Below are 281,216 nucleotides of genomic sequence, written 5' to 3'. Positions count from 1 at the left end.
TTGTGTGTAGCAGCTGCAAAACCTGAGTCTAGGCACGAGAAAGACAGTTTTCTAGGTCAGCAGGCAGCCGTGGCTCTGCTCTGCTGCTCGTTTTACCTGTGCTAGAGCTTTTGAAAAAATGAGCTGGCCCATATTGCCAAGAGAGGGTATGGGATGGCTGTTCTGTGGCATGGATGAGGCACCTCTGCCTGGCACATCTGTATGGCACTGGAGTCAGCTATCTGCTCTGGCCTTGCAAAGAGACCTGCAAGCAAAGAGAATAAATTTCAGAATTGCAGCTGTCTTACGAAACAGCCCAGAAGAAGCAAAAGCAGCCCCAGATGGGGATGTGAAAGTGACCTCATAGTGTCTTGGAGAACTAATGGGTGTCTAGTGTTTATGCAGAGAAAGGACATCCTCACGAGAGGCAGGAAACACTGACTAGACAGATAAGTTACAACACTTCTCCAAGAAAGAATTCTGGTGACAAAACAAACAATAAAGGTAAAACAAACCAAAATGCCGTCCTTGGACTGTGGCACTGGGACTTTTGTGTCTTAGTGTTTTTCCCTGCTGTAGGAAAACGCGGCTCTGTCGTGTGAGCCGAGCAGATGTGGTGGTGAGGTAGAGAACAGAAATATAAACGGATCTGGGGCCAGATCCATCCTTAATACTTTTCAGGGAACCATCTAAAATGTCCAGGATTGATTCCACGGATAATGCAATTTTATTTTGCACTGTAATTCAGTTCCGAAAATTAGTTATAAGCAACTGGTTCAAGTGCCTAGCCTAGTATCACACAAATGTGTAGAGAAAGAAAGCAACTTCATAATTGTTATTTTTTGTGGGCAGGCTTATCCTGTATATACAGAAGAGCCAAAGAGCTCATGAATTATGAGATTTTGTGTGTCGTGGATTTGAAGCAACTGGAGAGTTGGTTGTCTCCTGGCATGGACCCATTTTAGAATTGCTGTTTTCAGGTGCAAGCAAAGACGATTAAAATCTTACTTTTTTTCCCAAATAAAAGCTTCTCTTATATGATTGTCTTCCAGCCATGTAATTCAGCAACTCCACTGACTCAAGGAGTCTCATTTGAAAGTCATATGCAGATATTTCTTGGGTGTCACCTGCAAACATCCCATTCTTACTGTTATCATTAACATATGCTAATCATTTTTGCTTTCAACCAAGTTTTTTTTCCATTTTTCGTCTGGCTGTTGCCTGTGTTCCTTGGTGCAGAGGAGAGGAAACTGTACTGGTTAATAACATGCTTTCCTATGACTGTGCGTAATTAGGTAGCTTAAACTTCTATGGAGTTTGGGGATTTTTTTTTATTCTTTATGTAATTATGTGGTTGCACTTGACTGCACAATGTTAAGTAAGTTATATTAATTGCCTTTTTTATTAGAGGGTAGCGGACTGAAACCATAACTTCTGTTCATCAGCTGTGGGTAATTTAAATTGTATGAAAAGAACTATTTTGGGCTGTGTAAGTGCCTTTCAGCACTCTGCCTTTAATACCAAAGAAACAGGTCTGACAAGTGAAATAACAGTAAAATCCTTCTGCTGAGTCAGATGCTCTGATTCCAACTTACATAACTGGGATGTTTTTCCATATTCCCTTCCACTTTTTGTATATATGAAGTAGAGCCTGAAAAAAAAAAAAAAAGACTATTCACAGTCTGCTCACAAGGAACAAGACAGCAGCTTTGTGGAGAAGCCTCAATCTTGCCCCTTAAACATGAGAAAACATCTTAAAAATCTCCACCACAGAGTACTTGAATACCACATTAGTCACCAGAGCAGGGTCTGATAACAAATTATACTGGAGGCCATATGTTGCCCAGAAGCATGCTGAAACTTTTTTGTTTCCTTCTTCATTTTCAGAATAAAAGTGCACGTTGGGGGAGGAAAAACCTAATCCTTGCAACATTTCAATGCTATTTTTCTGGTTATAACTCTGGTATGTGGTATGTCATTTTTCTCAGGATGTTTTTTTTTTTGCGATTGTAAGGTGTGAATGTCTGCTAACATCCCACAGCTCTAGCCCACATAGCTGATTTAAAGGAACTTCATATGGCAAGTCACCATCTACGTCCACAGCAGAAATGTCTGTGGACTAACACATGCTGTGTATTTATGAAGGAGTGATATGCAGGAAAAGTGAGTCCAATGTCATCGTAGAAGCCATGTTCCTCAACCTAAACCTAGAACAGATAAATGCAGAGCTTCAGCTGTATGAACTGCATATCTGCAAAGATACAATGAATTTTTGCTAAAAGTGAAGAATATGTACGATTAAAAGAAATACTGACAAAAAAAATAAGAAAAGCACCAAATTGAGAAAACAAGAACATAAGAAACACTGCAAATAAAATGTATGTGTTTGTAGGTAAGTCTGTATGCATATCCTTCCACATTTATTTGTTTACGTGTACATTATTAAAAACACCCCTTACCAACTCCACTTGTCAAAGTTTACACAGGTCCATGAACTTCCTTTTAGAGATAAGGAAATCTTTGGCAAATAAAATCTTTACCAAAAATGCATGCATGTTCATTCTGAAATAGGAATTGGAGTCAAGTTGTTTCTTCTGAAGATAGAAACGATTAATTAGAACCCATCTTAATACAACTGTGAAGATTTAGTGATACCTGTGCTGTACATGTTGGCTTCAATATTCACCAGACTGATATCACTGAATTGAAGCATGTCCAAACTGACAGCACTAGTCGCATGGCAGAATAACCCAACCAGGTGGGTTAAATTTTTACTTCTGGCGTTATGTTACTGTGTGTGGACTAATTCACTGAGGAAAAACAAAATCATAATAAATAATAATAATAAAAAGAGAGAAATAAATTCTTCAAATTGATGTTCAGGATGCTCTGCAAACTGGACCCCCAGGCAGCTATTCCGCATGTGAACGCCGCATCATTTGTGCAAACTAGAAGAGCTCCAACCATTAAAAGCTCCCGGCTATGGGTTACCCTTTAGCTTCATTTCTCAAGCTTCGGGCTGAGGTGTTGCAAAACGGCTGCAGGCAAAGCAGCAAGTTGCTGAGTATTTTCGCCTTACGCGCAACGCACAGCACATTTTACTGAAGCGAAGACCCAACGGGGACGGCGAGGGCAGCAACCTGCGCGATGCCCATTCACATCGCATCAGGCAGAGACGCACACAGCGCCTGGCCTTCTTGGAAAACTGCCTTTGCCAGGGAGCGCAGAAAACGCTTCAAGCAGCAAAGCGTCTGCAACGTTTGCTCTCAAAGGAGTACCGTTAAAGACAGGCACGTTTGGTTTGATACAAGAGCACCAAGCGCCCGAGCTCGTTTTCCACGGGCTGGCGGGCAGCGAGCGCCCGCTGCGGAGCCGCGCGAGGGGCTCCCGCCTCGGGGGGCTCTGCGGCGGCCGCCGTTACCTCACGGGCTGCAGCCCCCGAGGCGGCGCCGCGCGGGCGGGCGGGAGGCGCCATGGCTGCGCGCGCGGCCAGGCCGCAGCCCCGCCGCCGCCGCGGCCCTCGGCGAGGGCGCTGGACAAAGGCGGCCGCGGGCGATGGCGGCGCGGGGAGCTGCCCCCGCGAGAGCCGTTGGGGCCGCGGCCGTTGGGAGCGGCCGTTGGAGCCGTTGGGCAGCGCAGCCGCCCGGCGACCCCCCCCCGCCTCAGCGCTCACACATGAAAGAGCGAGGGCGGAGGGGGCAGCGCGAGGGGGCCCGGCGGCGGCGTGACGGGCGTTGCTCCGCAGCCAATCGCCGCGGCCGCGGCGCCCGACGGGCGGGCCGCCTCGCCAATAGGCGGGCGCCGCTCGCCCCCGCCCCCGCGCCTCGGCCAATCGCGGCGGCGGGGGGCGGAGCCCGCTCGAGGCGCGGGGCGGGCCGTGTGTGGCGGCGGTGGGGACGGGCTGCGGAGCATCCTCGGCGCTCGCCGCCGGGCGCCGTCCCTGCTCCTCGGCCCCGGCTCCTCGCTGCTGCGCCGGGCCGCCTGCCTCCTTCTGACGCCCTCCTCCTCCCGGGGCAATGTCGTCGCCGTCGTCCGGAGAGCGGTACGAGGAGGAGGAGGAGGAGGAGGAGGGCGCCTACGAGAGCCAGGCGAAGCGGCTGAAGCCCAGCGCCGCCGCCGAGGAGGGCGAGATCGAGTACAGCGGCGCGGAGGAGAGCGACGGCCGGCGGGACAAGGCGGCGGCGCCGCGCGGCGGCTTCACGGGCGGGGTGAGGGACGCGGCGGCCGTTGGCGGGGGGGATAGGAGGGAGGAGGGGGCGCGCGTTCCCTCCGGAGGCCGCAGGGGATGGGGGGGGGGCGGGCGAGCCCCGCCCCCCGGCTAACCCCGCCCCCCGGCCCGGCCCGGTTCGACTCGGCCCGGTTCGACTCGGCTCGGTTCTGCCTGTGCGGGATGCGCGCTTTGCCGCGCGGCCTGCTCGGCGTGGAGCCCGCCGGCCCTGCCGCCGGGCCGAGCGGCGCCTCTTAGGGGCGGGGGTCGCCTTCCCCGCTCTCCGCGGAGGCGGCGGGAGGTCCGCGGTGGTTCCCGTCCTCCCCGCGCCGCGGCCGGCAGCGCGGGGCCCGTTTCGCGCCGCCGCCGGAGGACGGGGTTGAGCTGAGCGCTCCCCCGGCTCTGCGAGGTGCGGGCCGTGCAGTCCGGAGAAGGGCTCTGCCCCGCGGGCGACTTGCTGCAGTTGGGGTTGTCGCCTCGGCGAGCTCTCTGCTTGCCCCGTTGCCCAGGGTAACTACAGAAACACCGAGTGGGAGAAGAGAGGGAGGCAGAGGGTTTCTTCCATCCTGCTGCCCTACTTTATGCCTTGGTGGCAGAAAAGCTCAGCGTAAAAGACCATTTCATTTTTAATTTCATTTGTTCTACCCTCTCCATTCCCTCCCACCCCACAGGGTTCCCGGATAAGTTTGGTTCCCTGATTTTTTTTAAATATTATTTGCACTATACCTTTTATTTATGAATTTATATCAAGATAGACAGAGATTTGTAGTAATAGACTGAATTTGTAGTGATGCTTTTGTACCTGGCTAACTTTCTGTTATGTTTGTATACTTCAAAATGCTTTTTGTTTCTTAGCTAACTGATTGTCCCCATAGTTGTATTTATTTTTCTTCTTGTTGGCACTTTTTTTTCTACTTGAAAAAGACATGATTGAGAAAACATTGATTTGATGGGAGACCTTGACATTTCAATACCTCTCTTTTGTTAATTACTAAAATGAACTTGCTTATGACTGGAATGAAATAATGACAGAAGCGCCTAAGAGTTAAACTTCTTGATGGAGAGAATGTATCTACTGAATTGTCTAGAAGAGTTCCCCGATTAACCGCAGCAAAGTTGCATCATTGGCAAGAACTGTTTTTAAATCCGTAGTTTTTTTGACAGAACATGGGCTCAGTTTAGTCAAGGATTAGCAGTGTGTTGTGTCGCAGAGGCTAGTTGTAAATGAAATGCATGTGCTTCCTTAGATTATCTCGGAACTCCTGTCATATAGGAGAGCTGGGCATCGTGTGATGTTTAAAGCAGGAACAAGATACTGATCTACCGGCTTGCCTTTCCTCTTTTCTGCAGCATTCTAGAAAGTTAGCCAGTTCTTACTGTTTTGCTTGTTGATGGGGTGGATTTTTTTTTTCTTTTGGTTTTTGCCTACATTTTGGGTTCTGGCTATGGCTCTGATTGTCCACAAGTTGACCCAGTGTGTTGGTTCATCCCAGGGCCCACTCTCTGTTCAGGTAAAGAGAACATCGAGACTATCCCTAGCTTCACATGCTGAGCCTCATGAGCCAAAGAAACTGAAACAGATGTGTAGCTAGTCTAGCACAGGAGCATTTTTACGCAGCCTGTTGCATCAATTGCCATGTGTTGCAAGGAAGAAGATCAGAGTGTTGTTGCCTTACCCGAGACTCCTAGTGTTCTGTGATGGTTTGATGGTAACTCAGCTATCAGAGAGGCGTAATTACCTTGATAATAGGGATCAAGCTAGTTTCTTAAGAATAAGCTGTAACATAAGGAGGGAATATGGAAAAAGAGTCACTGAGCACTTCTGTTAGTAGTTTTATCTGTGACTTGCTATAGCAAAGTTATTCTTTGGAGTTAATTCATGTGAATTTTGGTTTCTCTTCTGACTAAAAAATTATTTGAGCAGGAAACTGGAATTTTTTTTATATGCAGGTCAGAGGCATGTAAGATGGAGCCAGGTTAAGACAGGAGGAAAAATCTGTATGTTGGGTTGGCCAAAAGAGAGCAGAAAAAAAAAAAAAAAAGTGTGAGTGGAGATGGAACAAGAGAAACTACAAGGAGTGGGAATTACAAGCAAGAAATGGGAAAATGGATGACCAGAGTAGTAAGAATGATAGGAGTCTGCCAGCTGCATGATCTTTTTCTGCTGGCATGCGTCTTGGGATACCGGTAGCCTCTCTGCCTATAAGGGTTGTGCACCCTCTTTGTGCACTCTCCTTGTGTCCAGGGGAAGAGCAGGAAGAGGTCCCGCAGCAATAGTCTCTGGGGCAGAAGCATGGTTTAGGAAAAAATGACCCTTACAGAGGCAGTGCTGGGTCATTTTGAAGCCTAGGTAGAGGAGTTGGAATTGGCCTGCAGCAAAGGGTCAAAACAGTGGGAGAAAGTGAGATGGAAAGGATGTGTATGAGCTCTATTGTAAAGTGTCTGGGAGGCCTTTGGCTACACTCCCTCTACCACAATTAAGTGGGAGTCTCCCACACTCTTGCATCTCTATTAAATATTTCTACGAAGTTAGGAAGGGCTAATATTCCTGTTCTTGCAGTTAGAAAGTTGAAACATGGACTCTGAAGGGACAGGCATAACAGCAAGTTCCTGTAAGTAAACATGTTTGCTTGCAGTATCTCAGCTACTCTGCTGTAATTTCCAACCTGGAGTGATCTTGCTCTGTGGTGAATAGAAAGTAATTCACCTTTCAAGCAAACTATCTCAAATCTGTCACAGGAGGCTGCAGTTTAAAAATAAATATATATGTATTTGGATTGTGCTGAACGGAGAGGTAAAGATGATATGGAGCTAGAAAAGCTAAAGGCCAGAACAGATATTACTTTCTGTAGCAGCTGTAATCTTTGAAGGGGACATGAGACGCTGTGGTAGAATTCTGGCAAGATGTCCAACGAGGAGAATTGAATACTGCAACTCCCCCCATTAAAACAAAAATTAAGATTGGCAGATAGCCTTTCATGGTATGGGATGTGCCTAAAGCTAACCCCCTTCTCCTCCCCACCCCTGCAAAAAGCAAATCTAAATCCCAAGATATATAAAACTGTTTTATATTCTCCTGCTGTCTTGGAACATTAACCTTTTCTTTTCTGATTTGTTTGGTTAAAAACACTGTCTTTACTTACTTCAAAGTGTACTATAAGTTACTGCTGTTGCTTCAGGACCACAGAAAACCTAAGTGGCAAGGAAAGAAGCCTCTGCAGGCAAGAGGCTTCCGAATTGCTGAAATTGGGGCAGTTGTGTCTGACAGAGGGGAAATTATGATGGACAAACGGCTTTAAATGATGCCATCATCATGTAGTAAGTACATCCAGCAGTTGAAAAATGTGCAGGAAATGCAGCCTACCTTCTTACTACAATCTTTCCTCCTCTATTGGGCTCTCCCCAGTGAACAGAACTAAGGTTACCGAGAATGTGGTGTGTAAGTTTGCCCTTTTGACTATTCAAGTAGTGCTTTGATTCTCTGTAAGGCAGCTGGATGCTGTCCAGCCCATAGCTATACATTAATGAAAATTTAGGCACCCAAGTACAAATTAAGCAACATATTGGGGCTTTCTCTCCTAGTTCTGATGTATTTATAAAAAAAAATCAGATTTTGAAAGATGCAGCAAGAAGAAAAAAGTTATGAGTAAGAGAACCTGAAAGCTGAAAAAAATGACAGTATTTTTAGGTGTCTGGAAGGGAGAGTATGAAAGAAGAGTGCAATCCATTTGCAGCGAGGGGGAAAGAGAGATGAAGGATGTAAGTAAAGCAAAGAGTAAAGGAGCAGAGGGTCCAAAAAAGCTAATAGAACTAGAGTGAAGATGGTAGATAGAAGGCACCTGAAGAGAATATGAAGAACAGATTTGTGTGTAGAAAAAAATAGTGGCAAAAACTCCGGTTTTAAGTTGGTGTGCAAAAGAGACATAATCCTAGAACTGTTTATGGCTTTTTTTATTTCTCTTCAGAATAGCAAATTTGTTAGGAAGAAACTGGTGCAATATTTAAAGTGTTGCCTAGAAATATGTAGGTCAGCAAAGAATGAAAGCTATAATTCTTCAGCTGTTCTTTGAAGCTGCTTCTATTTTAGTTTTATATATATGAAATAACTGCTGTGCTTCACACGCTTGGTTACATTGGTGTTCCCCTCCACGCTTCAATTCTCTGAAGAAGCTTGATGTCATTATGTTATGTATTTTTATATTGCTAACCTCTTTTTTGAGGGCAACTTTTCCTGTCCCTCTGTTACTGGTCTTGCGTGCGTAGGCAGAAATCTGTTTCCGTTACCTGTTTTACTGCATTTACTGCCCAGCGGATGATTCTTCAAGAACTCGTTACCAAAGGCCCTTAAACCATTCTTACTGATGAGCACAGATGGTAACATTAGCTAGTCTGTCCTGCTGCCTTTGGAGGACAAGTGTCGTGCTGGAGTTTTAAGTGGGATTTCTGCGCCACCATGGGAGATGGAATTAGTGAGAAACCCCTTTGCGAATGGAAATATTGTTGGTCTTTAATCTGTAGGTGAACTTTTAAACTGCTTGGAGGTTGACTTAATCTGCTTTATGATAGATAAGTGTTTAAATTTATCCTTTATCTCGGTGCCTGCTGTAGTTTTCAAGACATAAGGGCTGTGAGATCTTGGTGAAAATCCTGCACTTTCATCTGTGGAAAGAAAGTGTTTGGATGGGCTGTTCAGTCTGACCTCAGCTGGGAATATGCTCTGCATTGACAGATACACTTGCTTTTTCATGTGGTGTGGTGGTTTTACTACTCCTCCTTTTAGAGGAAATACAGGATGCTTCTAGGTTTGGTTGCTGCTGCTGTTGGGTAGCTGAAAAGCTTGTTTGACTAAAATACATACATGTGCCCTTAGAGTTTGGGGTATTTTTTGGTGCTAAAAATATATGTGTGTGAAGTGTGTTTGTGTCTCACCAATATGCTCCTTGGCCAAGGATCGGCTTGTACTTTGTTTTGTTCTGCTCTGCTGTTTCTGATTAGGGGCAATTTTGAGTAAGGCACAGTAGTTTCTGAAATTATATGATTTAGCAATGCAGAAATGGCATGTAAGAATTTTTTTCCTCGTCATACTTCACTCCACGCTTCTCAAGTTCCTGCGTAAGTTCCTAAAACATCAGCAGTGTTACTATGACTTTTGATTCTTGCTAAATCTGCTAGAACTAAAGTATACTTTACTTTCACCTGGTATTAGGGAGGAAGCTATTTGGTTTTGGAAAGATTTGACTGATCTGTCAAATGTTGTCTTTAACTACAGAAGACAGCAATCTGTATTGGGTGGTGGTTCTGAGAATGTTTCTGGTCTGTAGTAGTATAGATGCTGGTATATGTGCACCTTGTGTTATGGATTCAAAGATGCATGTATGAAGTGTTTTGTTTTTAAGAGAGCAAGTTTGTGCTACTAATGGAAAGCTTCATCTCTTGAGCAATCAAATTAAAGGCATGGGAGTCTCTTCTGAAAATCACAACAGCTCTTATTCTCAGAAGTTCTAAAAACAAATGCAAAGAAGAATATGTAACAACGGGGCCCAAACTGGAGATAGAATGAAAAGGTTGAACTGGGAAGAGAGGAAGAGAGAAATAATGTTTCCTTGTGATCCATTCTCTGCAAAGCTTAACTTTTCATACATTTAGCAGATCAGAGGTTGAGAATTAGGGAAGGCAGCTTTTTTCACTGGGGAAAAACCTTGCTTTTTTGCTATTTGATAGTGATAACTGTGTCTTATAGGGGAGGTTTCTTGAATGTATTAAAGGAAAAAAAGAAGAAAAAGGAAATGTGTATTCCGAATACAAACCAGAACCTTAATATAGGAACAAGTATGCAGAGGAATAAATATTTGATTTCAAACTTCTGATTGTTAAGTAATCTGTAAATAAAGTGGAGGTGCCTGATATCTTAATAACCCGGAGTACAAGACCTTGCAGGAAAGAGTGACTGCCGCTATTGTGTTCTGAAGGTTTCCATGAGTGCTGCTTTCAGCTTTGAAAAGTGTGTTCCCAAGTAAAGAACAGAGAAGTTGAAAATAAAAATCTGTTCATTTTTCTTCTTTCTGCAATTCCCTAAGTGTCTGCCGCTTAAATTATTAACTTTTTATGACGAATTTGTCTACAGCTACCCCCCAAAAAAATTAGTGAAAAATCAACAAGATTCAAACCTTTGGATCAAACACATTGACATAGTTGCTAATTTGAATATGTAAACTTTATGCTACACTTGCCTACATTAAATTTGAGATCTGTTAATTGCAGTGTATTTAGTGTGGCCTTTATTATGCCTAGTTGCTCCTTGTTTTTCTTTGTTGTTGGCTTACATTTTCAGTGTTCTTTTCCCCCTTGTCTTAGAATGCTTCAGGCACATTTCAGCCCTGCTTCAGGTTTTGCATGAAAAGATGAATTGACTAAATCCTGATCTATTCAGGCTTTTTCTTTTGAAAAAAGCCTCCTTTTTTATACAAAACAAAGTCTGTCTGAAGTTCTCACAGCGCTAGTTCTGAAAACATTCATAGTGGGAATTTTGAGTTCTAGTTTACTGTGGCTGAGTTGGTTAACATTTATCAGGCATTGGAATAGTCTTACTTGGGCAAACACATAAATGAAATTCTTTGTAGATTTAATTGCAAGTAGATTTGAGTAACTAAAGTTTGCAGTCTGTTTGAAAAGAAAAGCTACATTTTATCCAGTTTATTTGGATCGTTTGTCTGGCCAACCACTTCTGGATCCAATTTACTGTCTGTCAAATACTGTATTTAATGATAGCTGTGTTCCTTCTTCTATATTGATTTCTAAATTTCATTTTTGCTGCTGCTAGGATGCAGGGGGAAGTCATCACAAAGTCTCTGTTTCACCAGTTGTTCATGTCCGAGGACTCTGTGAATCAGTTGTGGAAGCGGATCTTGTAGAAGCTCTGGAAAAGTTTGGAACCATATGGTATGTGAACTGATTCCTGATCTTCTAACTGAAATAGTTGCTGATCTTCTAAGTGTGTAAAGATGCTCTGCTCTTTTTTTTCTATGTAGGTTGAGTTTGAACAAGCAGAATTAAACTTTGTGCCTTAAAATCTAGCATTTAGACTTCAGTGACACAGCTATTCTTGAAATTTTGTATCAGCTCTAAGTAAATTGAACTGCAAAACAGTACTAACATGTTTGTCTCTATATAAGTGAGTACACAAAAGATAGGAATGTGCCAGAGCAGATGCTGCTGTCCTGTTTTTTTACAAGAGCAGTGCTTGTGCTAAGACCTGTAGAATGAGATGATTTTCCAAAGAGAGCCTATTCAGTGGTCAAATCAGAGTGCTTAAACACTCCATGCAGTTATATGGCCTGAAGATTCCTCATCTGTAATTAAAGTGATAAACACGAATTGGTGGAATTAGTTATCCTGAGCTTTGAGGACTTCATTTTGGAAGCATGCAGTTCTTCCCAGTTAAAAGCTTAATTGAAGATACAGGGTTTTTGTAAATAGTTATAGAATGTAGACTGTGCTAGAGTTATGCAGTATGTGGGAAACTGTATAGCCATCCTTCTCAGAGCCATGAGGTGAAATTCTCATGGTAAAAATATTTCTGCAAATAGATTTCGACTGCCTTAAGATTCAAATAACTGCATATATACTTGTACCAGGACCTTAACAATAAGCACAGGCCTTTACGGAAATACAAGTAGTTATATTTTAGCCTGAGAGGTTTACTTTTCTAAAACTTACATCTTTAGAAAAAGCATCTTGAATTTGTATAGATCTTGTTTTGGGTAAACAGAATATTTCTGTTTATTTACTTTTCTTAATGCCAGAAAAAGTATTTAAAAACATCTTAGCAACAAGAATATTTAGTGTAAAATGCCAACTTGGATATATTTTTTTTTAATAATTTGAATTTTGATCCTTTACCTCATAAATGTCTTTGGCAAATTTCATTTTCTATATTGAAATTGAAGCTATGAAAAGTTAGTAGGTGATTAGGTAGTTGCATTGTTGGAATGTTCTTATATATTAAACTTTTTCAGAAAAACAACTGCTCGTTGCTTATTTTTCTTACTGATACAATTCCTTAATCATTTTATATAAATATTCTAGAGCTATATAACTAGGTATGAAAAGTGAGTGTGGGGAGACCTAGCTTTCCTCCATGTCTTCGTTTGGAATTGTTTAGAAAAATAATGCTCATGTCTAACAGTTATGGGTTTTTGGAGTTGTTCTGAGAAAGCGTTAAAGACAATTTAATATTTCTCTTACCAGCTATGTCATGATGATGCCATTTAAGCGACAGGCTCTGGTGGAGTTTGAAAATGTAGAAAGTGCCAAGAAATGTGTAACATTTGCAGCAGATGAGCCTGTATATATCGCTGGACAGCAAGCCTTTTTCAACTATTCGACAAGTAAAAGGATTACTCGGCCAGGGAACACTGATGACCCATCTGGTGGAAATAAAGTTCTCCTGTTGTCCATTCAGAATCCTCTCTATCCAATTACAGTGGTATGTTTCTCCTAATATTAAACAAGGACGGGACTATCTCTTTCCATGTTACTTCTATTTTGTACTGTTTGTTAAAACTGTTTGCTGCTTGTCTGAGTCAAAAATTACGGTTTCCTACCAAAGCTTAAAACCATCCTTTCTTGTATCATGCAAGTTCTGGGAAAAAAAAAGTTTTTTTCAAGACGAGTTTGTCCTGTTGCTGCTGTTGTTCACAGGTATTTGGAAATACATTTGAAGACTTCAGAGGTCAGCATTTTGAAATGTTTTAAGTTGCTACATACTTCTGCAGTATTTCCAAATGTGTTGCTGTAATAGGAAGGTCATTTAGCTTTCAGGCCCTGAGGAATAAGTTCAACTTATAGCAAATGGCAATTTTCCAGTAAGAAGGGTTACTTTATTATTTTTCCTTCATTCTTAAGTATTTCCTTTGTGCAATATTGAAACCTTGATTTGTGGTGATGATCAAATCCAGTTTGCTGGATCCTTCCTCTCTTATTCTGGGCTGATACTTCTTAGCTTTCACTATTTTTAGTCATGCCATATATACTATTGCTTCCTAATTTATTGCCATTTGTTCATGGCACAGACGGTTTTTTTTAACTGCAGATATTCTTTTGTTGGTATATAAGAATGTGTATTTTCTAATTCATTGGAATGCCTGCTTATATTTTTTGTAAAGGTTTACGTGATACACCATTGAATTGCACAGGAGTATTTCAGGAAAAAAAGTAAATTTATTAGCTTTAAAATTGTTGTACTGTAGTACAAGCATAGCTGAGAGAAAGAAGTGGTTCTTAGGCAGTTTAGATAAATCCAAGTGTTTGGTTTGTGTGGAACCACATAACTCAATGCAAGTGTTAAGCTCCGTGTGTCCATACTGCGTTAGCAAATTGATGGCAGCTCAGGATTCCTGATATTACTTAATTTGACAAGCAATCCATTCTGTATCATGCTTCTTGCTTTACTGCTTTGTGAGCAGATACGTTTTCTCTTGTTAAATCGTCGGTGGGTAGTGACTTTTATTTCTCAATTAGCTTTTGAAAAGCAGGGCTAGTATGTGAGTTGCTTTTTTATCAGTGTTTAAAAATATACTTGCTTTGAACTGTGTAAACAAGTCCATTAACTAATTTAAAATACTCCCTGCATGTGACTGTAATTTAAATTTTGAAAAGTGGGTTTCGTTTAGCAGCATGGGTTTTGTGGGTATTTATATATATATATATATATATATATATATATATATATATATCTTTTTTGTTTGTGAAAGCAGCTGAGCTCTACCAGGATGCCTGCGGAAAATTCTAATATCCAAATCATCTTACAGGCCAGGGTACATTCAGGAACGCTGAGGCTTACTGTTGTAGAGTAGCTTTTTTTAACCAGAGGAATAAAAAAAAAAACACCTTTTTCACTTCCTCCCTGATGCTCCGGACTGTTTGGAACGTATCAGTGAGCAATAAATGCAGATGGATTTTGGAAACTGCTTGCAAGCACCAGAGCTCTTCAAAGACAGTATAAATGAGTCAAGGCTCAGGATCTCACTCTACCCATAGCAACTGGGAAAAGTAAATGCACCCATAGAAAGTAGGAATGTTTGTGCAAATGGAACAAGGGAAATAAATCTTATGCTTGGCCAATAGGTCAGTCTTTGCTGTCTTTTCAGGCAAACCTCTGGTGCTGCCTGTTAGTTCTTGCCCTCTAACCCCTTCCTTACCAGCACAAGGAACGTGGTGGAAGTGCTTTACCAACAGAACTGCCCACTCCAGAAACTTAAGTTGCTTTTGGCCTTTTCTTAGATATTCTGCAGCGTGGGTAAAGCCAGCACTACATCTTTACAATATGCATGTCTACCTTTTGAGCACTTGGTTGATTTTTAAAATTAATGTGTTCTGGAGCTGGGCAATCTTTGGGACACTTCTCTCCCAAGCAGAGATGAAGGCCAAGTGTTTGCGCTACTGCTTGTGAATAAAACAGATATATCTCATTGATAACTATTTTTGTGGGTAAGGGGGTATTTGGTTTTCCTTGCAGCACTGAAAATAGTCCTGAATTTTATGATTTCCGTGGTAGTCTAGAAAAGAGCTGGTGGAAGCAAAGCTTCACCAACAGATTTGCATGAATCTGGTGTTTATTGTCAGCAGTTTTCTCTGCCTTAAGTAAAGGAACCCTTCAATCACTTGCAGTGTCTTTTGGTTTCAGCGAATACAACTGTAATTCTGCCTTCGATGGCTAAGTGTACGCCTTGGTCTGCGCTAGGCTACTTTTCTGCAAAAGAACAATTAAAAAAAAATAGAAAAAAAACCACCCGTCAGCTTTACAAAAGGAAGCATACCATAATCACAATTTCACCTTGGTGTTCTGCTTTGGCAACACTTTGGATTGACTCTTTGGTGAAAATTTATGGGGCTAAGTACATGCTTAAAAAGGAACAGCAGCTTGAAACATGGATGTAATTCCTGTTTTTTAACACTATTAACGTTGAAGACATTTGTCCTTAACATTTGAGTGCTTAACATGCAAAGTTTTTCTTGTCATACAATACAATAAATTTTGATACAATAAATTTGTGATACAATAGTTTGTGATACAATAAATTAAATCATAACAATCATAATCATAAATGTTTAATTGTAGAGAGAAAATGGTAAATGAAACAAGCTTTTTCTTTGGCCTTAAGTGCCAGCGAAAGAAATGTTCTATGAACCTAATATGCTTGAAATTTCCTATCTTAAGTATTAAAGTATTTCCTACTTAAATATTTCTGTCCTCTTTCTTAGGATGTCTTGTATACTGTGTGCAACCCTGTTGGAAAAGTTCAGCGCATTGTTATATTCAAGAGGAATGGAATACAAGCTATGGTTGAATATCCTTTTGGATTTTTTTTTTCTCCTGAAGGATCTCCTTTGCAGATGAGATTTAACCTGAGAATGTTGACACCATTATTTTTTCTGTAAAAAAGATGCATCTAAGCGCTATTTTACTTTAAATACATTATAGAAATTACAATGTCTTATGTATCAAAAAGAGATCTCAATTACATGGTGTTTTTCTGGCAAGTGTTCTTGGTCACCATGTTTATAGGTGATCCTAAGGCTAATAGCTGCAAGCATGAAATATTTCATGAATTTAACACAGTGTACAGAGAAGTTTTGTGATTTCTGCCTGTATTGATTGAGTGAGGGCACGCAAAAGTGCGGTCTGACTTCTTCAAACTCTAAAATAGCTATAGTGCTTGTTTTTCTATTCTGACTTAATGAAACATGTGACCAGCTTAGGCCTCCTTGACCTGTTTATCACGTCCTGAGGAAATTTGCTGTTCTGTTATCGTACTGTTTATTCTATTTGTAGCAGTGTGTCGTATGCGGGGCGCATGTTGAGAGCTGTTAATGTATTACTGCGGTTTGCAAGGTCCAAAGTCTCATATCATTGAGCCTTAGTTTATAAAACTCCAACAGAGCTTTCTGATCACCCTCCTTATTTGTAGACGGTATTTTAGGAAAATTTGTATTGAACTTTCACACACTCTTTTTGATTTCATCTACTGCCAGTGTGGCAAGCTGTATGGGTGCATTTTTGTAACATACTTAACCATGTAACCATTGGCTTTACTGTTTTGTTTTTTTTTTTTAGGGAGGGGGGCAGGCACAAAGAATTGCCCCAACTTCCACAAAAGCAAACTAATTATTCTTGTTTGTGCAAAAGCCATAAGCTGTAGGTCCCAGCAGACAGCGGTTGGACTTATTATGATGGTGTTGCAAATTTGTGGCCAGCGCTCTTTGCTTCAGATGACTTTTTGTACAGATGGAGGACTGTTCTCTGGCTTGTTGTGAAAGCGTAGGGAAGTTGTGGGGGAGCTTCCTGTTGATGTATGCTCTTAAAATCTACCTCTGCTTTGGATGGAAATCTGCAATGTGCCTCTTGCTAAAAAGAAACTATTAAAAAAATAAACAGTGATTGAAAGAAACCTCTCAAATGTGAACAAAGTAAAGCAGCAATAGAGGTGTGCAGTTTGACGGAGAAAAAGAGCCTTAGGTGAGCTTCAGGACACCTTACCCGATAAAGTTCCCCAGGTTATTAGTGTCGCTGCTAGTTGCCATGCTCATCACTTCTGCAGAACTTGCTCCCGCAGTTCTAGCCAGCTCCTAACCTTAGAGGTTCCGAGAACTTAATTAATTAAGCACATTTTTATATTCCTAATTGAATTGCTCTGGTAGTCTATAGGGGATATGAAATAACCTACATGTTGGGCTTTTGATCCATGCATCTGCTTTGAGCAGTGCATTGAAAACAAAATGCTTGTTGTGTTTTTGATACAAGATTTTTTGCACATACCTGGAGTGTTTGTCTTTCAAAAACTCATAAGCTTGGAGCATAAACAAAGAGTTGATCTATGTAATCCACTCCAAAGAACCTATTAATATATGAATGGTGTCATTTTGTGCCACTTACATCTCAGAAACAGATGCTGAACGTAAGTTAAACCTGAGAGCTCTTGGAAGCATTCCTGTGCCTACCTAATTTTAAATGAGTCTGTTCAGAATGGCTATAAGGTGTGATCTTGGCAAAATACCTGCAAGCTACAAAAATAAAACCATTTTAGGGCAAAAGGGGGATGACGGAGAAATCTGAAGGAAAAAAATTGTCCTTAACACGATGTGTATGTTTGAATCAGTGTTTTGTGCCCAGAAGGCGAAGGCTGCACTCAATGGAGCAGATATCTATGCAGGATGCTGCACGCTCAAAATCGAATATGCAAGGGTAATGCTTGGACCTTCTCTCTTCATTTTACTCACGGCATGCACGTAGTCCCGACTTACCTGTTTTTCCCTTTATTTAAACAGCCAACTCGACTTAACGTCATCAGGAACGACAACGACAGCTGGGACTACACCAAGCCGTACCTGGGCCGCCGAGGTAGGTGTGTGTGCGTTCTCCCCGTAGCCGTTTGCCTGTGCTAAGAGCAGAGCTTCGCGCGCGGTCAGGCCGGGTAGGCATTTCCAGCGCCGCGCCGCCGCCGGGCGCGTTAACCCTGAGCCCTAGTGCCCCCTACTGCCGTGTGCTGAGCCCCGAGCTCCCCCAGGAGCCCACACCTGCAAGCACCTCCGCGGTTCTCAAGGACTCGCATTTCTCCAAGCAGCTCTCTCTCTTTGGAGGAGAGGAAACCTGATGCAGACTATTCCTTGCAAACTACAAACTCGCACACTGCTTCTCCTTGGAAAGGACTCTCTTATTTTTGTTACTATTTTTTTAATTTTTCCCCTATGCTGGACAAGGCATTAAGAAGGATAGAGGACTTCAGCAGGCTGACTCTACACTTCATCATGCACCACATCGGCATCAGCAAAAAAAAAACTAAAAAAAAAACCAAAAACCAAACAAATAAAAAATGCCCTCTGAAAGACCTCAGACTTGCAATTCACCTTGTCTGCATACTGCATGCACCACCACCACCACAAGTTTTTAAAGGAGGACACTTTCAGTACTTCAGATTTGTATGGGATGAATAATATGATAGACTGTACCCGATCTGTTCAAATTTGTATGTATGCTGGTCTTATTTCCCGTAAAATTATAACTGAAAAATTGAGACTCTCCAAAATTAAGAACCTCTCTGGTTGATATTATCGACATTGTTGTAAATGTTTTATTGTTTGCTGTATGTGAGAGTTGAATTGATTCTTAACAGTGTAAATATTGTCTAGTAATAGGTAACCTTGATCTTTAACTGTAGGTAGTTGGGACTGAGCAGCACAATATCAAATAGGTCCCCTATATTTAAGTATTTGAAACAGGGAGACACATACCTGGTCTAGGCATGTTGTCTCTTAAGTACTCAGCTGTAAAATTACCCAGAGCTTAACTTATGTTAGTGGAAATTATGCCTATGCATGTAAAGACAAGCTGTTGTGTCGCCTGACACTTGTGCTCATCTTAAAAAACAAACAAAAAAAAAAAAGAAAGAGAAAAAGAAAATGTAACTATTGAGTGCAGTGTTCCACTTATGTACAACCATGTTTGCAATGTAAAGTTAGACAAGTGAAGACAAAATGTCTAAGATAAAATATCTATCAAAGGCTATATAAGAGCCAAGACTCTGGCTGTTTCCTGTGACGTGCACTTTCAGAGTAATTCCATAGAGACACTGGTCTTGTGAAACTGTTGTACAACTAAAATTGCAGGTTTTGAAATTTCAAAACAAAAGTTCTTGTAAAAGGTTAACAAGGGAGCTACAGTATTGGTTGCAGTTTAGAGAATGTGGATTCAATTTTTCCCTCGAATTCCAGAATGAAAAAGAGACTCTGAAGAAACTCAAAGGCAAGAAAAAGTCTGAAAAAATAATTTGACTTTTGTGACTTTTGAGTGTTGCAGTGTTTTGAGATTGAATTATAACATCGTGCATCTGATTTCATTAAATAACTGGTCTGCAGATAGATATGACTGTATGAACTAGATGTTCCTAGAGCAAAACAAACAACAGTGGAAAATGAAAAGCTTAACACAGGTGCAGTTTGCTTTTTCTCAAGAACTGACACTATTTTCCTTTTTTTTTGTTTTGTTTTGTTACTTTGAGAGCCCCTCTCTTTCTCTCTTCCCTGTACATGACTTCACTATAAGAAGAAAGACATGAGATTTATATTGAAAGGGATGAAGTATTATACACCATGATTTTTCTTTTAATTGTGGCCTGCATCCGTTGGTCTTAAAAAAAAAAAAAAAGAAATCATATGAACAGTTGAATGAACTACAAAATATAGCTGAGAAAGCAGGTATTTAGAGCAGTTCCATCCAAGAATTAATCCAGAACTTTTCTAGGAGTGTTTTAGTTTGTTCACTTCAGCTTATTCTTGCAGAACTGTTACTGGGCCTCTGAATTTTGTGTGACTGGCAGCGATCTGACTTGGGCAAACAAGATCTTGGCCCAGAGGAGTTTTATTCTGAGGACAGGCATGCTAGTACTCCTCCTCTATCAATAAAAGCTTAAAGAATCCAAAATTCCTTTCTTTTGGTGGTAGTTACCAGCTTACTCAGCTTCTGTATTTCCCCTGGGTTTGTCATAGTGCTGTGTCTGAGGCTCAAGAATCCAATTTATTTAAAAAAAAAAAAAAAAGCTAGGTTGTTATAAAACTTGCCTTTCAAGGTTATTTTTAGCATAAATCAAGCTTTAGGTCTGCTTCATTGCGTGCTTGTGCAAATATTTGTACTGGCACAACCAAGAGTCCTATTTCAAAGAAGAAACAAGTGTGGGGAAAGGAGAGGGCAGTGGACTGCGCTGCCACCAGGAGGAAATATTTGCTAAGCAGAGCCCTCCCTCCCAGCGCTTTTTATTCCAAGGTTGCAGGCTTTTCCTGTGCACATTTGCATGGCATTAGCTCCATGGACTAGAATTACAAAGCTGATTTTTCTGAAAGGTTATTGCATACAGTGTAGATGCTCAAATCAACCAGGAAGAGCGCCCATCCGCTTCCCAAGCTAAGAGATTTGGGGCTCTCACCCGAAAAGGGAAGCGGAAAACAGAGCTTTATTTAATTGGAGAATCAATCACAGATAAAAGTGCTTTTCTTTCTGGATGTTTGAAAGCAGTCAGTACTCACCTCTCTCGAATCTCTATTGCCAAAGTAATTGTCCGACTTACTTAAAACCTGTCCTCCAAATCCTGAGGAGAAAGGGCACATGGGTTTTCATCTCCCACTGTGTGTTCTTTAGTGTGAATAGTTCCTGTTTTTGGAGGAAGTGTCTCCAGCTGCACTGGGCTGGAGATGCCATTTTCAGCAGTCATATTTATTTTTCTGAGGAACTGTTGCAAATTGAGTAACTTGCCCCACATTTTCAATGTGGCTTTTCAAGAACAGTTTTTTTTTTTTTTTAATTACATATATATGAAAATGATTTGTTGCTTACCACAAAAAGTTCAGATTTTCTTTGCCATGCAGTATGTTTTAATTAGAAAACACTGCTTTGACTATGATGCACTGCTTTTCTCCAGTAATGTAGACCCCTTGCTTAACTTTATATCATAGAGAACTGGGTTTTCTTAAAGGATTGACCATTGGTTGAGTGCATTATTCAGTGATGGTTTTTTCTTCAACTAACCTGTTTTATGCTGCTGATAATGCAATAATGTACAATCCTTTCAGCACGCCCTTAAATCAGTAGGTGTTCTGTAAATATATATGTACACGTATGTAATGCTCTCTGTTTACTGATTATGAAACCATGTAATACAGGTTGTTGTTGGCTTATGCTGAAACTTCTTGAAAGAAGCCCACTTTGAAAATGTGTTGCTGTTGAAGCTAATATTATGATTCAGGTACTGTCTTTCAAAAGTACTGCCTTTCAAATTTGTTTTAAGAGACACATAGGTAAATCCTGCTGTATGGTGTTACCTATAATAATGTGTGTTGTCTTTTTAGGAGAGCTATTGGGTGTTTCCATAGACTTTAAATGTCTGCATCTCTTCATTGGCCACTATCCCATCCCTCCCCCAATCAACTTAAGTGGCATTTATTATACAGATGAATCTTTTAATTTTGGTGTCCCAGGCTACAGCTTGTGATTTTTAAACATATAACAAATGGGAAACTGTTTATAAAGTTAACAAGGACTGAGATTACATTTTTTGCCTCTTAAATAGAAGCATTGTGTCTGAACTTGAGAAATCAAGTGCATACTTGTCCATATTAAAATATTTTCTTTCCCTTCCCACATATTAGACAGAGGGAAGGGCCGCCAGAGGCAAGCTATTTTGGGAGAGCACCCATCATCATTTAGACACGATGGATATGGTAAGTAACACACGATCACAGGTGGCAATAACGTCTGTACATGTTATGTGGAATTCCAAATATCTAGTCAATGCATAACCATAAGTCTCTCTACAGCATGTATAGTTGAATATTATGCTATGCATGTGGTGCTGTCAGTCCATATTCTAAAAATGCTAGTGACAGACTGAAATCCACAGTGCTGTTATTACAGTAACACTTTTTTCATGGAGAGAGCATCAGGCTCTACAATTGTATCCTTTGAAGAATGTTTTTGTCAGCTGCAACCGCCCTAGGCAATGGATAGAAAGTAACATCTGCGCAGCGAGAGCAGCTTTCTTGCAGAAAATCCGAGACTGCTTGATAAATGATTTAGTGCCACCCACAGCTCTTGGTCTTTGCCTGCAAAGCTACCAGTTGTGTGCTTTGTGTTCCTCTGAACGTAGCTGATGCTGAAAAGTGCAGCCAGGTCCCTGTATGAGATGTTTTAGAATTACTGCTATGAAGCTGAGGTAGCAAGTGGTGCAGTTAGTACCTGTGCTACCTGCACGGAAACATCTGCCTGCTTACATGAGTAAACGGTATCACGGGTTAGATGCGACTTCTGTATTTACTATCTTAACTGTCAGAGGCAATGTACGGTTTGTGTTGCCTAAAAAAAACCTTTGTTCAGTGAAACCTGTTGCTTCACCTGTAGTGGAAATCAGGACAGCTTCTGTCTGTAACAGTGCTGAGTATTTTTTACAAATGAGTTGTTTGGGGAGAAGTAGTCTTCTGTAGATACAACTGTAAGGATGACTATTTATTTTCAAAATTTGGTTTTTGATGGCTTTATATTTACATTTTCGGTAGACACTGGGGGAGAGACTGTTAAGAAAACTTTTTGGAGGGGTACAACCTGCAACTCAATCCGTCATCAAAATGCTTAGTGAAATGCCTTTTTTTGTCTCATGTAAAACAATACTATGAAACATCTTCCTCCTTACATTGTAATATAAGACTCAAAATATTAAATGGAATAGACAAGGTCTTGTTTATTGCAACTAGAAAGAGTTAACGGCTCTGCTCTAACTTTGTTTTTGTTGTTGTCTGCTTTAATTATGCATTATATATGTGGGCTTCAGTGCATGATAAAGTAGTGAAACTTGTGTTTCAAGTAACATGAAAACATGCTCTTTAATCCCCTTAGGGTCGCACGGTCCTTTATTGCCCCTCCCGAGCCGGTACCGAATGGGATCTCGTGACACTCCAGAGCTTGTTGCTTATCCGTTGCCCCAGGCATCGTCCTCGTACATGCACGGTGGGAATCCTTCTGGCTCGGTTGTCATGGTCAGTGGGTTGCATCAGCTAAAGATGAACTGCTCAAGGGTCTTCAACCTGTTCTGCTTGTACGGAAACATAGAGAAGGTGAGACATCCTTTATAAGAAGTTTAGAGACTGCTATAATCTAGTTGTTTTGGAAAGGATATGGTTGAGATGAGGTAAAATTCTTACGAGTGCTGTTCATTGCATTGTCACTTTTTCCTCATCTGCCTCAGGTGAAATTTATGAAGACTATTCCAGGCACAGCACTGGTTGAAATGGGCGATGAGTATGCTGTAGAAAGAGCTGTCACACATCTCAACAATGTCAAATTATTTGGAAAGAGGCTTAATGTCTGGTAAATACTCTGTTTATTACATTAATAGTCGAGGTTGCAGAAGGAACATATCCCATTGCTTTGTCATCACTGTTACAATCACGATTTCCTATTTGCAACTATTATTTGTACTGTATAAGTAAAAACTTACATTAATAATGTATATAGGCATCATCTAGCTTGCCTATTAAGACATGTTACCGAATGCAGTTTATCACACTTTCTGTGGCTTTTAAGGAAGATACCAAATCCAGGTCATCTTGTTCTCCCTTTATTTCAAGTTGTTGAAAAGAAATGTCAGCTCTGTTCCAAATCCATCGATACTTTATGGGCAAAATATGCAAGTCTTCACTGTTTAAGAAACTTTAACTGTATCTCCTTAAATCCCAGTGTTTCCAAGCAGCATTCAGTAGTTCCAAGCCAGATATTTGAACTGGAGGATGGCACAAGTAGTTACAAGGATTTTGCAATGAGTAAGAACAATCGCTTCACCAGTGCTGGCCAAGCATCTAAGAACATCATCCAGCCACCCTCCTGTGTGCTGCATTATTACAATGTACCGCTGTGTGTTACTGAAGAAACCTTTGTAAAGGTAAGCGATTGAAACAACTCTTCTCCCTACTTCATGTCCCCCAAAATAAAATTGGTGATTTGTTCATGTGCTTCATGTGTGGGGCGGAAAAAAAAATCTTGTAGAACAAGAGCAGGACTACAGTCCACAAGAGACTTACTGGCTCTGTGAGGTTGTTTCTTTACTGACTGCTATAAGTTCATGGAAACACTATTTAAGGAGCCAGGGTTTCCTTTTGTGTCTCTTCTAGGAAATGTTGGCATTTTTGCAAATAGTATCTGCGTGCATTTTTATTGGAGTTTTACTATTTATTTTATTTTTGTGGCAGTTGTGTGAGGATCACGAAGTTCTCAGCTTTATTAAATACAAAGTGTTCGATCCAAAACGTAAGTAAACCTGACCCATTTGAGGTGTTCTTTGAGCCAGCTAGCACTGGCAAAAGAGCTTACTGATACCCTTTCTCCTCTTTTTGTTATTTTCTTTTTTTTTCTCTTCTCACTGACAGCTTCTGCCAAAACACTTTCTGGTCTGTTGGAATGGGAATGTAAGACAGATGCAGTGGAAGCCCTCACTGTACTTAATCACTACCAGATAAGAGTACCAAGTAAGTCAGTCTTGCTTGTTTTATTTATTTATGATTTCTTTTAAAAACAATCATTTTTTTCTTTTCTTTTTTTTCGGTATTGTCTTTGCTTTAAAACATGAGGCTTCAGTAGCTCCATCTCTGCAGCTAAAAGGTGTTTTATTTACTTTATGTGCATGTGTGTGTATATATATGTATATATATATTTTTATGCGTATAGTATACTATGTAATCTTTTAGGGTCCACTAGGATCAACCTAAATGAGAATTTTCCTCACTTTAGAGTCAACCTGTAAAAATCCAATATGTTCTGAGACTGTGGATTTTTCTCCCTTTCCCTGTCTTCAAAGAAGGAAGGAAAAGCATTGCTTAAAAATCCACTGTCTTCAAAATCAGATCTAATATATAACGAATTAATCAAGCTTTATAAAACCTCTCACAATGGTTGCAGAAAAATCTGAAATACCTCTGGGTAGAAGAATCTCTTAAGTTTTCAACATGAAAAAAAAGCCATACAGCCATGTAGAATCAAGTGCAAGGATATGTCAAAACAAGGAACACTTCCTTATATGTCAAAACAAGGAACACTTCCTTATCTGTGCCCTTTTGCCATTGCCAGATCATCTAGGTCATTTAGAAGGGACAAGGGGCAATAGCAATGGTGGGACGTCCTTTTATTGTGTATAGCCCAACAACTGAAGTGCCATCCTCATTGCCTTGTGATGAAATGCATCCCTTTGTTTCTCTGCATTAATAAAAAAATACTATGACTATTAAAAGACAATTAAGTGACTATTAAAACATGCATAAAAAGGCAGTGTGCAAGATGCCTTGATCAACAAGAGTGTCACAGAGTGCATTTTACTGAGCGTGTTCTTTGTCTCCTGACAGATGGCTCTAACCCTTACACCTTGAAGCTTTGCTTCTCTACTTCATCCCATTTATAGAGAAGAGGACAGCATGTTAAGAGCTATGTTTGCCTCAATTTGCAAGTCTCAAACTACACTTCATTCACAAAGCTCTAAAGTGGTTGCTCTAATGTTGCCTTGTTTCAACTTAATTCTAATATCTTATCTTGTTTTATAATAAATGGATGTTCCTTCATAAATATAAAACAGATTTTTTTTTCTCTTTGCCTCTGAGAAGTACATGTTGTAAGGTAACTACTTGCATTTCATTAATGTAGTATCTTCAAAAGTCTAAAGAAAGACCAATAACATAGTGTACCATTCAGACCCTAAAATGTCAATAGTTTTCTTCAAAAAATGAAATTTATTTGCCTTTTTGATGTTGAAGATTAGCAAGTATTTTTCCATTTGTAGTTTTAATTGGCTGATATTACATCAGAATTTTAAATGTACAACTTGTTTTTCAGTAAGTTAAGTAGTGAAGTATGCTGCAATAAATACTAAAAATGCTTGTATTTATAAAATGCTTGAATCAGGTTAATGTTGCACATACTGAATTTTTAGTATAGATGATTTATATTTCAAAAAAAGCTAAGGTAGAAAAAATAAGTATGTACACGTGTATAGTGTGAATTCATACTTATTTCAAGTGGTTTTGTTTTGTTTTTTTAAATTCCATTTGCATTAGCATGATGCCATCTATAGCTAGTCCCACCATAGGGGCCTTTTTGAAATTAAAATTGGAAGCCTGTTTCAGTGTGTTCATCCTGATTTTCCATAACTTAAACCTAAATCTTGGGGTTTATCATATCCTCTTTTAAAATATTTGTGACTTACTAAATGTTAAAAGTTGGGTATGCAAGAACAGAGAATTGATTGCAACAGAACAAACCTGGTAAAAATAAAGGAAACGGCGCGAGCCCCACCATACTCTCCCATAGCTGGACTGTTGATTTGATGTGCACTTCACGTTGGGATCAGTGTTTTGTTTCCTTTTGCCTGGTTTTATTCTGCTGTTATGATAAAAGGATGCAAAGGGTGAACAGACTTGGCGTGCCTCTCACCCTAATACAGGTGGGATTTGGCTAATATGATTCTCACTAATGTCGTATAACGCAACTAAATGAGAAATATTTTATCTGGGGGAAGGTGCTTTGTTTTGTCCCTCAATTCTCTGTTACAGAACTGGAGTTACTGCTGTCTTACGCAGGCCCAAATGGGAAATGGGAATACAGGCATGAAAGTTTGGAAGCAGTTTTCCATATTTCTTCCCCTTTCTGAATAGGCAACAAAAGTGTTCAGTGCGTCTTTTTTTTTTTCCCCAAGTTCTGCTTTTAGTGATCAAAGAAAAACTACTTTTTTGGGCCATTTTATCTTGCATTTTTATCCTGTGTTTTCTTTGTTCCTGTCTTCAAGTGCAGGATTATTCATGCAGGTAAGCTTGCCTTTGAAGGGAGTATGTTGCAGCCTGTTTGCAGAGTGTGGGTATTGCACACAACTTTAAATACAGACTAGACTTTCTCCCCTTTTAATTTCAAGGTAGAAACACCTGATCAGACATGGGCAAATGAGTCATCTGCCTTTCAGGTTTTCCAGTCAGCAATGATTCAGCTTCGTCCCCCTTTTTGCTCACTGGTAACGAGTATTTCTGCAGTTCAAAGCATGCTACTAACAGGTCTGTCCCGGGAGCCGCCGCACGTTGCTTGGCAGCCCTTGTTTCGTGTTGCCTTCTGCATCCAGTTCCAGGTGTTAATGGCAGGCTTGCTTTTTAGGGGCACTTTCTTTCAGCCTTGCTGGCTCTGCCTTGGAAGTCCCTTCCGAAGAGCTCCAGTCTAGAAGGCTACATGCCCTACCTTGCCACTTGCCAAAGGAAAGGCTGAGTACTCATGAAATGTCCTGTGCTGCCACCATTTTAACTGTAAAAAGGTCTTCTCCCAATGATTCATTTCTTTTATCAGCTTGAATGTTCTGTGGAAACGTGTTTCTCTTGTCATAGCTTGCATTGTTACTAGTATTAATGTAATTCAAGAAGTCAGAAATTTTGTAGTTGAATATTAAAAACAGTCATGTTACTTGCTGGTCCTGTTCGGGATGTAGGAAGAGTGACCCTAAAACATTCAGGTTTTTATAGAAAAGCACTTTAATGTTTCCATATCCTCTGTGGATCACAGCCCTCGGTGTCTAAGGTGTCCTGGTGAATGGCAGCTTTCCTGTGGCTGCTCAGATCAGACGGGACAGGCTAGTTCTGGGCATATCCGAGAGGATTTCTATCAACCGGAGGTCCCTGTTCTCAAAATGAGAATAGCCTGCACCACGTCGGGAGGAGAGGAGGCTGCGAGACGGTTCGTACTTCTCTCTTCTTAAAACAGCCACGTTCCTGATGTGTTCCGGAGAAAGCTGAGAATGGGAATGATTGCTTGTTAGTATTTTGCTGCAAAAAGAACGTATGTTCCCCCGGGCTTACATGCAGGGAGGAATTAGGCTGGTGGTCTCCTCCCACGATCACGGGCTGCACTCGTCTGTAACCCTGCTCACTGCAATGGAGCCAAAATAAGTAGGGCAGGTGAGAGCTGCTCCAAGGGGTGTGAAGCCTGTGCTGACAGCCGACCACTTGGAACATTTTTTAGTGAAAATGAAAGCACTAAGGTCTCTTGATGCAATTTTTCTGTCCCTTTTGCATAAGCCATACGCTCAAATTAGTCAACATTGCTATGCAGAATTCCTGCGCACGAGCAGTTCACATTGTAATATAGTCATGACAGTGGGGTTTTATTTTTTATTTTTAAGAAAGCTTCCCCTCTTCCCCCATTTGACCACTTTTCATTGGAGATAAATAATATATTGAAGTGGAGATCTTTTCATCTTCTTTCATTATACCCTAATCTTTGTTTCTATTTATTTTCCCTTATATGAGGAAGAAGTGGGGAGAGCTATTGCTTTTTCACTTTCTAAACCACCACAGTTTGGTAGGTAGAATGTGTTGCTAGGGTGATATGAGAAAGGATATAAAAGAAACCTTTTAGGGAATGTTTGGGTGTTTTGCTGTGTAAAAGGAATGATGCAGTTTTCATGTGGTGTCACCAAGTCTGTCTTTCAGTAGGGGATAATGTTTGGGGTAGGCTGGCTTGTAACTGCCTGAAACCCTCCTTGTTGTAATTAAATGCAACTTGCTCCTTTTCCTGCTGTGTGTTTTCTTACAAATAGAGCTTGAACTTGTTGGGATCTTACAGTGGCTCAGGAGGGGACGCTCGGTCTCTTTCGTTAAATAATACACCTGAGTCTGGGAACACACACACCTGTTCAAATATTTTTCATCTCTGGAATGTGTTTAAAAATCTTCTGGATTTTTTGCATCTGCAAAATAAGATGGTGTATTCTCGCATCTGGAGCTGCTTGGGGTTTTTTAGCCACTCTGGTTATTTATATCCACAAAGCCCGTTGTTTTGTTTTCTGCCACTTACAGGGCTGCCATTAATCTCTAAAATCTTGTTTACTTTGGCCCAGTTCGGGCAGAAGTAGCATGTGGGAAGGCACGGGTAAACAGAGCGCTAGATATGGGCGCAGCTCCCTGCAAAGAGTTCCTGAAGTGGAAAATACCATTGTTCTGGTTTTGACCTTAAACCAGGTGCAAACTGCGCTGACGTTCAAAGCCTTGTGCTTTTATGGGTCCAGAATCCAAAAAGCAACGTGAGGGCCCTGCAGTGCCGCTCGCTGCGCAGTGGCCACCGGTGCCTGTGTCTGGTGGCGCGTTGGCACCGCAGCCTCTGCTCTCCGCACTGCATGTACTGCCAAATCCAGGTGTCCGGGAGCCTCTGGAAAACAAACCCATGAATGTGGAGCCCCCCGAACGGTGCACGTTGGACTGCAGCCAGGGGACGTGGCCTCGGGTGGCGGGTCTCACCTACAGACTGCCCCGTCTCCGAAGATGTGCGATCCTCCCTTCCTTCGTTTCCTCTAGCTCTTGGGTCATTTTTTCTTCTTAACTGTTCAGACCACATATTTTAAATTATCCCAGCCTACCTGTGCATACCGTTATCAATAAAGAGAGCTCTGGGAGAAGACTAAGATGTGGAAAAAAAGTTGATTTTTATTCCCCAAGGAAGCCTGAGCTAAGCAATTCTTGCTGTCCTCCTGCAGCTGTGCCTCAGCCCCTTTCCTTGTGTTTAAAAAGCTTCGGTATCTGGCTCATGCCAAACCTCTCAGTGTCTCACAATACTAAAGCTTCACCTTCACACAGGTTTTCCACTCTCCCCTTTGCCCAAGCTTGTAAAGGACAAGCTTGTCCTGGCAGGAGTAGCACGGCAGGAGCTAGAAGCAGCACTCGAAGGGGCTGGCGGTGCGGTGGCAGCTGAGGTTAGCAGCTGCTGCAGGATGTGGTATATAATTATTCAATAGGATATAAGCTGTGACTTCAGTCGCTTTCTTCTTCTTGTCACCGTTTCTATTTGTGGTCTCCCCCTCCTTTAAGCAACAAGTGTTCATTTCACTCGAATGCAAACACACAGAACTCCAGAATCCTAGGAGTGATTAGTTGCTGTGCTTGCTCACCAGAACTTTCCTCTCTGTGGGTCTAATTTGCTGTTATTTTGGTCCTGCCAGATTTGGCTGTTTTGGGCACACAGGCTGCGTTACCTGATGCTTTCTCCATCCTCTCAGTGTAAACTTGCAGCCTGTGTGTTGCACCAGCAAAGGGATTATTTGCATGCAATGGAGATTACTCTTCTATTTTTTCTTCTGTTAACCACAGCACTGGAATTGCCAAATCAGATTATGTCAGTGACTTTAGATAAGCACTCTGCCCAAAGGTTTCAGAGGAGTGCCTGGGAAAGACTCTGGCCTGCATAATCCTTCTTCATTTTTTTTAAGTTATTTCATGGCTTCTGTCTGAAATATGGTTAAATCAAGTTTCTGTACAAGTTTAGGGTGTGAATTTCCCACACCGAGTTTTCACTTCTCGTTTCACTGTCTCTGGGAGCATTTTAAATTTAAAAACAAGCTCTGATTTTTGAAGGTAGGACTGAAACTGGAATAATTGAGCTATATTAAAATATGTCCGTTCTCCTTAATAATTCTGTGGAGGCTTTTCATCTTTTTCCTGCTGTGCAGGCAAAGGAAGGGATGTCTTTTAATAATCCTCATGCCTCTCTGACTTCGGTTTCTTGTCCTCTCTTGACGTGGAGCAACATGAACCAAGCACAAGATTTCAAGTGAGGACTCTGCTGTTGATTCATCTCACAGCCTTGCAGAATGACACCTCCAACCCAGCTCTTCAGCGACGTCTTCCTCCTGATAGTAAAAACAAACTCTCCAAGGAGGCTGAAGGCCACACTTCCCTCCATGAAGAGACATGAGCCACTCCACAAGTCTGTGCTCCTCGTCCAGGTGCCTGCGTTCCCAAATCCCAGAGCCCTGTGTTGGGCTGGCTCCAGCTCTAGGCCACAGAGATGGGTGTTCAGCAAAGCTCTGGCGAGCTCCTGCTTTCAGTCATAGCTCAAGGACGTTGCCACCCTTGTCCCCAAAGCTTGGGAGATGCCTGCTCTTATCAATGGAAGTAGCAACCAGTGTGAGCATCCATGCCAGGGCCTGCGGAGCTGCACGGCCTCTTGGCTGTTGGCTGGCACAGCTGGCAGGCAGGCCCTTGCTGTCACGTGGGGCTTTTCCCCGTGTTGCTGCTGTGGAGGCAGCTTTGGTCTCAGTGTAAGATAGCTGCTCCCTTTGCACAGGGTGGAGGACAAGGGGTCAGCGCAGGGCTGCGCGGCAGCTGCTCCGGCCTCGGCCCAGCTGCAGGCCCTCCGCGTAGAGGAAGGCCCAGCCGTGTCCCTCCTCTTCCAGGCACCGCCACCAGCCCTCTCCTGAGAACAGGGTTACGCAGCAGCTAGCCCAGAAACCTGGATCTGATCCTGCTTGTGTAAGCGATGGAATCCACGAAGCCCGGCAGGCGGATTCATGCCCCTTCCCTGTGGAAGCTGGGGTGCCTCCAGACCTACGCACAGCCCCGATGATTCAGGGCTGGCTTAGGAGGAGCAGCGCTCTCAAGGGCCAGCTGCCCCTGCCTCCCGCACTGCTTTCCCCTTGCTCCTTGTCATTTTATTTTTTATTCTTTGTTACTTTATTTCTGCGCTCCTTCATTTTGGCCATGGATTTTGCAAGAGCCTGGGGGAAAGCAGGAACAGAGCCAGGTTTGTCCGGAATTTCTTGCGGTGTCCTGCAGCCCTGCGCAGTGAGCAGCTCTCCCGCTCTGGGGCCCTGCGCTCGACGCTCTGGCTCGCACACAGCTGCAGAGGCTGCGCACGCGGCCGCACTCCTCGGTGAGCCCTCTGCATGAGGCAACCTCATGTTGCTGTTTGCCCTGCTGCTGAGAGCGTTTGGGGTTGAATGCATTTCCTCCCCTTGCCCTTTGAACCGTTCTTTTTTTAAGGCCAAGGCCGTTTGCAAGCTGCACTCCGGAGCCCAGGCTGCTGCAGAACCCGCTGCCTCCCGGCTCGCGGACGGTTATTGAGCTGGGAGCAGGGAATTTGCAAAAGCAGCTTGGCCCGGGGCGCCCAAGCCCCAGCAGGTGCCTGAGGCTGCTCCCTCGAGGTCTGGAGGATCAGGCGGACGCTTTTCTGGGTGGGAGATGTCCCAGGGCTGAGGGCGCGGGTGGAAATGCAGGGGCTGGGTTGCCCTGGTTCTCGCAGCGAGTTGCTTGACGCCCAAGTGCTGCAAAGCCGAGGCAGGGGGCTCGGCTGTGGCCGCCACCGCTCATCGGAGCCAGGGCGGTGTGTTGCCTTAACACAGCTCCTCTGTGATACAACGCTGAAGGGTTTTTCCCAAACACCTCTCCAGAGACTTTAAGCTGTCCTTCGTGCACTCTTCAAGCAGAGTTCAAATGATTGTGTCTTAAAATGATAGTGTCACACGGGCACCCAGCCGTGGTGGAACCCTGCTTCATCATCAGTTGTCCAAGGCCACGGTGCTGCTAGGCCACATAGGAAGGGGCTTGGCGAAAGATTAGCCATCGTTTTGCAAGCACGTGTTGCAGATTTTAGTAGGAGTCAGTTACAGCTCATTAAATCCACCGCATTTAATCCAGAAAGATTAAATGGGACATTTTGTTTTGTGTCCTAGACTTAGCCCTGAGATTAGACTGCGGGTTCAGAGCGCAGAGTACGGCCTGGCGCTTCGCAGCCTCCGCTCACCCCAGCTTTTGGTCTCATGCCAGAGGAGATTGCGCTAGTGTTTAGGACCGTGCTCCAGAGCCTGGACCCAGTGCCCAGTCCCTGTGGCCCTGCCGGGTGTCCCCTGCACCCTCTAGAGCGTCCGCACTGCTGCTGGAAGCAGCTCCAGGCCCTGCCTGTGCTGGTAACGCCGTCCGCATCCCTCCTTTAAGCATAGCCGTGCCTGAGTGTCCATGAACGTGCTGGGGAAGGAGCCACGTGAATCCTCAGCAACCACCCCCTGGTCCAAGGGAGACCCCAGACGGAGGCTGATGCTGCTGTGCCGGGGAGCTGTTTCTCCCGCACGCACCGGGCTCTGTTGCTTTGTTTCCTTGCTGGGGCTTGGCAGTGTCGGGGCCTCCTCTCCCTAACATTCACTAACAGCAGAGGCAGCTTCGCAGCTTGGAGGGAGCCATCAGGAAACCCTCTGAGGGAGCTGCACACTGAAATACTTTGAGCAGCCCAAGCCAGGTGAGAGAAAGTGGCTTAAAGCCTAGGTAGAAAATGATGTCACCGTGCTAGCATTTCATATGTGTGTGTACGTGCTCCCTGGTCGCAGGGCTTGTCCTGGCTGCTCTCCTCTTGGGTAGGGAGGCAGGTCCAGACCCACCCCACAGCTTCAGCCAGAGCAGCCCCTGCCACGAGGCAGCCTGGGGTCTGCGGTAGCGCTCTGTAAGCAGCACTGCACCCTTCGGAGAAGCCAGGATCTGTCCCAGGCTCTAAAAGATGCTTCTTCTTGTCACGCTCTCGCACAACGCTGAGACAGAAAGTGCCCCATGTTTATACAAACCCTGCAAAGATCCCGCCTGGAGGAAGATACCCATGCCAAATGACAGGAGCCAGCGGGAGCAAACGTTTGCACGCAGGAGCTTCAGCTGGCTGAAGAGCAGCATTTCCACGAGCAGAAGAAAGCCACTTTGCTCTTTAATCCTGGGAAACTTTTGACCACGTTGACTGCAGGAGAGAGGGCATGGCAGGCAGCCCAGCAACATGTGCCCCGAGCATCTGATAGCAGCGAAAATTCCGTGTCGCTTCCCCAGAGGAGCAGCGCTGGAGTCCCTGCCAAGGAGACAAGGGGACACGTCTCCCCTGGGGGTGCTATGAGCTCTGTGAGGGGCTGCTCTCCTCTTGCACGTGCGCATCGCTGCTGGCTCAAAACCCCGAGCACGAAGGGCGGCTGCAGGTGCCAGAGAGCCGCTTAAGGGGTTTTTTCTCCCTTCCCAAGCCACTTTCTGCTTCCTCCGAGTTCTCTTGCTCGCTCCTTAATCCCAGGGGAGATGCTGTCTGCAGCACAGGATAGGCCTTTCTGCCTGGAGAACTCTCGAACTTGCCGGCGGTGGCCCCTTCCCACTCCGCTCTGCTCCTTTCAGGCCAAATCAGCAGTTACCTGCAGCAGTTTCTTTGAACACTAAATCTTTGCTAACCTGGCTCAGATAAAAGAGGCAAGAAAACTGAAACTGGGGACTTTTGCGGGCACAGGGTGACATGTTGATAGGAAAATCTTCAGCTCAGGACATGCCTCCTTCTCTCCTGTGAAGGAAACAAGGCAGAATCAAGGTTGGGCTTTACAGCGGATCCCACTGTAAGGACTACATATAAATACATATGCAGTGTTTCCAACTCTTCCAAGCTTGATCAGAAACCTGGTCATTTACAGTAACAGTAAAACTGAGAAACACTAGTTCTTAGTATTCTTTTCTCTTCCCCAGCTCTTTAGGTTGGATATTGAGCTGCCAAGAAGTATGTTATAGCAAGCAGCATTTCCAGCTTTCAGCGTGCATCGCTTTAAGGCATTTCCATTGCCCTAACCCCTGAATACGCCTGCACAAGCTCTAAATCCCTCCTTTTCTTAAAACTCCCGAGTCGGGGATGTGCAGAGGGCTCTGGGTTCCCAAAAAGGCCGTTTTCCACCGGTCCGGCCTCAGGGGCACAGGGAAACGCTTCGAAACCAGCGACGAGGCCAACGGCCGCACAACTGCGCATGCGCCACGGCCAACGGCCACGGGCCAACGGCCGGGCGGCGGGCTGCGCGTGCGCGGCCCCGCCCACAGGCGGGGCGCGGGCGCAGGGGGCCGGCGCGGGCGCGCGCGCCGCCGCCGGCGGGCGATAAAGGCGCTGCCGGCGGAGCTCTGACGTCACGGCGAGTTAATTTTAAACGCGGACAAGATGGCGGAAGGGGACGCGGCGCGACGCGGCCGGCGCGCGGGGCCGGCCCGGCAGCGGCCCGAGCCCGCAGGTAACGCGTCCTCCGCGCGGCCCGGCCTGCGGCGCGGCTGCTCGCCGGGCCCGGCGCGGGCGGCGGCGGTGCGCGGGAGCCCGGGGGGAAGCGTTGTTTTTCCTCCCCCCGCCTCAAAATGGCGAGGGCGGCCCCGCGCCCCCCGCGCGCGAGGAGGGCCAGCGCGGCGGCCGGTGACCGCCCTCGCCGCAGCGGCCGTCGCGGGGGCCGCGGGCAGCGCCGGGCGGCCCTGCCAAGGGAAGGGACTGGCGGCGGCGCCGCCTCGCCCGGCCCCGGAGCCGTCGGTGCCCCCCTCCCTGGCCGCCACAGGAGACAGCCCCGTCTCCGAGCGTAGCCTCAGGTGGCCCCGGGCCTGCGCGCTCCCGGTGTCCCCTCAGGCGGTTGTCGCCCCCAGAGCAGCCGAGAACCCCGCGTCGTAACCCCGCAGCCGCCGCTTGGGAAGACGGCGCTGGAAGGCTGAAAAGCTGAGCGCTGCCATAGACCTCCCAAATACTTCAGTGCTCGGCTTCCAAAGTGAGCAGGAGCTGCGCAGCAGGGATGTGGAACTGGGCACATCTCGGGTGCCCTTTGTCGTGTTGGTCGCCTGTTTTGCAAGGCAGCTAGGTTCAGGGCAGGCTAAGGGCGCTGTGGACCGGCAGGTGCCGAATGGCTTCTCTGGTGCCACCTTTGCACAGAGGACAGGGCAATATCCATCCAAACCATGGCAGTACCTGAACGCGTGTGGCAGTGGTTTCAATAACTTAAAGTAGTTCAGAGATCACATATTGAGGACCTCACGCTGTTTGGGTGTTGAGTTTTTTTTTTTTTTAACTGAACACTGCTGAATTATGCTTTTTTAATCACTGCACAGTTTAATCTAAAAGCATAGGACTATTGCATAACTTTCCAAGAGTCAAAAAGCATGAGCACACCCATAATAAATCACGTTTAAGGTAGCTGTGTCATCACTAGTGGTGGAGACGAGTACATGCCACTGTGAAGTTACCCACATATTTACCTATTTTAGGCTTGGGGAAAAAAAAAACCCTATTTGACAGAGTTTGCATGTGCAAGTGTGGATGATCTGTGCAATTCTGCAGAACAGCTTTCTGTGCAATGAAGCCATAGTAGTAGACAGGAATAGCTACCAGAAAGGGAATGTAACAGGAGAGGCCTGTAACTGCTCCAGTGCTACTGTTGTTGCTTAATAGCTATTAGGCTTTGTCTTACAGTAGAGTCATTAACGATGTTACAGTTCACCCACCAACACTTATTCTGCAATAGTTCTGTACTGTTTCATTTTGAAATCTTCTGAATGCGGGGAGTTGGCTTGGGGAAGGCCGGCTTCATTCCTTGACATGGTGATCCCCTGCCCTGCAGCCCCTTAGCACCGTGAAGAATGTGCTTCTAAAATAGTCCAAGTAAAACTGTTCCGTGCATTCCTTCAAACATGGGAGACCCTCCCGATTTAGGAGGTTGGGCAGCACTCACTGTTGTCACATGGATTTGAGTGCTTGAGCCAGGCCTTGCAGGAGTCCTTAATTCCTCGGGTGTCTGGCACCAACTGCAGCCCTGCGTTTGGGTTAAATGGTGCTGATTAATGTTTGCTTCGTGACTAGATCAATGAACTATCAATGACTGGAGCAAGGCAGCTTGATAAGTAGTGGTTGTTTTCTCTCTTTCCTAATAAAAATAGATGTGCTAACTCAAGCTAGTTGGACTGCATGTAAAGGAAGGTGTGTGTTGGACGGGAGAAGTTTTTTATTTGTTGTTTGTATTTTCCCTCTATTGTATTAGAACTCCTACGTAGCAGTTTCTCAACCTCTATGTTGTTAGATTTTGCACAGGTACAAAAAACTGACATGAAGGGTAAGCTGAGCTGTAGGCAAACTAATTTCTACATTTCTCTTGCTTTCCTGACTGACCATGGTGGTGTGTTAGTCTTCAGCTGAAGTTGCGTCCCAAGTGTCACTTCAGGACTAAAGATAAGTCTTAACTTTGTGCTTGCCACTAGTCAACTATTTTACATCTCGGCACAGTCTGTTAAAGTTTTTAGCTGTGCCAGGATGAGTAGCACATTCATAGGGAAAACTGTCAAAATTGACTGACTTTTTTATACAGTGTGAGTCTGAAGCAGCTTTTGCTGCTGCAGTGCACGGTGAACAGGCCCCTTCTGAGTACAGTGCTTTGATATTTGGGCCTGTCAACCTTTGAATGGGGAGATTTAACTTCAGAATTATAATGAATTTTGTGGATTTCTTTTTGTTGCTGCTGCTACACACTGTACCTAGAATGTGATCTGCAGGCTGCTAGTTTGAGTGCCATTTTCCAGCCTGTCTCTAAACCCAGTGTTAATATCTTAAACTTGCTCTACTGATCACTGAATATTTTAAAGTTAATCTTTAAGCTGAATAAAATGTGAAACTAGATGTTTCAGACTTGCTATATATGTCATTCATAAACAGAAATCTTGAAGTATTTGTATATACTGGACTTAAGGCTTTACTTCAAGAATACCTATTGGAGAACCATGGGTTTCTTTTAGCAAAACATTTTTAGCAACCTAGGCTTTGATATTAAGCTATCTAGGAGGAAACCTGGGAGTAACTTTTCTTGTTTTCCAAAGGTTGTCACTTAGAATATTGTCCCTTCTTAGAGACAAATTTGAGGTTCTGGTGTTGTGTAGGTTGGTTTGTATGAATAATGTGGGATTGGGATTTGCCTATGAAATGCTATACCAAACGGCTCTCTTCCAAGAGTAAGTTTGAAATAGGTTTGCAAACATTGCAAAGGCTGCCTGCTATATCATTTAGCTCTGAAGAAATGATTAATCAGAAGTGATTAACTTCAATGAGGATAAGAGTTATAATCAAGTCTTTCCCAACAACAGATCAATATGTAATAGGTACTAATGTTCCAAGGACAGTGGTAGTCAACTTGTTTGACCTCTAACTTAGGTGTATTTCTGTAGGAGACTAGTACATGTTTTCTTGTGTTCATTTCTAGGAAAAGAAAACTTTCTATGTTTGCTAAAGAAGCATTTTAAAACATGTTCATTATAAGTTTGGAACAACTCAGAAGGAGATTAAGTTTCAAAACTTGTTTCTCTGCCCAGTTAGGTACCTGAAATGAGATCTGGAGAACTCAAAGAACTCTTCTTTCCTCTCCCACTGTAAACTCTTATTTGACTGGATTTATCTCCCAGGACTTAAAGGTAACCCATGTCCATTTTCCTCTGTAATACACTCTAGATCATCTCACAGCTTGTTTGTAAATTAATATTAGGTAAGTAACTATCTGTCAGTGTCTAACTGGAGCCTTTAACTGCAGCAGAGGAGAAGGAGCTTATTCCCCTTCCTTTTGCTTTTGGGAAAGCACACAACTCGACATATCTCACTGTGTATAGCAGGTTGTTTATGTGCTGAAACAATTTCTTGTTAGTTGAAGTTGGCCAACAAGAATTCCTGCTCCTACAGGAATTGAGGTAACAAGATTAATTCATATCTGATGCCAGTAGCTCTTAGCACTCGATATGATCTGTGAAGCTAAATATCTCTTGTCCACTCCCCATTAGCTACATAGCAAAATAGCTGTGCTGGTATTATATTTGTTAGTGGCTGGGTCCTATTTTAGGCACAGAAAAATATGAAGCAAAATATTTGACATCCAAGTTGGCATTTCTGAGCCACGTAGCATCTACAGTAGTCTGACAAAAGCTAACTGAGCAGAGGTCTTGTTTGATAACAGTAATCTGCTGGATGAACTCGTGATCAAGGCTAATTGAACTTCTTGGTTATAATATGTATTGAATTTTCTTTTAGGCTACTGCATGGAAGACAAAGTTCTTAGTACCTTGCCCTGCTCCACTCTTTCCTGGAGGGATAGGTGAAAAAGAGCTGTTTGACTTGTAAGACTGCACAAGGTGCCTTCTGGCCCTTGGTGCCTCTGGGACTTGGCTTACAGCTCAGTTACTGGGCCTCTATTTACAGCTTGTGTACTTTAAGAGATATCCCGATACACTTTTGCTGGCAGGGGAGGTGTCTCATCTCCTTTCTTCTTGTCCAGCTTTTTTTTTTTTCCTTGTTGTAGCTGTAGTCCCAGTTTTAGTGTCAATGCAGAGAATAAACATAGCTGGCTCTCATTTCAGAGGCTGCGTGGCAAGGTGTGGTGTGTGTTACTGCAAGCCCTGTCAAGTTTTTAAGAGACTGAAATAGAAATCAAAACCCAGAAGTTAGCAGAACTGAAGACTTGTACTAATTAAATGCTGCACAGGCTGCAGGCAGGTTTTGGAATACAAATTATAGTAAATGGATACTGATGAGAGTAGAAATGAAATTGCCTTTATACATTTTTTGCTCAGTGAGGTCAGAATTGGGTGCCAGTCTATAGCTGGTGTCAAATCATAATATATTTTTCCTTCTCTTGTCAGCTTAGGTTGAATCATGTTAAATTTACTGGACTTAAGTGCCTTGGTGAAATACATGAAGCGTCTTCTGATGTGTTGCATGGCAAATTCAGGATAGCAAGACTTTCCACTGAGATAAAAAGCTCTGTAGGAGAAAGTGTCAGCTTCTTGTCCTGAGGTGCAAGTATGGCTGCTTGTACACTGAGCATGCTTGGAAAAGTTGTTCTCGCCTCTCATCTCCTTGGATGGGATTGTACTACTGAGTGGACGAATAAGTGTGGTTATTTTAACCATCTCTGAGCCCAATCCTGTTCCACTGATGCTTGTGAAACTTGCAAACTATTGCTTGTTTTCTCCCTTGCTGTATTTTCAGCTTCCTGGTCAGTGTAGGAAAGGCTCTTTGGCTTTTGCTTGTGGCTGTTCTTTTATTCCAGTTCAGGTACTCCAAACATCTTAACTGATAATTGGAAGGTACCATCTGTCAATCCTCTGCATAATATGAAGTCCTCACAGTGTTCAACTTGTGTGAACAGTACAGAGTGGATGAACTGCTGGGCCTGGAGTCAGTTGCTTCCCTACTGCTTGCGTATAGAGCTAGTGAAAAATGCGTGCTGTAGAAAATCAGGCTAAGGTGCTCAACATAACTAAATCAACTTTCTTAAAATAAGTTGTCTTCCTTTAACAAGAAACATTTTCTTGAGTACTTTGTGTAATTCTGATCTAATACGAAGGGATTGTTCTGGTTAATGACAGCCATGTGATTCCAAACATGGCCTTAAAGCTGCCCTGAGGGCTGTTAGCACGTCTTCCAAACAGCAGAGTTTTAAGCTCATCTCTGGGATGACGGAGAGAATGTAGTACAAACTACTTAAAAGGAAATGTATCTAAAAGCTAGTATGCCAAACCTCCTTTAGACTTTTTTTAGTACAGAATTTGCCTAGAGATTTGCAGTAACTAATGCTTTTCGTAGGGGCGTGGGTTTGGGATCTCATCTAGAACTAATAGTACTGTAGAGAACTCCTGAAAACTCCATGTATTGTTACACTTTTCGAGACTTAAGTATCTTCCTCCTTCCCTCTGTAAGTGAAAGTCACATATTAAACTGCTTGCAGCTTCTGTGTGTTGTGTGCTGTCCTAAAGAAAAGCTGTTAGATTGACTAGAGGTATCCAGACTGAGAACTTGATAGGAAGAGAAGAAATAATCTGTTCCCCTGTTGTGTTTGGCCCTTTCAAGAGCATGATGGGGCTTGCCCTACCTCTGGGATTACTCTCTTGTTTTTCTTCCAAAGCTGCCCTTGGTGCTAGGTGAGGCTAGTGAGGAGCTACTAGGTTAAGTGACAACAGCATTTGCTGTCTCAGGAAAGCACTTTTAAAGAACCTTCTGTTACTTCACCTGCTAGAAGTGCTTGAGGCTTCTGTGACAACAAAAAGAGTGAATAATGTTAAAGGAGTCTAGGTAAGTAAATCTTGAGCCCTCCGTACTAGTACGATGGCATTGGACTGAGCTTCTAACATGCCAGTGTTTTACAGTGTCCTTGTGACAGCTAGGCTGTCACAGCCTGGAAATGAAGATCTGTGGTGGGAGACCCATTGGTAGGTGAGTCCCCTCCAGCAGGGAACTGTTCAAGGAACCCTTCTGTAAGGTGGCAAGCGCTGCGCCAACCCCAAGACCCTTCCAGCAGCTGCACACTGTAGCCAAACTTGTTGACAAAAGGAGGAGTAGTGCTAGCCTGCATGTGCAGAGGAAGGCAACCTTGTCTTTAACTGAAATTTAACAAGTGTGTTGGCTAATTCAGCCTAAATCTGAGCGCTTTCAAATGTAGACAAATCCTTGGCAGCACACGGTCTGATCCAGTTACAGCCCAGTTGTCTCCCCATCTTTGCAACATTATCACATAACACTAAGTCAGTGTCCACATGAACACACTGCTTAGCTGTACTTGAGCATGAGGAGAGTCTGGAGAAATTTTCCAGTTTGTGACTAGGTTGTAGTTGGTCAAACCTTTTTTGGCCCCAGTGCTGAGTCTAGCAGCTTGTGCCTCTCCCCTCAGTGTTCCCGATAGAGCTGTTTCAGAGGCTGCAAAGTTGCACATCAACCTGTGTTTATTCCAGATAAGTTCCTATGCAGCCCTTGGACAGTTGTGCCAACAGTGAGGGCAACGGTGCTGTACTGTTCAATGTACAACTAGAGTGACCTGATGCCCTGCAGATGCCAAAGCTGCTTAGTGCCACTGCTCCCTGGACCCTTAGGGCAAGAGAGTTTGTTTTGCTGGCTTGGTTGGTTTGACTCTTTACAGCACCAAGCAAGCAGCAAAAGCAGTAGAAAACGCAGTGTGGGACTGAAAGGTGCTGGGGACAAGTAAAGACAGGAGAGGGCTGTTAACTGAGTGGTGGAATTTGGCAGTGCTGTTTATTAAAGGCACTGGGGAGGGGACCAGGTGGCAAGAGGCAGTTACTTGTGCTGTGCAGTTGGCAGAAGAAATGTACTTTGAGCTTGGACTTGGAGGAGGGCTTCTGTGAAGCAGCACTGCTGGTGCCTGACACAGAGCTGGAGATGAAGGGCTGGTGTGGGAGTGAGGTATATGGGCATGGCTAGGTGTTGTAGCAATTATACATAAATATACTAATTATAAATATACTAATTATGTGAGAAGGATCTCCTGCTCCAATGTGAGATAGGAACTGGAGGAAAAGCACATGTGCAAAGCTTTTTTTTTTTTTTTTTTTCTTATTGTTTGCTTGTTTAAATTCTTGCTGAAATGTGAATAGTGGGTGGTTGTGGTTTTTTATTATTTTTCCTGTTTCCAGGTCTCCTTGATCTGGGCTCTATTCCACTACTCACTAATCTTGTTTGAACACATTGTGTTCCCCTGGCTGCACTTCCTGTTCAGTCAGGGTGTGCGTGGTAGTAATGCTACCAGGTTAAGAATTGGGTCTATCCTTAAGAGGAAAAGGGAGGAATTTAAACACCCAATGAAGGTGCCTGAGAGTAGCAATGGTATCAGATTTTTTAGATTCACTAATTAGAGAAGGTTCTTCCTTAATGTAAACAGTCTCTTCCTGCATTGTTCATTCTTTGAAATTGAAACACAAGCTTTTCTTAGAAGAAAATTTTGCTGTGCAGGTACAGCTGGATGATTAAAACTACTCGGGGTGTTGCTGTAAAAATCAAGCACGGAGTTAAGTGCAGTCGGCATCTTTTCCCTTCCTCTCATCTCCCTTCACCTTGGTTCAGGCTAGCTGCTCTCTCAATCATTGTTGACATGCGAATTTATATATAAAATTAGGACCTTAAAACATATAGGAAATACTGACAGAATCTAGCTAGTCAATCAGAATTTAATTCTTGAACTCGGACAAGCAACAACCCTAAAATCACTGTGTATTAAGGGGGAGAAGGGCTCTTTTTTTAGTGCCCTCCCTTACCTTAATCCACCTTAGTACTCTCAAGCAGCAGGGCTTTTTTGAAGGGACTAGAAGGTCCTACTGAATCTCCTGTGGGTAGAGATCCTGTTAGGTCCTTCAGTGTGCTAATAATAGCTGGGATTTTTAAGCGGAGTGGAGGAAGGATGGAAAGCATGCTCTGTCACCCTCCAAGTTTTCCCTTGTAGCTGTGGAGAAATGTATCCTTCTCCCTGGATTCATGACATACTTTCCAAAAAACAATCTTTGCATGCATCAGGGCTTCTGCTTCAGCTGTCTTAATCTCTGCTTTCAGTATTTTCTTACCTATATATGTGCTTCCTGAGAAGAGATGAACTGGAAGGTTGACTTTTTGTTGTTGCACAACTTCATTTTAATGAACTCTCCCTGCAGCAATTCTGTCCCTTTCACCAGAGAACACAAAATGGCAACTTTAACAGTAATTTGGGTAGCTCTGGCAGAGTTACCTCTCCATGCATGCAGACCATTCAACAGAAAAGCAATTTAGAGCTCTCAAGAGTAGACAGACCTATTGTCTGATGAGTTATGACACTTCATAGCTTTATAGGTCATAAAAATCCTTTTTTTCCCCTTCGGTCGAATCATAGCTTCAGGTACTTCTTGCCTCTTGTATTTTATGTAACAGTTCTAGATCTGTCTGTTAATGTCATCTTCCCCTGAAGGAACAGAGAGGGTTAAAAACATTTCCCACCCTCCCCTAATCCACCCTCAGTTTTACTGGATATACAGACAAGTTGTTGGAGCTGAACTCATCTGTCCTATTTATAGCAGAAATATTCAAAACATTTAATTATTTCTGGCCTTAAAACGAGCTCCTTGGCAGTATTCACTAGTCAGCATTAGGAGAGCAACAATGTGTTGAGGTCTGTATCAGCCTCATAACTTTCATGTGGATCTTGCTGCCACTTTGCATGGAGTGAGAGCTGGGAAAAGGGAGGATGAACTTGTCACTTAAACCTAGTGTTTCTTTATTATTTTTTCCCCCCAATGTGTCTTTTTTGTGTGTTTGGTTGGGGGGAATTAGTTGTTTTTCTTTAGCCCATCTTATATTGGCACAAGAAATGTGGTGTCTGGGGAGAACCAGGAAGAGTCCAGTGATTTTTTGAGAGATGAAGCATCTCAGGATGCTAGCTTGGTTTCAATCTGGAGTTCTAGGAAGGTGCATGTTTGTATAAACAGGATGCTAAAACTGCTAGCTTGAATTTACAAAAGTAGAGGCTTGGAGAGACTAGAAAAGGGAACTTTGGAGTTGTTTTAACTGCTGATACAGCAAGTTGAAGGAATGCTGATGAAAGCTACTTGTACCAATGAAAGTGACTCTTTGAGCTGCTTCTATATAACCTGAGTCATTACCACTAAAGCAAACAGATTTAAATTGATTTTTAATGTTGTGTTGCATTTGTGCACGGTTGTCTGTGTCATCCAACCTTCCAGACAAGTTGGTTGCTAGTTGGCACTTGCCACTTGCTAACGAGGAACATATTCTGTATTTGAAACAGAGTTTAGCAGATAGTGCATACTTCGTTTGTACGATCAGAGGAGGTTAAAACTTTAAAGGTAGCTGTATTGGTATTTGATTCTAGTGAACATGCTGGGTATTCCTGATGCTTAAGGGGATAGATGGACTAGCATTTAAAATGGGTTATGTGTTCATTTCCATAGCTTGGAAATCACGCTGGCTGTTCTTACTCCTGTGTCCTTATGCTACAGGGCAAATAAGTCCTCAGCTGCTAGCTGCCTCCTTAGGGAAAGGAGGAATTGGCTTTTGTTCATTTTTACCCTTTATTTTAAGGAGCAGCTTATTTAGTTCAGCTTGTTTGGTTTGAATATTCTCTGTATTTACACAAGAAACCACTGTTCTCCAAAGCTGGCTTAGCATTTCAACAACTGTTGCTTGTTCAGGGTGCTTAGCTGCTGGGGGTCAGTTGTCCTGTGCTCGGCAGCAACTACAGCAGGACTCGCAAGCTTCCGAGGCGCTGATACCTCCCGCTCGGCCAGCTGCCTTTGCTGCCGTTCGTGTGTCTGCTCGTGCGTGTTACTGAACAGCACTGCCCCTCCTGCATCCTCTGGCACATGTGACCTGGGTTCGGAAGCGATTACACACCTGCCAGAGCGCAGCGTATGTGACTGTAGTGCGAGTTCCTGTAGTCCAGAAGCCTCAAAGGTCAGGCGCACACCTCAAACAGGAAATCACACTGCTGCACTGCCAAGCTGACCGCAGTAGGCTCTGCCAGGTGAGAGCTTTTCTGCGTGTCCTGGAAGCCCGAGGTCTGTTGCTGCTTTTGCACTTGCAGGAGTTTCTCACAGGCTTGAGACCAAAGCTGTGAGCAGACAAGGTGACTCTGCCAGCTTCTCTGTCTAGGCTGACCGGAGCAGTGTTGTCCAGCAGCGCCTGGGTGGTATGAGGAACGCGCGGTTGTGGTTCTGACAACTGCTCTATGGCTGCTTTGGAATGTAAGGCATGGATGAGCGGCACCCGTAACGCCGTTACCAGGGTGGTACAGGACGTCCTGCAAGTGTTAAAGACTTTCCAATGAAGCAAAACCTCTGCTGCTTGGGTTGCCCCTCCAGCAGCACTGAATGTTGTCATGGAGACCTGTCCAGAGGCTGCCACGAGCTTTACAAATCCAACTCAGTGTCCAGTTGGCAAGAAACACTCCAGTGCAGGGACAGTCCTACTGTGAAAACCGCCTCTTCCAGTTAGTCCTTTGCTGTTGCTATATCCCAGTTAGTAGGACTAGATTGTTGCAGGGACCTAGAGCAGTTTGTGGCCTGCAGACTAGGCTGTAAAACAAGTCCACTCAAATTCCTGCTTTCAGGTAGGGAGCTACCCCAGTGCTGGGGGAGCTGGAGGGCAAAAATGGGGTGTAAGGAGTAGCACTTCACTGACTCCTGGCCAGTTCTACTGGCATGATGCTTTTATGGGGAGATACTATCTGTATTGGTGATACCAAAGACCTTCTAAGAGTCTTCTAAAGTGTTCCTGCTTCCCTGGAGATGGTAACTAGCCAAGCCAATAGGGTTAAGCAGCTGGGAGAGTAGTATAAAGCCCCTAAAACTTTAGGGCACCTGCTTAGGGGCATGTGGCACAGACTGCTTGTTCCATCAGCGCAATCATCAGCCTTTGCTCCACAGTTAATGCTGTTAATTTGTATGATGTCTGTCCTGATACAAGACTTCTGGAGCGGAAGTATGTTCTGTGCCACTCAAGCATGGAGTTATGAAATCAGCTCTTCTGGATGGATCAATTTTCCTTCACAACTGTCAACACTGCAGCTCTCCACCCTCAAAGTGCTTGATTCATGGTGGCGATAGTCTTTATATAGCTGAAAGCTCCCAACCTGCCTACATTAGGCTGGCAAGTTCAACAGAAAATAAGCTTGATGCCTTGGACTTCACTTTCCAATTTCTGCTGGTAAGTGAAATCTAATAGGAATTGAAGAGGACCTGCAAATAAATCTTCTCTCTTGTTCCCTCTGAGCTAAGTGAGCTGCACGAGTGCAGGAAGTGATTAAAAAGTTGTCGGGAACCTTTAAGGGATGTATTGTCTGTTGGTTCTTGATAGCCCTATCTGCTTGTGATAGGGGGAATCTGCCTGTTTAGAAATAACTGTTGATAAAATACCACTCTGCTTGTTTGTTCGGTAGACTTCATGGCTTGAGGAGGCCTTGAGTGATTCTTCTGCCTCTTTGGCAGAAAGGTGATGCTGCAGCAAGTGCTTGGAGGTCTGCTAGGGTTTTGCGAACTTCCAGGTAAAAAAAAAGATGGTCTACATCTAGCTGCAAGTGAACAAAGAAGAAATGAATCAAAGACTGTTTTAAATAACCAAGTTGAACTTGTTGCCTGTGTACTGTGTGTATCTGTTGCTACAGTGCAAGTCTTTCCTTGGAGCTGTATCATCTTAGGCTTTTTTAATCAATAGGGTATCCCTTCAAGCTTCTAGGCGGTGGTCTGAATGCATCCTGATCAGCAAAATCAGGTTCTTGCCTTGCCTCCCCACTGGGGTATTCTTCCAAGTCTTCTGGTCTGCAAAGGATTACCAGTATGAGCTGAAACCTGTTATGTAAACTCTTGGAAAAGGACTAGTTTAATTTCTGGAAATAAGAATGCCTTTAAGCTAAAGATGAGAGTTGTCCTGTGAAGTGGTGACCGCTCCTGTCACTGTTCTTACATAGTTTGATTTTCTGTTGCCAACTCTCTTACTAAAGTTACTCCTTGTGCTTGTCAGGCCTGTTAGTGCAACTGCATTTGGCCGGCTTCATCAAGCAGCCTTAGCTCGAGGTGATGCCAGGATCTATTCTGCACACCCACGTGGAGAATGTTGGAGTTCAGGTCTTGCTGCTTAGGACTGAAGCCCTTGCAATCCAACTAGCCTAGTGCTTAGTTCAAACAAAGTACATGCATTTTGAACCAGCCCTCCTTCCCTTCTGTGATTTAGTACTACTGTGATGTCCCTGAACATGCAACTACTGGGAAGGTACCTCAGTCCCTTCATGCTTCTGGTGTTCTAATGCAATGTGACAAAATCTAAGTTTAGAGTTGAAAGCAGTTCTGGAAACACAAGAAACCTTTTGACGCTGGATAGATATCCTGGAACTAGGCCAATGGGAGAGTTTCTCTTCTGTTAAGCTAATGTCAGCATCGTGGTACTTGGCCAGGAAACTTTGAGGGGGTTCAACCTAGTAACTCCTGAATTCCTGAAGTCAGGAAAAAGGGCATCAGTGCTAATGCGCTGTATATCTGAAAGGCTGCTTTGCCTTAATTTTTTGCTTTGGATTTCCTATTTTGCCTATTGGTCAAAAGGGGATAGGGTAAAGAGGGAATATTCCGTCCACCAGGATCAGTTTGGGATGTGTGTCTAAAATGAGTTCCTAATATGCTGTTAACTCTTCTTTAAATGGTTTCTAAGAGCTTTCAAACCCTGTCATAGCAGGACTAGGAAGCAAGAAACTGATTTTTCTCCCCGCTTTTTCCCCACCCCCAAATGTTAGACCTTTTACATACTTAAGATATTTCCCTCTTACGAGCAGTAAGTACTTTAAGAAGCTTGTGCTATATTTGAAGATTAAAACAGGTAATATGATGTGCTGGATTACGAGATCGTGTAACTTCTGCTGATGCATGTAACTCTCAGGTTATGTGCTAGGTAAATGTGTACACACAAAAACTGACAGAAAACGAGTATAAGAAGGCAGTGTTCTAAAAATGTCCTTTTTGTCCTCTTTGGAGCTTATTTTAAACTAATTAATCTTTCCCATATGAGAAGAGAGCAAAGGCCTTTTTTTTTTTTTTTTTTTTTTTTTTTTTTTTAAATATAAGTTACATGTGAAGCCTTGAACCCTGAAAAGAGAATTGGTCTTTCGTGATGTTCCTTAAAACTTACTGAATCCTTGAGAACTGAAAGGTAGCCAATACACAGAGCTCACGCAAATGGACAGGGAATTTATCTGCCCTTCACCTCATCCTCTGCCTAGGTGTCATGAACGGTTCGTTTTTCCAAACAGGCCTATGTTGGGATATGGCACCCTGTCTCATTCCTGCTGCTGGGAATGAGACCAGCTTGAGGCTTTACTTCAGAATTGTACAATTTCCTGGGCACTGACTAACATATTTGTAACCTGTCATTTTGCAGGCAAGCATTATGAGGAGGAAGAGGAGGAGGACGCCCTGCCAGACTCGGATGAAGAGGTGGAGTTGGATAATCCGCGCCCCATACAGATTGTTCTTGCTCATGAAGATGACCATAACTTTGAGCTAGATGAAGGCGCTTTGGAAAAATCTTGCTTCAGGAACACATCAAAGATCTTAACATAGTAGTTGTATCTGTAGCGGGAGCTTTCCGCAAAGGCAAATCTTTTCTGCTGGATTTCATGCTTAGATATATGTATAACAGGGTGAGTAATTTGGACTTCTCTCTGAAGGGGCAGGATGTGTGTGTGTCTTAGTTTGGTGCTTTAGTTATTTACCCTTGCATTTTTTGACTTGAACACAAACATTGCAGTTCACCCTTTTCTCCCCTATTGGGAGATATGGGAGGTCGGCTACTATGTGTTAGGATTTTCTGAAGTACGGCAGAAGGGAGAAAGTCTCCTGTCAGTTTGACTGGATTATATCCCTGAATAGTCCTGGGATTCTTTAAGTCCTTGTAAGTCACTGGTACATGAATACCCAGTTTGAAATTCAGTTTGTTCTTTTAGCTTTTAGAATGTAGTGGATGGTTGCTCTTGCATGTACTATACTTTGAACTCTAGGCTGATATGGAAAAGGTTGAGGTGTTGGGACTCTGGACATAAATATCTGTGTCAGGGGTGGTGGTAGTGTGCTGTTTTAATCTTCATAATAAATATTGACAATTCATTGTTGGGCTTCTCCTTGAAGCTTGGAAGCAGCAGATCTCATTCCTTCTAGCTTGTTGTTGTCCAGTCCTGAAATAGTCATGGCAAGTTCCTGCTAACTGTGTCTCCTTCGCCTTCACTTTGGATGCCTTGAAGTTGAGATGAACCCAGCCCTTGCAGGAAATAAGGCAGTGTCCAAAAGAAGCTGCTGGTAGCTGGCAGATGAAGATCTCCTTTCTTTTCCTACTAGTGATGCCTGCTATTGAATTCCCCTCAGTGGTTTGCCAAGAGGTCTGTAAGGAAAAGACTGAGGATGTGGTAGGAGGAATACAGAGTAGCAAGCTGCTGTTTCCAACTTTTTAACTCTTCTATCCCCGGGGGAAATAAATATTTCATTGATATGGTTATTCAGTGGATGACTTTTTGTTAAAGCTTCTGCAGAGTCTTGGGAGGGCTGGGGGAGTCTGCAGTTGAAGCAAATACAAGGCTTTTTGCATATATAGGCAGTTTTAGATTCTTCAAAACTAACAGGGGCGAACTTGGAGCAAATATTCTAACTTCCAAATTGAATTAGGGTGAAGGTTTGTGAAGCAAAGTGGATTGGAACAGTATTTCAGTCTTGTGTAATGTCTCCACTTTACTGCATTGCACAGTCACTTTTTGGTTTTCTATAGGTGTCCTTCAAAATACTCTTAATTTAAGAAATCAAAGATTAAGACAAGCTTAGTCTAAGTCATCTTAGTCATCTAGTGCAGGAGCTCTGCTTTGCTAAAAGGTGGGAGGTCTTGTTCCCTATGTGCTTTCTCAGGCTGTGTATTTCTGTTCTCCAGCTGCAACACTTAAGGCCTTGGCTGAGCTGATCCAACTTCTTGGAACAGAAGACACTTTTACTAGAATAGAAAAGTATAGAAGACATTTTACTTGACCTTTTTCTTTTTTTTCTGCCAGCTTGCTAATGTAAATTGGCTTAGGAAAGAGTTTGACAAGCCTCAGTGCTGCAAACTGAGCCATGGAAGAGTAGTGGATGGGAGGGAGAAGACAAGTGAAATGCCTCTCTTCTGGAGCACAACCGAGTTGTATCTACTCACATGATGTCCTCTGTCTTCATTCTGATTTCACTGCAGGATGGGGATCCTCTCAAGTGTGGTCTCCATTTTCAGTCAGGCTTAATTACAGGTCTGGATTTACTGTGAACTGAATGTTAGAGACTGCATGGAATACCAGAGCATCAGTGTTCAATCAATACACTGGTAAAGCAATTTAGTGTCCTCTCTTGTGTATAATAAAGCATGTGAGGGGGAAAAAGCATCAAGATGCTTCAGGAGTCTATTTTCTGGCTTGGTCCAAGGGCTAGAGGTCATGTGGAGAGCTGCCATTCCAAAAAGCTCACTTGTACCTAGTTGAGTCAAAGGGATAAGGATTTTTGTCCTGGCTGAGGCTGGTCACTAACTTTGAGGCAGGCATCTCACTACAGACATTGCTTCGTTGTATGGCTGCTAGTTTGAAATGGAGCAGAATCAACTGCTGTAAGATTGTGGTAGTTGTGCACTCAATGAAATGCTGTGAGGATCCTGCAATTGCTTTTGCAGTTTAAGCCTTATTAAGAGTTGGGTGTGGTAACACTAGTAAATTTAGATTTATAAGCTTTTTTCCAGGAGCATGACCTTCTTAGCTTCCATTAATCTGCAAGGTATGGTGCATATTAAATGGCAAATAAAGCTGCAGTGGTCCTTCCTTTAGTATGGAATATATTTAGGTTAGTTATCCACTAGGTGAGTAGTGCAAAAGTGGAGTGCAGATTCAGCTTGCTTTTCTGTAGGAGCAATGCCTTGTTCCTTCTGCTGTATTTCTTGACCTCTTTCAACTTGCTGGAAGGTGTTAAAAACACTAAATTCCCAAGGAAGAGAAGGGTAATGATCTAACCCTGCCCTCAGATTGAAGCTCTTCAAGAGTCAGAGATGGGTTTAAGTGCATCCTGCAGAAAGTGAGGCAGCTTCAGCTGCTGTTCATCACCTATTTAGATGCCAAAGTCTGACATGAATCATGTATAAAGCAAAATGCAATTACATCCAGGGCTCACTGAGGAGCTTGTTAAAATATTTGGGCAGTTTTGCTATCCAGCTGCTATCCAGAGTAATACCTTTCTGGATCAAAAGGATATTGTTGTTCTGCAAATAGATGAATGGACCATATTGCTAAATAACGTAGAGCTTCCCCTGGAGAAGTGACAGAGAGCTCTCAAACGCTGGTGAAACCTGAGTCAGAATGGCAGAAATGGATCCTAGAACTCCATGAAGCTAAAAGCAGGCCTGGAGCTTCAAGTTTCTAGAGTGGTCAGTGGATGTGTAAACAACTTCAGAAATCAAGAGCTTCTGGGGAATGTTGCTCGGACCCAGCTTGCCCTTGTGTCAGCGAGATGAGAGACTGTGTTTGGTCTCTGGTGTGACAAAAGAAAGGCCTGTAAAGAAGTGTGGCTTTCTGCACTTGGGTACTGGTGTTTTCTGCGCTTTGCATCCAGTCATCTTGCTGACCTTTACCGTGTCCAGGGTGAGCAGCAAAGCTGGGTGGTATGCACTTAGCATTTGGGAGAGACTGCTGGGGCCGAGCTGCTCGATCACCTTTCCCTTCTGGCATAGGGTTACTCTGCTGTAAGCAGCGCACTTGGCCATGAGAATTGTACGCAGTTGCTTTTCCCTTCCCCCATGTGAAATGAGCCATTTAATTTCCTCGGAGTCCTTCTGTGCAGCCCTCGAGTGCCTCATACTGCCCTGCAGTGTGAACTGAGGCCTGGCTTGAGCTCTGGTCTTGCAAGCTGCCCATGCAGAGTTAGCACAGAAGTCCTGGCAGCCTTCTGAGGGGTGAAGTGCCCCCTCTGAGCTCCTCAAACCAGGCTTTCCTGGCTGCCTTTCTTCTCGGGGCAGTCGGAGGCAAATGGATAAGCATCTGCTTCTCCTCTTCCAGCGTGGTGTGTCCTATCCTGGAAAGAAAGCCCCTCGCTAGTTAAATTGCTCTATCTGTTTACCACCTCCCTCTTGTCTACAGTTTAATATTAGAAACCTACTGTATGTGGAAGCTCCTCAAAAGGGGAGTGTTCCTGCTCTTTACCTGCCTCATAGGTAAGGCATTTCTGGGTTAAAGCTGATGCTTACATAATAGCTGGAATCTTGTGTTCAAGCCACTGCTTGTGTTGCCTGTCCCTGAGGACCAAAGATGTCATTTTAGTACCAGAGCAAGGGCTGTTAACTGCAGCCTCTACTTGACTCTCTAATGGCCTTTCCCAAATTGGATGACTTGCAGGTAGAATTTAGATGTAAAGGGTTACATTGATGCGCATCAGGTTTCACCTAGACCTTTTCTCTGAATCTTAATCACTAAGGAAAAAGTGTTTTGTAACAATGACTTAAATATGAGATGTGGATCCTTTCTAGTCCTTGCCTGTCTTCTGTGTTGTGGAAATGGACTTTCTTGTGCCTGCTCTCTCAGTGCAGGGGTTTGAGATGCTTGGTTTCGCATTACTCCTTCCTTTTTTCCCCCCCTCATAAATAGATCAAGTTCAGGGTTGCATTTTTTTCCAGGGTTATTTGTTTCTGTAAATAGATGCTTAAAAGCATCTATGATGTTTAAAGTTATATCCCTGAGAGGAAGAATGCGAGTTATGTAAGGTGGAATCAATAGGCAAAATTGAGCTCTTTCCCTTGTCTTGGCTCTGAGTACTTGAGGCCTAAATGCTGCATAATGTTGCACTTCTCCTTGGCAAGCTGGGTACCAGGTGGAGGCCAGTAGACTGCAAACAAAATATCTCCATGGGTGATCCTTGAAGTAGAGCTGAGTATCATCATGGTTTTCATTTTGTATAGTGCCCAGCTCTTAAGGAAATGACAGAACTTATGTGGAAGTTTGCTAGAGCATCACTTAGAGGAGGGAAAAAAAAATCTCTGCTTTGGTATTAAGTTTCTCGTCTTGTTTTGCAGACTTCTCCGTCTTGGATAGGTGGAAATACTGAGCCATTGACCGGGTTTACATGGAGAGGTGGATGTGAACGGGAAACCACCGGCATCCAGGTTTGGAGTGAAGTGTTTGTAATCGACAAACCCAATGGGACAAAGGTAAGTGCCTGGCTTAAATACGTTTATTTTGAGATTTTTATTTAATTTCATATATGTGGGGGTGTGTGTATATATGCACACAGTTTTGCCTCTGAATTTAGCTTTAATGCCATGAGTTTAATGCAGACAGTTCACACATCAGCTGCTTCTAGCTGTATAACATATTTGAAATCTTATCAGTGCAAGTATGTGTTTCCCCACTGGCTTCTAAGATTGTCTCCAACAATATTCCCCTTTTGAGAGTATATTATTCTAGCAGAAGACTACTTTTTCTAGGCTGATGGGTGGGTTATCCTGTGGATGTTGTAGAACTGTTTATAGAAACAGTGTCTATAAATACTGCTTTTAGTCAGAGGCTTGAGTGAGAAGAATTCTCTTATGAAAATTGTTTTTGAGAGGTGAGAGCAAGTTGTAGTTGTGTTCTAGTGAAGTCCAATGGATGACTCTGGGTATTGGAAACGTAGCTTCAGAGTCTGGAAGGTGACGTTTCACTGTATGTAAATGGAAGGGACTTGATCATCCAGAGGGATCATCAGCATAAACTTTTCTAACAAAAGCTGGTTGCATTTTTTATTATTTTAAATTAGCTTAACTTCTAAGTCTAGTTTTGTCTTATTTTTATGCCGCAATAAATCACTAATGTGTTGTCACTACTTTTTTGCTCACTGCAAAATATTGTCAGTACATTTTCAGTTATTTACCGTCTCCTGAGCCTTAACTCCTTTTCAATTAACTTTCATATTTGCATTGCTGAAGTGCAAAGGAAATGCCTGAAGGTCCATTAATATGGAACACTGATCTTAAATACAGTGGCTTAAAGATGTATGGAAATCTTTGTCAAATCTCTCAGCTAACCAAACAGCTCACTAGCTGTAAAACAGATTTGAGGATCTATCTGTGCTCTGTTGGAGGAAAAAAAAAACATGCTTATCAGTAATCCCTAAAAGAAAAAGCAGGGAATTGTAGTAGAGTCCAGTGATGAGGGTTGGACAGCCTTTTACTGCTAAGACCACCTCATTCCTTCTCATTCTAGGAGACAGTATCAAGTGCCTTCCTTCTGAAAATGGTCATTTTAAGACTTTTTCTGTTAGCAACTTTTTTCTGTTACCAACTTTCTCATGCTTGGCTCTGATGGGCTGAGCTGGGCTGTCAGCTGAGACTGAAGCCCATAAGCAGACATAGAGGCAGAGACTTTTTTCTGTGTAAGTTAGAATTTATCCCAATGGCCTGAAGTTTGCAAGTGTAACAATTTGGTTAATTGTTGCTGCTCTCTCAAAATCTCTAGGTTGCTGTACTACTCATGGATACCCAAGGTGCCTTTGATAGCCAATCCACTATCAAAGACTGTGCAACGGTTTTTGCTCTGAGCACCATGACGAGTTCTGTCCAGGTGAGAATACCCGTGCTGATAAATGATGGCAGCTGTAAAAACCTTCTTGCTCACTGTGCTTTGACAGTTCACCTCTGTGTATCTTTTACTATTTAAGCTTTCATACTTTATGTTTTGTTTTCAGTGTAGTATGGATAAGATTCTCTTTGGAATCAGGTTATCTAAGACCATGTTGGATTAAGTGCTAAAATGGGGAATCACCAGCACAGATGTTAAAGTAGCAACCACTTCTGTGTGGCTGCATTTCAGAAGCTTCTTCAGCACTTAGATGATGAAGCTAAAGGTGAACCACATGCATAAACCACAACTGCTGTTACCGTTAAATTTCTGGTAATTGTCTCGGTCTGTTCAAAACTTCTAAATTTGTGCCTTAACGTCCCAAAAGTGACTGTTTTTGGGGCGTATCAAGTGAGCTTGTTCAGAGTAGCTACAACACCTGAGGTATCAGGAGTACAGAGAACACTGTTTGCGCCTGCTGTGTTCTTGTGGTTAGGATAAGTAGTGAGCTGCCTGGAGAAGGTCAGTTTTTCCAAATCCTAAATCTTTAGGATATGCTATAAAGCTGGTGAACCAGCCACCTACTTGTTTCCTTGTCTGAGGTGGTGCTCCTGGAGTGCTGCGTCCTGGAACACTTGGATTTGAGGATGAGAAACAGACATGTCCTCCTGTAGCCTTCTCTGTCCCACCCATATGGTAATTTGAAGCATCCTGTAGTCTACTTGTGTTCCATTAATTTCCTCCCTTGCAAGGAAACTATCTTAAGTAGAATTGGAAAATGTAAATAGTCAACAACAGTTTTGTCTCTAGCACTGGGTGTATGCAGTGACTATTGAGATGCTGTTTGACAGCATTGTAGATGCTGCCTTAGGAATTGCTAGTCCTTTCTGGAGGTGGTATCAAGTCTCAAGATCTCTAAAACAGGAGCAGAATACAGTGTCTCAAGCTGCATTGTAATCCCTCTAGCTGTCTCTTGCAGGTATACAACTTGTCCCAGAACATTCAGGAAGATGACCTTCAACACTTGCAGGTGAGACTGTGCATAGTTTGCATTAAGCTCCTTCTGAATGGACAGCCTTGAAATGGTTCTTGACTTTGTCGCTAGCCTAACTGCAGTTTAGAGAAACCAACTCACAGACCTCATATACAAAATACTGAAGTTGATGCTAATTTACTGCTGGTAAAAGTTACCGGCATCAGTGCTGTGGATGTGGTGAGGCTTCTGATCACCACAGAATAGAGGTAAAAGTGGTACAGGCTTCCAGTTTGGGTAAATGGTTCTTTCCACAATCATGTTCCTGGAAGGATGAGAATTAAGGTTCATGAAAACACCTTAATGAGAAGCTTCCTGGGCTGCTAATTTAATAAAACAGGGAAATAAATGATATTTCATGGCCACTTTCTACAGAAATTTGGACGCTTGGGTCAGAGCAGAGGAGTATCTTCTACGTACAAGTGTTTTATAACTTTTTTCAACATAGAAACTTTTGTGTTCAGCTTAGTAACTAATCCAGAAATGAATTGTCCTCTCTGTACTCTGAGTTCCCATCCTCAAATGGAACATTGTGGCTAGAGACCGCTGACTTCTGGCTTAACGCAATCGGTACAAGAGCCTTATCTGCTTAACTGCAAACTTGTAGCTTTAGAGGGTAGCTTGTGTGTTCACAAATGCCAGGATGTGATTGCCCAGGCTGTGACCTTGTCATGGCTTAAAGCAGTTCTGTGTCTCCTGAGTGCAAGAACTCCTGGCTTTAGTGCTGCAAGAGGCTGGCTGCCAGTCCTGGGAAGAATGCACTATTTAAACATAGTTTTGTGATGCTGTTCTCTGTTAAGAGTTCTATCATTGGGGCAAAAAACCCTCAAACATCTTATACAAAACAAGAAAAGCCTTAGCTAATTATTTGGAAAACTTTAGGGTTGGCTGGTGGCTCTGTTCCTTTTGATAGTCTCAAGTCCATCTGGTTGTAATGATCTATTTTTTTATTTTCCTGGAGGCTGGAGTTTGAGGGAAGGAGGGGAAGAGATGGGCAGGAGAGGTAAGTGGTGAGAGGAGAGACCCATGCACTTAAATGTTGGGTGCAAATCTTGAGCTGAGAGAAGGAAATGAGTGGTTCCAAACTATTCTTGATCTTGGCTGTGTTTTGTCAAATGGCAGGGAAGCGAATGGGATAGAGGAATTAGGATCTTGGGAACAAGCCACTGTTGTGTGGATAGTTGACCACTTCAGAGTTGCTTTATGCTCAAGGTGACAAGGACTTTTGGAGGTGTTGGGAGCTGCCTGCCTGAGAGAGAGAGCCAGTTTTCCTCTGAGAATCACCCCCAGGCCACCTGCTTTGAACTGAGTAATGGTTCTGAAATGGCATTCAAACTACTGGCAGTGACCTGTCTCCTTCCCCAGTGTTGGTGTGCTCATTCTGGACCTTCTCAATCCCTAATAGGATTTAAAATTGAATGCTTTGTTTTCTAGTGACAAAATGGAATGCCTTGAACAAATCCACAGAACTGTGGATTTGTGTGTGTAGCATCCTGACACTCTTTCTTCTTTCAGTTGTTTACAGAATATGGAAGACTAGCTATGGAAGAAATTTATCAAAAGCCGTTTCAGGTAACTATATATGTTAAATAGATCTTAATGTGTATGAAATAAGCTCAAAATAACTTGAAGAGAATTTATTTGAGCTGAAGCCAATATGTTCTTTAAAAGACTGGTTTTATTTCCCTCCCATCACATCTTTTGGCAAGAAAGGTGGAAAATCTGAAAATGATCACATTTTGGGCAGGTATAGTTTTGTGCCTGAACTATAAGGTGGAAAAAGAATGAAAACAGCAACTGATATGTTGCTCTCCCAGAGGAAGATGTTTCAAACTTCTACTTATTTGTTATTCTGTCACATGGCTGCTCTCTGCTTGCAGTGTGTGGTTCTGAGTGTAGGTTGTACAGACACTTAAGTAATTCCTTTGGGGAAGGCCCTGCTGCTTTACTGCTTGGGCTTCACTCTTGCAAGACTGAAAACTGCTAACATCTCCTGACTGTTTACTAGACCAGAGAAGGGCTTGAGCCTTCTTCCTGTAGTGGAGACAGAGATCCCTTTCAGACTGAATTATCCTTTGGTCCTTATCCTATAAAGATACTAGGTAGCTGTTGCTTTTGGCTAACTTTGATTCTTGTCTGGAATATTCAACCTGCAAGCTTGAGACCTCCGTGTTCCCATGATTGACCCAGGCACGATGCTGTCATCAAACACCTCATTTGACATAAGAGTAATATCAAGGCTTATTTGAAGTGTCCAGCTAATGAGAAGGAGGATCCCTATCTGGGGAGGGCAAACCTGTGTAACAGGGAAACTAGCCTTTGTGTGAGGGAAGGTACCTCAAGAAATTTTGTGGGTTAATTTGATTTTTTTTTTTTTTATTTTGTAACAAGTACTTGCGTAACAGAAATACAAGGGCACTTTGTTTAGACCAGCCAAGCTTAGACTTTTGTTTGCAATAATAAGTTGTGTGGTAGACTTCCTGGTATCAGGAAAGATGCAAACCATTCACCACTGTTTTTTTTTTTTTTTTTTTTTTTTTTTTCCTGTACAGACATTAATGTTCTTAATTAGAGACTGGAGTTACCCTTACGAACATGCATATGGTTTGGAAGGAGGGAAGAAATTTCTAGAGAAGAGATTGCAGGTAAGTCGTGAAATCCAGCCCCAATGTGATTTTCAAACTTAAGTGATTCACGGGGGTCAGGATGGTGATGCACTTTGGGCTAGCTTTTTGCACTAATACAGTTACTGTAATGTTCTACTTGTGTGTAGGGTTCTGAGGTTTAGAACTCCAAATCATTAGGTCCAGAAGTGAAAGCTTAAACCCACTTCTTTGCCATTACGTTTTCTATGCTGCTATTTAATACTGTTTGCAGCTCTACAAAGCTACTAGTATTCCTTTCTTTAAGGTAAAGCAAAACCAGCATGAAGAGTTACAGAATGTGAGGAAGCACATTCACTCCTGTTTCAGTAACCTTGGCTGTTTCCTATTGCCACATCCTGGTCTTAAAGTTGCAACAAATCCAAACTTTGATGGGCGGCTCAATGGTAAGAAACTTTCCTTTGTGTCTGTCTCGATGTAGATCCCTGCATGTCTTGCTTTTTTATAAAACAGAAGTTAAACAGTGAAGTGACTGGGTACTGAAATGCTTGATGGGGAAAAAAAATGTAAGGCTAAAAGGTGAAAACACAGAATCCTGGAACACATGCTACATATCTTCCTCTTTAATACTTTAAAAGTAGAGCAATTGAGCACACACAAGAATGTTTCCTTCTTTCTAGCTATTGATTAAACTGAGAACAGTTAAGTTACATTTAAGATACTTAATAAGGAGTCCGAAGATGAGAATTCATAATGGTGAAGGCTTCCTGTTTTAAATAATAAGCTTTTTCTGTAAGAACTAGCTAAATCAAAGCTTGAAATTAGAGTTACTCTAAAAGTAAAGGTTAAACATAGACAACTGCAGGGTTTTACTACTGCAGAACAAGAGACAGTCAGGATTCCTTCAATTACTGCTTGTTCCCCATGACAGTGAATGACTGCATTGGAGTGGCGAAGGGTTTACAAATACCTTCCAGGTGGTTAGATGTCTACCACATCCCTGCTGAGGGCAGAGATATTAAGATTATTCTCTAAATTTTTAGTGTAATTGGTGGAATGCAACTTAATTTCAAGGATTAGGTAACCCTGTGTTCTCAGATCTCAATATAAGATTTTGAAACAAAGTGTTTATTCTGCTTTGTAAGCTTATAGTTCCTAAATGAGTAATGGTTAGATATGGATGACCCTTGCTATGGATTTTGAAGGGTCATATATTATCATTACTCATTTAGGAAATATAAGACCAAAGAGAACTAACCACTTGTTTCAATTTTACTAGATATAGATGAGGATTTTAAGAAGGAGCTGCGAAATTTGGTGCCATTACTGCTTGCCCCTGAAAACTTGGTAGAAAAAGAGATTAGTGGATCCAAGGTGACATGTAGAGATCTTGTAGAATACTTCAAGGTAAGCAAACTCCTACTAATTATTTTTTTAATGGCTTAAAAGAAAGTATTTCAATTAGGTCATGTTGTTCCCAGAGAATACAAGGTATCTAGGCTGACAATCGCTGATAAGCTCAGTTTATTTTCACTTCATGGCTCTGACTTTCCAAAACTGGCACGCAGCTTCCTGCCAGTATAACTCTAGCAAGATGCTATTGCCAAAAAAAAAAAACCCTCAAACCCACACAATTTTGCCAAGTAGGCTAATAATACTTCAAACTCTATTAGGTGGAGCGTTTTTTAAAAAGTTCTAGTTTGTTTATCTGGATGTGTTATTTCTTTAAAGTCAGTTGTTACCTAGATTGAACAGATAGCTGGCTCCAATACTTCTATGTATGTAGTGAACATTCTGGACCATTTTTTTTTCCTTTATTTAACATACAAGAAATACTTTCTGAACACTTGCATTTTATGTGACCATTTTATGCAGGGAAACATTTGGATATGACACTTGCAGCTGTTAGACTTCTGGTATCCCAGTGACACCAGCAGAAATGTGATAACATAATCCCTAGATCACCAGGAACTGGTTTAGTGCATGTAACTCTTCAAACTGGAATGACTTAGACAGTTGGCTCCACAGGAGAAAGCAGCACTTGTTCCTGCAGACATTAATCTTGCATCACTACTTCGGAGCCTGCATGTCAAAGGCAGGACAGAGCTGTGCTGACATCAGGAAAGCACTTACATAAGTGAGGAATCGGAGACTAGAACTCCAGCATTAGTAAAATAGCTCTATAAATGAAGCACATGAATTAGGAGGCAGACATCAGGGCTGCTCTGACGAGCATAAATTTGCCTCTTTGAAGCTTGTCTCTGTATTTCATGCTTGCATACCACTTTTTTCCTCCCCAATAAGACCTGGCTGTCCACGGTGCAGGGAGGACTGCACCCAGAGGCATGTGTGACACCCCACAGCTACAGAAAAGCTGCCCGATTCGTGCTGCAGCCTACTCTGAGCAGTGGTGCAGGGTGCTATGGAAACGCTGCAGTCACGTAGCTAAAGAGGACTGCTCCCTTGTGACTGTGCATCCAAAGCTGAGATTGGGAAGGCCGAGTCGGAAACCGGAGGGCCTTTCCTCGGAGGAAATAGCTGCAGCTGTCAGGAGCGAGCCCAGGGAACAGTCCTGTATAACTCCATACATCTATGTAGGTTGTTCTTAACCTAGAGCCGTGGGTATATAAGGACCCTAATGACCTTGTTTGCTCCTGCTCTATGGAAAAAATTTCCAGGCATGAGGCTTGTAGGTGAGCAGGGAAGAAGCAGCAGCAGCACAAAATGTGCCCAGCTCTGCAGGGCTGCAACGTGCCCTCCTGGGCCAGCTTGCCCAGCCTACCAAAGGCCTGAGCCACCTCCTGCTGCCCCCCAGCCTGAGCTGTCCTAAGGACAGACTGCCCTAGTGCTGGGGCAGGACCTGTTTTGAAGCCTGGAGAAGAGCATGAGGGACACGTCCACTTCCAGCCTTCCCAAACTCTGTCACCGGGGTATCTGGGGGACAGTGGGGACCCGGCTTGGCCTCCCGCAGTGCTGGCAGCTCAGCTCTGCCTTGGTCACTGCTTTGGTCTCCTTGCTCTGCACACCCTCTCCTTGGAGGTGTGGGAGGGAGCAGATGTAAAGGCTTCTCCTTCCTGCAGCAGCAGGTGTTCGGACAGACCCTTAACAGAAAGGCTGTGTGAGATGGTGGTTGTCTCCCCTGCTTCCTTCTGGGGGAGGAAGGTCTCCTGTCTAGAGGAGACTTTCGGACGTGTTTGAGGAAGCAGCCCGCTCTACTTCTCCAGAAAGTGCCTGTGTCTCATCAAGGTTCTGCCCAGCTGGGCCCTGGTCTCGAATGAATGGACTTTACTTGAGAGATGGCAGTTTCTGTTACAGTGTGGAGGGAAGAGTCTCAAAGTAAAAACACAACTAGCCAAGCCTGACAGCTCACTGGGGCTTGTGTGTTAACAAACAGCTGTCAGCAGCTGCTTAAAAGAGCTGTTTGGGTGCAGAGGTGAACAGCTTGTTTCTAGTATCAATTACCATGTTTTTATCCGTGTGCTCGCTTAGAGCGTTGCTTCTGCTTGCTAAAATGGGAGATTATCAGGGATGCCTCCGTATCAGGTTTCAGGAAGGTAAATGGTATCACAGAGAAATAGTCTATGGGCTTTTGTACTGTTCCTCTTTTCTCCCTGCCTTCAATCCGAACTGCTTAGGGTAATCATTTTTTTTTTCTTTTTTCTTCCCCTTTTAGGCTTATATCAAAATCTATCAAGGAGAGGAGCTACCTCATCCAAAATCTATGCTACAGGTATTTATTTTCTTTCAAATAACCTGGTAGAAGATGTGCACTTCATAAATCCTTTGCATTTAAGGGTCACGACTGCGAGGAGGCTGCAGTTCCTGCACGCCCCTGCCCTTTTTGGATGGAGCTGGGTTCTTTCACAGCCCCTGGAGTAGTATAGCCCAGTATACATTCACATCCTCCCCCAGGCCTGACTACCAAATGGAGTAGTTATAGTTAGTAAGTGGTTGGCTTTTTTCAGCTGCTTCAAATTTAAAACATGTTTTTGATAAAAATAGCAAGTTATCAGCATTTTCAGACCATACTCAGGACTTTTAGTTCAAGATAAAATGGAGCTGTAGATAAAGAAGAAAAGCTTAGAGTAAAGCAACCAATGCCACTGTTCCAGTGTTGGGCTACACTGTGGTGCGTGTGGGTTTGTTAGAGGGGATAACAGTACTGAGATTTAATCACTTTGTTTTTAAGCACACTTCCAAGTGTGTTGGGTGGCTCTTGTTGTTGTTTTCAGAGCTGTTTCTGTCAGTTCATTAAGAACTGATTCTGCTCTGTCTTGTCCTTCAAAGAACCAGTTCTTTAGACTTTTGGGGGAGTTCAGAAAACCTGACCCAGTGAAACAAAGGCTGTCATTGTTTCCTCTATTTAGTGTGCTATAAGTGTGGCTGGGAGATGACATCTGGTGGCTAGAATAACTGTCCCTCACATAGACTCAGGTTAAAGGTGTCTTTGAATTCATGTGAGTTCTGACCCCAAACTGCATGTCTACACATACTATAGAAGTAATGCCAAACTACTTGCTGCTTTCCTCACGAGTAATGGTGTATCAGGATTGATGCCTGCATAGCTGAGAGATCCTTATTTGGTTATTAAGAGTAGAGCATTCAGAAGAGATTCCTCTTGATAAAAAGGCGCTATAAAACACTTAAGTTCTCATCTACAGCTGTACAGCTAGAAAAAATGTCCTCCTGCTTCTGTTTGAGTATACATCAGTGATGTTTCTCTGTTCACGTGGGGGATTTGGGGCAGTTTGAAGCTTTGCAGGCTGTGGGGACAGCAAACAGTGTAACTGCATTCATGTGAGCAGCCAGCAATGCTTGAACCATCGGTGGTGCTCAATGTTTTCCAGGCAACAGCCGAAGCCAACAACCTTGCTGCTGTGGCAGGAGCGAAGGACCTGTACAGTAAAGGCATGGAGCAGGTACGATGGCAGCGTTCACTGCCTACGTGCAAATATTCGGTTTTCACGTCGTGTTAAGTGTTGGTTGTGTGCACGTACATGGAGAAAAGTAGCGCAGGGCAACGATTCCTGATGTGGTGAAACCAAGATGCCTTGAGATGGAAACGGAGGGGAAGCATTGGGATGGTCTGTAAGAAAACTAGCCACCTCTTAGAGCCCCTTGCTGTTCCTCACTGACCTTTTAACATCCCATGGTGTGACATGGGCACACGGATGCATTTTCTGAGCGTGCAGGGCCATCCAAGGGGGTAGAAGTTAGAGCTCTGTGACAGAAATAGGCCGAGAACCTGCTGTAAGCAAAGCTCCCCACTGCTGCCCTAACTCTGACCTTAGTCTTTGAAGTATTTTTCCATTTTTGAAATCAGACTAAGGGCTAATGCTAGTGGTAGACCAACTAGCTTCTGTTAGCAGTCTTTTGAGAATGCTCTGCTGGTGCAGAGGAATTCCATCACTCTTCTCCATTTGGGAAACATCTCTTGGAATAGTATATGGCTTGTTTATAACAAATGACAAGTCTGCTTTCCGACCTCAATTCTCTACTGCCTGTAGAGATACTGCAGTTGTAAGACTCCTTACTTGGGGCAAAGTATAAACAAGAACAGATGTTCTCTTAAACAGACTTTGTTTCCATAGTAATGTGCTTTAGTACTGTATATTTTTATATCATCACTGCAGAGAGAAACGCAAATGTCCTAAATCAGTTTTTATCCAGACTTTCCAGAAGATATTCTTTAATGTCACACAGATCTGAAGTTTCTGATGCTAGAAACAGAAATAAGTCTGAACTTCTTGGCTCTGAAATGGGGTTGTAGTGCTTAATGTAGATAACTTGGACGACAGAGCAAGAATTCCCCTGGTGAGCCCAAGCCCTGTTTTGCTGAGCGTGCACAAAGTGCTGTCCTGCCATAAGGACCTCAAATGTGAGTGTCACTGGGTGTGGGACACAGGGGCAGGCAGTGGCCTCGCTGCAGCGGCAGCTCCTCTGCTCCAGGCAGAGACGCTCCTGGAGGTTGAGCCTTGGCCCTGTTTTCCAGGGAGGGCTGCAGGGATCGGAGTGGGGGAAAAGCAGAAGGCTGCAAGGAGGGGAAAACAAGAGGGTGCTCCTTAAAGGAGCAACAGGCAGGAGCCTGTTCGCTGTCCGGATGGCAGAAGGCACTCGGGATGTGCTGACCCCTGCTCTGGCTGCCCCTGCAGGTCTGCGGGGGGGATAAGCCCTACATCGCCCCGTCGGACCTCGAGCGGAAGCACCGGGATTTCCGGGAGGCGGCCGTGCGGCAGTTCTGCTCCGTGAAGAAGATGGGAGGGGAGGAATTCTGCCGGCGCTACCAGGACCAGCTGGAGGTGGAAATCGATGAGATCTATGCAAACTTTGTGAAGCACAACGATGGCAAAAACATCTTTTATGCTGCTCGTACCCCTGCCACTCTCTTTGCAGTCATGTTTGCCATGTATATATCCTCAGGACTGACTGGGTTCCTTGGCATGAACTCCATAGCTACCCTGTGTAATCTCATAATGGGGATGGCTCTTATATCCCTCTGCACCTGGGCATACGTTAAGTACTCTGGGGAATTCAGAGAAGTTGGAACAGCCATTGATCAAATTGCTGAAGCTATATGGGAACAGGTTGGTATCTATTTCATGCAAAATCTTCCTTTCTTGAGTAAACTTGTCAATTAGTCTTAGTGCTGTGTGTGAAAAGCTGGTCCAGATCAAAGGGAGAAGGACAGTTTTGCTGGAAGTGAAGTCAGCTCAGGTATGAACACCAAGTTCAGCAAGAGATGCCCACACTGAGAATATTAAACCAGCTCAGGATGTTATAAAAAAACTTTCTGAGCACGTGAGGGCTTTAAGAGTGAAGGAGCTCATTTAAGAAATCTCTTTACGTTTCAGAGCAAAAGTGTACTACTAAAGGTAAGTTAAGTGGCATGCTGTTAACAATATGTGGATGTGGTGGGTAAAATATTTCAGGTGGTGTGAGAAATGTGTAAGGTTGTGCCTTGCTCAGTTGCCTGACCTGGTCGTGTGGCACTGAAGGGCTGATGAGACGTCAGAAAACTGGCTGATGAACGGCCAGATCCGAGAGGAGGATGTGCAGCAGGTCCCTTCCTTCAGGAGGACTTGTGTTGTCGCTGACGCTTCACGCAGCACAGTTGGTGCCCCTGCTGCTGCAAGAAATACTTGCTAGACAAGCTGCTTCTGAGGGAACACAAGGCACGAGGGCGAGAACAGCACGAGCCCTGTGCAGAGATGAGGGTTTGCTGTCCACATGGCCCCGCAGCTGTGCAGGAGCTGCCAGTGTGGTGGGGAATTGCTGCTCAGCTCCTGCCTCATGGTTTGTGGAGCCTCCCTTGGAGCACCTGGAGCCAGTATTGGAACACGGGGTGCCCTTTTTAAGGGCTCTGAGCTGGGGTGGTAGGAAAGGGCCTCCCTCAAGGCATGAGCAGGATGCCCCTCCTCTATGGAGGCCTCTTCCCTCTGAACAAGGCTGCTCCAGACTTGCCGTGCGCACGGTGTTGTCATACCTGTTTGCTAGCAACCTGTTAAACACTTAGGGCAGCTCCAGGGAAGTAAATTTCTAGTAAAAGGAGGGAAAATGTGCCTCAGAAAAGAGGTTGCTAGAAATAAACTGGCTCTCCTGTGCCATTGTCACTGCTGGGGTGGGCAGTAGCTGTGTGGTGCCTGGCCCTGGGTGCAGCTGCTGCAGGACACCTGGGGCACAGGAGACTGGTCTGAGTTCCTCTGATACTCCATAATTTCACATGTTCTTGCTGTTTTTTTCTGAATCTCTCCCTTTCTCTTCCCTCCTTGCTTCAGAGGAATCCCAGGAAGGTGAGAGTTACTGGTTACTGGTCTATTTTGTTTATTTTTCTTTTAGTTTGCTTGACTTTTTCTGCTGCCCTCTAAGAGCCCCTGTTCCTAACAGCTCAATTCATGTTTTAGGTGTTTTCCAAACTCTTTGAAGTTCTTAGACGCCGAACGATTCGCCACGCTCTTACATCAGTGCCGCGGCAACGACTCCCATCCAACAATAACAAGAAGAAAAACTAGCCAGTATTTTTAACTTTCTTTCTGTATCTGAAGTGTTCACACTTATACATATAGGACAATAAGCTGGACCGTCTGGGCCGGTCTGCATAAATGCTGTAACCATAGCAGACTGATGCTGCATATAGGGTATGGACTTGCACATCCATCTTCTAGGAACTGTAAAACGGTTTGAGTTCAGTGAAATAGTGCTGTATAGGAGGGAAGTCACTTGTGTCATAACGTGTGACCGATACAATGTCATTACAGTAGCAGCAAACCTCATCTCCATCATGCCAGTTTGTGCCAGACATTCCTCATTTTTTATTTTTTCACGTCTCGTCCTTTTATGTTCTTATATTTTGGTTTCCCTGGTTACCTCATTGTTTTGTTTCTTTGCCCGTTTCTCATCCCGCAGGTGTTGAAGCCCGTGAGTGATAACTTGATGGAGGATCACATGAGGCAGTCTGTAACAAATTCTCTCAAGGCCGGCCTGACCGAGCAGGTGGCCCAGCACGCCAGGCTAAAGACAGACTGACACTTCATCCTCTCCACCTCTGCCCTCTCATCCTAGACATGCTTGCTGTACCATGAGAACTCAATAAAAATAAACGAATAAACCAAAGTTTACAATCAACTGTAGAAGTAGTTTAGTGTGGCTGGCTTTGCAGATCACTGCTGTCACCGGGAGGAGTTTGTCAGGGCTCTGCTGCGAGACAACCTGGTGCTGAGGAGGCTGCAGGGAGGCTGGGCTGGGCAGGGCTGTGGGTTTTGATTAGAGTCCTGGTGCTGTGTGTGGGTGGTGGGGAGGCCTCTCCCCCTGTGCTTGGCTTGACAGGGCCTCTCCAGGAGGTGTTTTCAGGGAAGCAGCAGTTGCTCCAGGACCTCCCCTTCCTCTCGCCCGGGGGGAGTGTTTGTGCAGGGGGAGCAGCCCTGGGCACCGCGTCGTCCCCATCTGCATCTCGCTTTGCTGCCTTCTGTACCCGTGTGGCACAAGTGCATGTGTTGGTTCCTCACGCAGCACGAGCTGGCGCCGGGGCCGCAGCATCCGCTGTCCTGCCTTGAGCGGGGTCTGGTCCCGAGGGAGATGCGGATCCGAGCGGAGCTGTCCTTTTCTGCAGTTCAGCCTTCGTGTATATAATGCCATTAATTCTACTGGGGGAGAAATTCCATCCAAAAACGTTGCCTACAGCTACCAAGCAATGAGTTAGGATTGTCTGTACAGTGTGTTTAGTTTTTATTTTTTAAGAAATCACAGATAGGGCATGTATATGAAATATAAATATATAAATAAAATTTTGTATCAAAGTTTTGTAGTTCATGGCAAAACCTGGTTCTGTGGTAGCTAAGTGCAGTCCCTGTAAAGGAATGTTTGTGGCTCATGTAAATGTGTGAATGCATCAATGATTTGAAGTTTTTGATATATTTGTGATATTTACCTGCCTTGAGCACTGCAATCTCTCACCCCCTTGGGAAAAAAAGAAAAATCAATGGGAATGTTTGTTGTGAAACTCTTGTCCTCTGTTGCATTTTAAAGTTATTTCCTGTAATTTATTTTCAGTACATGATTAAAATCAGTTGTGTATATATGAAATGAAATTTGTGCTTATTTTTGAAAGATGCTCACCTATGTATTCTCCTACATAAACTATGTCAAATACTTATCTTGGAAATTATATGAACAAATTGTCTCTTGTACTTTATGGCTTTCTCTTGGAGCTGATGCTCATCCTTAAAAGATGGTGTCTGTCTCGCTGGCTTCTGCCCTTCAGCATCCTTTGGAAACTGGCTCCAGCTATTTTCACTCTTACCTAAATTGGCACCAGCTAAGGTATTTTTTACATGTATGGAGTTTAAGGGTGGCTAAACAGTTAAGTGGTGTGGTTTCTGCTGGAAATAACCATCTGCAATAGCTGTTTTTTGTATTCCTAAGTAGTAACAGAGTCCATGAACTCTTGAGCTTCATCAGTCTCCCTTGAAGGAGGGAGCTTGGCAGTGTAGGACTGCAGGGCTTTGCACTGTGTCTCTTGCAGCCTAAGGAACTGCCAGGGAGCAGTGAAGCTACCTGTCCTGGGGCAAGAAGGGCCTAGCTCCACGTGAACGATGCTGAAGATGGGGTAGGAATGTTGCATTTTATGATATCTTTGCTCAAAACTGTACAGATTAAATACTGTTCTTTAAACAATGGAATGGTCTTGGTGCTCCATCTCTTTTTCCTCAGTAGTTGAAGGGCTAAGGGGCAGCTTGGAGCTCCTTCCCCTTCCTGGAGAAGGGGAGAGGAGGAATTGGGCTTGAGGCTGGGCAAGAGTAGAACACCAGGATGAGGGGCTCCAAGGCCCCGGTCCACCAGCAGGGTAGGAGGAAGGATTCCTACCCAGGGGGCTGGAAAGAGCACAGGGCAGTGCACAAAACGGTGGACTCTTCTGGGGAGGAAGCGGGAGAAGGGGGGAATACATGGACTGGGCAAGGTGTTTTTTAATTCAACCTCAGCCTCTAACCTACCCTAACACCAAGTGGTGTGAGGTTTAAACAACCAAGCACAGATTATGGTCATTTTTTTTTTAATTGAAAAACATGGGCAGAAGTAAAAGACATTATTATTTACACAAGTTCCAATCCGCAGCTCTCTTCAAGAGCATAAAAACAGTCATGTGACAAAAACACGAGGGGGCTTAAACATAATTATGAAAGGTAACAAATGAGGCGCTGGTGGCTCCCTCGCAAACAGGGACCTTCAGATAAGATCAGCAACTGAAATGAGAGGAGAAGAGAAAGTAAATGAGGGCTGAGCAAGGTGAGAGCCCCGGCCCCGCGTGACACGGGCAGGCTGCAGGACGTGCGACGCGCGTGGCCGCGGCGGCGCTCACCGTTCATGGGCATCTCGTCGATCTGGGTGGAGTAGTACTGCTCGATGTCCCGCAGGATGCGGATGTCGTCGTTCTTCACAAAGTTGATGGCTACCCCTTTGCGGCCGTAGCGGCCCGAGCGGCCGATTCTGTGGGGCAGAAGGGAAGGGAGAACGGAGCCCGACTTGGGAAGGGAATCCAGAGGGGAACGTGACCCCGCTGCCCTTCACGGGCGCCGGCCCTACCTGTGGATGTAGAGCTCTCTGTTGTTGGGCAGGTCGTAGTTAATGATCAGAGACACCTGAGGCACATCCAGGCCCCGCGCCCAAACATCTGTTGAAATAAGGACTCGGCTGCGGAGAGGAGAGGACAGTTAGGGCAGTGCTCCCCCAGCACAGGGGCTGGCTCCACGCTCCATCATCGGCCTCCAGGGACGAACGTGACACCAAGAGCTTAAGAAGAGGGGACCAGTGCCCCCCAAAATTTTCTCCCTCGATTTATTTTCAAACACAGGAATTCCAACCTGTTCAGCAAATGCACCTATGGCTCCAAGAGGGGAAACAAGCCCCTCTTAGAAGCTCTTATCATGTCCCCATCTCTGAGCCACCCCAGGGGGATGGATGGGAATCAGAGCTCCTCCTGTTGAAGTTAAACAAGGAGTAAGGCCCTAAAAGAAGAGGTGCCAAGTGCTTCTGAGGCCTGTTCCGCTGGGCCCAGGAAGAACTCCTGGCCCGAGGGAGTAACGCGCCGTGCTCCGCGGGGCACTTACCTGGCGCCCGATCTGAACTCCTTCATGATGGACTCGCGCTCCTTCTGTGGCATGTCCCCGTGCATGGATGAAACGGTGAAGTTGGCCTCGCGCATCTTCTCTGTGAGCCAGTCTACCTGTGCAGAGCCAAGCAGCCCCGTGAGCCGCTTGGGAATGCGGCAGCTCCCGCCGGGAATGCGCTGCGAGCGCCACCGCGGATACGTATTGCTGGGAAAGGCTGCCAGGCGCTCAGCCACGTTGGGGATACAGGAAGGGCATAACCCTTCACCTGTGCACATTGCCCTGGCTCTGCCACACGTGGCACTGACTTGGTGTGACCCGTAACTCCGTGCCCCACGTAACTCCCAGCCTGCCCGCAGCGCTGGACGTGCAGCACAGCCCGCTCCAGGCACGGAGGTTAGCAGCAGGAATAACAGAAAGAGTGAAGGAGCCGGTCCTGCCATCCAGGCCAAGCCCATCACTGCTCTTGCCTGGAATAGGAGACACAGAGCTCTCCCACTTTTGCTAGGGAAAGAAGGGCATTTCTTCAGGAAGTGGGGCTTTGTTTCAGGGATTATAATCAGAAAAAAAAAAAAGGAACGACCAGGAAACAATAAGCACATTCTTAACTAACCAGTCCTACTTTGAGAAGGCAGCTCTGAGCACACTTCTGAGCAGATTGAGCGATCGAGGCCGGTTCACCGGGTGCCCCCCAGCCACCCCTCCACGTTCCCCTCTGCGAGGGGTGACCTGCCCGCGCGGCCGCCCTACCTTCCTCTTGGTGTTGCAGAAGATGACGGCCTGGGTGATGGTGAGTGTGTCGTAGAGATCACACAAGGTGTCGAACTTCCACTCCTCCCGCTCCACCGCCACGAAGAACTGCTTGATTCCCTCCAGGGTCAACTCATCACTGCAGGAAGAGGCACGAGTCACAGAGTGCGACGCAATCAGCACCCGGGTGTCTCAGCAGCGCTCACGGCAGCGTGCTGAGCACTGTGTGTGTGGCTGCGTCCGGGCACGAGGCCATGTGGTTCTATGGAGCCCCCCGAGGGGCCTCCTCTAAGGAGGGCTCAGATGTGATGGGATGGAGCTGAACTCGGGCACCCTCTCTCATCTGGACACTCCTCCCACTCAAAATACTCGACAAGGAAGACTGCAGACAGACAACTGAGCAATGTAAGAGACAGTAGCGCGTCAAGCCCCGTCAACCCCATGCTCCCTATGCTTGCTCTATGAATCAAATTTATCAGGCCTTCAAAAATCCTCTGGAGGTGGAGGGGAGTTGGCATAGGTGTGATGGATAGAATTCCAGAAGAGACTGCTGAACATGGGGAAAACAGGGAGAGGGCAGGCTGAGCAACACTGAACAGAACTCAGAAGGACAAACTAAGAGGCAAACCAGCCTCTGCTGGAAAACAAGTCGTGGAGGATGTAGGCACCTAGTGCAGCTGCAGTGCTGAGAGGCAACAAAGGAGGAGACTCTGCACATTTAGCTCCACAAATGTTGTGAACTGGCCCAAAGCTGGACCAACCTGACGAGCTCCTGAGCTTTGCAAGGGACCTCGCTCACCGTTTCACCAGGATGCGGATGGGGTCTGTCATGAATTTGTTGGTCATCTCTAGAATTTCGTGTGGCAACGTGGCGCTGATCAGAACCACCTGCGTGGCTGGAGGCAAGTATCTGTACACATCATAGATCTGCTCCTTAAACCCTGCAAAAGCAAATCAAGGAGCACAGAAACGTCAGTGCATCTTTCTCCTGCATATCCAGTTCTCCCACGTTTTGCTCTGGAATTCTGCAGCGGTCCTTTCACAGCACAGGGCCAACAAGCAGTGAATCGGGAGCGGGCAGCCAGCGTTGCCCGTTGCTCCTCTCTCCCCAATCCCACTGGGACTCGGCTGTTTCATGCAGTGCAGCGAAGGGAGGTGCTGCTCAACAAAGAACAGTCCAACTAAATCACATCAGACATTTTAACTAGCTTAAATGCTACAGTCTGCAGCATGGCTATGACCATACAACTACGGCACGGAACAGAGTGAGGCTGCAGGAGCAGGACCTACCAGCTGTGACACACGAGAATCCCCAAAAGATGATGCAAAGTGCTAGGGAGAGAGATTTTTTTACCTTTATTAAGCATTTCATCTGCTTCATCCAAAACCAGCATTTTGATGGCTCTGGTCCTTAAGCTTCGGCGACGAATCATATCTGTAAGATTTCACTGTGTGAATCAAAAGGCTCTGAGCACGCGAGCCCGCGCGGCTCCCACGGGCACAGCGACAGGTTCCCAGCAGGAAAGAGTCGCCTCCTTCTCAGGGAGGCAGGAGATGTGGGCTTGGAGGCTAGTGCTGTGCCATGGGGTACTTCCCATTAACACAAACCATAAATATTCTCACACAGGGAAAGCAGACTGCTTAAACCTCGTTTGAATAAAGACAGTGGTTGCCAGTACATAGAAAATACAGACCTAACTGAGGACAGCCAAACAGACCCAGCTCTTATACCCTCTGCAACTCTGAAATACTTTTTTGGGGGTTTTATATTTTCTGCTCTAAAATATTCTTTCCCATGCAGTCCTGTAAATACCCCTTTGAACACTGAAAAAGCAAACTATAAACTGAGAAAATCCAAACACTAACCCAAGTGATTCCTCTCTAATCTCTTTGCAGAGATGACCATGGTAAGTGGATACCTTGTTATACTTGAGCATATCCCTTGTGTCAAGATAAATGTAGTTTTCATGGCAGTTAAATTCCTGGGATCTGAAATATCTTGCACACCAAGAGCACAGAATCTGCAGGAGGTTCCTTGGGCCCGAGCCCACGCGTCCTTACCAAACACCCGGCCCGGTGTGCCCGCCACGACGTGCTGCCCGTAGTCCAGCTTCCGGATGTCCTCCCCCACGTTGGTCCCTCCGATGCAGGCGTGACACTGCACATTCATGTAGTCTCCCAGAGCAAGGAGACCCTGCGGGGACACAGCAGAATGGCTTAGTTATCCGACATCTCGTGAGCTTTATCCATTTGCAAAGGGATGCAGGGCTGTGCAGCCATAAGAGAAATTACAAGATGTGAGCAGAAGAGGGATCTTTTATGTATGTACCCAAATGTCCCCAGAGTTTCCAACACTGGGAGCTCAGAAAGGAAAAGCCTCCCTCTAGTGGAAGCTGCACTCCTAGCCTAGGGTGGCTCCTATGGATCTCTCCTAGCTCTGCAGAGGCAGCCAGAAGTGACCCCAGGCCTCACCAGTGCTTTACAAAGCAGAAATACAGGTCGCTTTTAAAGGCTCCTACCTTCTGAATCTGCACAGCCAACTCCCGAGTCGGAGCCAAGATCAGCGCCTGGGTCTCGCGAACCTGATTAAAACACATAATTATTATTATTATCCACATGGCTGTGGCTGACCAAGCTCAGCAGAGACTGCAGATCCCACTGCACTCCCAGGTATCACACTTGAGGGTTAATTGCAGAGTTCTGCACTAAAACCCACTGCTTGCAAGAGTCGGTTCATCTAGGAAGCTGTTCCCACACTAGGCATTTCCACAGCAGTGGCCTCTGGTGTAAGTCACTTTTGACAAGCAGCCCCTAATGCAATTCTTTATCAGCTTATTTTCATTCTAACCTCATTTCTGAGAACATACACAAAAATTTGTGTGTTCTTTCCCGCAAAACAATAGAAAGGCAGTTTCAAATGACTTCAGTGACAAGTTTCACATTTTCAAGCCAGACAAAAGTTTTGCATGGTTCAGGGATTCCAAGACAACGTTTTAAAGCATTGTGCTTACAAGATACTCTGAGTGTTTTACAGAAATAAGGTAAGAAGCTGACCTTTCCGCCCAGAACATGGAGTTTATATTTCATGTCCCCAGGCAACGCCAGATAAATGACAATCAAAGCTTAATTTAAGGAACTACCAGCCCACAGAAAATCATGTTTAAGTTCACGAGCATCTATACATTCAAGTTATACTTCAAAAGCATTCGGGCAAACAAAGCATCCCTGATTAGAACACAAATGACCATTTGTGAGCCAAAAATCTAGACCTGATCCAAGGAACACGTGCCATTCGGTCATGGACAGGTAAATGATGTTAGAATTGTTTGAGGACAACTCTCTGTTAGAAGATTAACTTAGCCCTCTAATGCTGTCACTAGAAGCATCTGAAACAGGTTGCTGTTAAAAGGCAGCTCTATAGTTTTAAGTTTTCATCTGAACTGTTTATTCTGTCAAGGTGGGCATAACAGTTAAATCCTTACAAAACCAGAGCCTGATGAAAATTTCAGTCAGAATTTTGGCCCTGAAAGTCACTGCCCATAATTAACATGCTGTGAAATCACCTGTATATCCAGGCACTGCAGGACAGAGATGGAGAATGTTGCTGTCTTCCCTGTTCCAGACTGTGATCTGAAAAAGAGATGTTTGGTAAATATATACAGGCTTTTTTCCAAACAACCAATACAGGCAATTTCAATGTATTATCTTTCAATTCTCTACCCAAAAGTATATTTTGCTTCTGCCACTACTGCTTGCAATATATTCCCTTATATTCCATTCCACTCCATTAATATAAACTTTACTAGTGAGAGAAACAGCTTTAGAAAATGTCATCTCAGTAGAGAACACTCAGTCACAGGGTCCCCCACACTCACCAGCAGCAGCATTTCAACTTTCTGCTATCTGCCTTGGAAGACCTATTTTTTTTTTTTTTAGGTGAAATTGCAGATATGCTAACACAATTCACAGAGCCATGAATTTCCACCAGTGACCTAGAAAGGATATTTTTTTCCCTTGTCCCTTTGTCTCTAGGGACAAAGACTTGCTTCCTTTCCCTTGACAGAGAGTCGAGGTGTCTCTGACATTCTCTAGTTTTGCTGAAAAACATTCCCAGGATGCCCTTGATTTCAAAAGCAGAGCATCTTGGCTGAGCATTTTCACAGTGACACACCTAAAACGTCACCCTCTTGGCTTGTTAGGTGTGAACAACACCGTCAGGAACAGTGTGCACACACAAGCATCCTTCACCAGTCACAGTGTGGCTGTCTGCAGCAGCAGCGATGGCTCAGAAACCCTCCTGACATCCCCAGCCTGGAGCAGAGCCTGGAGCCAGCAGCTCCCAAGCAAGGGCAGCAACTGTACAGCATTCAAAACTTACTGTTTTTAGTATTTTTCCATTTTTTGTTGCTTTTTAAGGGGAAGAAAAAGAAAAAAAACCCTCACTCGACATCGAATCTTTCCGGGCTCGCGCCACTTACTGTGCGATCACGTCCCGCCCTTTGATGATCTGCTTGATGGCCCGTTGCTGGATGGCCGACGGCTTCTCGAAACCTGCGGGCGAGACGGCACCGGCGTCGGAACCGAGACCGGAACCGGGGGGCGGCGACGGGCGCCCAGGCCACGCCCCCACCTCCAGGCTCCGCCCCCGGAAGGCCGGTGGCGCCGCCACGCAGCGCGCATGCGCGCGCCGCCCGCCCCTCCCCCGCCCCGCCGCCCCCCCCCCCCCCCCCGGCTCGGCCCCGCTCCCCCCCCCGGCGCTCTCCCGGTTTCCCCCCGCCCCGCCCCGCCGCCGCGGGCCGCACCGTAGGCGTAGATGCCGCGCAGCAGGTCCTCGCGTAGCCCCATGGTGTCGAAGGTGGGCGTCACGTCCACCTCCTCGCTCGTCTCGAACTCCACCTTGGTCATGTCCTCCTCCTTCATGAGCCGCTTCCGCGCCGAGCTGCTCCCGCCGCCGGACCCCGCCGACCCCGACATGGTGGAGGCCCCGTTACCGCCGACCGGCCCGGCTTGGCCTGGCCTGGTCTCCCTCGCGCGCGCGCAGCGGCACCGGCACAACCGCCGCCACACACGGAGTGCGCGGCCCGCCGCGCATGCGCGGGAGGGGCGGGGCTGCGCGGCGCATGCGCGGCGCGGCGGCGCGGGCAGCAGGTAGGAGCCGGCCCGGCCCGACCCGGTCCGGTCCGATCCGGTCCGGTCCGGTCCGATCCGGTCCGGGAGGCGGTGGTGCCGCCCGCGAGCCGTCGGAATCGCCTCCCCGCAGTCGCTGTCTGCAGGGATGCGGTGGGAGCAGGATTGCTGCCGACCGAAACATTTTACTGATCAAGTCTGAGTGTTTTTATTATTATTATTTATTTCAAGGAGAGTTGGTTTAACTGTGGGTATTGTTCGCACTGCAAAAAAAACAACAAGCAAAAAAAAATATTTTCAGAAGTCGGTTTGGGTGCTCAGAGCTGTTTCTGGAGCCCACGGGGTTCTCTTGGCCTCAGTCTTCAGGAATGCAATGATTTATTCTCTTATATTTTTAACTGGAAAGAGAAATGCACATTGCGACAGAGAAGAAAAGCGACCCCGGTTTTAACATTGGCTTCAGAGGCGCTGTCGTCTCCGCACGGTTCATGGCTAAGGTTGTCTCTCATTTGCTTTAGGAGTAGCCCCGATTCAGCTTCTAGCTCAAACAAACAGGTTAGCTGGCAGTCTCAGTCTCATGGCTTTCACAAGCCTGTCTGATGCTGTATTAATTTCATTATTACATTTTCTGTGCATGGAGTTTTCTGGGTTTGGGGGGTGACCCGGCTGCTGTCCAACTTGCTCCTTTTGGCTGCCACAGGGACAGCTTGGGACATCTTTTCTCCTGGCAACCTGGTGTCACTTTTAGAGCTTTCTCCGATACCTGTTGGATCTCAGGAGTCTCTTTTCAGTATTGGGAGATGCCAAGTTTTCCCTGCCCGTTTTGCCACGCTGACTGATCTCCTCTGTTTTATTTTGTCTTATTTTTTCCAGGCACCGGATGGCAGGAAGGCAGCCTGTCCTTCCCGCTAAACGGGCCCACGCTTCCACACCAGCATCGGCAGCGGTGCTGGATTTGTGGAGCCCGGGTTTGTTGCTGCTGTTTGGGCGCCGCAAGGGGTGCAGGGCTGCAAGGAGATCCTCGAGGTCTCCAGCTGTGGTGAGTGAAGCAAGGACAAGGCTTCTAGCAAGGCAAGGAGGTGCCCTTGCAGGCAGGCGGGTGATAGGGGAAGAGGAAAGGCAAGGAAAAGGAGAAATTTCTTAACAGTGAGGGTGACAGAGCACTGGAACAGGCTGCCCAGAGAGGTTGTGGAGTCTCCTTCTCTGGAGATCTCCAAACCCGCTTGGACGCAGTCCTGTGCCACGTGCTCTAGGTGACCCTGCGTGTGCAGGGGGTTGGACTAGATGACTCTAGAGGTCCCTTCCAACCTTAAGCATTCTATGATTCCATAGTGACGTTTTGTCCATGCCAGGAGTGCTTGGCTGGATGTGATCTAAGTGAAATGGGAGAGTCAAGTCGAAGACCACAGGGTGACGGGGCGACAGAAACCCTCATGGCACCGCTGAGAGCGGCAGGGAGAGCTTTCAGGCCGTGCTCTTCTTGCAGAGCCTCGGTGGCAGCGCGGAGCAGCGGGTGAGCCCGCGGACAACGCGCTCATGGTCCCCGGGAGCAGCATCCAGCACGCGGCTGTTGCCTCCTGTGCGCGCAAACTGCAGTGCCTGCGGTGAGGGCACGGCCTCGCGGCACGAGCGGCCGTGTCGGGGGTGCCCGCGGTGACTCTCAGCCCGCCGCTCCCCCAGGATCCGGGTGAGGCAGATCTCCAGGGAGAGGGACAGAGCGAGGCTGGAGCTGGAGGAAGCCGAGCGACGCTGCCTGCAGCTCGTGGGGCAGGTGGATGAGCACCGCGCCGCCCGCGAGGACAGCCAGGGCAGGCTCAGGTAGGAGGAGGCCTTTAGGTTGGGCAGGGAAAGCCGTGGGTGCCTCTCCCTCCCAAAGCAAGTGTGTCTGCCTGCAGCTCCCTCGTATTTTGCCACTCTATCAGTGCCAGAAATACTTTTCCCACAGGCACAACACCCTCCCAGCCAAGCTCTCATCTCCTACTTTGGGAGGAGAGTGTCTGGACCTTGTGCCCAGCTATGAACACGTCTCTGGGTGCCCAGAGCTTGGTGCTTGTCTATTCCAGGAAAATTCAGACTGAAATGAAGGCAAAAGACCTGCTTTTGCAGCAAGCCACCCAGCGTCAAGCCAAGCTGGAGGCCGATGCACAGCTCCTGCAGGGCAGAGAGGCCAAGCTGCAGGGACGACTGAACGTCACGATGAAGGTAAAACTGTCCTAAATGAAACATCTCTGCTCCAGAGGAGGCAAGGCAGAGGTGGTGACAAAGAGGCATGGCCTCTCCTTGCTCTTGCTGCAAGGCCCAAGGGCTTGATGCAGAAGAATCATCAGCCACATCCATACTAGTGAATTAGTTGCACAGTCCATTCCCTGGCCCTGCTGTTACTAAATCCCGCTGTTTCTTGGCGGGAATGGTTCCTGGCACCTGGTAACAACCAGGCTAATGGTTGAGGTTGCAGCTGTGCCAGAGGCCGTGCCAAGAGCACAGGCAACATCTCAGTGCATGGGGTGTTCTCAGTGCTGTTCAGTGTATTGCTGTAGATGGAGATGGTTCGAGACTTGCTGCTTGTATTGACTGTGAGGGAAACTGCACTTCTGTGGAGCAGAAGTGCTTTGATCTAGCTCTTATCCTGCAAAACCCACTCAGATACTTTGGAGAGATGAGCCAAACCCCGTCACTTGCAGCCTTTGTCAGCCCCACGCTGCCCAGAGTGGGCTTTTCTGCATCGTGATCAGCCTGTTGCTTTACAACTCCCTACTGAGGCCCTATGGCCACCAAACCTGCCCTCCAACCCAAGGGCTTGCAACATCAACAACAACTTCTCTCTTTTATCTGTAGGAGAACACGCAGCTTCAAAACAAGATCATGAACATGTCTGAAAAGCTGTCAGCCACTGAAAAGCTGGTGTTAGAGCTGCAGAAAGAGCTTGACCTTGTTACAAAGGACAAGGTGGCCCTTCTCTGTGTGATGTGTCTCAGTAGACTCTTTTCAGCAACTTGTCAAAAACCTGATGTTTTTATTTTCCAGAAAGTCCTATGTGTTCCTTGTCCGTTCTGGTTCCCCCCTGCATTGAATTTCCCCATGCCTTAAAGACAGTCTGGAATAATGGCTTTTAAGTTTGGATGTTCTAGGATCAAATGAAAAAACATGAGGAAAGTTTGCAAGTGTAGAAAATTCTACAAATCTGAAGTCCAAAGTACTTCAGGGTTTGTCTTCCAGACTTTCTTTTTCACAAGAGTTGAGGTAAAGGATCAATTCTGGTGTCTTGCACTTCAGCAAGGTACCTGGTAAAATGGATGTGGGAAAAGTAACGAGCCTGTGATCTTGGTGGGCAGCTTGGGAGTGTGGTCCTGCCTGAAACTTAATACTCCTTGCATGTGAAAAAAGACTTTTTTACCCGTTTCTGTGTTGACCCACCTCTCAGTTGTCAACAGGAACCCTTCCATTGAGTCACTGAGAGCGGGTTTTGCACCCAGTCACGATTCCAGCAGTTTGGGAAGGCTGGTGACTGCCTGCTGTGGTGATAACTTCCATGATGAGCAGTGTCTCCTTGTCCTTGTGCAGCGAGGCCAGGCAGAGCCGCGCAGCGCCGAGGCCCCGAGCCAGCGCGAGCGCTTCGCGGAGATCGTCCTGGAGTACGAGCGGCAGTGCCGGGTACGCGCGGGCAGCCTTCGGGAAGCGCTGCCGGGAAAACGCGGCCGTCGGCATCACGTCGGGCAGGCTCCGAGGGTCAGAGCGGGGCGGAGGGCAGGATTTCTCCTGCATTTCCTGGCCCAGAGCCCTCTGCCTGGGGCTGGGGCACAGCCTGGCCCTCTTGTTGCCACACTTGCCCATCGCCAAGGGTTGATCTCCGTGCTGGCATCCCGGTGTGGGTTGTAGGTTGCTCCTTTCCTGCCATTGCAGGGCCGGGGGTTGTTTCACTTGGGGGCTGTGTGGTTTTGGTGCAGGGACACCCCAGGCTGTGTTGCAGGGAGTTCCTCTCAAAGGCAAGGAGGGCTGCATGGGGTTGCTTCCTTGCAAGGCGGGTTATGAGCTCAACTCTTCTGTGTCTTTCCCTTCTTGCTCCCACTTTAACATTTCCCCCTGAATCCGGTGCTGCTAGAGAGTCAAGGTGAGCCCGCCCAGGTACCCGGCGTGTGTGTGGTGCCAGCGTTGGTGTCCTGTGTGCTGCATCCCCTGGCTCCGTTTCTCCTTTCGGCTTCTCCATTCGGACTTGCTGGGCACTTTGTGCAGTGGTTCCTGGGCATGCAGAGCCCCACGTTTAACACTTCGGCCACGTGTTTCCAAGCACTATGTGTGATTAGAGAGCACCACCTTACAGAGGTGGCCAAAGCTCCCAGCAGGGACTGAAATCCGTGCATTTGGCACAAAGCCTTTTCATGGAGGCAACAGGCAGCCTCTCCTGTTAAAGGCGAATATACAGGAGTGCCACCCAGCATGGCATTGCTCCTGGGGGCACTGGAGGGTGAGAGGCACTTGATTCTACATCTTTCCTCCTTCTGAGCAGCTCCAGGGATGTCTGTACAAACACTGGGGGATTCATCTCGCCCTGTGAAGGCACCCGCTTGGTTTTGCCCTTTCCCCTTGCTGGCTGCTGATGACCTTAGGATCTTTGAAAGTTCCCTAGATCATAGCCTTTCTTTTGCAGGTGATGGTGTGTGGGCTATGGCTTGATGTCTTCCCAGTGTGGACGGTCCTTTGGGACCCGCTCCACCTCAGATCCTCAAAAATCAAAATCCCTTGGGTTTTTCTTTGCCTACATGCAGTGTCGCTGCTCCCGAGCCCTGGGGATGCCCACAGGGGTCTCTGGGCCCCCAGGGGAGATCCCAGCATTTCTGCTGCGTTGGCCACTAGAGATGGCCATGTCCGAAGGGCTCTGTGAAGGTTCAACCCTTCCAAGTGTCTGCAGAACCCCTGTCACTGCTGCCTGCGTGGCTCTTGCCCCTAACACATCCAAGGAAAAGGCGACAGCGCCTGGGTTTGTTCTTGTACCAGTGGTGGCCACGGCAATCGGGCCTGGCGTTGCCCTGGCCACGCTGGGACCCGTCTCTGCCGCAGGTGCTGTGGGAGCAGAACGCGGCGCTGCGCGGGGAGCTGCGACGGCTGCGGCACTGCGGCCCCGAGCGCGGTAAGGCACCCGGCGGGCGCGCGGGGACGGGCCTGCGTCCCCTCTGAGGGTCCTGGGGCAGGGCGGCCGCCGTGCGGAAGGGACAGGCGGGCAAGGGTGACGGGGACAGAGGGTCCTCCGGCACAGGGTTCCTCTAAGGGTTGGCCACACGGTGGTGAGCAAGCGGCTTTTCCGTGAGGAAGAGGATGGTGGGGAAGTGCGGTATAATAAAGGGGAAATAGCCCCAAGTTGGAGGTTGGGAGGCTCGGTTGGCCGTTAGGAAGAATCTGCTTGCCCGGAGGGGTGGCGCGGCCCTGGGTTTGGCGGTCAAATAACTGGGATAATCCCATCTTTGGGGGTTGCAAGGGCTTGGCTGGATGGAGCGGAGCGGTCCTGACCCAGCGTTGGTCCCAGCCCTGCTCCGAGCAGCTTCGACTAGAGCCCCCCGAGGTCCAACCTGCATCTCTGCAGGAGTCTGTGCATCCCATGGGAAGTGCTCAGGCTCCGGCAGCCCCGTGCAAGGGGCGACGGACGTGTCCTCTCCGCAGGGACGTCCCCGCAGAGCTCCCCTGTCCCAGGCAGCCTCCCTCCCAGCCCGCCGCTTCCCGCTCCTGCGTGCGCAGGGACAGCGCTCCCGATGCAGCAGCTCCAGGACCAGCTGCAGGACCTGAAGGTGCAGCTGGAAGCCAAGGTGAGGGCCGGGGCTGTGAGGGGACACGTCCCAGCTCCCGGGGAGCAGAGAAGGGGATGTCCCGTCTCCCAGCACAGAGGGGCCGCGTTCGGAGCTCAGCGCCAGGCAGGTCTCTAGATTGCAGGGATAACTCCGCTGGAGCTATTCCACCTGCTTCCCCTGCCCGTTCTACCTCATAGCAGGGTTTGGAGCAGGCTGGCAGAGGCTCTGCAGACATCTATCACGTTGCAGATGGTTTGGGTGCTCCTTGCTACCAGCGCAGGGCCAGAGGTTAACTCTTCCCACCATTGCTGGTGCAGTCTTGCTGGGCAAAAGGACCAAAAGGAGAAGCAGCCCAGCCTGGAGCATGGGAAGCACCAGAGCACCGTCTCCCCAAGTCTGTGGCACTTGTAACTCGCACGTCCCAAGGTGACAGCATGAGCCCAGTGCTCCTTTTAGACAGCAGGCGAGCGTGCAGGAGGCCTCAGTTTCCACCTTGCACGCCTCCTTTTCGGTGCTTTCCAGCGCTTTCCATTGCATTCCCTGCCAGAGTAAATCCTAAATTGTCCCGCTCGCTGCCTGTAGTTCTGCCTGCGTCACCGTCCTGTCTGTACTCACCAAATCCTGCTGTTCCCACCAGGATTTTTAAATCCAAGCATTTGCAGGGGAGACATGGGTGGCAGCAGCCCCTCACTGTCACCTCTTAGACAAGGAGCCCCTGATAGTTCCATGTGATTCCCAGCTGTCTGTAGGAGAGGGGGCTCTCAGGAACATGGTGCCGATATCCCATTTGTGTCTCCCCCACAGGTAAACCACTACCAGCAGGAAATGGAGTTGATGAAGAAGAGCTTTGAGAGGGAGAGGAAGGCCAGTGAGGAGAAGTTCAAGGCTGAGATGACCAAAGTGGAGGAGCAGAAGAAAGACCTGGAAGAAACAGCTGCAACATATTGGGCTATAATTGATGGCCTGAAAGAGCAAAAATGTGTGTGGAGTCCGGAGCCGGAGGAGGCGTCTGAGCCGGAGCGAGCCGAGGCGGAACAGCAACACCCCGAAGGGATGTGGCATCCGGAGCGGCGGCCGGCTCGGGAGGGAGACGAGCTGCAGACGCGCCGTGGGGACAGACGGAGCCTAAGGTCTGGCACCGCTCCCTTTTGGAGCGTAGTTGGAGCCTGGGGATGAGCTCATACTCATTCCAGGGCAGGTTGGGGGCATTCCTCACGGAGCTGGAGAGCTTGTTTCGTCCTCTCTGACTCCTTTCTCAGAACTTGGGGGGGGTTTCCCTGCACGTCCCTCGCGTGCAGTAAGGGCTGTGCTCAGCACGGGCTGTGCCTCAGCGTGCTGAGGGGAAGGCCACGGCTTCCACCAACTTCTCTAACGTTGCCTGTGTCTCTCCTGCTGCCCCTCGGTCCTTCAGCACCTTCCTGTGCCTGTGGGGCTGGTTCTGCCTCCCCACTGCGGGCCAAAATGGGTGTGTGGAGGAGCCTGGAGAGGAGAGCCTGGAAACAGATGTTTTAGCTGCATTACAGGCTGGAACCCCAGATAAGAAGGGTACAGGGTGTTTGAGTCTTGCTCCTGCTGCCCCTGGTGACCAGGACAGGGACTGGCCATAGTGCAGGGCTTCCAGAGCTGCCTTTGAGACGTGCCCGGTGGCGTGGCTGGCGTAATCGCTCAAGAAACCTCGGCGTTCCCTCCCTTGCACGGCTACGTTGCGGGGCTGGTGAGCCCAGCCGGTGCCAGCACAGCTGTGTTTGTCTCTCAGAAAGCTTCGTGACCGCAGAGGCGCTGGCCATGGGCCCGTCCAGCAGCGCAGCCGGAGGCAGCAAGAGCTGGAGACGGCCCCGAGGACAGAGCGGGAGCAGCGCCCGGAGCGGGAGCAGCGCCCGGAGCGGGCAGCAATGTGGGAGCAGCACCCAGATTGGGCAGCGAGGCAGCCGGAGCCGCTGCAGCCGCAGCCCGTGGGCTCCATGGAGCAGGTGGGTGTTTGGTACCGTGGGGCTGCAGGCCCCCCTGGTCCCGCAGCGCTACCAGGCCCAACTTGTGACCATCTTTGGGCTCTTCTGCCCTGCAGCCCATGGGAGCCAGGGCAAGCGGCCAGGAGCCGCCGCGAGCCGGCCCGCAGGAGCAGCGGCACCAGGACGCCCCGCGATGCCGAGGAGAGCGACCGGCCCGGGCACAGGTAGGCAGGGGCTCCACAGACCTCCCACCCGGGGAGTCTCCAGCCCCGGCGGTCTCTGCTCTGGCACTGATGGGAGTTTGGGTGGAAGATGCTACAGACTGGGGGCCCCCAGGGAGAATGGATGTGTTCTTCCAAGTTCTGCTGCACTTTTCAGTCTTCGAGAGCACAGGGATGGTCCTGTGCTAAAATAGGAGCCCTCTCTGCTCGCGCCCACCTCACCCAGGAGGGGCCCACAGCAGTCAGTGCTGTAGTAGTGTGGGCCACAGAAGGAGAGTTTAGTCCCCCTGCACAGAGGGGCAGCCAGCACAGAGGGTTGCACCATGCAGCGACGCGATTCAGCCGCTGTGATTCCCTCAAACCAGCCTGGGTTAAGATGGAGCGTGTTGTAACACAAGGAATTAGAACAAGCAGGAGCAGAAACCGCATCCCAGGCAGCCTGCACCCCTTCCAGCGTTTCCCTGGGCAGGCTCATGAGAGGGAAGCAGCGTAGGCTCCTTTGGTAGGAAACAAGCAGGAAAGGCTACGCGTTGCCTGAAAGCAGCCGGGCGCTGAGCTAGGGAGCGCCTGTCCCCTAGGCTCCGCTCTGTGCCACCGCGCGGAGCCGCCTGCTCACGGAGCACCTCCGCGACGGGCACCGGGAGCTGGCCCAGGCCCTGCACGCCGCCCGGCTGCAGCAGAAGCGCACGGAGGACAAGAACCGGGCCCTGGAGGGACAGGTCTCAGCCCTGAAGCAGCTCGTCGAAGAAATGGCCCCAGCGTCGCTGAGCGGGTGACGGGACGGGATGGCCCCAGCGTCGCTGAGCAGGTGATGGGACGGGACGGCGCCTGCACCAGGGGGCTGGGGAAACGGCCCTTTCCTCCCTGAGTGTGGCATGGGGTTCTGGTAGAAAGTGGAGAAACCAGACAGTCCTCAAGCAAAAGGGACCTGTGGGTAGTAAAATTCCTTCTGTTGCTGAAAGCACCAGGGTTGAGGGCTTTTGTGGTGGCAACGCTGCAGGGCTGCCTGGGGGTCTGTCCCAGCAGCACCTGACGGGGTGTTTGGTGGTGGTTGGGATGGGAGCTGCTGCCAGGAACCCAGGCTGGAGGTTCCCACATCGGAGCAAATCCAAGCAGGAAAGCCGTCCTGTGGCATGGAAAGGTTGGCAGTGCTGGCAGCACCTCCTGCTGCCCTTCGCGCAGCAGCAACGAATGCGGCTCCCTGCGCAGCTCCTGCCTAGAGGAGTAGTCTAAAGGCTGCAGAACTAAGTGTCTGCATGGACAAGAACCAGCTGGACCGACCTGCCAGGGCCCTGCTCTGTGCAGGGAGATGTCACCCTGTCCCTGCCTCGCTCTGTGCAGGGCGCACGGACACTGGGAAAGGGCCCCCGAGATTGGGGGGGACTGCAGAGGCCCCAGAGAGGCCAGAGTGGGTTGGGGGTGGCAGAGCAGAGGCTGGACACCATCAAACTGGAGGCAGTTCTGTATTTCAGAGCCCTGAAGCTCCCCAGCTTTTGTGAATAAAGCATCGCTTCAAACAGAAAGACCCCCTCAAAACCCAGCGGTAGCTGCAGTGCTCGGTACCAGAGCCCCAGCTGCCGCGTTACCAGTACGGGCGCCCCGCGGGGCTCATGGAGCCCATCAAGGCACGTTGGGCGTCGGGCCGGGTATCGAGGGCTGTTGGGAGGAGCAGGACGGGACGCGGCCGAGCCCTGCGCGCGGGGAAGGGCTGTCCCTCCGCTCCGCGGCGCTTACGACAGGACGTGCTCCAGGACGCCTTGCCGGATCAACTGCTCGCACTTCCAGCGAGGTAAGAAGTGCTGCACACAAGCACAGACATGGGGTCCCCAACACCGCACGGCTGCAGCCAGCGACGCTGCTCCGCGTCCCCGCGCGGAGCCGCCATGGGCACGGCAACATCCCCGGAGCCAAGGGGCAGCAAAGGGTTAGCGTCCCGCTCCCCTGCCCCTGCTACCTGGCTGTTCTTCTTCAGCAGGACCGTGGTGCCATCGTCGATCTCAAACTCGCCGTAGTCTTTTAAACAGCGCACCTGCAAAGCCAAGGGGCGGAGCGTTAGCACGTCACTGCCGACTGCAAATATTTACGAACATCCATTTAAAACAACAAAAAAGATAACTAGTTATTGATCTTTAACAGGGGAACTTGCTCCAAGAGCTCTAGGGAGACAACACTAGCATTTGCTAATAAATGCCATAAAGTTTTCCCCATAGTTCAGGCCTGACCCCCACACCGATTCCCTGCAGCCTGGGAATGCGGCATTTCAGCACGCTCGGGGGCTCAGAAATGAAAGAGTGAAACACTGGCGGGCAGCGTGTTTTAGGGTAAAGTGAGGATGCTTCAGTTCTCCAGCTCAGGGAGCCTTACAGCATGGCGGGAAGTAAAGATCTCTAAAGAAAGCTGCTCCTTCAAGTGCTTGGCTGTTTCCCCCACAAACAGAACCAGCAATCTTTCACTTACTTCAATGTACAGGCTTTTCGGAGGCTTTATGTCCTGGGTAAGGTCCAGCCCCTCCTCTCCTCCCACTGACCTCATGTAGGTGGCCAAAGATTTTTTATACCGGTTGAACCACTCCACCTGCAGACATCACGGTCAATCCTTTGGACAAGGATGCTTTAGCTCAAGAGAAGATAAATAAGCCCTCACAAGCTCTTCTACAGGGAACAAGCTGCCCCAGGCAAAGGAAAAACTGGGATCTGACTAGGATATAGGCTGGAAACAGCATATCCTGTTGTGCTCTGGGTTAGAGGTGGCCTTTAGAGAACCAGCTCTGCCAGCCGCGAGCCTGGTGGGGTCCCGAAGGCTTTTCCCCAGCCAGCACCCACTTGGCATCCTCAGAAGGACAACGGGGAGATAAATGGACATTTGCAGAAAGACGCATGAAACACCCCACAGCTAGAGTGGAAATAACCCTGTCTGTCTCACATGGACTCTGGTTCCCAGATGGTTTATCGGGAAGAGTAAGTGGAAGGAAGGCCGAGGCCCACTCACTTCCTCCGTCGACATGTGGAAGTGGATGGCGCTGGGCAGGACGCTGCCGTACTCCCACCGGAGCGCCCGGATCCGCAGCAACCGGTCGTACCTGGGGGAAGGAGCGAGGGACACCGGCATTTTCCAAGGCAGGAGCGGGCGCTGCACCCAGGCAGCGCTGCCGCCGCGGCCGCTCCTCCTGGCACGGGGCAGAGCCCGGCTCGCTGCGGCCACCTTCTCTCAAGGACAGGTTTGGGGGTCTGGTCACTAAACGAGCAGCAGGACGGGGACGCCCGTGCGCCGGTGGCTGCGCCCGCGGCCACACTCACAGGTAGGCCATGATGCAGCGCTGGTTTCGGAGCAGGCAGCAGTGGCGAAAGCGGATGAGGAAGATGAGGTCCGTGCGCCCCGACTTCGCTTCGGACCTGGAGGAGGAGGAGGAGGAAGGGGAGGAGGAGGCGGTGGCGGCGCGCTGCCCGGGGCGGACCCCGCGCCAGTGCCGCCGTGCGGGGCAGCCCCCGGCGCGGACACTCACACGTCCGCCTGGTTCCGCTCGTAGAGCGCCCGCATCTCCTCCAGCGCCTGCCGCAGCCCGTCCGCCTGCGGCAACGACTCGGTGAGCGCGGGCCGGGCCGAGCCGAGCCGAGCCGAGCCGAGCCGGGCCAGGCCAGGCCCGCCGAGCCCCGGCGCCCCCCGCCGCGGCTGCTCACCTGGAAGGGCGGGAGGTGCCCGCCCGTCGCGCGGTGCAGCTCCCGCACCAGCGCGGCCGCCCGCTCGCCGGCCATGCTGCCGCGGCGCGCGCGCGGGAAAGCGGCCGCGCGCCGCAGCCAATGGGGCGGCGCGGCGCCCCCGCCCACGAGCACGTCACAAAGGCCCCGGCCCCGCCCCGAGGCGCCCATTGGCTGCGCCGCGCTGGGGGCAGAGCGGGGGCGGACGCGCCCCTTCCCCGCCCCGAGCCCGGACAAAACACACACGTTTCCAAAGGGCGTTTTAAAATTCGCTTTATGCTTGTGATTATTTTAAATAAAAGACAACTTCTAGCTACCTACCGCCTACTCTGCTATTTGTGCAGGACAAACAAAGCTTAAATACTAAAATGCACGAGACAAGTTGAAAGCGGCAGCTTGTTCCAAGCCGCTCAGCGGTGCAGGCCCGAGCAACGCTTTGCAATGGCTGAACTCTTTACACAAGCACTCCTACTTAGCTGTGACTGTACATGGAGAATATAACACGCGCTGCAGTTTTCCTTGTCCATTTACAACGAGAGAAAAAAAATAAATATTTTCCATTCTTATTATACATGAACACTTCAGTAGAAAGTTACAGCTGTTGCGTTGGCGTGACCTGCAACTGCGGGAGGGGAAGGGGCATGCATATAGACCTAGTAAGAGTCCTAAACTATGACTTTGTAATAAATTACGGAGGACGGATGTCAAGATGGATATCAAAATACCGGATGTGAACTCGGTACACTTGTGACTCTTGCTCTGAAAAATCAAGTGTTGCAAAATACAAAAGCTAGTGGCTTGTATTATTTAAGTCAAACCACAGGGTTTTGCCTTTCCTCAAATGTGTGCGAGTAACAGGCTTGTGGCTTTAGGCAAAGATGAAGTAGTTGAGTTAGTCCTCACACCCTCACTCTTAACTAGCACCGTGGAGCTGTAAGGACCTCGCAAACACCTAAGTTTCATGCTTAACAATTAAAGCATGCATTTTGCAAAGTTTGTGCATGGTACCTATTTTGTCTATTAATAGGTCTATTAAACTGTGCAAAACAGATTCTTAACCACTGAAGGTGTTTTGGTACTTTTGCTAACATTAAAAGTTATCAATTAGCAACGTCTCTGGGTAAGACGAGCGAAAAAGCCCTACTTGAGGTTCACCCTTCACAGGGAACCACTCCGTCGATTGGCAAATCACAAAGCAATGGCAGCAGCCCAAATGTCCAACAAGGGGGAGAAAAGAGTTCGTGTGCGTTGCAGTTTACCTAAAAATATATATAAATATTTATAAAATGGCACAAAGCTTTGTACAGTTGGATCTGTCAGTGCAAATACATGCATATGAGGTACCAATTTACTCAGGCCAGATCTAGTTACACATATATTACAATCACGCCCTTAATCTGCCGTTGTCATATTAGTATTGAAGTCACATAAAAGCCAAGATAATTTTTCAGAAGTTTCAGTATCAGATCATTGTAACTTCTCTACAATTTAGTATTTACAATTTAGTTTTTGAGTCTTCTGCTCCTCAGATTGCTTGCATTATAAAGTTTTTTTAAAACACTTGGTGCCAATGCTGTTTTAAAATTTGAGACTTGATTATGGAAAAGTTAAAACTATGTAAACTGGAACAAAAAGTATAACTGGCTGAACATTTTTGCAGGATTTGAATTTTCAGCAAGTACTGTCAGGAGGGAGGAATACCGTTATTGCTATTCAGGGACTAGAAACCAAACAAACCATCCCGAAGGCATCGACAGCGCCGCTGCGACGGTGAGTATGAGGTCGATACTGAACAGCACCCTGCCTCGGCTCAGTCACTGTTGACATGGATGCTGTTCAAGTTATCTACACCTTTCACTTCCCGGCGGCTGTGGCGGCATTTGCACAGGGATATGGATTTGAAGTGGCTAACTGTGGGACACACACAGCTCTTCAGCTCCGGTAATTCCTGCTTTAGGCGTTCCAGCTGCTCTACCTGGAATATGTTTGGTTGTTCAGGGTTCCAGTCGTATATCCTGAATAAACAAGAAAAGAAACGAAACACTTACCAATACAACCTGACAGCTCCCAGAAATGCAGACTACATGAAGCTACCGTGAGACTGAGGACAGCGTTTGAAATGTCTGTCTCTACCCTTGCAATATAAAATGGTTTTCCTTTTTCACAGCAGTTAACATCTCACTGCCAGCTTGCTGCTGGCATTAGCAGTTACTCTTCTGAAAATGTCATTCTGCAGATCACCTTCTTCCTGAGGCAGAAAACTGTGAAATAAGGACGGAGCTGCCGGCTTCAAACTCAAATGCCAAGAAACTTCAGAGGCCCCAGGAGATTATTTGAACAGACGACCACACATCTACGTAAAGCGGGGATGACACCCTTTCAAGGGCAGCTCAGGATGAAAAGTATCAAGTAATAAATTCAGTGCACAGAACAAGAACTATGTGCCAATATAACATCAGCATGAATCTTTTTTCAGGATTTTTCATGATCATGATTTTTTTTTTTCAGGATCTGTTTTTCAGAGCATCTTACAAAAAATCGTATTTATGCTCTGAATATTTCAGGAGATCACTTAAATACCAACAAATTAATCAAGTGCTTGGACTGTGTGTTTCAGATTTATGAAACATACATATATATATATATAAATAAAACACACACATATATATCCATTATATATGATGGATATGCTCTATCTTTTCATAAATGTCTGAGACTTCGTAAGGAAAAAAATGCTTGAACACATCAGAATGACATTTATCTGTTTTCTAGTATTTTCAGTCTTGATATATCTGTATTTTTAATCTGAAGGGTATTAAAATATTTATCCAAGGCTTATCAGTACACATCATCAACATCATCAAACTTAGTTTTTTTTTTTTTTTTTTTTTTAAGTGTTTCTTTCTATGTTTCCATTTTTTTTTTCTTGACTTGTGTAAAGCTGCAGTATTTGGGCTACAATTAATCCACAAACCTCTTCTGCATCCAGTTTAACAGACAATTATAACTCAAATAATCCAGCACTTCCAGTGTTGTACATAACCTTTCCATAGGACTCCACCCTCCCAAAGATCCAGAATTTTGCAGTTTCTTCTGCCATTTCACAATACTGTGGTAGCTGCTGCCTTTAAAGCAAAGGTGTTGGTGTTGTAAAATAAATAAAAAAGCTTTATCTCCTTCCAAAGTCACCAGAGACCAGAAACGTTTTCAAGAAATTATTGTGGCTTCTGCCTCAGTCTTTTCTGTAGATTCAGCCTGTCTTTCATTTATGATTCACACCGGAAAGTGTTTTGCTGTTAACTGCATCCTCCTTTCATACCTTAATTTCATAGCATATCCAAGGGGAACACGAATGTCGCACCCGAAACAACAGAGCACAGCACGATAGGGGCAGTGCCCTTTTCAGCCCAGTGAGACAAGTTCCTCACTGCTGGGAAGCCCAAGACATCCAAACCCATGCAATGCAGTTAAATCGCAATTCAGTGCAGCCAAAAAGCAATTAAAATACTTGTTCAGACAGGAGGTGAGGAGTGGAGGAGCTCGGAGTGCAGACACGCAGCTGCTGCTCTCATCCCAGGCAGGACACGGCTCCAAACTGCCTGATAAAGAGGTGATCACAGCATGAAAGCCTCAACTTTCCTCCTCCCGGGATGAAGAATAGACTCTGCTTCCCGTCCTGAAGTTATCTCACATTTTACAGGCGTCTCCGTGCAAGTGCAAGCACTTAGGCTAGGGGACAGTCTCACACAGCAATGCACTTTAGGAACTTCTAAGTGCAGCAGCTAAGCAGTTCCCAGGGGGTTCTTTGCTTCTTGGCTGGAGCAAGTGTAAATTCTACAATCCCGGTTTGATATTCAATTCCTTTCTATTGAGATTTTGGAAAAATCCAGCCTTCCAAGCTCCACTGCAACCAGCCCGCTCAAATGTATCTATTTCACCTGAACTGAAAACAAACAAACACTATTTGAACCAGCTCCTACCTTTAATTTCCTATTAAAGGCAAACCCAGAAGGAGACTGGCAACTCCTTCCAGTATACTATTTTTAAGATCTATTTTATAAAAAAAAGCTTTGTAGGACTTTCCAGGATTATGCAGTCATAATAGAACTGATGTTTTTTTTAACTCCTACCATGTATTTTTGCAGCCTCTGAAAACACGTGTATATCAGCAATCTGATATCCCAATCCCATTGAAATCTCAATCCGAGCTGTTTTTCCTTGCTATTGCCTGGCTGAAAAATGCAGGATCGGGAGTACTGGAAGTATCATTCCTTTTGCTTTTATTGCCAACTAAATTTGTGTTAACTTTTGGAAAATTAGTTAAACTAATAGAGCACGGAGCTTTGGCTGGGAATCTGCAAAGGCAACATGGAGCCCTAAGGAAGTGTTTAAAGAATGTTTGAGGCTTTCTGGTTTCATTTCATGCAGCTGTGTATATTCCTTAGCAAACAGAACTCAGCTCATGTAAAGCAAATAAAAAGAAAAAGATGATCATTCAAATATAAGTTAGCATCCACCCCCTCTCCACATTGGTATTTAACATACACCCAGCACGTGGGAAAACACAGGTCAATAGCTCTTACCGAGCATGTAAATTCAAACACAGAACTATTTCCTAGATGGTTTCTGAAACTTATCGAAGAGAAAAATACTAGCTAGTGATAGGTTAAGATTTTCCCTCCAAATAATCTGAGCATCACACTAAAAATATATTTTAAGCATGAGAGTAACTTTGAGCTTGGACAAAAGATGCACAGTTCTGCCCTTAAAGTACTTTTCTGGATTTTGGTCTGAATAGAAGCCTGGATATTGCAGCAACAGACTGCACCTTTCCTATAGGCCACACTTTAAACATGAACAGTTAAGGTATTTTAGATGCTGAAATGAATGCTAGCAGAATAATAATAAAAAAAAAAGCAGAATATTGCCCTGGAACTGCACTATCCACCCCATGTCTCCCTGAATTACCGTACGTTTGATAAGCTATAGCCCAAGTGGAGAAAGGACTGGATGGCAAAAACCCCAAAATCCTCTCCCCATGTGAGATGTTTCCTTTAATATCTTTGATAACTTGTTCGCAGATGCAGCCTGTAGATGCAGTTTTTCTCCATGCAAAACAAAGTCAGATCCCCTACCTGCTCTTTTTTTTGCCCGACACTTGATATCAGCGACTTTTTGGTATTCAGGACACAGAGTTTTTCTGCCATCTTCTCAAGTAGCTAGAATGTTTTTGCACAGCTCTACATGGGTGATTAAAGTTCAGAAAAATTGCTTACAGAAATCATCTCTATCCAGACAGTTCATAGTATTTGACATAACTACTACATGCTGGCAACAATAATAACACCAAACAACAATCCCAAATTCACCCAAATCTCATGTTTAGTTCGCACAAATCAGATGTTTAGTTCCTAACATATTCTGACAAACAGCACTTCTGAAGATGGCTCATGTAAAGCTCTAGTGTAAACCAGGCACAACAATTTTTGATAAATATCTGAACCTGGCCTTAAACATTCGCTCCAGAGGACAAAAATTCTGCATATATTGGCTATATGTTAATAGGACAGATAACTGCAATACCCACTTCTAGATCTAGCAGCAGGTGCTCCTGCACCTTTCTCATCAGTCTCCACGAGTTCTGCTTAAAAAGTCCCTCTATATTTATACTTCTCTAAACTCCAAACACCACAAAATATGGATGCATCCCTCTTAACAGATAAAGACTTTCACTGTACCCATTCTCATTTTTAAGAGTCTGAATTCTTGATATTAACTACATCCTCCCTAATGTTTGGAGAGGCTGCCTCGTACCCCTGCAGCTCCAGCTGAAAATGGAGGCAACTTGCTGCTATTTTACACTTAGAAATACCATCCAAGCCTTGCAGGTATTTCAGAATGTCCATTTTGAGATTCCTGAGGCAATTTGCAGAAAGGGGCATACCCGTACTAAGGGTTTTATATTAACACTCAATATAAATTGCATTGTTGAATACTGCTGTGAATTTAGACATTCTAAATAGTGTGGGAAGATTACTAGTTTTTATTCATTTAAATCCACAGGGCCTAGAAGGATATGAGCACTGTGAGCAACAGCGAGATAAAAGATGTTCTGCCAAGATATTGCAATTTAAACACACCAAGCAATATGAAAGGGTAAATAAGAAGAAACCTAGCAGACTACGTACACATGAAATACTATTTATGTCACCTATATCTTTTTTTTTTTTTTTAAATCACAGTAGTGCCCATGTATTCCATCAGTAGTAAGACTCTCAAAGACTGCATTAGTAGACACCAGATAAACAGGCATTTCACAAGAACACTTGATGCAGTAGTAAGTATTTGATTAAAAGCCCCCCTTTTCTAAAGATTCATCATTCAAGCCAAGCATATGGTAGGGCCGAGTGTGACAGAGCGAGAGCAGCATTTCTTTTGCACATCAGTCAGTCAAGAGATTATTTTTCCATCTACTAAAGGGGCCCAGGGCTTGAGTTGTCGGAGAAATGTAACATGTAACACCACAAGTCTACACCTATGTAAGAAGAGCAACCATATTTGTTTTGTTACCTGTAGACAGGCTGACTTACCTCTCACTTTGTTTCGTAAACAGAAGATAAGCAAAGCCCTAGACAAGTACTTGTCTACTACAAAGGGTTTGAAAATGTCTATTATTCAACACTTTCAACTACCTTTTTAATTCTTTTCCAATTACACATGCTTTGTAATTTATCATAAAGTCTGCTTTTTCCTAATTCTCTTCTATAACTTCCCAAATTCAACGTTTGCCTTGTGATAGTGAATTAAGTCCCACAAAACCCATGTGCTATCTCTGACTATTAATTTCATATCTTTTTGGATAAAAGAATGGAATTTTTTGATTGGTTTAAGGAATTGCAGTAACATTTTTTGTTTGAAGTTTTGTCACAGTCTTCTGATACCAGCTTGAATTGTGCAGACAGAGCAACTACTTTCTGAAGTGACTAATTCTGAAGTGTGCTTTGGGAATCACTTCAAACTGATTTTAATGGGAAAAACAGCATGAGTACACCTGAACTCACAGATTTGAAACACACCTAAACAGAACAGTGGGAAAAAGTGAAGTGCAATTCATTCATTTAAATTGTAATAACTATTCCTGTCCATAAATGCACAAAGCTGAAGATTTCAGCCAAGTGCTTAAATAAACCTATTCTCCCCCTATCATGTACAAAGCTTAAAACATTAATAGTATGTTATATGTTTATGCCGTGCACTAGTTCTTTAGAGAATGAAATTCAGTCCTGTTTAACTTAACTATTTAGGTAAGTTTTACACTTTGCATTAACCTCAGGGGAAGCAAAAGTTATTTTTATATAGCTGAAAAGTATATCACTATACAAGCTGAAAAGTACATATTTATACAGTAAATATTTATATATTTATACAGCTGAAGGAGTATAAAGGTGTATTCATTAGTTTTAGTCTTTCTGAACTTTCCAAATTAGTTTATGGACTTAACTTGATTTATTGGATGAAAGGAAGATATTCTGCATCCAGTCAGTTAAAAAGCAATGTGAAATTTTGCAAGAATCAGGATACAACAGTATTTTATCTTAAATAATCTGATTATTATTTCAAACACCAAGTGATGTACCTGTCATATATTAGGCCGTGAACACCATATTCTTTCAACTTCTTCCTGTTCTCTGGGTCATTTGCGTCATCACCCCATGAGAAAATAACTAAGTCTTTAGCTCTGGCTTGTTCAATAAACATTGGATTCCTCAGCAGGTCTTCGGAGTGAACATTAATTCCCTGCAATATAAAAGGCCTGAATTAAAATATAAGTTTCTGAGAATCTCTTAGAATACCAACTTTCTTCTATATTTTTAAACACCCTGCAACTTGCAGTTCCTTACAATTTAATACAAGTAAAGAATCATAAGCTGAGCGAACTGTATTTTTTTAAAAATAATGGGCATTAAATGGGCATTGTTTTAGCAGTTAGTAAATGCTGAGGTTCTTTTTTGTTTGTAGTTTAAGCATTAGTGTAACAAATAATTTATTTACAACAAGTAGTAATCAGTTACTCTCATTTTACTGCAAAGTAGTATCAGAAACTATAAGCTTACCAGTAAGTTTTCAAACTGGGCAAAACTAATAGCAATTGAAGTTGTGCGAGACCTAAGATCCATAAGCTCTGGATAGAAATCAGATTCTCCTTGAGTGAGAAATAATACAGGATATTTGTTTTGCTTATGTCGAATCCTGTTAAAAAAAAAAAAAGACAAAGAAAAGTCAATGTGTTAAAAAGCAGGAAATTTAAGTTGTTGCCTTTAGTGTGGGTTCATTTGCTTCCTAGACAACAAGACAGTACTGCAGTGCTGAAACATGCAACATACCCTTCCTTTTGCCACTGTTATTTGAGATTCACATGCTCCGTTTAAGGGAAGCTGGAGTTCACACAGCACTCAAATCCACATCCTTGTGTTCACATAAATCTCTGCATATTACCCAATTCTATCATTTTCTTTTTAAACGCACTTTGCAGTAAAATGAACATTCACAGTAAGAGTTTATAATGTATGTTTAAGCTACACAACCTTTCTTGTGTATATTCCAATAAGGATAACAGCACGGTGGTGTGAAATGACAACAGATGGAAGAAAATTTGGGAGATATTAGGCACTCTTTTCACATTTTTGTTAGCTAACCCATTACAACTAAACCCATTTGGTTTGTGTGACCCATTTACCCTTCCATGGTACCTCATCAGGGCAGTTTCTCATCAAATGGTTGTCCACCCAAACTCCCATTTGTCAAATCTTTTCCATGAAGCTGTTCAATAACAGGGCTAAAATCGCTTCTTGTGGTGAAATACTGCAGCAGATTGTTAATTAATTCATGCATGTCCCAACTGTCTGTTTCCCTGTTCAACTCCTGTGCTTTTTCTGCATCCCTATCCTTTTAAAAGGCAGATATGGTTAAAAACTTATAACAAAAATCTTTATTTTGTTTGTAAATTAGGCTTATATGTGCTTAAGTATGACATAAATGGACTTTACGGTACCAGAAGAAGAAAGACCAAAGCAATCAGGAATACATTTGCCAAAAGTATCGCCTTCCTTCGCCTATCTTGTTTTTGGCATGACTCAGATGGCAAAGGAGACTCATTGCTTGTTTCAGTTCCCAACTGTTCTAGCACCCTAAGTTTAGGTCTAAGTGAAACGTGCAATTAGTTTCAATTAGAAACTAATTAGATCTAATGTTATTTTTTCCTAATAAAAGAAGAAGAAAAAGAAAAAAAACATGATTTATCTCAACTTACATTGTACAGATATCTGCATCAAATGAAGAAAAAATAATTCTCCTTCTTCCAGCATTTAGCAAAATAGTTTTTAGAATAATATCTACAAAGAGGTTCATATCAAAATAAGTTGACAAGTTGCCATCCCACTGTCCATCCTATAGAAAGAAAAGACAAGTTTCAACCATTTAAGCTAATGCTTACTCAAAATTATTTTAACAAGAAAGGATCTCTCATTGAGTCCATGTGAAATGAGAATTCAGCTTGTAAGTCTGAATACAAAAGTCACTGCTTCAGTCAAATAAATGCTACTGGCAGCCCTACAAGAGTTTTTTGAAAGGTGTGCAGCTGAATTTTGATTTTAACAAAATTAACTGAGAAAGGTCCTTGTCTTTCAAGGGACAGGGAAGGTCTGCATGAAACCTTTTCTAACTCCGAAAATACACATGCAATCTATAAAAACATCATTAAAACTACAGCTATTTTGCATTGCTATTTTTAACACACAAATGCAACGATAATATTTATAAAAATAAAAGAGAAAGAACAGCAGTCACAAATCATCTTTAAGTGACTGCTCTGAGAGGGGTCAGCATGTATCCAAGCTGACAGACTCACTCCTCACATGCACAGTGTGCCCAACTTGCTGGGATTCACTGACTTTAAAAACAGATCTTCTACCAAAAATCCTTAGAACTGCATTGTAAGCTCAAACCTTTACACACTTCCTATTACTTGAGGCATGTTTTATGCATTTATTTGCAGGATTGGTGCCATATAGTCTCAGTTTTAAAGACAGAGGGTTATAATAAAATAAGAAAGTCATGAGAAACATCAATTAAAAAAAAACAACCAACCGAAATAATTCTTTTGGTTTGTACCTCAGATTACCTTGTCAAATTCCAAGTTTTAGGCATGGAACAACAAAGTAACAAAGTAACACACCTGTACATTTACTTACTCTTTGCTGGCAGATCCATTTTATTTCTATGTTGAACCCAACATCTTCAGAAACAGACTCCAGGACCTGAAAAAATATTACTATGAAAAAAACACGCAGCTAAAGAGGGCAATTAAGTACTATTAGTAAGTGTAAATACTGGGGATACTCACTGGAATTTAAGCCCCAAAGGAAGAATAGTAGAATAAATAGTTGAAGTCTTTAACAAGTAATACAGGATAAATTTATCTCATTTCTACTTCAGTTCAAAGATACAGAAAAAATGGATAAAATCTTGATGGCTTTTTTTTTTTTTTTTTTTTTTTAAACACAGTACATGTGGCAAGTTAATTCACCCCAACATGTGTGTAAACACAAAACCTGGCTGACGGAGTAGAGGAGTAGGTTAATTTGTTTGAGAAATTCCTTATTTGTTCTCCTATAAAGGAAATGGTTTGTGCTTCTCTGGGAAGTTTTTCTGAATGCAAAAAGTATCTTAAATTACAAAAAAAACCTGCATGAAATCCACGAATATAACACTATTACAAGAAAAAAAATATGTAAAATAGTTGTAAGGGAACAATTAACTTTAAGGTGAATTCAAAACAGAATGCAAAACCAACAGCTACTGAAAATATGGAAGCAAGGAAATATGAACAGGTGATTTTTTAACCCTATGAGGAAGATATATAGAGAAAAACATAATGTATTCTTTCTTATAAAAAGGAAATTCCATTTTGGGAATCAAAGCAGATGGAAGCATTGAACCTCAGTAGTTCAAACAAATCTATTTACTTCCTCTACTCAGTCATCTGATGAGATAGTAAAAAATACACCTGGGCATAGGAACTTTAAGGGATCTATATCCCTTGCTAGGTAAAAAGGTGGAAGAAAAACGTCTGCTTTCATTTTTTTATAATCATCATCTATTGCTCTATATGGACTGCTTACTGTCTGCAGAGAAGGAAATGGCTGGGTCTCAAAAGCAAAGTTCTCCTCTTCTTTAAAAGACGCTGAAATAAAATATAAAAGATTGGATCAAATGGAAATAGTAGTTTTGCTGATCCCAACACAAAAAGACTTTCAAAAATCGTAAGGTCTTTTAAGAACTAAAAAAAAAAAATGGAATCAGGTCTATGGATTATTTAATGCTTTCCCATGACATCAACATACACCAAGCAATGGTGTTGCCAATTCCTTTTTCACCAGCGGGGAAAAAAAATAATGATCCCTGTTAATAAATCTTGTCAGAGTGTTTATTTGAAGCAGCCTCACGCAGTTTCCACCATTGCAGACCCTAAAGCACCTGTAGCAGAACTGGCCTTGCCTGCCACAGCTTCCTATTCATTTTATCTTTTCCCAGGCAGGTGGGTTGTGTAAGGTACTTCACCCAATTTTGCTCTCCCCAAAATAAAGTTTCATTATGGCCTTGGATTTATGGCACTAAAAAACACATCCTAGAACAGCTACACAAGTTCTTATTAGCCATAATGAAGAGTTGCTGAAAAGCTACAGCTAAAAGAAGCATGGGAGGGAAACATGGTGGATAATTTTGTTAGGAATTCATAAACATATTTGTAGATCTGCATGCATCTGCTAACCCTCCTGTCCCCTCTTCCAAGGCAGTAACATCTCTCCATGCCAGCAAGAAGCTCTGCAGTAGACACTCAATTGAACCAACTCCCTCAAATGTTTGGGAATAAACTCTCAGCCTTCCAAAGGCACAAAAATCACTGATTATACAGTAATAAACAAATAAATCTCAAAAGTTTTGGCAGGTAATACATACCATTGTGATCTTTTACTTTCATGGCAGTCACATGAGCCAGCTAAAGAGCATAAAAAGAATAAAATTAACAAATACTCAATCCCTAGAGGTCTTATTACATATAAAATATAACTAATTTTCCTTATTACTCTTCTTTTTAAGTTTAAAACTTTTTTATAAGCAGAGTTTTAGAAAATTGTAAAAGATGAAAGAAATCCCAGAACCTGTGACAATTTTCTTTCAAACTTGATTAAAAAACTTCAAGGAAAGCTTAAAAAAAAAAGAATCTCAATAATTAATTCAGAAATTCTTCATGTTCTTAATTCAGAAAACAAATTCAAGGATAGAAGAGCCTTGGTAGAACATAACATTAAGATGTGAGGAAGTCTCCACATGAAACCTCCTCCTCGGTGAGACTCTAGAATCTGTTTTTAGTAAATTACAGATACAGAGCTGACAAGAGTTGATGTAGCCACATACAGGGTCAATACAGGATCAACTCTGCAACTTCATTCAAACTCCCTCTCCAGGAGATGGACAAAAGCAAGAAATTCTAAGTGAAAAGAACAAATTCTTGAACCAGCCAGTCCAAGATTCTTTCTTGACTGAGGACGGAGAGTGCAGCTGGCTCTCCAATGGCCCAGTCTCACTCCCTCCTTTTTTGTAGGACAGAGAATTTCCCTTTGGGAGCCATAGTGACATCCAAAGGAATCAAAAACTATCAATTAATTCTAGCCAGTTCAGCCAGTCCATCTTGCTGAATTATGGACCGACCGTCTGTGCCTCCAAGAAGGAAGCCATCATACCCTGGGCCTCTCTTGTTAGTAGGGAATCAGTAAAAACTAGATGCACATCGTGACCGAAAATTTTTGGTAACAAAGATTCCAGCGTGTCAGGTATAAACAACAACTACCACTACTTTTCAGTCTTTTTCTGCTCTGTTTTAACAGATACTCACACAGACCCATGCAAGCTCATTGGTCCATCTTTCCAATGAATATGAGAAATGAATTGTACCTAAGCTCTAAAGAGTGCAAAAGTACCATGATTGGAATGAGCTACTGGTTCTGCTTGTGCAATCCCTACAACTTATGCTCTCCTCCACCATCTAGAAAGGTTCACACCCAAGTCTGTATCCTACACCTAGCATATGGTACAAGCCAAAGCACGATACCTTCAACAACTGCAGCTGATCAAACGTGAGTTCTTTGACTGCAATCTCAAACAGTTCCGAAGGCTCAGTATCCAGTTTCTTTGAAAAGAAATATTACATAAAGTAGCATCATTGAAAATTATAAAAAATACTCTATGCTTTTAAGGTGGTAACATGAAATGCATTTTTTTTCTTTTATTGATAAGTATATAAATCACCATTGCATTACAATATGAATAAGATGCTCTGTTTTCAAGAGACAGATCATAGGCACTCAGAAACACTAAATCAGTGCCAGTGTAAAAGCAGGATTTGATCTTTCAGGCAAGTCATCAGAGCCTCCAATGTTTTTTCATGGTAACTTTCAATAAAGGTTAGTGCACGTATTCTGTGAGTATATGACCAGTTGGAGTTACTTCCATTTTCCTTGTAAACTGTAAGTTAAATAAAAATCCTTAAGAGTAATTACAGTGTATGATTAAAAAAACTCGAATGAGGCATATGAAATGCTGCTGTTAACAACATCAAAAGAGCTCAACTTTTTTGCTCTACTTTATACAAATTAAATCTTTGCATACATTTAAGTTGCATATTTATTTCCAATTCCCCCTTTGATTTCCCAGAACTATTTCTGAGTTACCTTTTTCATTGCCATGCAACACGTGAGATCATGATACACAATAGGCACGTGATCTTTAGAAAGATGTACATCAAATTCAACATATGCTGCTCCCTGCAAGGAATTAAAAAACAAAACAAAACCCCATTAACTGTTTTTATACAAGGACCACAGCACCACAGTAAACTCAGAAGACAAGTTGTCAAGTGTAACACCCACTGGCCCTGGGCATCAACCAGAAGTTGAATGCAATACTGGTAGTTACTAGTTAAAATCAAGTTCAACAACACATTAGAAATTTGGATAAAAAAATGTGGAAGAGTATTTAAGATACCATAAGCAATGTGTATCAGAATTGTGTTATGTAATCTCGTAATTCTTCAAGTATTGTAAACTCTGTTTCAGAGGAATGCCAACATGACAGTCCCCTCTTTCTCCTCGACCACACGGTAAGCGAATGAGGGCTCCATGAGCTTTTGTTTTGCTGTAAATTTGCAAAGCTTTAGGGAGATAGTCCAAATACCGAGAAGCCTCTCAGTTCACCTGTGAGGAACACAACGGTAGTATGTTATACACGTGTGCAAGAACAGATCCAGTACTCTCCTATCCTTTTCAGCTTTGCGTTCTTGTTTTCTGTTAAACTTAAAAGGAAGAAAGATTTTTAAAAAATGAGCTTTCTCATCCGAAATGTTTCACAGCAGTGGCTTTCACCTTTTTCAACCTGTATATGAGACAGAGATTTCTCTGGTAAGGCTGCTTGCTTGTTTCCAGAGAGTTTCTGTCCTGAAGCCTATCTCCTGTGGACTTTTTAGGAGCAGCCCACCAGCCTGCAGAGTCCACTCCAAAGTAACATGTTTTTCAAGAGGATCTTTTGGTAACTGGCAACTGATTTCCTCGGCATTCGATGCATGCTCCAGACAAAGTGTTCAAACTACTCTGGCAACTGTGAGTGAGGCTTCTTTGAGTGAGCCTTCAGCTTCACCTCTCGGGGAGTACAGTGCTCAGATCTGATAGCCAATAAACCTAACAGTCCAGAATGCTCCCATCCTTGAACAATTTTAAGGATATTTAGTAAAAATTCACATTAGAGAAGTGATTAAAAAGGTTGCTATTAGTTGATCTAACAACAACCAGAGCTGAATAAGCAATATCTGAACTTGCTTCAGATTTCAAATATGCTTCTGCAATGCCTCACTGCCTTCCTTGCTTAGGTCAATCTTATCATAGACCACAGTGATTTCAGTGACTCAAATCTTTGAAAGGAACAAAACTAACTGTACTTCATTCACAGAACTGAAGTATTTGAACTAAGTATCTCTCAAATTGAGTCTTATCATAGGCCTTGTTGTAACAACCACGGCAACAAAAGGTTTTATTTTTTGAGGAACTTAAGAATGAGAATCTAAACTGTGCTGTTATTTCCCTTCATATCTCTCAGGGAATTGCCACAGTGGCTCCTTGATTTGCACATAATTTTATATCACTACATTTAAAATTTATTGTACTCAATGACTAAAACTAAATGTAGAAGTCAGCTAGTTTTAACTGCATGCATAGTGGGGTGTGTGCAAATGTGCATACATACATGACTAGCAGCATTCCTCAGAGAAGCGATAGTATTCTCTTGAACTTTAGCAAGTCTGAAATAACAGCAACGAAACAGGTTTTATTAGGTGCAGGACAGCACAGAAGTCCATTAAAGTAAAAGAAGTACAAATTGCAATCTTTGCTTTTAAGGTTATCCAAGTTCAATATTCAAGTGGCTTAAATGATTGAGTTGTAGCTTTTAACTTGAAACTGGCTGCTTCTGCAATTGATGTCAGCTGCAATTGATGTCAGCAAAAGAAAGCAAACACGCCAACAAAAAAAAAACAGATTAAAATAAAAATTGACTTACTTAGTCGTAGTTGTAGAATTTCCAGCTCCTCTGTGTCCAACATCTAGAGTCGTTCTTGGTTTCCAATACTTTGCATATGAGGCCTGCATATCACAAGTGTATCCTTGTATTGGCTTAATGACAATGTAGTCCACTAAAAGAAAAATACCAAGTGCTTCAAGTGTCAACAGAAAACACATGATTTCAGATGAAGTAGTGCACACTCTTCACATTAATTATACCTCTAACTTTCCCAATTGTCTTCCTTGAAAGTCGGCTCATTATAGGAAGTGTCAGAGTTCCAGCACTCTTTCCCTGCTCTGCAATTGTGGATGACAGGAGGCAGGCAGAAGCCACATGACCTGGGAGCACATCTCCTTGTAGCACTTTCTCACCCAGGTGTTCCTAAAATAAAGGAGTAGGTTGCTGTTATGTGCTTGTGAGAACGCTAACAAACTCTTCTTTCTCATAGAAACCTTGCTTCTCAGGAAGATATATATGGACACACAAATCTCTGTGAATTACAGAAAATACTAGTTTCAGGCCAAAAATTTTGGGTTACTCCCCATGTTGCACGTTATCATTAGCAATATGAAACTGCTGATGGAAATCTAGAAAGTCATGTACAACTGTCTTTGAAAACTCTTAGATTTAGTAAGCTTTTCAGACCAAAACTGCATATATGCAATATTCTGTCTTATGAAAGGTCCATGTCATATTTAGGACAAATATTAAATGCATTTTTTTATATATAAATATATATATATTTTATATATAAGCATATATATATATATATGCTTAAAACTACTCTGTGACTTTGTATTAATCTTCAGGGAAGGAGGAGGCCAACTAGCAAGCATAATGCATATTTGATCGCTGTTAAATTCAGGATCTATGTGGCTATTTTACAATTATTAGCATTAGGTGATCTAACAGCATTTTTGGACCAAAAGGGGAATGCTTGGAAGTTTCTTCTGCATAAAAGTTGTTTTCTTTTAAAAAAGATTTCACATTTTAGAACATCTCAGGAAATAATAGAGCGCAATATTACTAACAGTGAAAGGTTGCAAATGTCCATTTTTAATTTGCACTAGTTAGTGCAGAGAAATGTCTATTTACAAATGAAAATCAAGATCAAATAGTTGTAATTTATCTAGTTCTTATTTACATTTACATTGTTTCAATCCAAAAAGGGTAAGTAAAGCTTATGTCTGGCTGCAGGACAAAAAACAAAAACAAAAAAAATCAAACCAACCTACCTGCATGCAATACTGCCACTAAGATTTGAGTCCATTTTGACTTCTAAATAAGCAGAAACTACAAAACTTTTAGAGCTGTACAGAGAAGACTCAAATCTTTCTGTATAATAGAGCTATAATAGTGAAATGTCTCCTAACTGATCCACAAGGGTCCAAAGGATCAAGAACATAAGTTAACATGAAATTGCCTCCTTTAACTCCAAAAAGCAGACCAAATTATTTCACAGTAGTAATACATACCTCAAAAAAATCAAAGTTTAATTCCAAGTTATCAGGCTCCATGGTTTGTATAGTATATTCTGTCCATCGATCTGGCTGTAAAGCGTAGCCACATTCTGGCTGAGAGTGTCGAGATTTATACTCATTGTTACTTATTAAGGAGATCTCCAGAGTGTTTGCCATTTTCCGAGGGAAAGAAGGGGATGTTTTATCTTGGTCCTCTTCCTCCTCCTCATCGTCATCTTCCTCTAGGCCTTCTAGAGTCAATTTTACTCTACTCATGCAGAAATACAAAACAGAAATTGTTAAGTTGCAGAAATGTCTTCAAGAACACTGAAGAATTAGACAAAAAATATTAGAACAGAAGGTCACAAATCTGCTCACCACCACCATCTACAGAAGAGTACTGCATACTCCAACCATTGATAAGAGAATTTGGACTATCATTTGATTAAATCCTATTTTAGTCAGATTTTGCTATGTTCAAGTCATTTCTGAAACTGGAACTTAGGTGTGTGTGAAAGGGGCCAAAGAGGCAGCAATCACTCCCAGACTAAATTTCTGGGCTGCCAAATACACCTGTCTCTAAAGACATTGAAAGGCTAATGAGAAGCACTGAAAATAACAGTAATCATCAAGACCAACAACTGAATTTCTGTGGCTGCTGCTAAGCACATACTCCTTCAGTGTCACTGAGAATAGAGAGGGCAGAAGACAGCTCTGCAATTAAGAACAAACTGATGTTTGGAACAAGCAATTAATGCTTGTTATATCAATGTTGACTGAAGATCTGTGATGCCCGTGGAAAATTAACCATATTTCAAATGGGCAGGCTCTGTATGCTCTGGGAGAAAAAGTAGTAGCAAAATAAATAAATAAATGAAGGTAGCCTTTTCCTTCTGCCTTTCCCTAACCACTAACAGCCTTTCCATTCTGCTTTCTGGCAGAAGTTAGGAAGAAAAACAAACAAACAAACAAACAAACCCACCCACTGAATGCAATTGCAGAGAACAACTTAAGAACTCCACAGTTCCAGCCAAGAAGCAAGAGACATCAAGACAAAGAAAGATGGAAGAAATATTTGTGGAAAAGCCTGTTGTCTATTATTTAAACTGTGCCATCATATCTACTTGATACATTTTTAATAGTTTGGAAAGGCAATTATCAGAAAGGCAAGAAATGAAAATTATTAAGTGAGCGGTAATTGTTTGACTATCTGTGTTCCTTTGCAGGAACAGAGAAAACTCTTTTGACATTACATTAATAATAAAATAGAAAACAGACATACTACTGATTTAATGCTATCATCAAATTTTTACAAAGTGTTTATGCATCTCAAAATCAGTTTGTTGTCCATCCATACTTGCAACCTAAAATATTAATAGCGACATTAATTAAATAATCACTGCTGTTGGAAATTAACATTAGCTAAATTGCAAATTGAGATAAACAGGCTCTTACCTAAACCTTGATGTTTTAAATTCCTTCTTGGATATTGACACAGGTGGTTTTTCTGAATAATGCAGGCGCAATCTTATTTCTGTTTGACACGTCAGCCAGCCAGCATCCACAGTTTTTACACCATCTACGAAAAATTAAACAATAGAAAATAGTAAAGACACATTAATAACTTACTTTATTTTCTAAAGGGAGATCCATACAGTTTGATTAGGGATAGTTATAGACAGTGTAATTGCTGACTACCTCTTTCTTGCTCTTACATGAAGCCATCTTACAAGAGAAACAAATCAGAACAGCAGCTTCTTGAGTTAACTGTATGAAGCAGAATGTTAATTCCAGTATTAATTTTATCCATGATATCAACAGCTAAGTAAGCCTCCAAGGTAGAGGAAACAGTCCTTTGCCCTGGGATCTCTCATACAGGGACAAACATATTCAAAGCTCTGAAGATCTATAAGCAGCTTCAGACTCTCTGTTTCTGTTGAAATACAGACATTATATAATCTCTTTGCAAATAATAGCAGTAAAGCAGTGTAAGCTTGCCAGGCTGGAGGTATAAATAGAAATAGTGGGGGAGCATAACATGGAGCAGTATCCTCAAGATCATCAGCAGGGTAAGGAGAGCCTAGAAGCAGGATGGTCAGGAGGCACAAGCTGCCAAACCAGAGGCTGAAGGAGATCTCTCAGTTTTCAGGAGTTCCAACAAAATGTGTGATTTGGTGAAGATGTGAAGAAAACTGAAAACTGAAGTATGGGATATGACAAAAGAAAGAGTTAACCTAGAGTTAAGGGATTACGCATTTAGTGAGAGGTGGGTTATATCTGCTGAAAGAGTTTTAAGGAGACTCACACACACACAAGAACGTGAGATCTGAATTTACAGGACATGTTGGTAGTTATGTGCATAACTGAAGAGTAAGATTGGGTTCATTTAGTATAAGCTGATATATTTTTCTCGAAAGGAAGAGCTTTTTCTATGCCTACTTTTAAAGAGAAATCTAACAGTCCATTCTGTATTTCCAAATTTGCACATACATAATCTAGTTAGAAAGGAGTACAGTCTGAATGTGGATTAACAAGCACTAGCTTTAAATACAAGTATATAAGCAGATAAAGCAACAATTAACAGATAATTTCTACCTAAACTAATTTAGCATTTCCAAGTATTTTCAACTGCAACACTCCAATGCTTTAAAAATAAATATGGTTAACGATCAATATATTTCACTTACTATGGACTCCAAAGCTTCCATCATCAATAGTTATTTCATTTTCTAGAATTGAAGGGAGGGGAAAGAATGAAATAAACTAGTTAGTATTCATGCCTTAAGGAATTACTGCCAATTTATTCTATTTTTCCCGCTTTGTTTCTAAAAATGTATCTAATAAAAAGCAGGAAAAGAGAAGTTGACAAAGAATAAGCATAATTATTGCAACCTTCTATAAAATTTATTCAAAATTAACGTTTTTCTTAGTTTCTGCAAGAAGACAATCAATGCAATAAGTGCCATAAGATGTGCATTTTACATGAGATAATCTGAACTGAGAAAAGGTTGCTTTTTTTCCTATTTTGCTGCTATCTACATCCTGCCAGAATGTAAGATTTTTTTTTGTTAGTGTCTAAGACATTAAATTTCTTGCAAACACACAAGAAACTTGTTCTGCACATTCACAGCTAAAGCTTCTCAATCAAGTTAGTCGCAATTAAAATGCTTATTTTGTCCATAAATCTAGACATAAATCTATCCTACAATAAAACACTCATTTCGCACCTACTTTTAGCCTTACTTTCCATGAAGTTCTAAAATGTGAAATCTTTAGGCATTAAGTAAACTCACCAGCATTAAAAGAGTCACAGTAATCTAAAGGAATTAGATGTTTTTTCCAAAGTGTAAACGTAAAAAAATTTGCCTCTGTAGCCATTAATCCCACCTTTTATAAGATTAACCGTCCTCCCCTCAAATTTTTAATCTCAATAACCATTAGGCAACAATTCTGTATCATAACGACCAGTTTCGACTAGCATTAGTAGCTTGTCATTAAAAAAACAAAACGAAAAACCTACTTTTTTACTGTACTTCTAATAATTGATATAATGGGATATTTTGTAGCATTTTTTATCCAGCCTTCAAGTGCCCTGTTTTCTGTGACTTATTAAGGACTTCATGAAGAAAGCCACTCTACTGATGAAAAGGATCCTAGGCAAATTCAGCTTGAATCATAAAACTAAGTTTTAGTTTAATAATTTAGAAAGGTATTATGCACTTTTAATCGCAGAATTCTGTATAGAGTGTTACTTACATTAATTCAATTATTAAAGAGATAATGAGCACTGTTACTTGAAAAATTAAGTACTTGAAAAATAAAATCTTTTTGGAGTCAAGTTATCCAAATTTACAGACAGTCTAAACACAGGGTAGACTGCTTCCCTAGTTCTGAATTACTGACAAATACAAAAAAATCATTTCATTACAAAAAAATCATTTCATTACAAGAACAGAAACCCTTAACTGATCTAACTCAAATGCAACTACAAAAAGCAATTATCATGGTACTACTTAGGATTAACTAATTTTTTTTTGCCTAACGTATTATTTCTAAAAGACATATCCCTTTCAATGAACCAGAAGGTATTTAATGGATGTAAACTCATAAATGTGTAGGAATTAACATTTCTCATATCCCAGAACAGACCATGCATAAAAAAAATACCATCCTAGAGCAGCATAAGAGATCTAAATCACAAACTGCATTCAAAGATTATTTCAGTCACTCTTATAAGGAAACAAACACCTCTCAAACCTTTTCCCCTGTGGAGAAAAGCATTCGAAACTTATATGCAAATTGTCATGTCACCCTTTCTTCCAGGAAATTAAACCTCTGGCAATTTATCAGTCAAATAAACCCATTCATGTTGCTATTTATATTACTCAATACACTTAAAGAAGTCTAATAATTTAAGAAGGTTTGTTTTAAATATTTAGTAAAGAATTTGTACTTCAAAATTGCAGTGCTTCATGCCCCCCCCCCTTAACTCCCCATTTTCTCTGAAAAATAATATGGAGCCTTAGTCTCAAAGAATGAAGTTTCCAAAAGAAGTGCTAATTCCAGATTAACACATCATTTTAGGGATTACAGCAAAGATTTCAACTCCACTCCATTTTAAAGACATTTATTCATATCTATTTTGAGAATAAGGTCCATGTTGTGCAAAGAAAAAATTTGTACCTGTAACATGTTAATAAATTTAAGTATTTCAAAGCTATAGTTATCAATCCCACTACACCAATGTGCAGCATATTAGCAATCTTATGCATATGCCTCAAACAGATGCAGTTGATGCCCATACCTAAAGGGGTTATTGATCGTGGTTGTAGATGAGTCTCCCACGTGTGAACTATGACTTGGCAGGGACCACCGATAGTCTGTAATTTAAAAGTTAAATGTCTGCAATAATTTCTTTTGTTATAGCTGATTTTCTAGCCACGAAACTTATTTGGGATGGTTGTAAACTAAACTTATAGACTTACGGGGAAAAATAAAAGAAAAAAAAATCAAAGGAGGAAACAAAGAAAGAAAGAACAGATCAGGCTTGTTTCTTATCCCCGCAGCAGCTGATGACACTACGTAATGCGTCAGATCACACTACATATGACAAAGCTTACGACAAAATCTGACAGAGTGGAGTTTAAATGTAATTATTATATTTTTACTGTTTATGGTTATCCCACTGGACTACTATACTTTCTTTCTGACTCCAGAAATGAGAATTCTGAATCCAGATCTCTGAATTCATTAGCTGTGTTTTCTTAAGATACTGCAGCAGCAATTCAGAAAAAGAATTCACCTAACAAGTCCCAAGCAGCTGCTCGTGCAGCTAAGAGTTGCAGGGCTGCATTCTCCCCCCAGATTCACTCAGCTAGTTCGAAGTCTAGAACACAAAATTATTTAAACTGTAGTATAAAAGAACAAATTATCTACTACTTTGGAAAGACATAAATAATCAGGATTCTGCTAAATTGAATGGAAAAATAAACCAATACAAAATAATATGCCTCAAGTCAGCCAGAAAGTTAACAGAATAAGACCACCTAAGACATTTTAAAAATAAATGAACATTGCATAGCTTAGTCGTTAGCACTGTTACGGAATAGCTGCAGAATTTGACGTTGTGAAGTCTTACTGTAAGAAGGACTAGGCTCTATTGCCCACCTAGGTCATAAAAGTTTGAATGTCAACTTGTTCGAGTAATGCAGGATCTTGTTCACATAATCTCCGTTCAACGGCAACATGCAGACATTAGCAGTCTAATTACACAATACCTGAATGCTTTGAATCTTACAGCTCAGTGTATCAATTCTTTAGCAGCAGATGGAATTTTTTCTTGACCTCCATCAAACACATTCTATCTACTGCGGTTTGGGATGAGTTAATGGCAAATGCCAAATATTTTAAAAGCATTTAATAATATGGATTACTCTGTGGCTCATTGCTGAGCCCAATTCATTTTTTCCAGTGAACTTAGCAGTATGTATTTCTAGAAATCATGTCAGAATAAAATACATCTGCTTAGGGTTCATTTGCAAAGACAAAATACATGCAAAACCAAATAAAATGATACTACTGTTTTCAGTTTATTTGAGCTACAGGGTGGTTCTCTGCTGTTTCCACCACACTCGCTCTTCTGGACTTTTAGCAGAACAACATCCAGGTGCAGTTCCCTTCCTCCCCCCTTGTTTTCAGGGGACACACGCATGTGTGTCGCAGTTTTCCCCAGCTGAGACCTCCATTTGCCTTCAGAGAACCTAGTATTCCTAACGCCAAGCTGGCTCTCCACCAGCGACTTCCAGGAACACAAGTCACTCAACTGCAAGGTTGGGGAATGTGAATCTTTTCTAAAATGGGCTGTTTTCTTCAAAAGGCAAGTAAAGATTTCTACTTAGAGAAAAAAACAAACAAACAAAACAAACAAAAAAAGAAAAACAGCATTCTATAGTAAAATACCAATACCACCAACTTACTTCTTAAAGGATAACTATACCACCGCAATTGTACATTTTAATCTTATGTTCTAAAGATATGAAACTGAGTTAATAACATTAAGCATATCATGCTAGATACATTTAGCAAAATATTACATCAGGCTGTCTATGCATTTAAACCTAGGAACCCTCAATGTTTTAAATATAAGAAAGCAAACAAAAGCAGACAGGCAAAGTGGCCTGGAAAGAAAAGGGGCAACGAAACAGAGGAAAACGGACAGACAATCCTCTCCCAATCTCTTCTCAGACCACTTTAATGTTTTACGGGCATTTAAATAACCTGCAGCTAAAATGTTTTAATTGCAGGTCACAGAAGTTGCTATACAATCAGGTGGAAGTACTAAAACGATTTCAGGGGCACATTCTGATCACACTTGAACGGCCCAGCTCGGATTATCTTGCAGCAGAAGCTAATGATGTGTCACTTACTGTTTGCATTATTATTAGCATCATATAAAAGCCCCTGCTCTGAAGATCTTAAAAAACATCTACAAGAATGCCATGACAAGCATCACAGCGGGCAGCGACTGAGATTATACTGTCACTGCATGGCATGCAGCTCTGCCCATTAACACTGAGAACTTTCTTTTAAGTAAATATTCATGTTTATTTAATGAAACATTTGATGTAACTTTCAAGCTTTTGAAGAAAATTCAAGATTTTTTTTCAGAAATTAAGTCCCCATACATATGATAAGCTGGAAGTCCCTACGGAAATCATTATATGCTTCTGAAATGGAGGGTAAAATGCCTGTGTTAACATAACTTGGCTTCCGAAAGTTCAAAACAGTTTGATTCATGCTCTGCAGGAATTGCTTGCATGCTCGGGATACTTCAAAACCCAAAGCATGTCAGTGGATGTTTAAATAAAGATTCAGGAGGCCAGTCTCAATTGTCCCGATCCAAGTCAACACATCAGGTTACAGACATCAAGAAATAAATAAATAAAAATCTAAACCAAACAAAAACCCCACCATACACAAGACTATGCTTCATAGTTTACATCTTGAAACTATGTTTCAAGGATATTAACCTACTTCAAGAACATGAAAGGGCTAAATGAAATAGATGACCTCACTGCTACACTGGATTTCTGACAAAAAGGCAAAAATCTCTCTGGATTTCTGTACCATTGTAACAGACAGCAACTAAACACTAATCAACGAATATTTACATAAGTAACCTCACAAGGCAGTAACACATACAAGCCCGGTGTCACAAAGTCCTAGGCTAGCTAGACATTTTATAGCTCCTGCGTTTCAAATACTAGTTTGACACAATCTGTTATCCCAGAAATACTCCTTTGCAATTAGCAGGGTAGCCAGGAGCCTGGCAGCAGCTTCACTAAGACACCTGCTATTGCAGAAATTACTGAGTCGGGATCCAAGTTTCACTTTTATTAATACACTCAAAGCACTAAATGGATTTGGCTTATTGATATTTTGCAGAATTAAATCTTATTTGAAGCATACAGTTAACTATAGCATATGACAGTATCACAAATTTGAGAAATGCTCGCTAATCCTTTTTTTTTTAAATCGCTACATCCATGGACAGCTTAGTTATTTCACACTTCCTTGAAAATATTTCCCTTTATTTACTGTATAGAAAACCAAAAATATAGAATATGGCTTAACAGAATAAAGTATGTATACACTTTAAGAGGTTTTTCAAGTATGTATAATGCAAATAATATATATTAAAACATTATTCTAAAATATGGGATATACATAAGAATTAAATTATAAACGAGACTATAATAAGAGAAGATGTGTGTAGAATAAAAAAACATGGCAAGATCCTCACACTATTGTAACTGGCATTGGATTATCTCTAAGACTGAGGAAAATATGGAGCAAAACAGTTCAAATTTCTGTCTTATTTAATATAATATACTTATTCACTTTTCTTTAAAAATGCTTAGGATGAGTCTTAAATTATCATTAAAGTGTATATAACACATGAAAATCTCTTTCCCTTGACATGCAGGCATTAAGACATGCACTAATTTTATAGGAAAAAAATATGTATGTATATTCATTTATATGTATTTTTACATAAAGGAAAAATGATGAAATGTTAAATGCAAATTAATACTCTCTATGTAACCATGTTCATATTGACACCAAAATACTTCAGTGCAAACAAGCCACACTTCCCTTGACATCATACTGTTCTTCAGTTCTAAAATACTAACTGAAAAATAAATCATACCTAAATGGGAATTTTTAGCGAGGTGAGACAAATACTTTCCCATTTGTTTCTTCCTAAATGTGAATTATTTTCACATCTAGTCTGTACCAGTATTTTGGTTAATATGAAGATGTTTATTTCTCTGTGTAAATGTACACTCTCCCAGATTTGCTAACACGCATGCGTATGTGTATATAATTGGCCACCTCAAACATCTTCAAAAATGCAGTTCCTACAGAATTTTAAATTGACTCACTCTTCAACATGATTTACTCAGTTATATGGTGACAGATTGATACATTCAGAATTCCATACAGATGTAAGACTACACAGATTTAAGTAATATTCTAACAAATTAAAGATCATGATAGAATTGCATGATACGAACTGTTAGCATTGTCCAATGGACCCTGCTTCAAAAGCGCTTCAAAATTTGGAGTTACATCAATGAAAAAAAATAATGAAAAATCTACTGATATAAAAATATTCAGAACATTTTTTATTTTAGAGGTATCTTTTCCCTATCAGAGATGCTAACGCTACAAACAACTGGGTCCTCCACAAACCTGTCTCATTTGCACCCTCTGTGTATTACATTCATGTTAGAATGGGTATACAGTTTTTTCATTTTTCTTGAAAGAAATTCACAAAAAGGGGAATAACACATTGAAGAAAAATATAGCTACAAAAAATTGTTTTACAAAAAACAAAGTCCTATGGTGCTATGCTCTTAACAGGTTTACAGGGGAGTATATCACTCTGTACCCTACAAATTCATTTTATTTGTGTTTTGCTTTTTTTTTTTCTTTCTTCTTTTTACACACAGTAGCTCTTTCTCTGTCATCCAAAAAAATCATACTTACCTTGGCAGACTCTGCATCACACGGTACATAAAGCGTGCACGATACAGAGCACCTACTTAAAGAAACACACTCACCAACATACGTTGTAAGCTTTTGCAAATGTTAAAATGGAAACTTGTGTTGTCTAAGAGCATATTTTTGCCAATTTGTTCTCATTAAGTGTGCTTTTCCTAGCAAGTTACTGCTTACTGCATACCTACGTAGGCCTACTGCCATAAATTTTAAACTTATGGACATTTGCCAGAAATAAAAGGTCCCATCAGAGTGATACACTTAATGGACCTACTTCTGACTGCAATATGACCTCAAAAAAAAAAATTGGCCTTCCCTTTTTTTTGGCTCCAGAATAATAATTTAAATGACAGTTTATGATTAGACTATTTCAAATGTTGAAATAATAATAATAATAAAAAATAAACAGGGTAAAGCCTCTTGTATTTCATTTCAAATTAGTGTCTTTCACTAAGATTTTTTCATGGAACCTCTGTCAAATATTTTTAGTGAAAGAAAAGCTAGTCCAGCTGTTAAGGGCTTGCATACTCTTGATGATAATTTAAAATACTTAAAAGATGTAGAGCACAAGATTCTGCAATGCTTTATACATTTACTTACAGTCTTCATAATTCTTATTTCAATGAAAAATTAAAGCCCAAAGTGGACAGCTACAGGAAATTAACAGAAGCAATAAAAGAGAGCAAATATAACTTGGAAAGTTTGATTTCTGCAGGTATTGCTGGTTAGTAAGACAAATAGCTAAAGAGCAGCTGCTCCTGTTCCCCAGTTAGTCCAACACCTTTATGATGCCGTCCATCTCATCCCTAATCTGATTTCCCCTCATACACTAATCAGTATATTGACACGTACATTCAACTCGCATGCAAATTTGATATGAATGAGTTTTTAAAAAGTCTGTGTTTTCCTCTGTTTTTCTTTTTAATTAAGCAAATGGCTACACACAAACCTAGAGAAAACACCAAGATGCACGAATCTAAGTTTCACTGGAAGAGGTTAACATGCATTAGCTATACAGGACAAAACCCAGTCAGTACTTCTGATTTCTTACCAAAAACATCTGCAATGATCAAAAAAATAGACTGTAACTTTTAAGTCAGAATTTAAGAAAAACTGCTCAAATTAACCACTTTTATCCTGCTATTATTTGCCTACATGCTAGAAATACTTGCTTTAGTTACGTCCGTATTTAATTGTTAGTCTGTAAGTTGTTACAGTGCTGCTATAACAAGTGATCATTTCCCCATATTATTTAAGCTTTATAATCAGACATTTCCACTGGATTTTTTTTTTATAAAAAGTCACACTGTTAAAAGTTAGAATGCAACTTGATTGCAGTAATTAGTTAACAGTGGATTGTCATGCATTTCTGAAAATAATGTCTATTTTGATAAGCATTTTAATGTTTCCTATCTTATAATTTAAGATTTCTTTCTAAAAACTGATGTAAAGACTTCTCTGATTCAAACATGAAGAATTTTTTCACTGAACATGAACCAACTTAAAACAAAAATGGCCATACATACCTTAGGTTTTAAGAAGTACCCTTTAAAATATCGATACTGAACAGGAACTCCTCTAGGAAGCTTTACAGTTGTTTTCCATACGCTGTGGAAAAACAGTTTTAAAAAATAAATATAAAGCTTTCTGAAGTTTTATCCAAAGTTCTAAAAATGATTTTAGATTAACAGCTCTGCTATCAAAAAAAAAAAAAAAGAAAGATTGAGACACACACTTTTTTTACTTTTTTTTTTTTTGAATATGATTTTCTCATCTAAATACTTTTGTCAGTTACAAACACTTTGCAGCTTTTAAGCCAGTACAACAATCTATTCTAGAAACAGACTGAAAAGTAGCAGGCAACAATGCTGGAATATGATTGCTGTTAATGACTCCCTACTGCAGGGGACAGGGGCACAGATCTGCCCAACTCATCCCTTGTCCAGAGAGGTTTGGTGTCTGTCAGGCATTCAGTATCAGCTGGACGAGCCCTGGCAGTCTCTCCATGACAAGCTTCAGGCTATTCCCCTCTGCTGCTCTTCCATGTGGCCATTAATGACATTAAGGGGAATCTAGAAACCATAAAACAGGATTTCAGAGTTTTAGGGATGGCCATAAAGGGTCTAGGAGCCCAAGCCATTTTGTCTTCAATGCTGCCAGTGAGGGGGAAGGATGGAAGGAGATTTTCCAGGCTAATGACTGGCTGAGCTGCTGGTGTCGGCAGCAGAGTTTTGGTTCCTACGACCATGGGACCCTATCTGAGGACTGAGGGGGGGAGATGGGATCTACCTCATGAAGCAGAGCATGTGTGTCTGCCAGCAAGCAGGACAGCCGGGCAAAGAGTGCTTTAAACGAGGCAAGAGAGGGGAAGGGGAGCAGCTCTGCATAATGCAGCTTGAGCTGCGGGTGTCTCCTTTGAATTATCCATAACTCTTCTTTCCACAGCAGCTTCTAATTCAAAGTATTGACTGAATATGCCACCCACAATGGTCAAAGCATCATTCATAACTAGAAAAACACATCTGAAATTATGGGTTTTACTGGACACTTCCTAGGCTTGCATTCAAAATGCTCAAGGGCAAGAAAATTAAGTTCTACAGAGTTTTACTAACAGTAGGTGAGGTTTAACAGTTAAAAGCTCAAAAGATAAATTTCTCCAGAACTGTAGCTACTTCAAAGAGAAGAGGAAAGAAACAAACAAAAAAAAGGACAAACCCAAAACACACAACACTTACCCATCAACATTTTGAAGGATTACTGCAACCTGTGGATTCCAATTCCCCAAAGCATTGCAGTTCCCACATATTGCAAAAACCTCTCCTAAAAAAAAAAAAAGACAAAAAACCCCATGATCATTAGTATTCAAGACCATATGGAATTAATAAATTCAGTCTAAATACTCAGAGCTACCCACCCAAGCCCACTCTTTTTGCTTCAGAAACAAAATTAATAAAAACCAGTGTATCCAATAGTAATTTCATATTCTCAAACTGTTAATGTAATGGTGTCTCACAAAGACACAAAAACAGTGAACAACCTACCAAAATGCACTACCTTTTACTAAGCCAAATTCAACTTCAAATTTGAAAGAAATAGTCCCAAGGAAATGTTTATGCTTCTAAAACTGTGTCTGCTTTTTCCAGCTATACAGGTTAATCTAATAAAGGATTGACACAAGGTTTTGTTATGAGGGGGAAAAAAAAAAGAGACCCAAGAGACACACAGAATTCATAACACTGCGGAAGACATAAAGATTATTTGATCCTAAAAACAGTTTACTGTCTCTGCTGAGAACATCTTGTACTACAATCTGCTTCTGCAAAATCACTTGTTTCATCTGAAAAAAAAAAGCTTTTTGGATATTCACTGTAAGCATACAAACACAGACAAAATTTAGTTGTACAAATATACTCACTATGCAATTCATTGTACATAAATGCCCAGATTGCGTGATTTACTTTTTCCTGTTTGTACTGTAGCTCAGAGACAGCTTTATCATAGGAGGGAAGTATATTCTAAATTATACTCAGTTACATTTTGAGATTAAAAAAAGAAAACAGTTACAGCTAAATGTATGAACATTCACTGCCACGGTGAAGATCTAAGGGAGTCATGGACACTGCTTGTAATTCTCTTCATTTTGCTAAGATGAGCCAAAAAATGAAGCACTCCACCTCACTAGCATATAAAAGCTGGTGTCAGCATGCACAGTTTTGTAATGGATGTAATTTCATAATTGCTGCTGACCCCAGAAGCGATTTGGCCAGAAGGAGGGAGTTCAAGTACCATTCCCATACTGGGGATGCTCATTTGCCCTGCCCGCTGGAGCCACTGTCTCTGTTCTCAATCAGAAAGGACAGTGATGAGGAAACCGAGCACACTCAGCGCTCCAAAAAAGGTTTCTCACCTCACATACCCCAACTGCTCCCCATGGTGAAATTGACCAAAAACAATATACACAGTATTTCCAAACACATCAGAAATATCAATGTTGTCATCAGCAGAAACAACCTCCTGTCATCTCCTTATGCCACTCATATCACAGAAGTATATGCCAAGTGATTCTTCACAACTAGCCACCAAAATCTGAACTAGTCTTCCCTATTTGCAGATATCATCAATAAAAAAAAAATAAAAAAAATAATAAAAAAAAGCTGCTCCTCCAAAGTCAACTTTGCTGGTGACAGGAGAAACAACACTGGAAATAAGGTGAGGAAAGCATGGTTTGCAAAACTCCAATCGGGTAACTATACTAGCCACATGCTCTATAGACGGCGGTTGATCCAAGGTCTATTTACTTTTTAACTATAAAGCTTGCTCCAGAAGGTTATAACCTTTGCCAAGGAGCAGTGTTTGTTTCACTAAACAGAAATCTAGTATTGTACAGACATCAAAACTTCTCAAAAAGCATTTTTTTTCCATTTTATTTACCTACAATGGTCACTTGTGCAGACAAGCATTTGTCTGTAGCAAGAACTTTGCCAACCTGCTATAATCCCGCATTCAGCTGCTTCTGTTTGGTAGCTGCCAATTAATTTTGGCAAACTTCCTTTCAATTTCCTAAAGGTGAAGGTCAAAGTAATAAGCACAATTAAAAATCAATAAATCTGATCTCTCAAGCACTTGAAACCATATGCAAGGTTTATTTTTCCTGTTAGCAACGCGTCAACAGCCAGGGCTGTCTTAAGAGTTTCCTTTGGCTTTTAATAAAGTCTGAGATTTGAACTGTAATCCTAGTGTTCTGCATGATCTATTCCGCCTTCAGATTAAAAATTTATTATAAAAATTTGTCACATTACTTGAATAACTAAAAAATTTATCTTTTCTAATAGTAAATACTACATCTATCTTATTCCAGGAACTAATCTTATAAAGTAATACCCTCTGCGCATATATGCCCCTACTGACTTTTAAATCCATTTGCTGCTAAAAAATCAAAATCTCAATGCTACCAGCTAATTACAATAGATAAGTGGAAAAAGAGGAAGGTACACCTGGGGTCTGCTGAACAGAAAAACCTTTAGTGGGTGTTCAGAGCCCATAAGATACCAGAAAACTCATGTGAAAAAACTAACTAAATGAAAATAGGGGCGGGGGGAGGCAGAAATAGAAGACAAAATAGGCCTGTCTATAAAACTGCCTTACATCACAAGCCAGTCATTTTTTAACTTGAAGAAAACAGAAACATACCTTCCCTAAGCAGCTTTGTAAATGACTACTCAAACAGTATCCGCCATCTACTACATATCTTGCCAATGCAGAAATAAATCATCTATGCAAATAGTTTGGCCATTTAATTGCCAGATTTCTTTTCATATAACCTTACTATTACCCCTAACTTGGGGTATTGGACTCTACCAATAGAAATTGGACTGTAACAATTTCTTTCAGAATAAAGAATAAAACATGTTCATGTATAAAGGTATAAAGTCATGCAGTAATGTTCTGAACATCTTGTTCAAGATGTTCTGTATAATGATAGGATTAACTGTCTATGCTTGGATTCATCAAATTAGGTTTCTAATGTCAGTTATCAACATCTTTGATCAGTAGGAGCAATGTAAAAAGGTACAGAATGACAAATACGAAATCTGCAGGTGCATTTATGGGGAAAAAAGAATTAAAAAAAGGAAAAAAAATAGAAAATAGGGAAAAAGAAGTGCCTTCCAGGATTTTTTTCCCCTAGATGCTATCTTCTGCCATGCTCAAATTTAAGCAAGCAGTCACAGACAGCAAGACTTGCCCTATACCAAGAAGATGTCAGACTATTATATAGTCTAGACTATAACAGACTATATTATTGTATAGTGAAAGAAATAAGAAAAACGAAGTATCCTGAAGAGCTCAGAAAACATTTTTTTTCTCAAATCAAAAGCTTAAACAGGGGTCACTGCATCACATCCATGCATGCCCAGCTATCTAGCATATTCCTTCTCATTAGATACCAAATAATTTTAAAACAATCATAGCTACTTCATAGCTACAATCAAAATCTATAACTTGCTTTGAAATTGGTGTTTGAAAACACAATAAATAATAAATTCATAAATAAATTCATTCTCTGATCTTGATTTTCAAATTTCCACATGCAGAGTCTTAATTAATGCATTTTACAATGACTTGTCAGTCAAAGTATCAAAATGAATGTTCCTTTGCCCTTAATAAAATAGAAAGGAAAGCCTTTAAACATTCTTCTGTTCAGTCTTGTTCTACCATACAAACCTGTCACAGATGGTCCTCTTACTTCAAAAGTGACTTGAGAAGGGGTCATACTTGCGGAACTTTTGTCTTAGTAAAGTTGAAGTCTCCTGTAGTGAAGGAAAAAGATATTTCAGAAATAACACACTACATCTAATGCTCTCCTAAATAAGAGAAATATTAACTTCAACCACTTATAGGGAAACACACAACTAGTGCTGTTACTGTTCAAGCAAGCAGTACAACAGAAAGCTATTTTATTCCAGCAGCTGCCCCAGAAAACAGCATCCAGCTGCAGAGGACTCTGCTGCAACACTAGCACAAGAAGAGACTACTAAATTAAATAGTACATTCAAGTATAATATGCAGCATTCATCAGTCATAAGCTGGGATTTTTCAAAAGCTCTCTGTTTTGACTTTGCTCCCAAAGAAGCCACCGGAAGCGTTATTGTAAGGCACAAGACTATAAAACATGATATAAGATTATGAGCTTTGGCAAACAGTAATTTCTAACCATTTCCCTATGCTATTCTTAAGCCTTATCTTCAATACAAGAGGAATGGTGCAGACAAGCCGTGCTATCTTAAAGACACGGCAGAGAGTTCCAGCATTGAAAGAAAAAGAGCTAGAACGTATGGAGGATGCGTACAGCTCTCTGCTGTCACTGGCAGTGCGCTGATCAGATGAGTTGTACATCTCTTTCAACTCTGCTTTCTTACCCAGGCTTCCAACCTTTTACAAAACCATCACAGCAGGACTGCCGATATCCCCTGTAGTTGCACGGGGAGAAGAGTTGTTGGACTGGACTGTCCCCTCTTCAGCTTTATACCCTCCTGCAAAACACTATAACCTCATTTTAAAAAGCTAGCAGGATCCCACTCTCCACATCTCAACAGAAACACTATTAATGTAAAATATAATTATATATATTCCTTATGAAAGTAGTAGTGGTAGTCACAGCAGAGTTGAAAGACATCATAACAGACCTGATGCTTCCAGATTAATCAGCACCACGCGAGTACATTCATTTGGACTTGAGCAATTTATACTTATTATATGTAGAATTAACTTTGCAAAGCTCTTGATCCTTTTTTTTCCACACCAGTGAGGTTTTAAACCAAGAAGGGAAAACATTTTTATTACTATCATTCAGGATAGAACAAAGATACTGTTTATTTCAGTACAATGTTAGTCAGCAATCCTTTGGAGAAAATGTTGATAATAATGAAATGAAGAATGGATGGCACTAAGAAGCAATCTGCTCTGCTCTAGATCCATCTACCCACCTACTACAAGCTTTTGTCTTCCAAAATTGCTACCAAAGAGGCCAATTTAATAAAAATCAAACAGGGGAAAGGGAATGGAGGAAGATAAGGAAGAACATAGAAAGAAGCTTATAATCCTCATTCATTCTGAATAATCAGAAAGAAAGCTAAGGTATGAAGCTTGAAAAACTACTTTTTTTTCCTCTTTTCCTCTTCCCTTCTTCTTCTTCTCCAAACTTCTTTTCTAATATTTTTTCTCTTTACATTCCTTTTTCTCTCCCCTTGTTTTTCTCCCTCCACCCTGAAGTGGAATGACTCTTCGGTGGGAAAACGGGATCAACAAGAGTAGCACTGTAGACATTTCTAGTCATTATCCTCATTGCATATGTACTCTTCTACAAGTAATATTGTTGTAAATAATAAAATCCCAAAGTGCTGGAAATAAGTACACTTAAACTTTCTGAGGGAAAACACTCCCTTTGCGAGCTTTGCCATGTTTATGTGCTATTATGGTTATGTGTGTTAACAGCGACACATTCTGCTACTTATTTTTGACAGCTATTTATAGGCACAGAAGCTTAAAATGTGGTTTGCTTCAGTCCTGAAAATAAAATCTGTCTTTCATGTCAGTACAGCATGAAAATCTCAGTTAGAACTAAGCAGAGAATCTAAACCATTAACGTGCATTTGTGACAACATCAAATCATTCAGGGCCCTGTGTACGCTGATGGTCCACTTTTAAGGCAGCTTTTGACCGAAAGGGTGCCAAAGGGAGGAAGAAGTAGACAGGTGACTTGTCAAAAATCAACCGAGCAGGTAAACAACAGCAGGTAAACAGCAGCTGATGCCTAAACCCAGTTCCCCCAATCAAGACCAGGCTCTTGTCATGTAAGAACTGCTTCCAGAGCTGATGCCAAGTAAGTCTCAAAATTAAACTTGATGAAAAATAGCATGTCTATCTTATCACAATTTAATTAACTATCAGTTCATTCTCCCCCAAAAATCTGGAACTCTGATATGAAATCTTTAAAGCTCATGAAGTTAGTCTTGTAAAAAATATCTGTGCACCTGCCTGTAAGACATTTGTGGGCTTCTCTAAAATGACCAGCAAAGGAATATTACATTTTCAATGTAACAATAGTTAATTGTAAGGCTATGTTAACAAATTCCCTTTGCAAGTTCTCAACATTCTGCTTAAAAATATCATTTGTCTTCAAGACCTACTCTGCCTTCTCAGGAGGTAGGCACCAAGATGAGAAAAACTGCAGATTAGAGAGCTAATCTCAGGCATGGTTTTAATAGGAGAACTGCAGCTACAGATGTTGTTCTTAAGTAAGTTTTCGTGTCAACACAAGCATCCATATTCAGGTCCAAAACACTACCCTTCACTTTAAAGAAACTTCCCTCCTAACACAGCAGTGTACATAAAACACACTAAAATGTAGTTGCTGAGTATATGTAAGTTTGCTTTTTGTTAATAAATCAAAACTACTCTGTGTATCATCATACATGTGTAAAACACTCTGTACTTTCTCAATGATACAAAAACGCTTTAGGAAAAAATGCAGAAGTTTAACTGTCCAGTTACTGATGGGTCCTGGTAAAAGGGGGTAGCTTAATTCCGAGAAGGAGCTGGCAGGAAAACCTAGACTAAATCTGCAAGTCCTCTGACCAGTAGGTGTCAGGCAATCTTTAAAACCCTGAATTTCTTTAGATCTGCAATACTGCTTACCAAAGGAGGTGACAAAGAACAAAGTCCTCCATTCCTCACACCTGTAAAGATAGACTGTTTCAGAGAACATAAAGGTTCCTCAGCTCAGTGAAGTCATAGCTCTGTATTCAGGGGAACTAGAACAAGTCAGAAGATTTATTTTAGAAATACTAAGTGTTTCCTGGTCAGTAAATAGTAATGAATTCAACTGAGTAGATTCACTAACTAGAAGCCCTTACATTGTTTTAAAACAGCTTTCAGGTTCAAAGGATTAAAACTGAATTCACATCTGCTGTAACTACATGTGTCTACACACAAGCTTGAGGTGCAAACAACTGCCCCCTTCTCTATATACTCTGCTTCCTTCCATCCATCAGCTTTTATGTAGTACAACTCACCTCTTAATGCAAGCTGGCAAAGAGCACTTTAAATTTCAGTCATTTCTTCACAGGAGAGTTCTTACCCAAGTAGATGTTCACATCAAGGTATCAACCCCTCACTAAAAGAAGTAGCTTCTCCACCTAGCAAGTCTTGCTTCTACAGCAAAACAGGTCCCTTTCCTCACTCTGCCACAGTTCAACCCTCTCACATTCTCCTCCCTTGACAAAGCAACTCCTCACCTTTAACAGCCTCTGGAGGCCTCCCAAGGAGGTGCTGGCAGCACAGCAGAAGCTCTCAGAATGGGAGCTGGAGGCTGTCCTGACCTTCCTTTAAAAGCTTAGTCCAGAAAACCCTGCCCATCAACCAGCCTCAACTGGACAGCATGGGCTGATGAGCAAGGCTTCCAGGGCAGGGACATCACACGGTATATTGAGAAGGGTTGTGTACAGACCCGGTTTTCTTGACACAAGGCAAGGTCTCCTTGTAGCTTTAGATAGGAGGAAAAACAACCAGCAGTCTTGCAATTTCAGAAACCCACTTGCTTGCCTTTGTATACCCTCCAAGGAAAGCAACAAACAGTTGATGTGTAGTAACCTGCAAGCTGAGCAGGCAATAAAAACTGCTCATTCTAATTCAGCCTGTAAGCCTTTCCTTTCCCAATTTGCTCCCCTCCATGGATATCCTAAGGAGTATAAAGGTGGTAGGAGGCAATGTACTCCCCCCAAAAATTAGGGACCCCAAGCTCTCACCTCCTGATTCTAGAAATGCATTTCTAGAAGATGGCAAGCAGACAACTGCAGGCCATGAAAGGCACTTGGAAGAAAAGAAGGAAAAAAAGACACTTAGCACTCTCTTTCTGTCATAACACACCCAACTATAAATGTCTTATAAAATACCAGCTTTTCTCTACAAATGGGAGAAGAAAAGTTAGGGATACCATCACAGATGGGGAAGACAGAGGTAACTTGCGGATTTAGGAAATATATCTATCTACACTATTTTTATTTCTCTAACCTTTTCAATAAACTTAGACCTACATGCTTTACCAATTCCGGAATTTAATAGCTTAGCTTGCAGAACACTGAACAAATTTTACATTCATGGAAATTCACAGCATTCATAAAGCCAAATGGCGGGCTCTCACGCAGTGCAAGTGAAATTTTTAAGACCAACTTAGACAGGTTTGCAAGGCTCTTACTTCTAATGCTGTAAGGACAAAGCCTGTGACAGGCCTCAAGTACAATGTGAAGGGTGGCAGAATGGCTGGATTTGTTTATCAATGCAAGGAAAATAAGGTATTCATATCTACTGGGGAAAGAGAGAGAAGACAAAGAAACAGTCCTTCTGGAAATTTTACAGTAACTTCCCAAATTAGGGAAGTGGGAAGGGAAGATTTTAATCGATAGAGATCAGAATTCAAAACAAAAAGAAATTTAACTTTAAAGGAAAAGTAAAATATTATTCTTCCAGTACACAATGGATTCATAGTTTTGTATGCTCTATCTGGGATGCTTTACTGTGAACTAAACTTAATTTACGTTTCTGGGAGTTCAGGGATCCAGATCATATGAAATTCTGACCCTTTGCATGGATTTTATCCATCGAGAATAACCAGTACTTGGCACCATGCAGACAAGAAAGAGAGATGAAGCAGACCTGCAGTGAAATGCTACATCTCTTAAAACAAACAAGAAGCTGATAAATTATTAGCAGAAATTTCTGATGTAAAACTACCAACCTATCCTTGGATAACATTCTGTTTAAGGATGACTTGACAACATGGAACACACACTTTACAGGGCTTGCCAAAGAATAATTTTAATGGGCCAGGATTTTTTTTTTAAGAGAAATTCAGGTACCTAGAGTTTTCCAGGGGTACTTAATAAGCACCTTTTCAAAAATGCTTATATAAAAAACTCCATTAAAATTGATAGTTAGGTATCAAGGTGCTGTGATTTTCCCATTATGCATTTCCGTATCTTCAGACATCTGGTCTTTAACGTAGAAATATTTTCAGCCACTGTGCTACTGAATTTGCCTAGTTATCATGGGAAAATAATAGATGATCTTTGCACAAACAGGCACTTCCGTACTGTTAGCACACATTTCATCAGCGACCACAGTGCAGATTACTGGTATTGCAAGAAGGAAGCATATGGTCAATTATTTCAAAATACCACAATAAATTTCACATATAAAGGTCAAAAGAGTAGGAACTATAGGAACTAGAACACTGCAGTGTTTTTATTTGTAGTTTCCTTATTTTAAGCAGGCATTTTCCACCTTAAAGGTACAGACACATGAGACTTATAAAGGAGAGGTCCACTCCCTGTCTGAAGCAGGAGAAAGAGAGGCAGGTGCAGCCAAGTTATGTGACATATGAGAGTGCAGAGTGTCTGATCAGGGGGCCCTGCAGCTCCCTGTCACTTCCCTTGGGAAGTGTGTGCTTGAACCCTAACATGCACTGCGGGAGAAAGCACCGTACTTACATTTTGCCTTCTTGGAAGCTATACTATATACACCAATAGAAAATCCACCACACACAGCATTTGATGCCATGCAGAACAAAGAAAAGACATGAGCCTAACTACAGGAGAATACTGCTTTAAGATGGATTTTTGTCATTTTGCTCACAGAATTAGAATCTCAAGCATGAAATATCAAGTTACGCTACTGCAGACTTCACCTTTAGCATTTAAGTGATATCCATTCAAATCTGATTAAATGTACATGCAGAGTACTTTCTGTTGCTGTTGATGCTTGCAACAAGCTCCCAGAGTATTATGTACATGTAAAGTAGCAAATTAGATAGACAGTAAAAGTAAGTAACAATGGTTGACAGTCCTTGGATTTCAGAAGAAGGTCAGAGGATATGCTTCTTAGGATATTCAATCTAACAACTGGAGGAGAATTTTTAGAAACATCATTACAAGCCTCACTCTTTTTCACCTGAATAACTTGAAGGTGCTCCCCCTTCTTCCCCCTTCTGGACTGCACTAGAAAGCACGATCACAAATCCTCTCTTATACTGCATTGCAGTATTAACACCGGACCAAAAACAAAGTTGCATGCCAGATTTGGACACGCTCCTCTGATCCAATTGCCTGTTGACAATTAAAAAGAAGCAACACCAAGGCACTGTTTCTGAGACATTAATACACAGTAATGTATAAAAAAAAATCTTTAAGTATGTATCAGCATTATGATATTCAGCTACTTCTTTGCAAGGCCAAGGCAGACCCCTTGCAACCCAATGCAATATCCATATCCACTACACTGAGTGACTTGTAATGCATCTGCTTGGTTTTAAATGCTAACAATTAATTGGCTTTAAGAACTTCTTAAAGTCACATACACGCAGTGGACTCCTTTGTCATAGCTATTTCACAATAGCCCTGAAGACAAAGTTCTTGCAAAAGTCAGGCTGGGGCATATTTCCATGCACACGAAAACAGCCTGGTTGTGTTTTTGTTTTCTTTCTTTGATGAAATTCCCTTCACTATTAGCACATGCCTGAGAAGACATTAACCAGGTAGTAATTTAACCCTCTGCGATCATTCTAACCATAGCTTCTCATCTTGAAGGGACATGAGCAAATAAAGCGCATAATGTCCCCCACAGCCCTCAGTTCACAAAACAACAACTTTTTAAAGTGTTTCTCAAAGCTTGCATCCATTTTACTGATCAGCCCACTGGGATCTTTACCAAGAGATTAATTATGTGGCAATTTACTTGAGTAGCACCTATTCAAGACAGATGTTGTTTCTTTGGGGGATTTTTGGCACTTTCCTACAGATTCTAACAACAGGGGTAAACGAGAAATATATAAAATAATCTATTAGGAAAAAAAAAACACTCATATGACGTAATTTCACTCACCAGCTATTTCAATCTAACGTTAGGTCTTAAAATATTCTGAGGGCTGATCTCCGCCTAACAGTGCCACACAGCACTGAAACACCTAATGGCCCGCAAGACAAGCGCCGGATTAACCAGGAGACACGAAAAAAGAAAATGAATCTCCGCCTCCGACAGCAGCCAGGTCAGGAAGCGGATAGCGCCGCCGCCCCCCGCACGCCGCCCCCCGCGGCTCGCACTGACCTGCGGGGCCGCCGCTCCCGACCCGTTGTGTTCGCTAGGGCGGTATCGAGCACTGCCACGACCGCCGCGCCCGAGCCGCCCAACGGCCGCCTCAGCGCGCGGCAGGGGAGGGGGCGGCGCGGCCGCCAACCGGTTCCAACCGCCCCCGGCCGAACCGGGGAGGCGGAGCGCGCGGCGGGGCGGGGGTGCTCCCGTGACGTCACCCCGCCGTGGCCCCGCCTTCTTCGCCGCCTCGGCCAATCGGAGGAGAGCACGAAGCTCTGGGGGAGGCGGCGCCGGTTCCTCGAAAGCCCGGGCGGGGCGTGGAGGGGCGGGGCCGTCGCGGGGCCACGGCGACGGGTAAGGGGCGCGGAGGGGGCGCGGGCACCCGGGGCCGTGGGGCCCGAGGCGGTGGGCGGGTAACGGGTGCGGCTGCTCCCTGCCGAGGGGCACAAACCCTTCCCCCATTCCCCCCAGGACAAAGCGCCACCTCCTGGTACCGGCCCCTGCCGCGCCCTCGGCGGCCTCGCTCCGCCCCGCGGGCGGTTCGCACTGACCTGGAGCAGCGCCGCTGCCGGGCCGCGTTGTCCGCGAGGGCGCCACGGGTGGCACTTCCCGCCTCGCCCGCTCCTCCCGCAGCCGGCTCCTCGCCGGGCGCCCAACGGCCGCCTCAGGGCGCGGCAGGGGAGGGGGCAGCGCGGCGCCAACCGGTTCCAACCGCCCCCGGCCGAACCGGGCGGGGGGCGGAGTGCTGGGCGTGGCCGCGGGACGTCCCGCCTCCCCTCCCGCCGCGGCCAATAGGAGCCGAGCAGGAAGAGCCGGGAGAGGCGCGCTGTTTCCTCGAAAGCCCCGTCTGGAGCTGGGGGCGGGGCTTGTCAAGGGGGCGGGGCTGCCCCCGTGTTGGGGGGCGCCACCCCAGGGGCGTCTCGGGGACGGTGATAGGGGCTCTGGGCCAAGGGGCTCGTAGGCTGCCCGAAAACCACTTTTATGAGGGAAAAAAAGAGGCCGTCCCGGGGATTGACCCTGCAAAGCTTTAGCACACGAAGGGAAAAAGCGTTTCCTCCCTCCCGTGCCTTTATTTTTCCAAGGGAGCTTCCGCGCTGCTTTGCAGCGGAGCGTCGGCGCTGTGGCAGTATTCACATTCCCGTGGCTGCAGTATCAATAGTAATAACGTGCCTGTATAAACAGCCTGCCCAGGAACCTGCTTCTGCTTTGTGTAACGTGTGTCCACTGGCCAAGAAGTGTGAGGCCGCCTGTGCCTCGACGCCGCTTCGGCCTCGTTCGCAGCGCGGGAGCAGGTTTTGCCAAAGGCACAGGAGGAATTCCCGCCGGGAAGGAGGAGCCGTGGCTGGCGACAACACTTGTCGGATCTTGTTAGACACGGCTGTGAACTGCGGCCGTTCCGGGCTCTTCAAACCTAAGTAAACATCAGCGAGCGCTTCTCTGGCTTGGATCAGCTGCGAGCTGACGAAGCAGGGAACTTCATTTAAGAAAAAAACACTGTTTTGAAAAGTAACGACCTGCTGCTTTTCTTGTTTTTAAAGCTTATTAGTCAAGCGGATTGTTTTAAAGCAAAATGGAGCATTTTCAAAAGCACTTTGGTGTGTCAGCTATTTCAAACATTGGCTTTTGATATGGTGCCAAAATCATGCTATAAAACCTTTAATTTTTTGTTGAGAACTGAGTGTAACATGTTTGTTCTTTTGGCACTGGTGTTTGTTCCAATTAGTATTTAGTCCAAAGTGAAACTGCATTTTCTATCAAAACTCATTCTAGTCAAAAACTGCAATATCAGAGCTAATTGCATTCAAGAAGTACTAATGCATTCACTCCATTAAAGCATGTGTCTCCCTCCTACTTCACTAAGATTAGAGAAGCTATTGCAGTCAGCTCCATTTAATCTCTTTAGGGAATTCTTTTCTTGTACACTTTGTGCTTGATTTCAGCTAAAAGCTGACATCAGTCAAATGAAGCATTCAATAAGCCATTTTTAAACTCTTCAGGTATCTAAAAATGGTATATGTTTATTCACTTTAAAATAATTTTAATAGGAAGCTCTGTCCTGCATTAAGAGACGTAGCTGATCCTGAGCCGCAAATTTGCCATGGCAGCTTTCAAGGACTTGCTTGAAAGGTAGCTTGAGTTTGTTACTGGCAAGATGTGAGGTGGTTTTCATTCTGCAATTTATAAGAATTTTCGAAGGGAAGAGATTTTCATTTAGTTTAGTTGTATGATTCTCCAAACCATGTTATGATTGCATCTGTGTCTGTCTTGTTTACTTACATTTTTGGCTTGAGGCAGTCTTCTACCCCGACTGCTCTGCCCCAGCCTGTAGCTCCCCGTTTTGCTTTGCTCTCCAGCCTTTCAGTCAAATGCAATTTTAATAACTCTGTTCCCGTAAGTCATTCCACTGCGGTTCCTCTTGAAGTTAAAAATAAAACAAAATGAGGTAATTAAGAACTATGATTAAGCCGGAGCTCAGCATCAAATACAGCAAATAGGGAGAGAGTAGGATAGGAAATACTAGGAAATAGTCTGTTTACGCTTAGCCTGAAGTAGACACCCAAAAAACCTATTTAAGCTTGCCTGTGAACTCTTCTATTTTCCCCAAGGAGTTAATTAAATATGGTTGGGCCAGATAAGTCCATGCTTTGCTGTGACCCAGCAGATAAGTCTCAGCTTCTCCTTGAGAGAGTATGAAACTGTGCAGTAATTAGCACATATTGATGAGCTCAGAGATCTCCTGCAAACCTCTTTCCAAAAAAAGCCCACTTGCAAACCTCTATTGAAATGGCCCAAGGAATTTTCTTTGAGGTTTTGTGTGCTTCTTCTCTGTCTGCTTCTCTAGCCAATGTCAAAATTGCAGGTTCTGCCTCTAAATCAATCTTCATTTGCACTCTCGGTAGCTAAAAAGGTGATGGAAAACAATTTCTTTTTTCTTTTTTTCCCCCAAATATATGCTGTTTTCTCCTCGGTATCTTGTGCTATCAGGTTCAGTGAGCTGCCACCTGTGCCAGCAGTGCTTGCCACTTATACACTGCATGCATTTTGGTGGAATAAAATAAGGACTTGATTTCCTGCAGTAGTCCTGGCTCTGATGGGTTATTGTGAACAAAAATAGCTTGTAGAATTACGTAAGCGGTCGCATAGCTTTAGGCATCCACCATCATGTTAGAAATAATACTTGTTCTTAGTTTTTTGTTCACTTGTTCTTGAAAATACTTGACCTTTTCTCTGGCACCGAGACTCTTGCTTATCTGATGTGAAATCTGTAGTTTACCAGCCCTAAAGTCAAGTGACACTAAAAGACTGGAAGGCACCAGGCAAAAATAAAAAATGCTGCAGTTAGTGTGGTAAAAGCCTTCCAGGCTCAAGGAGAATGATTAGGAAGGATTAATAGATTGTCGTACAATGGCTTTTTTCATAAGTACAAACTGAACTACTTTGCTGTATGAACCAGGGCACAGTGAGAAAGTGTGGAAACACATGGAAGTGGGTGGGGAGAACTAAGCAAGAAGATAGGGCATCTTTAAAAACACATTTTAAACAGCAGGAATTTCGGCTCCCATCGTGGGAAAATGTAAAAGACAGAAAAAACTGTGGACAGAGAGGAGGAATATTGCTGTGGATTTTCAAAAACGCAGATTTCTCTCCAAGCAGAGCAGATTAATGCCTAGCATAAGGTCTAGATGTATTGGTAACTGCTAATGCAGTATTGCAAATATAAGATTTGAATTAGAAATAAAACGTCTTGTAATCTGGAGGCACAGACAGTCTTCACAATTTACTTTTTTGATCTAAGCTATGTGATGGTTTCTGGAATGGAAGGAGTGTAAGATTTGTTCTTTATAGAGATGCTTCACAAGGACACCAGACACGTGTATAAAACCGTCCTTATAACCGTGTTCTTACAGTCTCCTTCAGGCTGTCTCTGAAGCTGCACCCAAGACCTCCCACACTTCTTTGGAGGAAGAGAACGGTGGCAGTGGTGGAGGATAACACAGACCGGGTTGGTTTTTCACGCGAGCAACAGCAACCCCTGTCCCAGCTGGAGGAGACGTGGAGTCCCTGTGACCACAGGCAGGTATAACTCGTACATCCCAGTGGTGATGGAGATATGCCTTATCTCAGTCTCAGTTGTTGATATGAAGCTCTTTGACAGCACAGACATGAGTCTCCATGAATGGTATTTCCCCTGTCTTTATGCTTACCAAAGAGATACCAGATTCTCCCTTGGGCAGGCAAAGTTTCGCCTAAAGAGAAACTAAGGTTGTCTCTGGCCTAAGCCAGTCCAACATCTGGCAGCCTCAGTCTGGCTTTACTACACCTGCTCTTGCGTTCCTGCCCACCTTTATTTGCTCTGGTCCCTGTATCCTTGCAGTGAGCCCTTCGAGTTCCCTAAGCTGCCAGAAAGCTTTTTATTATTTTTTTTCATGTGGATTTGTGCAGAGTTGGAGGGCTGAAACAATTCAAAGCCAGGTTGCATGAAGGTTACAGCTAGCTGGGCACAAGGGAGGACAGCAGCAGCTAGAAGTTAAATCTGCCTCAGCTGCCGGGGAAGCACTTGCTAGAGATGATGAAGTTGCAGAAAAAGCAGCCCAGAGACAGATTTATTGCTGGAGGCTTAAAATAGAAGTAGACATTGGTGAGTGATCTTAAATAGGACTTTTATACAGAACAAGAGACTGTGTATCAGTTGCTTTGCACTTATTCTTTACTCCTAGCTGTCTGTCACGCTTGACAGATGGCTCTGACAAGCAGAATGAGCCCATTAAATTAATTAAAATTTAATTTAAAAAAATGAAAAATGACCAAAATGAGGTTTTTAAGGCTAATAAGCTACAAAGCTGGAAAGCTGCTGGAGCAATTCTGTATCTCATTCTGCTTGCTAGTGAGAAGTAAGAGCTTCCATCTCCTAACTTACAAGAAAGGAAGGAAATATGGAAGTATGTAACTTTAAAGAAAACAATGTCACTTGTTTTGCAAATATAGATACACTGGCGAGTAGGTGTTAGGACAGCTGTGTCTGGTAGTTCTCCTCAGTGGCTGTTTTCACATAAAGCTGTTCAGAAGTTTGCCATTCATATTTTCATAAAAGCTTTGAACATTAATTAAGAACAAGCCCCATGAAAATGCAAGATTGATGATAAAAATAACACCCTGTACAATCGGACAATGCATAACCTTTTAGAACAACACCAGAAACTGGTTTATCAAGTTCATCCCTGTCATGTAAAGGATGAATAAACTTTCAATACAGTACAAAATCTCTTGGAACATTGGCTGCTTTTCTCACCAGAAAAAAAAATGAAAAAGAACTGCAGGCCTAACGTGATAGCAAAATAAAGGTGGGTGGCTGTGAAAGCCCTTTTCTGTGATGCACAGAGGAGCACTGAGAGCTGCTGAAAGAGGTGGAGGCTGAAAGAGGTCAAGGTGTGCGCGAGGATCGGACTGATCCCAGCCTGCATGCTCCATGGTGTGGATGAAGCTCTGACAGGCCAGACAGAGGAGTGATTATCTACAATACAGGGCTCTGTTTGATCCCTGCTGCCAGCTCTGCTTGCAGGATTGCAGCTCTGAAGCTGCCGTTCCTGCCCCATTCACCCTCCCAGGACTTGAGCTGGGGCGAGGGGAGGGATTGGGGGAAATAAGGGTGAAAATCATCGGTGGGAAAGGCTCACAGTGCGAAAGTGGTGTGCCCATTAGCCACTTGAAGTTGCATGAGTTATACAAAAAGGTCATTCAGACAGAAAATACTTCTTCTTTCCTTTATGCAGCACTGTTTTGCAATGTAACTCCTCACATTTCTGCAAACTGTAAGATCCCCATCAAGTTGAAGGGTGTTAATCTGGGGCTCCTACCAATTTTGCCACCAGTTACTTCCAGCAGAGACTGTGTGTTGCAGAGAGGGAGGCTACTCCATAAACAACACTCACCTATTTTCCAGTCTTCAAAATCTGCCAGTGCTGAATTATGGGCAGTTATGCATTGCCTCACAAAGTCTTTTATGCTCTTAAAGTACATTCTAAAGAAAAGTATTGGCATGAGATGTTAAGTGAATTCTGGATCACACAGATGGTCTATTTTAGTTTTAGTGGCAAGCCTGTAGCATTTCCCTTCTGTGTTCCACAACAAGATGCAGCTATAATTATTTCTGCTGTTTTTCTTCAGACTACTACTCCACTAATAATTATACCCCTTAAAAATGTAACCAATTTTTAAAATATTAAAGACAAAACAGTGTTTTGGCATGCTTGGGACTCTTTAGGGTAAATTGTATAAAGGGATCACACATCACCAGAAGGACATTTTGGAGACTAAGCATTCCTATCTTTATCTAGTGGACATATTTGGTTTAACAAACAGCTTGGCACAAGCAACAAAAGTGGATGGGATCTTTTGACAGGCTTCACATTTTGGGTCAGGTCTTAGTGCAAACCTGCTGGGGTTCTTAGACCCACATTGAAGGGAGGAGTCCAACTGTTTCAGGGCATATTAAAAGGCACCTCCAAAATCCCATTGTTTCCACCCAAAGTCTGAATTACTGGAAGTAGTGATTTGCACAGAGTGAGGCTGTTCAAGGACAGGGAACGCCCTGGCCTCTCTGAAGTGTTTTATTAGCTTCCTAATTCCTTTCTCCCACAGATGTTCTGTAAAGACTCTGAAACAACTCAAGGGTTGGGCTGAATTAAATCACAGTAGTTGAAAAGACTGTAAGTGAACTGTAGCTTAACATCATCTCCTTGAACACCGTTCCCCTGCATAAGGACAGTCACCTCTAACTGCAGAGCTGAGAGAAAGCTTTATGTCTTCAAACCCTCCTAAAGGACAGAAGGGAATGATCCAATTAAATCATGAAAGGGAAAACAGCAGTTGAAGAGAAAAAAAAAGACAAAGAAAAAGGAAAAATTGCCTCCCCCGCAAAAAAGCACTGGAAAAGTTGCAATTAAAAGCCAAAGCAAGGAGAACTGACCTTGGTATTACAGTTACTTGGCCTCTTATTTCCTGTTTACTTGTGTGTACTCTGATTTGTTTTGAAATATGCTCCAAACCTTGAATATTTTCTAATCTACGTAAAGTTACGGCTTGTTTTGTCAAATAGTTGTACAGTTGCACAAAATGACTGCACAACTCAGAAATGTTTGCATGCTTATGGAGTTAAAAGGACTGTATTATTTTCAAAGGAGTGTTAAATAGAAAAAATAAAAATCCTGCAGACTATGATACTGTTTCGAGTGGTTGCACGTTGAGCCACATGGATGAGGTCTCTGCCTTTCGCTTTGGCTGCCCATTGCAGGAATCCTCACCCATCAACCGACAGATGGACAGACACACGGCCTAGCCATAAAAAAAAACTGTGAAAAAAACATACACTACGTGAAAAGCAAAATTAGCACTCGCTGAGAGGATAGTGGAGGGAATGATTTCTGCAGAGTAACAGTGGGTTTTGGCAAAAATTTTACGTCACGGAGCTTCAGGGACATTGTCACTTTGTTTGCCTTGCAGAGATAGGGTCCAGTCTCAGCCTTGACTTTTTGGACATTAGCTATGTTTAAAAGTAAAACCATGGCTTCACAGGAAGGACAGTTTTGCTTGTAAGCTCAGGAAGCAACATTGTGACTCACGGCCATCCCGGCATCATTATCTGCCTATTTCTAAACATTAATTAATGGCTCTAATGTCATACTTTGTTTACCCTGCGTCTTATCTCAGGACTTCATCCTGCAGCCCTTAATTACGCTGTAATCTTTGTTTTCAGCAGAACTGTTTGTATGATTGAGGATTATTCACATGAATAAATTATTAACTGGAGAGCACGTGTGTGAGTCCCCTGCAAGTCCTGCGCTGAGCAACTCTCAGCTCCCGAAGTAATTTGTTACTTGCTCATGGCCTGATTCAGCATTGATTACGCTTCAGTATTGTGGTCTTTCATCTTCTAAGTCGCCGTGATGACTTCTCCACTGAATGTCTCTTTCCTGGAAGATGGAGATTGGAAAAATTGAGAGAGAGCACCCACAGGGTGCTGGCACAGGCGAAGAAGGGGCCCTTCGCCGGGTCCAGGTCAGGGAAGCTGTCGAGATCATTTGAAATTTAGCAGATTCTTAGCTTTTTGCCAAATCCTGGATCTTTATGCTTAGGCAGCACTCCACAAAGCCTTCAGAGGAAGCAATGGTAATTTCTGGAGGTGGTACATAGCACCCTGGAGCCCCTGCTCACATACATGTACCACTAATGCATGGTCACCCTTTCTCCGTAGCATCTCGGGCAGAACTGGCACTGGGTATCCGAGAGGACCACGGCAAAGACAACAGGAAATTATGGAATTGCTTGTTTACTCGTTGTGTTTCCCTACAAGACACAACCCCACAGCCCTGCCCTTCTCCCAAGAGGAGCCAGAGCAGCAATTCACCTGCTGCAACGTCCGACTGCCTAAAGCAGCCTCCGGACCTTTCCCAGGAAGCGCCTGGAACGCACCCCGTGTTCCGTCGGCAGGTTTGAGTCATTGGATCGGTGCTGCAGAGGGCTGGCGATCAGCTAATGCCAGCGGCTCCGCTGTCACGCGCCGGCGGTGACGATGGCCCGGCACACCCGCCGGCACCGCGATAAGGTGCGGAAGCCTTGAGCAAATACATTGCTTTGCTTCCTGCAGCATGCCCGGTGTCAAGGATGAAGTTGCCTTTGGAAGAGTGGAACTGTGCTCTGCTGAGCCCCCTCTTTGTAGGAACTTGGGGCCACGGTAGCAGTTGTGGGAAGCTGGAAGGACTGGGCTGAAACCAGGGCTCTGACACCGCAAGGATTGGCCACTTCTGGAAAACCAGGCAGAACTAAATGACCCCATATTTTCCACAAGACAGAAAAGATGCAAGAAACAGCCAAATGCAAATTTTAATACTAGCATAAGCCACATTATTTGTGATTAATGCAGAAAATAGAAACATCATCTCCTTTCTTATACCTTAACTCTGTATGTTCCAATGTTTAGATGCTTGATATCTCAGCTTGCAAACTGCATAAGCATACACTGGTTTATGAACAGCAAAGTATTTTTATAGCAACTGATTGTATTTGAAAAGCAAGAGGAAGTAGTAACCATTGCTTGTATCAGCCATCCCCTTGCAACTACTGTGCATCCATGCTCTTGGATAATCAGTGTTTTATAACAAGCTGCCTTTTTTCCCTCTAAAGTGTCTCAGCTTTGTGTCTTACATTTGTTCTAGTGTGAAAAACCTCACACAAAGACAGATAAAATCTTAGAAGCTGGGAAAGAGTTGAAGTAATAAGATTGCTTAGAAGCAGCTGTGTTTTTCTTTAATGCTATTCATACTGCAATGAATAGCTGTGGCATTATTTGCCTGGAAACGAAATGCCAGGGAATATTTTGCACTGCTAAATTATATGCAGCATTATAACAGCACTAGCTTGGATAAGGATAATGAAGGAAACTTCCCATAATGTTCCGAAATTTGCCTACCTCGGCAGTTGTCTTGCTTGAGCTCTTCAGTTCCTCCTCATACATCCAAATCATGAAATACCTGGTCACATCGTAAATTCACTTGTGAGGAAACGAGTAGCTTTTTTTCTCAGTGCACTTTTCATGGACTGATCAGCTTAGTACATTGCTTTTTGGCCAGCAGAGTGCCACAGGGTCATCCAAAACTGGAAGCAGCTTCTCAACCATCACCAAACAGGAGCTGCAAAGTCTCTGCTTGCCAGGTCAATGATATTAGCCAGGGGCTCCTTGGCTTTCCTCCATGGATGGTCCCAGGATTTGGGCCTGCAATCAGCTTCATGCAGTGAGGAAGGCAGTAGACAGCAAAGACCCATGATGAAGAGGGAGGCTAAAGTTTATACAAGGAAAACAAAGCAAAGCAAAAGCTTCCTTTGATTTTTGTGGTCTGGCTAGCCATTTTCAGAGTTCAGCTGTAGCAGTTAAGGGCTAAAATTATAACAAGATCATTCACTTCATTTTGCAAAGCTGTGGTAAAGGTTGAGACACTAAATTGCAAGTCCACATGTAACCTCAGCTGCTACTTCTTGATGTTCCTGCTGCACAGAACAAAGGCAAGGATATTTATAAAACAGGTTTTGCTCAGCCCTAAGGGCGTTTTCCAAGCACAAGCCCTGTGGCCTAAGAAAACAGCTACTGCCTGATCTGCTCCTTTCCCTTCAGAAGGGAATTAACCCTCTGACCTGCTTACGTGGAAAAGGGAGAAGCCAATTATGGGTCCTTCAGCATCAAAAATCACCTGCAATGTAATGAGGGTGGCCTCAGTGCAAAGTCCTCCCATGTAGCACCCAGCACTTGAATTAGCAGCCTTGATGAAGTTAATAAACACACAAGAAATAAGAAAGGACCAAGGCAATTTCCAGACAAACTGAATTCTGTCTTCATGAACATCAGTTAGACTGAGCTTAGGAAAAAGCCCTTCTTGCTCAGATTGAGCTCCCAGTCTGGCCTGAGTTCCTCTAGGAATGTGTTATATGTAAGCAAGATGCAAAATCCAGAGCTCAGAGATTATAAAACGCTGAATCACTAGCTGGGTCCAGACCAAAGCAAATTAGGACCCAGCAGCTGAGCACCACATCCTTGTTTAGGTCACTCCATGACTAGGGTGCGCTGGCCAAAGCCAAGGTGCGCATCCCAAATTCCTGCTCCATAATTCCCAGCCTAGTGGTTTGTTGGCAACCTGGATCACCTCCTTCCTGCAAGGCTAGAGCTGCACATCCTCAGGATTTGACCAGAAGGCAGCCTGTTCCTAGGTGGAAAATGAATGTTTGGACGTTCATGAATCCTGTTGTTTCAAGGATAGCTCTCCACTCCTTTTTCTGTAGGTAGGGAAAATAACACATATTTTCCTGTCATAGTTTAAGTCACCTGAGGATTTTATTCCCCATGGAGAGAGGGGGTTCAAGGGGTGGCCCCAAAGCCTGAAGGGAAGGGATGTAGTTCTGGCATGGGGGCCTTTCCGTTCTTGGAGATTTTCCCAACATCTGCCATGCCCAGGTGTGACTGCGCTGCTGCAGCCCTGCTCTGACCAGGGGCTGGGACCAGAGGCTTCCAGAGGTCCCTTCCAACCAAATACTTGCGTGATGGCAGCTCTCCATGGAAAACCAAGAAAACCGGGATGCTGCCTGTCAGCACGAGCTACAGGAAGACCCAGCACATGTGGCTTCATGACCTCCAAGACTCACAAGCCTGAGCAGTGGGAGGAAGGCTTCGCTGGTGTGTAATGCCTTAGCCTTGACTACTGTCAGACAAAGTTAATACTTGGAATAATTCAGAGAGATAGTCCTACTTGTGGAGATACTGCCCAGCTTCCGAATGGAGACAACACATTATCTGCGGCCTAGTCTGGGTTTAATTTTGACTGCAAAAGGATATTTAGGTGCAGTTTAAAAAATGCTGGCCATAATGCAGTGGTATGATGAGACAGACAATCTTCTTGGCATTGAGTATAATGAAGGAATGGTTACTTCATGGCAGAGAAGTGACTGTCTTGAATCATGCTTGAGCATGTTCAGGCTAAAGATTTTAATGGAATTACCATCTTGGACAGGAAAATATGTAAGCAATGTCTCCTTTTACCTTTTTTTTGGGTGGGTTGCTTAATTTAAAGCATGCTAGGCCTTGGAAACAGCATAAAGAGAGCACTATGGAAGCAGCATGTGTTTCTGGGTGGTAATTGTGCTAGTCTATGGTTGCAACAGGATAGAGCGTGCCTGACTTGAAAAGAATTTCACGCTCACAAAAAAATATGTTTTCAAGGGAAAAACTTGGATGGTTCCTACATCTCACAGTTACCCAAGGGATCTGCGTGGAGAACTGCTCTTAGTGCTAATGTAAAAATCCCCTGCACTTCATTTGATTCATATGCTCCTAAAAGTGCCATTAGCATTAAATAGCCTGGAGTTAAGATCGCCTCTTTTTAGGCACGCGTGAATACTGATGTTTTCCCTGCCAAGGGAATGCGAGGCTGCAGGAATGAGAGGCAGCTCCTTCCTGCCCCAGGGGAGAAGGTCTTTATAGCTTTGACTAACTTTCCCTTCTGGGCAAAGCATGGATGGCAACGAGGCCAGCACTGGAGAATAAAACAGCCCTGTATATTGCATGGGAGCTCTAGGTGAGGGGGGCATCCAGCTAAGATGTTTTAGACCCATGACTTGTTAAGAGCCTTTAAAATTAGTGTTTTTCTTCCCCCTCCCTTGTTAATTTTGATTAAAAACAACACATCTTTCTGCCAGTATGAGGGCTAAAGTTTGTTGTGAGCCGTGTGCCCCCAGTCCCATAGGTGGGGCTCTCCTGAAGCCCCCTTTTAAGGGGTGTTCCGAGGGTGATAAGTGGAGCTCATCCGTTGCTGCGGCCTCCTTTGCGCTGGTGCCATGAATGGTGCCGCCGCCGCCAGCTCTCAGCGCTCCTTGGGGCAATTCACCTCTGTTTGTATTTTGTAAGTTTTATCTTGTTATCCTTGCTCCTCACAAGAGCTGGTGTGGACTTGATGTAGATAGGGAGGATAGTCAGGACTCGTCCTGTCACTGCTCCAGACCTCTGACCCCACTGTGTCCAGTACTAAGTTTCCTCTGTGCTTCCCAGGCTTTGGAATGCCTGCTTTACACAGGATTTGAGCAAGACTATTTTCCCATCCTTTCCAAGTTCACAGAAGGGATATTCCACTGGTATTTTGTTTACTTCCGCTGTTTCATGCCTGTCACTTGCCTCTTGGTCTGTAGCAGTTCCATGAGCTTGTGGTGACAGTCTCATTTAACATCCTTTGCTATGGAAACTTGCCTTAGTGCCAGGGAGCTGCCAGGCAAGTGCCAAGGCAGAACCTAAGTGTGGGAGGGAAGCATCAAGAGACAACATGCTTAAGAGGAAAGTGGGAGGCAGAATTTTGTTCATGTAAAATCCACAACCCACATGAGTTTGTTCAATCATATCAGACTTTCTGCCTTGATCTTTCTCAGATTCCTCTCACTCAGAAGTTTCGTTGCCTCAAGTCTCTAAATGTTGTCTGAATGTACCCCCAAAATGAGGATTTTTTAAGGCTATTGCAAGGCAAATAAAGCCTGCTCTGCAAATGCTGTCCTCTTGCTCAAACTGGTACATGGGGACTGGGAGTGCAAGGGTGGAAGAGGAGGAAGGGAGGAGGCATCAATTGCTGGAGCAACTCCATCCTGCAAGAATCACGTACATGTCTTAACTTCTCTAAAATGCAACATGCTGTGCTCATGTGAAATAACTAGCTTCACTTCCTACCACTTAAAAAGAGTTTTTCACATGGGAAACTGCTACTGTTTAGCAATTCAGGCTCCCCTGGCCGAGAGTTGCTGTTAAATGGGGGCAGTTGTGGAAATTGCAGCTGTGCAGAGATCTGGTTCTTGCACCTACCCCCATGTTGTGCAGGGCACTGACCTCCTGCACAGCCCTCGCTCACAACCATGGAGCTGATTCAAAGCAATAAGGTACTGGTAGGAGGAACTCCAGAGTAACCTGTTTCCTACCCCATAACACCGAAAATGTTCCCTGTATCAATTTTCTAATTACTGCCCTGACAGGACAAATGAAAAAAAAATATCTACTTGGTCGGTTCAAGTTAAACATGCCTAGATGGGCTGTGACAGGTCTGCCAAAGCAGACACAAGCCACATAAAAATGCTGGTTTATATTTTGTGGAAAAAAAAAAAAAGGTGAAATGTCATGTTTCCAGTGCTTCTGGAAAATAAAATGTCATAGGCTTTCATGTGGTGAAAGGAGGAACTGGTTGAGCTCTAGTCACTTCAAGTGGCATGTGCTGCTGTGTGTGTATCCAGGTTCCAGCTAAGAAAAACAACATTACGTTCAGTGAGAAGAAACCGTAGTACAAGAGTAAAAACAGGTATTTGTATAGCAGCCACCCCAGGCTTGCCTTCTGCACGTATCTGTATGAGTGTATATATAAAGTTTTTGAAAAATCTCATTTCCATCTGCAAAACTGAGACTTCTGGGGGCAGAGAAGGTTCTCCTTGCCTTCCCTTCTCCCGCTTTTTGTGGGGGGACAGGAAAGTGGAAACTGCAAGAGGAATTTCTGCATGTATGTCAGCATCACTTAGAATTTGCCATGTGCACTAGGGCAAACTGCTGCAATTGAGTTTATAAAGTGCTGAGGGGACAGTGTGCCCAGCTTACATCACACCAGAGAGACAGGCCTCAGCCTGGGGAGTTGGCTCTGCTCGTGGGTAAAGGGGCCAGCAACTGAGTCCCTAGAGCCCTGGGGTTTCTTAACCTTTGTTCCTGAGGTATCTGTTCCTCTGCCTGCCTGGGCCTAATCCCATTTGTGAGCTTGCCAGTTAGTAGAATATAAATGTGTGCAGGATAGTTGCATATTGGAGAGAACACTGAGCTCTGAGTAATGAGATCATCAAAAGCCTCAAAGCAGGGAGCTATTCAGTGGGTTTCAACCAGTCTCTTAAAAATAGCTGATCTAAAAATACCAGCGGAGATTAGCAAGGGCAGTCCCCAAGAAGCAGTTAAGGAGCTTATACCTGGAGGCTAAGTGCAAAGAGCAGTGCTCCCTGCTCGGTATCGCTGCTCTGAGGCAATAAATAAGTCTGGGGCAGAGGGCAGAGCATTTTCCACATCTGCTCATGAGTGGTGTCCAAGGATAGTGACCCTGGAGTTGGTTTTATGTGGTGAATTCAAGGTCTTTCCCAGCTGACTCAGGAGCACGGTGTTGGAAATGAAGGTGAAGCAGCGGAGAGGTCTCCAGGGGGTTCTTGGCAAAGACCAAAGCTCACTGCTTCTCCCCAGTTTTGTCAGCACGGAGCGAAAGGCAGGGGTAACCGCTGTGAGGGCTGCAAGCCAACCTTGGCCAGGTCTGTGCCAAAGGATCCCACTCTGGGATCCTTGGGATCTGGGGAGTGGGATTCTTGACACAGCCTCTGCTGGACTGTGGCCCCAAATGTGGTCCCCTCCTGTGCTGTTATTGTGAGGTTGCCTCTCTGTTCTGCTTAGAGGCCATAGGGAAATGTGGGTGGAAGGACACCAGAAACACTAGCGTGAAGCTCATAGTAAAAAACACTTTTTAAAGGTAAAGGTAAAAGTGATCTTTACATGGCTGAAGAGGGAAGAGGAGATGATCCATCTCCATGTGAGGAAGAACTACTTTGCTGTGAGGGTGACAGAGCCCTTGCACAGGCTGCCCAGAGAGGCTGTGGAGGCTCCTTCTCTGGAGATCTTCCAACCCGCCTGGATGCCGCCCTGTGCTCTGGGTGTCCCTGCTGGACCAGGGGATTGGACTGGGTGATCTCCAGAGGTCCCTTCCAACCTCAACCGTTCTGGGATTCTGAGATGGGCCACCATGGTGAGCATCAGGGCTGGAGAAGAAGAGCAGAGGTGTTCTAGCTGCTCCAGCTGGGGAGCAGAAGGAGGGAGAGCAGATCACACTGCAGTCTCTGTCTTTCCTTGTGTTTTCTCTACTTCTTCTCTATATGCAGAGAGTACAAGAGGATTTCAGGAATGAATCAGAAGCAACTGGGACCCATAAAACGTGTTCTGTGATGGCTCAGTCCAAACTCCAGAGAGCCACACCAAATTGCATTTTCCCCTAATTTATCACCATTTGGCAACAGTAATGAAATCAGGAGTATTTTACTGAGGGAGGATTCAGCTGAAGAATACCATAAAAATGCAATTCTTCTGTGGAAAACTTCTAGAAGATGCTCTTTTCTGTGTATTTGATGAGTTCTTTCATCCCTTCTGTCTGCAAGCCCTTCCTTCCTGTCAGTCAGGAAGGAGCAAAGAGGAGTTGCTGGTTGCAACTCAGAGGTCCGAAGAGCTCATTCTCACACTGGGGGCAGCCTTGGGGCTGAAAACAGACTCATTCCTGGGGTTATCCCAAAATGCTGCTTCCCATAGCAGAGGCCAGCAAAGCGTTGTCTGAAGGACTTCAAGTGAGCTGAAGAGTGAGAATCCAACATGGTCAGAGTGGCTGCATCAGTGGCAATAAGTTTCTAGAGCTGGGAAGTAAAATGTGTGTAAATTACAGCCTAAAGAAGTACTAACATTCTTTCTCGCTTTCAGTTTGGAAAACAAGGAGCTTGTTTGCTGTGAGAAAGCGACCTCAAAATATGCAGATCATAAATTTAAAATAGTATGAATGACTTTAAGAAATCCCCAAACAATGAGGCAAAAACTCTGTAGTTCAACAGTGAGGAAATAACCTTGTTCAAGTCTCCTTAGCTTCCCTTCTGGGTCACTTCCTGCTGCGTAGAAGCTGTTCTGCTATTAATTTGTTTCCACATACTAGATTTCTTTCTGGCTAAAAATTCTCACTGTTGTGAAAGAAGGAAGTGAGCAGAAACTGTACAGCCGAAGACTCTGGGCTTGCTGCTGTCAACATGCTGAAAACCAACATTGTGACACAGCTGCAATAGTCGGAAAATGTTATTTCCTATCCCCAAGCTTGATTCTCTGTAGTTTAAACATTGCTAAATGTGAGCCTTAACTCTGCATTTCCTGGTTCGCAGGCACTTTCTGCTTGAAGCAGTTCTGACTACTGTAGTGGTATTATCATGTGCCAGCACGAATAACACTGATAAAAGGAGGAACAAAGCAGGAACCTGGGCTACCACAGTACCAGAGGCAGCTTTACTAGTTTCGCTGATGATGCAGTTATAAAAGAAGGTAAATACTGTAGATAGCAGTGACAAGAGCTACGAGGGGGGTGCGTTGCTTCATCGGGAGGGCGTGGGAGGGAAAAAGGAAGGTAAGATTTAGTCTTTCTCTTGGTAGAAACTGGCGAACTTGATCTTTAAGCACTATAGCTCCTGTGGGCTCGGCTTGCTTGAGTGCCTTGCTTTTCTCCGAAGTTGGCAACTCCCAACCTGCCGAAGGGGAGACCCACCACATCCCCAGCTGTCAGAGCCCTTCTGATGGCTGAGCCGTGATGCTGTAGCCCAGCTGAGTGAAATCATGGAGAAAACTGCTTTTTGCATGCTATAGTATTGCATGTGCTCCTATGGGTAAATAACAGATCCACTCATGCCCAGGTCTTGCAGGGATTTTGATTTTATCTTCCCTTCTTTCTTCCTTTTTTTTTTTTTCCCTCCAACTAAGGATGCTTCCACCTAAAATGTGTTTAGCAATAGCATCCATACAGTCCTCCACCCACCTCTGTGCAACCATGGTGTTTACTGCTGCTCTGGGCACGCTGGCATGGCCAGACGTCATATACAGCAGTTTTCTCTATTTCCTAACAACAGGGCTGCTGATATCCATACAAGAAAAAAAAAATGGAAAATGGGTGAGGTGGAAATGCTGCTTAGCAGCTAATCCTCCTAGAGACACCACAATGTGGGTTTTATCAGCCCAAAACAATAAATCTGCGGAAATGCCATGGATGATGCTCGTCTAAGCCCCACTTTCCCTTTTAGTTGCTTAATTTGGAGGCCGCGGTACGAGCGCTGCCCCCCACGCGCGCTGCAGCGAATGTCCGGCCGCCGCAGCCGGAGGCGTTTCGCGTGTGCGAGGGGTTGGCAGCAGCTTCTCGCGCCGGGGGCTCCCGCTTCGAGCCGGGGTCTCTCCGGGCCCGCGGCGCAGCACTCCCTGCGCCGGCGCCGCTGCGGCTCCCCCAGCCGCCATGGCGGCCGCGCTGAGGCGGAGGCGGCGGCCATGGAGCCGCGGGGCCGCCTGAGGCGGGCGCGCGCCGCCTTCCCGCACCGCCAGCCCCCCGGGAAGCAGCCCGGCTAGATGAGCTGGGGACAAGGCTGCCGGCTGCCGTGGTGGTGGCGGGATCTGAAATGTGGGTGGCTTGAAGGGCATGGGGGTCCTTTCCAGGAGGTCTCTACAGCCCGGGAAGATGCCAGCGTGTCGCTAGAGGTGCTGGTCCCAATTCCCAGAAAAGATTCCCCTCGCCGGGCCCCGTGCGATAGGATGACCCTGCTGGGATGGGTCCCTGCCAGCCAAGCTGGGGTCAGTCGTGTGCAACCTTGTTTATTTCATTCCAGGCGAGCTGCAGAGGGAAGAGAGTGACAGGGACTGCTCCGGCCTCAGCGCCATCCCCAGGTAGGGCGGAGGGTGCTGACCCAAAGGGAAAACTCGCCTTAAAAAACACCCTGACCTTGTTCGTCCCCTGCCCAGGACAGCTGGCCTCCAGGTTTGCAGCCAAGTTCTCTGCCGTGTTCATTAGCAGATTACTCAGCAGTCTGCAAAGGTCAGAAGTACCTCTTAGCAGTGGTTTCTTCAGATAGAAGCACCTAAGTAATTATTTCTTTTTAGTAATTCTGTATGGGTGTATTAGCTTCCTTTTTACATTCTAGAAAGAAATGGCAAGGAAATAAAAGTGAGTCTGGAGGTGCCAAGCCACTGCCTGCCTGCTAGCTGTGGTTTCTCTGTGCTGTCGTTGCGCACCAAAATAGCACAAGGATACGGCTGGTGCCACCGGACACAATCTCCACTTTGTTTATTGCGTGCAAGTAGACGAAACAGATGAAAGAAGAAACTTGCCCAAGGTCTCTTGGAGTCTCAGCAAAGACTGGGAACGGAATTCACATTTCACAAGAATATCTCTTGGTCTATTTTTTTTTCATGAAAAGAATAATCTGTTACTTGAAGGTGAGGGATTAAAAACCGCCACAATTTTGGCTTACATTAACTCTACTCTGTCTCATTTTCCTGCTTGAGTGTCAGTGCTCAGTGGGTGTTTGAGAAGCTCCTGCCTAAAAGGCCTCCTGGCCTGAAGCTTCACATTTTGGGCCAGTTCTTCCATCTGGTGTTCCCAGAGGGTCGGTGAGATTTTGAGTCTTGCTTGCAGGGCTCTTTCCTAAAGGCCTGCACAGAGCTCCTTTTGACCTATCAGGTCAGTGCTAATTCTGCTTTACTAATAATACCTATCCTATCTGCTCTTTGTCATCTCTCTTCTCCAACAGGTTTCTACCTTTCAGTCCTATCCTGCCTCAGACACCTGCATGGCTTTGCTCAGAGTTGCTGCTCAGAGCAGCACACATTAGTTTCATCCTCTCTGAAAAGCTTGCCAATCCATTGTGGCCCTTAGTGTGAAGGTTGTGGACCCACAAGGACATTCTTCCTTATAAAAAGCACACATAATATATGGTGTTGTTCATACACCCAATAGCTTTCTAGCCCTGGGGCCTGAATCTGGGCCTCTGGGAAACTAGATCTGTTTTGAACTCCTGGTTTTCCTATGAAGGGTGGAGGGCTGTTGTCTCTGGGTCGTATGATTTTTTCCTAAACCTTTAACACCCTTACACTTTGCTCTTCTCCTTTTTCTTTGTTAATATATATTTATTATTATTATTTAAGTACCTAAACAGCTTCTCTTAGCTAATGAAGCAGTGCAAAAACATGGCATGGGTTGGGTTGGCTCCTGCTTAGATTTTCATGCTCTGAAAACTCAGCTTAGTCACATTTGTCTCTGCAGTGGGACCATGGAAGGAAAATGGACATCACCAAGTCCTCACTCGGAGGAGAGCAGCATGTTGGACCTACCCTCGCCCCGTGACCTAGCAGAGAACTTTCTGTCTTCACACAACACAGAAAGCAGTGAGGAGCCTTGCTTTTTTGTGGATACGCTTCCCTCTCCACCCACAGGTAACAGCTCATGCCTCTACACTTGCTCTTTCTGCAGTCAGCACATACTGATTTATGCAGTTTGAACAAGGAGCAGCAGTTTTCTACCAATGTGGTTGCCTTGTTTCAAAACATAGTTTGCCAGAGCCTTATAGTCCTTTCCTGCTTGAAAAATACAGTGTGCTGTGGACTGATGAGACACAGGGGAGTAATTCAGAGAATATTGTCATCAGCTAACGTTTTGACAATTCTGTTTCTTCGTGTTTAATGTCTCCTTGGAGGAAAAGTTGCTTGAACCAACCCACAAAGCAATCCTGAAGCTCTCAGTCATTGACAGGAAATAGCATCTCAAATTTGAGAAGGCTTCTTACGCTTTCCCTGTTATTCTCTTCACATGCTCCTGATGCATCTTCCACCAGTGAGCTCAGGACACAGCCTCTGTAGTCTGATACTTGAATTTAGTAACAGGGAAGGTTTGCTTGTGTCAATGACGTGAGACTGGTGAGAACTGCTGGTAGCCAGCAGATTTCTTGCTTGAGGAGAACTGATTCCTGCAAAAAAGAGCAATTCAGGCCAGTCTGTTTCTTCTCAGGAGTAAGAGCATATCTGAGAAGACCAAATGATAGCTGGCACATTCTGCTTTCTGAATGCTTAAGCTTATAACCTTCAAGCCTATTAAAGTTGTTCCTAGTTCGCTTTTTATACCCATACAGTTTTGCTTCTGCATCTGGAGTTACCCAAGGCAGTGTCCAATTTCTAGGTAAACATTTATTCATGTATTTTGCCACTCTAACTCTGAGTGCCTTTTGGCAGGTGTATTGAAATCCTTTTAACACTAGGAAAAATGCCATTGGATAGCTACTGACAGTGGGCAACAGATTTCAAATTTTCCTTCTTAGCACAGAGCAAATGATCAATTATTTGAAGATTATTCTTCAGTTTGGGCATTAGTATTGAGCTGAGGTCTAAAGATGGTTGAAAAGTTGGGGGGTTTTTTAAGTGAATTTTATGCGGGGGGGGGAAATATCTGTTTTCTTCAGTGAACCAACCTTACAACTTAGATATTTAGATTCAGAGCTGTCCGTTTTTGGTGAAAGGTTGGCTCTTTGGAAACAAGGTTAGCTCTCTCGCAGTGCTGCGCTCCAGATCTTTGCAACTGGCCTTCATTCCTCTGGTCTTTGTGCTTCTTGCCACCAGCAACAGCAGTCTTGTCTGCATTGACAAGACTGTTTTGGCAATGGGAGGGACATTTGTCTTGTGTTAAATCAGAATGTGCTGACCCAGTACAGTATCTTGCTCTATATTTGTACCTGCTTTGCTGAGGGCTAAGATGGATTACAGAAAATATATTTAATATTGAGAAGTCTGATCAGCAAATGTGTGGGTTTTTTTTTGGAGGCGGTTAGGGAAGGCAAGGAGGCAGTTTCTCTCTGCAGGCTGTGCAAGTCGAACCTCACTCTTGCTTTGGAGTCCTAAATGGTGTTGGGCTCCTCTTCTGCCTCTGTCACCAACTGGGTGTTTGCTCTGCTCTGAAGTAGGCTTGGAGTTGGATAGGTGAGTGTTTTCAGTGGAGATTCCAGTATTTTGTGTGCTAAATAGGTAGAAGAACAGAATGTACCAAACTAATCTAGTCCTGTCAGTGACTCTTTGCCAGTGCAATTGTCTTCACTTCTGTTTGTGGGATATCCAGATCCAAGAATGACATGAGTAACCAATGGATACTGATCTTTGCTTTTCCTTTTTTTTTTTTTTTCCTATGGAAAATGCGGAGTGAGAAGCCACATGTGTTAAGTTACTGATGAGTCAGGTCTTTTGTTGTATCCACTGATTTAAAGCATGATCCGCATTAAAGAGATGCCGTGTTTTTGAGGTTTTGGCTTTGTTTTTGTTTTTTTTTTCTGACACAGAGGAGTAGACACCCCCGCAAAGAATGTCCTGAGCAAACCTTTGGCTCTGCCCTGGGGTGGTTCCTCTCTCAGTGTGGCAGGCTAGAAGGCATTTGTCAGCTCACATTTTACAGCCCTGCATCACAGGTATGAAGGTATGAAGAAGTTTTGGGAGCTGTGAGACACCCCTGCAATGTGTGTAGGACTGTCCTAATTGCTCCAACACCCTCTAGCAAGGCTTGGAGTGACTGGGCTTGATTGCAGTGAGAAATGGATCACGCAGAGGAACGGTGTAAGCGCTCAGCAGTCTGGTTTGAGGCAGAGATGTCTGCCTGACATGCGGAAACGGAGCTCTGCAGCCCTAAGCCCAGATGAATCCGCAGTGTCAGGTGAGCTGTTTGCTGTGGAGCTTAGTACCAAGGTACATGGAGAGACAGATCCCATGTCCCTGCCCTGCATTCCTGCTAAAGAGAAAATAAAATACCACACTGGACTCGTTTTATGCTCTGAACATCTTGGTTATTTTCTCTATATAATCAAGAAGAATCAATCAACATGCATATTCTGTTAAACTCTTCTTCTTTGTTTTTTCTTCCTAAGGCAATTTCATCTTTCTAATTCAATGAGATTGGTCATTATAGTAAAGGTAGTAAAGGCAAGACCTTTCTTTTTTAAAAAAAAAAAAATATATATATATATTTGCCTGTGCCAGCCTTTCTTGGACAAGCAAATTCTATAAAATAAATATTGGATAAGGAAGGTACTTTGCTTGTTTATTTTCTAACAAGATTTGTAATCTTCTAGTGTGGCACAAGGTAAATTAAGGATTGGCCTTTTAACCCACAGATTGAGGGCCAGGAGAATGCCAGAAGGTTTCTTTTTTCCTTTCCCTGTCTGTGTATTGAGGGATAGGGGATCTCTTTGCTGATTTAAAAGCGCTTCCAGAAGATGACCAGGTCTCTGGGAACATGACAGCTTCCTTAGCAGAGAAGCAGACACCTTGCAAAGTTACATGGCATTGGACTGAGACCGTGCCACCCTCAGGGGCTGGATTGAATGTGCAAGTAGTCCTGGTGCCAGAGTCACTAGTCATAGATCTTATTAAGCTAGAGATTTACAGCGCTCATAATAGCAGAAGATAGTATGCATTAGCCATGAAAACAGGGCCTCATGAAAGAGGGCATCTCCAGGCAAGAAACGTAGTGGACATAGTGTTAAATACCTAAGTTACGGATGAATTAGTGCCTCTAAGGCTTGTGTGGGCATCTGTGGTCTGCTCCTGTAGCAGCTCTGGCTGTGTGGAGTTCTAAGCTAAATGTCACAGTGAGGGCAAGCCAAGAGACACAGCTGGGATATTTTTCCCGAGAAACCACTGCAAATACCCACTGAGTCCGTGTGCTTTGTTTTGCACTGGGCTGTTCCTGTCTTTTATTAGCAACTGAGGAGCAACATCATGTTGCTGCGTGTGTTTGACATGTCCTCACTTGCTCTCTGCTGTTTACTGTGCTCGCTGGCCTGTCAAGAGTTGCTCAAACATCTCTCACAGCCCCAGATCGTGTTTACTAAAGTCTGGCACAGCCTGCGCTTTTTCCGCCTGGGAGACGTGCGTGTTGCTGACGGAGGAGCCCGGACGAAAGGAGCAGGCTGTGCTGCGAACGTCAGCAGCTGCCTTCACATGTTTGGGTGCTCGGAGACTGACTCCAGCACTGAATTTGTGGTGTTCATTCATTATTCAGGACACTGTGGAAATTACAGCCCGGCTGCCTGAGCTGCTGCTCTCACATAAAGTAGTGGCATTTCCAGAATGGCTCTTGGCTGGCCACGTCAAAGCTAACAGGCTATATAGGCTATATAGCTATAGGCTATAGACCTATACATAAAGTTTTAAAAGGCCCATATAACTTCGCCAAACCAAAACACATGCGACCATGTGATTCACATGTGATTCCTTTTTTAGCCCGAGTCGAAAGTAAACTAAACTGCTTGTGCTCCTGGCTGCCGTGGTGATGTCTGGAAACTTCTGTCGCTGTCTGCATTTACCAAAAATGTCCCAGTTTCCTCAGGAAGGCCCCACTTTGGAGCCTGCTGTGGGGATGGAAGGGAGGATGCTGCAGGAGGCTGCATCCTGCTGCTATGACTGGGGTAACCTGAGTGAGGTAAGGACTTGCCTTCCTACCTGCAGACCCACTTCTGTTTGAACTGGGCTCCCAGACACTGCTGGAAATCATTTTTTTAATTTTTTTTGTGGGCAGAGGACCTGTGCACAACTGCCTTGGCCTTGCCGAAGGTCATGCCCACTATTTTGAGAACTGCTGGGGTTTTATTGGTTTTAGCTTGCTTCCTGCTGCCCTCTAGTGAGCAAGAGGTCCTGGTGCTCCCAGCCTTCAATGTGTGAGGCTTACAGGGCTGGCGACTTCCCGCATCTATTTTATGGATATCCTGGGTTTGGATTTTGGTGCGAGAAGGAGGTGGCTGGATTATTTTGGACTTCTGGATGCAGACACGATCGTGAGCCTCTCCAAAAGTTCATTTTTTAATCTATCTCTTCATTTATGCCTGACACTGGTGTAAACACCCACTTGCTTGTCAAGGCAGATGACTATTTAGCTCATCAGAAAAAAAAATGAAGCATCTATTTGCAAGTGAGAGTCTTAAAAAATAAAATATCATCTAACCAAGTGCCTTTTTTTCAAATACTATATTTTTTTCTTAAGAAAATGATAAAATGTTTCAGACCCCGGTGTTTCCTAGAGGTGCTGTGGTCCAGTGGGACAGTCCCAAAGTGCCTGAATTCACAGAGCTCCCTGAAGTCATGGCCAGGCCCTGAAGTGGTCTAGTCTTGTGATTCCAAGGAGCTCTGCAGGGTTAACTTGCCAAGCCTCTCTCTGGCGCAATTGTATTGAATATTGAATAAAATAGCAAAATGGAAATCCACTATTCTATGTAAAGCAGCACAGGAAAATCCCACGATGCCAAAAATAAAACCTGCAGCAGCACTGCCTTCATGGGCTGCTGGAAGTCTTCACCTTGAATAAATATTTCAGGAGTGGTTTGCATAACACACCCAGCCAAAAATAAATCCTGGGAAGGAAAAAGCAAGCTTTCTTTTCACACTAAGGAAAGACTGTTGCAGACTATTGCACATGTTCCTTCAGGAGGGTTTCGTAGGCTGGTTGCCATCAGGCTTGACACACAATTTTGGCTGTATCTTCCTATCTTATTACCAAAACAGGGCAAGGAGCACAGTGCGTATTTTGGATGTTATCCTTGAATACTTAAAAACTGATGGCAGAGTATAGAACTTAGAATTTGTATATTTGCTGGTGATTTTGAGAGATGATGAGTTTTTTATTCATGTGCTTTTTTAAACTGAGCTTATAGGGTAGTTTACTCCTTACCCACCTCTCTAAGGGCAGAAAGAAACCTTTGATTTCCAATTTGGGATGCTCCGATTGAACTTTAAGCCCTCCATGAACATCAGATCAGTAGCAGTGTCAGCAGGGTTTTCTTCCTCTCCAGCAGCAGCCCTAGGCAATTGCCTATCACATTTATAATTTGCTACAACTGCAACTTGCCTTCCCTTTTGGATCACCTGCTCCAAAATGTGTGTTTAGTGGAAATGCCTCAATCAGAGCTGCTCCCCTGCATTGGTGCTTGTCTGTCTGGGAGCCAGTGCCCGCCCCTAGATGCTGCATCCATGGTGGGAGACACGAGCCTGGACAGAGGAAGAAAAATACCTTGTTCTGTTCTTCCCCGTCTTTGGAAAAGTCCTTCCTTTGCGCATTGTCTTGTTCATTATTTGCTAAATTGTATTTTTTTAATCTCCCTACCACCACCGCTTTTGCATTCTCTATCTACAGCTACCTGCCTGTGATGGACTGCAGGTAAGAAGTTCTCTCCCCACACAGGGCACTTGAAACAGCATGGATTTAACTACTCATGCTGCAATTAAAGACTAGAAACCCTAAATGTGACTGTCGCTCGTGGGTGCCCTGCCCTCTCCTCACCACAGTCCCTATATCAAGTGCTGATTTTATTTGAAGTTATTTCGTATTTTTTTCATTAGCTTTGCTTCCAAAGCCCTGCTGTCCCAACTAAGCTGTCTTCAGGGAAGTCTTTGCCCCGTGTCTGCCCTTCATTGCTGTGGTTGTAGCTGTCACATTTTCGAAGCTTCTGTTTCTGCGAGGCTCTAGGGTTTGGCTCAGACTTGAAATGGCAGAACTAAAATGTGAGGAGTTTTGACCATTTTAAAAGGTCAGCTGGCCCTATGAGTCAGACTTGGGAAAGAAATATCTGAGTTCAGTAACAAATGCAGGGATTTACTGAATGTCAGGGGAAAGTGGAGAATTATCTATCCACATAAAGCAATGACAACAAAACTTTATTGGATTTCATGTCAAGGGGGCTGCACAAAAGCTTGTGCCTGCTTTTAGGCTGCAGTACAGCTCAGGTGGTTATTTAATATAACAAAGATACCGCTCGTAGTTTCTCCTAAAGCTCCATCTCCTGGAGACGGAGAGCTGTGAACGCTTTGGCTTCTGGCTGCTCCCTGCAAGCGTGGAAGCTGCTGCTGGTATCTGTGCATTGGCTCTTGCTAATCCCTCACCAGCTCCCTGCTGCAAGAGGAGACCTGCAGCACCATGGAACCGTCAGTGGGGTCAGCACCTCTTCTCATTGCTTTGCTGGGCAGCAGTGGTGCCAATCCCTGTGGACCATTTCTTCCCCATCTTGATCCAAACTGTCCTTCCAGTCCTGCCCTTTTATTTCTCATTATGTCTATCTGTGTTTGGCCATTGCTGTGACCTAATCTCGTTTGGGCTGCAGCAATTTCATTAGGGCAATTGTTTGAAAGTGGCTGCGAGGCAGTTTCATATATACTTTTGTGTCAGTGTTGCTTTATCTTCCTGGGCCAGTTAATGAGCCGTTGCTGCTTAAATAAGGGGGAATTAAATCCTGTACATATAAATTAGCAGGATACTTTGTTCAAGTCTTAATGCTTAATTTTCCATCTTCTTATTTGTAGGTCAGGAACAGCGAACCATTAAAGCGTATGGATTAAGAAAAGGGTTGGACAAGTATAGTCTGTGCCTTTCAACCATCATATGTGACACTGCCACTAAATATTAAGGGGACAAATAAGAATTAGCGTGCGTCTAGTGCAAAGCTGCTTCTGCATTTTGAGGCTTTTGGGCAGCTCTGCTCACTTTTGTCATTCCCATGGGATGGTTTTTACCACCTGGCCCTCACTCAGGTGCTGGCTTTGAGCAAGCAATGAGCCATTTCCCTCACACGATTCAAATCAAAAGCACAGGCTGCTCTTGCAGACAGCCCTGCTCTTTCCCTGCAGCAATATTGTGGCTCTGTGCAAGGGTGCCTAAGTGTCAACAGGAAGGAGCCAGGCTGAATGAAAGCGTAGAGTTCGGGGAAGGAAAACAGGAAATTAAAGTGCCTGCAAGGCTGAAAGAGTCCAGTAATCCTGTGGAGAAAGGGATTTATTTAGTCTCGATATCTAATAAGCTTTGATTCATTTTGTCATTATTTCGAAGCTCTAGGAACAGTTGCTGATGTTATTTGAGCTGAATGGTGAGAGAAGACTGGTGGTGAGGACAGTGATAAAGGGAATATTTTCCATGTGTGGGGAGCTGGACAGCCTTCCCTCTCTGCCTGGCAGCCTGAGATAACACTCCAATTCCAGCAGGTTTTCCTTTTATTTTTTTTTTTTTCCAGAGAGGTGACACCATTGTGCTCAATTCCTAAGTAACCTTCCAGTGTCATGGGTGACTTCTCTGTAATTACTTCATTGCACAGAGGCTGTGATACCTAAGGGCAGCTCCTGGAGAGGAATGAATCCTTGGATTGTTGGGCTGGGAGCAGCTTCCTTCCTCATGACAGACTGAATGTCTCCTTTCCTTCCTCTGCTCTCTTTAGGTGGAAACCCAGTAAGTGCCCCATCTTTTTCTGGTAGTGTTTTGGCCCAGCAGATGTTGGGTTGAGTCTTTCGTAGTGGTACATGTCTAAGCAGGTACAAGGGTTATACAAGCATGTAACAAGGATTATACAAACCAAATTTCAATGTACATCAAAATAGTGAGGGCGCTAAATGTTTGGAACATGGAAAGGCAAAGGAAGAAGTTCATTTACTCCTGGGGAGGGCTAAAAAAATATCCTCATAGGATATATTTTGGCTCTAAAATGATGCAGAGAGGTGTGTAAGAATAGCTGACCACTGATGCTTCCGCAGTGAATACTACTTTTTTCCTTGAGAAATAAAAAAGGACATATGTGCCTTGAGTCCTTAGGCCCCTGATATAACCAGGGGAAAATGTAGGGGCAGGTTGACAGTTCCTGAGACCCTAGCATTTGTTTATGGCATCTTCTCATTAGTAGAGAAGATGTTGGTTTCTTTCTTGAGTAACAAAGCCATTCTCTGCAGCTTAGCATTATGATCTTGCAGTGCACATAACACAGATGTACATAATTTGGGTCATTTCTGCTGTGTTTTGCCATTTAGTGACCGTAATACTCTTGTGATGCAAAACCAGCACTGCTCTTTTCTGCTGTCTGCAGAGCCTGTCGTGATGCCTGTGCCTGCAGGCGGCCTTGCTTATGTGTGGGTGATGAGGTTCTGAAAAAATGGTTACAAATCCCAATTTAAAGCACAAAGGGTGGCTGGTGAGGGCAGAATGATGAAAGAGCCCGAGGGAAGACGTGCCCAAGGGTTGCACTGTGCCTTGTGTCAGGCTGTGCTTGTACCCAAGTGCAGCTCCTGCTGCTCTTTTATGTAACTCGTTGTAGTTATCGCTGAGGTTGCAAACTGTCCTGGAGCTGCATAAATAAATCATCAGATAAGCTTTTATTCCCAGTTGGAGCCTGGCTTATGTAACAGACATGTTCCAGAGCTCTCCGTTCTGAGACCTGAGCTCTGGAGCACATCTGGATGTCTTGGAGAGAAGGTGGAAGAGATCCTGAAGCACCTGCATATCCCAAGCAGGTTAGAAATGTCCTAACTTGTTTAGAAGTGGAGAATGTCACTGCATTAACAAGACTTCCTTTTTTTTTTGTTTGTTTGTTTCTGATTTGACTCTCAAAGCACAGGGGTTTCTACCTGGCAGTTTGCCAAAATGATGTCTCGTTTCACAGAAACATTTGGGGGAGACTTGGAGGACAGTTCTCTGTATGAAGTTCATCATGTTTTGGGCATATTTTTCCTCTTCAAGAGGAGGTTCTCCCTCCATGTATTTTTTATATCATTCCAGCCTTTGCTCAGAGCTGAGTCATGTAGCATGACTGTGCTGGAAAAGTAGAGCTTATTGTGCCCCAAAGGCTCTGCACTGACAATCCTCACTGAAGTGCAGCAAGAGAAAACAAGATGCATCTGCCGAATATCCCTTCTGAATTGAAGCTCTTTGGGGTGTTGCTGTGAATTGGTAAAAGAGAAACAAGTCTTAGGAGAGTCCTTGTTCTTCCCATCTCCAAATGTGAGATGCTTTCTGGTGGTTTTGTGTGTTTTAGCCTTTGCATTCGCATGCAGCAACAGCATCTCCTCACTTCCATCCTAACATTGGGCTCCTGCCGCATGGACCGGACAAAATATCCCTACACACTCCTGAGTTGGGCACCCATCACAAATATAAGATGTAAGTGGAGTCCTGGATTTGTGCAGACGTGCTTTGTGCGTGTCATAATCCAGGCCTGAATCTTTTTTTGCTTCCTTTTGTGTTTTATTTAGCCAAATGAATGGCTGTGAACAGAGCTTTGTGCACACAGTATAGCAGGCAGTGGGTTAGCTATTGCTGTTAGTACTGTTAGCTATTGCTGCAACGTGCTGCTTGCTGAATCCTGTAGGTTAATCCTGTCTCAAAGAATTATATGAAAACTCAGATTAAAAAAAAATAGAGGAGTGGGATGTGCCAATGTAATAGGTTTCTGCAGAGAAGGTGGGGTTGGTTATTTTGTAAAGGAGAATTTTGTAAAGAATGAAAAAAGTACAGAGGGGGAAAATCTAGGGATCAGTCTGAAACCTGGTTCTGCACATGTCATAAGACAAGGAAAAGGAATGATAATTAAACCCGAAATCAAGTACTTTCTTACCAAGTAATTAGCTTATGAATCTGACAGCTACAGGAAGCTATTAAGGCTAAATAAGAGCCTAGTAGTGTTAAGAAAGGGATTATGTCTCTTCTCCCACCTAATAATGCCTTCCTTACGCCCCTGGAAATCCCATTTGACACAAGGCAAAAGTGAGATGCTCAGATTTTATTGCATATAATGAACACAGGCCCTTGGAAAGAAGTCCCTGGATATCCTGTCCAAAAGCCGAAGCAGGAGGGATCCTGAGGTGAGCTTAGAGGCAGTGGAGAACTGGAGGGGGCAATGGGATAAATTTCCCTTTCCTCTCCTCCCCAGCATAGGCTGTGTATGTGCCTGGGCAAATATTAGTGCTCTCTTGCTTCAACCTATGCATTACACACACTAAAAATACAGTATCTTGTGATGAGCCAGGGAGCACCCTGAGATTGTGCCTGGCCCCAAGTCCTTCATATGGTTCTTAGTGCACGTTTGTCCTGATTTCACCCTTGGAGCAGTCTTCAAAGACCATGGAGTCAGATATGGTCTTTCCTCCTGGTCATGGCGCAGCATAAGCAGGACCTGTCTCTACTACTGCCAAGACCTGTCTCTTGATAGCAGTAATTTCCTGAAGGGGTGGATGCTGCAGAGAGGCAGAGGCTCATTCACACCGCGAGCCCGCCGGACCCGGCGCTCTCCAGCACCGCTTCCCCGTGCTGCTAATGAGCTTGTGCCTGGGTTAATTTCCCCCTGGTGCAGCTTTAATTAAAACATGATGAAGATGCAAAAGAAAATAACTTGAGAAATCCATTTGATGCTGTGCTAGTGCTTTGTATAGGATGTGTGTTGCTGCTAACTATTATTTTACACAAGGCGCTTGTCTGGTAGCACCTGCCTGTGAATCAGCCACAGAGCCCGTGGCAGCATTTCGGGTTTCATCCGAGCACTGGAGTGAACATGAGGATACAGCAGTATCCTCAGCCCCACAGCCTTGACCTATCAAGGGAAGTATTTTGGCGAGGTAAAGGGATCCAGCAGTGCTATAGCTCTCCCTCGTCCACCAACTGTTGCTGGAGACTGGTTTATTCCTGGTAAGGATTCAGCTCTTCGCCCTCAGAGGAAGAGGGGGATCCTTCCTCTTCAGGGAATCAAAGCAAAAATGACCTTGAGAGTTGGGCCCAATATGCCCAAGGTAACCGTGGTGTTTAACTACAAAGATCCGCGCTGCCCTCGGGCTGTTCCCTGCTGCACTTGTTCACCAGGTATCTTTACAACATGCTGAAGCCTTGCACAGGGAATGCGATAATATAAAGCCTCAATTTACCTGTCCTGCAGTAATTCACCTTTGAAAGTGCCCGTGGCTGGAGTTACTGCTCTGCTCCAGGAACCTGCCTCGTTGCTCCGGGTTTGCCCAGATCCGTTTCCGCGCGGCGCGCAAACCCTGGGGCTCCTTCTGGACACCAACACCGGATCACTTGTGCTGGCATGTTGCACTCTCTGCTTTTGGAGAATCATTATGTAGATATATGTATAAAATTATGGCTAATTTGATCCCTATTAGTCATTAATAATTGCCTCGCAAGGACTTGCGACACGTTTTACCCTGAATCTGCCAGGGTTTTTGAGGCTCTGCCAGGCTGGGCACCCATTGCTCCATGATGTCCAACAGCTCCTTAGTCCATTGAGGCCTCCCAAAATCCTCCTGCTCAATGCCCAATAACTGTAAGTTTTGTATTTGCTCAGTAATCCATTCATCTGTTTACCTTCAGCTTTTTAATATTTTTTCCAAACCTTTTTCTGAAAGGAAATGAAACAGTTCTCAGCTCGGGAGCTTTCATTAGCTGTGGTTTGTAGCAGGCATCTCCAGCATCAGAAGATACTGACACGGGGCTGTAATTGAGTTCTGTGTTCTCTCGAAACCCCAAATCTAGGGGGGAACAAAACAAGTTGTGCAGCTGGCCTTCATAAAACAAAGGGAGATTAAATCTGGAGCTGTCACCGAATTGCTTTTACAGATGCATCTGTAGCAAAATAATTACCTCTCCCAAGTCCAGTAAGTTAATCAGTGTCTTCTGTTTGTGTCTGCAGTGAAAACAATTAAAAGCCGAACTCCTATTTTTTAGGTAAACTTGCAGGTTCTCTGATTTTCAGGGTAATTAAATTCATTTTGATGGATATCATAGTCCAAAGTGTTCCTGTTGGACAGCTAGCTCTCTGTAATATAATTTACCTGTAGGCAGGATGTAATTTTTTTGCAATCACTTTTTCCTTGGGCTCTTTTTGGCTAAAGAGTACCAAAACCTTTTGTCTCCCATCACATAAACAGCATTTAAAAACTTAGTTTTTTGTTTTGTTTTGTTGTGCAAACATAAGAGGCCCCCTTTGCATTTGTTTCCAGTTCTCTTTATTGCTTTTGCTTTTGCCTACCCGATGGCATCAGGTCACGAGAGCTGCTCACACTAAAATGCACCCCTTGTCCCTGAATTCTCACAAATCCGTGATGCAACAGATTTGACTCTTTTTTTTTTTTTAATTAAAAAAAATAAGAAAAAGTGACCATTGCTATAGGGGAGGGGCACCAAGGGCAGAACTTCTCCTCCGGGGATAGGCATATTTGTTTTATTTAAAAAATCTGTGGCCTGCATGATACCCTGATCCAATTGCTCCTCCAAGGGCTCTAGTGGTTTTTGTGCCCTGAATGCATTCAAGGTTCTCCCAGCTGAAGGAAGCTATAGCTGCATTTTCTGGTGTCTTCAGAGGCATGAGTAATCTTTGCCATATGAAGCAGGTAGTTAAAACCACCCTATTTATCAGCTAACTTACAGGTACTGTCAAACCAGATCTTCAATTCAAAAGGGGAAGCTTCAGCTGATAGGAAAATAGAGCTGCCAAGCACCTCCCTCCCAGATACAAAAATTAATCATTAATCGTTCAAAAAATTGCAACTACTTTCACTGCTAATAGGAAAAGCTGAGTTGATTCTGTTTCTGTTTTGGAAATAGCTCAACTTTCTCTCCTACATGGTATTTGCTGTAGATAAAAATGTCCTTTATTAAGATATTCATTACTTCAGTAAATATTTGTCCTATCCTTTGACTGTGTGAATTGCTGTATTAATATGAAGTACTGTTTGTCTTCATGTTTGCCAGGAACACTAATAATCCATCAGGGATGACTGGTCCTCACATGGCACTTTGAAGAGAGGAGGAAACGCTGCTGTGCGTGTGGTGGTACCTTCTGCTGCAGCCCCTGTCACACACAGTTTCATGCTCTGGCATCATCATTTTAGGAATCAAATTGCAATGCATTTAGTATCCACACTACAGCCACTAGTCGTCTGGACTCAGAAATGCACTAGAAAGCTCCATTTTATTTTATTTTATTTTATTTTATTTTATTTTATTTTATTTTATTTTATTTTATTTTATTTTTTTGCAGTTAATCCCTGCGTATGCAGCTTTTTTTTTTCATTGCTTTTATTTCTTGTCTTTTTTATTCCATATAGTCTTACAGGGAGGAGGGGCTGCACGTGGAGACTAAGTGGCTGTGAGAATTGCCAAGCACCAAATCGCGTTGGCTGCTTTGCATTTGAAGCTAAAACAAGAGCCAGGGCAATTCTGAGAATGTGATAAGCGACAAATTATGAAGTTACAGGTATTTCCCAGTGTCTGATTGCTTGGTTCTACAGTCCCTCCAATACTTTTTGGGGGAGCTGATTCTAAACAGTCAGGATTGTTGCTCCTCTGCTGAAAGTCGTGCAACCACTTTTGCATCCACTTGAAAAATAACGAGGGAGCAACTCTTGCTCCTTAAGTGCTGCAAACACACTCAAGTTGCAGCTGGATTGTGTGCAAGGCGTAGAAGCACCGTGCCAAAACGTCGTGTGGTTGCAGTAACTGTCACTAACCACAGTTCGTCAGTAGTTGAAGGGGTTTCCGCAGGAAACTCGCCGAGGGATCTGGCGGCTCCCGAGCGGCAGCGTCGGCTGGATAGGGCAGAAACACCTCTGGGCAGCCGAGTTGTGCTGGTACCGTGTAGGAAACGCAGGGATTCCTGAGGCTGAGAGGACAAAAGGGTGCAAGGTGTGGATGGGGACCAAGTGGCTTCCTGCTCTTCGTGCCTTTGAGGCGCTTGCTTTGCAGGCAGTGCGGGAATCCCTGCGGAAAGCTGGCGAGGAGACGGCAAAACCCTTTCGTTCAAAACCCGTTTTTCTACCTGATTCAGGCTGGTCCCTGGCTGGCTCTGATGGAAAAGGCTTTCGGTGAGCCCCAAGCCACTGCGGAGGTAACTAAGAAAAAGCCCTCGTGGTTCCCAGGCCTCCAGCATTCATGAATGGTCTGTAAATGTGCTCGTCACTCTAGACCATAACCTTCCGACTCATTCCTTGCTTGTGTGTAATATTGCAGCTGTTTGGATATCTCGGACTCGGCCTCCTCCAGTCTAAGGTTATTTCCTTTATTACTTGGTAGAAGGCTAAAACCAAAGACTTGGCCTGTAGGTTTTTGCCTTTGCTTGGGGACTGCAAGTGCATGACTCTGGATGAAAGATATTTAATACATCAAGGAGTGAGTTGCTTTGGCTTTTGTTCTCCTTTTGATGCGTGCAAGCAGAAGGAGTTTGCTTCATTCATTAGAATTTGTAATCTCAAGTTATCTCCTCTCATTGGCAGGGGCCACTGTTGAATGGCTCAGAAAAGAAGGAAGCTTTTGCTGTCTTACTCCTTCGCCATCCTCCAGAAGAGGTGACTGCAGTACACAATATGCTTGCTCTTAAACCCTATTTTTGCCTCGAGTAGAGGATTTGTTAGAGCCCCTGAAGAAAGGGGTTTAATAACCCTTCTGAGCTTATTTATTTCTGCTAGAGCTCTCTCCCATCACTAATTATCATCCAGCTGGACGTGCAAGCCCTCTTCTAATTGCAGCTCTCGGCTTCATCGGTTCTGCATGGCGACATTTGCAGGACAGCTAGAAGTGCAGGAGCTCTTCTTTGCTCTTTGTCTTGCCAGAAATGCAGAGTTTTTTCTCCTGTCTCTCTCCCCTTGGGCCTGCGAGGGCTGTGGTCTTTCTTCAGGCTTTTCTGCTCTCCACTTCAGCTCTTCTTGCATGACTCACCTTCCCCAGGTGCTTTCACACCTCGCAGGCCAAGAGGTGGCCGTGGCAAATCCTGTTCCCAGTCCTGCCGTTAACCAGCTGGAAACCAAACTCAGGGCCTGGGCAAAATTTCCTTCCCTAGCAATTAATCGGGGCTGATGATTGAAAACTTGTCCTCGTGTCAAAGCTAATAGTTCACAAAGCACTGGTGGAATCGCCTGGAAGAGGAGAATAGGCAAGACTTGAACTTCTAATTTTTAGCAAGGGGAAAAAAAAAGAATTACAAAAGCAAACAACCCCGTTGGCTTTATCTGTGCAATGTGAGGAAGCTAGATGGCTCCTTCAGGTGCCATAAACAGAAACCCATTTTGCTGGGCACAGTTCCTTCTGAATTTTGAGCAGTGGCAGTCCGGCAGGCAGCTTTTCACTAGTGAGAAATAGAGCTTAAAAACAAATATGGTCTGGGGCTAAATTACAGATTTTCTGTATATATATGAAAAATATACATGTATAAGTGCAAAACTTATAAGCTTTTTTTGTCTTTTCAGAAATAATAAAAAACATTTTTTTGTAGCATTTTCTTGGAAATATCAGTGCCTCTAGCATTACATGGACAAGGTGAATCTGGCATTCAGTTTCTGAGCCTCAAAGGAAAGGCGTGGATAGCTGCAGGTTAATGAAGCCCCTGGATGACTTCCTCTGCTGGTAATACTTTTAATAGACAGTTAATGTTTTTAGCTACATAAGCAGCTATTTAGTATTTCAGAGGTTATTCTCGATAGTAGCATCTTTAACCTTCAATCTTAAAGAGCTTTTTTTGAATCAGGATTTGATACAACTGGGATGCTTTAGGGATTTTATTGCTTACAGAGTCATAGAAATTAAACCAATCTAAAAACCCCTAATACAGGCTTTTATCTTGGCCATTTCGATTCTGAAAATGGTGATGAACCCCAAGGCAGGAATTGGCTACATAAAAGGGAGGCATCCCCGTTACATTCATTCCCGTCTCTCCAGGGATAACGGGGATCTTTGCAGCAGAAGATGCTGCTTGGATTGCGGCATAGGAGGCATCAGCTGCAAGCTCTGAGGAGGGCAAAGCTTAACACCAAGCGTGACATTTGCAAGAGGGTCTAGGGGGACACATTACGCCCTGCTTATTGCATTTCAAAAGCACTTTACCATTTGCCTGGCTTTTTGTTCTTCTGGAGTGTCAGATCCTTGAGAGAGCTAAGCAGAAGAGCGAGGGCTCGTGTGCTCCCCAGAATAACTGCTGGCATCTTATCCCGTGCGAGTTAATCCCCACTGGCTTTTCACACCACGTCGGAGGAAAAAGGCGGCAGGCCTGACTCAGCCGTGGGCTCTACCCCGCGCTGTTTGTCCATCACTGACTCCTTTTTCCCCTCCCAAACATCTCCAGCCCCTGCCACTGCCTTCCCCTCCTGCTGCTTCACAGAATCCCAGAATGGTTGAGGTTGGAAGGGGCCTCTGGAGATCATCCAGTCCAACCCCTGCTCCAGCAGGGACACCCAGAGCACAGGGTGGCATCCAGGAAGGTTGGGACATCTCTGGAGAAGGAGCCTCCACAGCCTCTGGGCAGCCTGTGCCAGGGCTCTGGCACCCTCACAGCAAATCAGTTCTTCTTCACATGGAGCTGGAACTGCCTGGGTTGCAGTTTGTCCCCATTAGCCCTTGTCCTGTCCCTGCTCGTGGCTGAGCTGCCGCGGATGCCACAGCCCACACGCCTCCTGCCTTGGGTTAACAAAATAATTGGTAGCAATTTAAACGTTAGCAACAGCAGTCGCATAAAGTGTGATACAATATCCCTTGATGTCAGTGGGAACCTGCAGCCAGCAGGTCCCATATGAGTTTTTAACGCTGCCATCAATGGAAGTTTGGTTAACGCAAGAGGAGCTGTCCCATGGTATTGAGCTGCGCAGCGGCTGAGCGCTCTTGCGTGTCGCCGCCGGCGCTTCGCCGCGCTCTGTGAGCTTGGGGCATAATGAGCTCCTGCTAATCTCTGCCTAAATTTCCTCTCTTTTCGCAGAGCTGCGTGGAATATCATTGCCGTGCAGGTCGGCTCCCTCCCGCTGGAAATCAGCCAGGCGAAACATCCAGCCTAGCGAAGGAAATGAAAGATACATTTTAATGCTTAAGCTGCCTCCAGTGCTGGGCACACGAGGCCGTAGGGCGCGTGGGCGCACGAGTCGCTCCTGGGCAGCACGGCCGGCTCTGTCCCTTGTTCCTGTGCTCACAGATGAGCCCCACGGTGCCATGGCTTGGCGTGAGGATGTGGTCAGGGCTTGCTCTGCCAAATTGCTGCTGCTTCAACAAGGGATCTCCTTGGGGAGCCGGCAGCGCCGCGGCCACCCTCTGCGGTGACGTGTGTGTGCTCTGGTGTCTCCTGGCAGCGAACACAAAGGTAGGAGCCCCTTTCCTCTGTGTGCCGTGGTCGCCTCTGGGCTGGTATGACCTAGCAGGCTGGCAGGGAAAAAGAAATAACACAGCCTGTGGGATCTATAGCCCCATCTACTCCAGCAAAACTCTGGTGACTTTTGGGCTAGTGTCACCCAAGGAAACTGTTTCTCTTCTAGCTCTCTGCTGTGCTTTTTCTTTCTTTCAGCTGTTTTGTAGCTCAGCTCTACAGGAACATCTTTTGGGGCACGTTTGTTCAGACAAGCTGATCCTAGGGCTGTCTTCTGGCCTTGGGAGCGGGCAGGATGGCTGCAGCAGGAAGCAGATGTGTTTTGGGAGAACATCCTCTCGATTTGCGCGTCTCCAGATTAATTGGTGTTCATTGAAACAAATGATTTGCCTTTCCCGTTCCCTCAGTTTCCTTGGTCATTATTGAGGGTGGCACCACAGAGAGATTCAATCCTTGCCCTGAGAAATCTGCAGTTTGTGCTGAGAGGGTTCAAGGCTTTTCTTGACCTAGGCCAAGGCAGCAGCTCTGCTGGTGCTGCACGCTGACCTCTGGTGCACTGCAATAGTGCATCATGCAAAGAAATTAGTTGGTAATTCATAACACTAGGGAAGGGGAAGCTCGTTCAGCATCGCGGGCTGGTTTGGAGGTTTCTGACGTATGAAATGTTAGGCTGCTAATGTTGATTAAACCATCTTACTAAGGGGTCAGTGGCCAGGAGCCTTTGAATTTTCATGCATTAAGACTGAATGTTTGAAGTTTTCTGGAGGTCTGTTACTGAAAATGAAAGGAGAAAATGGCAACAAAACAAAAGATTTAAAAGCAAGATGAAACAAGGATTGCAAAGACTTGCTACAGCCCTGAAGCTTGTGTTTCCTCTTGTGCTGTGGAAGTTAATGCCTGTTGCCTTTGGAAAGTCTGGGAGGAGGACTAATTAGTTTGCAATTACTAGATTTTAATGGAAAAGAAGAGTCAAGAGTCGAGGTTGGCTTCCCCCACCCCTACACACATGGATGAAGGTGCCAGGTTCCCGTGGAGAAGCCATTGGCCTCCGTTACCTGCTCCAGAAATGGAGCTTCGGCTCCAGGCCCCAAAGCAGGAGGAAGATCCTCCCCTCCCAGCCGCTTTCACCCAAGCTGTGAAACTGGTCAGATATTCAGAGAAACTGGTTTTTGGATATCACAAACCCTAACAAATTTTCCGGTTCTGTTTCAAAGCATGGAAATACTAAATCATCTCCAAAAAAACAGTTCTACATTCAGTAATCTGATTTTTGGAAATAACACTATTTTGTCAAGGTCTTCCTGTCAAGAACAGCCATAGGTAGCCTTCTGCCATGGAAAATACCACCCCAGACCCCCTTAGTTAGCCTGGTTGTAAGACAGCAAGAGAAGGAACTTGGGCTGGAAAATGCTAGGACCCTCTTCCCATTGATGTTGCCATCTGCCTGAAATTAAATTAGACTTTTCTTGGTTGTTCAGTTGGTCGCAAACTGGTGCACAGAAGTGTTTGGTTTGAGATGAAGCAAGCTGGTTCCCTCCACTCACCTCTTACAAAGGACATCTCCCCAGACCCGAGATGTTGTGTTTTTATTGAGCAGGAAGCAGTGCAAAGCCGAGGAAGCTGCAAAGAACACAAGCCAAACCAGACCTCACGAAGAGGGAGAGCTGACACAGGTGACAGGCGCAGCGCAAGGGTGCAAACAACAACTCTGCTGACCTGTTGCTTCACCGCACGCGGAAAGCAGGAGCCCTCGCTGTGTGCCTGGGGGTAGCATTGTGTGCCGAGAATCAGCCGTGCCAGATGGAGGCTTTAAATTTTCATCAGCAGGGGCATAAACAGAAAGAATATCCTTATACCAGCCCTGGGGTCTTGTACTAATAAGCTGCAAATGCTGCTCTTCAGTTAGCGTGGAGCGGGGGTGCGGGTGGAGTGATAGATCTTCTTAGTGATGATTCTCCGTCATGTGAGAATGAAATCAAGACGTGAGTAATGGCCTGCCTGGCTGGTTTTTGTGTTTTTCTTCAACACCTGCTTGGTAGTACAAGAGAGTGAAGCAGTGGTAAGAATAATTCGGGCCAGGTTGCCTGGTAATGAAACTGCTGCAGGCAAACGACGTGCGCCGCTTCGGCCCTGCTCATCCCTGCTCCGTACGTGCAGGCTCATCTGGAGCTGGGAAGGGTCAGGGGAGCTCAGGAAAGAGGCATCCTCACGGGATTTGCCTTGATTCTGGGAATTCTGCATCCAGCTTTTCATACCTTGCCCTAAGAAAGCCTTAGCGGAAAGAGAGTCCGCTCTGGAGATGAGCCCTGGTGCTGAAAAAGAGAGGTGGATAAGCTTGAATCAGTGAGTGAGGCCTAATAATATAGTTGAGTACTTTCTGACTAATCAATTCCCTCAAATACACCCTGGAATTACTTACTGGTCACTCCTTTGCATTGTATGGATTGTGCTTCAATGTGGGCGCAGGGAACAACTGTATCCTAAGTTGCTGGTTTATACCTGTAGGAGAAGGGTGTAGCAGCGCTGCGAAGGTCTCTCCTGGTGCTGTGAAAGCAGTTTCTGTATTTTTGCACTGTAAAAGAGGGGTTGTTTCCCAGTCCTGCCTGGGTAACTCATGGAGGAGGCTCTGAAACCGCAGCGAGCCCCTCGTGGGAGGCTGGGACACTGCGAGGTCCCCAAGCACAGCCCGTGCCTTGGGGCTCCCTGCGGACAGCCGCTCCGGAGCCCGGAGCACAGCCTGGGAACCGGGCTGCAGCGAGGGCTGGGAAAGGGGGAACAGAATCAGAGAGGGGGGAAAAATGCTGCGGGGTGACCGGGTGACTAACGTGTTCCACGGATTCTGTGTTTGCAGGAGGGAGCGGGCCGGCCCCGGCAGTCCCTGAGGGCTCTCCCGGCAGCGGCGCCGAGGAAGGACCCGCGAGCTCTCCTGCGATAGCCGGGCTCCGTGAGCCCACGGAGCCCAGCCATGCCACGCTCTCCTGTCCGCACGGACACGGCGGCGTTGGGAAAGCCCTGGACAACTTCTACAAAACGTACGGCGAAGCGCGGCCGGGCGGGAGGGATCCCACCTGCGAGGCTGGCTCGCGCTGTCTGTCGCAGAAGATTTCGGCGTTGGCGCAGCGGGAGGGAACGAAATACGCCGTGCGCTGCCTGCAGATGGCCCAGGTGGTCCTGAGCAGAGACGGGTGCAGGGCCTTCCCGAACCACCCCAGCGCCGCCCGCTTCGCAGCGCCGGCCGAGGGGGACGCGGCGCTGGACGCAGCGGGGAGAACGCCCGGCCTGTGCGACGCCGTCGTGCGGCTCCTCTCAAGGCAGGTGCAGACAGGACACGGCCCCTGACGCGCTGCGGGGCAGGAGCGCGCGCAGGAGTAGAGTTTCTGAGAGAATTACACAGCCCAGCAGGGTCCCTTCTATTTTTTTCCCTTTTTTTTTTTCCCTTTTTTTTCTTGTTGCCTTAGTGATGTTTCTAACACTTTCAGATGCAGCAGCTGAGCGGAGTTAGGAGTTTTTTTTTCCCCCCTGTTCTCTATGAGCCGGCAAAAGAGCAACCTAAAGCAGCTCCCCGAGGGCCCTGCCATGTGTTTGCAGGGCAGCTGCGGCGCTGGAGCCCATGGGGAGATGGAGATGGAGAGCACCCAGGAGAGCCAACACCTCTGCAGGCCCAAGGGTGCTTCCGTGCCCGTTTCTCCAGCTCTCTCCCCTTACCAGGGAGCCCATCAGCCCCTGATGGTTTTGCTGCTGCAGGATCTGCCCTTGGAGCTTTAGCGCAGACGGAGGCCACCTTCAGCACTCAAGTAAGGTCCCTTATCGTCACTTGTGCAGGATCTTGGGAATAATTCCCTGGTGTGTTGATGGATGAGGGGGAACATCCCCATGGATGTCTGTGACTCCCAGCTGCCAGGCTTGGTCATTGCCTCCTGCCGCGTTCACGGGGCTCCAGTCCCCTCCCGAGGGGATACCAACCACTGGAGCTACTGTCAACTAATTTTGGATTAATCTTACAATATCTCAACGAATCTCAAACTCCTACAGAGGCCTGTGGGTAGGAAAAGAGAGTTGAGTGATGGGCATCACCCAGGCTGCCAGGTCCGTTGCTTTGATGCAGTTTTGCTTCACAAAAGCAAAACCACCTTCCTGGAGGGCTTGCAAGGCCAAGAAGCACACTGAGGTTTGGTCTTCTCCAAAACCTGGTTTTCGTAAAATTTAGAACAAACCTCATAGTTTCATAATATGCTTTTCATAACATTGGTGCTTAGGCTTCCCAAATCCCGTTGACTTTAATGCTAATAAAACAAGTCAGATATGAAGGGGAGTCTGACAGGCTTGCCAAACACCTAACTGTGGTGCTAAGAGTCCAAGTATGTTTAAAATAGCTGATCATTCCTACCATAAAATGAACTGCTCTGTATCTGCAGAAACCACTTAGTTTTAGTGGGTGTTTCACTGGGATTTTATAGCACAATTGCTCCTATTAACGTTGTACAAACCTGCTGCCCAGAGAGTCAATCCCCATCGCTCCTTTTCACACTCGCTGCTAATTAACTTTTTACAAACCTGTGCTGGGACCTGCTGTATGTGTTTCCAAGGCTGCTGAAAGCCAAACCGTTGGCATTACTCACTTCCTGATAAATGTCTCCCTGGTTTATTCAGGGAATGAATGCATCACATCACATCACATCACCTGTCCTCGGGGGCTCCAGGCTAAAAGCCCGGGGGGGTTTTAACACATTTTCCTTTAAAGAAATGCAGTGCTATTTAGTGCTTTATGGCTGCTCAGAAGAAGTTGTAATCACAACTACTACTGTTGCTGCTGAGCAATGGAACACGTGGTGCAGCGTGTCTGTTCTTAAGTTTCTTGAGCTGACTTGCAGGTATAACTAACATGTGTTGCATGGAATGAATAAAGTTGTGTTATTTTTTTCATATAGCCTAAACAGAAGGGAATCTCTTGGGACAGTTATTACAGACTGGTCTTCTGGATCCTGACAGCCACTATTGCACAGTCGACTTCATCCCCTGCAGTGAAGAGGAGCCCTGAGGAAGGCAGAAGCATCTGGTAAGGAGGGGCTGCCGGGCCAGGGCTCCCCGGTCCTGCCAGCCGCTGCCTCCCTGGAGCAGGACGGCTGGGAACACCCTGACACCTCTGCCACTGCTGCCCTGGAGCCCTGTCCCCGTGCCAGCCCCACCAGCCCATCTCCCCCAGCAGCTTCTGCTGCCCCTCTGCCTTTCCTGAGGGCGCAGACGAGGTCCCTGGAGGGGGTTTTGCCTCAAGGCGAAACAGGTCGTCGTGAGTATCCGTGTGGGTGAGCACAGGCACGACGCTAGCTCCGTGGCTGCGTGTCTGCTTCACTCCTGCTGCCCAACAGTGTCCCTTTCTATGCGAGGGGACAGTGTTCGGGCAAAGAGGGAAAGCAAAAAAGAGGTGGGATCGCCCAGGTTGGGGTCCGAGTGCCCCGTTGCTGCGGGTACCCACTCGCCTGTGGGCTCCTGGACACGCTGGGGCTGTCTGGGTCAGGGTTGCTGTCCTTGAGCTGTCACGGAGCTGCTGCATCGGCCTTCCCCGTGGTGCTGCCTCATCTGCTGCTTCACCCGCTTCATGCAGCAAAAAACATCAGCTGCTTCAGCAGCAGATGCAGCTGGAAAGCAGAATCCAAAACAAAAACTTGCTCCTGAGCCCGCTCTCAGTAAATGCAGCAAAAGTAAGAGCCTCCCTGTGAGCTTGCGTTGTGTCACCAGCCCAGATCCGTCACAGCTACGAGGAGCTGGTTCTGATGGGTGCAGGGAGTTATTGCCAAGGGAGCGAGGAAGGTGCTCAGCACAAATCAGACACGGATGTTCCAGGGCTGCTCCTGTTCCTTCCGACGTGAGGAGCAGCTCGTGCCCACGACGCTGCTGGTAGCAGACACGCGTCGTGACCGAGCTCTCCCTCAGCCCTATCCCTGCGGATGGCACAGGATGAAACCTCCCGTCCCCACGTCCCTGCGCTGGGAACAGGTGGTGGCGACGCGGATGCGCTGGCTTTGGTGCCACCGCAGCCCCGACACGGTGCAGTGTCCCCGGCCGCGGCTCTCCAGCCCGTCCGCCCGCTGCCTCTCGCCCATTCCCCCGCCTGAACATCCCGCGTTTTCCGCCCTTCTCCCCAGCCGGGGGTTTGCGTTTCCTCCCACGGAGCCGGGAAGGAGGGATTTCCCCGCCACGGCGCCGGGGGAGGATTCAAAGCTCCTCCGTTAGCATCAATGCTGCTGTCCCTTGCGCTGAACCAGGGCACTTCGCCCCGGCAGAGGGTTTTTCCCTGGAGTTTTTTGCTGCATGTGGGTATTTGGGGGCATGCGGTTTCTAAAATGAGCCCACAGCAGGCAATATGTGATCTGTATAAACGCATCTGTTTCATTATCGAGTGTTGGTGATTTGGTGGGGGACGACGACATGTTTTCCCACAACATAAAAGTTCATTTTAAAAATACCCTGCTCCGTAGGCTTTCCCTAATGACTACTTTTCCCCGCGTTTTTATTAATCAACAACATATGGCAGCATTTCTCCCTTAAAGAGCGAGCTGGCACATAGCAGAGCACGAAATAATAAGATGTGATTAAGACGGCAGCTGGAGCTAAGTGCAGCCAGAAAACTCACGGCTGAAAGGTCGGATTTATTGAAACTGCCGTTGCCGCAGCCTGTTTATTTGCAGGCTCCGTGAATGAAGAAGGAAAGTCTTGTAAGGAAAGACCATCTGGCATGGAAAATCTCACCTCAGGCCGAGCTGGGCACCGTTTTATTAGCACCGGAGAGTGGGTTCTTGTAGCGGGAAGCGTCCGTCCCCCCGGGCGCAGGGACCGGTACCCGCAGCCGCGGCATCTCCCGCTGGGATGCAGGGCACAGGGCGTCCAAAGAACGGGATTTGGGAGCGCTGTGAGCAAAGCCGCGTCTTAGTCCGGGGTTTCGCTCCCTCCTTTCTCACTGGGTCTTTTTGCAGCTGGGTTTCTGCTTTTAGTGCCAGCCTAAGAGGCGATTGAAAATCTATTTGGCAAGTCTTTTTGCTTGAAGTATGAGAGTCTGGGCATCACAAAATAGACCTGATCACTGTGAAATCACGTGCAAGCGCATAATGAGATTTTTTTTTTCCTGTACAGACATAGTAATAAAAAGCTTCCTTTAAAATCATTACAGTCTGTTGCAGAAATCTATATATTTTAATCTTACAAAATTGGAATTTGCCTCTGTGAAATTTCTGCTCTCTCAGCCTCTGAACAATATTATTCTTACCAAACAGAACCCTTGCTGGGAGCTGAAACGCTATAAACATTTTAAGCAATAAATTACCAAGCCAGCCAGCCTAGTGCCCTGGTCCATAAATACAAAGTGCAACACAGAGCAGTTGACAAAACGCAGGCACAAAAGCTGAATGGGATCGTTTCATTGCCCAGATGGAATTATTTGCAGCGCAAAGGCAGCTGTAAATGTTGTTTTTGCTTAATGACGAATAACGCCCCGAGCAGCAGGGTTGAAGGCAGCGTTTTGGTTGCAGAACGCGGATGCCACCCGCTCAGGGCAGCGTGGGCCGGGTGCCTCTGCTTTAATATTCTTTAGGATCTAGGACAGGTCTTAGAGGCACCTTTTAAACCTCTTTTTAGTTTGTCCATATAAAACCCACCTGTTTCTGTGGGACAGAAGCTGGAGTAAGGAGGGAGAAGAGGGTTATGACCAGGCAAAATCCTCTTCTGCGGAAGAACAAGGGGAAAGATCATTCGGAAGAGAACGAACCGGAACTCTTGAGGATCTCCGGGTTTTGAAGGAGCAATTTATGGGGTTTTTGTTTTGTAGATTTTATTTGATTAAAAAAAAAAAAAAAAAGCTTTGAGACTAGAGACTAGTGGTTGGTTTTAGCATCTGTCTCAGCACTGCCTGGCACGTGGCCTGACCCAGCCCTGCTGTGTGAGGAGCCGCTTGGATACGGAGAGGAAACGCACGGCCACGCTCGGGAAATCGCCCGGCTCCTGCCTGGGACCGCGCGAATGGGCGCCTGACCCTGCTTGGCAATACACACACAGATATATGTATATATGTAATATGTATAGGCTGATGGCTAACGAAGCCAAGCAGCCGTGCAGCCCCACGCTCTGCGGTGTCGCCACGGGCGCTGCAGCGGAGCTCCCCGAAAGGATTTCCGCTCAGTAGATGAATAGATGAGTCCCTCGGTGATGGCTTTTCACATCTAACTGCTGTTTTTCTCCAAATCCATCCCCTTAGCACCTTCTGGATGAGAGAGATGAGTCTGTTCACACAACGGGCTGCAGGATTTTCATTCCGCAAAAACCGACTGGCATCCTAGAGTGACGATAATCCCAGCAGCACATGTCATTAGACAAGGACGAGCCCCACGTCCCCCAAGCAGCCTCTTCCTAATTTAGAAGGAGCTCAGAAACAGGCATGAAAACGCACTCGCCATCCTTGCAAGTCTAGCTTCCAGCACGAGCCGAGTGTGTGTTTTCCAAAGCGTTTGTGTTTGAGGGAATCCAGCACGATAAAATACTGTGTGTCCCTAACGTGGCAGCTTGTCACAACACGACGAGGAGCATCTCTCGCTGCAGCACAAGCTCTGGCGCTGGAGTCTGGGCACAGGACTCCCTGTTTCTCACAGGGGGCTGGATCCCAGGTAAGGGAGCATTTTGGGGAAATCTCACGGGACACACGTATGCGAACCCACGTGCACAGAGGGAGAATGGAGCGATACATATATAGCCCAGGTATCTCTATTGAGCACCTTGTATCGCTTCCCGTTGACTGTCACCCCAAAGCTGGGCAGAGCCACACGAGTGCCGGAGTGAAGCCGCTTGGCCGCGTAACTGTTGCCGCGCCCGAGGAAACGGCGAACACTCCAACGGGTGATCTGAGAGGCAGCGCAGGGGCCTCGCGGGGCTCTGCCCGGCCGTCGCCGCTGCTCCCCGCGCCGCAGCCGCGGGGCGAAGGGGCAACGATGCCGCAGCGCGGGGCTGCGGAGCGGGGGGCGGATTTGGAAGCGGCTGAAGGGGCCGCGGGGGCGAAGGGGAGCGCGGCCGAACGCGCTCCGCGCTGCGGGCGGGAGGCGGCGGCTCCGCCCGGCCGCGCGGGGGGGAGAGGCGGGGACGGGGCCGGGCCGGGGCCGCCGGGGCGGCCGCGCCCCCGCCTCCCCCGGGGGCTCGCGGTGACGCAGCTCCCGGCGGGGCCCCCGCGCGTCTCCGCCCGCCCCCGCGGCCGCTTTAAGGAGCGGCGAGCGGCGGCGGGGCGAGCGCAGCGGAGCCGGCGCAGCGGAGCCGGCGCCGAGCGGCAGCGATGGCGCCGCTGGCGCCCCTCGTCCTCCTGGCGGCCGCCGCCCTCTCAGGTGAGCGCGGGGCGCGCGCGCGGTGGCGGCCGTTAGGACCGTTAGGGCCGTTGGGGGCGCGCGCGCCGCGCCCTGCGTTGAGGGGCGCGCTGAGGGGGAGGCGGGCGGCCCTGGGGGCTCCCGGCCGTGACGCCACGGGCCAGGGTGTGACGTCACGCTTGTGCGTTCTACGTCACCGCGGCGGGCTGCAGTGACGCGTGGGGACCGTGGGCGCCGTTAAATGGCGAGTGTGGGGGTGCCGGGCAGGCTGGAGGATTCCCCGGGAGCGAGGGGCGACGGTGGCAGCATGAACGGCCCCGCTCGAGGTGCTCCGGGAGCCCATCGCAGAAACGCAATAAAGCCGCAAAAAGCGTCTGCCCTCGAGTGCCTTTATCGTAATAAATAATGAAGTGGTGTGTGAGGGTAGAAGCTGGGGAGATCCCACCCTAGCGAGGCTCTTCGGAGCCCTTCTGTCTGTCCAAGGTCTGTTTGTACACGGTATCGGGTTTGATACCGTCAAGCTCTCACCCGTCAGCCAGAATCCCCTAAGCTACCGAACGGAGGATGCTGAGGGAGAGGAGTGGGTGATGGTGTGAACGCCCCAAGAGCTTTCTAGTGTCCTCCTCTAATCATCCTGCTAAAGTTCCCTTGATCTGTGCTGTGAAAGACTTCAGCTGGAAACGCTGAGCAGGGGTGGCAGCAGTACTGAGTCATCAGCGTTAATGGAGAAAAAATAAAATAAAAAAAGATATGTAGGGATTAAAATAGAAAGGACCCACCAGGAGATTTGATCAGTCTTGGAAATGCAAGCGAAAGCAGCGCAGGTTTGTCCGGCGTTATTTTCAGGCTGCAAGGCTGCATTTCTCGCCCCTTTTTTTCATATCCTTGTTAGTTCTTGGCATTTCTGCAGAAGCAGCTGAGGTGCTGGCCATGGCCCGGGCAGGCTTGGCCCTGGAGGGGGACATGGGGACACGTGCTCGTGGCTTTGCCCAGTGGCCCGGTCGGGAAGGATGCGGGTTTCCACGCGTGCACGTCCCGCTGGCAGCGCTCGCCATGCGGAGCGGGGCCGGCAGCTCCAACGGCGCCCACACGTTTTGAGGCTTGTTAGCTCCGCGTTTCCTCACCTCTCCCGTCCATCGCCCCCGGAGGACGCGCCGCAGCAGGATCCTTCTCCAGGACGAAGGTGCCTCTTTGCTCCTGGGCCTCTCCGGATGCCCTGCGGGCTGAGGCAGCGGCGCTGCGGGTGTCACCGTGGCCCTTGCGCAGGAGATGCGGCAGGCGCAGCCCCGGGGACGTGGGGAACATCTCCGTAGCGGGTAACACGCAGAAGGGGTTTATTGCTGATCGGCCATAGCACTATTTTGGCTATTTTGGGGGAATCCTCTCCGTGTCGCGTGAGGTGGGATCCTTGTGTATGTGCAGGGGGTATCCCCACTGCGTGGGGGCTCAGCGGGCCCGAGCAGAGGGCAGTGGGAACATGATGGGTTATTTCTGTGCCGTGGCCACTACTATAGAGTCAGCGCCAAAGGGGCTCCTTCCCTCCATTTTATTTTATTTTTTGCCACCACCTCCTTTAGCACCAAAGATGGGTGACTACGTGAAGACCCAACGTGCCATAAAGCGCTGTTCTTGCGTGCTGCTCCACGCTATTTGATGCTAAAATGTCCGTCTGCCTCTTCTCATGTTGGCCACCGCTTTGTGCTGCTTGTCCTTCCTGAAGAAGAAAGGCAGTAACACAAATGTGTCCTCTTTGGCTGTCCTGCTAGCCCAAATTTGGAACAGACAGCCCCACTGGGCCAGTCTGATTGAGATCTCCTGTCAGTGATGACTGTGCTGGTTGCCACGATTCGTATCTGTAACAATTTATATTTTTTCTTGTAGGTGTCAGTGCAGTTCCAGCAGATAAAGACCACATTGAAGAAATGGTGAGTAGCTCTATGTCAAAGCAGAGTTCAGCAAATAAGTCGCACATTCTCCACTATTCTGGCTCCAGATTTGTTTTTAAACCCATGGGAAAATGTGATTTTTTTCCCCCCGAAGGTAAAATTTAAGAGACCATCTCTGACATGGAACTTGGTGTCCCTTTAGTGAGCAGAAGACAGCTACGTGTCCAGCTTCTTGAGCTAGTTCATTACTCCATAAATTGCATCTCTTGCAGCTGCCTGCAAAATGGTCTGGACTACACTCGGCAGTGCGTGTAGGCAGATTATAAAAGTGAGATGGCAAATTGGAAGGAAGGTGAAATCATGGGAAATACCCGTGGTGAGTAACTATGTGGAGAACTAAGGCAACCCTCAGATCTTCCTTTGGAAGGAGGAACTTGGCCTGAGGAAATAAACACTGCTGGGTGCTCCCGGTCGGACATCAGGGCCTCTCCTCACAGCCCCTCTCACATCTGAGATTCACATTGCATCAGTTCGTGCAGAAAAGTTGCCTTAGTGGGAAGCTATGGCTAGGGGTGGCCGTGGTGCCTGTCTGCATCCATTTATTGCTTCTCCTTGGGGGAGACTGTCCAGCTGAGTGTTAAGTATCAGGAGAGGCAGGGCTTGGAGCACAGACAGGGCACTTGGAGTCAAAGCTTTAAATCCTTTGTGAAGCATTTGTGTCTTGAGGGCTACAAAGGTTTTCTTGATTATTGGCAATCTGAGTATTACCTCTGGGAAGGCCTTGTTGGGGCAGGTCCTGAAGGGTGATGCCCACCTATGAAACTCCTGTTGATTATTTTTTGAATAATGAATGCTTAATTGTCTTTGTGCTGAATAGGACGTTTAATATTTAAAAAAAAAAAAAAAAAAAGGAAGCCTTTTACCATGCAAACAAAAGAGGGGGAAGAAGAAAAAAGAGGTAGCGATTCTCCTCGTCTTACTGATGTGCAAGTGAGGAGCAGAGTGATGGATCTGCCTAAAAATGCAGAGCTAGGGATTACTCAAAACTAGTAGATATTATCCTAAAATATAACCCTAAACTGGTCTCCATTACAAATGTCTTTGCATCAGTGGCAAAAGAAGGATTTCTGTTTGTCACTATGGCATTTTTTGTTTTTTTTTTTGTTTCTTCTAGGTAACACAGTGTATAGTAGAAGTTCTCTCCAATGCTTTGTCGAAGTCAAATGCACCACCAATTAATCCTGAGTGCAAAGAAATCCTCAGGAAGAGTAAGTACTACATTATTTGAACTTGGGAAAGGTCTTTGGTAGATACCACTGTTACTTTTATAAACAAATATTCTTATTTTGTGGGATAGAAGCAGTCATCATTTTAATTTCATATATAAGAAAAGTATTTTGGAAGGTAAGTATTTTATGTTGATATTAATGATGACAAAGCACGTCTGACAAGACATTGTCTCGTCTTTTACAAGCTTATCCTCTCGATTTAAGAGTCAAAGAACTTCAAACTTCTTCACGTTGTTGCTAAGTGCAAACAACATGAATAGTATTTTATTTTCCCTCTTCCTAATCCTAGAACTCTGATCTTGCAGTGGGTCATTAAATGATTCATTTTTATTTATATTCACACAAAATAAGAACTTCAGTATTAGACCTTGTTGTTGGTAACTTTGGGAAATAAATTTGCAAATGGATTCTGCCATGTGTGAACGGTTATTTCAGCCCATGTGAATCTGGTCAGATTCACATCTAATTTCAGTGTGAGAATTCTTGCTGCCATCTGGTTTTTGTCTTGCCCAAAGAGAAAATGGCCTTTTCTGGTAACTTTTTGCTAGCACTTGCGTGGCTCTCTATACTTAAACCATCTTCAGGGTCTGAGGAAAGTGGATAATTTCTTCAAATAGCCCAGGAGATAACAAATGTGTCTGGGTTTGGAGCAGATGCTGAGTCCATCCCAGAGCACTGGAAGTGGCTTTGAGTAACTTCTTCCTCTTGTATCAGCCAGCTCCTGTGCCTGGTGGCAACTGAACCAGGGAGGGAGCCTCTCAGTTAGGCTGTAACTCTTAAAATGTGATTAAAAGCCTAGTTACACCACCCCCTCTTTGAGAGGGCACTTTGAGAAACCTGAAATAAACGGTTGGCTTTCTCCTGTGAAAAACAGGAGCTATTAAAAATGCATACAAAAGCCAAAGAGGAAATATTTCTGGAAATTTCACTGAAACTTTTAAAATACCAACTGAAAATTAACCCTTTTCCAGACAAACATTCAAAATGGAAGGCAGTGGCAAGCTTTAAAAGTAGAATTAAAAAATTAGTTCTTCCATATCTTTTTGTTATTTTGGAAAGCCAGTTTGTGTCAGCGTGGAGTTAGATTGCTTCATTAAGCTACTTTTGTTATTGTAGGTGGCAAAAGTGACAGAGCTAAAAACGAGGACAAACAGCTTGAAATGAGGCATTTGAAAGACTCAGCAGAGAATGAAGAACATGGCACTGGGAGTGTGCAGGAAGAGCGAAGTCAGGCTGAAATGGAATCGAAAATGCGTGTGAAAGGAAGTGATGAAAAGAAACTTGGCTGGGAGGAAGATCACAGTGAGGAAGAGGAGGATGGCCATGACATCTCTGTTCATGAGGCTCGTGAAGAGCAGCTCCAAACGGCAGAAGTGGAGCACCATGAGGAGACCGGAGAAGACCAGAACAGTTACTACAGGGAAGAGGAGAGCAAAGAGAGCAGGCACCGCGATGAAGAGGCAGAGCGGGCCGCTCCCAGCAAGCAGTCCGCAAGCGCAGAGGAATTCCTTGGCGGGAATGATCAACACTCCATGGGCTGGGCACGCGCAGAGGAGAGAACGCAGCGTCCTGGCAAGAGGGTTCATGAGGGCGAGGAGGGGGAGGCAGCAGGAAGTGAAAAATCCCACCACGAGTCTAAGGAACGTGATTCCTCCCATCAGCACGAGCAGGAAGAATCTGCTGAGAGTGAGGAAGCAGCGGAGGAAAAGCAGGGCTACGCTGCAGAGCGGTACTACAGGAAGCACAGGATGGGCGACTCCGAGGAGATGAGGGCCCGCAGCGGTGAGAGAGGGAAACTGGCTGAGGAATCGAACGCGGAGCACGGCCGTCCCTGGGACAGGAGGAACCACCACCAGCAACAGCACCGTGAAGAGGCTGAGTGGCATCGTGAGGAGAAGGGAGGCCATCGGGGGAGACATGGGTCTGAGGAGGTGGAGGAGAAGAGCTACACGGATCAGGGGGGTGAGGAGCACGGGGAGAGGCGGCAGCAGAGTGAGGAGAGCAGCGAGGAGGAAAGCAAGAGGCAGCGGCAAAGCGAAGAAAGCCATGAAAAATGGCAAGAGGAGAGGAGACACCATGACGCCTCCCGTGAGGGAGGGAGGCACCGTCCCGAGGGAAGGACATATGGAGAAGGTGAGGAAGACCTGGGCAGGGATCACGGCGCAGGCAGCAAGGAGGAGAAGCAGCAGCGTGGGGCAGAAAGACGTCGCTTGCAGGACAGTGAAGAGATGAAGCTGAGCGTTGCAGAGCGCCATGGGCAGGTCAGGAGACACTACAGCACCGAGGACAGGGCCAGCGCAGAGCGGCAGCGCTACCCTGCCAACAGGGAGGACGCAGAAAAGCAGCAGCAGAGCAGTGATCAGACAGAGAATGAAGAGAACACGGAGGAAGGAAGGTACACAGAGAGGGAGCAGTACAAAAGCCCTTTCCCCGCAGAGAGCGGGAGGAGCAGCGCGGCGCTGCACAGCCCCCTGCACTCGCTGCTGCGCTGGAAAAGCCACCGCGCCGAGAGAAGGGACAGCGTGGGAGAGCAGCTCCTGGGGAGCAAGGAGGAGGCCAGGCCCGCCCTGGGCGACAAGAATCTCCTCCCCGAATATGACTATGACTGGTGGGAGAAGAAGCAAATTCTGAACGCTCTGAAGCACGGACGCACCGAGAAGAGGAATCTTGGTAAAATCAACAGGTTTGATGTGAAAAGGCAGTACAACAGGATGGATCAGCTCGCACAACTCCTGAATTACAGGAAGAAGTCAGCTGAATTTCCAGAGTTGTATGATTCTGGAGAAGACCTAAAGAAACGTCACATAATCAGAAATGACAGGGGAAATCTGAGTGAGAGGCCTCTGACCGAGGAAGAGGTATGTGCTGGTGTGTCTTTGAAAAACTAAAGAAAACTGGTGTTGATTACATGATGTTCATGCCCATTTCTAAGGTCCATTTCCAAGAATCCCGATTTAAAAACAAAATCTTAGTTTAAGTCACCTTATAAGCAAAACCTTCAGTGATTTAAAAATTCTCCTTTCCCCGAATGAACCCAGGGGAGCTATTTCAGGGACCAGTTTGAAAAGTAAAGGCTATGTGTGCCTTGCTGTCTGCTGCAAGGCAGGAAGAGAAGGGAGATATTCTTCCTCTTTGAGCCTTGCCTCTACCTCAAGGGTCTAGTGGACTATTAGAACAAAAATACTCATTGCAGGAGAATACAAGTACCAACTGCTTGTTTCAATCATACAGCTGGAAAAGAAGTTGCAGGTTTAGAAGTAATATTGAGCAGTCCATTGAGTTGGCATCCTGCTCTTTTCTTTTCCCAGGAAAAAGAACTGGAAAATCTGGCTGCTATGGACTTGGAACTGCAGAAGATAGCTGAGAAGTTGAACGACAACAGGAGAGGATGATCTGTTCCGGCAGCTCCAAGCTAGGTGTAGCAGTACTCGCAATATCTGTATCATGTGGTAAATTCACTGCCACTGGATTGTTGTTTGCCCTAAAGACAGGAAATACTACTGTCCACTATAGTGTAGTGATTTATACAGCTGAAAATGTCTTTAATTTGCTATTATGCTATTGAGATCTGAATAGCATGAATTTTAGTATTATAACTTCCATGCAAGGCAGATATTTTTAATATGCTTGTGAAAACAATTGTGTTTGTGGTCTTCTAAAATATATTTGTCTGAGTTTGGGGGAAAAAAATAAAATAAAAACATTTATCTTGGATCAAATGTTCTCCTTCTTCATTGGATTACAGGTATTTTGAAATAATCCATATGAGATCAACATTTCGTACGTAATCTATTGAAATGTGGTTCACAATGTTGCTTTTACAAGGTTAACAAGAAGCTGTCTATGCTTTTTGTTTGCCAGTAGGCACAAGAGTGTAAGAGGTGAGAATCCAGATATTTTGCTTTAGTAGCCTAGAAATAAGTAAGTGAATTACTTAGAATAAGTACTCAGAATAAGTAAGTACTTTGTTCTGGAAGAGCAAAGAGATTGCATCACCAGATGGAGGTTGGTTTATTTGGAAAATACGCAATGCTTCAGAATTAATGCATTATGCAGTCAAGTGGTTCTGCTGCTTGGTGCCACTCAAATTGGTGCCATTAATTTAATCAGCTGCGTGTGAACAGCTGCTTTGCTAACACTTCTTTCAGCTTATTTGATGAAGCAGGTAGTGATGGCAGGTGAGAGCCTGGGTGCTGTGTCACCTGGCAAGGGTGACCTGGGCTGGGCTCTGTGCAGAAGGGGGCTGTGGGGGCAGCACCTGGGGGATCTTATGGCACTGCACAGCAGAAAGGAATTGCCCTGTAATTATTTTCAATTACTCCAAATACCTAGGGCTCAATTTAAGTTAACTTATCCAGTTTTAATCTGCTGTGACAATGTCTTCAGTTCCTCTATAAACACCCTCAGGAGAGCAGTGGTCTACAGGGAATTGAACTGAGTCACAGTAGCATTAAATATGTAGCATCTGTAGTCCCAGCGTAACCCATTTAATCCACCTGGTCATTAAAACACAAACACACTATTTGAGTAACTGCAGAGCAAGAAAATACTTAGTGAGATGCTGGTTCTTGAAGAGTCAGACCCCAGGGCATGTGGCTGCATTCGAGGATTTCATCTTAAGATGGATGAAGACCCAAATCTTGGTTCTCAGAAGCTGACAGATGTTGACCAGTAGGACCAGGATTGCACCAGACTTTTCCAGCACAAGTAAGGAAGGAAAGAATGTGGTCTGGCTAGAAAATACCTTGTTTTCTACCTGTAAAGTCCAAAGTGTATAATACTGTAACTGGTATGACTGAGCGTTAACTATTGCAGCAGGATGGGATTTTAAAAAAATTATTTTATTTCTTCAGATGGTATACTGAAGAAAGCATGTCTGAGAGAACCATCTAGAAATCAAGAGTTTTAGTTGTAGCACAGAAACTAAACCCCCCCCTTTTCTAAAAGAGCTTTAGAATGTAATTGTAGCAATCAATATTAAAGAAGCACAGCTTTGGCAGATACACTCTCCTGAGTCAATAGTATTTCGCTTAATATGCTTTGAAGGGATGTATTAAAAACCCCTCGCCAGCTGCATCATTGACTTACAGCACCTATTGAGCTGCAATTTTTACCTCGTAAGCTCTGAAGCAACTGTGCCATTATTTTTTAGAGGGGAAAAAAAATAATTTCTTTGCAGTCAGTACTGGTACAGTTGAAGTCTGGGCTGAAATTTTGGGATAATTATCAAAATAGAACCATATTCTGCTAAGTTAATGGGGTGCCAAGAGCTTTCTTAGTTTTTAATCCATTCCCTTCTCTGTTCTGCTTTTGTTCTCTGCTCTCCTCCTCCCCTCAATTTATTACTTGTAGAAGTGTTAAATTTCCTAGAGTTTCAGACAATCCTACATTGCATGTTCTTTCCTTCTCAGTTAGAGTTATCTATAAAATGTTTATCTGTAAAATTATAGTCATGTTGATATCTTTTATCAATTGCCTGCTACTTGGTTGCTTATCATTTTTCTTTTAGAAGCGTTATGCCACGTTTTAAAAATAAGGGACAAGATTCAATACTGGAAAATTATGAGTGTTAATTTCATTTAAGACAGCCACTTTGGTTTACAATAACTTTTTAAGCGTTCCAATACCTGCTCTTTTCTGAGGCTGCATTTTTTATTATACAAACAAAACATGCAGTGGATTTTTTTTTTGTAACCAACCATGCCAAGAAGTAGGATGGCAAGCATAGGGTTGTTGCTTACCCTAATTCTGTGCAAGTTTTAATACCTTTATGATGCTGTAAATATGACATCCAATGCCTACCAGCTCAGTGATGTGGCAGAGAAGGACGTGTGTTTGCTTTGCAGGTTAAGTCATACTGAAAAAGGAGTTACCTTCTGCCTCGGGTTGTGCTCCTGCCTCACAGAGGTTTCTTAATCTCCTTGCCTTTCACTGCCTTTCTGCATCACTCTACCTAGGTTGCCTCAGAGTTCCTCCACATACTGGGTTTTGGCTGTTCTGGAAGTCCTGGGTTCAATAGGCACATGCAGAAATAAAGAAGTTGGGAAATACTGCAGTTAAAATACAAAAAAAGCCACACATGAGTTTATATTCCTTAAGTGTAATGTGTGACAAAACATATTTGTTTACTGATTGTGGCAAACCTATTTTATGCACATGACTAGCAAAAAAACAGAAGAGGTTGTTAAAACTATAACCTCTCCACATCTGTTTTTCACATAATAATAGAAGAAAAGCTCTTAAAGAAAATAGAGAAACAATTAAAAGGTTACAAAAAATAGAAAAGAGGATTAAAAGTATACAAAAACTGCCTATACCTGTTTGAGAAGTCTATGTAACTGCTTTTTTACACAAAGTGTAACCCCTGTTTTATGTTGTGTCCTACATGAGCATTATTCTTGCCACTCCACCCCATTTTACAGTTTTGCAAAACCTCATTACTTGATCCCAGGGGAGGTGTAAAGCTCCCACTACCTGCGCTCCCACGAGGACCCCAGCCAAGGGTATTTTCCTAAGGCTCTCGCTGGGCTGTTTTACTTCCCCCAAAAAGGAATAACTAAGGAGAGAAAAAAAATAGGGAAAATATCCTGCAGTTGAAGTGAAATGACAAGTGCAAAGTTTTTTTTTTTTTTTTTTTAAAAATAAAGTTTCACTTCATGAAAGATAAATCAGTAAAAATAAATATATATACACAGAGCAATTTTTCTTTTCTAATTTATCTTAAAAGCAAATTTCAGGAAAAAGACAATACCATAGAGACACTGTTTAAATATTTAGGATTTTAATTTACAAACATACTTTCTGTTTATATTTCAGGAAATATGGGACCAGGCTATAAAGTTCTGGTTTTAATATTATTCTTTTTCTTTCCTGTTGGAAAGAGAAATGCAGTATTTTTGCTGTTTATTCTAGTTCATTAAGGTAATTACTGAACATAGCAGGATTCTGTGCCAGAGCATGGAGCAGATCACTATACAGAGTATTTCACCTTGATGCTGGTCTGACAAGAAGCTAAGCGAGATGTTGATTCAGACTCAACCTTTTTAAGAGCTACTTCCTCATCTCTGCTTCTGGCAACAAATAAAATGACTGGTTTCACTGATGCTTCATCTCCTCCCCAGGTTACCTTCTTAGCATGATCATCAGGTCTTTTGAAGCCCGTGTTTTCAGTGTGGTGTTTGACAGAGATTTACTGACAGGGGTTTTTCTCCTCCTGATCATGTAGTTGGTAAAGGGAGGAAGACAATCCTCTCTACAGCACAAATCCTCACCCTCTGCTGACAGGTGCATGTCAGGTATTATTTCTATGCTGTCAAAAGCACAGAAAGTGCATTAGTTACTCTACTTCTGACTCCTGAGATTTGGAAAGCAAATCAGTTCTTCAAATGTTAACAGTGAAGGTCTTGAACTTTCCGTTTTTTAGATGATGGCTCTTCAGTTTTCAGTTCTTCTAAATTGCCCGAATCAGATTTGCTCTTATCGGAGACAACGGTAATACCGGAGAGAAGGTACCCTCCACCTCCGCTCATGGTCAGTTTGGGATGACTTCGATCTGGTAAGACCTTTTAAGACACACAAAAAACAAGTGGTCTCTAATGAGCCATTCTATTTGTGCACATCAAATTGTTTAATTAGGCAAAGCTTACAATATGAGATGTCTCTTATTTTTTCCCCAGCTCCTACAACTGACAAGTGTCTGCCAAACAGATGCCTGTGAACACAGGCTACAGTATCAGTGAGGACCTTGTGGCATTTTTCAGCAAAATTATGAGGTCAAGACCTATGGCACCCGAAGTCAGCAGCTAAAAGCCTCATTTGTTGCTCTCTTCAGAACTCGTGCAGTTTGTAAAACACCCCCATGTGATGTAACACGAGTTCCCAGTTACGACACTGCAACCTTCACTCATTAAGGTAAGACACAGCACTGGGGGCCACTTCTAGCTATGCTGGACCTCTCTGTAAATGTTTTCAGATCAGGCAGATTATTCTCCTGCTTCCTATCTGACTGGTACTCCCCATTTGTAAATATCCTCTCCCTAAGTTGGTCAAACTGACTTTTTTTCCACTGTAGAGTTCCCCTCTACCCCATCACATTTTCATTGTTTAGTTCCAAAGACCTGAATGATCTTCTAGTTGCAGAAAATACATGTGAAAACACTGTGGAATTCATCACCCTTTTTAGGCTAAAAAAATAGATATTAGGACATCCAATTTAGTTTTAAGTTATCACATCAATTGGGAATTAATAAAAAGTGTAATATTCTGCTGCATTTCTCTTCCACTCTATTAGATTGTATCTCACTTTAGGATAGCTGCTAAAACAGCACAATTATTAGATTTGCCAGTGTGCTGCCTTTTTACTTCATCAAGTGTTTTAATGAAATGTTTTGACAGAAGAAAATGGAGTTTTTCTATTCAAAGTGTTGCAGTGAAGCATTCAAACTCCTCTGTGTATTTTCATCTTGCTTTCAGATTTTTTTTTAATACAAATTTATATGTAGTTTCAATCAAGGCCCCCCCCCCCAAATGTTTTCAGTATTTCCCTCCCCAGCATTCATGCAGTTTTGATAGCCACTTACTGTAATCCTTACCTGGTAGCTTCGGAGCCAGGTTTCAGACAACTTTAGGTTAATAACACCACCTCTTTCCCTTAGCTTTGTGTAGCATTCTAATAATGGCTTAAAAAAAACAGAATGTTGTGTATCAAAATCATCTTAAATTTAAAATACAACAAGTAGAATAACATACTTTATTTACCTCTTTATACTGGCAATAGACAACAAAAGGCCTTGAAGGAGCAACAAATTCCAGTAAAGAAAGTAATAAAGGAGTGGGATGAAATTTGCTGGCTACAATTAACCTGTAAAAGAAATTCCATGCACATTAGTTTTCTGCTTCTGTAATCCATTCCCTAAGTAACATATCCTCCAACTTAGCACAGGGCATCCACTTCAGCATGAATGTTGCTACTTATCATGTTTTGATGGCTTTAGCAAACCCTGAAACATAAAAACAATTAATGATTTCCTACTTGCATAACTAAGGGGATAAAAAGCTTGTCCCCCAAAGAGCAGAACATCAATCACATTGCAGAAGCACTTGTTTCAACTCTTGTGAGCTACAGAATAATTCTTATGATTGTAATAACTTGCATCCTGCTTTTCCTACTCCCAAGACCACTGCCCAGATCTACTTTCCTGTTAATCTTTCCCTGGAATGTAGCCTTGGCCAGGGCTATCTAGGCTTAGGTAATCTTCAGGGTATACAGTTTTATATGAAGATACTTTATTTAAAGAGAAAACAACTCCGCAGTGGGCCTGACTAAAATGAAACTGCTCTTTAAAAGAAATTATGTCCTTGCCAATTCAAAGGCTTCTACTTTTTTTTTTTAATGTATTCTCTTTATAATAGTGCAATATAACTTGCACTTACAGATATTCAAGATTTGTTACAGATATCTGAAGTTTTAACCTCCTCTTCCAAAAAAAAAATCATGGCTAGACTGCATTTCAAGGAATGATTCAGATTCAGTTGGTCAGTAAGTCATATCTGTGCTGAAAGAACAGCTTATTTAAATTACTTTTCTAGTGGACAGACATTATGTGCCATCCATTAGCATTTGTCCTCCAGTGGAACATACACTGACAGACTTGCCTAACTAAGGGGAAGTAAAACACCTGATGCTTTTATAACATTGATGTTTTTGTTTTTTTTTAAAAAAAGAATAAATCTACAGGTATTTGCATTTTGGTTTTCTGCAGGACATGGCCTTGCAGGCTGGAGACACCCTTCAAATCCGAATTTCCATAAATGTGTGCTCTGGAGTTAACCAAGTGGACCTTACAGAGACAAGACTGCAAAGGGTATTGGAGCAGACCTGGATGGCTGCACTGCTGCTGCGCGGAGCCCTGCCAGACCACAGGAAGGTACTAAGAGATGAAGGAGAACCTGAGGAATCAAATGTTGTTCTCTCATATGGCAGCACATATTGCTGCCAGCAGGCAGCCTGGCCAGCCTGCAAATTCATGGAATGGGCGAGAGGGGAGAAGGTGCTGCAGAAAGGACAGGGAAGTCAGAGAGATGGTGCGCAGCCAAATTCTGAACACATGAGATACCTTAAAAACAAATTCCACCTTGATTATATCTGAAAATCCAATGCTCTTGTCTTTGCCTACTTTATTTTTATTTTTTTTTAATTAAAAAAATACCCAAATCCCTCAGGAATGCTTGCCTTTTCTCAAAGACCTACACTAGATTTTAACTCTCATGAACGAAACTGGAGAAACTTTCATGAATATAAACTGGAATAGCTTCAACACACTCTTTTATCATATAATAGGACAGAAAGTTAGAATAAGATTAAGTTTCTATTAAAAGTGTGTTTTCAACATTATGTATTAATTAATGTTGGTCTCCTAAACTTGGAGACATCTTTTCCAATGTTTTTTTTTTCCTCATTCTTCTGACAATAAACCTCGAACCTCTCTCCCTATCTCTGCAGTTAAATAACTTTTACTCATCCTTTTCCTTTCCTTCCTTATCCTTCTGCAGAACAAAGCTCTAACTTCCTTTACTGGAGTGTCAGCCAAGTCATCAGTGTGAAGCAAGCCTTTTTTCCATGCCAATTTTTCTGCCTTAGGTGACTTACCAGTACGTACCCTGTGGATCCTGATCTAAACAAATGGTGGGGAGCTATAAAGACAAATGACTAAAGAAGCTGGTTCCTGACCCAGCCATCTGGGCTCAGTTGCCTTCAGGCAGCTAGAAGCTTCTCTTTCCTTCCTAGCATGCTCAAGAGTTGCTAGAGCAAGAATTCTTTCTTTGAGTACATGATTTGTTGCAACTTTCTTTTATTATAAAGGATGAAAGAGGAAAAAGCATAGAAATGATTGCAAGCAAGTGAACAATACACAAAAGACTAAACGGACCTCCACCATCTTCAATATACTCAAAAACTGAATATACTGAATTTTATAATGGAGAAAGAATCCAGTAAAGTCAGGTATTCATTTTTGCTCTACCACACCACACACAAACACTAATTAATGAGTGCAGTAGATGGTGTTAAAAAAACAAAACACTATTCAGGCAACTACTATTCAGGCAGTTTAATAATCAGCAGCATTATTAATGCTGCTGCTGCTGCCAAACAGGTTTTAAATACTACTTATAAAACCTCTAACACATTTTACTGCTTCAGAGAACACAGAACAACCTGTTTCTGAATCATCACAGGAAAGACAAACTCTAGAAGTTTAACATGCTAGATGGCATATCCTAAAATCTGAAGGGGCATTAGCCACAACATTTGACAGTAAAAACAAAAGTTATATGCAAACTTTGAAGAATAACCAACACACGTGTATTAACATTTACCGAAGTTAAACATCTCCCTTTCTAAGGATCTAAACCAGGTGGAAATACCTATCTCCTCATAGTCTCTGCAAGAAAAGTGAGTAGGCAAAGCTAAATAAAACCAGCACTACCTCATGCACTCAAATCACTTCAGTGTTTGCTAAGAATTTCCTGAGAGATTCTTCCTCACTAACAGGTCTGTAAACTATCATCAGACTCAATTTCTAGGTATATACTTTATAGTTTTGGCATTAAATCCTTATGCAAAAACGGATCATTTGGATCAATTAATCCTCATTAAACATTTTTCCTGTATAGAAAAATGAATTTCTAAAACAAACAAACAGAAACCACATAGTTATGGTTTAGTTAAGCTCATGACGTCACATTCTATTTGCCAATTATAATAATATTTATTTGAAATAATTTTATCTTAAATTCTACCTGCTAATGCTTTTCATTTTTGAATAGGTTAGTTTTTTGATATTTTCTGATACTTAGTAAATTATGACTTAAAAAATCTCAAACCCTGTACATGACAAAAAAGAAGCTGCAGCCAGGTAAGGACAGAACAGGGAATGCACAGCGTGTCTGGCTTGGCTTTATTGTTTCAGTTATTTTCTGTAGATGCATATTCAAAAGGACCAATTTTTTGACCACAAATATACTCACCCATCAGCATTCTTCTCTCTCAACAAAGCAGCAGCTTCTATTAGTTTTTTCCTTCTCTCTTGTTGTTTTCTCTGCTTTTCCCGAACCTTTGAAAAATGAAGTTTAACTGGTAGTTACATATTTGGATCAATACTGAGTGGACCAAACCCTTGAGTTCTGCATCTCAGACAGCTCAATACAACACAACTTTCACATTTCCATTTTAAAACACATTATATTCAAACCTGCTCCATTCAGACAGCAGAATTTTAAGTGTATTGATACTGTGTAAGGTTTAGAATAGGCATACTAAACATTCTTACGTTTTCTTTATTTTCTTTTCCTTGGTTTTCTTTAAATCCTGTATCTTCAGCATTCGTGTCCATTGTTTCTGGCTCTTCTATTTGATTCCTCTCCATAGCTGTTTCTGCAGTGGATTCCTCTTCTGTTTCCTGTACAGAAGGCTGCTTCTCATCGATGGAGCCATTGCTTTCTTCTTCCACTAGTGCATTATCTTCTGGTTCTGAAGGCACACTCTCTGTGGAAAACGTTCCAGAGAGGAGACTCTCTACTTTGCTGAGAGGAAATTCATGAAGATTATCGAAAAAAGTTTTTGGAAATCCAAAACAACTGGTGGCAGCTCTAACAGGTCCCCCTCCTGGATACATCTGAATAATGGATCCATAGCCTAGGACAGCAAAATAAAAACACGTGAGATCCATAAACAAACCTGAACTCCTGGGCGCAATTAAACAGATTTAAGAACAGTAACTAAGATGCCCACTCTTAATCCATCGTTTTTCAAATTTAACAGGCTGTTGAGGTATGACTGAAGGTGGAAGTCTTTACTGGGGAAGGACAACAGTTACTGCAGTTCAGGCACACAAGGTAACCCAGAGACTATGCATGCATTAAACAGGTATTTAGTATTAGAATGGAACAAATAATCACTGACAAACTGTTAGAGAAGCCAATTCTGTTTAGTTAAAAATATTCAGATTTTCTACAACACTTGTTACTTAAAACTACGGAGTGCTTTTGATCAAAACTAAAAACTAATTTAAACAGATTTAACAGATGTGGATTTTTTTTTAACATCCCTATTATTCCTCTATTGGAAAAGATGTCATATGTTTAAACATATTTAAAAGATCTTTTCAATAGTCGTATTGAGATTGCATCTTATTTTGTCCAGATAAGAGATTAATCTTATCTCCTAAATTTGCTGGAATGGAAACATTTGTATTTTGACTGCCTTTGTGCTTCTCAGCCAACAGATAGTTAGTTCGTTTTTCCTTTGTACCTTCCCAGGCTTGTGGAATATATTCACCTCTAGTCACTCCTAGTGCCTCTTAACAATTTAAAAAGAAAATAGTTTCCTGAGTTTGAGAAATAAAAACAAGCCAAAATTCTACTGGAACATGCTCTAGAAAATGTCATATACTGTTTCTAAAATGTACACTATGCTGCTGTTAACTCTCTAATAATATAGATACGATGAGGACAATAGTTTCAACACTGATGTCTGTCTGGATCACAGTGTTACCACTCCTGTTTTCTGGCAATTCCGTTTTATACAAGTCCTTGGGAAGAATCTACATACAAGCTCCTTATAGTCAAATCTGAACACAGTGGTATTATGCTAGCACAAGACAGATACATAGATAGATCTACATACTTTATTTTTCACTATTAATAAAAATAAGTTGGGGATAATGCAACTGAAACACGCAAAATACACCTTTTCTATGGAAATACATCACTCGATGTTGGAGACAGTATTTTATAAACCACAAAATATTTTGAAATGCGTTTTAGAAGTATCACAGATGAATTTAGGGTCAAATAAAGCTTCAAAGAGACCCTCATTCTGCGCATTATTAAAGCCACCACGTTACGTACCTCCCATTCGCTCCATCACAGCTCCCAGCACGAGGCCCGCGCACGTCTCCATGACGATCGTTTTGTTGCCCGCACGGATGTTTCCTAACGTCAACATCTGAGCTAGGGTGTCGTATCGCAAATGGCTACAACACAAGAACATTCCAAGGAATGCCAAATGAATTTTCCTTAAGGGTAGAAATACTCTGCATGTAATGCTCAGGGAGCTGTCACTGAAGGTTGGGTTACAGGCAGTGCTAGTTCAGGATCACTGGTCTTGAGAGTTACCGTGCAGAAGTTTATACTTAATCATTTGGTAATAAAGAAGCAACAGAACCACAGCAAACATGAAGTGACGGGTATGATGTTTTATAGACAACAGCAGAAGTAGGAGATTAGTAAGTTTGATGGTAAATTGCACATCTTCTGCTGTGCCAGTCAAACCAAGTATGTTACAAATTTCTTTAATTTTGTTCTAAATTCTATGACATGTTAATTTTGTAAAGATTTTTTCCTAACCCAATAATGTATCCTTTATATTTGTCATGTGTTTTGCAGTACAGCACCAAAAACCTGCAATCAGGAATCAAAATCAAACTGACAGCTGACTGCTGTACACACACTGCAGAGGCTAAGTGATGGCTAAAGAGCTTAGAACCACTCTAAATAGATAAACAAAATCAAGCAAAGAAGAAAGGGGAAGGAGGAGAAACCACAAATATCACAACTAGCAGTTGTGATGTCAGTCCATCTTAAACAATCTATTTAGGTAAGTGAAAATCATACGCAGCTAGATCTCCTTTTCCTTCACTAATAACTTCATATTTTTCAATTCTGAATAATCTGATTTGATTTCTTTTCCTTCAAAGATAGTGTCTGTCTGTGTCTGGTCGCTTGTTTCGCTTTGTGAGGCAGAAAACAGATGCAATAACCCACTGACCCACAAAAGCTGAGAATCTTTTTTCCCCTTGTTTGCTGCAATAGCATATCAATTCATTTTTTGTATCACATTTATTTTTTATTAAGTTTACAGTACTTCCATTAATGGGAAAAAGCATATATGTGGTGAGTATTACATGCTCGGTATAATGTAGGTATTTTGAAATATACTATTAAAGCATATTTCCATTATAATTTGAAAGAAAAAATGAAAACGTACTTAATTTTTCCAGGCTCCCTTGCATAATACATTGTTGAAAGAATGCGAGTGGATGGTTTTACAATCGTAATAACTGCTTCATATCTGTAAGAAAAACATAGTAATATTTTTATTTCAAACTGAAGTTAGAGAACTAGTAAATGTTTTCTGTAATTGTAATTAACTTACTTCTTCTTCTTCTTCTTTATGTATTTATCCTGAGAAAATTCCGTTTTGTCTCGGAATGTTGTACTGTTCTCTATTAATTGTTGAACTATTTCCTTCAAAAAGAGAGTTTTTTATTACAGCCTGTATTTATTTCTTATTCAGGTACAGTATATTAAAAAACAAACACTGAATACTTTTTCTTCCACTAGAGAAGTGTATATAACATTAACAACTTTTGACAAAGTACATAAAAAAAGCGAGAGAACTGCCCTGGCTCTGCAAAGAAATTTAATTATACACTTTAAAAAAACCCTGTTAAATATATAGTGTCTCCATAAAAATAACGAACTGAACATGTTGATCCTTGAAATGGTATTTTGTGGGGAAGGAAGAGGTGTAGCTATTCTTTTAAAATGAGATGCTGATTCCTGTGTATAAGTTGGTATAAATGATAAATTGCTTAATGTGAAGGAAAGGACAATATCCTGTTTTCTCAGAATTAGATATTTTTAATTATTCTGTGTTGAAAATGAAGGCAGAGTTGCATTTATGGGTAGTTATTATGGAACAACTGATATATATATACTATATATTATGGGACAATTGACATATATAGTGTGTGTATATATATATATATATATGACATATAGATATGCTATTTGTATGACATATATACTCAGTCTAACATTTCCCAAAAAGTTATGGCCCTGCAAATAAACTACTAAGCCTTGTGTGAAGCTATGCAGGCAAAAATATTTGACAAAAATAAGGCAGGGAATGTAGTGTCATATGTATCATTTACTTTAATCCAACTTTCTATTTCTGTCTGGGTTTCAGCCTGACTTCAGGGTCTACCAAGACATCTTTTTCCATCTTTTTGTCCAGTCTGCTCCCGTTCTTCCTCTGTATTTAACTATTTACCAGACATCTTTCCCATCTAATTTTGTCTCAATTTATGCTAGTCTTCTACTACCTCCCTGCTTGATGACAGACTCCTCAGCATCTACTATTTCCTATAACACTCCTCATGACTCTTTCCTTCTCAAGCTCCCGTGTTTGCCCCAGAATTCTAGTTTTTGTCTCCTCATCATCTAGTTCTAATATACTCCCTTTGTTGGTCCAATTCTTCCTCCTCATACTCTTACATTACAGCTGGAAGGGCTGTTAAGACCCCAACACAAAAAGGGTTTCACTTCTCAGGTTTTATGACTATGTCTGCAATAAAAGAACAATGCAACCACTGCTGTTTTTTATTGCTCTGCTCAAAGTAGGTTTATGGCTAAAGACCGAAGTTCCTGTTAAACCTGTGTGAAAAGCAATAGAATAACCTGGCCTAACAGGAATTTGGGGAGGGGATGAGAAAATGAATATTTGTGAGGTGGACATTGCATTTCCTGTTATGTTTTAAGAACACAATACAACACGTAGTGAGGCAAGTATTTCTTAAAGTTGCTATTTTTCAGGACACTATTTCCTGAGGTCTTTCAAACACTTAAAATTTATTATTTACAGAGTGGAGCAGCCTTATCTTGTCTTTTTTGCCTTATAGTTGAGTACGGCACCTGGATTTTTGTCAGGAAAATCTACCTTGAAGAAACCTTGGGAATATTTCTTTAGTAGAGCCGCACCATTATGCAGTACCCTGGGAGCAGCACGGTACTGCTCCCAGTCCTCAGCCCAGCACTAACTACTCCATGGGACCCGGGAAGGTGATGTAAAATCAAACCACATTAAGGGCGAGGGGTTATTTTATTCAAAAAAACAAAAACAAAAACCCCCAGCAATCTCTAAATTGACAAAGCAATGTCACTCTCAGGATATTAACTCAAATCTTACCACACATTCATGGAAGAATAATGTCTATTGTTGCTAGTATTAACACAGTCTAAAATGAATTTACAGCTACAGTTCAGAAACCACCATTAACAAGGCAGGATATTTAATGACCTGTATTAACAATACAGTAGATGTATGACATTAGACATGCTGAGGACAAACAGAAGAGCCAGAGGGATCTTCCAACACAGATAATGAGAACAGAAAATGTCAAAGCTATCAGATGATTAGTACATTCTTCTCGAAGTGATAACAGCAGGAACAGCTCAACCATGGAAACAGGAAAGTGCTTCTGCTTGGACCCATCCATTATTAAGCAGGCAAAAAGCAGAACAGCTGCTCGCAATGGCAGCAGCAAAGAGCAGGATGCAAAGAGGAGATGAACTTGATGTAAGCATGAGCAATCTCTTTTATTACAGTGGGTAAACCAAAGATGAGAGAGAATTTTGTCTGATAGTAGGTGCAGAATGCCACTTACTGCAGGGGATTATTAACATTCAAGAAAGCCTCACTCTTAGCTAACAAAGGGTGGGGTAAAAAAAAAAAAAAAAACACCCTTTCTCTAACAATACAGAACTGGTGCCTTGAGAATATTCTTAAACTTTTGAGATGCAGATAAAATACATGCATCACAGTTTGGTAGGTACCATCCAGAGACAGACTGATAGCGCAAAACATATATAATGTTACTTGCTAACAATTTTGTGTTTGTACAAACACTTTCCTACAGCTTTGACTGTATAATTATTATAGGACTTTAGTATGCTTATAGTTTAGAAATTAGTAATAGTATGGAATATACTATGGAGTAATTGTTTTCAATCTTATAAACAAGCAAAAACAATTAAATTGATCGTGTAAACTATATTTTTGAACTTGTTTTATGTTCCTTTTTGTCTGACTTCAGATATAGTAAAAATTCATACTGTATTCCCTATTGTCCCTATTGACAAAGTTGCCAACCTTACATGAAGTTTTCTCTGAAAATAGGCTTTGCATTTTTATAAAAACAGATGTTTAGGAAAAACATGACTTGAGCAGAAGAACAAAGGAAAAGCACCAAAGTCTATACACCATTAAAAAGAACAGCCTGTTTCATAAACTAAAATATAACCATCAAGGTAGCACAGAAATGACCAAAACCTTAGTGTTACCTGTCCTTTAATACCCTTGTCCTTCAAAGCCTTTATGTCATCATGAGTCAGTTTTTGAGACCTTCCATCGTCAACTATGTTACGATTATCTGTACCTGCTTCTTTTGTTTCTAAAGAAAAAGGATATATATTTGTAAAATCTAGCTCTAAATATTTTTAAGCTGGAAAAATGTACGATTTTAGTTTTAAATAAAGTGGTCTTGCATAATATTGCCTGAGCAATCAGTTAAATATAATATGTAAAATAGACTTCAGTATTGACCCAGACTAAAATTCCAAATTTTCCCGATATTAAAAAATTCTCTTTGTCATTGGACTAGCGAAACAGCAGATCGAGACAAAACCATGCACTTTTATGAGAGAAAGAATATAAGTAATGAAAGTTAACAAATGATTAATAGAAAGCTTATTTTCCATCATCTTTGGTTGTATTAAAGAAAGAGATTAATTGGCATGAGTTTTTCCAAACATCAGCCAATCCTCCAAAATACCTGTGGCAGTCTCTTCCATCTCTTGCTTCAGCTGGAGGTTCCCACCACTAGTCACTTCAAATGTCGTTCCATAAATATGTCCAATGGCATTATCCAGATAAAACCACTGCTTTTCAAAAATAATTTTTCTGAAATAATGAAAAAAGTTAATGATGTTAAAACCATTACTTTCAGTATATCCAAAGACTAGGTGACAGGATTTTTAAGCACAACAGTAATTGAAAAATAAACTTTTTCAGTTCCAAAATTCTAAAATGGCAAATAAAACATAAGGATATATACAGTGCACGAATTGTACGATGCTATTGTTCACACAGAAAGTCAAAATGAAGTAAGGAATAAAATTAACCCAAAATGTATGAAACAGTCAGATAAATGCAGAAACATGGGTATGCACTTAAAGATCTGTGGACTTTACACAAATGCCAAAAAAAATGCCAAAGGAATATGGAAAAGAAAACAGCTGACTGAACAATGCGATCCTAGAAATATTCGATCTCCCTCAGGAAATCCCTTTAATTTTGATCACACTAATGAATTTTTACATTTTTCCTTCTCCACAGATACAAAAAAAACCAATAACAACAAAAAAGCACCTACAAAGCCTTGGCTTTCCAGGCTGAGCTATGCAGATTTCCTCACCGACCTGGGAAACGGGATTTCTGTCACAGGAAACAGGTAGCGCTATCTGTGTCGCACACACATTACAGTCAAAACTTATCAATTTAAGACCTTAGGCTTATTACAGTCATGGTTAGTTCTGAGGATAAGCAGGAAGGTTGAGTTTGGTGCTGTCTGCAACACTCAATTGACCAACGTTTGAAGTTCATATGTACATTTTAAACACTCCATGATTCACATCATCAAATGCGATCGCGTTATTTAAATAAAGAATGACAGAAAAGTTTCACCATTCAAGGCACTTAAATATTAACAGAACTGAAATGTTTTCCCATTCAACCCATGCACCTACCAAAATTAAATTAAATAAATTAACAGTCTTTTTCCCACTCCCCTACAGTCTATTCGTCCCTGGTCAAGGCAGATTTTTTTTTAAGACCAGCCAAAAACTGTAAGGAACTTGAAAATATTAAAAAGAAGCTTGAAAATATTAAGAAGAACCCTGAGCGCCCGCGCTCAGTGTCCTGGCAGACACCAAAGGAATGATCCGCCCGATCTCACGGGGCAGGGCGCAGCCTGCCAGCCCCCTCAGGGGGCGCCGCGCGCGACCGTTGGGCCTGCGCGAAACCGTTGGGGCCACGCGCGACCGTTGGGGCCGCCTCACGCGCGCGGGCGCCGGGGGGAGGCCGCGGAGGGGCGGGGGCGGCCGCTCACCTCCGCCGCAGCACGGGCACGGCCTTGAAGACGTCGCCGCGCTTGAGCACGGCGCAGTCGCCCTCGCGGATGCGCGGGCCGGGCCCCGCACCGCCCTCCATCGCCGCCGCCGGTCGCCCTCGTGCCGCGTCCGCCGCGGGGCCACACTGCGCAGGCGCGGCGGCCCTGCCGTTGGCCTTGGCGCCTGCGCAGTGCGGCGAGAGGCGGAGGCGGAGTAGGCGGTGCGAGGCTCACGTGAGGAGTGACCAATGGGAGCGGGCCAGCCTCGCTCTCGGCTCCAATGAGAGGCGAGGGAGCAGGGTCACCTCCTCGGGATTGGCGGCAGCACCGGAAGTGACGCCTGTGGGCGCCAAAACAGAACGTGAGGGCGCGGGAGAGCGTTACCGTTTCCCTGGCGGCGGCTCTACGGTGCCGCGGGTGGGACAAAACCCCTCGCGCGCTGCGGTCGTGCCGAGAGGGGCCGCCGCCGCCATCTCGCGCCGTTGCCCCCGCGCTGCTCCCTGAGGTGGCGCGGGATGAGCAGGGAGCCCCGCGGCAGGGCCGGCAGCCGGGGAAGGGGCTTCCAGGGCTGGCGCGGCGGGTGGCGGGGCGGATGGCGAGGCAGAGGACGGAGCGTGGAGTGGAAGAGCAAAGTGGAAGCCGGTGAGCAGCCCCCGGCCGCGCAGCGCTCTGCTTGGGCTCTAGCTGCCCGCATCCGAGCGCTCTCGAGAGCGGGAGAGAGCAAAAGTTAAATAAAAGATTCCATGTCCTTAAAAACAAACAAACAAACAAAAAGGAATGTTTCAGTGTCGGCCCTGGTTTAATCCGAACTTTAATATTTTCTAGCAAGACCTCAGTTATTTCAGCCAACGTTGGACCAGTTTATTCCTTATAAAGGATGGAAACTTTATTTTTCTGAAGGTATTTCTAGACTCTACTTATAATAAATGCTCACTTTTCCTTGGAATTACTTGTAATAGTTGGGATAAACTAAATGGGATGCAGCTAAAGCTTGGTATATGAAAGTAAGGATTCAGTAGAAATTTTACAGCATACTGGGGTCTCTGTGTGTTACAGACCTTGGAAAGAAGCCTTAGGTGATGTAAAATATTATTTTTCTTAAACCTGGCCCATTTGCCATGTAAAACCTCCACTCCACCCAGGAGTGGAATAAATGTACCTCAGTGAACACTTCATGATTTATTATTATTACTATTTAAATGATCTGCTCATGTGGATGTGAAGTTGTACCTCAAGGTCAAAGGAACTGTTAAAGTATTTGGTAGATGTTATAATATTGAGTCATCTGTGGTTTAATTGCTTGTGCTCTGTCACCTGAGGCAAACTCCAGTTTTAGAAAGCTGGGATACTGTAGAAATACGTCGCCTTCCTCAGTTTTAGAGTACAAAAAATAGGAAAAAAAAAAAGGGGGAGAGAAATTGCCTTTTTATATATTCTCTGAAATAAAAATAATTAGTTTTGCCAATTACTGATGTAGTATGTTTTTAATTAGCTTATGCTGACAAGTCTCCTTCTGTGCTGAAGACTCGAGCCTTTGAGAAGTTTTTCATTCAACGCATTGAGCTGTATGATAAGGTAGAAAAAAAATCTACTGTCAATTATACAGCCTTATAAGATCTTGCCTTTTTTCAGTCTTTATTATGTCTTATGTAAATAATTTCCTAAGCATTAGATACTTGCTTTTATGGTTTGAAGACTGTTTTATAACTTTAACTGTTTCACAGGATGAAATAGAAAGAAAAGGAAGTATTCTGGTGGATTATAAAGAACTCATTGAAGACGGGGACCTAACCAAATCGATACCAGATATATCTACTGAATTAAGGGATATGCCTCAGCAAATACTGCAATGCATGGGCTTGGCAATTCACCAGGTAAATATGAACTTCTAATACATAAAAGCTGAGGCCCTTCCACCTCATGAAAGGGAATCAGTGGGACTTAAAGGCAATTATAGTTTAAAAATGAATATTTGTTTTTTTTCTAACTTTGAGTAAACAGTATGTATTTAATGAAGAAAAAAAACCCTCTTCCCTCTCCACCTCTTCTGTACGCCCTTCAAAATCATATTTTGTAAATGCTTTCATCTTAGTGTGTTTTGCTTGTTCGCTTTCCAGCTAGTCAACTAAGATTAAGCAAGGTTCTAATACAGGAATTAGGATTTTATATTGCGTAAGTTTGATTAGCAAAGGGAGTTACCTGAGCTGTTTGTTCTACTTCATGTAGCAGAACCATGGCTGGTATGTGAGTGGGGAGATCCTGGTTGTGTCCTATGCCTCTTAAGAAGTAGCACTTCCCTGCTTTTTGACAGACAGGTCCTCCTTTTTTATTTATTTTTTTTTTTTGTAGTGAGATTTCTTTATTTTAAAGAGGTGAGGGCTACAACCATTCAGAGCAGGAAAATACTCTTTAGCTGGGGTCCCTGGACAGCATAGTGCTCTTGAAACTTGAGCAGGTCTAATAGTAGTCAATGGTAATCAAACTTAAAAGCAAATTGAATCAATATTGTATAACTTACTACGTTTGTGTCTGTCCTTCTGCTCTCTAGGTGTTAACAAAGGACCTTGAAAGACATGCTGCTGAGCTGCAGGTGGAAGAAGGATTGCCACTTGTTGGAGAACCTATAATAAACGTGCCACATATTCATGCCAGGTAATGGGTGTTGTGTATTTATTTGGCTGTTTGCAGGAAGATCTAATTGCTTCTTGTGTAATGGTTGTCAATACCCATAAGCTGAAAGCTGGCTGCTTATTTAGTTGTTTATTCGCGAGAATTTGTTAAGCTATTCTCAGAAGAAGAGTCCATGTTTCGGCTCACAATGAGGTGGGGGAAAAAAATGAAACCTTCTTATGAGCTGAAGAACCAGCTGTTGTAAGCAGAAAATTAAATTGTAAAATGAAAAACTGCAATACCAATTGATTTTAAAAAAGAGAAATGTGTATAGATTTATGCTGCTTAACAGAGAAGTTGATTTGCTGTGGACCTAAAGCAAAATTGATAAAATTTATCATTCCCTATGCGGGTGTTTGGATGATGGTATGAGGCTGTGTTATTTCATATTACCTTAAATCTGTTAAAGGGTTACCTGTAGAACTTACCAATAATGTAAGGTGTTATTAATTAAACTTTAGTTTGAAATGAAGTAGCCGAAGTTAAGGCAATGCTAATTCTGCATAAAAATGTTTTACAAGAACCATAGTAATTACTATCTTCACTTTAAAGCCGTGACCTCCTTAGGGAACTAAAACAAATGATTAGCAAGGGTGAGCTTAGCTGTCTGTGGAGTTTGGAAATCATGGAGTCTTAGGCCTTGGGAAATGAGGAGCGGGCCTTTTGAACTCTATTTCAGTAGACCCGATATGGAGAGCAAGGATCTTTTGGCACAGCAGGTGGATTTAATTAAACTGTTGGATTCCTCAGACACTGATATATTTTAATCTTTGCATTGTTATAAAACTGCACCCTTTAGCCAGTAGAATGTGTCTAGGAAAAACTGTCCAGGAAAGAACCTGGGAGCTGGCATATACCTAAGGGAAAGTTAGGTATCAATGAAGTGCCTTGCTCATAAAAAGGATGTTAGGATTTTTTTATTATTCTATACAGAATGTAAAGAGGTTTGCTTTGTCCTGTGTAAATAAAGGAGTGGACCCCTAGGACTGAAAATCAAGGGAATATAATTGAAAGCAACTTCTTTTAGATAGTGATTACGCAGACACTCTAGATCATGTGGGTTTGTATCACCTACTGTATTTTTTTGAGATCTCTCTATTTGAAATCATTTGGTTCTACAGCTTCCACAGGGCTGAAGTGTGTTCTGAATGTTTTTGTTGGTTGTTCTTGGGCCTGAAGATCACCTTGTTATGCCCCTGAAACATGTAAATGCAGCCTTTGTTTTGAAGTGCAAGTAAAATAAATCTTTGAGCTCTGGTTTTAAACTGGAATTAGTCAAAGAGACAGTTATATGTGACTATAGGTTATTTTCCACTGTATTATTAGCCTGAGATGTTTATGGGTGGGAGGTACCTGTGCTGCCCTCCTGTATATGTAAACTGGAGTGTAACACCTGGAATATATTTAGCATTAGGAAGCTTTCTAGAACAGGAATCAAATCCTGTACCACGGGTCTATAGCTAAAGTCACTGTCTAATTTTTGTTTGGATCTCTGCTACTAGTTTGCATGTAAACATCTGTGTTTATTTAAGGATAATGAGCTTTCCAAATGCTAATGCTTCATTTTTATGTAGGGTGTACAACTATGATCCACTAACTCAGCTGAAAAATGTTCGGGCCAACTGCTATGGGAAATACATCGCCTTGCGTGGTACCGTTGTGCGTGTCAGTAACATTAAACCTCTCTGCACCAAGCTGGCCTTTGTATGTGCCACATGTGGAGACGTTCAGGGAGTTCCTCTCCCTGATGGGAAATACACCCTTCCAACTAAAGTAAGTTTAAATCATCTAAATGGGTGTTTTTCCCTTTTGCTTTTCTGTCAGGTGCGGTAAAAGACACACTGCTGATGTTTAGACTGAAACACAAAGCAAAAATTGCCACGTGTTTTGGTATTGTTGCACAACTTCATTATTGGGGCAGAGTATAAAAACTTGCGCAAAACTTGCAGAAAAATCTTTTCTCTGTTACGTTTCAGCAGTCGCTTCTGAAAAGGCCTTTCCACCTCCTTGTGGTGGTTTTCATGATTAGATTAGCTTTTTTGTGGCTTTGCTTAGAACTTCCTCTTTTAACTTTTGAATCCAGATAAACAATGAAATTACTAGTCAAGACTGTGTGGTCATTTTTATGTAACCTGATTGTGCCCAAGTGAAAAACCATCTCCTCTGGCAAATCTTGGTGTTGTGGTGAGTAGGTAGTGGTGGATCATTAAGGAGATAATGCAGAGCAGCTCTATTTGCTGTGATAATTAGGAACCAGAGTTTAGGTGTCTGTGCTGGATGATTCTTTATCACACATTTTCTAATGTGCATCCTAGTTTAACCTTTTGTTTTTCCCATGATACACTTTTAATGAGTTGAATTATTTATTTTTATTTTTTAATTGCTTCACTTGATTTAAAAGGGGGGAAATGCTATCAAAAAGACTGGTTAAAGCTGAGAATGAGTTGGAATGAATGTTCTTACAGTGCCTTGTTCCTGAGTGCCGGGGCCGGTCATTCACAGCAGACAGAAGCTCTCCTTTAACCACTACAGTGGACTGGCAGTCTATTAAGTAAGCATTTTAATGCATCTCTTTTTTCACCTCTGCACAAAAAAATCTAATTCAATAGAGTAGGCAAAAGTGAAAGGATTGCTCATTACACATTGTGTAAGCGCAAACACCTTATTCTTTTACACTAAGTATTGCTAGAGAAAATTGCTTCAAAGTGGTGGTTTTCTCAGAGAACTTGGGTACCTTAAATACTACCCCTACTCAGTATATCAGTTTCTTCATCTTATCTTGAGCAACTTCATTGAGAAATGTCAGTTCAGGCTCTATGCAGCTTTTCTGTTGTTTTTAGTTACATCTATTATTCAGTAATTTTTCAGTAACTTTTAATGAACTACAAGTCATCTAGGAAAACCCTATTACATTATGTTTGTTAGCCGCAGCAGCTGAGCTGAATGAACTGAATACAGTCTTAAATGTTAAAAAATTCAATTTAAAGTAATATTGGTTGTGAACCTTAAATCCTTGATGCATGCTTAATAGGAGGAAATAATACTGGGGCTGCTGTTCATCTCCTTTGTATGCCTAATAAAAAAAAAAAGTGAGTATGTCTCAAAGAGATCTTTATTCTGGGGAATGTTCTGCTGCTGCCATGAAATTAAAGTGCAGGAAAGAGGGCAGCAGAGCTGTTTTTCATTGCTAGTGTAGCAGGATCATATTATGTTCTATTTATGCTACATTATTTCTTGTCTGTCCCCCTATCTTATTGCAAGTGGGGTGTCAGCTTGGAAGATGGACTCCCTGTTTCTACTTCCTGCGCTCAGATTGCCTAAGTTCTCGTGCTCTGTTTTAGTGTGCACTTTCTTTAGTAAACTTAAGGAGAGCACTGAAAAAATGACAGCAGCTCTAGAGAGTGCTGTTTAATGCAACTTCTTTAGGAAAGTTTTACTCTGAGATTAAAGCACACACCCCAGACTGGAACCACTTAGAGAACTTGGCAATTGTTACCTTTTTACAGCTATGCCAAGTGCCTGTTCTTGCTGTGGTCGGAGGGACTTTCTTGAGTTTTGCAGAGCTTATTCTTCTATCAGAATTGCCAGCTGCCTTCATCAGAGCCGTAATATTTGACCATTTAGCTTCATATACAGAATATTATTATCTCATGTAGCGTATTTATTCCTATGCCAATGTGTTTGTCAGGTCTAGGAAATTTAAAATTATTATTTCTGGAGTTTGTCATTGTCTTTCATGGGTTTATATGTAATAAGTACCTGTTGTTTAAAGTTCTAGCTGAAAAAAAAAAGCTTCAGCACTTCCAAATTCAGTGTTGCAGTTTCTAGCCCTTATGAGGGTGTTATGTGCTGTCTCCCTTTTTGGTAGAGAAAGGGTGGGCTAGAAGTGCCCATGTACAGACTCCTTGTGCCAAAACTGAGCTGGAAATGTGGGCTAATACCTCGTGTATTGCAGGGTGCAGGAGCTCATGTCCGATGATCAGCGAGAAGCAGGTCGAATCCCTCGCACGATAGAGTGTGAGCTGGTGCAGGATCTTGTGGACAGTTGTGTCCCCGGAGATATGGTCACCATCACAGGGATAGTTAAGGTGTCAAGTGCTGAGGAAGGTAAAATAAACCATCTCAAACATCCTTTTCTCTGCGAGGACTTTCTTGTGCTTACACAGTAATATAAAAACAGGCTTACCTCTGAGCTCTTGGAATTATAAATTCTTTAAGCATATATTTCTTCAGGAATTACAAAAATTCCATTAATTGCTTGAAAGAGGAAGAAGCAGTGCTGCTCAAGTCTCTGGTCTGTACATAATTATGATCCTGAATCTGAATTTCTAGCACTAACATCAAGTGAATTGGTGATAAAAGTCTTTTGGGCCCGCTAAGGTTGGAGGGGGACACCTTATTTCCAGAAGTCTCAGTGAGACAGGTTACCTGTCTTCGATTTTCATGCACCTTTTAAACTATCATGCTGTTGCAAAGGCATGTTACCTTTCTCAACTTATTTCTCTTTGGGGAAATCTTGTGATGGCTTCTCTTTTCAAAAATCAGTAAGCACGTATTCCAAACAGCTATTACAGAACATACTGCAGAACCTGCAACTGTGGTTTGCTGTGACACTGCATTCTCTGTTCAGTAATCATTCTGTTAAGGTTATAGGAATATTAATTACAGTACATGTTTAAATCTTCTACTCTGTAGATTTTTTTTTCTGTAAATACCAGAGTGAAAATTTTGCATATGATTCTTATTTGACTAGAATTTATAACTCTTGGATTTTTTTTTCCTTTATAGGAGAAAATTGTGTTACAAGAACTAAATGCATGCACATAAAATCTCAGATATGTAGGTGTGTACACACACACACATAAGTGTGTGGGGAAGTGTCTGTCTTCCAAAATGGCAAAACACTTTACCATGTACCTAAGTGAGTGAACTCAAAGAAGAAAGGTCATTAGAAACTTCTAAATTGCATTAATTTTTGAAAATAGAGGTATTCGACTATGTGTATATAAACAACTTTTATTTTGCACATGACCATACTTAATAATTCTGAATTATGCTCAGCTGCTTGTCAGTGACCTCAGTGTTTAAAGATATAAAAATATCCCTTCATTCTGTGTCATCTCTCTAACAGGAGCTTCTAAAAATAAGAATGACAAGTGTGTGTTCCTGTTGTACATTGAGGCGAATTCTATCAGCAACAGTAAAGGGCAAAAAATCAAGAATTTTGATGATGAGACTTTTCAAAGAACATTCATGGAATTTTCTCTTAAAGACCTTTATGCTGTTCAGGAAATTCAAGCTGAGGAAAATCTGTTCAAGCTCATTGTGAAGTAAGTTGTGTCAGTCAGTAGAATTAACTTGCTGACAGCTGATCTGATATACTGTAAGCTATGAAATACTGCACAAGGAACAGGCATTATGGTACAGAGATTTAGCAAACTGAAGTGGGCCAGGGGCATGGGATGGGCAGAAAGTATTGCTGCAGGGAATGCCGAGTAGGGAAAACTGAGGATGTTAGGAATTTGGGAGGGGGTTAAGCATAGAGGGAGGTGAGGAGTATTTCAGTTCAAGTCTGAGATGGAAAGCTATAGATTAAAGAAAAAGATGCATGGATTTTGCTTCTTGTTGAGCAAAATTCAACTGGTAGGCGTGGTTTTGTCCTCTGCCTTTCTGCAGCACAGGAAAGAGATGAGAGAACTAAGCAGAGGGTGTGAAAGACCCTCTGAGGAGGTTAAGAAGTGAAGTTCTAGCTGGAGTGTCCTTCAGCACCTCTCAGCTTGGATCAAAGAATGGCAAATTATAGCCCCTTTAAAGAGAGCCTTGCAGGGGTTAAGGGTAGCTACTTGATAACGATAAGAGTGGGTGCAGCAACCGTTGGGAAACTTGTTCTGCTCTGTGCAAACTCAAATGAAAGGCTTTTCTTACCATATCGAGCATATCTGGCTATTCAAAAATGTCAAGAAATGCAATACTGTTTTTACTTAGAAACACTTGCACTGATGGGAAATATCACAGCCTACTTTTAAGAATAGTAATTCCTATGTGCTTCTAAGTGGGACAGGGTGATTATTTAGTAGTATTATAAGATCAATATTATTGCCATATTCTGAGGTGCTTTGTTTTTCAGCTCTCTTTGTCCTGCTATCTATGGCCATGAGGTAAGTAGTATCACAGCTCTGTTTATAGCTTAAGTTTTAAATTTTTGCTGTGGCAAGTGCATAATCTCCTGAAGGATTTTTAAAGCTTGGCTGCAGAGGTGGTGATGGGGCAGAGTGGTGGTGTGTTCCCAAGTGACTTTTCATGCTTGTCCATGCACTGATTAAAATATCCTGGCAGCTTCATTCTGTTGGAAGTATCTTATGGGTTTTCAGTCCTTCCATCCAGTAGGAAAAGACTGTTGTGGCTCATTCTAGGAAGCCACCAGTTGCCACCATGAGATACGTAACTCATTTTGGTACATACTGCTACAGATTGTAAAAGCAGGTTTGGCGTTGGCCTTATTTGGAGGATGTCAGAAGTTTGTAGATGACAAGAACAGAATCCCAGTGCGAGGAGACCCGCACGTCCTGGTTGTTGGAGATCCCGGATTAGGAAAAAGTCAAATGTTGCAAGTATGTCTTAATTCATTTCTACTGTCTTTAATGTTTTTCCTCTCCTTCCTTGTTACCTTGTCTTCTTGCAAGCAATGTTTTTATATTATTCTTTAAATGGAAAATCACTCATATACAGATGATGTGCTTTTTCATGTCATTAGTAAATAATTCAAGTAAAGCTAATAAATAGTCTGTCCCTCGGATAAACCTGGAGATGTTGCTCAAAACGCTTATAAGAAACAGCCAAAGGAGAAAAATAAAACTGTGTAGTCCTTTTATTTTTCAGTAGTCAGTACTTTTCACATATTTTTGGTAGCAAACAAATATACTTTGAGTGTCATCCTCTCTGTAAAATAGAGGCATCGGTAGTTATCTCTGGAGATTCATTGGGAGAAGCCAGTTAACATAATTCTGTGTTCTAGCCGAATTTAGCTGTGATACCACTGCATTTTGCCAGTTCACGTAGACTTTCATCAAGCTGACCACGCTTTTGCTTTTTCTACTTCATATTTCAAATTGCAAACTGCCTTCTGGAGGCATGGAGGAGGCTAGGACTGTCCCTCGTCCCCCTGTTGTGGGGAGAACTACACGTGCTGCTTCACAAGCAGCTTGTGTTGGGCATTCAGACAAGATCCTGGCCTCGGGTGACAGATAGCATGTCCCCAAGCGTTTCAATAGCCTCAACAACGTCTGTGTTGTGCTCCAAGTTCCACAGTTGTGAGCAACGCAGCGGACATGACCATGTACAAGTGCTATGACCAAAGTTATTCCTATGGTTTTGCCTAAGTGTGCCTCCTGGAGCTGCAAGGAGTGTTTCTTTCCCTCCTAGGCAGTGTGTAACGTTGCTCCTCGAGGTGTGTACGTCTGTGGTAACACTTCCACCAGCTCTGGCCTCACTGTTACCCTGTCCAGAGACGGTGCTTCAGGAGACTTTGCCTTGGAAGCTGGCGCCTTGGTGCTTGGAGATCAAGGTAACGCTTCTAACCTTAGAGGCTTTGGATGGTGGGCATGTGTTTACGTCCAGATTTTCCTTCAACTGAAATTCGAATTGGGCTTTTATCCCCTTGATTTGTTTTCTTCCTCCTGCTCCCACGAGTAAAGCGGAGTCTAATAAGTTTAATTATTTTTTTTCTTGTGTTAACTGTTTCCAGGGATTTGTGGCATAGATGAATTTGATAAGATGGGAAGCCAGCATCAGGCCTTGTTGGAAGCTATGGAACAGCAAAGCATCAGCCTTGCCAAGGCTGGCATTGTTTGCAGTTTGCCTGCCAGGACATCTATCATTGCTGCAGCAAACCCCGTTGGAGGACACTATAACAAAGCCAAAACTGTGTCTGAGAACTTGAAGTGAGCACTTTCTGAAATGTTTACAGTTCACTTTCAGGATTAGGTGCTTTTGGCACTTTTGTAGTTCACGTATAATTGCTTTCTGCTTTTCTGTCTTGAACACAATCTGACTGCAATAATTTTTGGTGGCTTTTGTGGGAAATAATTGCTGTTTTGCAGCATCCAAAGCATGGGACAGGCTTTTCTAAATTTCTTTCAGAGTTGCTGTAGACTTCCACTTTTTTACAAGCGATGTGCCTTTTCTTATGCCTTTACTCTAGAATGGGGAGCGCTTTGCTGTCAAGATTTGACCTGGTTTTCATTTTGCTGGACACCCCCAACGAAGACCACGACCACTTGCTGTCGGAGCACGTGATGGCCATGCGAGCGGGGAAGCCGGCGGCGTGCAGCGGCGCCGTCGTGGCTCGCGCCAGCGCGCAGGACCGCTCCGTCCTCGAGGCCGTCTCGGACCGACCGCTGCTGGAGAGGCTGAAGGTAGCGCTGCGCTGGTGGCTGCTGCCATCCTCCTCCTGGGGTGCTCTCTGGGGCCTTGCCAGCTAGTTAGGCTAGTTAGTCTTCAGCTCCCTGTTCCCCTTCGCATAATGAAATTAAAAAGGACCCACTTAAGGCCTCGGCCACCAGTTTCTGCCAGTTGCAGCAGCTCCAGCAAGATGCTTCATGTTACCTGAAGCTGCATCTTAAGCCATTTTATCTCTGCCCAGGAGAGAATTATCCCCTGTTGGGAATTTACCTCTGTGTTTTTGAGGAGAGGAGAACAGCAGTGATGACTTATTCTTCTGTGTGCATATCTGGTAAACATTGGAAGAGGCTTTTGAGGAAAAAATGGTTGGTATTTTTCAGTCATCTTTGGCACTTCTCATCATTACAAATGAGAAGCTTCTGCTGCTTTTCCTGAAATAGTCAAATGTGTTTAATTACAGTACTAAGCATGGTACATGGAGGGATTTTTGTTCTTGTCACTTAAAAAGTTCATATATGAAGCACTAAGGCCTTTATAGAAAAGGTTCATGCACTCAAAATATTTCAGCAGGCAGAGCACAGAAGAAATGTTCGTGTTAAAATTGGTATTGCATGGAGTTCTGACACTTGAAATCTAATGTCTTTGCAATGGGCTTAGATCTCCCCAGGAGAGACCTTGGATGCCATTCCCCACCAGCTGCTGCGGAAGTACGTGGGATACGCGCGGCAGTACGTGCACCCGGCTCTGTCTGCAGAAGCTGCCGAGGTCCTCCAGGGATTCTACCTGGAGCTCCGCAAACAGAAGCAGGGAACCGACGGCACCCCCATCACCACGAGGCAGCTCGAGTCACTGATTCGACTCACAGAGGTAGATTCGAACCAAAAGCCAAGGGATTTATTTCTGCTACTGATATCCCGGGATTTTTGTCTCGCAAACGCTACTGCTACTTAAAGCAGCTTTACTTTAAGCAGCTACTGCTGCTTAAAGCTTTTCATGAGGCAAAACACCCTGGAGTGGCTAGTGGGGAGAACCTGCCAAGTTCCAACAAAGTGGAGGGAGAGGGAAGGAAAATAAAGATGCAGATGAACTGCTGCTTGTCTTGAGCTGAAACTGTTGTATTTTCCTCTAAAGCTGTGTCTGAATACTTCTGCTGTGCTGCTTTTACAGGAATACACTGTTAAAAGGCAAATTCCAAGCTAATGCTACAGTCTTCTAACACAAATAGGAAGAAGATACCTTTGGAATGCAGAAGAATATTTCATTTCTAACTCTGTCCTCTTAAACACTGTGTTTCTTTTTTATACCTTTGCATTTGTCCATTATGTTCACTATCACTAAATGCTTCTTCCCCTCTCCCCTGCCTTTTTTTTTTTTTTTTTTTTTTAAGGCACGGGCAAGGCTGGAATTAAGGGAGAAGTCTACAAAGGAAGATGCTGAGGATGTAATAGAAATAATGAAATACAGGTAATATGCAGTGGTTTAAAAAAAAATGCAACACGTTTAAGATCTGCACACACAATCGGCTTCATCTGCTCATTTTTACAAAATGTCAGCAGCCCTATGTTGCCCTGGATATGATAGTTTGGTAGATCTTTAGTTATGAGTATCAGTTTACAGTACTTTAGAAGTTTCTTTGTCTTGTGTACTCACTTTCAGTTATTGTGGTTGAACAATTTAAGGTGAAAAGTGATTTGAACAGATGTTTAGTTCCCTAGACGGCAACTTTATTACTAGGGGAAGTTTTTCCAATGCAGCTTTTGGATACTTTAAAATCTTCAGCAATTTTGTGCTTTGGGGAGTAAACTCATGTACCTTTTACCCTCTATTGATTTATAGCATGCTAGGAACATATTCAGATGAGTTTGGAAAACTGGACTTTGAACGCTCACAGCATGGATCTGGGATGAGCAATCGGTCACAAGCAAAAAGATTTGTTTCTGCCCTTAACAATATTGCAGAAAGAACCTACAACAATCTCTTTGAATTACAGCAACTTCGACAGATTGCAAATGAATTACAAATACGAGTAAGTTGGGAAATCAGAACACTTCTTCAACAAACTATATCTTCAGCAAACTGTAATAAAAGTAATCAAAAAATGATTACAAAATGGGAACTGAAAAAGATGCATCTGTTGTGGCACTGTGCAGTGAAGAGAAATAAGCAATGTAAATTGCTTTTAGTCTAAATGCTTTGCTAATCTTTAGTCTGAATGCTTTGCTAAACAGTTAATAAGCTGTTTGACAGTAACACCATCCTGCACTAGTAAGGCCTACTTCTACTTCTGGATCGTGTTCTTCTCCAGACCATGTTTTATTTTATGAAGAACAAGTTTGGGTGCAGTATCCTTTGCTCTCTTCAGCTTCTGAGGGAACAACCCCATCTTGATTCGTGGGATTTTTGTGGTGAATTACTTCACTGCTGAAATAGAAATTAATGTCTCTGGCCATCTCTAGCTCAAATATACTTTCTGGGGTTTCATTCCCTCTTCAGGTGTCCTAATGGTGTCACTTAATAGGACTATCACATCATACACACAGCCACAAGTGAATTTTATCCCATAGTTGACTTGCATTTGGTGCTTATGGAGGGCTTTAGCCTAAAAAAAAAACTGATTGAAAAGCTTCAGATGGCAATGAAAAATTTAAAGCTGCATAACAGACATAATGACTGAAAAGTAAAAACAATTAATTGCTTTTCCTGAAATTTATTGTGGGCAAATACATTGTTCTTTACCTTGTTAATCTACTTTGGCCTGCTGGTACAAGATGGCTTCAGTGCTTAGACCTGCTAAGGTGCTGATTACAAATAAGATTGCCAGGCAGCATCCTCACCAAATCCACCACAGTCTAATGTTGTTGCCAGCTCTCTTCATACGGCCTTCAGTGACGAGTTTCAGTTGAAACTAGCCACATCCAGTTAATCCGGTTAATTCTAGCTTTGTCTTCCTATATAACTCATTTGCCCCCTCAAAATTTTATTAACAAATGCTTCTAATTTCAGAGCCTCTCATTCTTCTGACTTTATTTAGCTATAAACTACTTTTCAGAATTGTGCAGTTTCTTTTCAAGGTTCTCTCTGCAGGAAACGTTCCTCTTGTGTTTCAGAACTTGGATATATAGGTATGTTACTCGTTAAACAAAAAGACCTTTCAAATAAAGCGAGATACAATGCATTCGACTGTACTAGAAGGAAGGTCAGGAGTTTGCTAACGAAATTAGCCTTTTTTTAGTTCATTTTCTGTAGTGCACTTAGGCAATTCTTAGCAAGTTTGTGTTGCTTTAGATCTGTGGAAATGTTATGGTTCCAATCTGATTTTTTTTCTGCCTCTTTCTCTCTAGGTATCTGATTTTGAAAGCTTTATTGGATCTCTAAATGATCAGGGTTATCTTTTGAAAAAGGGTTCAAGAATTTATCAGCTCCAAACACTGTGAAAAGAGCCGCCCTGACAAATTTCTTGACACCCAGCCATAATATCTGAGGCAGCCTGATGGAAGCACCGCAATAAAATGCACTAAATTGCAGCCTACCACAATACTTGATGCCCTGCCAGCCCTGTTGCTTGCTGTGGTGTGAAAATTCCCCTTCAGGAACTAACGAGGTCAGAGACTTTCTCAAAACTGAGGCAGGACAAAGTGGGCCCTAGTGCTGCTGCCTGATGTATCCTGCAGGTTTTCCAGCCCAAAGGAGACTCTGTGGAATGTACTCAACTCTTGAATAGTGGAAAGTGTATTTTACTTGGCTCATTGCAGTGCAATAAGGTGTTTTTGTTTTGGGGCTTTTTTTCTTTTTTTTTTTTTTCCTCTGAATTTTAAGTGTTGTTATACCTACCAATTTAAAAATGACTCTTCTATGAGAACGTGAGTTGCCTTTTTAGCACTGTAGTACCTTGAAGAATATAAAAAGTATAAAAATGTTTGCAAAAAAAACAGTGAGAACCTACATCTTGAGACAATACTCATGTAGTTGTAAAAAGTGACACAGTGGAAGCGATTTGGTTTTCTGGCCGCAGCTCTAGATTTTTTTTAATATATATAGTTGAGATTTTATTTAAAATTTAGTCTAGTGAGAGTGCTTCCTTATTTCCTAATATATTTGTGTACAACTACTTAGATTTTATGTACCCTTTTCATTAAACTTCAAAGTCTAATTCAGGATATTATGCAGTACTATAACCTACTGTTTATTACCAGAGTGCTGGTGTATCCGAACAGAGCATGTGTTCAGTTTGTGCTGCAGAAGGACCTTCCCCAAGAGGAAAGTAGTGCATGTGTGTCTTCCTTCAAAGTCAGCATCACCTAGTGCAGTAAAAGGGCAAATGAAAAGTTTTTCAGCATATGTATTAAAATATTTTTCAAGAATGGGTTGCTTTAATGTGTCTTTCTCTTAATTTTTTCTACTTCTAACTTAACTGAAGCTTCACTTTTACTGAAAAGGCAGGAAGTCACTTGCAAGTGGTGTAGGAAACCATGAGCTCTGCAGCTTCTTGGTGCGCTTTCCTCTAAGGCTGGAGAATTCTGCTTTGGAGGCTGAGGGAACCTTCCATCTCAGCCCATACGAAGTTCAGGTCTAACCAGCCTCTCCCTGGTTAGTTAAGGTTTGTAGTATTTATTTATTTATTTTAATAGAAATGGATACTATGAAAGAGCAGGGGTGGTCTTTAAGGGGAAGAAGACACAACTACACTAGGCCTTTAAAGACAGGGCTCTTTTAGCCTCCTCTGGCCTCTTAGGGCATCTTCTTTAACTTCTCTCTTCACTCTACCGTGTAACCCAGTCATGGAAAGAGATTTAAACAGGGTGAGCAGGAGCTGTTTTTCTGGAACCTCTTCTGTCACTTAGGAGCAGGCTTGGACAAGTGGCGCCTGGCCATGGTGGTCACGGGGTCTCAATGATAGTGCTGGTCTCAGGGCTGCCATTCCCCTTTCTGCAGTTGCAAACGGCCTTTCCTTTCTGCCGTTTCTCTCCTTCACCCCTCCCAGGCAGGGGCCGGGCACCTGGGGTGAGGGAGATGCCGCTTTGAGGGGAAAGAAGAGAAAATAAAGCAGGGGCCGTGGGAAAGCAAACTCGGCCGCGTTGGAGCAGCCAGGGGCGCGGTGCGGGGCCCTTAAGGCGCGGGCAGGCGGCGGCGGCCTCGCGGTGCCCGCGGCCATGGGCGGGCGCGGCGGGGCCCGCGTCGCCGCGGGGCAGGTAGGGCCCGGGGGCGGCCGCGCTGCCGCCAAGCGCCGCGAGAGGCCGCGCGGCTGCTCGCGCACGCGCAGCCCGGCGCCCGCCCGGCCGCGCGGAGCCCGCGCGCAGCCCCCGGGGGCGCCGGGTGGCGGCGGCGGCGGCGCCGGGCCGGGCCGCTCGCTCCCGCGCCGCGGCTGGGGGCGGCTGCCGCCATGTTGGCCGCGGGCGTGGCTGGGCAGGGGGCTGTGCGGGCTGCTGGGCGGCGCGGCGCGGCACCGCCGGCCCGGGGCCGGTACCGGTACCAGGCCGCTGGCGAGCCGGCCCGGTGCCGAGGCCGAGCGCTGCCATGGTAACGGCAACGGCAACGGCGGCCTGTGCCTGGCGGCGGCGCGCGCCCCACAGCGCGCGCCCGCGACCGCCGCCGCCGCCGCCTGGGGCCTCCTGCGCGGGGCCGCGGCGCGGCGGGCGGGCGGCGGCGAGCGCGGCGGCCCGGGCCGCTACGCGGAGCTGCTGCGCGCGGGGGGGCGCGGGCTGGCGCGGGGCCTCGCCGGGCGCCGCGCGGCCTCGGCGCCCTGAGGGCCGCGCGTCGCTGCCTCCGCAGTACGAGAACCCCTGGACCGTGCCCAACGTGCTGTCCATGGCGCGCATGGGGCTGGCGCCCGTCCTGGGCTACCTCATCGTGGAGGAGAACTTCAACGTGGCGCTCGGCGTCTTCGTCCTGGCCGGCGTCACCGACTTGGTGGGTGTGCGGGTGCGCGGGGGCACCGCGGCCCCGCCGCGAGGCTCCCCTGGGCGCTCGCCCACGTTTAGCTTCGGCTAACGGGGCCCAGCGACGCTGCAGCTGTAAAGCAGAGCGGTCCTTGTGCTTCCCCATCCCCAGAAACGCGCCTGGACCCCCCGGGACGGAGCCAAGCAGCTCCTGGGCACCTAACGGGGCTGTGGGGAGCGGAGCAAGGGGGTGTCCGGGGTCCCCATGTGTCCCCAAGCAGGCCATTGTGCCCATGAACAGCCTGTGCCCTTGTCGTCACCTTGCAGGTGCACCCAAAACGGCGCCGATTCGCACGGGTTTCGGTGCGTGTCTTGAAATGGCACTTGCCATTCTTTAATACTGAAGATTGAATGTGTGTAGAGGCTGCCAGGATGCGGTGTGGAAACATGCTAACACATACCATATTTCATCACAGTACAGTTAAACTAACTGTGTTAAGTAATGCCATTCATCAGATGTCTTTGCAGTAGCAGCATATAGAAACTATCGCTATTTTTAGTCTTCTAACAGGTAAATGTCAAACTTTTTCTGTTTAGTTGGATGGGTTCATTGCCCGGAATTGGGCTAACCAGAAGTCCGCCTTGGGAAGTGCTCTCGATCCTCTGGCTGACAAAATTCTCATCAGTGTGCTCTACGTGAGCTTAACTTGTGCAAATCTTATCCCAGGTGAGAAAAAGTCATTACTTGCAGGTATCGCGTAAAGTAACGATGTGACATTTAGGCGTACTAATATTTCTCATTATATATGTAGGGAAAACGGCTGTAAGGCAGAACTCTTACTTTGTTGGTTACATTTTGCTTTTTGCCTCTATTAAATACTTAAAAAATTACCTTCCCCCTCAAAACAACCAACCAGCTAACCAAAAAGCATTGCTGTAAGCTTCAGATGTGATTTTCAAAAATCAGAATAGTCTTAAAATTTCAGGTGAAACCCTTTCAGAAATCATCTTAAATACCATCACTCATGCATAAAATCTCCCCAATAAGTAGAGAGTGATTATTATTATTCTTTTTTTAATTATTATTATTTTATTTTGGATGTGTGTTTTCACCAAATGCCGTTGGCTTGTGTTTTTTCTTCAGTTTCACTTACTTCCATGATTATTCTGAGGGATGTAGCGCTCATTGCTGCTGTTTTTTATGTGCGATACAAAACTCTTTCTCCACCGGTAAGTGTGTAGCATTAAACAAAATCACACAGACGTGTAAATCAAGTTCTTTCGATTAAATCTTCCGTGTTTTTATGTGTATGTATAGAACTAATAAGAAGCACCATTTAACAAAATTGGAGGCAAGAGATTTTCCTCCTGAGGTTTGATAGTTGCTCAAAACTTAGATGGATGCTATCAGATAAAACATTGTTCTTGTTCTCATGCAAATAGTTTAATAGCAGAGTAGTATTTTGTAGAGCAGGTTTGATAATGATGATACAGAGTTACTGGGTGTTTCCTGTATGTGGTATCAGATCATGTAAGAGCAGTAGCAATATAATTCTTTGGTGTTATTGACTTTTGTATTACATGAAGATGTATCCAAATATACTAGCACTGCCTTTTTTTTTTTCCTCCCCCAACAGCGAACATTCAGCAGGTATTTTAACCCCTGTTATGCTACTGCCCAATTAAAACCAACATTCATTAGCAAGGTAAGAGTAACAACTAATTACACAAGATAATTGCTCAGTGTGCTTGAGGTGATGTGCTGTTTGGGTAGGGTTTTTTTTAACTACTAGGAAATGTTTTTATTTTGCTGAGTCGTTTTCAAACTATTGCCAAGTAAAGGCAACTTAAATTCTGAAAGAGCTTCAGTCTGCACTGAAAGAGCACGTGCTAATGTTAAGTAGGCAAGATGTGTCACTAGAAACGCTTTTTTTTTCTGTATATGAATTGATGCTTAGATAAGTAAAGTATGTGTTGGTATTCACTGCCTGATACACTTTGTTTTGGTCATAATTCTATTTTTGTTTTTATCAGATGAACACTGCGGTTCAGCTAATTTTGGTGGCAGCTTCTTTAGCAGCTCCTGTTTTCAATTATGTGGACAGCATATATCTGCAGACATTATGGTAACTTCTTTTTTTCTCAAATATTTAGCATATTTCTAAAGAATCTGACCCTTGTGATTAACTCTGATGGTATGGAGCAAAAAGCTATGACCAAATGATGTCACAGGCCCATCCATTCGATTTTATCCTTCCAGATTTATTCTTGACTGACAAACGAGTTGAGATATTTTTTGGTATGTAATTTACTGTACAAGGAAAAAAATAGTCAAAACCAATTAGTATCCAGGAACAACAGCTAAGGATGAAGTCTTAAGAACAGACATAGTTGTATCAAAGAATACCCCCATATTAGTATAAAAGAAGAGAGTGGGAAGAAAGGCTATATATTTGCTTATTATCATGCTGTAAATGTTTGTGATATGAAGAAAAATGCACAGGGAAATATTTTATTCTTGTTTCATGCTGTACCTGCTGTCCTGAAAATTAGATTTCTGAAGCCGCTTTAGAAAAGCACCTGAAGAAATCAGTGGTTTTTGCTAGACTGTAGCAAATGAGGGAGGGGATCTTAAGAAAACAGGCATACAGAAGTGTGCTTTAAATAATGGCCTTTCCTTTTACTGCTGTCACAGAAAATCTTAATTAATTGTACCTGATGGCAAGCGTTAACAAACTGCACCAGCAGTTCTGTATGGTTACAAAATAAGGCTGAGCAGCATTTGGCAAAATTATCTGGTAACTTAGTTTAACATAGCAGAGTGTCTAGTTTATCTTTTTTTGTTATTAAAAAAAAAAAAAAAAGCTTATAAGGAGCTAGGTACCTTTATCTTAACAGCCAATGTGTTTTTCATCCTTTTGGAAAGCCTAATCGGGAATCGCTTCTGTGAAAGACACTTACCTTGCTCCTGCGCTGGGACTCTATGAGAGAGTTCACATATAGTGAGTAACAGAGAAATGCTAGGCATAACTTAGCAGGATACTCTGGAAACACCCTCAAAAAAACGCAGTGGATGAGCCTGCCCACGCGTTGGATGATGGCAGTGGTAACAGAGGGGCAGGACTTGGTGCAAGGAGACACGGACACATTTAGAAATGTCCGTGGTTCTAACCTAGCCTCTGGGAAGGGAACAAAACAGGCTAAAGCCAACACTTCTGCTTTAGCTTTGAGCATGTTAAAATAACAACAATTTTGAGTCTTGTGTTGTTTGGATGCTCCCCTCTCCTGCTACCAAGGGTCTGTTTCTTGTATCAGTCAGTTCTCAAGCTGATAAAAATTGTGTAAGCTACAAATTCAGAAACAGACTTTTGTCCTCCGTTCTCTCAAACAAGTGTTAATTTGATAAAAATTCAGCCTCATATATAACTGAATGGAAGCACACTACAGATCACTGGATGACAATTCATTTAATTCTCTAATTAGCGCTGAATTTCAGTGTATAAACTGGAACCTCTGTTTCTATAGTGTATGGTGTCATTGTGTGTGGAGAACAATAGGAAGACACGTAAAAATGTGATTTTTCATTGCCATACTTAAATGATTTACAAGAATTATTTTCCCCAAAGGTGCATCACAGCTTTCACAACGATATCATCTGCGTATAGCTATTACCACTATGGCCGAAAAACAGTTCAGGTGATAAATAACAAATGAAAGGACTGGGCCTCGGCAGCACGGTTTGCTGTACTGCAGAAGATGGTTGTAATCACTGGGGTTTTGATAAAGAACTCTGCTTTTCTGTTTGAACCATGGCATCATCACAATGAAATGAAGTTTGAATATGTACTGTGTATATATAGAGAGATTTCTCAATGTATTTTTAATTTGTTTAAAAATGAGATTGTTTACAAAAACAAATAAATAATATACTTAAAGACAGGTTAGTGGTTGCTACCATGTGCATTTTGAATAATTCTTACTGTTTTCAGAAGCTAGAAATAAGCACTTTTCACCAGCTTTCTTGGCAAGGCACTGAACAGACTGAGATCAAGAGCAGAAAAAAGCATTTCTAAGAGCAACTCTGCTTTTGTGCCTCCACCTAAGTCAGGCAAGTGGCATTGCTTGTTAGGATCCACGACTTAACTCCAGCTTTCTGTAGAAGAAGACATCACAAAGAAACAGTATCTTCAGAAATTTGAACTGGAATGATGGCAAGTTTGACTTCATATTCTCTGTAGATACAGATAGTTCACATAGATGTTATGTCCTCCCTCCTCTTTTTTTCTTTCTAAATAAGATGTTAATGATACTCATCAAAAAAGAGTTTTGATCCTCAGAATGGCTAGTGTGTGCCACGATGAATCTGTACCCAAGTTAGATATGGAAGTATGTTCCCCATGTCATTTCTAGTGATTGCAAATAATTTCTAGTGATTAAAAAAGCAACTGTATCTCCAGTTCCTTTTAGGCTTCTAAAGGTGCTATTTAATGCCACTGGAGAAAAAAAAAAGACATTTTAAAGATTGTCCAAATTAATGGAAAGGGTGGAAAAAACTTAGATGCACGAACATCTTCCTGTGCCTCTAGTTTCCAGAGTTGTTCTGTGACCCTGCTCTGACAGTGGCAGCTCAGGCATCCTTTGCCTGTTCCCTCCTCCCAGAAAGGTCTGGAATAAAGGATGAGGCAGAACAGATCATATCAATCATGTTAATTTGTTTCATAATTTAGAGCTACATGTGATGACTCTTGCATGTCGTAGAAAGGAGTGCAACTGTGAAGGGCTTGAATAATTGCAATCGGGTGATAAAAGTTACTGCTGTATTAGCAGAAGAAAATTTACTGTAGACACCTCTTTTAGGAGCACACAGTCTCTTTTGTGACTGTATATGCTTGTATATATAAAACATTTTAATAATTTTTATATTTAAATTTGTACAGAAAGGTGCACAGAAAAAAAAAAAGATTTTTATTGAGCTCTCACCAAGTTTTGTGGGCTGCCCTGCACCTTGCATCATCAAAGGGATATAGTGCAAATCTTAGGAAATGTCTTCAAAATATCTGGGTATTTCAGAAGAGCTCTACACTGTTTCTTCAGGGAACACTGTTTACAGTGCAGAAATTTAATTTATCCAGCCGCGTCATTCCCTTGCGGTTGCTGGGTGTTTTGTTTCGTTTTTTAAATCACAAGTATCTTGATTGAAAAGATTGAAACGTGCCGGGAATGGGAAAAACACTGCTCCGCGCGTCGGCACGCCTGTTGGTGATAAATCGGTAATAAACGTGCAATGACTTGGTGATCCTTGGTTAAATAAAATTCCACATGGCAGAGCCGCCCCTGCTTCCCTTTTTTCCGCCTCATTCCTGCGTTTGGCGAAGGCGCTGCGCGGTTTGGCCCCGCGCCGCCGCCGTACCCGGAGCCGCGGCGCGGGGCGGGCGGGGGGCGGCGGCCGCCCCTGCCCCTACAAGATGGGGGCGGCGGCGGCCGCGGCCCCCACAAGATGGCGGCTGAGGCGGCGGCGGCGGCCGCCGAGGGCTCCCGGCCGCTGGGCGCCCTGCTGGGCGGCATCGCGCAGGCCGCCTACTACGGCCAGCCGGGCGTCACGGAGGAGCTGCTGCGCGGGCAGCTCTACCCCGAGGCGGCGCCGGAGGAGTTCCGCGCGCTGCGCGCCAAGATGGGCGGCCTCCTGCAGGTAGCGCCGCCGCGCCGGCACCCCCGGCCCTCCGCGAGTCGGTGACAGAGCTATTGGTGGTGCCTGCCGGGTGCTGGCACTGCGTTGGGTTGGCGCTTAGCTTTTAGTCCCGTTTCGAGGCGGAGAGCTAGTTTCCATATATATATCTTTAAGAGCACCGAGCTTCCATATTTTTACAGCTACTTCTGTATGGAGGCTGCCTGGGGGTGAGAGCATGCATTAAAAAGCAGCAGGTTAATAGGACCGTCTGGTGCTTGAAGCTCAGGGGTAGCGACTGACTTTCAAAGTGAACTGGCACTGAGCTCAGGAGCGAGTGCAGCCTGTCCTGGTGCCGGTTTCATGGTATTCCTTAGCCTCCCTATTCTTCAGGAGCGTAGGGAACTGCTTACGTGAAATATGCCGCCTTAAATCGAAGTTTCTTCCTTTTCCTTCGTGCTTTAAGTCAACCTCCTCAGCAGACGTGGTTTCCTACCGGGTTATTGAATTCGGTCTTGGGGAGAATGGAATTGCTATGAAATTCCTGAGACTTTTAGCTTGCCTGGTGTAAAGATCTGAGGAGGAAAGAGGAGTGGGACAGAAGTGAGGTGTGTTGTTTCCTCCATCATAAAGTGTTTTGCTGCTGATATTCTGGGCTGGGAACACAGAATTAACCTCACTGCTTGTTTCCCTGTCCCTCTTATGGGTCATGGGGACCTCAACTGGCAAAGCCCAGTGTGGTTAAAAGCCAGGGTGTTTTCTGTGCTATTTGACAGTCTCAGAATCATCAAGAAAATTACTTTCTGCTGTACCATATTTATATATGATAAGAAACTAAAACTTCCTCTATTTTTCCATTGTGAGTTTTAGTATTTCTTGCTGTTTGGGATATTTCAACATTTTGCTGTTGATTCCCATTCCGTTCTTGATTTAACTTCTCACTTCTGTTTTTGAAATCATTTTCATTTCTAACTCTGCATGAGTCCAGTTCTCTTGGGCTATTCTTTCTCCCCTTCTCTGGTAATCTTTTCTGTAGATCTGATGCTTATGTTTGACTCACCTGTTTTTGTTACTGCATTTTTTTTTTTTTTTCCCTGAGGTGCTTTGACCCTAAGAGATAGGCCAGGAAACTAGGAAATGCAAGTAGTTTTTCCTCATTGTTTTCTACTCCTGCAGTGTATTACCTTCAGATAAACCATAATAACTTAATATAAGTAATCCCCAAATGCAGCACAAGCTTTATTTTCTCCATGTTCACACGTGTCTCCATAGATAGCAGTCGTTGCTGAAACGAGACGGCTACTCAGACAAAATGATGTATTTGAGACCAGAAGAAAGAGAATGTGACATCCAGGGGAAATAACAAGAAAAAATGAGGTTGGCAAAGTGTAGTTGATAAATTTGGAATTTTGTGAGGATGCTAGTAATTATTCTTTGCTTCTATGAAGGTTTTTACTATTTAATGAAACTGGTGAAAGAACATTTTCAGCTGAACCACAGAGAAAGATGCTTGCAGCACTTCCAACTTTCTGGTGTTGCCTGTGTTTCTCAAAGACGACTCCTGTTCAAGTAGTGTTAAGATGTGCTTATCCAAACTGTTTTGGACTGTAAATTCAGGCCTCAGGAAACACAGATGATTAAACTCGCTGGATATTTACGTTTTGTCACAGTAACAGTGAGGAATATGGTCATATGCTGTGTTCCTTGTGTGCTACGCGTGTAATGAAGGTTACCAAGTCGTGCCTTCCAACGGGAAGTGGCATCTCACATTTATTGGGAGCGTCTTGGGATCTTCATGCTTAGTGTTCAGCTCCTTGTGGATGAAAATCCTAGGAAATTGTCACTTTTTATGCTGTTTGACCTGCTTTGGAGCTTTGTTGTTGAGATAAGCAGTAGATAAGCTTCATGTAGAGTGTGCGTGTGTGTGTACGCTTGGGGCTGCTACTTACTAGTCAGTCCTTTAGAGAAAGTTATATCCGAGTATGATGGATTCCTTCAGAAATTCCTATCTAGAGCACCCTAAAAAATTTCCATGGCTTTCTGATGATTTTAAGGGCCACTTTTCACATATATCAATTTAGAGGAAAGCAGGCTTAATTTTTTTCTCCTTCATATCTCTGGTGGAAACATCCATATCCTAGCTGTTATTTGGGATACCTTCTTGTCAGTTCTTACAAATCTGTCTCACAAATCTCAGTCTACCAAGTGAACAGACTCATCTGAAGCCATCACACAGAAAATACGATGTGAGCCGTTTCCCCGGGTTTGAATGTGGTGGGTGGCAGAGGATCAGGGCACCGTCATCTTTGCCCTGCAAGTTACTCAATCAACCCCCCAGGCAGCTGAGAACCAAAGAACTTGGTCCTGCTGGGCACACTCTTAGTATCTGTGTGAATCAAAATGAACGTGGAGTGATGTAAAGTAATGTGAGTTAAAGTATTTGTGCGAATAAAGTTTTGGGAAGTATTAGTTTGGATCTGCTGATAATAATAAACTTAGAAAGTGGTTTTTTTTTTTTTTTTTTTTTTTTTGTGTATCATTTTAGTCTTTGGTCACGTGTGGCTTAGCTGGCCGTGTTTTTTTGTTTTTGTTTTTGTTTTACCATGAATGAAATCCATTAGGCACTGGGGAAACACCATGTCCCGCGTGATGAGAATGTTAATAACAATACTTGCATTTTCTCCATGTGATTTATTTTTGCCTTCCTGCTCTGGGTGTTGATACACGGAAATGAACAGCAGAATAACAACAGAAGGCCAGAGTACTTGTTCATGCAGGCTGTTGCCTTTTGGGGCAGTGATATGTGTTTGAAATTCCGAAGAAGACAGGTAACTTTTATGTGTCCATTAATGATAATACCTAATTGCACCAGATATGTTTTTTGGAGGACATAGACCTCGTTTAGGAGCCCAGCTTCTTTGCCTAGTTGAGAGGTAGGTGGCTAGTTTAGCTGTTCTGTATTGTTCTCTGTTGACTAAGGAATGCAAACACCTGAGTTCCTTGGGATGAGTGATGCCAACTTTTGGGAATTCCTGCCTGCTTTTGGGAATCTTGACAGTCTTATCTTGACACAGATAAGTAGCCAGTTGTTGCTCAGAAATGGGGAGGTTCATTACCCTCGTGGCCATCTAATTTCTGTAGTATTTCATGCCTTCTGAATAGTGATCCCTTAACATCAATCAGTCTGAGCATAAATCACCCTTTTGATGTGTTAGAAATTAGTGTAATTGGTTGAAGGGGTTTCCTGTGTTTTTTATTGGCAAACATTCTGTCTCGATACAGCCTGCTTATGGCTGTTTCCTTTCCCCTTCATACCTGTTCTGTGGATGAAGCATGTCAAGGAAAAAGCTGTTACCATTCTGCTTTACTAGTGAAAGCTATGCACTATGCCTTTTCCTTAGGAATCATCTAGTAGGGATAAAGGACCTTGTAATGTTTCTGTTACGGAAGAAGAAACAATACTTAAGAATGCTTAAATCCTTTCTGGGGTGTGTCTGTGTATATGTACGGTGCTTGTTATAGTATTGTCGTTTATCTGTCTCTGAGCATATTGCATCACTAAGCTTACAAAAAAAGTGTTTTTGAGGAAGGCAGATAAGTGATCTTTAACCTTGGCAAAACTGCCTCATTTGTAAAACTGCTCCACCTGTAGAAAAGGTGAGGGGAGGCCCTTCTCCTGAGGGCTGTGCCCTTGCTGGTAGCGGTGCTTTGCTCGTGTGTAAGGGTGGGATAGTTGTGCCAATGCTCTCCGATTCCCTCTCCCCGTGCAGTGTGTAGGAATGCTGCTTTATGCAGGGACCTTTCTTTTATTGTGTTGTGCTTCCGTGATGATTCCTGCATCTGTTGGAAGGTTCTGATGATACCTCTCTGAGAAGGATGGAGTAGATGCTGGTTAATTGTCTGCCCTGTGACTGTTTTTTCCCCCAATATTTTTATCAATCTGATAGTTTACAATAGTTATCTTCTCCCATGAAACCAGGCCTTTTTCGTCACTGAAGCACCCTTTCCTCTTCATTTCCATGTTTGTGGTTTTTTTTTTTTCTGCAGAACGTACAGAAATAACCCCACCTCTTTCTAAAATGGTAGATTTGCTTTGTAGAGGATCATGTTATCCTACTACTATTACCTTTTCATAACCTCCTCCTAATCCATACAGTTTCAAAACATTTAGAAACAGGGAGATTGGCTCCTGCAAATCCTCATGCTCAGCGTTTTTGTTTTTCAAAGACTTGCATCCTGGTTAAAATACTAAATTTGTCTCCTTGTTACATAAATTTAATTTTCTGAATTGCTTCCATTTTCTTTATTTTTTTTTAATCCTCCTTTACACCTAGAGTAATTCCATTCTTCTCCTTTTGGTGGCACTAGGCCATAGGTTTTCTTGAGCATGATTAAATCTGTCGAACGTGTTTGCTCTCCTGCTTCAGAACAAAGTGCACATTGGCTAATGAACTAGAAGATGTTGCCATGAGGTGTCCAAATATTATATTTAACTTGTAAGTATATATTTCTTCAGATATTGAGGGCATTACCCTCAGTAATACACACTGGTGTTTCATTGGTAAAATATTAATCAGATTGTACACAAGTAATATGAGAGAACCGAAAGCTTGATGTCCAGGATATAAAATGCAGCCTCTGTGTCTAACACACCATGGTCCTCTTCCTCTGGTTGTTTTCATTATAAGACTAACTGATTTTTTTTTTTGCTAGGTTTTTCTAATGGTTGTGGCTGTTTTCTTCACTGTTCTGCAGTCAAGGGACTGGTAGTAACCCTGTTGTTTGGTTCTTCTGTGGCACTAGCGAGCACAGTTTATGTAAGTCCAGTCTTGAAACTCTTCCTAGAATGCTACTTCATACTCAGCTTACTAGCTTAGTACTCAGCTACTTCTAGTAAATCTTTTCTTCATGCCTTTGGGAAGTGTCTATTAAATAAGGAATCTTTTGGTCGAAAACGGGTCTAAAAGCATGTGGAGGGGAAGCCTCAGTGCCACTAGCAGATAAAGCTGCTGGCAATGTAAAAGGCTCTGGGGGAGTGCGGGTGCCTCAGCTGCTGCTCAGATCTGTTACCACGTGTTGTCTCTCGAGACTGTCCCTTGCCACCAGGGACTGCGGGCCCTGCCGTGACGTTGCTGCCGTTGCCGAAGGAGGAAGTCCCAGGGCTGACGACGAGGACACTAGTGATCTTCACCGAAAGGATCTCTGAAAAGCCAGCGTGGAAAAACAGCAAGAGAATTCATTTGTATTCGCTCCAGGATTTCTCCTGCCGGCCATTTGTGGGAAAGAAATACCCTTGTGTTTCCTCATACACGTGGAGAGCTGCCCTTCTTCTCTCCTTCTCCACGTAACCTGTGGTTTCTCATATATCTCAGCTTTGTGAACTCTGTTTTGAGCCCTCACAGTTGTTTTGTTGTAAGGCAGAGCTTTGGGCAGCAGGCCAGCCTCCATCTGCAGGTCTGGCCAGCATAAAGCACTTCCCCTGGTGTCTTGCTGTTTTGGGTTTTTGTTTTTTTCCTCCTGAAATCTAGAGATCCTTTTTCTCTTGAGAGTTGGATGGTTTGCTGACAAGCAGTGCATTCCCTTTCTCCCTTCTACACACACAGGGGGAAGAGGGGGGTTGCTATTAGGCATTCTCGACTCCAAAACTGCTCCAAAACCAAGCTGACACTGCTAGTGAGGATGCCTTGTCCCACCCTGCTTTCACAGTGCTTGGATTTGGGCTGTGGAGCGAAGGCCTCTTCTGAGAACTCTCTTTTCTTGTTGGAACAATGTCTTCTACCTTTTCTGTCCGGGCTATAAATGTTGTCTTGGATAAGACCTCAGATGACTTGAAGCTGACTGTCATCCGGATGGAGTGAGGCCAGCGAGAGGGATCTGCTCTGCAGCTACTAGAGACGGATGGAGAAATGTAGGCGCTTTCAAGGGCTTTTGCAAAGTCACTAATTTCTGTTGATACCTCCTTGCAAAAGAAGAGGACTCGGGAGAAGTTAAATGCAGAGAAAAAAGTCTTAAGAATGTGGTTACTTTTATTAAGGCTACCTAAAGAGCTGATACATTCTGTTTGTAGGCCCCGGGCTGTGTTTATGTGCCTTTTTTTCTTACATAGAGTAATCCAGATCTCAAGGAAGAGTCGTGAGGGAGCATCAAAAGGACTGTATTTTTTGAACCGTAGTTTATTAAGGCCCCATCACTCCTATTTATACCTTGCCACTGTAGAACTGGAAAACTGTTTTGAGATATTACCACTTGAGAACAGCTAACAGAACCGGAAAGCTTGCCTTCTGGTTTTTAGAATTGCTATTGTGCGTGTATCCAGCAGCTAAAAATAAGGCGGCCTTTCAGACACACTCTGAAAGGAGATGCTTTCAGGAGATGCTTTCTACCCAAACAGGTATCTAACGTGGGCTTCCACCTTTCATTCCAGTGAACGGCTGCTTAATGTGCTTACTGTGAAGCTTTGTTATTGAGCCAGGCAAAATATACGAACAAAAACTTTAAGCAGAATTTTGGGAGAGAAGGAATGTCTGCTGTGTTGTAATTGGACATGCATGAGAAAATGGTTATTATCTAAATTGGTGTTTGCCTAGAACAACCGAACAGCAATCCTCGTCTGTCTTGTTTTAATTCAGTGAAACAGCACTTCTGTATAGAATGCTAAGCTGAAGAGAGCTCTGCTGCCTCTGCAGCAACTGGTATTGCAGCATTTTGTTGCTTGCTTGGTTTTAGTGTGTATATACCCAAGATTGATTTTTTTTTTTTTTTGTCTTGTTTTTTCTGTCTTCCCTTATTATTTTAAGAGGGTAAAAGTTGAATGCTGACTTGAACTAACATGTGCTACATTGTGGAATCCCAGTGTTTTTAGAGGGGGTCTTGTTAGAGTTTTTATTTTAGATATGGGTGCATGCAGTCAGCTCAAATAAGAACTGTTGCAGCTTGGCAGGTGTAGTAACAACATGGGCAAAGTGAGAGGGTAAAAAAAGTCAAAATAATAAGCAGGAAGGGAAGGTTGGCAGCAGGGTATTACATGGCTTAAGAATGTTTAATATAACAGTAATGTTCAAGTGCTTCACTTATTATTATTATATTATTGTGAATTAATAAGAATAATATGCTTTAATTGTGCTATTTCATTTTCTATCCCTTCTGTCTGAGTTTCTCCCATTGCAAAGCTTAGCGGCTGTAGCAAGCCAGCCTTTCCCATTTGCAGGGCTTTATTAATTGCTTAAGAGACACGTGGAAGCTGGTGTTTGTGCTGAGCGCCGGAGGATACCGGGGTGGAATTTGGCACGTGAGCAGGTGTGTATCCTCTGCCCTTCCAAACTGTAAATGTTCAAGCTTTGTGGCTGGCGTTGCTGGTAAAACAGCAGGACTGCCTGTAATAAAACAGTGCAAGGAGGATGAGGAACTTCTGGAGAGGGTGCAGCGTAGAGCAGCGAAGATGACAGGGACTGGAGCATCTATTGTATGAGGAAAGACTGAGTGGGCCTGTTCAGCCTGGAGAGGAGCAGATTGCGAGGGGATCTGATCAACATGTACAAGTACCCGAGGGGAGGATGGAAAGAGGATGGGGCCAAGCTCTTCTCAATGGTGGCCAGTGACAGGACAAGGAGTAATGGGTACAAATTGAAACCCAGGCAGTTCCATCTCCATGTGAGGAAGAACTTCTTTCCTGTGAGGGTGTCAGAGCCCTGGCACAGGCTGCCCAGGGAGGCTGTGGAGGCTCCTTCTCTGGAGATCTTCCAACCCGCCTGGATGCCACCTTGTGCCACGTGCTCTGGGTGTCCCTGATGGAGCAGGGGGCTGGACTGGATGATATCCAGAGGTCCCTTCCAACCTCAACCGTTCCTGGATTCTGTGAAAACGTGATGCTTAGTAAGTGAATAATGATCTAACATAAGTGTGAGACAGAGGCCGAAGACCATGTCCTAATGAGACCAATTCTAGGCTGATTTTGCTTGACACTATAAAGTGCTGATAGGCTGTAACTGTGCCACTTAAACATACATTAAAGCATTTTTACTTAATGGTTTGCCTAACCTTTGGTGTCATATCATTTATTTATATCTGTACCTGAGGAAGAGTAGCAATTAAGTTTGTCTGCTTCTTTTGTCTGGTGGATATATAGTAAATGTGAGTGAATACTGAATATGAGCACTTTTCTCTGCATGTAAAGATTTAGTCCACCCTGTCTGTGCTGCAGGATTGGCTTGTCTAAAGCAGATGGGTCAGTGCCAGCTCTCGGTGACTGTGCTGTACACTTCAATGTTAAGATGCCCTACTGAAAATCTGGTGACATTCTGCTCATGGACTTCCAGAACAGTCTGCTACAGAGAAAACTGGATTCCCTGCTAGTAGCAGTGCTTTTTCGCCCGTTGATTTTGCATTTGCCATCCAAATGTGTGTTTTAATTTGTCACGTTGGTAGAGTTTTTGGCAGTAAGTAGTAGTCTTCTCATTAACACCACCAGCAAGTTTTGAATGAACCCCTTAATTCTAAGAAAAGCACAGGCATGGCTAGCATGCGGGTGCGCGTGCCCAGAACAGTAATTAGTGTGGTTATGCTCAAGTTCATTAGTCAAGCATGATCCCTGCAGTATTTTCATTGACCTTAACAGGAGTCTCGTCTCCATGAAGATAAGGGAATTCTGCCCTGCTTTTGGAGTTCATTACTACAAATTAAATGCTTCTACTGTTCTTAATTAGTGTTCATCAAACACACACCGTGTGGAGCATTTTTGAATAGGGAAAAAAATCTCATAGGCTTCACATGGAGCTTCCTGTCTTTGGTTTAAAAGTGCTGTTGCTCCACTTTCTTATCCCCAAATGTGTGGGGGAAGCATTGAAGAGAGTCATGAAGCTAACTGAGGATCCTGGTTCTTTTTACTGGTATCTTCCTGGACTAGGGAAGTTGTCCTTCTGCTTTAAAATATGACCTATGAAAACGAGAGAGCTTGAGTTCGTCTCTTATTTTTCCTTTTATTTGATGCATAAAGCAAGACTAAAAGGAAAAGGAGAGTCTGTACTTAAATGCAAATCTAGTCTGCAATGCTTTTCCCCCAAAAGACTAAAAAAGCTATAAAGGAAATGAAAGTGAAAAAAAGAAGTAAACCACTCCCTCTTCAAAGAGTGGTTTTTGATTGTTCTTATAACTTAAAAAGCTTTCTTTTTTATTATTGTTATTTATTTATTTTTAATCAGGAATCTAAGGCTCACCCACAGGCAGAAAGTATATGAACTTCTTGCATTTTGACAGATCGGGAGTGAGAAGGTGGTTTCTATCAAGAGGATCAAGTAGAATGTCCTGCTCGTGAGTCCACACACAAGATAACCCAAGCTGGGAGTGTTTGTCAGGCAGAGCATCTCTAAGCAGCCCATGTTGTTCTTTTCTTAAGCACCTTCCACTATTTCTACCTGTTTCTAACAAGGTTTAGAGGTAGGATACTGGATTTTTGAGCCAGGACAGTACAGCTGTTCTTGTGTTCCATGTTTAATGTCATCTTAACTTCTCTTTCCTTCTAAAGTGCTGTGGGTTTCATATAATAACTTTTTTTATCCATTTCCCCAGGACTAGACTAAATTACATTCTTTGTTACTTGTTTTTAAAAATTCTGCCTGTTGCTCTGTGAAAACAGATTAGTGTTTCCTTTGCTGTAGGACAGGCTTAAAGTTGGCACTGGAGTAAAAACTCTTTATTTCAGCATATTTTAGCAGATTTTCTGTGTTTTAAAATATATGTTTTTTTCATTCTTATTTAGTTCTTATTCATTCTTATTAGGAAGAGAGACATGACATTTCAGTGACTGCTCTACTTTGGTAAGTGTAGCCCTTTTCAGCTAACATGTATACCTCATTTCACACAAGGTTCAGAACAAGGAGAGAGCGAGCTGTGAATTTATTGAATAATCAACGCAGCACCATAACGCAGATGTAAAACTGTAATATTCAGTTGAGTCACTGAACATTACCGCTAACACATCGAAAGGAAGTGGCAATGACACTTTCAAGTCGACTTTTTTACGTGCTGACCCTGTTAGCTTTTCTGCTAGCAGCTGTATTCTTGCTACTGTGGACAACTGTACTCTTGTTCTGATGTACAAAACTTTTTCTACCACGCTAGTTTGCAGCAACTGGTTAGAGTATATCCAGCTTGCTTTAAAAAAGCTGAAAATAGCAGCAACTTAATAGTGAAAATGTAGCTTACCAAAATTACTCTGTTTTGTAATTGGTACTTCTGGTGTGGCGGATGGAGTGTGAAGGAGCCTTTCTGAAAGCTTGTTTTTCATATATTTAACTTCTAACTAAAATTGCAATATAAATATAGTTTGACCTTCACTAAAGTTGTAACAGGCAAGTAGGCAACAGGCATCTTTACTTTCAGTCTGATGTTTACGTATGACCTGTCTGTCTCTCTTTAGATGGTCATGTCTGATGTGTGAATTTTTCATAGCCTTTTTTTTTGCAGATTCTGACTCAAGTGTAGCTTGTTCTGTTCTAACAAGCCAATTTTTATAAATACAGTTAGTTTTACACAGGCCTGAGATGACATTGCAGCTGTTTTATAAATTTGTATTAGTTGTAATTTCTTTGGTGTTTTTCATTAAATTATTCTTAGTTCTTCGGAAGTGAACAAACTTATATAGCTCCTTTGGCCAGCAGAGCAGAAAAGGCTCATTCAGGCAGCACATGTGGTGGACACAGTGCATATTTATGAAGCATGTGCCCATATGCATGGATGCAAAAATAAGAAAAGTGAGGAGTCATGAGTTACTGCCCTTTCATGTTATCTGTGTGAAATTTCTTCTAACACTACTCACTGGCATGTTTAGCTTTTATATGTTGTCTAGAATGAGGATAACAAGCTGTGGCTCTGATGCTGCTTGGAGTTTTGCTTAAATTTGTAGCTCTTGGCTTCTGGAACGTGCAAACCCATTGGGCTTGGGCACTGAGGCTGAGAATCTGCTGCTCGACTCCTTCCTTGTTACCTACCTTTGTGTCTGCAGCCTGTTACACTGCGCTTGAGATCTTTGGGGACCTGCACTGGAAGAAGCTGTGAAGTACGAGCAGCTGATGCGGGTTTGCAGAAAGGTTCTTCTGCCATCAGGTGCTTCAGGTCACTGTGTGGATCTTGGTTGCATAAAAGTAGACACGGCATGAAGTCTCCTGTATGAGCAAAAGAGACCCAGAGCTGGCTCTGGGCTGCCGTGAACAAGGTTGAAGAGTCCTGGTTGCCCCTTTCTTGCGTGTGTGTCCGCAAGCTCTGTGATGAGCGCGGACGCACGCGGGAAGCCGTGATCCTGCCAACTCGCTGGGGAAAAAGGGTCGTTGGCTTCACCAAATGAAGTTGCTTGGAGTAGTTAAAGTAGTGGGTATTTAATTCCATGGGAAAATTCCATGGCTTAATTTTTTAGCCCTTTTTTCTCCCCAAAAAACTTCTATTATGCTTAATTCTAATAAGTTTTCTTAAGTTCTTCTTAAGTATTCTAATAGTATTTGATTTAGAAAATGGAAATTAAATCTTTACAGGAGGGTTCCCGGGGAAAAGAAGCTGCCGTTTTTACCAGGAGCGGCAACTTCTGAGCTCCCCAGCTTGAGTGCATGTCCCAAGCAAGTGCTTTACAGCGCCCAGCTGTGTGGGGACCTTTGCAGAATAGCTGAGATTCCTGTAGGGAAGAGCTTGATCTAATGCTGCTGGGGCTGCCACGTGTTTGTGTCTCACCGAATCGACAGGAGGAAAATGCAGAAGGGAAGACCTGCTGCTTGCTGTGTCGATGCTGGAAGCTTACCTCTCGCCTGGCAAACCTGTCAGCATGTCATGGGAGCTGCCAAAATACCTGCTGATTGAGTGGCAAAGCATTTGCCAGCTTCTGTTTCCCTCGAAAGGGTAATTCTGTAAACTTGTCCCCTTGCAATTGCCTTGCTGCTCTGCAGTGTCCATGGGGCGGTGGGTGAAGGCAGCGAGCCGTGGGCTGCAGTGTTTTACAGCTGGCCCTGGTAGGGACAGAGCGACATGGACAGGGGCTTTTCTTCATCCCGGTAACTCTCACTGCTTCCCAGTGGTGCAGGCAAAATATGAGGATTGTGAAAGGAAGGAAAGCAGAGCTCAGACAGGGTTTTGTTCATATTGTAGCGTGTGGCAAAGCAGTGTCCATTTAAGGGCTGCGACTCGGAGCATTTCATGTTGTTCTATTGTGTTGCTCTAAGGCAACAGGTAAACTAAGGTGTGGAAATGAGCTGAAATAAGAATTACATTAAGACACAAACGATCAAATTACCCCAAGTAAAAGTGGACATGAATCCATGATGCGAATTCTGTTTTCCTTGTGCGGTTAATAATAAAGTAAGTTTCTGCTTGGCCAGATTTTACTTACAAGAACACCATTGCAAAGCACTGCTGCAAGGTTTGCTGAAGTTTGCACCGTTACTGCTGTTAGGGTAGGGCTGCAACTTTTTTTTTTTCCACATGCTCTTAAGGAATGAGCTCATCCCACTTCTATTTTTAACTCTAAGTGAAACAAGATTAAACATTAAGCAGTAGTCCAGGGCAACGAGTAATTTTCCCAGAACGATTGTAGAGACCTGATAAACGCAGTTCTCGTTTATTTGGTTGCGGGAGAAAGGAGGAGGAGATAAAAGACAAACCACATGATCTCTTCAGGGAAGGAAAGGTCATGTCACAAATTGCAGGGCTGTTGCTGTCTCTTCTGCTTTTAGTCCCTTCCCTTGTACATTTTTTTTTTTCCTCTCTATTTATCATCTGTTATTTATTCTACCCTATCTGGATTCTTCTCTCATTCTTTCTGTCTGACTTTAGCAATGCTGCATGAGACGACTTCCACCTGTTGAAAGTTCTTAGATATGAATGTAGTTTCTTTGGGAGGGCGGAAGAAAGCATTTTAGACTGAGTAACAACCTAGAAAGACTCATACCCTCATAAAATAGCTTCAGTTCCCCAGAAGTGTAGCTCAGGGAGCACATGTCTGTGTTCCTCAAGAAATTGTTGACCCTTCTAAAGTTGTTTACAGCAGGGCTATATGCAAGTTGTATGTGTGGCTATATACAAGCTGAATTTGACCTCTTCAGGAATTTGCTTAGAAGAATCCTATGGGATATGGCCCTGGAGAATAAAGGGATCCAAGGGAGTAGGAGGATATTCAAGGATCGTTCTCAGTGATCCTTGAAGGATCAAGGCAATCAGAGGAGGCTCCTGAGGCCTGGGAGAAAGCAAGTGTTACTCCTATCCTGAAGAAGATCAGGAGGGAGGATTTGGGGAAGTACAGGCCAGTTGGCTTCACCTCATTCCATGGGAAAGTGGTGGAGTAACTAATCTGGGAAACTATTTCCAGAGACTTGGAAGTATAAGGAGGTGATTGGGAGATTAGTGAATGGGAAAACGCTGCTGATGCAACCTAATGGAAAAAAAATGATGGCATCCTTTGAGGCGACTGCTTTGCTAGGTGAAAGGGGAAGAGTAGATACTACTAATCTCCTTTTGTAGTAAGGCTTTTAATGCTCTCTGCCATAGATTAGCTGCTGAAGTCCAGACTAACTAGGCACATACTGAAGTGGATTGGAAACTGGCTGAACTATGAGTCTCAGAGGGTTGTGAGCAGTGATGCAAAGGCCAGCTGGAAGGTTTAAGGTCTTCCTTAAGGATCCAAATAACAGGATAGAGTTGGTTTGCAGGTTTACAGAGGGTGTGAAACTGGGGGCAGTGGCTGATGGACTGGAGGGCTGTGCTGCCACTCAGCAGGGCTGTGACAGCTTGGAGAGACGGGCAGAGCAGAACTTCCACAGGCAGGGCCCGGCAAGGAAGGAATCACCCCTTCACCAGTAGATGCTGCTGAGGAGCAGCAGGAGAGCGGCCTTACGGAGAAGGTCTGGAGAGGGGCAGCAAGTTGAACATGAGCCACCAATGCACCCTGTGGCAAAGAAGATCTATATAAGACCATATTAAGATGAGTGTGGCCAGCAGGTCGAGGGAGGAGATCCCCCTGCTCTGCTCAGCTCTGGTGAGGCCACGTCTGGAGTGTCGTGTCCAGCGCAGGAAAAACATGGAGCTACTGGTCAGCAAAGGGCTGTGAAGGTGATGAAGGGCCTGGAGCTTCTCTCCTATGAGGAGAGGCTGAGAGCTGGGCCTGCTCAGCCTGGAGAAGATGAGAATGAAGGGGGAATCTTGTCCTCCAGATCGTGGAGGAGGCTCTCAAGAGGAGGGATCCAGGCTCTCTTCAGGCGCGTGGGCCAGGCCGAGATGCACCAGGCACAAGCTGAAGCATGGGGAGCTCCACCTGGATGGGAGGGAAAACCTCTTTCTGTGGGGGTGCTGGAGCATGGGCACAGGTTGTCTAGAGCAGTTCTGGGCATTCTTGGAGATGTGCAGAAGCCACCTGAGCACCACCCTGGGCAAAGAGCTCTGGCCCTGCTTGAGCAGCAGGGTTGGAGCAGATGATCTCCAAGAATCCCTGCCAACATCAAGTCTGCTGTGATTTGGTGATAACTGTATTTTTATATATACTGTGACAGCTCTATTTCTATATATTACGACACACACTGGAAGTGTGATGTTCCGTTGCTTCTACCCTATGTGGCCAAAAGCAAAATAGTCTCTGAATGATTGCAGAGTGACTCAAGCTGGGATGGCACAGCTTTCTGATAGCACAGCTTGTTAAAAAGATACTCGGTGATACAATCCATTTGAATACAGGCCAGGAGGGGCAATTTATTTATATATGTATTTTTATCCTCCCATATGACCCTTGCACTTGCAAGTATATCTGCTATTAGTGGAGTGTTTCCTTATTTTTTATATTCCCTACACTCTCTCCACCTGGCCTGTCTCCAGCCTGTGTTGTCTCATAGAAATCACTTTCTGTTGCTTTTATATATATGTCTATTTTTAAATTGGATAAGTACATTAGAAGCTGCTGTGTGGTAAGGGTGCGTCTTTTTATGTTTATTCCTTAAAATCCCAGCTTTTATAATCTGTTCATAAACCAAATATGCCGGCAACTTTGAGATATCTAGATGTAACTAGTGTTGTTAGCAAGTGGGCTCGTTCTGTTTGTTTAATGCTGTTGTCAAGGCAGTATAAAGCACAGAGAGAGCCGTAAGGGGCTCGAGGCAGAGTCATCTGCGTGCTCCTTAGTTTTCCATCAGCTAAAGATGGTTTGGGGCAGCGGCGCCGCGTGGGGAGGGCTCCCCGACCGCACGGGGAGGCCTTGGCTTGTGGTCCATCAGGTGGCCACCCGCTTTAAGCAGCCTTTCCTCCTCCACTGTTGCCAAACGAGGCTGCACACCGCAGAGAATGGCACCTCCTGCGAAGAATTTAGGAAGTGGTTGTTCGTGGAATCGGAGTTCGGAATTGCCGTTTCTGACGGACACGCAGGCCAGTGTTAGAGGCAGGTTGGAGGAAACCTGTGCTTGCTTCAGAAGCCTCTTAAGCTAATACCAAGGTCTCTTTTGCATTTGGTTGTAAGCTAGGCCAAAATGACTATATATATATATATACACACACACACACACATATATATACACATATATGTATATATGTCAGCATTTTCTCCTTCCCGCCTTACCCCAAGCTATTGTTATTGAACTTCACCCTCAAACAAAACCACTTCTTTTTTGTCAGTTTTTGTATGCAAAAATAAGATAGGGCTTTCTGGGGTTTCTGCTTGGTGGGAACCTGGGGCAGAAAAGGGAAGAGTTTTATCTTCCACATGCACATTTGTCAAGTCTGTGTGAGATGGAGCTTAATGAGGTTAGAAATGCAGGAAGCATGCAGTTTTGCCTCAAGTTGCATCATGTGCACGTTTTTCCCATCTGCAGTAGGAGTTAAGCAATTCTTTCACCACATTGTCTTGCAAGTACTCCTGGCTAAGAAGAAAGTTTAATGAAATTCAGAATAACCTGAACATAAAAAAAAAAAAGAAATCCTTCTAAACCCAGTGAATGTTCATTGACCCTGGTAGTATCTCTTCGAGTTGTGAACCAACTGGCTTTACAGGTTTGAAAAACATCTAGAGATCATGCCCACCAGAAGAAAAAAGGCTTTTAAATGCATATTATTCTCATGATTGACAACCATCTCTTTCCTGTAAGCAAACAGTTTTATCTCCATTTCTAACCATGTATGCCAGCCCAATAAGAAGCAGAACAAAATGATATTGGTAGGCAGTGCAGAACTTGAATAGAAGAAATGAAGATGAAAAGATCAGTTAAAATCTTCCTGCTTTGATTAAATGTATTGTTAAGGTCACTTGAGATTTAGGAACTATTTGAATTTGGGAGGAAGGAGGCCCTTTAGTTTTGAATTGTTTTTTGAAGTGTGGATCACTGTTCTGAAATGGAGACAAGCAGGTTCTTATGTCTCGTAGGCTCTAATAAATAGTGTTTGGGAGACACAACCTGCCAGATGGTCAGAAACCTCTGCTGTCTCCAGCAACGTGGGAAAGTCTACTGGCCAGATTTTCTGGGAAGCTCTATGGGAACAGCTCCGTTATTATGGAACTGGATCTATTAGCAGCCCTTGGGAGAGCTTCTGGTGAGTACATACTAAAAAGGCGAGTCAGAAACCACAGCAGAGATGTTCTCATGTTCCTCCGGACTCGATCCGCCGGCCGCACCAGGGCGCCGAGGAGCTCAATGTCACTGGATGCGGTGGGACTCTTGTGCCCAAGGGGACGAGCACTGCTTGACGTCCCTCCCTGCTTTCCCTGGGTTGCCTCCCTTGTAAATAAGGACACAAGCAGCAGGCAAAGACACCCCAAAATCCAGTAGTGCCCCGAATCTGGTAGCGGATAAGTGCACTGTACAGTAAGGGTTTCCACGCGGAGCTATTCCACGTTATTCCCGGCTGCAGCAGGTCCCCGCTCCCTGCGCACACGAGCAAAGTGCCTGCTGGAAGGTTTTCAAGGTTATATTTGAGAGCACAGCCGAATTGCAGTGCTTGCAATGCAGGAATAGCCTCTCATCCCACCTCCAAAAAAAGCAGAGGCAAGTTCATTACCACGGTACGCGGCACGGAGCCATTTGTGTGCTGCGAGCTCTGGCTTTTTGTGCTACGGGCTGGCAGCGCTCCACGATTTTGAGGGTCAGCTGGAGAAAATGCCCACGCGTCCTGGCTTGGCAAGCGCTTGGAGCGCTTCCATGTTGCCCAATAAGTCATGCTTTATTTCTGGAAGGGGAAGCGGGTTTTTCTTCCCGGTGGATTTTATCAATTGTTGTTTTCTCGCTAGTATCGCATGCTTGTCAGGCCGTATTTCTCAGAAGAGCTAATGAATTTAAGTCTGCTTTCCTGTTCTGGGTACCGAGGCACATGTCTAATTAAGCGTATACAAAACTCTCCACATAATCAAATATCCACCCATTGAAGTAATAGTAGTTGGAGCCATATTTTTAGGAGCTGAATTATCTTTTCAAAGATAACAGATCTCTCTTGAAGATGAATGCAAGGAAAAGTCAGTATGAGCAAAACCGTGTACTGTTCTTTAAAAGCACCTGTGCAGCCCCTGGACTGAAAGCTGTTGATGGGGGAGGAAAGGTGGTCGTTCAGGGTAGGATTTTCACACTCTCAGAATGATGCTTTTTTCATTGAAAAAAGCAGGTGTGTTAACAAATCTGCTGTAACACCTACTGTGAGGAATTTTTTTGTGGTTTCCTGCAGATTTTAGTTTTGAAAACAGGATTTACAGTGCTGTGCTCCTTAGTCATTTATGTTACTATTCATTCAAGTGAAGCAGTGAGTGAGATATCATTCTTGAAGCAGTGCTGAAAATGGCTTTAGTGCAGGAGTTCATGGATAAAATAGATTTCAGCCCTTCTAAGTCCTGAGAAATCTCTACTGATGATGATAAAATGTGTGTGAGTGCATGTGTTATTTATGCCAGTAAAATCTCTTTCATCACTGCTGTAGGAGGAGACGCACTGGAGCGCTGGAGAACAGCTAATCCTTGTCCTGGTGTCATGGTCAGCGATCAACCTAAATGTCCAAAGCTTGAAGGAAGGAAAAGGAGACCTGTAATCAGACACATTTCATCTGTGCTTAGCTAAAAACACAGAAAAGCCACTTACATTTTGAGTTAATCCTTAGAAATATCAATGAGGTGTAGTCACTGCACTGTTAAAAACAGTAGAAAGCCTTGTTTGCAGTGCTGTGCAGAGAAGGACTAGATTAGTTTTTAGCCAAGTTATATCAAAACATTTATTCAGACTTCATAAAATAGTCCCCTGTTAACTGCTGTCATTCCTGGGAGTAATGGAGTGGAACTATAGTTGTTTACAAATTCTTGTGCTATTAATTCTTCATAATTAAAGAAGAGAAGAATCAGCAGAGGCCCCAGTTTTCCTCTCATCCTTTCTAACTTGTCCCTGGTTTTCTATCTCAAAATGCTTCCAAGTTGGGATAAAAAAGAATATTAAAATGAGGTGCTGCTATTCTGTTACATGAATGGCTTTAGAGCTGATTTTTTGGTGGCGTTGAGGAATTTTAAAGAAATCATGTCTTTACTAATGTATATGGTTTCCTTCCTCTGTTTTGGGTGGCAAAACATTTCAGTATACCATTTGATAGCAAACTAGTTGGGGAGCTTGTAGTACGTGAGCATAGAGAAGTTTTATGTCTAACTTGCCAGCGTGAGTGGTGCACTAAACACTTCCAATTTTAAAATAAATTGCTCCCATTAAGCTGGAGTCCCGATACAGCAAAGCAGTTACTTCTAGTATGGACTGTCTTTTCTTAAACCTATAAGAGACAGCAGCTAACTCAGAGAGTTGGGGAAGGTAGAGCCTCTTTAGCCTTTTGCCCCCTTTTTCGGGTGAAAAAAATAAAAACCTTCCTACAGAAGCTTCAGGAGAAAGACCTCATACCCTGAGTGATAAAAGACAAAATGCTGTTTAAGATGACAAGTTGTGGGGTGTTTTGGGGAGGGCTGGGTTTGTTCTTCCTTGAAAAGCCCCAGGGTGAGAGGGATGTGGTGTCTGCTGCAGGTAAAGCCCGTGTTGTTGGCTTGGCTTCAAAGCAGCAGCCTCCTGCTGCCGTTGTCTGGCCCTCGCGTGGAGCACGAGCTCATTTTCCAGGGCCAGTTCTCTATTTTTAAGCCAGTCATTTCAGTTCCAGCCGCTCTTGATGTGACTAAGCTCATGTACCGTCTGATCTAGAGGAGAGCAATGAGGCTGCTTGTGCCCGGCTCCACTGACAAGTGCAGATTTCTCGGAATAGAGGAAAAGTAACAGATCTCCTGTCTTCAGCAAGCTTATGAAATGCCAAATCTCTGCATGCCTGGAAATTCAATGAGCAACACCCTGTGTTACCCCCGGGGAATCTGAAGCACACGGTGTGGGCGTGGGGACCCCCACAGTGCCATCATCCCTGCTAATACCAGGCTTTGAGAGCCAGGGTGTTGTTCCTGTGAACACTGCTTAGCTTTTGTAAGAGCACCAGCTTCAGTTCTGAGCAGCAGTTTTAAAAAGCACAGCTGGATTTTTGTCTGGGAAGGCAGTGAAGATAAGAAATAGGGGAACTTTAGGCTGAGCATCCTTGTATCTTCTGAGATTTGCACTGGTAGGGTACAGTAGCAAAAACATAGTGCTAAGTAAATTAAAATTTGTTGTTAAGGATTGGTTGTGCCTGGTTTTGGTGGAAATGAAGCCAAGTTGTCTGCTTGAACGTGCAATGGGGAAATTTAACCACAGGTTTCTTCTCTTCACATGGCATCGGCGTATTTAGGGAACCGTTGCCAATTAGGCAGTGAAAACTTAAGGCTTATCAACCTTGGAAAGACTTGTGGAGGAGTGGATTTCTGTAAAAAGGGTTTTTGGAAGGATCCTTTCTATCACAACATGGGAAGGAGGAGTAAAGAGTAATGAGCAGGGAGTACTGCCTAGGTGCAGTTAAACTCTAAAGATAGAATCTTTTGGTTGAGTGTTTCCATTGTTAAAAACACTTTTGAGCAATCTTTTTTTTCTCCTTTTCTTCTGTTTTTCCTCAGTCCATTGCTTCAGCAGACATGGATTTGAATCAGCTGGAGGCTTTTCTCACTGCCCAAACCAAAAAACAAGGTGGCATCACATCAGATCAAGCTGCAGTCATTGCAAAATTCTGGAAGAACCACCGAGCAAAGATCCGAGAGAGCCTGATAAATCAAAGCCAGTGGGATAATGTCTTAAAAAACATGAACTGGAGAGTCGACTTGAAGGCGCAGTCAAGACACACCGATCAAATAAATACCCCTGTTGCAATAGTTGAGATGGAACTGAGCAAAAAAGGGCAGGTAAGGTTTGCTTGGTAAAATATGTAAAGCTCATTTGGCTGAGTATGTGCTGAAACATTTTAGCTGTTGCTGAATGCACTACATCCAAGTCAAGTCAGTGTATTTGTAATCTCCAGGCCCTTAATCTTCTTAAACTTGTGTCCATCGTTGCTCACAAAGAAACAGTGAATGCAACTTTTGATAATATGTCTTCACATATGGCTTGAAAGTTCCCCTTACATTAAGCTTGGGAAATATGAGAGCACAGAAGTCAAACATAGTCAGCCATTCCAGCAATTCTATTGAAATTATATTCTTATCCTGTGTATTGCAAAGTCAGTTGGTGTTTTTCTTCATATCCAAATACCAAAATTAGTTAATAACTGCAGAATAGAAACTGAAAAAAGAGTAAAGTTCAAAGACTATAAATGATTAACCATCCTTTTGCACTTTCTGGATAAATAAGGCAAGGGCGTGTCTTTATTTTTTTTATAACATCTATTTTCAAGTTATCTACTCTTACTTGCCTGAAAATGATGTATAGCTCCATCACTGCTGAATACTGCATTTAAAAACAAACAAAAACAGCAACAAAATCCCCCTCTGACTCTTGCAATTGCTAAAAATAACTAAGGGCATGGCATCCACTTTCATTTTTTCTTCCTTTGATGGAAAAAAAGAGTTTTCAGGTTTTTTTCTTTGCTCTGTAATCTGTTAGCAAATCTTAACTTTTAAGTACTAAAAAGCTACTTTTAATAGCTACTGTTAAGTAGCTATTGCTAATCAAATTATGAGCTAAGTTTGGGGGGTTTATAGTAATAGTTTACATTTCACAGAATGGTTGAGGTTAGAAGGGACCTCTCGAGATGATCTAGTCCACCTAGACATCTAAAGCACATTGTGCAGAATCGCATCCAAGTGGATTTTGAACATCTCTGGAGAAGGAGACTTCGCGGCCTCTCTAGGCAGCCTGTTCCAGGGCCCTGTCACGCGTTCAGTTGAGGTTTCCTCATGCTCAGGTGGAGCAGTTTGTTTCAGTTTGTGGCCATTGCCTCTTGTCCTGTTGCTGACCACTACTGGAAAAAGTCTGACCCTGTCCTCTTGAGACCCTGATAAGATCTCCCTCAGCCTTCTCCTCTCCAGGCTGAACAGGCCCGGCACGCTCAGCCTCTCCTCACAGGAGCAATTCTCTAGCCCCCTCACCGTCTTTGTAGCCCTACACTCGACTCTCTTCAGTAGCTCCATGTTCCTCCTGTACTGGGGAGCCCAGCACAGACAGGGGTTTCCAGACATGGCCTCACCAGTGCTACTTGTGACACTTGAGGTTGCCTTGGCCTGCTGGCAACGCTCCTCCTGTTGCACCTCAGTGTCCCATTGGCCTCTTTGGCCACAAGGCTACGTTGGTGCCTCATGGTCAGCTTGTTGTCCACCAGGACACGCAAGTCCTCCTCCTCAGAGCTGCTGTTCAGCAGGTCACCCCCAGCCTGTCCTGGTGCCTGAGGTTATTCCTCCTTGGGGCAGGACCCTGCACTTGTCTGTGTTGAACTTCATGAAGTTCCTCTCCAGCCACTTCTCCAGCCTGTCCAGCTCCTTCTGAATGGCAGCACAGCCCCCAGCTGTTCCTCCCAGTTCTGTATCATCAGCCAGCAGGCTGAGGAAGATGAACATGATGAAGTTGAACATGACAGGGCCCAGTGCTGACCCTTGGGGACACCACCAGCTACAGGGTTCCAGCCAGACTCTGCCACTGATTACAACCCTCTGGGCTCTGCCATTCAGCCAGTTCTCAATCCACCTCACTGTCCACTTGAGGTGGTGTTGAAAGACTTGAAGAAGTCAAGGTAGACAACATCCCCTGCTCTCACCTCATCTACCCAGCCAATCATTCCATCATAGAAGGCATAAGCTTGGTTCAGCATGATTTACCCTTGCTGAATCCAGGCTGACTACTCCTGAGCACCTTCTTGTTTTCCACGTCCTTAGGGATAACATCTGGGATGAGTTGTTCCATCATTTTTTCCGAGGATGGAGGTGAGGCTGACTGCCCTGTAGTTTCCTGGGTTGTCCTCCTTGTCCTCATTGAAGACTGGAGTGACACTGACTTTCTTCCAATCTTCAGGCAGTTCTTTTCTCCATTCCCTTTCACAGATGATGAAGAGTTGCCTAGCAGTAACACCTAGCAGCTCCCTCAGCTCCTGTGGGTGCATCCCATTGAGGCCCATGGGTTTCTGGTTTTGCCTAAATGATCTTTAGGCAGATCCTCCTCGATCAAGACTTCCTTTTCCGAGACTTCCTCTCTTGTCTCCAGGCTCTGGGGTTCCAGAGTGCTGGAATATAGCAAAGGAACTGTGTGGTTATTCCAAGGCCATCATGAAAGTACCAGTCAGTTGGGATCCTGCTGTGACAGTACATTTTGGCATAGTTGCTCTGTAAGTCCAGTTTTTCTCTTGGTCCTTGAAAGCTTCTCCTTCCAAGAAGGTGACTTTCCACCTTCTACCAGTGAATCTCTACAGTGACCAAGGTAAGAACGGGGTATGTTCTTTTTCTCCTCCTAGTCTTCAAAAGTGGAGTTTTCTGCCAAGTATCTTGAGAATAGTAACAAATAGGGAGAAAATTAAGTTTATAGCGAGTACATTAAAATCAGTGCATTAGTGAGGAAATGAAAAAAGCCTGTGTTTCTTTGTAAAAAAAGAAATCCCAGAACCATTTGTTGTTTTTCAGAAGGAAGCCAGTGACTCTTATTTTGATTTTTGTCATCGTCTTCCAGTAATGGATTGCTACAGCAACATGAATCAGTACCCTTTATAATTCTTTGTACAGACTGAGAAAGAAAATGTGAGCATGAAAGAAGAACAGAGATTTCTGAGGCATTTTAATTTCTCTTAACAAAGAACTCCAGATAAAAACAGATTGATTTTTAGCTATGCAGTTTCATTTCTCAAATATAACAAAGAAAATGGTTGTATAAACAAATTTGAACTACCATTAGACATAACTTCTGCTTTCCCTTGCTGGGGGCAGTGCAGTGAGCTGCAGTCTGGCATTCAGTACAGGTAAGGCTGGTAACCAGAGAGATATTTACAGCATAGCAAGGATGGACCTTGAATTCAGTCAAAATTTGTATTTGTTTGAAGGAGCTGTTGTTCCATATGATCCTTAGCTTAGAGAAGAGCTTTTAGTGGAGCCTGCGCACGTGTCACGGGCTGAGGCACCAAAATGTAGCGAGTGGCTGGAATCCTTCTGGGCTACCAGGATTCATCTGGCCCTTGAGATGTTCCCATGTAGCAGGGGGCTTTCTGGGAAGACAGGAGCAGAGGCCACCAATTCAACCAGGGCTGAATGAATTGTTCTCTGGATTCAGCCCTCAAGCCTGAAACTCTTCATCTTGTTTTATAGCCTTCATGCATTTTATCACTATTGCTATCATGGTTATAGCTTTTCTGAATGTCAAATTATAGTAGCGTATCAAAAACACATATGCTTGTACCTTTCTGAAACTTAACAGAGAGAATGTTTTCTAAAAAGTAAAAAATGGCAGTCATGGATAGGATTTGACAAACAGTGTAGGTCTCCTCCAGGGTTTGCAGAAAAGAGCTCGCTGATGATTCAGGAGTGAATTATTCAAACCCACTGTTTTCATTTGGGCAGTTGTTGACATGGGAGTATACAAGTGCACCGATGTGTAATGAATTGACATTAATATTTCATCTGTTTCGACAGAAGCAGGAGAAGCTCTGCAGAAAGTGTCTATTTGCTGGTATTTAAAGTCACTCTCATTCTTCACAGCATCTCTCTCTGGAGTGGGTATAGAAAGTGGCCTTTCATTCTGTTTTTGATAAATAACCTTCATTGCTTACTGTATTTGCTGTCTTTAATATTCAATCAGTCAGTTGCCTTAAAGCAAAAGAAATATATGTGCAAGACCCGATACGGCTAGAAATTGCAGTGTTTATGTGACTGTCATGAGTTTAGGTGGGCCAAGCTTACCTGACACATGTCAAATCTTCTTGTTGTTTTCTGATGGAGCAGAGGTGCTTCTGGTTTTGAGAAACTTCCTTGCAATTTGTATGAATTCTTACTATCCTCAGCATTACTGTTAATAGAAGAAAAGTGAATCCCTTCCTCTAAGCACCCTTAAAAACATTTTTGGTGAGAAATGTTCACAAACACTAGTGCTCCAAACTCTGGGGAGTTTGCTTCAGGCCCCATAACTTGCAGTTTGACCCTTTCTTCCATGGTGAAGATTTTATAAAGCAATTTCAAGTTCTCTGCTGATGATGGAGCCTTTATACATCCTGGCTGAAGGCAGGTGAACGCACTGGCCATAAAGTACTCTGCTTTGCTTTCCTTTAGTCATCTGACTAAAAAATATCCTGCAACCACTGCACTTGAACCTGCATCTTCCTTCATCGGTTAACCATTTTCAGTGCTCATCACTGCCTGCCCATTCTTTCCTCTTGTGCAGCCTGTCCCTTTTTTGCATGATGCTCTTCCTCCTCTGTACCTGGGCCTTGCTGAGCTTCCCTCAAGATGTCTAGAGCTGCCAGCCTCTCCTCTGCATCCCTTCAGTTCTGTTTGCCCTCCCTGGGCGTTTCTGTAAAGCTTTTTGGCATGAAATTTCAGCTGGGTGCAAATCTGTTGGCAGGGAGCCGAGGAGCTGCCCTTCTTGCCCTGCCAGGGTAACGTTGCTCCACGTTGAGAAACGGTCAGTCTGTTCAAGACCCACAGTCTTCATTTTTAACCTGTCTCCAATGCCACCTTACCAATTACAGATTCATAGCTGTCTGTGTTGATAATAGGAAATAAATGCAACAGTTTAGCACTGTCGCTTATTATCAAGATAAACTTGTTTTATGGTGGTTGCCTTGTTGTTTCCTTATGAGATGTTCCCCCCCTCAGGGCTTCTCTTTGCTTCTAGTATTCAAATCTGATTTGCTACTGATCTCCCTTTGTTGGGGGGTGAATATGTAGTTGGAAATCAGTGGCAAGATGATTTAAGCAGAAGTATTTTGCTTAGGAATTGGCGCTCATCATGCATACCTGTCACTTAGTGCCTCGGGCTAACCAGAACAGCCACTGCAACAGACTACTTTTATAAATTTATTAAGCATTTATTATACATTTATATGCTTGAAGATATTTATGGAGTGAATATTTTGACATCCATTTCCTTTCAGTGTTCAAAATACTGGTAATCTACTGGTGTGACAAACAGCACTTTTAATGGAGTTTTGTATGAAGTACATGTCTTATGAGCAAAGAGTATTTTATGCCCTAACTTGATACCAAGTCTGAGATTCCACTGCAGGATTCTTCCCATGAAGACTTGAGGAAATCGCATCAGTGTTATGGATTTAGAAGTTTTTGCAAACTTGGGGATTTGCAAAACTTTCTCTTTTTCCCCCCAAAATATCATATCTCATTTATTTCCTAATTTTCAAACAGTTTTATCTACATAGAATCATTATGATTTGAAAAGATCTTCAAGATTACCAGATACATGATAGACATGTTATAAGTCTTACCTAATGGTGTAGACAGATGAATACTGCTACACAGAAATAATTTCCTTCAAACGTTAGGGCAGGAGCAGCTTCTCATTCCATACCATTTTCTGACATCTAAGATCACCAGCGGTATAGATCTTAGATCATAGGGAACAAGCTCTGCTGTAAACAATAAGCCAATTTCACAAATATTAAAAAAGAACATGCTTTCACAGTGTAATAAAAATCTTAGGCGTTATCTTCTGTAAATTCCTATTACTTTTCTGTAGGATTACAGGCTGAATACCATTGCAGATCTGTTGCTGTTTTGCACATTTTTGTAAGTGCAGCTCTGTGCTGGATTTCATAGGTTGTAGTTATTTCCAGGAGAAGCTTTTACTGCTGAAGGAAGCTCCATTCAGGATAATGTCATGCAAAAATTCACGCTAGAGGGAGGAGAGATGGTGTCTGTGCTTGCTTCTGCCTATGGAGGTGAGGTATAAACACTGTAGGTCAAAGTTTTTGCTGAAAATAACTCCAGATAATGGAGTTGCAGTCCTCTTTGTGTAGGCTGTATTCTGAAAGGACAGATATCCTTCTGTAGAATATCAGTATGGGCATCAAAGATGCTGATTGAAATTAAAAAGCAGTGCTGGGTCCCCTAATTGCAAAACAAGGATCGTTTGGCCTGCAAAGAGGAATAACACCAGAGTATTCCTCCTTTCTAGCCTTAATCCATTTTAAGGTCTGTAGGAGCTGTTTTTCCTGTCAAAAAGTGGAAAGTACAGTTATTTGGAACCTAAATTGATCAGCTTAACTGCTACAGAGTTAATAGTCTATGTGAGTCAAAATATAAAACCCAATAAGTAGAAGTTAGTGGAAAAAGACATTTTAGAGATCATCCAAGATGAATGTAATCACTCAAGCTTTTGTTCACCTTAGAAAATTTATGCTTTAGTGGGAACAGCTACATAACAGAGTACAGTGAAAAGCAAATAAATCCATATAGGGCAACAGGCCACTCAGTGCATAGAAAACTAGAAAGTTGCTTTATTTAACTCAGTTACTCCCTTAATATTCTGTACTGTACTCTTGGTAGTCCTTTGTTTCATCTGTTCAATTCTTATCACCACCTCCTGAAAGCAAAGTTAAATTTGAACCCGATCAGAACTTTATTTTTGGTGGCTTCTGTGTCTTTTTTTGTTTTGTTTTTGTTTGAGGTGTTGGTCAAATAACTGGTCCAACTTGAATGGTCACATTTGTGCTTTATATATTTGGCTATATTGTGTTGAATACCTCACCTGAGCATCCTAGGCATAGGAGGGAATGTTCCTAAAGTTGAGGAGCTTCCTATGCTGCAAGTAGTTGTGCTAAGTTTTCCATCCCTTTTCGGTGTAGGTATGCACACCTGTATACACACCCACTCCTACATACACACATTCCATGTCAGCTGTTTTTTACTGTGCAGCTTGGTTTCTTCAAGTAGTTATAGAGTTATGTAGTTAAATGAGATATTAATATTTTGGCTGGTTACAGAGGTGGGGGCGACTGCAGTGAAAATTCAGGATTAATTGAAGATATACTGTATGAAGGTGTGGGATGTTGCGTATTTCTTGCTTTGCAACTGCCTAAATTCAGATTTGGCCCCTGAAAATCTGAAGGGTTTTTGCCTTTGTGAGAAGCTGTGCTGAAGTCTTGTATGTACATTCAAGTGAGAGGCAAACAGCCTCGCACGCATTAGAAGAGGGAACTTGCCATCTGTCGCATATGTTGTGTGATCAACAAATATTTTGCAATCTATCATTCTTGTGCAGTTCACGAAATATTGCATAGCTTTTTGAAACACTCTCCAAAATGAGTCTTTTCATCATTTTCTTTTTGGTCCTGCAGCGCTGGCACAAAGACCTTCAAGATTCAGCTGGATGATGCCCTGGCTAACCCGATCTCATGTTGAGGATGCTCCTGCTCTGAGCAGGACGTTCACCTAGAGACTTGTAGGCATCTCTGCCAATACACATTGCTGTGAGTCTCTGTTCTCAAAGATAATGTAGCCACAAAGCTGGGCAAAGTCACAGCAGTCAAACATGTGGCCAGTTTCTCTTCTACAACAGGCCCAAGCGTTTAGTCCACAATCTTTCAAGTGAAATGGATAGTTTGATGCCCTTTGGTTAATCTCGTCACCATGTGCGTTTTGGTTCCTTTTCTATACGTGGAGCCTTGTACAGAAGTTTGAGTCCGCACATATTTTGGTTACCTTTGTGCTTTATGCTTCAGTTCAGTCTTAATGCTTCAACTTCCGTGTCAGGAAATCTTGATTTCAGCATCAGTAGTCTGGAGAGTCACGAGTTGGGAGGAGCAAAAAACTCTGGGCATTTAAGGAAAACACATTTCAGAAGTTGGAAGCAGGAGATGGAGGATGAGCTTCCAAACCACCACAGCTCTGCCTTTGCCTTCTAATATGAAGGGCTCCTGTGTACTAATGAGCTCAGGGGATGGGTATGAGTTTCTTCCCATCCTTCCTCTTTACTTGCAGGACAGCAACAGTGCAAAACAATCACAGACAATTCCCCAATATGCCAGATTTCCTTCCTGCTGCAGCTAAATGAGGCTTTAATGGCCATGAAATCTAGTTTAGGACTTGGAAGGATGACATTTCCACATATGACATGGGAGGAATTTGGAGATTTGTGGAAGATGAAGGTGAAAGGGAAGAGATGGACTTGATACCGCAATTCATGACTCTTCTTGAGGCTGATACCAGGCCTGGCGTGGTAGGTGCAGGGGACTGTGCTTAGTCCAACACAACTGACTCCTGGCTTACTAAGCAAGCAACTTCACAGTGCAAAGGTTGTGTGTGTTGGTGGCAGTGTTCCCAAGTGGTGTGAAGCCTCCCAGATGTCACTACAGCAGAGTTGGCAGTCACCTTTGGCTCTGACTGCCTTTGCAAAAGGAAGCAGCCTGCTGTGTCAGTGTGAAATTCAGTGTGCTGGTTTGTGAAGTAATGTATCTCTCAAGGGACCAAAAATTGCACTTTTTTTTTTCCCCTTAAAGCCAGAAATTCTAGGTACTCAAAGGAAAAGGGAGGCGGATGGGAAAAAGAGGAGCGGAAGCACTAACTTTGCTGGACAGCCTGTATACAGCAATACCAAGGGATTTGTATCTTTTTGTCTTAGTTCCTGATGTGCTGGCCATCTCCGTCCCTCAGAGCACTCGGAAATCCATGTTAACAAGGCGTCGTTCTTAGAAAACTGAGCAGAAAAAGGCCTTGTTATGAACAGAGGTGCCCACTACACTGGCTGACAAAACATCTTGTTTTTACAGGCCTGGCCAGGCCAAGTACATTCACAAGTTGTTTTTCTGCCAGCTGGGCAGCCTTCCTGCACTTGACAGCGTGCCACGCTGCCGCTGAAAAGCTCTTTGGAGATTCTTCCAGGTTTTGTTGTGATCTCTCTTGAGATCCGTGAATATTAGCATTCAGGGGCACCAGTAACAACAGGTTCTTACTTAATTTGTTTTAATTAGGCAGCTGCTGCTGGAGAGGGATCGGAAAATATAAATTGGGAAGCCATCCTGTAATCGCAGAGAAATCCGGGTAACCTCTACCCTCTGCTGCTTAATCACTTGGATTCTCTTTATTCTGTGTTACTTAGATATTCTTTATAGCACCTGGGCTCCAGCTTTGGCCATGCAGGAGCTGAGCCAACAAAAAGAATTTGTCTGGGGTGAGAACCAAACCCGCTGCTGGCTGTGCAATTAGACTTGTGTTTCTCTATGTGTTTTGGTTTTTTCGAGGGGAAAAGTGTGCTCATGCCATTTGTTTTGGGCAGCTTGTATGTTATCCGCCAGCAGCTTTGTGTTTTTTTTACATTTATTCACAAACTGAATTCCCATGTGGTGAGGAGTTCTATTAATACGTCGGGCAGCAGAAGGCATGGGCATCGGGAGGATGCAGTTTGTGGGCAGTTCTCACAGTAACATCTTTTTATGAAGACAGTTACTAATTTTTAGCAAGCTTTGGCTTTCTGTCCTCCTAGTCATTTCCTTCTATAGTCATATGGCTCATCCTAGCTAAAAAATGAAAGAGATAAGAAGAAAATGAAGATAAACATGACTTTATCATAAAAAAAATCTCTTCTTAATGCGGAACAAAATCTTCTAACTGAAGGGTTTCAATTACAGCTGCTGGAACTTATCAGGGTACAAAACTGTCCCGGGCAGTCGGTAACTGTGCATTAATGCTGAGGCATTAGGAGTTCCTTGAACAGAAATGCAGTTAATGAGCATGAGAAATGGCTAGAATACTAGTGCTAAGTCTGTGCAAAAGCAAGCTCTTGTTCTGCTCATCACATTACTGCTATCACTTTATAATACAAACAACGATACCTGGATACATCTAGATGCCAGCAAAATACTCAGGAGCAGTTTCTGCTGCTTCCTGGGGAATGAACTCACTGTAGGAAGCCGGGTGGCTCTTGCAGCTCCCCACTTCCACACTGTATAGGCTGGACTTTCCTCAGATAATTGGTTGCAGCCTGCACTGAAGAAGCTCAGACTCTTCATCTGCCTCTTCGTGGGGCTCATTTACTGTTGGCTTTGCCTTGCAAATGCACCTTGGTACTCTGGGCTTTGCATCATTGTGCCAAAATCATTAGCAAAAAGGAAGACAGTAAATGGGTCTGTTGCTGAAAATAGCCTGTGATTCTTGGAAGTTTTAGGTAACTTTTTATTCTTTTTGCTGCAGCAGCATTGACTTCTGCTCTGCTCTCGCCATTGGTTTTACAATAGCGTACTTTAGTTTTAGAATGTTTCTCAGATATTACAGTCATTAACAACAAATATGATCAAAACGCTTGCTCTGTTATTTTTTCCCTGCACATTAGGTAGGAATTGTGGCAAACAATCACAGATTTGGTGAGTAGTCTGGAGCCAATGCTAGAAGACAACAGCAAGGAGTAGAATCGATTGGCACGCAACTCCCAACTTAGTCATAGCCTTAACAAGTAATGGTTATTTTAGTGGTATTTTTGGTGGTCACAAGTTGATTGCTGTCAACAATCTTACTGAAATAGCTTTGACTTTTTTTTTTTTTTTTTTGAAAGGCTCTGTTTCATTTTTCACCTTTTTGCTTGTTTTGAAAGTATTTCCGAGGCAGTGTGTTGAAACACAAGATTCCCTGCTTTTCGCTGAAAGGTGATGTTTGGGTGAAGACCACGGGGAGTGGTTTTGGTTAAGTTGTCCTATCTACAGCCTGAAAAGCTTAGGAAACTGGTGCTTTGAAGGTAATTCCGAGCACAAGTCCTCTTCGTTTAGAAAGGGATTTTTATTTTAATTTAAGATACACAGCAACTGTTTGATTAAAAAAAAAAAAAAAAAACACTCTAAACTCTAATTTTGCATAGACCTCACCACAGTTGTTTTTGTCTTCCTTTCAAATTATGGGTTGCAAAATTTTAGAAAGATAATCAGCCATGCAAATCTTTCATATATATTTAGTTCAACTTGCTGATGTATATTCATTAATATGTTAATAGGACAAGTAAAGCATAATTTAAATTGCATATGCTTAATTTGGTTAATAAATGCTTGAAATGCAGTTCTGCTTTGAAAAGTAGCCATAAAAATGTTTGTTTGTTTGTTTTCCCCTTAAATCAAAAGGAGGATGTAAAACCTGTTCTTCTAGGGATAAAAGTAAGTTTCTGGTGCTTTCTACATTGCAAGTGCACAACCAAAGGACTGATGGGGTAAATTCTAGCTTTGCATATACACATGCTCACATTCCTAATGGTTTAATTACAATAAAAAATGGAAATGACAGCATTGTAATTTAAGCTGGCAATTCAATGTGGGTGGTGCTTGATGGGTATAAGATGGAAAGGACAAAGTTTCCTTGGGTTTGCATTTGCTCTCCACCTGTACAAATCCATGACATTCTGTCCTTGCACTTAGTTTGTGTTGACCGAAGCAAATGAGATACTGCCTAATTACTGCTGGAATTAGAGGTAGTTCTCTGATAGCTTCCCAACCCTGCTTGCATATGCAGGGTTGCTAAAGTAATTATATTAAAACCTGTGAAATGGTATTTGAGTGCTTACGGGCAATCAACTTGAAGTCAATCGCTTGCATTTCTATTCAATCACTCTCAAAAGTGGTGTTGTGCTTTAAGTACTATTAAAAAAATATTCCATTTAACCTGTAAATATGCCACAGGACTTGAGAAAATTACTTTGATAATGGCTTTTTTAGCATTCAGCCTCGAAGGCAGCATCTTAAAAGAACTGAGCTTTGAGGAGAGTCTCCGATGTATCAAGTTACCCCAGCCCGACTGACTTGGTCTGGAGTAATGAGGCATGACAGATCATGAGTGCAGTGCATCATGTTCAGAACCAATAACCCCTTTCACAAAATTACATTTCTGCTCTAAGCAGTCATTTTGAATTATCTGCAGCTAATTTTAAACCGCCTGCTTTTATGGAAATGGGGCACTTATGTTTCCCAATAAATATCATCGTGGTACTTAGAGACTGCTATAAAGCACCACTGCTTCGGGAAGAGCTCAAGTCTGATCAAACTTAATTAGGCTGGAACCTGTTTCTGCCTACAAATATCTTGATTATACAATGAGAACAAACACAACACTTGGCAGAACTGGCTTTTGTGCTGCTTCTGTAGGGACTTGAAAAAGAGCTGTTGAGTCCTGTCACCTCCCTTGTCGTGGTGCAGGCATTGGCAGCAGCAGCACCTTTGCCATCTCTCTCCTATCTTTTCCTTCTAAGAGCAGAGATACCCACTGAATCGAGTAGACTGCTGTGTGCACTAAAATGTTTGGTGCTTTTTAAATTTGATTTTTTTATTGCCATGAATAGTATGGATAAAACCTTGTTGCTTTCCTCTATTTAAGGAGGAGAGATGAGGCCAGCTTTTCCAGCCTTCATTTTCTAGGAAGTGAAAACAGAACTGAAAGGCTACTTCTCTGTTTATAGCAGGGGAAATACTCGATGAATGTCATAAAACTCTGTCGTCCCAAGTAATACTGGCTGCTGAATGGCAAGAGACTTGTATTGGGGTTGATTTGAAACTCTGAGTAAAGCTAATGACATATGAGAGAAAGGATATAGAAAACCTCTTCAGATGTCTCTTTTCTAAGCCATATTAAGCAAGCATTAAGTTTGCAGAGTGTAAGTACTTACAAGTTTAAACATGCCAAGTGCAGTGTGTGACAGTTGTGGTGCTGATAAGCAATGATCCAAGAGCACAGAAATGTATTAATTGTGCGAATTTAGATGTGACCTGAACACTTCAGATCATAACCTTTTTCTCTGCAAATGCACTGAATCAAGCTTAGCGGAGGCTAAAGAAGAATAAACATAAGGAAGACAAAACCACTCTCAAAGGACAAGGATTTGAAAGACAAAGGACAAAACGATCTCTTTCAAGGGCCTTAGGTCCCTGTGAAAAGAGAGTCTTGTTTTTCCAGAGCTGGAGATCATGAAGACTCGCTGACCTCTGTGTGAGGCCGTTCAGAAGCTGCTGCAGGAGGGAGCTTAGCTGGGGCGCTCTGTGCACTTGGACTGCGCCTGCCTGGTCCCACCGGCCTTGGCGGCTGTCGAGGAGACACCCACCTACCTGCAAAAGCCACCTAGTAAGAAACCTGCATGTAGTTATTCTTTGTATTTTACCCTCAACGAGATACTCGTGCTCTGAACAAACAGTACTCTATTTCAAAGGGGCTCGGGGTATTGCCTCCCCTCATCATTGCTTTCAGAAAGAGCATTTACTCAGTTGCAGGTCTGAGTTAAACTTTGAGGATGCTGCGTGAGGGAAGGCAACCCAGCCGGGCCAGGTGGAGGGCAGAATTGCACAGCTCCATCCCGATAGCCAAGGGAATGTGCTTGAAGGAGGGCACGGAGGTAAGTGCTGTGCCCCAGGCCTGGACACAGCCTTGGTCCTGCAAGAAGTGCAAGTCCTTTCTAACAACCCCCTCTCCCCTACAGAGGACAGAGCTTTCTCCTTCAGGCTGGGAGCTGTCACCAGGGCTCCTTCTGTGTGGTCTCACCAGCTTCCTCTTCCTTTGCACCTTCTGCTTGGCTCTGATCGTGTTTGTTTTCTCCCCAGCTCAGTCTCTGTTTCATTCCGTGCCCAGAAGGCACCTCGCCTCCCCTGCCTTCCTCTAGAGGTTCAGCTTTTGCTTTTTCTGCTTCCCATCTTCTCCCTTCTGTTGCTTCACCATCTTCCTCGGTTTTCTCTGCTTCCTCTTGCAGTTCCAGCAGAGCTGCCTTGTTTTTCTCCTTTTTGGAGGTCTGTAGTCCTAAATGGCCATCGACTGTCCCACACACAGCAATGGAGCCTTCCAGGCACGAGCTTTAGGCTTGCACCATGGCTCCAGCTTTGGTGTACTTGGTCCCACACTTGTACTGCAGACAGTGCTACATTATGGCAGCAGTTCTGTTTTAGTCCATGTACAGATCATTTTTCTGCAGAGCTGGAAGGGATTAAACAGTGTTTTAAGCAGTGCATGGTATCTTCACTTGAAGCTGTGGATGAGACTATTTGTAGTTTTTCCATGTGGATTTTCCATGTGGACACGCTGCATTGTCAAAGCAGAGCTTTGAAAATAAGCATTGAACTTATAGGAAGGAATTCCCTTGGCTGAAGGGACATACAGGAATTAATGTGTTCTAACTAATAAGGTTTCTCTGGTAGCGGAACTGTGTGATTTTGTTCTTAATGACAGATATCCTGAGAATGAGTTTGGCTCACATGAAGAGAACTCGGGCTTGCTGCCCTGGAGACCAGGTTAGCAATAGTGCAGAGGAAAATTAAGTGTCTGCAATGCAAGCAAGCTGCAGTTGTCACAAAGATTACGTAAAACACGCGGTTACAACTGTGTGTCTGACTGTACAGATGGATATTACGCTGTAATCCTCCAGCACATGGCTAAAAACCGTATGAGGACACTTCTTCCTGGTGTTTTCTTTCCTCTTTGGACTAGTGGATCACGTGGCAATCTCGGCTCCAAACTGCATGCCGTTAAGGGCTTTAAGAGGTTTACCAAGAGGATCCATTGTGCGTAGGTTGGATAAAGTCTTCAGATAATGATTAAAAATCAGCTAACCAAAGGATCATAACTTCTTTTTTTTCTCTCTCTCTCTGCACTGCTTGATTTGTCTTCTGCTTGTAGCCTGTATGAAAGTCTTCCTCATTTGCTCTTTTTAGATGGACTTGAAGATAAATTCTGGGAACTGAAGATCAGCATATGTGAACAAATGAGTCCATTTATTTGGAGGAAACCAGCTCTGTATGTTGCAGACTAAAATAGGTTTATTTTTTCCAGTGGCAAATGTAATAACACAGCACAGACACTGTAAATGCAAGCAGCCCAGTGACACATAATACTACTGACTCAGACAAGGTTTGGACCCACCAAACAGAGGGCACATCATTTTCTGTGGAGAAACCAAATACACTTAAATCTCTGTGCGTGAAATTCTGAGGATACGTTATGTCTAAAGTCCATTTCTCCCATGTACAAACAAACTTTATCTTTCAAGCTTGCTATTTAGATTCACTATAGCCAGCAGTAATTGGAGACAAACCAAGGGGAAAACAGTGAGTCAGCTGCCAAGGAAAAGATTCGGCCTCTTTGGATCCAGGTGTTTTGCCTCTGCAATCTGTGTTTCTCAGGAGGCAGGAGGACTTTGCTGTGTGCTTTCAGGGAGAGGGTATGTCTGGATACTCTAGCATCATAATCCTAACAGGAAAGGTATGTTGTATCACCCCCAAAACGTTCCCTTCGTGTACACTAAGTGCTACACCACATTCTTAGCAGATTTCTGTGTTCATGGGACAAAAAAGCAAGTTTTACAAGCTAAGGGAGTATCTCTACGCCCCAAAAATTTTGGACTATACTTAGCTTTATATACAGTTTTTGTTTGTATACAAATTAGCGAGCTGTTCTGGCTTTTCCTGCTCTTCCTTCTGCCTTGCCTGCCCTCTCGCCTCTCATCTTCCCACTGGGATGTGGAAACAACAGCACGACGCGCTGGGTACGCTTGTAACTCACCGGCGCGCGCGCCTGTTGCCGCCCAGACTTTATCCTTCTTGGAAACCTGTGCTCTAACAGCCATTAGCCAGGCCCTGGCGAGGCCAAATCCCCATCTCTGAGCACCCTTGGGGAGATGTGCCAGGAGCAAAGTCCAGCTTGTGGCGTCGAGGTGGATTTGGGGATAGAACAGGCCACGGAGAGGCTCGAGGAGCGTTTGCTTTGAGTTCCTGCCAGACTAGAAATGGGGTTATCTCCAACACAATGCTTGATCTGTTTTTAATTGCATGAGGCGTATTAGAAATGCAGGATGCTGATAATAACTTTTATGTGGGAGGTAGGTCCTAGAATAGGACCTGCTTGCATCCTAATCCTGTGTTAGTGGGTGAAGATAGGGGGGAATGTGGTTCTGTCGCTCGCTAATTTGTCACAGAAATTACTGTTTATGTAGCTATTTGCCATAACATCTCTTGCCTGTCCAAAGATTTCTCTCTCTTTTAGTTTGTCCCCCTCCTCAGAGGAGTGCTGGGAAGCTGAAGTTCATTGCTTTTTGCTGGATGAGGGATAGGGGGATGGTTTAGTGCCCTATCTCACACTTATAACCTACCAGCCTTATTTCTAACCTCAGAAACACAATGTTATGTCCTATATGTTTAAATCTTCCAAGTTTTAGTTCTTAAGCATCTTTAATTTTTCCTGCTGCGAATGGGCCTAAGCTGTACAGGATACTGCTGTCTAATTAATGCTTGGTTAAGGGAAAGTCTAAAAAAGTGGAGGTGTTAAACATAACAGTTTTAAAACCACAGATTGCTTGCTTAATATTAGTATAAGCAACGTCACTGTGGAATTGTGTGGTGCATCCCCGTGGATGCTGAATCCCCATCATCACCATCAGATTTCGTGAGCGCTTTTTTATTTCCTCCCCACTCACGAGTTACAGGGTCTCTTCTCTTGTAGTAAATAATATGCAGAATATTTACCTCTGTGCCTTTCTTTTTCTTTTTTCCCCCTCAAGGAAATCAGAACCTAGAGCAGAGCCGCAGAGCTCGACTTGCCTGAAACACCTACAGGTTTCTGGATTGCTGTCACTGTCATTGCAGCAGCGTTGCAGTCAGGTGCCATGGTGATCTTAAACACTGTCACTCTGCCGGCATGTACCTGTCAAACAATTTTTATAAGTGTTTTATTGCTTTGATTCCAAGATGATTAAACAGCAGACCTATTTAATTCCCACTACAAAGTCGCACTGTTTACTTCCGAAGAAATACATTTTTAATGACTTGCTTGGAGCTCCTTGCTTCTCCTTGCCTTATTACCTTGTACTGCTTCTGACAGGCACAGAAATCTGCCTGCATAAAGCAGTTGCTCACTGAAATATGAATGAATCCCCGCTTTAAGGAACCGGTATTGAATGCATATTGAAAAGATACTTTAAAGGCAAAAGTACAAAGTAACACGATGTTGTCCTAACTACGCTAGCTTATAACTTGGCCAGGGAGCAATATTCGCTGGTCTGTGTCTGAAGCTCTGGCATACAGACCTCGAGGGCTTGGCCACAGGCAAAGCAGAGCTAACTCCTACATGTATTTAAACATTGCTGTTCTTAGCAGAGGATTTTGTAATTTTTCTTCCTCTGATTGCAAAGACTCCTGTGAATCAAGAGTCATTACAGGCCCAGGTATGGTAATATCCTTCCCCTTACAGGATAGGAGAGGGAAGTTAGTAACAAGATTTCGGTGATGTTATCCTTGGAAAAAACTGCCCCATTGGTTAATACTGAAGTTATGCCTCATGGTTGAGCTGGTCTGAGAAATTGTGACAACTAAAAGAGAGAGGGTTGAACTTCCTTCCACCTTCTCTGCTGCTTCCTTCTCCCTGAAAGTAGTTTGCTATTTAGACCAGGTTAATTTTCTGGCCCTGTGCTAGGATTTGAAGGAAGGGGAGAAGATAAGTTTTGTTTGTGGCTTTTCTGGGCTAGGGCAGGAGACCTCTGCTTTGACAGCAGTGACCTCTCGGATCCATTTGGCTGCCTGGTCTAATTCCAGGAGGCAGAAAACTTCCTCTAAGTGATACTGTGCTCTGCACTTCCCTTAAATGATAGTGTTTACAAGCTATCTGTGATTCAGCAAGTACCAGGTTCCGAATGGTTCCTCCTCTCTCCAAACCAGCAGGTCTGTAATTACTAGCCCGTCCTGACTTGACTTGTTTTCAGCAATCAAAACAAGCTCCAAATTTATTTTGAAGGCTATTAGGCTTGCTAAACTCGAGAACAAGTTAATGAGATCTTTAACTGTGTACTCCATAATTCTTGTTTTTCAGTTTTCTGGGTCTCATAAGGACCAAGTGGTAAGATGTGCTAAAAAGCAACTTACTGCATACCAGCAAGCTTAAAAAAAAACCCTAAAATCTGTTGAGTGGGGTAGCTTCTCTCTAGAGAGTTACAAGAATATAAACATTGGAACATAGAAAATCATATTTGGCTCTATCCAAATAACTTGTCATGGTGGCTGGACAAAGGCCAAGTTTCACAATCTAACTTTAATGGATTTTAGTTTAAATAAAGTTTAAATATAAAATTATAAATATAAATGAATATATTTAAATAAAATGGTTTTCAAGTTGATTATTATTGCTATGAATCTCATGATCTTTAAAAAGAAAGACACAGGGGCGTTGTCTGGGGTTGTAAGAAGATAATTCTACTGAATTCCAGCAGAAAGGACCCTGTTTCTCTGTGGATGTATGAAGAGCTTAGAAGAGTGAAGCTAAGTCGTGTTACTAATAATTAACTGTAGAATTTATAGTGATTAAAAAGCAAAACAGGAATATCAGCTGCCAGAAATCGAAGTGACCAAATAGTGGCTCATGTGAAACGTATGGGCATACCATCATCTGAAACACTATTTCACCTAAGAAAATCTACAAAGAATGAAGGAAAGTTGCTGTGTGACTCCTCAGTGCCCTTCTCCCTCATGCATATTCGAGTTGCAGTGTGTAGCTTGGTAAGCTTTGCCCAAAATTGATGGCACAAACTGCCCCCGTGCGAGCTTCCTTCTGCAGGTGGAGTCAGGAATGTTGCTGTGGAGCAGCTCGTTGGCTCCTGCACAAGCAGCACGTCAGGCCATACCTAAATCTTCACAAACAGCACTGTACCAAGGGACACGGGTATGAGGAAGCACTCGGTGATGAGAATCGTGTTTAAAGGGCTGGAAAACAGCTTCAATAATAGTAAGAAAGCCTTTTACGCCTGGCCTATGCTGTTGCGAACGCAAAAGCTAAGTCTGCAGGTGCTCTGTGCTGTAATGTGTGAAAATGCTTGGGTTGGTGGTTTTCCTTGTTGTTTATGTTTTCTCCCCCTGCCCTTCCTTTCTTTTTTTCCTCCCTGCAGCTGAAGGACGGGAGTTGTTTTCAAACTGCACTGGAATTTCCAGCAGACACTGTTTTCACTCCTGTCCTTTGTTCTTCTTCAGCTTGGCTGCAGCTGCATCAGTCTTGCTTGGAAGGTAGTTTTCTTTCTTCCACTTTACAGATCCTGATACACTTACAGACTTTTCAGCTCTTCCTTAGGGACTAGTCATAAGGATAGCAGAAGTTTATAGGGTTTTTATGTTCCCACTTTATATTGAAGGTGTTGGAGATGAGCTTGGGAAAGGTCTCTTTCCAGGGAATGCAAATCTGACATTGCCTGATGGACCAGCTGAACTAAAACAGTGAAGAAACCAACCAAAAAAGGCAATTCAAGCAACTGCCTTCAAGAAGTGTCAGAGCAGGGAAAATTCATTCCCTACCTAATCTTTGGTAACCAGAATCGTTACTCGATTCTCCATTTTGTGAATCTGCACCGTGTAGGGCCCCTGTGTAGTCAGTGGATGACGAGGCCTTTCCGGGGAATGATTCGGAGTTGATTCAGAGGGCACGTTTCGCCTAAGACTTTCCCTTAGCTGCTTGAAACGGGTGCGAATACTCCCCTCGGTGTGGTTTATCCCACAAATGTTTGTGAAAGGTGGTGGCTTGTGTGGCTAGCATCTCCAAAAGCCATCTGCCAAGTTCAGCTGAGGCACCAGAGAGACCTTTTTCTGATCCTAGTGTGAACATTCACTCTGTCCTTGGTGCAGACAGACATTTGTCATCTTTTCCTTTTCCCAGGTGGCTTTCCCCCCACCACACATATTCGTGTCTTCACTGGCAGCATTTTCCTACATCCTTTTGGTAGGTCACACCATATAAGCCTGTTGTTATCAATGGTAAAAGGGTGTAGACAGGAAGGACAGGCTATGAAAGGAGCTTCCAGAGAGGTATTTTTGTTGTTGTGTGTTATCTTGCTGACACTGCAATAGCAGTGCCTGTAACGTTATCCTTAACTAAAAGCTGAAAGTTTGCTGGCTGTTACCCTCTGGTATAGGAGTGTCCTGTTTCTTCCTGCTTGAAGCTGTATCAGTTTCTCTCTTAGTTGTTGCCTTCAAAACCAGATTTTCTAAAGCAAGATGAGGATTCGAGACAAGTGCAGTTTTGCGAGTAAGGCGGCACATTCATGAAAGGTCTGGCGTTGTCATGGAAATAAGGGAAAAATGCATTTTTATTTATGAAAAAGAGGAGCAGACTGAGGAATTTTTTCACCCGAGATACTTTAAGTGAAATCAAACCTTCAGCTTGGCCAAGTATCACCAACAAAAGAATTCCTGTGCAGCTCTTGAGTGATTTCCTAAACCTGCAGTTAAAGATATGAATATCTTTGCATAGACAAATAAATTTCTTCAATTTTGTTTTTTTTCCACTTTTTCTACTGCTCTACTGCCTCCATTAATCTTTAAGTATATAGTTCTGTCTTAAAATAGAGTAATGAAATTCGAGTTAATGTAGTATCAGTATTTAAGAGTGAGTGTATTTTATAGTAAATTGGATTTAGCGTAGACACACTAAACTTGCTTGAAATTTTATATTTTGAAGCTTCATGAAGCTGTGGGGCATCATGCTGCTAACTATGTGGTGTGTGGGGCTGGAAGGACTTCAGCTGGGCACAGCATGGGTTCATGGCTGTGAAGATCACCAGAATTGAATCAGAGTTCTTTATCTTTTGGTTGGAAGGTCGCCAAGTATCCTAAAAACAAGCATTTATTTATCATGATTTTCTCTCTCTCTCTCTCTCTCTCTCTTTTTTTTTTTTTTTTCTCCTATGTATCCAGTACATTCATTGAGTGAAGGAATTATACCATAGGGAATGACCCTGCTGATGTTCAAGATTTGGAAACCTCCTCTAAAAAGCAATATAAACCTACAAATAGGTCATCTGCCACACTGGAAAAACTGCTACCATGAAAGTTGCAGCAAATCTGCAACTTTGAGCAACGAGCTCAGAGTTTCTGCTTTTTCTAGGTTGAGCAGTAGCAGCAATCAGGATTTCTTGGCAAGAGAGATCCTTAGGGTTTCCATGGGTGGGAAAGCTTGGATTCACCTTCTGCTGCCAGCTGCCAAATCAGCCTTTTACTGAGGTGCTCAAGGAGAAGCTGTAGAGCTGAGATTAACTTTACCCTCCAAAAATCCACTGGCCTGGGTTATTATGTTGTCTGTCCAATTGCATGACCAAAAGAGGGTCATGGAAGACAGGAACTGCCTAGCAGAGTCCTGAAAGGATAATCCAAGCAGCTCCTTTGCACTGGCATTGTGCAAGAGAGAATTCACTTGGCTGATGGGAAGTCATTTTCTGAAGCTTCATTTTTGTTTTTTTCTTCTTTTTTTCTTTTCCTATCATGAGGAAAGCTTTGGCTTTGTAGGGTTCCTGGAGAATGATCAAGAAGGTTCAATTCTGAGAAGGTTAAATTCTTTCATCGTATCAGGCCAGGGCAGGGAGGGGAGGGAATTATTTTGTGCTTATCTCTATTTTCAGTGAAAATTAAAGCATTTGTTTTGCTTGATATTTTATCACATGCGCTGTGATGTATCATAGCTTTTGCACTTGAATAAGGTTAGTTCAATGCACCATGTAAAGCATATATGAATTAACTGTGTAAAGTGATTTTTTTCATTGAAAATGTTATTGCACACACATAGATGGAAAGGGTTGCTGGCGTGTGTGCAGCTTAAGAGGGAAGACATGCATGTTCTTGCGTGCACAAAGCCAAGGAGGGAGAATAAGCACTTTTCCCAATTGCTGCAGCATTTGCGCAATTGTAGGTTGGATTACACAGGTTTTGGGCACCCAACTCCTTTTCTTCTCTACATTCTTTAGAGCAGGGAGGTGGTTTGCTGCCAAGTTAGGCTTCAGTGCTGTTGGCTCATTAGGTGTCTTGTGGGAAAGAAAAGCAGTGGTGAAGAACATATCTTATAAAATTACTGGAACAATGTCTCTTCTGTTTTCGGTATCTAAATGTAGTGCTTTTTGGCTTCACTACATAAAAAACAGAGGCCTGATCTTTTAAACTTAGCTTGCCTTACAGTGACCTGAATAAATCAAGTATTCAGCTCCTTCACATGGGAAGGATTGGGGCAGCTATTCTCTTCCTAGCATTGAATCGGAGTCCTTGTTACGGTGCAGAATTATAAAGTCACATCTCCTAGGAAAGGCGTTTTTGTTGGTTAAAGTGCAGTGGGCTAAACCATTTCAAACACCACTTTGCCAGCCGGGCAGGAGTTGTTTGGAGACACTTCGTTTTCAACACTTTAGCGCTGAGGACTAGCATGGTACCTGATGTGGGCAATTTCCAGCACCTTCTTGCCGGGAAATACTGAACTACCAGGCACGATTCTCTCATTAGTCATATAAAACACAATTAGTTTGCATGTTGCTTTCAGTGCATCTGTCTCAACAGCTTTTATCGCTAAATGCTTGTTTGCTTTTCCCTCACGACGTTACTCATGCACTGATAGGGCTCCCTGCTTGAAAAGAAAATAAGTTTATTAGAGATGCGCAGGGAATCATCATGTCCTAACGTCAGCCTCAAACCCATGTGCACAGAAGACCTCACGTGTGTTTGGGGAATGCCCTGGACGTGACTGTCACCTCACACAGCAGTGCTGCTCCTCGTATTCCCCGCGGCTTTGGGGTGTTTTGTGCATTTCCCTCCACTGCTGGTTGGTGGTACTCAAACTTTTGGGTTACCTGTCTAAAAGCTTAAAGTATATGTCTTAATGATCCCTTTTTTGCCCGTGGTTGTTGTTTGCATGGTGTATAAACGCACACAAAAAAGCAACCTGAGGTCAGAAACTTTTTTCCATGCTGTATCCAGTCTCTTGGGTTAAGAGTTTTCAGACTGGCTTTGAGAAAGAAAAACTGAGATGTCCACATCTTCATTATCCGGCTCCTTTCTAAAGTGAATCCAAAACCTGTCTGGGAAGGTTTGCATGCCAGGCTAGATGCAAAGTTAGTGGCAAACATGAAAAATGACAAATTATTTGAACTACCAGTAGTTTTTTCCACCTGCTGGGTACATTGCACAGTGACATCTCCACTGAGAGCTGCTGTGCTGGTGATATGTGGCTGGCCCAGGATCCCTGCGCATGCATCCTGCCCCCATCCCTCCAGCAGAGCAGGCAATTTGTGGACCAAAATACATGTGAAATACATCCCTGAGATGATGAGCTTCATTTTCTACATGTTTTGGATATACTGGGGACCCCTCAGTCATTTCTTAAATGCTTTTTTTTTTCAATTTGCCTGCCATTTCCTGTGGCTGATGGTGGCCAGTGTTTATCTAGCTCTCTTCCCACTCCTGTGGGCATTTTATATCATATGCAGATAACCACTTGCCCTTTGTTTGACGTCTATTCAAAGCACCTCTCCACTTCCCCTGTAATTCGTTATCTCCAGGCTTTGGTCTGCCACTGTTTTCCATGCTCTATTTGGAGAAAGCTGATGACTTCTTTCTCATTGGTGGAGATAACATGCATTTACGGCATGTTATATTTAGATTTGCAAGGTGAGATCTTAACTATCTGCTCTTAATATGTTCTGTTTCTGACAGCGTAGTAAATGCTTGGCACCATGTACTACATTTCCATGTATGTATTTGCATTTGTGTGCATTTGCATTGCACACACAAAGTATCAAAATCACTAGGAAGTTAAAAAGTCAAATTTAAATAGGGTTGTCTTTAACTACACAACAGGATTCTTCTTTTTTTTCTAGTGTGACTTCCAATATAAGCAATAATAGGTGGGCCAACATAAGCAAGCCAGGGAACTTGGAGGTGAAGGCTTAGTTTTGTCAACAAATGAGGAATTTTTGACCTTATGCAGCAGACAGACATATTATCTTATAATCTGCAAATCTGGGGTGATTTCCAGCATAGGGTGGTGGGGAAGCAAGGAGGATATTGGTTTGGGGTACAATGCCCAGGATCAGCAATGAAATCGGGTTAAAAAAACGCTTCTTGTAAAGGGCTTTATATGATGAAAACACCAGGTTGCCCCAGCATCCTGGCAGTGGAAGAGGGGAATTTTTGAAATGTGAAATTTTAAGTGAACTTTTAACAATGCTTGGGAGAAACACAGGTTGGCATTCAAGCAGGGCTCTTTTAGCTAAAAGCCTCATTGAAAGTTACAGTCTTCTCATGTTTATTCAGCAATCCCACAGCAATCTGTTGTTTGCAGTACTTGCAGAATTCGGTTTGCTCTGGAGGTTTTTCACAATGATTGCTTGCAAGTTCACGGCTATTCTTTGTAAGGACATTTAAGGAGAGGGTACCCAGCTGATAATCCCCAAGAGGGAGCGAGGGTCGACTTGTTCTCTGTTCCATTGGCTGTAGTGAATCCCACACTTCCAGATACTTGAAGAGCTAATAAACCCTTTTTTTTTGGCTCTCATTTCTGAAACCACAGAGTTTGGGCTATTGCACTCCTCCAGGCTGGAAGTCTTCTTGGAGCAACCAGCTCCGTAGCTCTGAGGAAGAGGAAGGGGCTGGTTTTGTTTCTCATTCCTCTGGCAGGCAGAGCATCCTCAGGATAATGAGGGAACGATGCTCTCTAAGCTGGGATAATTTGTTTTGGTCAAAACTCCCTAAGGACAAGCTATTTTTAGAGCTGATCTGAGGCACAAGTTGACTGAGGTGTTTTGAATCCCGCTCAGACGGGATTGCGCACGGTTTTAGAAGCGAATGTGGACAACTTTGCTTTGTAACTTGTAATTTGTGCTTGGTTCCTCTGTCAGTGTTTTCATGGATCAGAGCTGTGGGCTGGATTCAGGAAGCAGACGGCAAGGGAGACTGCAAAAACAAACGCGCTGAGGGAGCAGCTTTGAAGGGGCTGTGGAGATGTTTGTGCCTTGCTTTCACACTGCTTATTCAAACCAACTTGGCTTTTTTATGTTAAGGCATGTCCATTTTTTTAAAAAATAATTTGCTAGTAATGTAATAGATCATCTGTGTCTAAAAACATGAATTAAGAAAACCAATCCGGCTTCAAAATCAGCCTTAATTAAATATAATAACTCTTTTTCATCAGGGGAATTCCTTAGGCCTCCATTTCCTAAATTTGTAAGAACAAGCATCTAGACAGGACTTAATAAAAAGTTGTTTCAGAAGAATGCTGAAGCTTTCGGATGAGACTAAGCTAAGTCACTGTGCAGGGAGCTTGGCCTCGAGCAGAGCTGCAGGCCTCTCCTCTCTCTTGCTGTCTTCTTCTTAACTAATAGCCTGAGATTCCCAGCCACTGCATTTTTATCCATGAGCTTCTTGCCTTCATCCATGGTGCATTTTAAATGTGCTAACCTTCAAGATGATGGTATTTGGTAGAGCAAGACATTCTATCCTGTTAGGTGTTCCAGGGTATCCCAGTAATAAGGATGCTGTTTTTCAAGAAATAACTACCAATTGGTACTTCCAGGGTTGGAAAAAAAAACATGTTTTCCTAACTTAGAATATATTGTCAATGCTGACAAATCCTGCAGCTGAGAGTAAGATGCACTGGATCAGGTCAGTTGGTACAGCAGTGTAGGGTGCTATGCTGATTCTTCATAACTCTACTAAAAACATGCACATCTTCAATTAATCAGGATTGCTGAAGGCAGTAGCTGGAATTCGTTGTCTTGCATGTGGATTTGGTTTCATTATTTCTGCCTCTTCATGGATCTGGAAGCAGTACTTGGATTTATGTTGTCGTTCCAAAAGCACACGCTGTAAAAACTGCAAAATGGGCGAAATCTCCTTGTCTGACCGCAACCTTTCTCCTCTCGTGGCTCACTGGTGCTTGCAGGCACTTTGGAAAAATAAAACTCAAAAGATGGGTAAAAGAAGAAGGATTATCTGTACAGGGACTCGAATGTCCTGCAGGCTTCTCAGTCTCCCGGGAAAGTAGCTGGAGTTGCACCAGCCCCGTTCCTTTTACTTTATCCTATTTTTTTTTCCTTCCCATTAGTGAATAGCCTCTCCCTCCTGTGAGATCTGGAAAGACCAGAATTACTTGTTTTTCCATTGGACAGGGCTGTTTGCTGCCAAGATTTCCTTTTAGGAAGAGTCCGTGGGATGATGCAGAAGATCCCTCTGCCTTCCTCTTGGATCTTCCACATCACCTTTACCTTTCCCCAGGTTAAGAATTAGGAGATGCAGAACCTATTCAGTGGACTGGCATTTCCGTTCCAAATAACCAGACTGGTTCAGGAATTAAAACAGTCATAGGAACTTCCTTGCCGCGCTTGTTCCTGAAGGATCATAGTGCTGCGATTATTGTGTTAGGGCTGATTATTTTCTTCTGCAGTCGGTACAAATAGTGCAGAATATCAGATTCTGGTAATAAAATCATGTCTTGATGACATAGTTAACATGTACCTCCTGCTTGAAAGCCATGCAGTCTGTCCCCTGCCTTCCCGCACCGTTATTGAGACACTTTCTACTTGCTCTCCGGCCTGTGCTTGTCCTCGCATGTGACTCTGCAATTTGAAGCATTAGGCTCATCAAGAGGAAACTTCAAAAAAGCAGATAAGGAAAATATTCAGGAGAATAATCTGGTATTCCTGCCTTGCAGATCTGGTTTGTGCAATTAAGGGTTTGCAGCATTTTGACACTCATTTCTCCATGAGGATTGCAAAGGAGTCCTCCTCCTCTCCCCAGCCAGGAGGTCTGGTTGCATTTCAGGCTTTTTTTGATGCATACCGAGAACAAAACCTTAACATCTCAAGTGACAAACCTTAAAAAAACCCATCTGAAGTCGAGTATTTCCAAAATAGGAAGCTGTATTTGAAGGTTGCTTCAGAATTTTTTTTTTCCAACTTGTATCATGCTTCATGGAAATTAAGTCTCAGGTGGCTTATTCAGCTGCCCTGTGACAACTGCTTGTTCCCTAGCAGAAAGAGGAAGAAGATAAGCCCTGGGTGTGATTTCTGCCATTTTCAGTCTTTCATGCACGTTCAGGATCTGTAGTGTCCTCAGTTGTTTAGCAGAAGGTGGCCCCATGATGCGAGACAAGGAGTGAAATTCAGCAAAAGGTCCAAGGAAGAACCAGCTGTTTTTCAGGCATAACTTGGTAGCTCAGAATGAGCTTTACCCAGCTGAGAATCAGGTGGGTCAACCAGTTTTGAAAGGTTTCGGAGGAGGAAAAGGCAAGAACAAGCGCTTAAGTCTAACTGGCTTCAAACTGTGCACCAAAGGCTGCCCCAAAGAAGGGCCGCTTGAACCAAAGCAGCCAGCAGCGTTCATCCCTCGGGATTTCAGCGTAGCCTGAGCCGGGATACACATCAGGACAGCTAAAAGGAGAAACTCATGAAAGCACAAAGGAGAGACGAGGAACACGGGTGCCGGTCACAGGTTTGCGCTGCCGCCACCTCACACCGCGACGTGCGGATGAACGAGGCGCCACAGCAAGAGAAGACGAACGGCCAGGCCCATAACTGCTCTCTCCCCTCATTCTGCCTTTTCCGGGCTGCTTTTGTGACCTGCAGTGATCGATTTAATCCTCTGCCAGCTCTTTAGGCTCTCATTACGGTACCGGCTGAATTGCAAAACAAAGGGTGATGTTTAAATCAACAGAAAGACCAGCAAGAAGCTCTCCTAATGCTTCATCACATATTTATAATGCCTGCATGCTTTTAATGCTGGAAATGGAGCCGTTGCTCGCTGCTAGAAAGCATCAGCAACCATGCAGTCAGAGCACTTGAGCACCTCAAGGTAAAGACATGGCTGAGGCTGATGTTGCAGTGTGAATCCAATGTAATTTTCATCTTTTTTTGCACTGATGCCAATGTTTTTGGCAGATGCTTTTTTTCTGAAGAAGCGCCACAAAACTGAGCTTTGTAGAAGATTCTTCTTTTCTCACTTGTGGGTTGAAAACTGCATTTCCTGCTGCCAGTGAAGAGTCCCCAGAAACCTGCTTGTAGTCATAGCAAAACAGTATCAGAGAGAGAATCTCTCACAGAAGGAACAAGTAGATGATGAACTAAGCTTGAGAGTTGATAAAAATAAAGATGTATTTGTGGAATAATATTCCCTATGCTCCACAGTCCAAATTCCCCAGCCCCCTTTTTAGGAATAAAACAGCCAAATTCAGACCTGCACGAGTGAGAGCACTTGCTGCTTTCTGCGTGTTTTGGAGCCATCAGCCGATGTCTTAACACAAATGGGTTTCCGTGTCGGCAGCGAGTGCCCTCCGTGCAGCAGGATGGTTTTCAGGTCAGTGAAAGGATGGTGATGTAACTGCAACTCCAAACATATGGCGGGTTTAGGGATTAGGTGTTGTTTTCCAGAGGAACAGTCGTGGTTTTTGCCCTGTGTGGCTGAAAACCAGAAGAACAGCGATGACTGCTCTTACCTGAGAGACACCAAAACATCAGTAAAGCTGCTTTTTTGGCCATTTTACCGAACAGGGCTGGCTCTCAGCGAGGGGAGCGCTGTCGGCCTTTCCGCTGCAGCAGTTCTGCAGATCTTGGCCGATGCTGCAGGCGCTGAGATCCCAATATCAGGGTGGTTTTGCTCCTGCTGTAGTTAGATTTTAGTGGGTAGATCTGTAGCGCTGAGAACATTAAATACCGGCTCCTCATCTAGTCAGACAAATGGGCAGTAATTCATTATTTAAAGACCAGAAATGACTTCAGTTCTGTTTCTGGTAACACACCGTCTTCCAAATGGGTTGTGTTGGAAAAGGCTAATCCAGTGTTCGTCAGTAGACTTTTTATTAGAACTTTGTTCCTTGGTTCTCCAGTATTACTGTCAGCAGATGTACTGCTTTGGTAAAAATTTGAGTGCAAGTTGCTTTTTCATTTATCTGGCTATATTTGAAGGAATTTGCCGCTGTGGGTTGCGCGGAGCCTCTTCTCCATCCAAGCAGTGCAGGTAGGTTTTGTTCTGCTGCCTGTTCAATAGGCAGGAGCCTCGCAGTGCCACCAAAGCCATTTAACCTGAGAAGCTGAGGGCCGTAATGTCAAGATAAGGTATCTTATCCAAGCGCTGTAATTAAATGCTGATAATCAGATACAGGAGCACAAACAGACTCCGCGGTAATGCTGAGCTCTGATTGCCAGCGCTGTGTTGGAGAGCTGGCTGAAGGAGCAGGGAGAAAGTTGCCCGCGTTCCCTTTTTATCTTAAGAGCTTGCTATAACAAGAACACTATTTTCATAGCTGTGGCCTCTATTTTAGAAAAATTTCAGCGTAGAAAAAGTTCTCTCTGAATGTCCCAAATGTCCTTGTTTCACAAACTATTCATTGGACCTGAGGGGGAAAACGGCACCTCCAAATGCAAAGCTATTTCCCAGCCTACTTTATCTCAGGATAATCCTTTTATCCAAGGAAATTCAACCCCATTTTATAACGGGTGTCACATGACCAGGTCTGCAGCAGAGCAGAATCAATGCAATAACCCCCACGAGTACATTTTTCTTCAAACTCTCCAGTTATTTATCAATAACTGCGCAGCTGGCTTTAAATTTATGAGTGAATTTTGAGCCGGCACCGCTTTGTGGCTGAACCCGGCCTTGCTAATTCACAGAGCTGCAGTGAGGTTGGAAATGTCCAGCATGGGGAGGCGCAGGGATGCCCGAGGGAAGAGATCATGGAAAAATCCCGGGCTGGGATGGGATGTGGGCATTTTCTGTCCTCTCCATCATTTGTGCTGTCTGCTTAGGGGCTTTTTTGCTCCCTGCTATCTCGCCCCACTACAGGTAGGATGAGAAGTGGGGACTGTTGCAATGAAATGGGGAAGTGCCTGAAACAGGAGCAGGTGCCCGGTCTGGTCACTCCAGGGAAAAATTCCTGGCTGCTCCATATCTTAAGGTCAAGAGCATGGCAGAAACGTTAAATGTCAGTATGAATCTATAGTCTTGCACGGATTTAATCCTAGTGCTGGTTCTTGTACCTTGTATCTATCGAGGGGAGCCAATTACAAATCACAGGTTTTGTTGATGCAGGAGAACAGACCTCGCTGCCGAGGAGAGATGAGTCCAGCAGCCAAAGGCTGGTGTCAAACCCCGGGATGCAGAGTGAAAATGTTAAGGTTCCTGGTGTGGGGAGGGAAAAAATGAGAGAGAATTGTCCGCTTCCAAGAGGCAAAAAGCTAAATGAGTCATTCACATCATCTCCCATTTCCTTTTGGAGAATTACTCAAGGTTTTTTTATATTCCATAGCCTTGCCCTTCTCTCTTTCATGATGAGAAGAGAGAGAAATTGCTCATTAAATGTGACGTGGAAGCCATTCTTTGTGCATGAGGATCGTGGACTCTCACATGCTTATTTTTATAGTCGGTTTTCATACACCGAGTTGATAATTTCCTAATTGTTAAATGATGGCTCTGCGACTCCGGTGCGGAAATGATTTTTACTTCAGTACTGCTTGTCCTTGAATGCAGAGTGGTCAACCAAAATTAGATAACTCGCCTTGGAATCTTTTCTCTTTCTAAAAAAAGATGTGGTTCAGCATGATGCCTGTCAAGAAGACTGAGAAGGGCTGTGTATTAAAACACTGTTCATGGCAAGGCTCTTTTTACTTTGAAAAATGATGTCCTGCTCTGCCCTGATGAGGCTTTTAAACAGGGGAATCAATGTGCGATGCAGCGGCTGTGCTGCAGATCTCCTAATCCATCCCCGCCTGGGTTCGTTTCTAGGAGGAATTTTGAAATTGTAGGTTTTATAAAACAAAGTTGTGGTGTTAACGGAGGCCGGGCGGGCTGCGTGGGCAGAGTGGCTGCCGTGGGCCCCAGCACGGGCCGGAGCGGCCTCCCACGCTCATCTCCTTGCAGGGCATCTTCGGGAGCATCCGCTTTCCCGGCGAGCCCTGGCTCTTCCCTTTGGCAGGGAAAGCTCTTGAAAAGAAAGCAGTTGTGTAATATGCAGCAAAACTTGCCCGTGTTCTTGAAAAAAAAAAAAAGTGCAAATCTGTAGCTTCTTCATTTTTTTCAGCAGAGAGATATGTTCATGGCAGGTAATTCCCTGTCCTGCTGCGCCGGGCCTTGGCACTTGCTGTCCTCCTCACACGGCCCTTACTCGGGGCCGATCAAAAGACATCGGATTTCTTCATGCTGGAAGAAATCTGAAGAAACTCTGACCAAAAATTACATTAAAACCTATTCAACTTTTCTTCCCCCTCTACGTATTTCTTCCCCCCCTCATGTACTGTAATCACTATGTATATATATATATTTATATAGTTTCGGTGGTCTCGCTGAGAATATGAGTTTGCAGGAGCGATGTAACTCCCTTTTCCAATACATGCATCGGTTCAGTCTTTCTGCTCTTCAGTTCCTTTTGGACTGAACCAATGATTATCTTTAATGAAGACAGATTGAAGTCTGAAAACCAAGACCTTCTAGCTGTTAACATCAACCAGGGCCTGCATTGGCCCCATGCCTTGGAAAACAAGGCCGCTGTTTAACTGCCATATAGTATTAATTTCCACTCAACTTTTACATTCACTGTAATACTTTAAGGCAGGATAGTAATGAGAACTTGTTTATTTATTATTTGTTTGTTTAACTCGCTGGAGAAGCTGAGTTTCAGGTAGCAGTGGGAGATCCTTGCAGCAGGGCTTTCTTATGCTAATCCCCTGCTCTGCAGCTCAATGCTATAGGACTGAAAAACAGGGAATTGCTTAGGGATTTGGAGATGGAGGTTTGGCATGGAGAAAGACAACGACAACTTATTACTGTGCCAAAAACAGTGTGTGTTTCTGTAGGCCGGGAAGACACGTGTTGATTCAAACCTTGCAGCGCTGCCAAGTGCATCAATCAGAAAGGCTTTTTCTAAGGCCGTGTTCATAGGCTTCTCTGCGCATGTTTTGCAGGTATTGCTGCATTTGTTTTTCTTTTAAAACAGCTTAAATCCTGTGAGATGTCTGGAGGTGTGTGCTAGGGCGTTCAGATGGAGGGTATTTCTTTCCAAGATAGTGCTTGAAGAATGCATGGTGCCTTTTCCCCTCTTGTTCCTTAAAGTCAGCCTAGGAGAATCGTTTTTTCCTACTCTGCAAGTTTTGTCAGTCAGCATTGCCTTTTTATTTATTATTTATTGCTTTCTGGAGGAAACAGAAGGGCAGAGGAACAGGACTTTGTCCCCAAAAAGCGCACAAGGTGACCATTTCTCTACAACTCTTCTGTATGCAGGTCTTTTCAGATTGCTTAATGGGAAGAAAAAGGAGTTTGTGCATAAAATAAATGGAAGAGAAGTGCGGGTCTTGGTGTTTTTGCCCTTTTTCCCCCCCGTCTGTTTTGGTTTAGCAGCTGGGCTAGAGGCCCCAGCAGAGCTGTCGACCGAGTTTACAGCTGAAGTTATCAGTTGATTAAGCAAGTTTCATGCTGTTACACCTCTTCACCTCAAAAGCTGATCAAGCGGTAGGAGAGAAATGCCTCTGTTAAAGATTAAACACTCCACTCCTTGTTTTAGGGCCTGAGAGGCCTGGGAAATTCAAATGGGCTTTCAAAGACACTTGCCTGCAAGAAAACCCAACAAACAGTCCGGGTGTCCTCTGTGTGCAAAGCCACTGTTTGTAGGGGCGGAGAGGATTTGGGGGTTGTTTTCACCTCCTTTCAGCTGAATTTAGATAGGGAAATATCTGGATTTCCCGTGTGGCTTCTGCCCGCGGAGTTGCACCATAACCCTCGTACCCTCTTGCCGCAACTCCCGTCTTATCTGAAGACTCGCAGGCAGCGGCGGTAGCGGGGCCGTTAGTTGGGGTTACCCAACCGTGTTTTAGTGGCCTTGAGCTTTGGCAGACTTACGTGGTCAAAAATTGCTGTGTCAGTCTGCTGAAACCGGTATCCCTGAAATGGTTGGTCCATTTGATGGGTGAAGACTAGGAAGAAAAAATGTTCTGCTTGCTTTTCCTCAAGTATGTTTTTATGTAAGAAGTACTAGGGCCGAGAGTGAGGCCGAGAGTGTAGAAATAGTTGCGTGCTGCATCCTTGATGGGGATGTGTTTTGACAGCTCCGTTCCTGGAGGATTCCCCCGGACTGCTCTGGAGCTCAAGCGCTGCCTCTGAAGAGCGACGGCCTTCCCTGCCTCGGGAATGTTATTGCTGCTGGAGCTGAGGAGCTCTGCGCTAGGCTGGTGAGCAGCATCCCCCATCGCAGGACGTTGCCAGGAGGCAAAAGGCAACCTCGTGTGGACAGTTAAACACCATCTCCCACCTTATTTCAGTCTGGACTCGATGGTCTTGAAGGTCTTTTCCAACCGTAACAACGCTGTGACTCTATGTAGGAGCCTTGGTGAAATTGGACTACAGCTGAGGTTTGCAAAATCATTTTCCAAACAGATATCCCCGAAGAGGTGCTGAGGGTTAAAGCTTGTGGGAAAGGGGCCGTGGTGCACTGTTAAAAACCCTGCGTGAAGGAGCAGGTATCTCAAGCTGTGGTTGCGTTTGACAGTCTTGATTTCAACACCTCTTTGCTTCTGATTACCAAGCGGTGAAAAGCAGCCAGTGCCTCTCCCAGGCCCATAAAAAGGTTGTCAACGTGCAATTACTAATGGATGGGACAGTGCTGAGCTGTGCACAAGAAACCCAGCTTTTGCTCAGCACACACAGTGAGGACAGAGCAGGGCTGCAACTTTCCTAGCAGGGCCACGTTTGGCTTTGCAACCTGCACGTTGCTTTTCAGCTTCGGCATCCACGACTGAGGAAAACAGGCCCAGCTGCTTGCAAACCATTCCCAGAAATGCATTTTAATCGCTGCACACTGATGCAGCTGGTTCACCAGAAAGTTGGAGAAATTACTGAGAATTTTCCATTCGAATCATTGAAGAATGATTCAGTTGCTTGTGCAGGAAGACTTGAACTTCGAGCCAGCCACAGATGCGAGGCCAAAACGCTGCTCATGTTAGAGGCATTCAGACATACAACGCTCCTCAAGCGAGGGGTGTCCCCGTCTGCAGTCCCCCCGATGACCTTGGCAGGTTTGGAAGGACATTTGACGTAGGAATTGTGTCAGCTCTTTGAAGACATTGTAAAATATTCCCGGAGGAACCAGACAAGCAAGCTTAGCAAGGAACATTCAAGCAGATCTGCACGCGCAGAACATTACGGGTAACATGTTGCAAAGAGTCATCAGTAATGACAATTAAATTCCCATTTTGCTAACGTGCACGGGTGTTTTCTCCTGAATTGTGCCAGTGCCCTAGGAATTAGCACCAGCAGAACCGTGACTGTGACCTGCCCTTTTCTCCCCAGCTATTTGTGTATAAACCAACCCCACGCTCAGGTTACGAGGGACGTGCGGAGACCGTGCGCGCTTAGGGAGGGCGTTTGTGGTATCTGCAACAGAACCACCAAAGGCTTCGACAATCTAGATCAAAAATAAATGACCAGTGTCCTAGCAACACCTGGAAGACAGCAGAGCCTGTAGAGACCAGACCGAGCTCGCTTTCAATGGTGAAAAGACTAATGGCACTAAGGACAAATGCAGGATAATTAGCACTTAGCCTTGCACCGTTTGTTCGTTATCGAACACTGCATTGGGGTGCAATATTTGAAGTGTGCATTAAGTTATCCTTATGGAAAGATGTAGAAGGGGAGTACACAGAGCAGAACGCTTATTCTGTCAACAGGATATGGAGATGATGTGAGGTTAAAAGTTTAGAAAGTGGGAAAAGATCAAAATTAGAGATTCGTTTAAAAAAAAAACAGAAAGTAAGTCGGAAGGCTCACAGGAACAACTATGGAGCAATGTAACCAGTCTAAAAGCAGCATAACCAAACATATAAACCTTGCAGCAAAGTATTAAGCTGTCTCTTTTCTCATTCTTTATTGCATGAAGTGTGTAAGAAAGTCACTTTACACTTCCTTCTAATTAGCTTTACTGACTGAAATCTATTCTATGCCATTTTTTTCCTGTAATATTTTTGACTGACAAAAAATCCAGAAGCCAGTGAAGGTCTGAAGAGGCAGGAGCAGCAGCAGGTTACAGCATGTGCATCTCTGAATCCATAAATAATCATCTTTCGTTTAAGGTACAAAATAATAGATGGGGCATTTTCAGTAAGCTGATAACGTAAAAGCAATAAAATTAAATTTGCCCTGCAGTATCAGGCAGAGAACTTGTCCTATGCCCATGGAATTTTTCCAATTTCTACAATCCCTCCTGTTTAATCTGTGATATTATAGGATTGATGTTACATTTAATGAATTAAAAAATGAAATAGGGTTAACTTTTGCGTGCGTGTTGATTTAATAATCATTAGCTTAAGAGATTCATGGCTCATGTAATACCAAAATGATGCAGAAGAATTAGAAGACACTTTCAATAACAAATGTTTGTGCTCCCTTTAACGTGCTCTGTTTTACAGAGTATTATGGAAATGAATTGCACTTCGCCCTAGAGTTTTTGAAGGTCAGGGATAGAAGTTTATTGCAAAAATAGCTCTGAATTTAATTAGAAATAATGAGTTTAGTATTGTCAGAAATGTGGTTATATCAAATCAATGTATTGCCATCTATCCTGTTTTTTTTTTCTGGAATTACCCAGGCTTTGCTGTCATGATCCTCTCCCCCGGTGTACCTTGCAGAATATTAATGGATCTAAAAATAATGTGTGAAGTTTGCAGTGGGATCACGATGGAGGCAACGGGCTCGGTGCAACACCCCGTGCTGCGTCACGCCGCGTTGCTTGTGGCAGCCTGGGCTTTTAGCTTTGTACCACTTCTCAGGTAGAATATAACAGAAAAACAAATCCCACTCATAAACATCTAGCAAGAAATCTTTCCACTTAGCGTGAATCATCCACATGGTACTATTTTTTTTTTTCCCCGAAGAAGAAAAAACTGAGCTCAAAGCCGATACGTTGCTGCTTTTGGGGTCATCTCTGCGTACGTTAACATTGTCATGGAGAATTAAGTGTTTTCTCTTTTTTTTTTTAGCACAACTTATGTAGGTCATTTCTGCCCCGGCCTTCCCCAGGCCTTCCAAGAAGGCCGGGAGGAGCCGTTTCCCGGTGGAGTGAGTTTAGAGCAAGGGGAAGGCTCTGTGCTGGGAACGGTCTCCGTCGCGGCCGGGACCACGTGGAGCTCGGGGCGGGTTGTGACCCCCGGGGACCGTCTTGCATCTAAACCCGTCATCGAAGAAGCGCGGGGTGAGTCCCACCGAGGAGAAACCCTGGGCTTGTGGATCCCAGGAAAGGTTTGGAAGCGGGTAGCGATGCCAGCGCTGAGCTACCCACCTCCTGCCTCTGACGCTGCAGGAGCAAATTCCCACCTGGATGAACGAGACCAGGCTCTAGGGAAGCTTCTGCAGGATAGCTGGGAGGCATCGGTGCAAAAAAAGCTTTAAAATAAGTCTTTTTTGCAATGCAAATGCGTCCCATCTCCTTAAACTTTTTCTAAAAGCATCCTGCATCCATGCAGGGTCTCGGGCATGATTGGGTGAAAGTTGCTGAGTTTTTTTTTTACTTTTTCTCTCATATTTTTCAGGAGAGGACCTTTGGGGGGGCTGTTTTTTGTTGGTTAGTTTTCTCAAGCCCTTGGATAGCAGCTTAATCCCTTTTTGTGGCGCTGAGCAGCAACCAAAGCCCCTTTTGCACCGGGATTGCCCAAGCTCCTGAGCTGTTCAAACCACTTCTCCCCTCGGGATGGCAGGAAGGAAAACAGATGGATGGGGAAGACAGTCCACAAGGTTGTAGGGAGACATTTAGAAAAGTGTGTTTGGAAAGTGCATGCAAGCTCGCTTTGAGCGTGGAGCCCTTCCATTTAATCTAAATGGTAGATTTAATTTTTAATCTGTGGCATAAAATATTAACAGAAAAGGTAATTGCCCAGTATTCATTTCCAATCAAATATTAGCTTGTGATCGGGAGCATTACTTGCAGGGCCATCTCTGCAGTATTTTACTGGAATATATGCCAATGTCATTAGTACATTTGGAGAAAGCAAGAGAAATCCCCGTTTCTGGCTAAATCCAAAGGTGTTTTTCCCAGTCGTAGCTCGTGCCGCTCAATGCAGGTGTCGTGGCTGGGCACGAGCAGAACCTTTGTGTTTGCCCCAGACTAGTGACGTTTGAAGCCGACGTGACGTACAAGGTGCAGTAGCCCTTTGGTGTCCTCTGCTGCAGGCTGGGGCTCTGGGAGCCCTTGGTGACAGCGCGGTGGCTTTTCTGCCATTGCTTTATTTACCCCCAGCTGGCTTTTCTGCTCGCCGCCTAATTTGCTTGCATTGTAAGTTGTTGCTAAGATATTATCTGGCGTTAATACATCACCTATTTAACCCTAATGCTGCTGTTTGGAGGTAAGCAAAGCCTCCAGCGATTTTGGCGCCTTCAGAACAAAAGTCAAAGGTATTTTTTAGCTGAAACATTGCCCAGGATAATTCTGCTGGAGGGAGGAAGGTCGGCCAGCCCATGCAGAGCTGGCTCCAGAGAGCTCCGCGCTTCTTCCGAGTTGCTTCATTATCCTGGAAAGCCTCCAAAGGTGGGTTCCTACCCTCTCTTTCAGGGCTTTCTCCTGCTCGGAAGAGCGAGTGTCAGGGTGAGATGCCCAAGAGCTGGTCCTGGCATTGGGGATCTCCCTGGTTTTCAAGTCATGGTTGCAGAGTCCTCCTTTACCAGCCTTGTGTGATGCACTTACCCATTATATAACATCTACGTCGTATTTCCCTGGTTAACAGAGGAACCAGATTCACTTGGCTGCACAATGTGCTGTGAAACGCACGGAAAAGTGACATCTAGGAGTACAGGATTTGGTATTGACTACTTGGCCATGAGGGCATAAAAAGCATTTGAGAGAGGGGCAAGATTAATTTCAGTAGAAAATGTTATGCCCGGTTTCTTTGATTCGGCATCGCACACATCCTGTTTAATAAGTGGGGAAATCAGCAATAATCTTCCTTGTAATCCCATTGCACTCAATAGTTGGGCTTCGGTCCACAAATCGGGACACTTCTGAGCTCTAGCACTTTTGGTAATAAGTTTTATTGAAGTCCTGGCTTCCACAATTCTTTTTAATAATTATTATATATATTAAAAAAAAAACCTCTGAGTAAAGCACTTGGCTTACTGCAGTATCAAAATACATCAGTAAAGATAACACAATTTCCTTGCTAGTGAGCAAAGCAAATGCATTACTGTGAATGTAAAGCTTTTTTTTTATCAGCTAGACCTTTTTGAAACCACTTAACGCCCTTGTTGACCAAAAATATAGGAAGGCCAGAAACTAATGTGAGTTCCTAATGAACAGGAGCCTTGTTGAAAAGGGCAAGTTTGGTTTCTGGGGACATTGCAGATTTGGATTGGTGCTTTGTGCTGGGGTGGTTGGATCGTTAAAACCTGCTGGTGGAATAGAAAACATTCCCCAAGAGGATAAATTGCCTTGCAGAGCAATGAGATTGCAGCAAGCGAGCGGCGTTCCCTGCTTCCCGGATGTTCAGCGCTGTAGGAGGTCCCTAAACAAGGGGAAAATGAATACAAAAAAAACAATACGTGAGCTCGGGCATTATTACTAATATTTTTTTTTCGATTGCAATGGCATTCCTCTAAAGTGTTGAAGGTATTTTTTGTATTTTTCAAGCAGTTGGCCACAAAGCTGATGTTTCTGAAGACACTCCTGCATATAAATATCTTTGCAGCTCTTGGTTTTTGTTAAAAAAATAAATAAAAATAGAAGAGGAACCTGATTCATGGGTGGAGGGAGCCTGTATTTCTTTGCTGTTTGTTTTGAAACTCCTTTTTATAGCCCAAACTCCGGAGGGAAATGGGAGGAGGGGTGAGAAAACGTGCAGGGAGAATCCAGGGGGTCTCAGAGCCCCTGGCCCCATCTCGGATGTGTCCATGCAGGGCACAAGAATGATTCAAAACCAGTGCAAACTGCATTGGGAAATTTTGCCTCCTTTACTGTTTTTTTTTTTTAAAAAAAAAAAACACCCTTTGCAAGACGGTCACACGGGTGTAAAGTGGCCCATGGTGCTTAGAGAAATGCCTGAGTGCCCTTTTGTTTAATTCCCTTCAACTGGCAAAACCTGAAGAGAAGAAAAGCTTCTTTCTGCCCGAGGCACTTGCAAAATCACCTCTCCCAGAACCGGCTCAAAACAGTTTTCTGGTCGGGTTTGGGAAAGGGCTGAAGCTGGGGGAGGCCGGAGGCAGTTGCACCTTGCAGAGGTTGTACCAAAGCCTCCGTGTTTGGGCTGAAACCACCAATTTTGGCTCTTTCAGCGCAGAACGGTTTAGTACTGCAAGGCGGTGTGACCTCGGTGGCTCCGAAAGCGGCGGGTGACGGGAATTTGGTTGAGTGGTTGAAATTTGGCTTTCCCAGGATCTCTTACCAATCCAAGAACATATCGGGAGACTTTTCGGGGTTTTATCCGTGTGTACGTGAAGTGTCAGCGATGTTCTGAAGTCTGTGCAGCTTTCACACCGAATATGTAATTTGCTTGCTGCGTATTTGGGCATGTTTGCTATCTAGCAGGTAATTGCAAAGGAAAATGCTTCCCGAAGGAGATCTCATCCTGCTCAGCTCTGCTCGGTGATTTCCCAGGGCCTGGGTGCTAGCACTGGGCGAGATATTTGATTATTTGAAGCCAAAAAGGGTTGCAAGGCCAGGATGCTGCCTTCCTACCAGGTTTTCGTTCCTAAGGCTTGGAGAATCCAGATGTAAGTGGATTCCCCCGTTCAGTTTGAACGTCGTCGTCTGCCTTTCCTTTTAACCAGCCAGTTTTATGTTGCAATATTCATTTTTTTTTTTCTTTTGGGCTAATGCTGATTATATTAAGAAGTGTTTTGAAATAGTGACAGAAATTTTAGTCTGATAGAAATGACAGAAATTTTAGTCTGATAGAAAACAAGCCAGGGCTAGAGATGCCCTCCAGTTTTTGTAAGCACTGCAATAGCAGCACATCTGAGAGACACTCAATAGATATTCAGTATTTCAAACTGCCAAGACTATTCAAACTTCTTCTAAGGAGACCTCCCTTTGCATTAAAAAAAAAAATTTTTGTATTTGAATGCTTTATTTAAATCAACATTAAGCAGCGTGAGGCTCTGACATTGCAAGTCCCATGATCTCTGTTCCTTTCCTTTCTCTTTTTCTTTCTTCTCGCTGCAGCATCTTCTAAGTCCTTCCTTTCTCTCTCCTCTGCTTTCTTGAGAAAGCAGCTGCCTGCACCTCAGGTTTTGAATATTTTCAGTTTGTTTCTCTGTTACGGAGAGGGCTTCACCCAGAACGATCCTTCATACGCAGCCACCCAGCAGGAATCTCAAAACATTTCTTGTTGCAGCATCACCGTAGGGAATGTGTTCTGGCTGTAGGCACAGCAACATGTAAGGCTGATGGGTAAGAGACCTCGGGAGTTTTTTTCACACTGATATTTTTATTTCTGTATGATTAATTTTTTAATATGTATTCTATATATTCTGTGCCCTTGCCAATGTTCTCTCTAGTCTTTTTCCCATCGCCCAATATCCAGCCTGCCAGATCCCTTTTTTCTGAGTGACAGGTGTTTTTTTTTCAAACAAATCAGTGCTGCTTCCTAATTTTCTTTCCTTAAATTTCGCAGTAGAAGGTCATTTGCCACGACTGGTCCTTGGGTTCTCCCACGTTCAGGGTCTGTTTTTCCTACGCTCAAGCTCTGTGCAGCGACTCCAGCCACTTCGCATCCCCCAGGACCTGCAGCAACAGCTTGTGGGCTCCTCAGCCAGTCCCCTTTGGAGCAGGAAGGGAAGCGGGAGCCTCGGATGTGATTAAACTCCCGCGGTTTTGCAGCTCCCCAGCTAAGGAGAAACCCGAACCGATGCCTGCGTGGAAAGGAGGGACAGGCAGACACGGCCTTCGTGCGTCCTCCAGCAGTGGCTGCCCGTGCCCAGGTGTGCACGAGGCCTCGGGATGCAGAACAGGAACCTGCAGGAAGCCCCAGCACGTTATCCCCACTCCGTGTGTTCCCAGGGAACGCTTCTTTCTCGGCTAACGTTCTGGCAATTTTCTTTTGCAGGAATCTGAGTTTCTCTGCCTGGAATTCGACGAGGCCAAGGTGAACCAGATGCTGAAGAGCCTGTCGGAAATCGAGGCGAGCGTGGCCGCGCTCACCCAGGCCTCGTAGCCCCTGCAGCAAGCGAAGAGACTGCAGTTCAGAGCGGCGCTTCTTCCCAATCCCCGCTTCTTTACGTGAGATAGTTACGGGTTTTTAAAGCACGGTGATAACTGGAGGGAGGTAGCGCTCGTGCAGAAAGGAGTGTGGGCTAAGTCAGCCTGGGAGGCTTCTTCCTCCTGCAGGCCTGTTCTCCGGGGCTGGAGCGGAGCTGCTTGCCAGGGCGCTCGGTGCTGCACAGAGCTTTGTGTAACCAGGGCTTCACTTTGTGAGAATCTTCCCCCTTTTTTACCCCAGAGTTGTGTTTCTCCTCCGTCCGCTGTTGATCCTGGTCAGTGCTGCGAGAAGGGGGTGGCAGGAGGAGCCCAGTGAATGAGGAGGGCACGGAAGGGACGGGCAGGCTGCGGGGTTCGTGTGCGTCCTTCATCCCTCCCTGGTTATTTTAGCTCTGTAAGCTGCCTCCTCCTGATCTAAAATTACACCGAGTGCTCGCACCGAGATAGAGATGACAATGTAAAATACTCCTGTGCCATAATTAAAGTGCACTTCATTGCTTCTCCTGTGAATTTATTGCTTGTGG

The 281,216-nt window shown here is 43.9% G+C and overlaps 12 protein-coding genes and 1 long non-coding RNA gene across 17 annotated transcripts; 9 read left to right on the top strand and 4 right to left on the bottom strand.

Moving 5' to 3' along the window:
- Positions 1-3,986: 3,986 nt before the first annotated feature.
- Positions 3,987-25,886, top strand: HNRNPLL (heterogeneous nuclear ribonucleoprotein L like). The gene is made up of 13 exons (XM_088521270.1): positions 3,987-4,187; positions 11,007-11,125; positions 12,434-12,671; positions 15,449-15,534; positions 17,333-17,429; positions 17,513-17,585; positions 21,383-21,454; positions 22,623-22,840; positions 22,972-23,093; positions 23,463-23,664; positions 23,972-24,029; positions 24,149-24,247; positions 25,118-25,886. Exons 1-13 carry the CDS (start codon positions 3,996-3,998, stop codon positions 25,171-25,173), a joined length of 1,632 nt encoding a protein of 543 aa, XP_088377396.1. The 5' UTR covers positions 3,987-3,995; the 3' UTR covers positions 25,174-25,886.
- An 8,533-nt stretch (positions 25,887-34,419) lies between these two features.
- Positions 34,420-66,480, top strand: ATL2 (atlastin GTPase 2). 2 transcript variants are annotated; one of them, XM_088521250.1, is made up of 15 exons: positions 34,420-34,566; positions 48,027-48,288; positions 52,701-52,835; positions 54,121-54,225; positions 55,202-55,252; positions 56,771-56,827; positions 57,808-57,900; positions 58,166-58,304; positions 59,138-59,265; positions 61,532-61,588; positions 62,706-62,777; positions 64,011-64,442; positions 65,634-65,648; positions 65,760-65,870; positions 66,262-66,476. In XM_088521250.1, exons 2-14 carry the CDS (start codon positions 48,265-48,267, stop codon positions 65,865-65,867), a joined length of 1,416 nt encoding a protein of 471 aa, XP_088377376.1. In that variant the 5' UTR covers positions 34,420-34,566; positions 48,027-48,264; the 3' UTR covers positions 65,868-65,870; positions 66,262-66,476. The 2 variants fall into 2 exon arrangements, with proteins under 2 accessions (XP_088377376.1, XP_088377377.1); XM_088521251.1 differs by lacking the exons at positions 65,634-65,648; positions 65,760-65,870 and having other exon boundaries at positions 34,421-34,566; positions 66,262-66,480.
- A 1,942-nt stretch (positions 66,481-68,422) lies between these two features.
- EIF4A3 (eukaryotic translation initiation factor 4A3) lies at positions 68,423-75,287 on the bottom strand. The gene is made up of 12 exons (XM_088521249.1): positions 75,011-75,287; positions 74,687-74,759; positions 73,772-73,838; positions 72,728-72,790; positions 72,270-72,402; positions 71,563-71,643; positions 71,008-71,149; positions 70,209-70,347; positions 69,459-69,574; positions 68,935-69,042; positions 68,711-68,838; positions 68,423-68,594 (listed from the first exon to the last, which is right to left on the bottom strand). The coding sequence occupies exons 1-12, from the start codon at positions 75,180-75,182 to the stop codon at positions 68,578-68,580; spliced, it is 1,239 nt and encodes a 412-aa protein (XP_088377375.1). The 5' UTR covers positions 75,183-75,287; the 3' UTR covers positions 68,423-68,577.
- Positions 75,288-76,865: 1,578 nt separating this feature from the next.
- Positions 76,866-84,061, top strand: LOC104575908 (ninein-like protein). The gene is made up of 11 exons (XM_088521318.1): positions 76,866-76,939; positions 77,016-77,153; positions 77,399-77,537; positions 78,171-78,281; positions 78,897-78,986; positions 80,391-80,460; positions 80,988-81,130; positions 81,917-82,242; positions 82,869-83,082; positions 83,178-83,285; positions 83,861-84,061. The coding sequence occupies exons 1-11, from the start codon at positions 76,872-76,874 to the stop codon at positions 84,056-84,058; spliced, it is 1,605 nt and encodes a 534-aa protein (XP_088377444.1). The 5' UTR covers positions 76,866-76,871; the 3' UTR covers positions 84,059-84,061.
- Positions 84,062-85,005: 944 nt separating this feature from the next.
- GINS1 (GINS complex subunit 1) lies at positions 85,006-87,038 on the bottom strand. Its single transcript, XM_088521230.1, has 7 exons — positions 86,960-87,038; positions 86,785-86,849; positions 86,579-86,674; positions 86,271-86,361; positions 85,740-85,856; positions 85,237-85,311; positions 85,006-85,081 (listed from the first exon to the last, which is right to left on the bottom strand). Exons 1-7 carry the CDS (start codon positions 87,032-87,034, stop codon positions 85,013-85,015), a joined length of 588 nt encoding a protein of 195 aa, XP_088377356.1. The 5' UTR covers positions 87,035-87,038; the 3' UTR covers positions 85,006-85,012.
- Positions 87,039-88,130: 1,092 nt separating this feature from the next.
- Positions 88,131-127,877, bottom strand: GPCPD1 (glycerophosphocholine phosphodiesterase 1). 3 transcript variants are annotated; one of them, XM_088521268.1, is made up of 20 exons: positions 127,863-127,877; positions 119,893-119,978; positions 116,406-116,490; positions 115,197-115,278; positions 108,911-108,986; positions 106,794-106,835; positions 105,562-105,685; positions 104,122-104,374; positions 102,865-103,027; positions 102,644-102,776; positions 102,332-102,386; positions 100,768-100,860; positions 100,149-100,226; positions 98,996-99,035; positions 98,158-98,219; positions 97,228-97,293; positions 96,288-96,424; positions 95,092-95,227; positions 94,614-94,774; positions 88,131-88,992 (listed from the first exon to the last, which is right to left on the bottom strand). In XM_088521268.1, exons 2-20 carry the CDS (start codon positions 119,939-119,941, stop codon positions 88,788-88,790), a joined length of 2,040 nt encoding a protein of 679 aa, XP_088377394.1. In that variant the 5' UTR covers positions 119,942-119,978; positions 127,863-127,877; the 3' UTR covers positions 88,131-88,787. The 3 variants fall into 3 exon arrangements, with proteins under 3 accessions (XP_088377394.1, XP_088377393.1, XP_010221559.2); XM_088521267.1 differs by lacking the exon at positions 127,863-127,877 and adding an exon at positions 127,327-127,427; XM_010223257.2 differs by lacking the exon at positions 127,863-127,877 and having other exon boundaries at positions 119,893-120,075.
- Positions 127,878-145,237: 17,360 nt separating this feature from the next.
- Positions 145,238-167,676, top strand: SHLD1 (shieldin complex subunit 1). 2 transcript variants are annotated; one of them, XM_088521286.1, is made up of 3 exons: positions 145,238-145,345; positions 146,721-146,902; positions 167,213-167,676. In XM_088521286.1, the coding sequence occupies exons 2-3, from the start codon at positions 146,728-146,730 to the stop codon at positions 167,674-167,676; spliced, it is 639 nt and encodes a 212-aa protein (XP_088377412.1). In that variant the 5' UTR covers positions 145,238-145,345; positions 146,721-146,727. The 2 variants fall into 2 exon arrangements, with proteins under 2 accessions (XP_088377412.1, XP_088377411.1); XM_088521285.1 differs by lacking the exon at positions 145,238-145,345 and having other exon boundaries at positions 146,612-146,902.
- Positions 167,677-169,233: 1,557 nt separating this feature from the next.
- LOC148595331 (uncharacterized) lies at positions 169,234-171,088 on the top strand. The gene is made up of 2 exons (XR_015913185.1): positions 169,234-169,393; positions 171,024-171,088. It is a non-coding gene; the product is annotated as an uncharacterized LOC148595331 (long non-coding RNA).
- A 2,522-nt stretch (positions 171,089-173,610) lies between these two features.
- Positions 173,611-180,425, top strand: CHGB (chromogranin B). The gene is made up of 5 exons (XM_088521248.1): positions 173,611-173,693; positions 175,554-175,597; positions 176,733-176,826; positions 177,964-179,705; positions 180,156-180,425. The coding sequence occupies exons 1-5, from the start codon at positions 173,645-173,647 to the stop codon at positions 180,237-180,239; spliced, it is 2,013 nt and encodes a 670-aa protein (XP_088377374.1). The 5' UTR covers positions 173,611-173,644; the 3' UTR covers positions 180,240-180,425.
- Positions 180,426-183,903: 3,478 nt separating this feature from the next.
- Positions 183,904-196,961, bottom strand: TRMT6 (tRNA methyltransferase 6 non-catalytic subunit). Its single transcript, XM_088521247.1, has 11 exons — positions 196,857-196,961; positions 195,522-195,649; positions 195,031-195,140; positions 192,062-192,153; positions 191,894-191,977; positions 190,756-190,880; positions 189,177-189,541; positions 188,875-188,960; positions 185,605-185,707; positions 185,439-185,525; positions 183,904-184,409 (listed from the first exon to the last, which is right to left on the bottom strand). The coding sequence occupies exons 1-11, from the start codon at positions 196,955-196,957 to the stop codon at positions 184,236-184,238; spliced, it is 1,455 nt and encodes a 484-aa protein (XP_088377373.1). The 5' UTR covers positions 196,958-196,961; the 3' UTR covers positions 183,904-184,235.
- Positions 196,962-197,371: 410 nt separating this feature from the next.
- On the top strand, positions 197,372-211,388 carry MCM8 (minichromosome maintenance 8 homologous recombination repair factor). The gene is made up of 18 exons (XM_088521312.1): positions 197,372-197,498; positions 197,682-197,756; positions 198,349-198,431; positions 198,581-198,730; positions 199,405-199,508; positions 201,101-201,299; positions 201,992-202,077; positions 203,482-203,633; positions 204,658-204,856; positions 205,654-205,684; positions 205,997-206,137; positions 206,949-207,090; positions 207,271-207,466; positions 207,727-207,940; positions 208,584-208,793; positions 209,314-209,390; positions 209,763-209,952; positions 211,268-211,388. The coding sequence occupies exons 1-18, from the start codon at positions 197,372-197,374 to the stop codon at positions 211,358-211,360; spliced, it is 2,469 nt and encodes an 822-aa protein (XP_088377438.1). The 3' UTR covers positions 211,361-211,388.
- A 1,688-nt stretch (positions 211,389-213,076) lies between these two features.
- On the top strand, positions 213,077-217,741 carry CRLS1 (cardiolipin synthase 1). The gene is made up of 7 exons (XM_088521311.1): positions 213,077-213,572; positions 213,613-213,833; positions 214,400-214,529; positions 214,947-215,032; positions 215,440-215,508; positions 215,837-215,928; positions 217,429-217,741. The coding sequence occupies exons 1-7, from the start codon at positions 213,077-213,079 to the stop codon at positions 217,514-217,516; spliced, it is 1,182 nt and encodes a 393-aa protein (XP_088377437.1). The 3' UTR covers positions 217,517-217,741.
- Positions 217,742-219,323: 1,582 nt separating this feature from the next.
- Positions 219,324-280,655, top strand: COMMD1 (copper metabolism domain containing 1). The gene is made up of 3 exons (XM_088521246.1): positions 219,324-219,491; positions 239,452-239,733; positions 280,541-280,655. Exons 1-3 carry the CDS (start codon positions 219,474-219,476, stop codon positions 280,646-280,648), a joined length of 408 nt encoding a protein of 135 aa, XP_088377372.1. The 5' UTR covers positions 219,324-219,473; the 3' UTR covers positions 280,649-280,655.
- The last annotated feature ends 561 nt before the right edge of the window (positions 280,656-281,216 follow it).

The sequence above is a fragment of the Tinamus guttatus genome, unplaced genomic scaffold (genome assembly GCF_059628265.1).
Source record: "Tinamus guttatus ecotype Peru unplaced genomic scaffold, ASM5962826v1 Tinamus_guttatus_pri_ptg000116l, whole genome shotgun sequence".
Lineage (NCBI taxonomy): Eukaryota > Metazoa > Chordata > Aves > Tinamiformes > Tinamidae > Tinamus > Tinamus guttatus.
Note: the sequence above shows the minus strand (reverse complement) of the source record. Positions and strands in the feature narration are given on the sequence as shown.

Excerpts from the sequence above, each read along its gene's own strand:
- HNRNPLL (XM_088521270.1), top strand. The coding sequence starts at position 3,996 with ATGTCGTCGCCGTCGTCCGGAGAGCGGTACGAGGAGGAGGAGGAGGAG. Across the intron at positions 4,188-11,006 it reads GCGGCGGCTTCACGGGCGGG|GATGCAGGGGGAAGTCATCA; the intron begins GTGAGGGACGCG and ends TGCTGCTGCTAG. Across the intron at positions 11,126-12,433 it reads GAAAAGTTTGGAACCATATG|CTATGTCATGATGATGCCAT; the intron begins GTATGTGAACTG and ends TTCTCTTACCAG.
- ATL2 (XM_088521250.1), top strand. The coding sequence starts at position 48,265 with ATGCTTAGATATATGTATAACAGG. Across the intron at positions 55,253-56,770 it reads ATGACCTTCAACACTTGCAG|TTGTTTACAGAATATGGAAG; the intron begins GTGAGACTGTGC and ends TTCTTCTTTCAG. Across the intron at positions 57,901-58,165 it reads TTCTAGAGAAGAGATTGCAG|GTAAAGCAAAACCAGCATGA; the intron begins GTAAGTCGTGAA and ends CCTTTCTTTAAG.
- EIF4A3 (XM_088521249.1), bottom strand. The coding sequence starts at position 75,182 with ATGTCGGGGTCGGCGGGGTCCGGCGGCGGGAGCAGCTCGGCGCGGAAG. Across the intron at positions 73,839-74,686 it reads GGGCGGGACGTGATCGCACA|ATCACAGTCTGGAACAGGGA; the intron begins GTAAGTGGCGCG and ends TCTCTTTTTCAG. Across the intron at positions 68,839-68,934 it reads AGAGAGCTCTACATCCACAG|AATCGGCCGCTCGGGCCGCT; the intron begins GTAGGGCCGGCG and ends TCTGCCCCACAG.
- LOC104575908 (XM_088521318.1), top strand. The coding sequence starts at position 76,872 with ATGGTCCCCGGGAGCAGCATCCAGCACGCGGCTGTTGCCTCCTGTGCG. Across the intron at positions 80,461-80,987 it reads GCACTGCGGCCCCGAGCGCG|GGACGTCCCCGCAGAGCTCC; the intron begins GTAAGGCACCCG and ends TCCTCTCCGCAG. Across the intron at positions 81,131-81,916 it reads AGGTGCAGCTGGAAGCCAAG|GTAAACCACTACCAGCAGGA; the intron begins GTGAGGGCCGGG and ends TCTCCCCCACAG.
- GINS1 (XM_088521230.1), bottom strand. The coding sequence starts at position 87,034 with ATGGCCGGCGAGCGGGCGGCCGCGCTGGTGCGGGAGCTGCACCGCGCG. Across the intron at positions 85,312-85,739 it reads CGAAAAGCCTGTACATTGAA|GTGCGCTGTTTAAAAGACTA; the intron begins GTAAGTGAAAGA and ends TTGGCTTTGCAG. Across the intron at positions 85,082-85,236 it reads TGCTGAAGAAGAACAGCCAG|CACTTCTTACCTCGCTGGAA; the intron begins GTAGCAGGGGCA and ends GCTTGTGTGCAG.
- GPCPD1 (XM_088521268.1), bottom strand. The coding sequence starts at position 119,941 with ATGACCCCTTCTCAAGTCACTTTTGAAGTAAGAGGACCATCTGTGACA. Across the intron at positions 102,777-102,864 it reads GACAATTGGGAAAGTTAGAG|TGGACTACATTGTCATTAAG; the intron begins GTATAATTAATG and ends TTTTTCTTTTAG. Across the intron at positions 100,861-102,331 it reads TGAGGAATGCTGCTAGTCAT|GGAGCAGCATATGTTGAATT; the intron begins GTATGTATGCAC and ends AATTCCTTGCAG.
- SHLD1 (XM_088521285.1), top strand. The coding sequence starts at position 146,650 with ATGGGTTGGGTTGGCTCCTGCTTAGATTTTCATGCTCTGAAAACTCAG. Across the intron at positions 146,903-167,212 it reads ACCCACAGGTAACAGCTCAT|TCCCTGAGGGCTCTCCCGGC; the intron begins GCCTCTACACTT and ends CGGCCCCGGCAG.
- CHGB (XM_088521248.1), top strand. The coding sequence starts at position 173,645 with ATGGCGCCGCTGGCGCCCCTCGTCCTCCTGGCGGCCGCCGCCCTCTCA. Across the intron at positions 173,694-175,553 it reads GGCGGCCGCCGCCCTCTCAG|GTGTCAGTGCAGTTCCAGCA; the intron begins GTGAGCGCGGGG and ends TTTTTCTTGTAG. Across the intron at positions 179,706-180,155 it reads GGCCTCTGACCGAGGAAGAG|GAAAAAGAACTGGAAAATCT; the intron begins GTATGTGCTGGT and ends TTCTTTTCCCAG.
- TRMT6 (XM_088521247.1), bottom strand. The coding sequence starts at position 196,957 with ATGGAGGGCGGTGCGGGGCCCGGCCCGCGCATCCGCGAGGGCGACTGC. Across the intron at positions 185,526-185,604 it reads TCTATTGCCAGTATAAAGAG|CCATTATTAGAATGCTACAC; the intron begins GTAAATAAAGTA and ends GTTTTTTTTAAG. Across the intron at positions 184,410-185,438 it reads CCTGGCTCCGAAGCTACCAG|GTCTTACCAGATCGAAGTCA; the intron begins GTAAGGATTACA and ends GTGTCTTAAAAG.
- MCM8 (XM_088521312.1), top strand. The coding sequence starts at position 197,372 with ATGAGCAGGGAGCCCCGCGGCAGGGCCGGCAGCCGGGGAAGGGGCTTC. Across the intron at positions 204,857-205,653 it reads CTGTTCAAGCTCATTGTGAA|CTCTCTTTGTCCTGCTATCT; the intron begins GTAAGTTGTGTC and ends TTTGTTTTTCAG. Across the intron at positions 206,138-206,948 it reads GAAAAAGTCAAATGTTGCAA|GCAGTGTGTAACGTTGCTCC; the intron begins GTATGTCTTAAT and ends TTTCCCTCCTAG.
- CRLS1 (XM_088521311.1), top strand. The coding sequence starts at position 213,077 with ATGGGCGGGCGCGGCGGGGCCCGCGTCGCCGCGGGGCAGGTAGGGCCC. Across the intron at positions 213,573-213,612 it reads GCGGCGGGCGGGCGGCGGCG|GGGGGGGCGCGGGCTGGCGC; the intron begins AGCGCGGCGGCC and ends GCTGCTGCGCGC. Across the intron at positions 213,834-214,399 it reads TGGCCGGCGTCACCGACTTG|TTGGATGGGTTCATTGCCCG; the intron begins GTGGGTGTGCGG and ends TTTTCTGTTTAG.
- COMMD1 (XM_088521246.1), top strand. Across the intron at positions 239,734-280,540 it reads AACTGAGCAAAAAAGGGCAG|GAATCTGAGTTTCTCTGCCT; the intron begins GTAAGGTTTGCT and ends TTTCTTTTGCAG.